At 40.0% G+C, this 288,358-nt stretch overlaps 2 protein-coding genes and 1 non-coding gene across 10 annotated transcripts; 1 reads left to right on the forward strand and 2 right to left on the reverse strand.

The window, feature by feature from the left end:
- Positions 1–24,957: 24,957 nt before the first annotated feature.
- Positions 24,958–47,660, reverse strand: PSMA8 (proteasome 20S subunit alpha 8). Its single transcript, XM_061399706.1, has 7 exons — positions 47,457–47,660; positions 38,704–38,830; positions 37,035–37,159; positions 34,085–34,207; positions 28,937–29,056; positions 28,750–28,812; positions 24,958–26,685 (listed from the first exon to the last, which is right to left on the reverse strand). The coding sequence occupies exons 1-7, from the start codon at positions 47,556–47,558 to the stop codon at positions 26,593–26,595; spliced, it is 753 nt and encodes a 250-aa protein (XP_061255690.1). The 5' UTR covers positions 47,559–47,660; the 3' UTR covers positions 24,958–26,592.
- A 12,245-nt stretch (positions 47,661–59,905) lies between these two features.
- Positions 59,906–133,507, forward strand: SS18 (SS18 subunit of BAF chromatin remodeling complex). 8 transcript variants are annotated; one of them, XM_061399708.1, is made up of 11 exons: positions 59,906–60,126; positions 63,289–63,365; positions 73,149–73,233; positions 98,753–98,906; positions 102,943–103,164; positions 113,313–113,480; positions 114,132–114,236; positions 117,001–117,093; positions 117,811–117,930; positions 122,395–122,528; positions 131,742–133,507. In XM_061399708.1, exons 2-11 carry the CDS (start codon positions 63,289–63,291, stop codon positions 131,766–131,768), a joined length of 1,185 nt encoding a protein of 394 aa, XP_061255692.1. In that variant the 5' UTR covers positions 59,906–60,126; the 3' UTR covers positions 131,769–133,507. The 8 variants fall into 8 exon arrangements, with proteins under 8 accessions (XP_061255692.1, XP_061255693.1, XP_061255699.1 ...); XM_061399709.1 differs by lacking the exon at positions 59,906–60,126 and adding an exon at positions 60,294–60,370; XM_061399716.1 differs by lacking the exon at positions 59,906–60,126 and adding an exon at positions 60,470–60,635.
- Positions 133,508–264,168: 130,661 nt separating this feature from the next.
- On the reverse strand, positions 264,169–264,240 carry TRNAC-GCA (transfer RNA cysteine (anticodon GCA)). Its single transcript has one exon. It is a non-coding gene; the product is annotated as a tRNA-Cys (tRNA).
- Between the last annotated feature and the right edge of the window lie 24,118 nt (positions 264,241–288,358).

A 288,358-nucleotide genomic window follows, 5' to 3' on the forward strand; every position in this document is an offset into this window, starting at 1 on the left:
ACGACAATGCAACATTTTCAGGGAAGCAAAACCACCTAGTGGATATGAATTTTAGACCTGCTCTTTCCACAGTGGACAAATTGTTCAGCTGAAGAAAGAAAGTCTCAGAAGTTTGCTCTGCGAACTACCCTTTTCTAAAACTCCATTAAACCCCACCCCCAATTCACATACTGTATTTAGGTATGTAAATAACTTCTTTCAAGTTACAAAGAGACCTGACTGAGGAAGTATACTTTCTCTTTAAGGTGACCTTGGACATTTCTTTTTTAATTGTTTACATTTGCTTGGTAATTTGCTGCACTAATGGGAGCTTTAATTTTCTACTTAAAAATTTACTGCTCTTTACCCAGTTCTAGTAACTACAATACTTGTCCTGAATTTGGAGTTTAGCAATAATTGTGTTTATTACATTTCCTTTCTATAGAAATTTATCATAATAAAACAGTTCATATAGTGAGGCAAAATGCATTCTATGTAAGAAAAGAAAAATGTAGGGGGGAGATTGTATCTTGATTTTATTAGATACGACTGAGTGATTAACACTTTATTAGATTTAGCTGTTAAAGTATTTGTGAAATTAAAGATGTTCAAATTCAAATTAAAGATGAAAAAATCCTTGTTCATTTGCCTTAGTCCAGTGTACTAATTCCATTCATGAGGGTTCCACCTTCATGATTTAACACCTCCCCAAAGCCCCACCTTACTAATACTATCACCTTTGGGCATTAGGATTTCAAGATATGAGTTTTGGGGAGTTACACATATTCAGATCATGTGTGTATGTGCTCAGTCACTCAGTTCTATCCAACTCTTTACCACCCCATGGACTATAGGTTGCCAGACTCCTCTGTCCGTGGAATTCTCCAGGCAAGAATACTGGAGTGGGTTGCTGTTTCCTCCTCCAGGTGATCTTTCCAACCCAGGGATCAAACCCAGTTCTCTTGTGTCTCTTGATTTTGCAAGTGGATTGTTTACCAGTGCGCCACCTGGGAAGCCCTTGAATGTGAGTGAATGTTTAGTCACTCGGTCATGTCTGACTCTATAACCCATGGACTGCAGCCCACCAGGCTCTTCTGTCCATGGAATTCTCCAGGTAAGCATATTGGAGTGGGTTGCCCTTTCTTCTCCAGGGGAACTTCCTGACCCATGAATCGAACCCATGTCTCCTGCATTGCAGGCAGATTCTTTACCTGCCAAGCCATCAGGAAAGCCCTTAGCACCTTCTAAACGAGGGATTAAGTCATTTATTGTCCAGATATTCTCCTTATTAACTCAGGTGATAAAACTGAACAAATATAAAATCTATGTTCTGACTATTTTACTATTTTACATACTGCATACATGCTTAGTTACTCAGTTATGTCGAACCTTTTGCGATCCTATGGACTGTAGCCTGCCAGGCTCCTCTGTTCATGGGATTTTCCAGGCAAGAATACTGGAGTGGGTTGCCATTTCCTCCTCCAGAGGATCTTCCTAATCCAGGGATCATACCTGTCTCTCCTTCATTGGCAGGCAGATTTTTTACCGTTGAGCCATCTAGGAAGCCCTATAGTTATCCCCTGGAGTGGCAAATGGCTACCCAGTCCAGTATTCTTGCCTGGAAAATTCCAATGACAGAGTGGCTTGGCAGGCCACAAGTTCATGGGGTCACGAAGAGTCAGACATCACTGGGTGCACGCACGCGCGCACACACACACACACAGTTACCAAGTAGAAGGTGTCAATTATTGGCCATTTGATTTTCCAGGTACCTACAGTCTCCACAAAATGAGTAGAAGTTTATTACTCCTTAGGATTTAAATAGGAAACCGTCTTTATTTGTGAAATGAGATCAGCTGAAAAATCTGCCTAAGAAAACATAACTATTTGACTAAAATGGCTATGGCCTCACCTTCAAAGTGTGCCAGAAATGACTGTGCGCCTTCAAGTTCTGTACCTTGAGCCTAGTCCGGTATCTGTGTTTTGCATCAGATGGTTTACATACTTTCTGCAACAGAACACCACTGTGTCATTCCTATCCTCTTAAAGGAATGTGGCTCACTCTCTTTCTGTTTTGGTCTTGCCATACGGCTTGGAGGATCCTGCCCCCCACCCTACATCTCCGAGACCTAACCACTGGACCACAAGGGAATTCCTGCTCAAACTGTTAAAGAGTTTTGACTTAATGAATAAATTCAATTTTGGGTGGCTTCATTAAAGGTTAATGAAGTCTGAGCCACTTTTTAAAATTTTTAGTATTTGAAAGTCAAGCTCCTCGAAAAATTGGATACAGCTGAATGATCCTAACATAAGAAATCTATTCACACTATGAAATATTAATCAGCATTAAGATATATACTTTTAGAGGTGCATTTATGAGAAAAATGATCATGGCATGTAGTTAAATGAAAAAAAGAGATTGGTATACAAAGTATGATTCCATTTTTTTTGTAAATTAAAAAACATTTGTAACCAATAAACAGCTATATGCTCAGAAGAAAATATAGAATATACACCAATCTTGTTAACAGAGGACATCTCTATTTAGGGATAGTCCAAGTGGTCGTTTTTAAAGAAATTTCTCTCGTATGCTCTAATTTTTTTAAACAATGAATGAATAATATTTACATAATCAAAAATTAACGCAGACTTAAAGTATGTATTCTTAGTAACACTTGAAATCTGTAAACACAGTTAAGTTCTCCCTCATCTCCTGTCCATAATATCCAGTAAACTTCACTGAATTCACAAAGCTGGGCACCTTCAACTGGCCCCATATACAACTACGGTAACTTCCCAGATGTCCTAAACTTTCTCTCAGCCTTTCTCTCATACCTCATTGGTATGAAAACCAATGCCTTTTCATACAGTGGTTCACCTCCCTTTAAAAGCCCTCCCCATCTGAAACATTCTACCTGGTCAATTCCAGTATACCCTTCAACAGGCTACAGCCTGCACTGGATGAATTCAGTGCCTCTTCTTTGCCACAGCACCTTACCATCGTACGGACTACGTTATTGTACCCGAGTTGTTCTTTCTGTCTATGCTCTCTCTCTAGATTGTGAACTTCCTGGTAGCTGAGACTCTGTCATGTTCATTTCAGAACTAGAAGAGAGTATCGAATACATAGAAGAAAGACAAAGATTACTTCTCCGACTCTATCCCTAGACTGGCCACTAGGGGCAGAAATTCCATCTTGTCTGTGTCTTCCTGGTGTCTAATCGGGTTAATGCTTCAGCTCTGAGTACTCAGGCTATGCTATCTTTGCGTGCACGTGTGCTCAGTTGCTTTAGTTGTATCTGACTCTTTGCAACTCTTATGGACTGTAGCCCGCCAGTTGCCTCTGTCCATGGGATTCTCTAGGCAAGAATAGTGGAGTGGGTTGCCATGCCCTTCTCCAGAGGATCTTCCCAACCCAGGGATCAAACCTGCGTCTCTTTTGTCTCCTGCATTGGCAGGCAGGTTCTTTACCACTAGCGCCACTTGGGAAGCCTATACTTTCCTTGGCTTAATTTCTGTCTTTATATGACTTCCAGATCTATCTATCTTTGGCCCAGTTTCTCCCTTTTCCAGACTTAATGTATACAGCTGCCTACTGTCTTCACCTGGATGTCCCACAGGTTCAAAGTAAATTTATTATGCCACCTGCAAACCTGCCTTTTCTCCTATGATCCCTTTTGCAGTGAACCAGTGAATTGCTTTCTAGTTCCCTAAGATTTAAAATTAGAGTTTTTGAGTTTTCCCTCTTTTTTCACCCTGTTCAGTTAGTCTTAGATCTTGTCAGTCCTGGCTTATCTATAGTATCTCTGTAATCCATCGACTTCTCTCATTCGCACCATCACTCTTAGTTCAAACCCAAGTGTTTTCATTTAAATTATGCTAACTGGGCTTGCTTCATGCCTCCAACCATGGCTTTCCATTCTATTCTCTGGTCTGTAGTAAGAGAGATTATCTTCAAACTATTCTTGACATTGTAGTTATTATCATCATCCTTTGATTTAGAACTATTTTTCTTTCTTACTAAAAGGAACCAAAAAGAAAACAATATCTATTTTTAACTGCTTATAATTTCATCATTCTAGCTGAATTCTCATTTTTGCATATTACTTTCTAATCCTTATCCATTGTATGCTTGCTCCTATGTGAAGGACAAGTATGATTTTTATACACGATTTAGACCTTATCTTTGCCTCAATAATTTTCCATGCCTAAACATTTAAATCAAGTCATTTGCATAATTCCATACTTCTAAAATGTCTTAATGATTGTTTTACACATAATATTTATTAAACAAGAACACATCATTGTTTGTAAGTATAAGTACAAATTATGATAAAGGCTGTGGAAGAAAAAGAACAAGGTGCTTCAGGACACCTTAATGGACAGGATCTAATTTAGCTCAGGAGTTAGAGAAAGAAGCGCTCCAGGAATTAAAGAATACCTATGAGACTGAACTGGACTTTGCTGATGGCTCAGATGGTAAAGCGTCTGTCTACAACACAGGAGACTCGGGTTCAATCCCTGGGTCGGGAAGATCCACTGGAGAAGGAAATGGCAACCCACTCCAGCACTCTTGCCTGGAAAATCCCATGGATGGAGGAGCCTGGTAGGCTACGGTCCATGGGGTCGCAAAGAGTCGGACACGACTGAGCAACTTCACTTCGGTTTATGGGACTGAATTAGAGGAATAGTGGCCTAGATGACCTTTGGATAGGCCCAAAGGGGCTTGACCACCTTCAGGGCTTACAGGTCATGTGATGTACAAATGAAAGCAATTCAAATATTTTAAGCAGAGGAGTAAAATTAATTAATTTACATTTGAAAAATTTTTATTTGGCAGTAATTTCAAATTTAGAGAAGAGTTGTAAGAAACAGTATTTACAACTCCCATATCCTCTCCATATGGAGATCCACCAGTTTTAATATTTTGATTTGTTCGCCATTTTGTTCAATCTCATTAAGTATAAGTGTATACATATATAGTAAACATACACACTCAATCCTCATTACTCACACATTCTGTATTTGCAAATTTACCTACTTGCTACAATTTATTTGTACCCCCATGGTACTTTCAAGGTCTACTGAAGACATTTGCAGAGCCAGGAAAATTTTAGTTGCCAAATGTGCGCATTCCCAGTTGAGCTCAAACACGGTGGTGCTCTGCCTTCTTGTGTTAGCACTCCTACTGTGAGCAAGTATCCTTTTTGGAGTCTGTTTAGTGCCATGTTTTTCATATTCTTGTCCTTCCTGTTGATGGTGTCACTGTTTAAAATGCCCAGGCACAGTACTAAGCTGCTGCCTCGTGTCCCTGAGCACAGGAAGGCTGTGAGATGCCTTTCAGAGAGAATTTATGTGTTAGAGATGCTTCATTCAGGCATGAGTAATAGTGCTGTTGGTTATGAGTTCAGTGTTAATGAATCAACAATGTATATTAAATAAGGTATCTTTAAACATGGGCTTCCCAGGTGGCACTAGTGGTAAAGAACCTACCAGCCAACACAGGAGATGCAAGAGAGGCGGATTCAGTCTCTCAGTTGGGAAGATCCCCTGAAGAAGGGCATGGCAACCCACTCCAGTGTTCTTGCCTGGAGAATCCCATGGACACAGGAGCCTGGGAGTCTACAGTCCATAGGGTCACAGTCAGACACGACTGAAGTGACTTCGCATGCACACACGCAGAAACAGAAACACACATAAAACAAGTGTCATTAAACACAAGTGTATTAAACAAGTGTCAACAAAACATATTGACAGGTGGAAAACAAACATAACTAGAGGCTTACAGGAACTTAACTCTGTGTTTCCCCAAGGCACAATTTTTTGAGTATTTGCTAATTCAGTGCTCTGCAACTTAATAGAACATAATCACCGCAAATAATGAAAATCAACTCTATATACACTTTTCCCCTGAACTACTTGAAATTAAGTTGAAGATGCCGCATTACCCCCAAAACACTTCAATTTATAGTTCCTAAAAACAAGGATTTATATAACCACAGTACAATGAACAAAATTAGGAAACTTAACATTGATACAACTATTTAGTCAATAGATCTTAAATCAACAGATCTTTTTCAATTTTTGTCAATTTCCCAATATTGTTCTTTTATAGCAAGTTTTTTTCTAACCCAGGATTCAATCCTGAATCATTGACTGTGCACAGTTTTATATCTCTTCAGTCTCCTTCAATCTAGAGCAGTTTTTTTGCCTTTCTTTTTCATGATTTTGCCATTTTTTAAGAGAACAGGCCATTTATTTTGTAGAGTGCCCTCAGTTGGGTTTGTTTGTTGTTTCCTCATAAGCAGATTCAGGTTATGCCTTTTGTCTGAAATACTGCATAAGTGATGTTATACACTCTGTGTCATATTAGGAGACATGTTATGTTAGTTTGTAATAATATAATAACAATTACTCTGCATATGAAGCACAAGCTGGAAACAAGATTGCCGGAAGAAATATCAATAACCTCAGATATGCAGATGACACCACCCTTATGGCAGAAAGTTAAGAACTAAAAAGCCTCTTGATGAAAGTGAAAGAGGAGAGTGAAAAAGTTGGCTTAAAGCTCAACATTCAGAAAACTAAGATCATGGCATTGGGTCCCATCACTTCATGGGAAATAGATGGGGAAACAGTGGAAACGGTGGTAGACTTCATGTTTTTGGGCTCTAGGATCACTGCAGATGGTGACTGCAGCCATGAAACTAAAAGATGCTTACTCCTTGGAAGGAAAGTTATGACCAACCTAGACAGCATATTAAAAAGCAGAGATATTTCTTTGCCATCAAGGTCCATCTAGTCAAAGCCATGGTTTTTCCAGTGGTCATGTATGGATGTGAGAGTTGGACTATAAAAAAAGCTGAGTGCTGAAGAATTGATGCTTTTGAACTGTGGTGTTGAAGAAGACTCTTGAGAGTCCCTTGGACTGCAAGGAGATCCAACCAGTCCATCCTAAAGGAGATCAGTCCTGGGTGTTCATTGGAAGGGCTTATGTTGAAGCTGAAACTCTAATACTTTGGCCACCTGATGCGAAGAGCTGACTCATTTGAAAAGACCCTGATGCTGGGAAAGATTGAGGGCAGGAGGAGAAGGGGATGACAGCGGATGAGATGGTTGGATGGTATCACCGACTCAATGGACATATGTTTGAGCAAACTCCGGAAGTTGGTGATGGACAGGGAGAACTGGCATGTTACAGTCCATGGGGTCGCAAAGAGTCGGACACGACTGAGCGACTGGACTGAACTGAATAACAATTACAGTTTACCTTAAATTTGATCACTTGCTTAAATTAGTATATGGCAAGTTTCTCACTGTAAAGTTAACTGTTTTTCCTCTTTGTAATTAATAAGCAGTGTGATGGAACATATTTTGATATTTATATCTGTATAAATATCTTGTTTTTCATCAAGCTTTGCCCTATTAATTTTAGCATCCATTAATGACTCTTGGCTGAGTCAGTTATTACCGTGATCACCACAGAACTTGTTGTTTGTTGTTGTTCAGTCACCAAGTTGTGCTGGACTCATCAAGACCCCAAGCCTGGCAGCATGCCAGGCTTCCCTGTCCTTCACCATCTCCGGGAGTTTGCCCAAGTTCATGTTCATATCCATTGCATAGGTGATGCCATTCAGCTATCTCATCCTCTGTTGCCTTCTTCTCCTTCTGCCTTCAATCTTTCCCAGCATCAGGGTCTTTTCCAATGAGTCGGCTCTTGGCATCAGGTGGCCAAAGTATTGGAGCTTCATCATCAGTCCTTCCAATGAATATTCAGGACTGATTTCCTTTAGGATTGACTGGTTTGAGTCTTCTCCAGCACCATAGTTCAGAAGCACCAATTCTTAAGCACTCTGCCTTCTTTGGGCTTCCCTGGTGGCTCAGATGATAAAACATCTGCCTGCAATGCAGGAGACTCGGGTTCAATTCTGGGTTCGATTCCTGGGTCGGGAAGATCCCCTGGAGAAGGAAATGGCAATCCACTCCAGCACTCTTGCCTGAAAAATCCCATGGATGGAGGAGCCTGATAGGCTACAGTCCATGGGGTTGCAAAGAGTTGGACAGGACTGAGTGACTACACTTTCTGCCTTCTTTACGGTCCAGCTCTCACAACCATATGTGACTACTGAAAAGACCATAGCCTTGATTTTATGGACCTTTGTTGACAAAGTGATGTCTTTGCTTTTTAACACACTGTCTAGGTTTGTCATAGCTTTCCTGCCAAGAAGCAGTCATCTAATTTCATGGCTGCAGTCACCATCTGCAAGGATTTTAGAGCCCAAGGAGAGGAAATCTGTCATTACTTCCACTTTTTCCCCCTCTGTTTGTCATGAAGTGATGGGGCCAGATGCCATGATCTTAGTTTTTTTTAATACTTAATTTTAAGCTGGATTTTTCACTCTCTTCCTCCACCCTCATCAAGAGGTTCTTTAGTTCCTCTTAACTTTCTGCCATTAGAGTGGTATCATCCATAGTGATTTTTAAAAACTCACTTCTTCTACATTATTGTTTGACATTCTGTTGAAAAAAGTAGTTTTTCTGTTTCACTTAAGTATGTATCAGCATGGATTTGTGCATTCCTTTTTAGTCAATGGGCTGTGATCTGTGTCATGACTTTCTTTGATTCTCAAAACTGTCCCAGATTTGGACAGTAAGAACTCCTTTTTAAGGTGATTCCTGTATCCTTTTGAGGTATGTCCATCATTTTCTGAGTAATGTACATTCCTAAAGACCAGTGAAGTTCTTGTGTGGAAATGAACTTAGAAAAGGCAAACAAGGCAGCAGAGAAACTAGTTGAGTGGCTCTTTCAGGTGAGAGTTGATGGTGGCTTGAAACAGCGTAGTAGCCGTGGGCAGATTTGAAATATATGTTGATGGTAAAAATCTGTGGGTGTTAGTGGCAAATTGAGCCAAGCAGCTTAGGGAGTGAAGTGTTAAGAGTGACTCTCACATTTATAGCTTGAGATCCTGGGTGGATAGTGATTGCATTCACAGTAATGGGGAATATTGGAGATGGCAAAGATCAACAGTTCAAGAAAGATTTAATAGAACTTGAAAGTGAAATAAAAACTAGGTTTTATATTACCTTTCTACCTGCACTTCGTAACACAGCGTAGGACTGGATGTTAGCATGGAAGGAAAGCAAGTACGGTTAAGAAAGAAGAGCCCATATCAAACGTCAGCATTTCATGGTAGCATAGGAAAAAAAGGCCAATAAAGTGGAACTGGGGAAGGAGGAGAGAGGCTGGAGAGATAGGGGGAAAAAACAAAAAGTATGAAGTCAGGATACCAAGGCAAAAAAAAAAAAAAATCAAAACAGGTGAAGTCAAGAACCAAGCGTTGAACTACATGAAATGCTGAGAGGTCAGATTTCAGTTTGGCTCTTCTAGAATGAGGCTTGATGAAATGAAGGCTCTTTTGTTGTTGTTCACTGCTATATACTTAAATATGGGCCAATGCCTGACCCACAGTAGGTGTTTCATAAATATTTTCAACTGAATGAATGGATTTGTAGATCATGTGTTTTTGTACTCGTATTGCATTGGTGAGATATGATCTCCAAGGGAGTGTCGAATAATAACAATGATATGCTTCCTAGTCTTGTTCTCGATGTAATATTTCCTCATGTGGTTTGTTTGATGTTTGCCTCTACAAAACAAAAATTTGTGGTTTCCTGCATACTTAAAATGTTCCATGCCCTCCTCCTACCCACCATATGCCCCTCCTCTCCCTCAGTGTCCCCAGAATAAAACATAGACGTGAACTAGAAGTCGCATCGTGATGTGCCCACTGGTTGGCATCACTCCTAGCTACCACCGTCCTTTTCCCACACCTGACTTCTTGGATGCCAGGCTCCTCTCGCCAGGCAAAGCGGTGGGGGAAGAACTTGCCCAAAGAAGTCTTCTATGACCCTCTCCCCAGCAAACATCCCCACATCCTCTTGGTTGATCCTCCTGCTAGATTCTCCTGGTATCTTCCTTACTTCCCAGTCTTCCCTGTGGACTCTAAGTTTCTTTCATAAACTTTACCGTTTAAGCTGCAGTTTCTGACACAGTATGATGAGATTTTTGTGGTAGGAAGGAAGGAAGTCAGGATCTCAGGCAAAACTGAGCCTTCACCCACCACCTCTCAGTTTGTTCCAGGTATCCTTCCCAGAGAATCTTCTCTGCCTTCTAAGTTTTACCAAATCCTTCCTTATAGCTTCCTTATCATGTCAAGTAATCCCAGCTGATGTATTTTACATTTGCCTGCCAAGCAGGAGGTGAGGGTTTTGATCCCTGGGCGGGGAAGATCCCCTGGAGAAGGGAATGGCAACCCACTCCAGTATTTTTGCCTGGAAAATCCCATGGACAGAGAAGCCTGACAGGCTACAGTCCATGGGGTTGCAAAGAACTGGACACGGCTGAGCGACTAAACCACCACCGCCACATTGTTAACTTTAAGGAGTGGTCTCTTTTATTTTTTTAATGAAGGTTCTGGATGAGACAAAAAGGTTTCAAGTTTTCAAGAGTTAAACATTTTGTCAGCCTCACCTACAGCTTTATATACATTAGATCTGTGTTTAAATTCAGATATGCAATGTGCATTAGTATGGCAAAACAATGAGAAGGGACTTCCCTGGTGGTCCGGTGGTTAAGAATCCACCTGTCAGTGCAGGAGACATGGGTTCAGCCCCTCGTCAGGGAAGATTCCACATGCTGCGGTGCAACTACGCCCATGCACCACAACTACTGAAGCCCATGTGCCCTGGAGCCTGGGCTCCCCGACCAGAAAATTCACCACGAGAGACCCACCCATCACAACTAGAGAGTAGCTGCAGCAGCAGCAAAGACCGAGCACGGCCATAAAAATAAATAAATACTGAAAAAAACAAAACACGGAGAAGACTTGAAATAAAGCAGCTGTTTTCAAATATTTGTATCTCAGGAAACATTTATACTATTAAAACTTTTTGAGGACCCCTAAAACTTTTTCTCTGTATGGATTATATCTGTCAATATTTACCATGTTAGAAATTAAAATGGAGAAAATTATTTATTTATGGGTCCATTTAAAAACACCATAAAAGCCTCATTACATGTTATGTTAGCCAGGGTCCATTCAGAGGACAGCTATTACTCAGCTAGTTGAAGAGGGAAAATGTAAAGAATTTTTAGCTTCTGGAAGGTGGTTTACTACTGAAAGAAGTAGAGCTCTAAGCAGTGATCCCCAGCCTTTTTTGCACCAGGGACCAGATTCATGGAAGACAATTTTTCCATGGACTGGGGGTGGGAGGGATGGTTTCAAGATGATTCAGGGCATTATATTTATTAATAGTGCCCTTTATTGTTAATTACATCAGCTCCATCTCAGATCATCAGGCATTAGGTTCCTACAGGTTGGGGACCTGTGCTCTAAGGCATCCTTAGAGTAACAGGTGCAAAAAAAAAGCATCTACTTCCTCCAGCTAGAGCGAGAGTGGCCATTGAAAGACCCAGAGATTACCAGAGGAAACTCCCCGTGGCTGAGACTCAGAACTCCTCAAAGAGGGCATGGAGCACAAATCCTGGCAGTGATGAAGAAGCTTGCCAGAGGAAAAGGGCCACTGTTGATCTGTGCATTCATGCATGCTCAGTCATGTCTGACTCTTTGCGGCCGCATGGACTCTAGCCCACCAGGCTCCTATATCCATGGGATTCTCCAGGCTAGAGTACTGAAGTGAGTTGCCGGTTCCTCCTCCAGGGGATCTTCCCGACCCAGGGATCAAACCTGCGTCTTCTGCATTGGCAGGTGGATTCTCTACCACCTAGGAAGCCCACCAGAATCCGCAAGCCTGTTGCTGTGGCTCTGCAGTGTGACTTCTGCGCCCTCTATTGGCGAAGTTTAGCATTTCATAGCTGGCAAAGGAAAGATGTTTCCAGGGACCAGCTAGCTCTACTATCATGAAAAGGGGCAAAGAAAGGTGGATGTGTAAGAGGCAAGAAATTGATGATTATCACCAATTACCATAAATATTTGATATTTCATAAATATTTTAAATGAAAAGTATAGTTTTCTTAGCCAGAGATGCTCACACTAAGGTGGAAGGTACAAGTATGAAACACTTATTAGACAGTATGAGATAGGTCCCAACAAAAAGCTTCTCACAGAAGTCGGGCTTCTAACCAGCCTGAGGAAAGTCTTCCTGGACCGGGGGTGAGTCATAAGAAATTTCCAGAGTCCGCTCCATCAATGAAAAGGAGAAGGAAAAAAGTTTTGAGGAAGCATGTGGGTACTCCCCCACCTCAGTCATACATGCAGCCCCTCGAAAGAGAACTGCTTTACGGATACAGAGGTCATCACAGGGTAGAACCACTTGTCCCCAGGCCACTGGCCACTCCTGACTGGACAAGCAACAGGAAGCTGGCCCAAAGGCAGCCATCCTACCCAGTGAAAGTGAAGTCACTCAGTCGTGTCTGACTCTTAGCAACCCCATGGACTGCAGCCTACCAGGCTCCTCCGTCCATGGGATTTTCCAGGCAAAAGTACTGGAGTGGGGTGCCATTGCCTTTTCCAACTACCCAGGCCAGATGCAAAAATACCAGCTGGTGCGAACCCATTTACTCATGCAGAATTGCTGTTGGGAGCCTGAAAAAAGAAGAGAAGTTAACTATGGGAGCTGAAACTACAATCATAATGGAAAGAGAGGCGAGATGGGCCATAATGCATATGTATAAGCCAGAAGGTTATAAAGGAAAAGAAGCCATGAGTTAGCATAAGCAGTGCGTTAAAGAAAGAAAATGAGGCTGAGAAAGTCAGACAGCAAAGAGAGAAGAACAGATGTGCTGAAAGGAACTGATCGTATTCCTGCTTCAACATTAGAATTAAGATCCAAAAGCTCCTGACACTGAGATTTCTAGCACCACCATCCCTACGAGGCAAAATGGTGCTCTTGTTCCCAGTTTTATACTTCCCAGCAAGAGCCTTTTTTTCCTTGAATCCTTGCTGGAGTCAATCTTTGTTTCTTTTAGCCAAGAGATCTTAACTGAAGTGGGCATACAGAACGCCTGACACAGTCAGCAGATTCTGAATACCAAGTCTGAAAAAAGGTGGCCTTCAATTGTCCTTGAATTCCTAGTGGAGATGGGCCAGCCTCATATATGTAATCTACTCACATGCTGTATGCATTTCAAAGATGGAATGATAGCTCACCAAACACATCATTTGGAGAACTTTTCAAAATTTCTTGCCTTTAACTTTATCCCATTATCAACAAATACGGTATTATACTAAAATAAGCCAGCAATTTTAAGTAAGAAACATGGAGACAACTGATACCTGATTTTGGATTTTTAAGTTGTAATATAGCTAAATGGCTGTCTAATATTCACTCAAATTAGTATGTATTAACTACCTACTATAAGCTCAGACTGTTCTTGGCACTGGCCATACACTAATGAATAAAATAGACATGGAACTTACAATTCGGATGGGGGACAGTCAGTAAACACAAACATATTTCCGGTGTTAGGTCTTTGGGTAGCGGGAGCCCTGTTTTATAAATGATGGTCAGAGAAAACCTGCCCATACAGTGCCATTTGTGCAGCAAACAGAAGTACAGGTGCAAGCGGGCTTCCCCATTGGCTCAGCGGTAAAGAATCTGCCTACAGTGTAGTAGTCACAGGAGACACAGGTTTGATCCCTGGGTCAGAAGGTCCCCTGGAGAAGGGAATGACAACCCACTCCAGTATTCTTGCCTGGAGAATCCCATGAACAGAGGAGCCTGGCGGGCTACAGTCCATGGGGTCGGAAACAGTCAGACATGACTGAAGTGACTTAGCGTGCACACCCCGGAGCAAGCCTTGCCCACAGGGCATGTGGGGAGAGTGCTCCAGGCTGAGGACGGTCAGCTCCAAAGCTCTGAAACAGGAATGTGCTTCTTGTTTATGAGGAACAGCAGGGAGGCCAGTGTGGCTTGAGGTGAATGAGGGATGGCAGGAATGGCAAGAGATGAAGCAAAGAGGTATGGGGAGGGTGAGGGGAGGCAGGTCTCATAGACCAGAGTAGGGCACCATGTAGGTAGATGTCTCCTAAATCCTGAGCTACTCAGGCATAATAAGTACTTAGGTGATGCCAGTGCGTCTAGACATCATCTGGGGACTTGACAGAAAAGACCCATTGGCTCTACCTCAGACCGACTGAGTCAGAACCTGTGTTTTAACAAGATCCTAAATTTATAAATTCATTAAAGTATGAGAAATACTAGTTGGATTACGTTAGTTAACAAAGACTCTTTGCCGCCCCAAGGACCATGGTGTGCCGGGCTCCTCTGTCTATGGGATTCTTCAGGCAAGAATACTGGAGTGGGTTGCTGTTCCCTTCTTCAGGGGATCTTCCCAATCCAGGGATCAAACCTGCATCTCCTCCTTAGCAGGTGGGTTCTTTACTTCTGAGCCACCTGGGGAGTCTTTCATGAAAACATAGGAAACCATGATTAGCGCTTGAATTTTCAGTGTAGGGTTGATTTTTCTACTTCTGCAAAAAAAACATCACTGGGATTTGGATGGAGATTGCATTGCCTCTGTAGATGGCTTTGCGTACTATTGATATCGTAACAATATTAAGTCTTCCAGTCTGTGAACACAAGGTGTCTCTCCATTTATTTGTGTCTTATTTCTTTGAGCAGTGCTTTGCGGTTTTCAGTACACAAATCTTTTGCCTCCTTGGTGAAGTTTATTCCTAAGTATTATATTCTTTTTGATGCTATTGTAAATGGAACTTCTTAATTTTCTTTTTGAATTGTTCATTGTCAGCGTATAAAATGCATCTAACTTGGGACTTTCCCTCGTGGTCCAGTGGAGGACTTCGCCTTCCAATGCAGGGAGTGCGGGTTCAATCTCTAGTCAGGGAGCCGAGATCCCACATACTTGGAAGCCAAAGCAATATTGTAACAGATTTGATAAAAACCTTAAAAATGGTCCAAGTCCAAAAAAAATCTTTAAGAAAATGCATCTAACTTTTGGGTTGATTTTTTTTTTTTTTTAATCCCGTGTCTTTGTTTTCCACTCCAAAGATTCCATTTGAAAAATGTTAGAACTAATAAGCATCTGTCAACAAAATTGATATTACGTCTTCTTTTCCAGTGTTCAGTTCAGTTCAGTTCAGTCGCTCAGTCGTGTCCGACTCTTTACGACCCCATGAATCGCGGCACGCCAGGCCTCCCTGTCCATCACCAATTCCCGGAGTTCACTCAGACTCATGTCCGTCAAGTCAGTGATGCCATCCAGCCATCTCATCCTCTGTCGTCCCCTTCTCTTCCCACCCTCAATCCCTCCCAGCATCAGAGTCTTTTCCAATGAGTCAACTCTTCGCATGAGGTGGCCAAAGTACTGGAGTTTTAGCTTTAGCATCATTCCTTCCAAAGAAATCCCAGGGCTGATCTCCTTCAGAATGGACTGGTTGGATCTCCTTGCAATTCAAGGGTCTCTGAAGAGTCTTCTCCAACACCACATTTCAAAAGCATCAATTCTTCGGCGCTCAGCCTTCTTCACAGTAGATGCCTTTTAATTCTTTTTCTTGCCCAGTTGTTCTGACTAGAATGTCCTATACATTGGTGAATAGAAGTGGTGAAAGTGGGCAGCCTTGTATTATTCCTGATCTTGGAGGAAAAGCTTTCGGTCTTTGGCCATTGAGTATGATGTTAGCTTTGGGTCCTTTAAAAACACCCTTTATCATGTGGAAGAAGTTCTCCTCTGTTTCTAGTATACCAAGTTTTTTTTGTTTTTGTTTTTTACAACTGATACTCCAAATTCTTTACCCATTTGCTAGCTTAAATGTAGATGTACACAAAAGTCTTGGGAGTATTTGAAAATGACATGTTGAAGATGCCAGAGCCACAAAATGGGGGGACTCTTGGTTCCTGGATTTTTGCTTGGAGGATTGCAAGCAGCAATGGGATTTGTTACCGAGAAACTTACGTGTGCGGTCATCTACTGTAGCAACTAGCATTGCTTCAACATATAAGCAAAACGTAATTTCCCAAATATAGTAAAAGCTCATACAAATTGATGTGGAAAAAGCCAAAACCTATTGGAAAAATTAGGCAAAGGATATGAAGGATCAATGAGAGGAAAATTCAAAGGCTTTTTTGCTGTTTAGTTGCTAAGTTGTATTTGACTCTATTGTGACCCCATGGACTGTAGCCCACAGGCTCCTCTGTCCATGGGATTTCCCAGGCAAGGGTACTGGAGGGGGCTGCCATTTCCTTCTCCAGGGGAGATTCCTGACCCAGGGATCCAACCTGCGGTCTCTTGCATTGTGGTACAATTCTTTACTGCGGAGCCACCAGGGGAAGCCCTCAAAAGGCATTTAGACAAACATAAAGATGTTCTCCCTGGAGGAGGAAATGGAAACCCACTCCAGGACTCTTGCCTGGAGAATTCCAAGGACAGAGGAGCCTGGCGGGCTACAGTCCATGGGATCGCAGAGGAGGACACAACTGTGCAACCAACTTTCAACTTTTCAAAGATGTTCTACATCATTCATAAGAGAAATGCGAATCAAAATTATTGGGGGAAATTTTTAAAAATAAAAAGTAAATAGATACTGAGATTCACCTATTTCTTAGCAAAAAAGTTTGAAGCACCATTGTTATCAGTTTGAGTTCAGTTAGAGAAGCAAAGTCACTGTGATAACGAATAAGCAATTTTCTAGAGGAAGTAGACCTCACGGGATTGTGGGAGTTGAGGGAGAGGTCTGTGCAAAGCTGCTGCCTCTGCAGTCAGCTCATTCTGAAAGTCAGGAAGATAAGCTGGATGTGAAATGGGGAGGATGAGAATAAGCTGTAACCCACGAGGGTATCTTTCACCCTCTGCAGGCTTGATGCTGCTGGTGACCTGCAGGAAAAGCTGGGGTCCTTTGCCATCAAGCTGTAAGCAAAGAATCCGTGAGCGAAGAATGTGAAGGAGGAAATTTGGCAGGATCTGGAGGAGCTAAGGTAGCTATGAGCCTGGATGCCTCCCTGCACCAGTAAGGCGAGCCAGCAAACCAGCATGCCTTGCAAGCTGCCCTAGTACCAGTGAGCTACTCAGAGCTCCTTCTCTTCTGCCTTCAACTACTGTGCAAATTTCCCTACAGGAAATAAAAATTGGAGAAGTCATTCCAAGGTTAGCGAGTTGACACCATACAAAGCCAGTTCAACTAACAATGGGAAAGGTATAGTGGAGGGACCCTCACTCACTGTTAGGAGAAGCACACATTTGTATAACTGTGTAAAGCACTTCTAACCCTGCAATTCTAATTCTAGTGATTTGCCCTGAAAATATACCTCTAATATGGGGAATGACAAACCAAAGTTCATTCTTTGCAACATTATTTGCAGTAGCAGCACCATGAACAGTAAGGTTCATCAGTAGAAGATTGGTTAAGAGTCTTAACTTTACATCTGTACATTGGAAAGAATGTTCTTCTCATGGGAAGACAGCAAAGACATGTAAATGAAAAAAGTCAAAGTAAAGAACTGTATATACAGTGTGATACCATTTTCACTGAAAGAGGTATTCATGTTTGTATATGTATGGAATATCAATAGAAGTATACTGAAATATATCAGTGGGAACACACTGATAACATGGTTTGCCTCCAAGAAGAGAAACTTTGTTACCGGGGGACAAAAATTGGATGGAGTATACATAATTTTTTTAATTATGTATCATGTGAAAGTAAAAGTCACTCAGTCGTGTCTGACTCTTTGTGACCCTATGGACTCTACAGTCCATGGAATTCTCCAGCCCACAATATTGGAGTGGGTAGCCTTTCCCTTCTCCAGGGGATCTTCCCAACCCAGGGACTGAACCCAGGTCTCCCGCATTGCAGGCGGATTCTTTACCAGCTGAGCCACAAATTTATTATTATTAAAAATAAGAGTTAATAGTATAAACATTTTCACTCAATGAGACTATTACATGCATTTTTTATGTTGTTTATTTCTGATATACGCCTCTTGAAAGAAAATCTTGTTATCTCTTTTCTCCACTTTATGTAAAGCACAATGTACATTTAAAACTGTCCATTAAAACTTTAGTGAAAAGCCTTCTTTTAATTTTTAATTAGATGAGACATTTTTATGACCTGGTCAATAACCACTGAAGATGTATGTGGAGTCATGATAAATTGTTTAGTTTGTCTAAAGAAATCTTAATATATAATTTATATATATATTCCATTAAATTACATACAGCATGGGAATACTTGGAATGAAGACCCCCTAAGGAAATATGAGGTTTTTTTTCCAAACTTAAGAGAGTATTTATTTCAATCACATCCCTTTTCAAAGATCAAGTAGAAGTTTACTTGGGGGCTTCCCTGGTGGCTCAGATGGTAAAGAATCTGACTGCAATGCAGGAGAACTGGGGTTTGATCCCTGGGTTGGGAAGATACCCTGAAGGAGAGCATGGCTACCCACTCCAGGATTCTTGCCTGGAAAAAGCTAAGGACAGAGAAGCCTGGAGGGTTACAGTTCATGGGGTTGCAAAGAGTTAGACATGACTGAGCGACTAACACATTCAAATGTCTTTTGAAACTTACTGTGCAAACTGAGGATCTGCTCATAAGAGAATGAGTCACGATTTCACTTCGGATGATGGGAACCTTGTCACATCTTCCATTATTTCACTCTCTTGATCGTCTTCCTCAACATAACCAGGAATGAGGGGGAACGGAATTTTTAGAAAGGGTTAAGTGCTAACCTTAGTAAAGAAGCAAAGTTGTCTCTGGAATATTGTAATCAACTCTTATTCCATCCACTATTCAAGAAATAAAGAAATATGATGTATCAAATACAGTTGAAGCCCTTTGTGTTCCCTTCTTGTCCAACCTTCCTGATTTTGCTTTTTATTTTTACTACATATAGATACACAGACAACACAATATGTTATAGTTACGCATGCTTTCCATTTTTTCTTAAACAGTGTGTTTAAGTATGTATGTTTAAAGGCAAGGTATGCGTGTTTAAACTTCCTTAAACTTTTTCTGCATTGAATATTCTTTGGATTTACAATTGTGAGACACATAATAAGTATAGGTAGTTGACATGTACAGTTCAGAGAATAATGAATGAACACACGCATGCTCTCCACCAAGCTTTGCAAAAGCCTTACCGTTCTTGTATATCCTCTCCCAGGATCCCAACAGAAGGACTCACTGTCTTGTCTTTTGCAACAACCCTTCCCTTGCTTTTCTTCAGTTTTACCTCACTGTGTCTGTTAAACACTATCTTTAGTTTTGCAGTTCTTTAAGCTTTCTATAAACATTCCTATAAACATTCTATTTCTATAAACATTCTATAAACACAGAGTACATTCTGTGTACTCTGTCACAACTGGCTTTAGTTTTTAGTCAGTGTTTTGGAGACATATCCTTGTTGATACGTGTAATGGTAATGCCTTCTTTTTCCCTGCTGTTTGGTATGCTCCTGTATGAATAAATCATGATTTATTCAGTCATTCTCCTGTTGATGAGTATTAGGTTATTTCTAATTCTTTTCCTATCACAAGCAATGCCTTTGTTGGTGATTGTCTTTATGCACTTATAGTGGAGTTTTCTGTAGGCTGCATATTTCAGAGTGGAATTACTGGCTGAAGGACACATGCCTCTTTGACTTTCTAGATCTCACTACCTTGCTACCCAAAGCAGGTGTAGTAGTCCAGAGTCCAATAGCAGTATACTGGAGTTTCTTGGGCTCTAAATCTCACTGACACTTTATACAGTGTTTGTTTTTGCCAACTGGATGATGGCTGTGAAATAGGGTCTCATCACAGTTACAATATGTATTTCCTGGATTAGGGTAGAGCTTCATTTAATAAGCTCCTCATAAAGAGAAAATCGTTCAGGTGTCCTTTTCTGGGAAACGTTTGTTTAAATGGTCCATCCATTTTTCTGTTGCATGGTGTTCTTTATTCCTTTGAAACAGTCCTGTATAAACTCCAGATATACACCTTATATCAGTTACATGTTATGAACATCTTGCCCCATCTTGCCCCAGGGGGCCAGTCTTTTCACATTCTTTTTTTTTTTTTTTTTAATTTACTTTTTAATTGAAGGATAATTGCTTTACAGACTTTGCTTGTTTTCTGTCAAACCTCAGCATGAATCAGTCATAGTTATACATATATCCTCTCCCTTTTGAGCCTCCCTCTCATATCCCTCCCCATCCCACCCCTCTAGGTTGATACAGAGACCCTATTTGAGTTTCCTGAGCCATATAGCAAACTCCCATATTTACATATGGTAATCTAAGTTTCCATGTTACTCTCTCCATACATCTCACCCTCTCCTCCCCTCTCCCCATGTCCATAAGCTATTCTTTATGTCTGTTTTGCCATTGCTGCCCTGTAAATAAAATTTTTCTAGATTCCATGTATATGCATTAGAATGACATTTATCTTTCTCTTTCTGACTTACTTCACTCTGTATAATAGGCTCTAGGTTCATCCACTTCATAAGAACTGACTCAAATGTGTTCCTTTTTATGGGTGAGTAATATTCCATTGTGCATATGTACCATAACTTCTTTAGCCATTCATCTGTCGATGGACATCTAGGTTGCTTCCATGTTCTAGCTATTGTAAATAGTGCTGCAGTGAACAATGGGATACATGTGTCTTTTTCAATTTTGGTTTCCTCAGGGTATATGCCTAGGAGTGAGATTGCTGGGTCATATTGTGGCTTTATTCCTAGTTTTTTAAGGTTTTTATCTTATATATTTCTAATTTTATTTTTTATATTTATTTTATTCCTAGTTTTCCATGTTCTTTATGGTATCTTTTGATGTAGAAAAGCTTACATTTTCAGGTAGTTGAATTATCTATCTATTCCTTAAGTGTTAGCACTTTTTGTATCTTGTTTAGAACAAAGTCTTATCTTTTCCTGGATTCTAAAAGTTTTATGTGTAGGCTTTTAATTCATCTGACATCGATTTGTTTAAATGGTGTCAGGTAGAGATTCCACTGTCTTTCTCTCCAAATGGATGACCAGTTGTCCTGTCACCATTTATTGAAGAGCTTATTCTGCACCCACTGATATGCAATGCTTGCTGCCATAACCCGAGTAACCCAGCAAGGGTAGGTGTGTTTTTAAGTCTTTTTTGGGGGGGTCTCATCCTTAGTTTGCTCATTACCTGAACCAGTCCAGCTTTCTCCTGGGCAGCACTGACATCTGCTCAGATGCTTCTCTGATTCTCAAACCCTTTTCTGGTTTTGGCCTTAGGGATTTCCCTTTCTTCCTGTGAGTTCAGTTCTGCATTTAAAGGACATATACTTACATTTGTTAAATTTGATCTAGTGTTTGTTTCTTTGCCTGTAGTGAGAGAGTTTTTTTCAGACTGTCTAGTTAATGATAACCTAACAATGGAAAGAGAAGTTGTCTAGCTGATCCCCAGAACCAAATGTTTGTGATCATCTCAGTTTGAGGACACAAGGGAGAAAATGCACAAAGTGCTTGCAAACTGCATTTTTTCCAACAAAAGAAAACTGACATTTTAAATAACAATAACAATAATATTTGAGTATATTTTGGTTAAAGTTAATCGCTCAGTCATGTCCCTTTGCAACTCCCTGGACTGTAGCCCACCAGGCTCTTCTGTCCATAGGATTCTCCAGGCAAGAATACTGGAATGGTTTGCCATTTCCTCCTTCAGGGGATCTTCCCAACCCATGGCTCGAACCTGGGTCTCCTGTGTCTCCTGTACTGCAAGATTTTTTACCCACTGAGCCAGGGAGAAGCCCCATATTTTGGTTAAAATGTCACATTAAAAAAAAAATAGATATATGTATAAATCAGCAAAACCTGAACAAAACAATACTTAGATTTTTAAAGTAAAACAAAGCAATGGAGTCAAAAACAATCTGATGCTCATGCCAGTTACAGGCAGGATAAAGCCAATGAGATATAAAAGCTTTCACCTCTTACGATACAGCCTTGTGAGGAAGACTGGGCAGAAATGTGTCTATTTTGATGGACAGCAGTGATGCAAAGCACTATAAGCATCAGCACTTTGGGCATAAACCATGCAACGTGTATCATTAGAGGTGAGAGATTCAGTGAGTTAATATTTGCAAGGAACTCAAGACAGTATCTGGCATGTAGTAAGCAGCGTGTGAGTGGTGGTTTAGTAAAAGTAAGGGGTGGAATTACAACTGAATCATTAGGATGATGTGTCCCATTCCTCCCCTCACCCCACATCTAGGAGACATGGGACCCACACAACTGAGGTATGGTTCAGAAGAGAGTAATTAACATTGTATCCATGTACAGCCAAACACATCCAGAGGTCGAAAAGGCCCTGTCCTCAGATTAGAGGTGGAAATTGGGAGAGAAAGGTATCATCCCCTTTTTGTTTATTAACAAAAAATACGTCTCATTTCCTTTAAGGTCTAGAGTTGTGTGTTTTACTAGGGAAGATTTAAATGTTATTCCAGAAACTACTAGCAACATACTCCATGCTGCTGCTGCTGCTAAGTCGCTTCAGTCATGTCCGACTCTATGCGACCCCATAGACGGCAGCCCACCAGGCTCCCCCATCCCTGTGATTCTCTAGGCAAGAATACTGGAGTGGGTTGCCATTTCCTTCTCCAATGCATGAAAGTGAAAAGTCAAAGTGAAATTGCTCACTGCATATTAAATCCACAGATTTAAGGGGAAATACACTTAAATATAAGGGAAATACACTTTTCATTATTCATATAACTCATAAGAATGGGCTTAATTATTTGGTACTGTGACCTCTTCAAGACAAGGACCATATCTTTTTAATTCCTGATAGCTCAGCTGGTAAAGAATCCACCTGCAATGCAAGAGACCTGTGTTTGATCCCTGGGTAGGGAAGATCCACTGGAAAAGGGATAGGCTACCAAGTCCAGTGTTCCTGGGCTTCCCTTGTGGCTCAGCTGGTAAAGAATCTGCCTGCAATACAGGAAACTTGTGTTCAATCCCTGAGTTGGGAAGATCCCCTGAGAAGGGAAAGGCTACCTACTCCAGTATTCTGGCCTAGAGAATTTCATGGACTGTACAGTCCATGGGGTCACAAAGAGTCAGACACGACTGAGCAACTTTGACTTTCACTTAGCATGAAGACGGAGAAGGCAATGGCACCCCACTCCAGTACTCTTGCCTGGAAAATCCCATGGACGGAGGAGCCTGGTAGGCTGCAGTCCATGGGGTCACTAAGAGTCCGATACGACTAGGCGACTTCACTTTCACTTTTCACTTTCATGCATTGGAGAAGGAAATGGCAACCCACTCCAGTGTTCTTGCCTGGAGAATCCCAGGGACGGGGGAGCCTGGTGGGCTGCCATCTATGGGGTCACATAGAGTCAGACACGACTGAAGTGACTTAGCATAGCATAGCATAGCACGAAGAGAATGTTTGGTGAAGATGAGCAGTAGCTGAATGCACTTTCATGAGACGGCTTCCCAGGGCCATGTGTGGGCTACAATACATCCCTCTCTTCCTGGAGGTCTCCCCATTTTGACTTAACCAGAGTCTGAATCCACTTTCAGGGACCATGCATGCAATATGTTGACATATTCAACAATTACATGGTACCTTCCCATCACTCTATGTTCAAGAGGGGCAAAAGACATTAGGGAAGACATACAGATTACCAACAGGCACATGAAAAGATGCTCAAAATCACTAATCATCTGTGCTGTGCTTAGTCACTCAGTTGTGTCCGACTCTTTGTGACCCCATGGACTGTAGCCCACCAGGCTCCCCATCCATGGGATTCTCCAGGCAAGAATACTGGAGTGGGTTGCCATTCCCTTCTCCAGGGGATCTTCCTGACCAAGGGATCGAACCTGCATCTCTTTCTGTCTCCTGCACTGGTAGGCGGGTTCTTTACCCCCAGTGCACCTGGGAAGCACTAGTAAGTAAGGTCGCTCAGTCGTGCCCGACTCTTTACGACCCCATGGGCTGTAGCCCACCAGGCTCCTCTATCCATGGGATTCTCCAGGCAAGAATACTGGAGTAGGGTGCCATTTCCTTCTCCAGGGGAACTTCCCGACCCAGGGATCAAACCCAGGTCTGTCGCATTGCAGGCAGATGTTTAATCTCTGAGCCACCAGGGAAGACCTGGGGAGCACTAATCATCACAAAAATGCAAATCAAAACCACAACAAGATACCACCTCACACCTGTCAGAATGGCAGTTATGCAAAATAAAACAAATAACAAGTGCTGATGAGAATGTGGAGAAAAGGGAACCCTGTGTACTGATGGTGGGAATGTGAATTGGTGCAGCCCCTATGGAAAACAGTATGGGGATTCCTCAAAAAAAAAAATTTAAAGTAGAAGTACCATATGATTAAGCAGTTCCACTCCTGGGTATTTATCCTAAGAAAGCAAAACACACACACACACTAATTAGAAAAGATATATGCACCCCTATGCTAACTGCAGTATTATTTACAATAGCCATGATATGGAAGCAACCAAAGTGCCCATCTATGGATGAATGGATAAAGAAAACATGCATATACCCACACACAATGGAATACTTCTCAGCCATAAAAAAGAAATCCTGCCATTGTGACAATGTGGATGACCTAGAGGGTATTAGGCTAAGTGAAATAAGTCAGACAGAGAAAGACAAGTACTGCATTTTATTTATGCATGCAATCTACAAAACAAATGAACAAAAAACAAGGAAAGAGAAACAGTTATAGATAGAATAAACAGGTGGGTTGTCAGAGAGGAGGGAGGTTAAGGGAGGAAAGAAATAGAGGAAGGAGATTAAGAAGTACAAACTTCCAATTGCAAAGTAAATGAGTCATTATGAAACATACAGTGTGGAGAATATAATCAACAACCATGTAATATCTGTGTGGTGGCATATTGTAAGCAGACTTAGGGTGATCAGTTTGAAATGGTAGAAGTATCAAATCAATATTGTGTAGCAAGAACTAACGTACTATTGTAGTTCAATTATACTTCTAAAACAAACTCACTTCACTCACTCATAAGAAGAGATCAGATTTGTGTTTATTAGAAGCAGGAATTGGAGGAAGGGGCAACTGGATCAAGGCAGTCAAAAAGGCACAAACTTCCAGTTATAAGATACATAAATACTATGTCTATAATGTACAATGTGATAAATATATAATTCATACTGCTGTTATTTATGAAAGTTCTGAAGAGTAAATCATGAGTTCTCTACAAGACAAAGGTATTTTTGTGCTTCTTTCATTTTTTATCTATGTGAGATGATGTTCACAAAACTTGGAAGTCCACTAAAACTTAATGTGACAATCACTTCTTAATGTATATAAATCAAATCATTATGATGTATGCCTTAAAACATACCATGTTGCATATCAACTACCTGCATGCTTCATTTGCGGCCGACTCTTTGTGACTCCATGGACTGTAGCCCACCAGGCTCCTCTGTCCATGGGATTCTCTAGGCAAGAATACTGGAGGGGGTTGCCATTTCCTTCTCCAGGGCATCTTCCTGACCCAGAGATTGAACCCACGTCTCTTCCGTCTCCTGAATTGGGAGGCGGGTTCTTTACCACTAGCACCACCTGGGAAGCCCATAATACATAATCAGAATCTCTGTTTTTACATGAAAGTTGCTCAGTCGTGTCCGACTCTTTGCGACCCCGTGGACTATAACAGTCCATGGAATTCTCCAGGCCAAAATACTAGAGTGGGTTGCCGTTCTCTTCTCCAGGGGATCTTCCCAGCCCAAGGATCAAACCCAGGTCTCCCACATTGCAGGTGGATTCTTTACCAGCAGAGCCACGCGGGAAGCCCTTATCAATTATATCTCAATAAAATTGGAAGAAATAATAAAGTATACTGGAGGATGTGTAGGCTCACGCAGATGCTCCACCATTTTGTTGTGCAAGGGTCTTGAGCACTGGCAGGTTTCGGTGTTCACAAGGGGCCGGCACCAACGGATGACTGTACTGCAACGTGTAAGATCAATATGACAACACGTGCTAGTTTGCTACAGTTCCGTCCAGCTTTGCAACCCCATGGACTGTGGCCCACCAGGCTCCTCTGTCCATGGGATTCTCCAGGCAAGAATACTGGAGTGGGTTGCCGTGCCCTCCTCCAGGGGATCTTCCCAACCCAGGGACTGAACCCAGGTCTCTTTCATCTCCTGAATTCACAGGCACGTTCTTTACCACTGCCTGGGAAGCTCACTTAAAAATAAGGCATTGACAAAATTTTGGCACTTCACCAACACAAGGATGTTTTTACCTAGAAATGCAACTCAGTATTATATTCAGTTTATTTTGGAATAGTTATCTCTACCTGACAGTCAATGCTCGAATAGCACCAAATTATTTTTTAATTAAAAATTTTTTAATTGAATTTGCATATATGAAAAAAGTAACATACTGAGAAAGTTATAAAATATAGTCTCAGGCTTATGTAAAGTCATGACTGCTTTCAACAATTACTGAACTCTTTTAAAAAAAATCTTCATAATCATGTTTGTTTGTCATAGATGAATGCCACAAGTATGACATTCTCAACACATGTAACTACTAAATGTAATGTTGCATATTAACTTATTTCCTTTAAAATTTCACTAAGCAATTCTGAGTACAAGGACATATTAAAATATCCCAGTGTTTCTCCTAAGAATTAGGTGGTCTTCTTTGATTTTTTCTTCTCTGCTTCTTCTTTTTCCTTTTCTATTTCATTTACTTGTAATTCAATTTCTTTGGCACTAAACATCTGAAAAGAAAAAATTTTTAAAAGCAAATTTCAATTATAGCAACAATTTCTAACTATAATGCCGATGAACCCAATTATATTTTATAATTTTATTTTTTATAGCTTTATATCTTATAACTTCAAGTACATGATGAAATATTTCAGAAGTAGCTTAATTATAACAATTATGGACAAAATCAGAACTCTACAACATTTCCACTATCATTGTGCTAAAATAAAAAGCCAGGAAATGCAATATTGGGTTCCATATCTTATATATGGATATAATTCTGAACACATTTGAATGCAAAGCTTATTCTATTCATGAAAAAATAACTGATTACTGAATTCCCACCCCATCCCAATGTGATTCTCATGAGGGTTTGTTTATTTTATCAGCTCCTGGACTAGCCAAAGAGGTAGGAAAATGATGATTTTCATGGTGCTTTGTTTATAACTCCCAAACTAAGTAGAGAACATAACAACGCACATATATATGTATGTCGTGGGGCTGGAGAGCTGACTCTGGACTCAGTGGTTCTGTGTCCCTGTGGTTTTGGCACAGCTGTCCCTGAGTCCTGGAAGCAGAGGTGAAAACCTGCCCCATACCATCTCCATACTCTGCTGGGCACCCTGGTTGTTTATGTGGAGCCCCACAGAGGCAGCCCCAGCCCTCGCGTCCCCACTTCTCTTATTCACTGAAACTTGCTCCTGCCTTGTCCTTGCATCCCTACCCACTGGTGTCAAAACAACAACAAAACTCCGAAAACCAAAACCCCTGCTCCACACAGCACTGATTTTAACACTATTCCCCCTTGAAATAGTTTCCTTAACACAAAAGAAAGGGTATACGTAAAATACTGCTGTAGGGCACATTCTTCATATAGTTTCCCACGCAAGTGCTTTTGTACGCTCTCAGCTAAAGACCTAGCTGGCACACAGTGTGAAGCTCTACCTAATGAACAGTCAGTCACATTTCAAATGCTCTTTACCAATGAGTTCTCTATCACAATGTTTGGAACAATTTATTGCAGTGCTCTGGACAATTTACTTTGTGGTCCAGCAGTTTTAACACACAATGGCTGACTAAAGGTGTACAACTAATAATGCTAGACTTGATATAAAGAAATATGGAAAGATGATCACAATTGGATATTAAAATGCAAGTCTTACAGAAGCTTAAGGCACTCAGAAGTGAAAAGTAGAGAAAACAGATAAAAACCAGTAGGCAATCAAGAAAAGGTGGTTTTTTAACATAATGAAGGATAACATTATGTTAGAAGCCTAGAGGGCCAACAAATTATATAAATGGCAGCTGAATGACACTGGAAGCTAATCTTGATTTCAGATCTAAAAAGACAGCAAGAGGGACTGTTGCTATATGGTGCCAGGAATGAATCTCCACAGGGAATACAGTACGCTGACCCTCTATGGGACGGACTCAGTAGGGATTCCTAATTATAAGAACATGTACTGACTGCAGTTCAGTTCAGTTTAGTTCAGTCGCTCAGTCGTGTCTGACTCTTTGCGACCCCATGAATCGCAGCACGCCAGGCCTCCCTGTCCATCACCAACTCCCGGAGTTCACTCAGACTCACATCCATCAGATCGGTGATGCCATCCAGCCATCTCATCCTCTGTCGTCCCCTTCTCCTCCTGCCCCCAATCCCTCCCAGCATCAGAGTCTTTTCCAATGAGTCAACTCTTCACATGAGGTGGCCAAAGTATTGGAGTTTCAGCTTTAGCATCATTCCTTCCAAAGAAATCCCAGGGCTGATCTCCTTCAGAATGGACTGGTTGGATCTCCTTGCAGTCCAAGGGATTCTCAAGAGTAGGGTAGCCTATACATAGATCTCAGCACCCCTAGGACTTCACAGAGGGCTAGGCAGAGATAACTGCTTGTGTAGTAAGCATGTACAGATTAGTGACAGCCCACAGAAACAAAACAAAATTCATCATAGTGTCAATGGATGCTAAGGGAGGTTTCAGGCTTGTAATAGATTCACAGGTGTCAGCAACATACTAAATTTTTTTGTCAAAAGGCCTTATACTATAGGTCTTTTTCCTCTTTGGTTAATGACTTACCTTCAAAGGTTGGTTTCTTCTTATTATAGCAAGTTCAATGTTTTTTCCACCAGACTGGACAACCTAATGTAAAACAAGTGCAAGTTTAGAATTACTCCAGGAAAGTCTGTGTTTTAATAAGCAACTGAATGAGGGGGTGGGGGGGGAATCCCATGATTTTCTGTATATGCTTTATTAGATCACTTACTTCCAGCAAAGCTCTTATTGCTAATTTGATAGCTTCATTGTCATTTGCTATGGCATCTTCTGTGTAATTCTTTTCCAGAAATTCTCGGACAGTTTTGGCACTTCGACCTATTGCATTTGCCTTGAAAGACAGAAGATAATTATTAATACCACTGCAATATGAATGAATTTATGGTTACTAAGTAAAGTTTAGGGGTTCGGAGTTTATTCCACTATTACTTAGCATAATTACTAAGTGAAAATTGTAGTTCGAAGATTTAGGGAACATTTCAACAGCTCATTTGATTTACTACATGAATAATCTGAGATAATGGCATGACTTATTTTCAGATACACCAATGCCTTGTCCTGGCCAGTGCTTTCTATTCCGTTAACGGTTCCCAAGTCCTTAGTAGTCAAAAAAGATTGAAAGAGTTGAAACTCGAAAAGATGTAAAGAGGAAAGGATATACAACTGCAATATGATGCAAAAAGAAAAATAAAAGGGCATCAGTGTGAAGAAGAAAAGTGTTTCTTTGAACAGGACTGTGCATCATTTTATCTCCTCTGACTGTAAGCAAGAAGGGCTGCTTCTGTTCCATTCCCCATTTTTCTTTGTTCTTCAGAAATTTTCAGCAGATGAAAGGAAGTGGCAAAACCATCTCCCTGGCTGCATGACTACAGGTAATATATAGCCTGTTCTTTCCATTCAGTGTAACTATCCAGATGAGTACTAGTGATGATAACAACAGTAATTTTTATTAACAGAACACTTAATGTGCCAGGCACTATGTTAAGCATTTTAAACAGATTATCTCATCTTAACCATCACAAAAACAATTAAAAAGATACTATTACTAACTTTAATTCATGAAGGAAGAAATGAAGGGTTGAAAAGGTTAAAAGAGCCGACAATTTGGACTGGATGACTTTGCTGTGGTGGGGGCGCTATTCTGTGCATTGCAGGATGTTTCACAGTCTCCATCCACTAGTTCAGTTCAGTCGCTCAGTCATGTCCAACTCTTTGCAACCCTATGGACTGCAGCACACTGGGCTTCCCTGTCCATCACCAACACCTGGAGCTTGCTCAAACTCATGTCCGTTGAGTTGGTGATGCTATCCAACCATCTCATCCTCTGTTGTCCCCTTCTTCTCCTTCCTTCAGTCTTTCCCAGCATCAGGGTCTTTTCCAGTGAGTCAGTTCTTAGCATCAGGTGGCGCAAGTATTAGAGCTTCAGCTCCAGCGTCAGTCCTTCCAATGAATATTCAGGACTGATTTCCTTGAGGATTGACTGGTTTGATCTCCTTGCAGTCCAAGGGACTCTCCAGAGTCTTCAACACCACAGTTCAGAAGAATCATTTCTTCGGCGCTCAGCTTTCTATTCACTAGATGCCAGTTGTATCCCCTACCTCAGTGATGACAACCAAATGTGCCTTGAGATATTGTCATATGTCCCTATGCTGGGACAGAATCACCCCTATTTGTGAACTGCTGGCTTAGGTAATCTTGCCCAAGATCATATAGTGGGTAAGCAGAAGAAATGAGCTTTGAAACCAAGTAGACCAAACCATCAATCTGAGCTTTGAGCTCTATACAACTGTGCTGCCACATGCCCTTCTGCTGTGATGGCTCCAGAGAGTGAAAAGAACCAGCAGAAAGGCCCATCCTTTCACTGAAGGGGTCTGGCTGCAAATAGGGAATGTCCCAGTTCTAACTGGTATGTACTATGGTTACTGAAAAGAGATTGCAAAGGAGATTTTTAGGAAGTGAGTATGAAAACATACCTTTTGTACTACATGAACATATAGTTCTGCAGGAAATCAGTCCTGAATATTCATTCAAAAGACTGATGCTAAAGCTGAAACTCTAATACTTTGGCCACAAAATGCGAAGAACTGACTCTGATGCTGGGCAAGATTGAAAGCGGGAGGAGTAGGGGACAAAAGAGGATGAGATGGTTGGATGGCATCACCGACTCAATGGACATGAGTTTGATTAAACTCTGGGAGTTGGTGATGGACAGGGAGGCCTGGTGTGCAGCAGTCCATGCGGTCACAAAGAGTCGGACACGACTGAGCAACTGAACTGAACTTCGCAGAACTTTTACCATACCTTTATATTTCAGGAGATTAAAATAAATAGCTATGAAATTTTAAATCGGAGTTTGTGGCCTTGAAATTTCATTAAGATCAAAGAGAAACCCTTCGGCCTGGTGTGACTTCGGAGTTTATTAGCTTGAAGTTTGCTTTGGTCAGCTAACTGGCTGCTTCCTGGAGAGGAAGTACATAAAGTAGTGGTTTATCCAGAAATCTCACTGAGCCTTTAAAAGTCACCTTGTAAATGCCTGGTGACTTTCCTGTCCACTGCTTCCAATAGCTGATGTCAAAATTCTTTACCCCCTAACCTATTTGACTGGTTTCCTAAAATCTAGCTGCTTCTTACCACACTTATAACTCCACCCTCCCTCCAAACCCCATTACCCACTTGAGCTCATTTCAACAGACTCTTGATGGTTTTGCAATGTTTTTCCTGCCTGCCTGTCCAGATTAATGATGATTTTCTGTGGCAAAGAATATTAGCTGCCAACCCCAGTATTCATTCTTCCTCTGTGACAGAACTCCAGGCAATGTGCCTGCTGAAAAATGTCATGTCCTACCCTCTGTTACCAAAAGGAATATACAAGTGGAAGTAACTGGATGAACCTTCTAGGAATCTCTGCTGCCTATAATGCAGACATGTTGGCTGGAGGTCTAGTAACTACCTCGGGAGCATGAGAAAAGACTAAGATAATAAAAGAGACAAACACCAGTAACTGCCTACTTCAACCTTCTCATTATGCAGGAAAGATAAATCCTTACGTGTTAAGGATCATCACGTCCCTGTGGTTAGGAGCTGAGAACAGTAATTCACAAATAGACCTCTGAGTGGATCCTGGGATGTGCTGCCCTACTCCCCCTCAGAAATGAAAGCCTTATTCCTCCAGCTGCTGGCAGTGCTAACGGCACATGGCCTTCACCTCTTAACTTTCTTTGAGAGGTGCCTTTGTTAGCAAGAGCTATCTCGCTTAAGGTCTTGTACTGTCCAGAGGTGGACAAATCCAACGACTGACTGATGAAGAGCTATTAATGCCCAGATCCCCCATCCCAACTTGAAACAACTCTGAAGAGCTATCCCTGCCCCAGGGCTTCCCACAGGGTGATGAGGCCTTTACGGAGATTCCACTGCAGCCCCACTTTTCCCTCAGCCTCATCTGTTCCCTTCAACAAATGCTGGTCCCCAAAGCACTTACTAAAAATGATGGTTAAATGGCCTTTAATGATGGTTAAATGGTATTTTCCAAAGAATACCAGTGTGGAGAGAGGATCTATGATAAAAGGGTTCCAAATTAAAGTAATCTTGGGGACTACTTAAACTGTTTCTAGAATATTTACAATGCCTTTTAGAACATGCAGAACTTAAGAAAATTTATTAAATTTCTTTAGAAAAACATCTCCCCACATTAATTAGCCTTAAACAGCTTAACTTACATATATTAACATCCAAAGAAATACACTTTGAGAAACACTGTTCTGAAGTATACAACATACTAACTTTGTTCCTGTTTAAAGTATTACCAACACAGCAAAAAACTTGGCCTTATAAGCTTATCACCATCACTCTATCCAGGCTGTTCTTGCCAAGGTCACCAATGACCTGCATGTTGCCAAATTCAATCATAGCACAGCGGTTTTCTTATTTGATTTATCAGTGGTGCTGACTTGGCTGATCAACTCTTCTTGGAATCCTGTTTTCACTCGGGATCCAGGATATTACTCTCTGGGTTCTCCTCCTTTACAGAGTAGGCTGGATCTATCCCTACCTTTCACTGGCCAACACCCCTGATCTAAATCTGATTTCACTTATTATTAAGAGTCCCCTAAATCATGGCTCAGTAGGTAAGGAATCCACCTGCAATGTAGGAGGCGCAGGTAGACGCAAGTTTGATCCCTGGGTAGGAAAGATTTCCCTGGAGGAGGGCATGGCAACAACCCACTCCAGTATTCTTGCCTGGAGAATCCCATGGACAGAGGAGCCTGGTGGGCTACAGTCCATGGGGTCGCACAGAGCTGGACAGGACTGAAGTGACTGAGCATGCATGCAACTTGCTTGCCTGCTTCCACCCTACAATCTATTCTCAATGAGAGATACTTTTGAAATATAAATCAGATCATGTTACTCTAAAGTGCAAAAATCTCTACTATCTATTTCACATGTCCTCTAACCATACCTTGTAAGACTACAACCTAGCACTGCAAAGTGTTGTCATTACACAGTGATGACACAGCCGTTCTCAGCAGTCCACGGTACCATCTTACCAGGATGTGTGGTGTACTAGGTCAGAGTAAGAAACAACAAAACACAGAAACAAACAAAAAAGAAAACAGAGAAACTTGACCTTATGTTTAACAAAGTGCCAGAGGGCACACCGCTAAATAAAAATAAAACCACAAGAATTTATTCCACATTGAAAGGCTGGATATCAGAATGTATATACTATAGAGAGAATCATCTGGCTTGAGGCAAGTAGCATGAAGTAGAGGATAGAACCCTGCACTAAGAAGCAGGAGACCCTGAGTTCTAATTCCAGTCTTGCTATTAGCTAGTGGTGAAAACTTAAAAAGTCACTTAACTCCTGAGAATTACTTCAAACGTCTAGAATAAAAAAGTTTCCAAGATTTTTTGTTATAGATGATTTTTTTAAGTTGCATAATGCTTCCTTCAACCAAAATCTTATAAGAAAGTGCAATACATAGAATCAGTGAAATGAGGATGACACGGTGTACATGTGTGCGCGCATGCTCACGCTATTTACACCCTCCCACCTCCACCACCTGGCCTTACAACACCACAGCAAAGCAGTTTCAGACCCAGATGATAAACAAACTTGCCAACAATTACGCAATCTCCATTATTTTCCTAACTGACTTTGAAATAAAAATGCTTCTCAGCAGTTGTTGTTCAGCCGCTAAGTTGTGTCCAACTCTTTGCGACCTGGACTGCAGCATGCCAGGCCTCCCTGTTCTTCACTATCTCCCAGAGTTTGCTCAAACTCATGTCCACTGAGCCGGTGATGCTATCCAACAAGTATAACCCTCAAATTCTAAAAGACATGAACAAATTCCTGACTCACCTTCCAAGCATGATAAGTACCAGAGGGATCAGTCTGGTATAATCTTGGGATACCATCATCATCAAAACCTACAATCAAGGCAGATATACCAAAAGGCCTTCGTCCATTGCTCTGAGTATATTTCTGAAAAATAAAATGTTTTCTTGACTACTCTCTGTATGAGGCCAAAGAAAGGACAACACTATTACTTAACAAATAACAATTTCTAATATAAAGTATTCCTGATAAAATTATCTTTTATTAATTTCTATTTTGTATAACTTCAAGATCCTCTTGCTGAACTTTTCTGTAGTAACCTCAATCCATGATGAAAATTTTAAAAAGTAAATACTGACAGTCTTGTAAAATGAAATCATAAGTTTCTTATGTATGGTCTCAAATTTGTTTTCCTGTTGCCTTATGTAAGTTTGGTAGCATAACTAGACTGTAACCATTTTCCTATTGCAGAGAACTGTGCTTGTCAGGTCATTTCGGTTCTCAACAAAGTTGATTTCAGTGAGCTGTGCGAAGCACGGCCTTAGTTTCATTGCGAGGGACACTGTTGTTATTATCAAGTATTCTTACTTGATACTATTATTATCAAGTATATTCTGTTCAGTATGCTCTTATCTCTACATAAAAATCCAACTAAGACATTTCTTTCAGTCTCAAAACAAGAAACTTCTGTTGAAGAAAAAGCATGTTTTTTCCTGACAATGGGGCACTGGAAACCAGTTTTATCTTTTTACTTTGGTGCTAGGAACTTTCTAAATTTGTGTCCTAGGGAGTGATTCTGAGACTGGCATCCACAGAAGTTGTGCAGAGAGGCAGCCATGGTAGAAAACTCAGGACCACATTTGTAGGCAACTGTATGAAGTCTGGCCTGTATTTAGACTAGCTTTCTTCTTGGACTTGTCTACATAATTTTTTTAAAAATTTTAATGTTATTATATATATATTTACAAGCCACTTTAAATTTGGGGTTTTTTTGTTTGATTTTTCTTCAGCCATGCCATACAACTTGTGGGATCTTAGCTCAAAATACCTGCACCCCCAAGCAGTGGAAGCCTGAGTTGTAATCACTGGATTGCCAGGGAATTTCCAAAGCCACTTTAGATTTAGTTGCAACATAAACTCTGAAAGAATAGGGTTTGTCTTTTTTCTCTGTTATTCTCTAATGTTCCTAGTTCACACGTAGGTATGAAGTAGATGTTTTGTAAACATACCTTAAAGGAAAGAAACTTTTACTTTGTTTGCTTAAGCAACCACTTTGTTTTGTTTTGGCCATGCCGAGAGGCATGTGAGATCTTAGTTCCCCCACCAGGGATCGAAGCTGCATCCCCAGTGTGAAGAAGAAACACGTGCACAAGGGTAAAATCATTTAAAAGAACAAAAGTTGTACATGAGGATAACTTCTGTTCCAGAGCCTCAGGCTTCTCGGTAGCAACGCCACTGTTACAGATTCACAATGCGTGTCTCTATAAATGTTCCATGCATAATAGTTTTTATATTTCCAAAAGAAAACCTAAAAACCTTAACTGGGAACCTTGTGTACACAATCTTCTCTACCTTGGCTTTTGGTGAGTACCTTTTAACTTGGGAAAATCAAAGCAATGAAGAAAGAAAAACAGAACAATATAAAATGTTGAACTTTGTTGAAACGAATTAAATTCTAAAAAAAAAAAAAAATAGGGCCATTTCTTGTAAGTATGAAATTTAAAAATGTAGTATCTAGAATATATAGAACCTATAAAAAAATCTCTATGTAAAAACAAATAGTAAAATTCATCCCAGGAAATATTCTAAATTCTTTAAGTGTACTATATATATTGCAACTCAACAAACATTGTAATGTTAATTTTATAAATAAGGAAATTGAGGCAAAACAGGCTAAATGATTTGCCCAGGGCATTAACTAGGAAGTAGCAAAGCCAGGACTTAAACCCCACATTTCTCGCTCCTGGGAGCAAATTCTTAACTGCCAGAGTGCCTGTCAAAAGAAAAGACAGTTTACACTAGGAGAAATGAAAACAGCAAACAAACATGTGGGGAAAAAATTGACCTCACTACTAATTATAAAATACAAATTAAAACAACTATTACAATGCTATGCTATACTTATTTGCAAAATAAAAGAAAAATGAAAAACCCAATGCTGATGATTCTTTAGGGAAATATTTAGGTACTGCTAGTTGTACGATAAAAATTTGTTCAATCTTTTTAGAAAGCAATTTAGCTACATATAACAAGAGTCTTAAAACTAATTACAACCTTTAATCTAGGAATCCCAGACTGAAAATTAATTTAACAATATAACTCAAAAAAGAAAAAACTGTGACCAAGATAGAATAATGTTATTAAAGTAGCAGATTGAAAGAGAAAGGCAGAAAGAGGGAGTGAGGGAGGGAAGGAGAAAAGGAAAGAAGAACCTGGAGCAACCTAAATCATCAGGAGACGGCAATTAGAAACAGTACTATATAGTTAGGATGGTGAGTGTAAGAACTATGCTGCTGTGGATAAATAGCAAAGAAAATGATAATAAATGAAGCAATATTTGTATGCATCATGATTATACTAAAGGTCAAATCATGTATCTACACATGGATTCAGAAGACATAATTTCTAAACCTGATCAGTTGTGTTTAGCTTTGTAGATGAAAGAATCAGGTATTTCTGTGGAAAACTTTAAAAATGGTGTCTTACTGCTACATCTCTGAACTACAGAAATCTCCTTAAAAGGTCACTCTTTTTTTTTTTTTAATATTTAATTCTCAGAATTGATACTGATTGAGATTTCTAGTGATCAAATCAATCCACTCCACTGGAATAAGAATCTGAATATGAAATGAGAAATAATAAGGAATTTAGTACATTTTAACAGACTGAATGGTTGGAGTGACTAGTATTCCCATGATAGGATCCATCATGGTGGAAAAAAGAACACTTGAAATCTGTTGGAATACTGGCTTACCTGCTTTAAGGTTGCTATGAAGCGAGTTATATATTCTACAGTGACTGGGTCCTCAACTGTAAGCTTATGACTCTGACATTCCACACGAGCTTTGTTTATTACTACTCTTGCATCAGCAGTCAGGCCTATAAAAACAGTCAAAGAATAATGAAGTCTTCCTCATTAAAAGTGTTTTGGCCACCATGCTATTTTTCCTGTAACATTCTTTGTTTTTTCCAATATATGTTCATAATAAAGAATTTATGAAGTAGAGTATCACTCATCCTAAGTTGCTTTGTTTCCTTCATTTGATCCATTGTTACTTACTTTTTAAAGAAAATTGTTTTAAATAATATTTAAACAGGAAGGTTAAGTAACCTATTTCCCAAAGATCAGGATGGTTTAATTTACAGTAGCTGGTTTGATTATTAGGTTTTATTAAATTAAAAAAAAAACTCTGTAGTCAAATTTTAAAAGCTTTTTTGAGACAGTATCAGTGGCAGATTTGTTCAAAAGCTGACCATCTATCCTGATTCCAGAACCAAGCTACTTATTACCTAAACATAATCTAAGTTGGATTTCTTCTTATGAAAACAACGAAACTTCATTATCAAACACGAACTCAATCTGCTTTCAACATGACCGTGACATGCTGCTTGTCAGCTTTTTGTCTAAGATTAGGGGTTTGAAAATGAAGAACATTAAAACAGAAAAAGAAGGGCATTTGCTGGCAGTCGAATGGCGAGGACTCTGGCATGTCCATTGCTGAGGGCCTGGGTTCGACTCCTGGTCAGGAACTAGGATACCACAAGGTTAGAGCCAAAAACCAAGAAAGAAGGAAAGAAAAAACTTCATCTTGCCTTTATCGCATCAAAACATCATGTGATGAATTCTTAACACTTCTAAGAGGAGATAGAAGATGTTTCTATCAAAATGACCAAAAACTTAAATGGATTCAAATGATTACAAACATTTCTATTGAAGACTTTATGGCATTTGACCTTTTCATCACCATTTACTTTCTTTCTCCACTCTCTTAATATCATATTGCTCAAAAAACTCATTCACAAAATCTCTGAAACAGCCGTTTCTCACATAACCAATCAGTCTTCGGCAGTCACAAACTCTTGTTTCCCTTCCACACCATTTCAAAATGTGTTTCTATAAACCTGGAAGAATGGTTAGTTCCTGAAGATAGTTAACAGTAACCAACAAAGCAGCAGCTGTCAGAACATGCCACTGTTGAGAACCACTCTAACACTCAGGAGTAGGGTATGAATTATAATCAGACACTCAGTTAAAGAGAAAAATTGATTCTTTTCTCTTTGCAAAGGTTATCTGAGAGAAAGAAATGGTGATAGATTGACTTAGCTTACCCTATAGGCTAAAAGCTTCACTCCATTTAAAAATATGATAGGAGATGTTGAAGTACAGTATTTCTTTACATTGTAAATATTGATATGATCCAAAACTATAGAAAAATAAAAGTATCATATGTAGAAAACTCATTGTCAGAAATCTTGGTTTATAGAGTTGTGACTTTCCCAAAAAATATAAGACATACTATTTATGTTTAATGAGAAATGGAGTGTAGTATATTTATGAAGTATGTATATTATGTAATAGCTACCGTGGGGCCAGCTGTGTTACATCAACATACTCTGCATCATTACTGTAGGCCCACAAGTACCTGCAAAAGCCATGCAGACATGGTCATCAAGGGCACAAATCTTCCTCACAGTTCTTTCATCTTGAAGCTTGGCAACGGATTTTTTTTCGACCCCGAGCACAACTATATTGGTACCTCGAATTCCAACCTGTTGAGTCATTATAAAAAAGAATGAGCTGGCCATTTTAACGCCTATAATCAAATTATTCTAACAAATGACTTACAGGAAAAGGCTTTTCTTTAAACCTTCAGTATAAAAGAGAAAAACAGACGTCTAAGAAAAATAAAGACACACAAGTATAGGCTTACAGAAAGTCTATTTCCTAAACTCAAAGCAAATAGGTATAAACTAGAAGAACACACCACCAGTGCTGAAACTACACGACTGTCCTAATCTCAGACACCTAAGGGAGTACTATCTAAAAACAGGACAATGTTCACCCAAATGAAAGAAGATGCTGGGAACACATGACCATTTCTTGTAAAATGGGCAGTACCAGTACTGGTGGTAGTAGAAGCAGTCTAGAAGGTCAAGTAGATAAAATCCTGAAAGCCCTTTCATACGTCTCACAGGAGGGATAAGGATTAGGGCCCAGAGCAGACAATTTGGCAGCTTTTTATAAAACAGGCAATTAACATACAATCTAGTAATTGTACACTTGGGAGATTTTATCAGAGAAATAAAAGCATGTTGACACAAAAGCCTGCTATGAATGTACCTTTATTCATAAAAACTCCAAACTGGAAACAAATGTTCTCCAATACATGAAGAGTTAATTAAACACTATGGTACATGCATACCATGGAACACTACTTGCAATAAAACAGATACATGCAACAACTTGGATGAAACTCAAGGGAAGAAAGCAAATCCCCAAAGTTTCATACCGTATGATGCCATTTCAATAACGTTTTGAAGTTACAAAATTTTACACATGAAGGACAGATGAATGCTGCCAGGGATTAGGGCCATCGATAGGTCAGTTTGGCAGGGAAGGTAAATAAAGAGTTGGGTGTGGTTAAATAAGAGCAACATATGGAATTGTGGAGCTGGAAATGGTTAGTATCTTGACTGTGGATACAGACAGGAATGTACACAGGCAAATGAGTCCAAGGCAAATTGGAGAATTTGGAATAAAATATCAACATCGATATCCTGGTTGTGACACTGTACCAGTTTACAAAATGTTAGTATTGGCAGAAAATGCAGAAAGTATACTAGGAACCCCTATGTTTTATTTCTTCCAACTGCATGTGAATCTACAATGATCTCAGTAGAAATTACATTTAAAATTACTCCACTGGAGACAGGAAAAAGTCAGGAAAGATTAAACAGACTGGAAAAATGTTGATAATTACTGGTGCTGCGTAATGGGTATACAGAAGTTAATTATACTGTTCCCTCTATGTCTTTGTAAATGTAAAATATTCCATAATAAAAAGTTTAAAATAAATCAAATAAAGCCAAAAACAAATAAACTTCAGCTTTCTCTCCAGGGTTTTTCTCACCAACATCTGAAGTGAGTGAAGTCGCTCAGTTGTGTCCGACTCTTTGCAATTCCATGAACTGGGGCCTACCAGGCTCCTCCATCCATGGGATTTTCAGGCAAGAATACTGGAGTGGGTTGCCATTTCCTTCTCCAGGAGATCTTTCCAACCCAGGGATCGAACCCAGGTCTCCTGCGTTGTAGGCAGACACTTTACCGTCTCAGCCACCAGGGAAGTCCGTTGTGGCTTCCCTTATGGGCTTCCCTAGTGGCTTAGCTGGTAAAGAATCCGCCTGCAATGAGGGAGACCTGGGTTTGACCCCTGGTTTGGGAAGATCCCCTGGAGAAGGAAAAGGCTACCCACTCCAGTATTCTGGCCTGGAGAATTCCATGGATTGTATAGTTCATGGGATTGCAAAGTCAGACAAAACTGAGCAACTTTCACCAACATTTGAACACATGGCTAAATCTCTCTTATTTTAAACAAAATATTAAAGACCACTTTATTTCAATTCTGCCTCTCTCTCTTAACCCTTTCAAGGCCAAATACTGTCACAACTCTTAGTTTGTACAGCAACCTGCTTTCTACCCCACTCCTCCCAGTGTTTAGCCAAGGTGGACTACTCATAGGTCATTAAGGTCCCTTATGGCTTTAGTCTATCCTCTACACAGTCTGTAGTCTATATTTTGTTTTCTTGAGTGAAGAAGGGTACTTAAGAAAACTCATTTGCTTGACCTTCAACATAGGTTTTAAGCTGAGGAGAGAAAGGATACACTTTAAAATTAGTATTTCCGAGCCTAGATCAGTCTCTTGATTTCCAAACATGTATATTCAGCTGTAGGTCAGAAATCTGGACAATTTAGCTAAGTTCAGTCTCTCACAAGGCTGCAACCAAGCTGTCACCCAAGGCTGCACTCATCTCCTGGCTCATGGGGGAGAATCTTTACAAGCTTACTCACAAGGTTGTTAACAAGATTCAGTTCCTTGTGGATTGCTGGACTAAGGACCTCAGTTCCACACTGGGTTTTGCTCCATATCGGGTTTTTAACAAAAACGTTTCCCTCAGTTCCTTGCTATACAGAACCCTCCATACGACAAATCACAACATGCCAACTGGGCTTCACCAGGGTAAGCAAGCAAGAGGCTGAAGTAAGTCACCATCTGAAACCCAACATGTGAAGTGACGTTCCATCACCTTTCCCATCCCATTCCTTAGAAGCCACCCACTAGGTTCAGCTCACATACAGGGAGAAGGTTACTTGAAGGAATGAACACCAGAAGCTGGGGATCATTAAAGGCCATTTTGGAGGCTGCTTACTACAGATCCTACAAGCATGTCAATTACTGCTTCAGATTGCCTTAAAAAAAAAAAAAAAAAAAGCAGTGCCATATACCAAGAGACTAAATCCAGAAACAGAGGCACCTTCTCTGACTCCTCCCTCTTCAATACCTTTTCTCCTTCCTCAACCCCCCAAACCATCCAAATAATCATCCAACATATCAACAATACCATGGAATTTTCTCCAGAATCTGCCGTGTGTCCCTTTTTGCCCCAACCCTAGTAACACCTTCTATCGTCTTTCATCTGGGCTACTCCCATAGACTCCTATGAGGTTTCCCCACTTCCTTGATTTCATCTAATCCACTGACCATGATGCAGTCTGAGAAATCTTTGAAAAATAAAAATATGAAGAAAAAAAGAAAAGAAAATCGGAATGTTGCACTCCCCCACTTAAAACTTGTATTAGTAGGGAACATTTCTCACTAGGCAAACCAAGATAACACAGAAGTAAACTTGGGACAAAAGGATCTAGGGACTGTAATATTTACTTCTGTATTATCAGCTTTCTGCTCTCTTAATGCAGACATGCTTTATCTGTTCAGGGAAAAAAAAATGGGAACCCTGGACTCATATCCCAATAGTTCTCCCAGAGGAAAAAAGCTACCAGTATCTCTAGCTAGAAAAGTCCTGCTCTATGGACTTATACTGGCTAGATTTCTGTCCCTTGCTTATTGCAGGAGGACAGAAACTACGAATGACATTTCTTGGGTCATGTGAGTACCTCTTTGGTGGGACAAATGGAGTCTGTTATTAGAAAGGCAGAACAATAATAGCCACATCAAAACCCTTCAAGCCTTCTTATTCCCTTAAAAGCATTCCACAGTCTGGCTCCTGTTTCTGGCTTCACCTCTTCCCATTTTTCCATTGCTTCAGCAATCCTGAATGTCTTTCAGTTTGTGAACCACAGTTGTATTTTCCTACTTGGTCTTGTCATGTTAGTTCTTTTTGTCTATAATACTCTCTTTCCCCTTCCACTTTTTCATCTGGCTAACTTCATCTTTCAGGTGTCTACATAAATATTACATACTTCCTCATGGGGACCATGGACCTAGGACCTAATACCTAGAGTTCCCACAATGCCTCATAATCTCCCATTATAATACTTAGACAGGCCTTGTTAGGACTATAGACTCACCGTTATCCAACATCCCTGCTAGACAGCAAGCTCTCTGAGGCCAAAGACTGAGTCTCTTTTGTCCACTGTGAAACCAGTGGCCCTCGCACCACATCTGGCAGGTGTAAGTGTTAAACAAAAATGTCTTTAAATAGTAAATGGAAGTGCTGGAAGAACTACAGACAAAATTGAAGGATAAAGAGAAAACAAAGGGATAGTAAAGAAGAATAACTACCATTTACTAAGTACTTGCTGTGAACCAGACACTGCAAGATGGTGAACACATATTATTGCCTCAATTCAATTCTCAAATCAACTCTATGAAGCAGGCACTATTTTGATGCCTATTTTACTATTTAAAAAACTGAAGCTTAGAGAAGTTAATTGCTTTATATGACACATATCTAGCTTCCACATTTAAGATGTTGACATAATTAATATACCAACATTTATGGAATAAATCACATGGTGCAACACAAAGCACAAAGGCTTTGGAAGCAGAGAAACTAAAGTGAGGGTATGGACTCTGACTTTCTGGCTGGGTACCCTTACCAAGTTATGGAAGCTTCTGAATCACAGCTCCCACATACATTAAAAAGGGGATTAAACACTGTTCTTAATGGTGGCTCAGTGGTAAAGAATCTACCTGCCAACACAGAAGATGCAGGAGATGCAGGTTCCATCCCTGGGTTGGGAAGACCCCCCTAGAGTAGGAAATGGCAACCCATTCCAGTATTCTTGCTTGAAAAATTCCATGGACAGAGGAGGCTGGCAGGTTACAGTCCATGGGGTAGCAAAGAGTTGGACGTGACTGATCAATTGAGCATGCGGTATAAGACAATGTACACAACATATGTGGGGGAAAATGAGTATTACTTAAAATGGTAGTTTACTTCTTTCTCAGCTCCTCCACTGTATATCCTGCAGTAGAAACACAAAAGGCATTACACCATTTAAATTCTCGAAAGTGAAAGTTGCTCAGTTGTGTCCGACTCTGCGACTCCACGGACTATACAATCCATGGAATTCTCCAGGCCAGAATACTGTTGTGGGTAGCCTTTTCTTTCTCCAGGGGGTCTTCCCAACCCAGGGATTGAATCCAGGTCTCCCACATTGCAGGCGGATTCTTTACCAGCTGAGCCACAAGGGAAGCCCAAGCATACTGGAGTGGGTAGTCTATCTTTTCTCCAGCAGATCTTCCCAACCCAGGAATCAAACCAGAGTCTCCTGCATTGCAGGTGGATTCTTTACCAAGGTCTTACTATCCAGTTGAAGTGAGAAGACTATTAAGAGTATCTGACATTAAAGAGAGTATGAGGCCAAATGTTCTGTGCTTAGGCGCTCAGTTGTGTCTGACTCTTTACGACCCCACGGACTATAGCCCACTAGGTTCATCTGTTCATGGGGATTCTCCAGGCAAGAAAACTGGAGTGGGTTGCCATGCCCTCCTCCAGGGAATCTTCCCATCCCAGGGGTTGAAACCAGGTCTCCCACACTGCAGGAAAATTCTTCACCAACTGAGCCACCAGGGAAGCCCATGAGGCCAAATAATAAATACTATACACTGTTCTGTAGTACAGATGATAAATTCAGAGAACCAAGAGATCCATGATGACTGGAGTGGATCAGAGATGGCTCCACAAAGGAGAGAAATATGCAGAGATTCTTAGAGAATAAGATGGAGAGTGACAGAGGTGTTTTCTGCTCTCCCCATCTACAAGGGCAGAAGCATATATTGGTAAAACCACAAAGCTGCACCCTTAATTAAAGTGGATCATGGAAGACTTTGATGGCCAGACTGTGGATCTGGGGTTTGATAAAGTAGGAAATATGGAGCCAATAACAGTTTGGGGTCAGAGAAAGGACAGAATGAAGAACGATAATAAATCCTATCATTTCCATGGGAATACTGTGAGGGGTTCATTTTTTTTTCTTTCCTAAAAAGAAAGGTATTACCTCTCTAAAATGTTATTCAAACATATTTTTCATTTATATAAAAAGGGAACTAAGGAAAAAGAAAACAGGCCTCTTGCCTCACTTCATTCTGTAAGATAATCATCAAGAAGAAAGCAGAACCCAGGGTCTCTAGTTGCAGCCCATATAACTTTTGTATTACTAAATAATATCACATCTTCATATTGGTCAAAACTGGCCAACCTTGGCTTATTTAAAACTCATCATATCAACTGTCATTTACAGACAGAATCTTCTGTGACATATCTTAATAAAAAGCGCCATTATAAACTTTACCCCCACGTGACAGGTCATAGCACCCTAAAGGAAACACAACGAATAACTCCATACAAAGATGCAAATTATAATCCAGAATCCTGAGACAAAACTGTCTCCTCCTTGCAATGTATCTTTAAAAATGCCCACTATAGGTATTTTTATATCCTTACCCTTTTACAGCTCATTACAAAGGAACTATCAATCAGTTCTATAGCATTCTTAAAACATTTTAAATAGCCAATGCGGTTTCTTATTACACCTCAGTCTTCTCCCATTACTCCCTTTATTTTAGGCTCTAAAACTGGGGCATTATTTTCTAACCATATGCTTCACGCCATGCTGGGGATTATATAACTTCTTGTTTTTATCAAAATGGTACCCCTTTGGTTTAAGCTACATCAGACTTTTCTTAAATTTACAATTCTAAAAGAATTACTTACAAAACAGAAGTAAAACTAGAGGGCCCAATTAAATAGAAAAATACTTTTAAAATGATAAGATTCCTTCTAGTGTTATTTTTTTTACCACTTCACATTTGATAGATTTATAATAAAAGTGAATTATTTCCTTCCATAACTAGGTTGGTATGGAAAGCGAGAGAAAATATAGACATTGCTAGACTTAGAAATGCACTGTGTATTCTCATAGCTGGTGTCTCCTTTTCCAAGATACACAACAAACATGCTCATGAAATTCGAAAGATTTTAAAACATCAAATCCTCCTGAACCCAATGGCTAGGATTTGGAAGATTTGGGGTAACAGATTTTTGGTCACCAGGCCATTTTTGTCCTTTTTAGTTTTTATAAATCACTAAGATTATTAAACGTAATTAAACCTTGGCAGGAGTACTACTGCTACCCTGAGTATTTGAAAGTTTTTCAGAAATGTGGATATATCAATTTAAAGGAGGGTATACTCCAAAATCACTGCAGATGGTGACTGCAGCCATGAAATTAAAAGACACTTACTCCTTGGAAGGAAAGTTATGACCAACCTAGATAGCATATTCAAAAGCAGAGACATTACTTTGCCAACAAAGGTCCGTCTAGTCAAGGCTATGGTTTTTCCTGTGATCATGTATGGATGTGAGAGTTGGACTGTGAAGAAGGCTGAGCACTGAAGAATTGATGCTTTTGAACTGTGGTGTTGGAGAAGACTCTTGAGAGTCCCTTGAACTGCAGGGAGATTCAACCAGTCCATTCTGAAAGAGATCAGCCCTGGGATTTCTTTGGAAGGAATGATGCTAAAGCTGAAACTCCAGTACTTTGGCCACCTCATGCGAAGAGTTGACTCATTGGAAAAGACTCTGATGCTGGGAGGGATTGGGGGCAGGAGGAGAAGGGGACGACAGAGGATGAGATGGCTGGATGGCATCATTGACTCGATCGACATGAGTCAGTGAACTCCGGGAGTTGGTGATGGACAGGGAGGCCTGGCATGCTGCGATTCATGGGGTCGCAAAGAGTCGGACATGACTGAGCAATTGATCTGATCTGATCTGATACTCTCCTTTGTAACAACCAAACCAAAAGTGGGAAATGGCCAAAGAGTGGAGATTCTTGGGGGCTTAAAAATCTCTAGATGGCCGCTAAATACGTAGGAGTAAATTTTTGAACAAACATTTTTAACAGGTGAAAATGTTTGAGTAGGTTAGCCATTTCAACGGTTTTTCTCCACAAGATTTAATTTCACATCGATTTAGGCCACATTTCATTGACAGACATATTCAATTTTTGATTTTTACTGTAATTGTTACTTTTCCACGTGTCTGCCAAATCCTGAGGAAGTGGGTAGTGTGCGTTCAGGTAGGATGCTACAGGCTGAAAGAAGTCTTTTCTTTCCTAACTGTCAGACACAGCATTAATCTCTCTTCCACAAGACAGACAGGCACCGAAGGAGAAATATGGTATGACATCCCTTATATGTGGAATCTAAAAAGAAATGATACAAATGAACTTACAGAACAGAAAGATACAGACTTAGAGAACGAATTAATGTTTGGCGGGGAAAGGAAAGGATAGTTAGGGAGTTTGGGAAGGTCACTGTACACACTGCTATTTGCAAAACGGATAACCAACAAGGACCTGTTATACACCACATGGAACTCAATGTTATGTGTCAGCCTCCATGGATGGTGGGGGCGGGGGCGGTTTAGGTGAGAGAGGATGCATGTATACGCATGACTGAGTCCCTCTGCTGTCCACCTGAAGATACCACAACATTGTTAATCCGCTATACCTCAATACAAAATAAAAAGCTTGAAGTTTGGGGGGGAAAAAAGTCTCTTCTACAGTCAAGGCTACAAAACATTCCCCCCCACCCCCATCCCAGCCCCGCTTCGCCCCGGGTACATGTCTATGGCGACTGTTAATGGCAGTTGCAACAACGGAAACCTAAGAAATCTACCAACTTTTAACTCCGCTGTTTCCAACCCTAGTTTCAGAAACAACACCTCCCTTGATACAGAAAGGAGGCAATTTTCACACGTAGGGGACTCTTTTCCGGTCCCCCCATATCCAGCGATGGGCTGGGACGGTGGAGTAAACAAGGCCTGACACAAGGCAGGGGCCGATGGCTAAGAAAAGTTGCTCTCTCACCGCGGTGGAGCCTTTCTTTACTGCTTCCTGGGCATATTCCACTTGAAATAGGTGTCCATCCGGGGAGAAGACAGTGATCGCCCGGTCATACCGAGACGCCATCGCACACCACTACCCCTATTCCGGCTGAGCCCCCCACACACACTATCACAGCCGAGGAGCGGCAGGGCCTGCGGCCACGTGCTATCCGGAAGTGCTTACGTGCTCCTCAAGACGCCGCCGGAAGTGTTTGCAACCGCGGGTGAGACGTGCTAAGTGCGAATCGACTGTGATCCTGTTCCAGTGCTACCCTTAGTTCCTGGTTCCTGAGTCCCGGTTTTCCCACTCTGGTATTGCTCCAGGATGGGGTTGTGAAAACTACCTCAAAGAGTAGGGCTTAATAGTGAGAATAGGTCTTTCTCAAGTGGTGCATTGGTAAAGAATCCTCTTGCCAATGCAGAAGACACAGATTACACGGGTTCAATTCCTGGGTTGGGAAGATTTCCCTGGAGAAGGAAATGGCAACCCACTCCAGTTTTCTTGCCTGGGAAATCCCATGGACAGAGGGGCATGGTGGACTATAGTCCATGGGGTTGCAAAGAGTCAGACATGACTGACCACACACACACACACACACACACGTACATACACATACACACAGACACACACCCAGAATTTAGAAGATTAGGTATTTTTATTTTCCACAAACCTGTTAGAGAACCAGTGGTAATTAATTTTCAATCTCTTCTGTTTGGTTTCATATTCTAGAATTTCCTTCTCTCTCTTCCCCTTATTCCCTTGTTATATTATACAGTATGTAACTTTTTTTAAGACAATTATAGATTCACAGGAAGTTACAATGATAAAAGAGAGTGGGCTCTTGTACTCTTCATCTAGTTTGCCCAATATGTTACATCATACTAACGATAGTACAATATCAGAACCAGGAAATTGACATTGGTATAAAATAGTTACATAGCTCTGACTGAAAGACATTTGAAAGTGTTACAGTGTGTTATAGCATACATTTAATAAATATAGCATTCAAATGTTGACAAGGATTAATCGACACATTCAGGGATTCATATTGACATTGCAACCAACAGGGTGGCTTTGGGCAAGTATATTTCTCATCATTAAAATAGTCTTTTAGTGATGGTGAAAAATAGTTTTCTGATCTGTAAAACAAGGATAACAATAGTTATTTCATAAGGTTGTTGTGAAGAGAAAATGAAATAATGTGTTACTGCCTGTAGAGCAGTGCCTAACACAGATAGTTCAGTTCAGTCGCTCAGTTGTGTCCGACTCTTGGCCACCCCATGGAATGCAGCACGCTGGGCTTCCCTGTCCATCACCAACTCCCAGAGCTTGCTCAAACTCACGTCCATCAAGTCGGTGTTGCCATCCAACCATCTCATCCTCTGTCCTCACCTTCTCCTCCCGCCTTCAGTCTTTCCCAGCATCAGGGGCTTTTCCAGTGAGACAGTTCTTCACATCACGTGGTCAAAGTATTGGAGTTTGAGCTTCAGCATCAGTCCTTCCAGTGAATATTCAGGACTGATTTCCTTTAGGATGGACTGGTTGGATCTCCTTGTAGTCCAAGGGACTTTCAAGTCTTCTTCAACACCATAGTTCAAAAGCAGCAGTTCTTTGGCACTCAGCTTTCTTTATAGTCCAACTCTCACGTCCATACATGACTACTGGAAAAACTATAGCTTTGACTAGACGGAATTTGTTGGCAGAGTAATCTATCTGCTTTTTAATATGCTATCTAGGTTGGTCATAACTTTCTTTCCAAGGAGTAAGAGTCTTTTAATTTCATGGCTGCAGTTACCATCTGCAGTGATTTTGGAGCCCAAGAAAATAAAGTCTGTCACTGTTTCCATTGTTTCCCCATCTATTTGCCATGAAGTTGTAGAACCGGATGCCATGATCTTTGTTTTCTGAATGTTGAGTTTTAAGCCAATGTTTTCACTCTCCTCTTTCACTTTCATCAAGAAGCTCTTTAGGTCTTCTTCACTTTCTGCCATAAGGGTGGTGTCATGTGCATATCTGAGGTTATTGATATTTCTCCCTGCAATCTTGATTCCAGCTTGTGCTTCATCCAGCCTGGCATTTCTCATGATGTACTCTGCATATCAGTTAAATAAGCAGGGTGATAATATACAGCCTTGACGTACTCCTTTCCTGATTTGGAACCAGTCTTTTGCTCCATATTCAGTTCTTGACCTGCATACAGATTTCTCAGGATGCAGGTAAGGTGGTCTGGTATTCCCATATCTTTAAGAATTTTCCACAGTTAGCAAAAACAAGACCAGGAGCTGACTGTGGCTCAAATCATGAACACCTTATTGGGGAATTCAGACTTAAATTGAAGAAAGTAGAGAAAACCACTAGACCATTCAGGTATGATCTAAATCAAATCCCTTACAGTGGAAGTGACAAATAGATTCAAGGGTTTAGATCTGATAGAGTGCCTGAAGAACTATGGATGGAGGTTTGTGACATTGTACAGGAGGCAGTGATCAAGACCATCCCCAAGAAAAAGAAATGCAAAAAGGCAAAATTGTCTGAGGAGGCTTTACAAATAGCTGAGAAAAGAAGAGAAACTAAAGGCAAAGGAGAAAAGGAAAGATATACCCATTTGAATGCAGAGTTCCAAAGAATAGCAAGGAGAGATAAGAAATCCTTCCTTGGTGATCAATGCAAAGAAATAGAGGAAAACAATAGAATGGGAAAGACTAGAGATCTTGTCAAGAAAATTAGAGATACCAAGGGAACATTTCATGCGAAGATAGGCTCAATAAAGGACAGAAATTGTATGGACCTAACAAGCAGCAGAGAAGGCAATGGCACCCCACTCCAGTACTCTTGCCTGGAAAATCCCATGGATGGAGGAGCCTGGTGGGCTGCAGTCCATGGGGTCACTAAGAATCGGACATAACTGAGCGACGTCACGTTCACTTTTCACTTTTCATGCATTGGAGAAGGAAATGGCAACCTACTCCAGTGTTCTTGCCTGGAGAATCCCAGAGACTGGGGAGCCTGGTGGGCTGCAGTCTATTGGGTCGCACAGAGTCGGACATGACTGAAGCGACTTAGCAGCAGCAGCAACAGAAGCAGAAGATATTAAGAAGAAGTGGCAAGAATACACAGAAGAACTATACAAAAAAGATCTTCATGACCCAGATAACCATGATGGTGTGATCACTCACCTAGAGCCAGACATCCTGGAATGTGAAGTCAAGTGGGCCTTAGGAAGCATCACTATGAACAAAGCTAGTGAGGTGATGGAGTTCTAGTTGAGCTATTTCAGATCCTAAAAGATGATGAGGTGAACGTGCTGCACTCAATATGCCAGCAAATTTGGAAAACTCAGCAGTGGCCACAGGACTGGAAAAGATCAGTTTTGATTCCAATCCCAAAGAAGGGTGATGCAAAGAATGTTCAAACTACCTCACAATTGCACTCACCTCACACGCTAGCAAAGTAATGCTCAAAATCTTCCAAGCTAGGCTTCAACAGTATGTGAACCATGAACTTCCAGATGTTCAAGCTGGATTTAGAAAAGGCAGAGGAACCAGAGATCCAATTGCCAACATCCATTGGATCATCCAAAAATCAAAACAGTTTCAGAAAAAAAAATCTACTTCTGCTTTATTGACTACACCCAAACCTTTGGCTGTGTGGATCACAACAAACTGGAAAATTCTTAAAGAGATGGGAATACCAGTCCACCTTACCTAACACAGATAAGCACTTGAAAAATGATAACCATTGTTATTAATCATTGAGTTAAGTAAAAAGTTAAGATTTTTCTGTCAGAGAAAAATTAGGAAGTGTAAAAATTTAGCATGAGCTCATTTATATATTTTTAAATGTACATGTGTATACATATGTATTTCTAAATCTACAGAAAAAAGAGTGAAAGAATATACACCTTGTCAACCAAATGGTTTTCTTTGCAAAAGGCCAAGGATTGGAAGGAGAATGGGGAGACATGGTAATAAAAGAGAAGATATTGTTCCAAACTGTATATATATGTATGTATTATTTTAAATTTTTTACAGCAAACATAAAGTGAAAGTGAAGTCGCTCAGTCGTGTCCAACTCTTTGCAACCCCATGGACTGTAGCCCACCACGCTTCTCTGTCCATGGGATTTTCCAGGCAAGAGTACTGGAGTGGGTTGCCATTTCCTTCTCCAGAGGATCTCCCTGACCTAGGGATCGAACCCAGGTCTCCCACATTGTAAGCAAGATGCTTTACCATCTGAGCCACCAGGGAGGTGGCTCAGCCACAGCAAACATAATTTATACTTAAACAATAAAAGCAACATTAAACTTTATAGTTTAATGCCTAGAGGTTTCCAACAATGACATCTTGATGGTTTGAGCCAAATATCTTACTGAACAATCAGAAATATTGGACAAAATATTAAAAAATATATGCATGCTTGCTAACTCCACCTAGGGTTTGTGGTGCCAGGATTCAGAAGAGAAGGAAAACTCATAGAGAGTAAGCCTAGCATCTTCTTCTTAAGGTATCTACCTATTCCTAGATTAGAAGCAAAGGAGACCTTTGATAAACAAAAACTGGAGTTCAAAGCCTTTCAGAGTACAGAGGTAATGAAAAACATCTAGGCTTTTGTTGGGATTCAGAGGGCCACAACCCGGAAGTAAGAGTGAAACAAAAATAGACCTGTTCTCACAGGGACCAATACCAAGCTTTGAATCATCTTGGTCCTACTGGAATAAAGCAATGTTTCTCAAACTGGAGTTCAGAGATCTTGGAGGGACCCAAAAACCTTTCAAGGGATTCACAATGTCAAGTCTATAGTGATAACACTGAAACGGTGTTTGTCCCACAACATTGTAAATCAATTATACTCCAATAAAATTTTTTTTTAAAAAACTGTATTTGCCCTTTCACTGTATGGATATTTATGCTGACAATGCAAAGAAATGGGTAAAACTGCTAGAGTTGTAGAATAAATCAAGGCAGTAGTACAAAATTGTAGTAGTAAACATTATACTCTTTACCACTGAGCACCTGTGGGAAGAAATGCCAAATTCATTTTAGAATGTTATTGAATAAGCACTTAATTATGAATTTTATTAAATCTCTCTTGAGTACCTGCCGTTTTAATATTCAGAATGAGATAAGGGGCAGTACACATAGAACACCTCTTCTGCCTTCAAATTAAGATGTTAGCTTGAGAAAAAGCATTTTTTAAAATATTTGAGTTGTTTGCTGAACCACCCCCTTTCTTATGGAACATCATTTATTCTTGAAAGAATGATTGACATACTGTGGTTTTTCAGAGTTAGATATTTGGGCAAACATTTCTTGAATGACATTAACCTGTCATTTCAAAAGAACAACATATAGGGAGTTACCTGGTGGTCCTGTGGTTAGAGGGCTTCCCAGGTGGCTCAGTGATAAAGAATCCACCTGCCAGTGCAGGAGATGCAGGAGACAGGTTCATCCCTGTGTCGGGAAGGAAATGGCAACCCGCTCCAGTATTCTTGCTTGGAAAATCCCATGGACACTGGAGCCCGGTGGGCTACAGTCCATGGTGTGGCAAAGAATCAAACACAGCTAAGCAACTGAGCAGGTACTCATGCCAGTGGTTAGGACTCTGTGCTTTCCCTGCTTAGGGCAGGTTCAGTCCCCGGTTGGGGAACGAAGATCCTACAACCCCCACTGCAAGGCCAAAACAACCCCCCCAAAACCAGATAGTGTGTGTTTCAAAAGATAAAATTCAAGCATTTAAGCAAAAATTAGAATTTTTGGAAGACCTGCATATATCACCATAAACTGGACAACTTCCCCATAAATTAAAACTTTGCTCTGTATTCTATAATAACCCATTTAGGAAAAAAAAATTGAAGAAGAATAGAAAAATGTATATGTAAAATATTTTTAAATTAAAATCTTAAATGGCAAAAAAAATAAACTTTTACTGATGAGACTAGTGGCAATGAAAAAGTCTAATTTTTTATGTAGTACTGAATTTGGAATTTATACATAATTCAGTGAACAAGTATTTTCCAATGACCAAAGCAAGACACACAATTATGTATAAATAAAAGACTACATAGACCAATGGATTTTAATGTAATAGAGTTGGAATAATAACAAACTTGCCTTCAAAATTACTGCAGACGGTGACTGCAGCCATGAAACAAAAAATGCTTGCTTAGAGGAAACACTATGACCAACTTAGTGTATTAAAAAGCAGAGACATTACTTTGCCGACAAAGGTCTGTACAGTCAAAGCTACGGTTTTTCCAGTAGTCATGTATGGATGTGAGAGTTGGACCGTAAAGAAGGCTGATTGCAGAAGAACTGATGATTTCGAACGGTGGTGCTGGAGAACTCTCAAGAGTCTCTTGGTCTACAAGGAGATCAAACTAGTCAATCCTAAAGGAAATCAGCCCTGAATATTCACTGGAGGGACTGATGCTGAAGCTGCAATACTTTGGCCACCTGATGCGAAGAACTGACTCATAGGAAAAGACCCTGATGCTGAGAAAGATTGAAGGCAAGAGGAGAAGGGGACAACAGAGGACGAGATGGTTGGATGGAGAGCATCACCGACTCAATGGACATAAGTTTGAGCAAGCTCTGGGAGAAAGTGAAAGACAGGGAAGCCTGGTGTGCTGCAGTCTGTGGGGTCACTAAGAGTCAGACACGACTGAGTGACTAAACAACAACAACAACAAGAGTAATAAAAATACATTGGTAAGAATCTGTAAGTTTCAACCTCTTTAAGAAACTATCACAGTAAACCTGCATTATGTATTGGCCGCTCCCACATCATTGTTGTAAGTGTCTTTAAATCTTTTGTCCATTTTTGTTAAGAGTTGTTTGTGTTTTTACTGATGAGGTTGCACAGAGTTGGACACAACTGAAGTGACTTAGCAGCAGCAAGTGTTCTTTAAATATTCTAGATACAAATTCTCTGTTTTCATACATTTTCACCTGGAGTATAGCTTGCATTTTTACTTTCTTATAATCCTTTGAAGAGGATTGAAGAGACTTTTAAATTTAATTGAAATCCACTTTAGCAATCGTTCTTGGATGCTTCTTGATATTTGTTATATCTAAGAAATATTAACTCAAGGTCATGAAGATTTTATCCAATTTTTTGTTTCAGAATTTTATAGTTTTACTTTCTACATTAGGTCTACAGTATATTTCAAGTTAATTTTTGTGCCTATGTGAGGAAAGGGTCAAAGTTCATTTTTTAAAACATGAATTGTTGCAAAATAGTCTTCCCTCCACTGAATTATCTTGGCATCTGTATTAGTTTTCCTATGGCTGCTGTAATAAATTACCACAAATCTGGTGGCTTAAAATAACAGAAATGTATTCTCGCACAATTCTGGAGTCCAGAAGGCTGAAACTACAGTGTCTATAGGACTGCACTATAATATTTTCTTCAAAAGAAAATATATAATAAGTGTGATTAGGTTAGCTTAGTATATAATTAGGACAGCAGTTTGTAACATATTGAATAACATCCATATTTTAGTGCACATTGCATAATTCAACCATGAATGTTAGAGAAATTTCCTATAGATGCGTGAACAAATTATCCCTAACTGAACAGCTTAAAACAACACAAATTTATGACTTTACAGTTTTAGAGGTCAGATACCCAAAATGGGCCTCTCTGGGCTATAATTAAGTGTTAGTATGGTTTTATGTCTTCTGGAAGCTCTTGGGGAGAATCTCCTTCCTTGCCTTTTCAGCATCTGGAGGCCACCCACATTCAAAAGATACCATAAAGAACATGGAAAACTAGGAATAAAATAAATATAAAAAAATAAAATTATATAAAATAAGATAAAAACCTTAAAAAACTAGGAATAAAGCCACAATATGACCCAGCAATCTCACTCCTAGGCATATACCCTGAGGAAACCAAAATAGAAAAAGACACATGTATCCCATGGTTCATTGCAGCACTATTTACAATAGCTAGAACATGGAAGCAACCTAGACGTCCATCGACAGATGAATGGATAAAGAAGTTATGGTACATATACACAATGGAATATTACTCACCCATAAAAAGGAACACATTTGAGTCAGTTCTAATGAGGTGAATGAACCTGCTGCTGCTAAGTCACTTCAGTCGTGTCCGACTCTGTGCAACCCCATAGACGGCAGCCCACCAGGCTCCCCCTGTCCCTGGGATTCTCCAGGCAAGAACACTGGAGTGGGTTGCCATTTCCTTCTCCAATGCATGAAAGTGAAAAGTGAAAGTGAAGTCACTCAGTCGTGTCCGACTCCTAGCGACCCCATGGACTGCAGCCTACCAGGCTCCTCTGTCCATGGGATTTGCCAGGCAAGAGTACTGGAGTAGGGTGCTATTGCCGCACTTAGGCTCACTCAAATAAGGGCGTCCCTGGTGGCTCAGCTGGTAAAGAATCTGCTTGCAGTGCGGGAGATCTGGGTTCGATCCCTGGGTTGGGAAGATCCCCTGGAGGATCTTCCCAGGGGATCTTCCCAGTGGGAAAGGCTACCCACTCCAGTATTCTGGCCTGGAGAATTCCATGGACTGTATAGTCCATGGGGTTGCAAAGAGTTGGACAGATGGAGAGACTTTAACTTTCAACCAAATAATCCAGGTTCATCTTTGTATTTTAAGGTCAGCTGATTAACCACCTCAATTCCAACTGGAACCTTAATACCATGTTTTCAAGTAAGTTATCATATTCACAGGTTCTGAGGATTGGGAAGTAGTCATCTTTGTGAGGATGAAATTACAGTGCCTATTGCATCCATTCATAGGGAACTTAGTTAACAATTCATAGGGAAATTAGTATGTCATCATCCTCTCCATATATTGTGAAGTAGTTCAAGGACAGTTATTATATTCTTTTACTAAAGGTAAAGTAACTGCACATCATTTTCAAGGTCAGGAAACATGTTCAACAGGAAAAAATATGATCTCTAAGTTATAAAATATCTTAGGAGGCTGCACTGTCAAGTATTTTGGACCATTTCTGGTCTTGAAGTATGAATTTCTCTCCTTATTAGATTATTAAGTACAAATCTTATCCTTATTTAGTAATTACAATGTCACATTTTTTTGCATATTTTACCAGTTAAGATTGACGACATCTTAAAGAATCACTCAGCATGGTGGCTGTGCATAATAAATACTAACTAAATAATTAAATACCTTATTATTCCTCATAGTCTTTTAGATAGGGTGGCAAAAGGTGAATGAGATAAAGTGTCCTGTCCAGTATCATGGCATAGGTGGAAGAACTCGGAACTCCAAACTTGTGCATTCATCACAGTGAGCTAGTTACAGTTGCACAGAGCTTCACAAAGAAACTAGTTTTTTGAAGCAATGCTTTCTAATAACATTAAACCCCCAAACATAATTGATTCAGCTCCTCCTTAATTCATTCAGTATTTGATAGTATTAGAACAAACGGAAATGTGCCAGAGAGGTTAAGTTATAGTCTACTTTGAACGAAATCTTCTGGAGTATTGAAAATAAAGTCTTTTACGAAGGATGGGGAAAGGTGATTTGTTCTTGCCTAGAATAATGATTTTATATATAGATGTCTGCTGTTCTCCTTATAGTCTTGAAAGCTGTGGAAGCCACAACTCAAAATGACTCATCAAATGCCATGGTGACAGTGAGCAGAAATATTTTGAAAGATATTACCTGAGGGGTTTTGCTCTGAGCCCAATTATAAGCAGACAGGCTTGGTCTGTGCATTCCCAATGTATTATATGAATTGATGGCAGCACAGGGGCGTAAAATACCAGCTAATTTGGTAGTACAGAGAGTCTACTAATTATGAAACAGTAAGTACTAAAGAAATACTTGTATGAAAGTAATCTCAATTATCTGAAAATTCATGGTGTATTTTGTGTGTATTAAGATAATTTTAATGCCATGATTTTATAGTTTTATAAAATATTGAACATATTCCTATAGCACTTGATTCAGTTGGTTCAGTTAAATACATTTAGGAATACAAATTCATGTAAAACAAATAGAGAATTTAAGCATATTTGAAAATCAAGCACAGATAATTTCCTCATTACTATTTTTGAAAAGTGTATCTACATTCATTAGTGTGAATAATCAAGATCAATTAATTGTTCATGTGGATAATTTTACTTATTCTGAGCTATTGTATATTCGCAAAAACCTTTCACCTCTTTGTTATGGGACTGAATTCCTTTTTCAGATGTCTCAGTCCAAGAGCAGTTTAAATAATGGGACGGAGTTTTTTAGTTGGGGAGACGGCTGCCTGCGTAGCTCATTTTTAAGTTCCGAGTCATTTCTCAAACTTGGGCCAACTACCCATATTCATTCTCTGTTTTCTCCTTATCTAAATGCTGGGGACTCTTTATTCTTTTCCCTTCCAGTCCTGCTATCACTTTGTAGTTACCTTGGGATTCCTCTCTCTAAACTAATGGTAAAATGAGACTAGATGCTTCTATCTTTTCCCTAACTCAGGGATCTTATAGGTACAAAGACTCCAAAATTCCCAGAGAGTTCCGCCAGGTTACAGTCTTCCTTACCACTTGCTGAATTTTTTACTTGTCCAGGTCAAGCTGATTGATTGGATTTATACTGAAAGCTTAAAAGTAAGATTGTTGTAAGTATCTGTTTGCTAAGTTGTGTCCCTCTCTTGCGACCCTGTGGACTGTAGACCGCCTTGCTCCTCTGTCCATGGGATTTCCCAGGCAAGAATACTGGAGTGGGTTGTCATTTCCTTCTCCAGCGGATCTTCCCAACCCAGGGATAGAACCGGTGTTTCTTACAACTTGCATCACCTGGCAGATTCTTTACCACTAGCGCCACCTGGGAAGCCCAGGAGTAAGATAGGGCCCCTTTAAAAAAGTGAATTCTTCAGGGAGATCATTTGTATCTTTGGATGAACCATTACACCGTGCTTGCCCTCTGATTTCATGGGATGGACACAGAAAAAACCGGTATCTTTTTGGCATATATGTGTGCATGCTCAGTGGCGTCCAAGTTTGCAACCCTTGGGACAACAGAGCACCAGGCTCCTCTGTCCTTGGAATTTTGCAGGTGAGAATACTGGAGTGGGTAGCCATTTCCTACTCCAGGAGATCTTCTTGACCCAGGGATTGAACTCATGCCTCTGGTGTCTCTTGCACTGGCAGGCAGATCCTTTTCCACTTGCCACTAGAGGTAGTGGGTGCCCTAGGCCCTGCCCTGCTACTTTGAAGGAATAAACAACTTAAGCAGAGCTGTTATCTCTTTCAATTTCCATGCTATCTCCCTAGCAGATGGAAGTGGAGCAGTAAGAGTTTCATTTCTCTTACTGAGATGTTCTCAACTACTAAGGCACATTTGTGTAAACATCAACACACCACCATGGAAACCAGGCTTTTGGATAAGACTTAGTTTCTGTTCTGAATTCAATAGGTTTTCCAAATTGATGTGTTTGCATTATGTCCAAGTTTACTTGTCAACGCTGAGGGTAGTGAAAGACAATTCCTGAAAGAAACTACTATTTGCAGAAGTACAAATCATCTTACTTTTATTCTGAGGATGTCTTGAGTGTCTTCATCCTTTAGGTCTCAGGTTAAATATAACCAAGGGGACTTCCCATCACAACCACCTGAGTGCCTCTGTCAGTCTCTCTCAGTCCCCAGTTTGCTTGCCTTCCTAAGTACTTTACATATGTACCTATTTGTTTACTTGTTTCTGGTCTCTGAACCCTATCAGAGTTTAAGTTCCTTGAGAACAGGTACTCGGTCCATCTTGTTCACAGCTGTATCCCAGGTGCCTAGAATAAAGGCGAGCACATAAAAAGAACCCAAATTTGCTGAATGAATGAAACTCATGACCTTTTTGTGAACAGCATTTATTTGAAACTTATATTTTCAAATAAGGAAATTTTCCCTTTTTTTCCCCCCGGTTTATTTTATATATTAACCGAGGGATTGATTTTTGAGCCTCATTAATGTTGGGTGACATTTTTATATAAACTTTTCCTTCGTGTTACATGAAAGTCTAATTTTACTGTGTATTAATAAACCCTGCACCAACATATTACGGACCTTTGCCCATGTCCCTTCCACAATTTGAAAACTTTTGGCTTTTCCCCTGACACTGATTAGCTTGGGCCTAATGTACAAGCAAGCCAGTAAATACATAATTGCAAAAGAAAAGCGCGAGGGTGCCCTATTTCAAAACCTAATTCCAAAGATGCAAGTCAGATGAAACTGACCCACATTTCCGTCAAGGGTTTATCCTAAGAGGCGAACTCTGGGCGCTGCAGCCAAGTTGGCCGACTGCCCCTGAAGTACAGGACATAGCCTTCGTTTCCCGATTTTGGGTCGCGCTTACTTTCTAATTGTTCGGCAGGGCTCTGTGTGCGCACGAGACCGTGGACTCGGAGGTGCGCACTTCGGGGGCGTAGCCGAGCCATTCAAACCAGCGAATCGGCGCTCCCCTAGTCCGGCCACCCCTGCCCCGTCTCAGTAGATGCTCCACGGGTGCGCACGAAACTCTCGGGTTCTGACCTTCCTCCTCCCCTCTCCGGGTACCCGCACAGCTCGGGGCGGCCACTTCTACCCAGGAGGGGGTAAGGATGAAGTTGGCAAAACTGCTCGAGCTATAGAGCGGAGCGCCGAAACGCCGCCGAGGGACACCCGGGCGCGCGGAGAGAGAGGCAAGTGGCCCCGCGCGAAGAGGGCGGGCCGGCTCGGGCGCTCGCATTTCCTGTGACAGGGGCTGCCCTAGCCGCTCCCTCTCCCGCGGGCGGCGGGACCATTTCCTGAATCGCTGAAGCGGAGGGAGGGCTGGGGCGCGGCCCTACCACGAGCGCAGAGGGCCGGGGGTGGCTGGGAAGGACAGGCGGAGGAACCGGAAGGCGACCGAGAACAGGGACGTTCTGCCGGGGCCGCGGCTCCCAGGTACCCTGCAGAAACCGGACTAGTTCGCGCCCGAGCTTCTCCCGCAGGCGGGGCCGGCCGGCTGCCCGTCGGGCGCCGGAGCATCCCCCCTCCCCGCGAGCCCGACGTGGTTCGGCCCGAGAGGCCGGCGTCTCTCCCCCAGTTTGCCGTTCACCCGGAGCGCTCGGGACTTGCCTGTAGTGGTGACGGCGGCAACATGTCCGTGGCGTTCGCGGCCCCGAGGCAGCGCGGCAAGGGGGAGATCACTCCCGCCGCGATTCAGAAGGTGAAGCCGCGCGGCGTCGGGGATGCCAGGCCTGGCCCGCGTTGAGGAGGAGCCCGGGGGTTGGGCTCGGGCCGGGCTTGTCGGCCGCGCCGGGGGCGGAGGCGGGCCTGCTGGGCGGGCGGGCGGGTGTGGGAACCTGAGCCGCGGGGCTGCGCCCGAGTGGGTGGCGGAAGGGGCGAACTGCTCCCCTCGCGGAGTCCTGCGCGCCCCTTCGGGCTTCTTCCTACCGGCACAAAAGCTCGAGTAACCGCCGCCCGATTTCTCTGGGGATGGGGCGGCGTTCGCGCGGCGGGGCGCGTGCGCCCGGCGGCGGGGGCCGCGCGGGGCAGGGCTGTTTTCCGAGGCCCGCGCCCCCCGCGGTCCGCGCGTCGCTCCGGAGTTACTTTGGCGTCGCCCCGCCCCGCGCGGTGCGGCGGCCGCCCCGGGTCGACCCCACCGCGGGTCCCGGGAGTGGGCCTAGGAAGAAGTAGGAGCGCTGCTCGCTCTCGGCGCTCGGCCGCAAACTCCGGCCGAGTTGGGGAGCTCACAGCAGAACTTGGGGGATGCTGCGGGAAACCTCGGCCGAGGCTCCGAGGCGGACGAGGGAGCACCCTCTAGACTTCGGGGTTCTCTCGGACCCGCTTCTCCCTCTGGGTCCACCCCCGTCCCATTTACAGCTGCAGCGCCAAGCGTAGGCGCCGAGGCTGCGGTGGTGAGCAGGATCCCTGCCTGCCTTCAGGGAGCTTAGGGTCGAGTGGTGGAGACAGACTGAGCCTCGTGATCAGTTTCAGACGACGTGATACACACGCGGGGAGCTGCGCTGTGGCCGCGGTTACTTGCCAGTTGGGGACACAAAGGTTTCTTTATTGTTTTCTGCCCCTTGTTGCCTTTGAGCACGGCAGCATTCTGAATTTTAGTGAACCAGAGTTTGAAAAGTTACTTGCTAAATTTTGCAGTTTACCCTAAATAGTTCGGTTTTGTTTTATGCACCGGAACAAAGATGAAAGTGTAAAAATACAGTCAACTTTTAAGACCACTCAAGACACCACCATCATATGCCTAGCAGTTTATGTTAATAGGCTTCTGTTGACTCTCAGGCTCTTTACAGTGTGGCGTTTGACATTTGCCCAACTGTTGCTTTATTTATGAAGAGACAGGCTTGGCATTGCCTGGAAATGCAGTGCTTTTTGTATAGCGTGCTGGGCGAAGTCTGCGGCCTGGCAGACAGCTCCGAGTACACGTACTCAAAACGTGTTTCTGGAAGGCTTCACTTTTTGGACTGTAGAAAAGTTCTGAGTTTGTATTTCCTATAAAGAGTTTTTCTTACCTACATCTTAAGATAATTTATCGTGGGTGACTAACTCAAGAGATGCTGATCAGTTAAAGTGTTCATCCTCAGCTCAGGAGAGAAAAAGGATCCCACATTAAGTGCCTGCTTGTATAGCGTGAGGGAATGACGTTAGATACGAGACAAACCCAGACGTTCTAATGGTGAAGATTGTTAAGCTGTGGAATCTACTGAGAAGATAGGTTGTGAAATCGTTAGATTGGAGGTTGTATTAAAACACATTCTAAAGACAAATTTTTTGGCATCTGATGAGTAGATATAAGAAGAAAACTGCATTTGTTTCTTTTGAAGGGCATGTTAATGTTTTTTTTTTTCTCCACCAAGTAAAGACTGATTCATATGCAAAAAAGAGGTCACACTTTTAAATGGATCTTCGTGTTTAATTAAAAGAATTACATTAACTAAATTGAGAAAGAGTGGTTATGATATTAAAGCTTTGAAATCCTGGAAGGGTGGGGGCGGTTGGAGGAGGAACATCTACTCCTGTCCCTTGATAAATCTGAGCTTTGACATCTTGAGTGGTTTGCTCAGGATAGCATCACAGTAAAACTGGCCTTTTAATTGCTACATCAGTGCTTTTTCCTCAGAACCACTCTGCTTAGATGCACTATTTAACCCTTAAAGCCAGTTTTGCTTTGAATTGTTTTCATAGTATGATAAATATATGCTTGTTTTTAAACTTTTAGGACAATTATAAGGTTGGCTCATAGGGTCTGTGGTTAATATTATAGTACTTACCTAGAAATTACTGGCATTAATTATTGCATATTTGGAAAGTCACAAAACCATGCTGCATAAAACTTGGATAAGATCCTGATGCTGGAAAAGATTGAGGGCAGGAGGAGAAGGAGGCGACAGAGGGAGAGATGGTTGGATGGTATCATGGACTTTTGAGCAAGCCCTGGGAGAGGGTGAAGGACAGGGAAGCTTGGTGTGCTGCAGTCCATGGGGTCTCAAAGAGTCAGACAACAACATAAAACTTGGAAGCTAACCAGCTATCTCCTTAAGCCTCCTGTGCTGAAGTTTTCATCAGTTTACTTCATTCAGGATTAGGACAGATTAGCTTCCACTGTAGGGGGCACAGGTTCAATCCCTGATTGGAAACTAAGATCCCACAAGCTGGGTGGCAGTGGTTAAAAAAAAAAAAATTGTTGATTAAACATAACATCCCAAAGATGTAAAATAAGATCTTTTGTGCAGAGCTATATTGTAGGTATAAAAAAGACCTGTGGATTCAGTTCCTGTATAAACTTTTCTAGAAATCTTAATTTTTTATTTTACTTGATGCATGAGATTTACAATAAACTTTTTTTACTTTTATTTCAGATGCTGGATGAAAATAACCATCTTATTCAGTGTATAATGGACTATCAGAATAAAGGAAAGACCTCAGAGTGTTCTCAGTAAGATTGATATGAAAGTTTTTTGGTATTTCTTTTTCTGTGTTGGTTAGTTTCTTAACTTTTCTTTCTTTTTAGGAATAGCTTTATTGAGATATAACTTACATACCATATAATTCACCTGTTTTAAAGTGTACAATTCAGTGATTTTTAGTATATTCATAGAGTTGTACTATTATCGCTTTGATCAGTTTTAAAACATTTTCAACAGTCCCGAAAGAAACCCTGTGATTAGCAGTCACTCCCCATTCTCACCTCCTAATTACACACCCGCTGATAACCACTAATTTGCTTTCTGTCTGTGTAGATTTGCTTATTGTGGACACTTCATACAAATGAATTCATTCAGTACGTGATCTTTTTTGACTGCTTTCTTTTAGCATCGTGTTTTCAGGATTCATCCATGTTGAAGCTTATATCAGTATTTCCTTCCTTTTTATTGCTAAATAATCTTCCATGGCTCTACCACATTTTATTTATCTATCAGTGATGAACATTTGGATTGTTTCCAGTTCTTGACTATGATGAGTGATGCTGTGCACATTTGTGTGAAATTTTTTTGTGTGACTTTTCTTGATTTTTGTAAAAGAAAAATTTGTTACTTGGGCTGGAGGATATATCATTTTTTTCCTTACACTTCTTATCCTGTGTTATAAATGACTTCAAATTTCTATAGTCTGATTTTTGGAACAGTTAGATCTTCACATTCATTGTTACGTGCGTATTCTGTTGACTCTTGAACAGCTTAGGTTTAAACTACACAAGTGTGCTTACATGGATTTTTTTTTCAGTGTAGATGTACTGCAGTGCTATATGATCTGTGGTTGGTTGAATACATGATGCAAAACCACTGAGGGCAAGCTGTACGGTTATACTTGGATTTTCAACTGCAGGTGGCTCAGTGTTTTCATCCCTTTTGTGTAAAGGTCAACTGTACGTGGTTGAGAATGTAAAGTTTACATGTAATAAATAGAGAATTGATTATCACTCGTAAGAACTGAACTTCTTATTTTAAAGTAATGATGTGTCTGAAATAAACAGTACCCTATATCTAGTAGGATCTGATAGAGTGGAACAAATTGAATATTTTATCAAAAATCTTTAGAACAGTACTGTCAGCAGAAATACATTGCAAGCCACATAAGTCATTCTACATTTGCTTTTGTGTGTGTGTTAGTCACTCAGTCGTGTCTGACTCTTTGCGACCCCATGGAATGTACCCCACAGGTCCTCTGTCCAAGGGATTCTCCAGGCAAAAATATGGGAGTAGCTAGCTATTCCCTTCTCCAGGGGATCTTCCTGACCCAGGGATTAACCTGGGTCTCTTGCATTGCAGGCAGATTCTTTACCATCTCAGCCACCAGTAGGCACATTATGCAAGTAAAAAGAAACAGGTGAAATTATTTTTAATAATATCTTACTTAACTCATTGTTTCTAAAATATCACTTCAATATATAACCAGTATAAAAATATTAATCAGTTAATTTATGTTCTTTTGTTTCATACCAAGTCTTTGAAATCCACTGTGCATCTGATTCTACTAACATCATCTTGTACTAGCCTCAAGTTCAGTGTGTCTAGTGGCTACTGATGGAGAAGGCAATGGTACCCCACTCTTATCACTCTTGCCTGGAAAATCCCATGGATGGAGGAGCCTGGTGGGCTGCAGTCCATGGGGTCGCTAAGAGTCCGACTCCACCGAGCGACTTCACTTTCACTTTTCACTTTCATGCATTGGAGAAGGAAATGGCAACCCACTCCAGCGTTCTTGCCTGGAGAATCTCAGGGATGGGGGAGCCTGGTGGGCTGTTGTCTGTGGGGTCGCACAGAGTCGGACACGACTGAAGCAACTTAGCGGCAGTAGCAGCAGCAGTGGCTACCATATTGGACAATTCAGTTGTAAATACTTTTCTCCCACTGTTGTTTTGGTATTCATCTATTTCCTGAAGATCTCACTGGTCTGCTCTCAGAAAGGTGTTTTTCAGCAACTCTGGCTCTGCACGGCTTTCATTCTGTGCCGGTCTCTTGGCCATTATCTGATTAACCCCTTTCCTAATTTTGAGTCCTTCATGACTTCTCCATGACTCTTTCCCCTTTGCTTAAAATTATTTTTGAATTAAAATCATAAAGCATAAAAGTTTGTAGAGATGAAACTTTGTAAAAATTTTTATTTTAATTGGAAAGTAATTACAGTATTGTGATGTTTTTTGCCATATATCAATATGAATTGGCCATCGGCATACACTTCTTATTTCTCATTCTTATCTCTATTCTCCATAGAGGTAATTATTTCTCACTCTTATCTCTATTCTCCATAGAGGTAACTACTTAACGGTGGTTTAGTTCTGTCTTTCCAAACATTTTTCTGTGCATTTACAAATATGTGTTCATATTTATATAAACACATTCAGACATTTTGTTTTCAATAGGTTAAAGTTTTATAAAAGGAATGGCTGGGTCAAAAACTGTGCTGAATCTCCAGATTACTCGATTGTATTGTACTGGTTTGCCTTCCTCCAACTAGGTTTGAGAGACCTAGTTTCCAACCATGTCTGCCAGCAGTGGATAGTGGCCATCTTAAAACTTTTTTTACATAGATTGGTGAAGAGTGGTATTTCTTCCTAAAATTTTTTATTTTAAAATATTTTCACTGTTACAAAAAAACATTTCAAAGATAGTAGAAGAAATTCCTGTGTCCTTCCCTGAAATTCCTCAAATGTTAATGTATTAGCAACCTTGCTATGTCATTAATTTCTTCCCTACATGGTTTTTCTGAAACATTTGAGAAAAAGTTACAGACATGATTCTCTCTTACTTTTATAATATCTTTGTGTATTTCATAACATATTTCATAAAAACAGGCACAACTTCTTAAGAGTCTAATTGTTCAAATCAAGATTCAATACTGTTGTCTAGTTTCAGACTTTTTAGAAATTTTACCAGTTTTCCCGTTAGTGTATTTGCTCAGGTCCACAGTCTGGTACAGGAGCAGATGCTATGTTTAGGTTGGTTCAGAATACTCTCATCTGGACCTGTCCTTCAGTTTATCTGTTCTCTTTCATGATGTTTACACTGTTGAAAAGTACAGGCCAGCTGTGTGGTGTGTCCCTCACTGTGGAGCTTGCCTGCCGTTCGTCCTCGATGAGACCCATGCTCACATACTTCTGCCGTCTTCTCGGTGCGTCCGCACGGCTGTGTGACCGTGGTCTGTCCCAGCATTCATGATAACTTTGGCCAGTTTGTTACGGTGCTGTCACGTCTGCCAAGACTTCTACTATAAAGTTACTATTTTCCCCTTGATAATTCCTATGTTTTGGGGAGATACCTTGAGACACATGTAACACTGTTTCTTAGCCTGTTTCTACATGTTCATTGTAACATCCACCAGTGATTCTTGGGGCTTCCCTGGTGACTCTGGTAAAGAACCCACCTGCCGATACAGGAGATGGGGGTTCAGTCTCTGGCTTGGGAAGATCTCCTCGAGAAAGAAATGGCAACCCACTTCAGTATTCTTGTCTGGGAAATCCTTGCCAGCTCCTCAGTCCATGGGGTCGCAAAAGAGTCGAACACGACTTAGTGACTAAACAGCAGTAGACTTAGTGACTAAACACCAGTAACAACAACAGTTCTTAACTCAAACAGTTACTACTGTGTTGGTTGCCAAAAGGTGACAGAATCTGTCTTTCCTTCTACATTGTTTGGAATCCTACTGTAAGGAAGAAATTTCCAAAGCTCTGCTCCCATTCATTCATTCATTGATTTATATCTGAATGGACTTAAGGATTTTTATTGTATCCTCTGGATTATAATTTGTTAGTCTGTATATTTCCTTTTTCAAATTGTCCCAAATGCTGGCCACTGGCAGCCCTTCGAGCTGGCTTCTTGATACAGCTCTTATTATTTTTTGAGCATTTACAGAATTTTATTGCATGACAAAATGTTCCAGGCTTATCTTGTACTTTTTTTCTGGCCCAGTCTGGAATTGTCCATTTCTCCAGGCCCTCGTTCTTTTTTTGGAAAATAATATTCAGAAATTAAAATCTGAATGCTAGGATCTTATTTTCTAATCATTTGTGCATTTTGCATTTTATGTTACTTCTGCCATTTCTTTTACGTATATTTTCTTTGATGAATCTTGCCTGTTTATATGTGAAAAATGCTTCTAAGAAATTACCAGCGGAGCTACTTCCTTAGCTTAACTGTGGCTGATCATCAGTTGTCAGGAGATCACTACCTCAAGTCGGCTGTGGAATAGTAACGGCTGTGAGGCACTGATGAGAATAATCGTTTTCACTTGGGGCTTTTTTCTTTTTACTGCCTTCATCCAGCACCTCTGCCGGTCCACATTCCCCACCCTCCCCCAAGCCCCGGTAACCACGAATCTAACTTCTTTTTCTGTGCGTTTGTTTTCGAAGCACAACTGACCTATAACACTGTGTTAGTTCCTGGTGCACAGCATAGTGATTTGATCCTCCTGTACGTTACAAAGTGATCACCACACCTGTGACTTTAAAATGCCAGGCAGAGCCGAGGGCGTAGGGTTGGTTCAGTTTCCTATAGGCCTTGGCAGTAAGTGACGGGGATAAGACGTATTCAGATCTAAAACCCTCTTTTCCAACTTGTTGGCAAAAGTTCATCCTGTCTTATTCTTTATATTCTCAGCATTTTCGTGCATACTGTCATTTTCCTCTTTCTCGGCCTATTGGCATAGACCTCATTTGCTCACATAGATGTATCTGGTATAAATGGGGCCTAAATTGATTTAGGTAGAATCTTAAATTCTGCTCTTTCTCTTGAATTTAATTTCATTCTTAGAGTTTTCCAGGTACTCTTTATTTCTCAAGTTGTCAGAATTGGTTTAGGAGTGAAGAGAAAAAAAATCTCTCCTCTCAATGTTAATAAATGTTCTTGTTTCTCACAGGAGGAGAAGCGAAAGGAAAATAAAGAGAAACGTCAATGACAACCATTTGGGAATTGACAGTTCAATTTTAATTAAACAGATCCTTAAGATGTGATAACTGCCTCAAGCAGAGTTTTTTATAAATAAAAAAAAACTTTATTTTTATGAACACAGTATATATATTGTAGAAAATTAGGAAACACGGATATATAAAATTTAGAGAATGAACACCATATTCTCATCACCCAAAGATTTTTTGCTGATTACATCAACTCCATGGATGGTAGGCCGCTAGGCTCTTCTGCCCTTGGAATTTTCCAGGCTGAAATACTGGAGTGAGTTGCCATTTCCTACTTCAAGGGATCTTCCTGATCCAGGGATCAAACCTGTGTCTATTGTGTCTCCTCTTTGGCAAGAGGATCCTTTACCACTAGAACCACCTGGGAAGCTCTGTTTGTGTGTATTACTCTTTCCTTAGCTACATACATACATTCATTCACACACAGTCATGTAAGTCAGTGCATCGCTGTGGAGCTTGTACACCTAGCTCCTCTTCGCTTGAAATTCTGACAACGTACATGTAAGAATATATTATTGCTCTCTTGTGGTGTTTGGTTTGAGCATTTTCTAAATGATTCCATATATTTGCTTAAATCAGCCCTTTTTTTTTTCAGGATGATTGCATCTATTTCAGAATGTGTTATAAACAATTCTCAAATGAAAAATTTGTGTTCGTCATAATATAAATGAGTTTTGTTTAAAATCTCTAGTTATGAAGATAACTTTTATTCTGTACATTGTATTCCTATTAACCTATAAATATATCTTCATAGCTTCTAAGTAAAGATGTCTTTTTCAAAATGAAATCTCATGATTTTTGATTCATTTTATAATTATATCAGTAAATTCAATAGTGGTTATTTAACTTTTTTCAGGGTAATTGATATAGTGGCTCTTAGTGGAATCTTTGGGAAGTGAACTGCCTCACAATTAATAGGTTAATAATTAAGGCTATTTGGAAGTACCTGTCGGTATTTATTAGGCAGTTATCATCATCAAATATAAGATGTTGAATATGTTTTATATCTGCCCTTTATTTAGTTTTTTTATATAAAATATACTGCTTTAGAAATTATAAGCATATATATTAAAAACTGCTTCAGTGATAAATTAGTAGTATTTATAGAATAAAAAAAGTTTCTCAGAAGAATATTTGTAGAAGAATTGAGAATAAGCTTATTTGGTGAGTGCTGTAAGAAGAATGCAGTTTTACCAGAGAGAAAACCTGATGAAGTTACTTACAAAAGACCCATTAAAATTTTTCATTTTTACCTCTCCCCTTATATTAGATAAAAAGATTTGGCTATTGGGACGGTTGTAGCAATTTGACTGTGTTCTGTGGATTTGATTAACATTGTATCAGCATTCATTTCCTCCTTAGGATGGTTGTACTATAGTTATGTAAGGGAATATCCTTGTTTTTGGGAAACTGACAAATGTAGTATTAGGAGTGATAAGTATTATGTCAGTAACTGACTCTCAGATGGCTTTGGGAAAAAGTGTGTAGTTGCATGCACATGTATGTTGATTTGTGTGTTTAGAGATAGTATGAGACAAATGTAAAATGCTGACAGTTGGGGAGTGTGGGAGAGAGATATTTGGGAGTTCTTCATACTATTCTTGAATTTGGGATTATTTCAAGATTAAAAATTAGGATTTGAAAGTTAGGGAAATGTTTTAAAATACTTGATAAAAGGTGCTGTATTTGAAGATATTTAGAACTACAAGCACTTTATGGATCCACTCTCACTGCCAGTATTTTTTAATACTGGCAGTGGGGCCTCAAGAGTGTGGCAGATTAAATATTTTAGTACTGATTGACTGAGTACCAGTAACCATGACTACAATTTTTCTTAAAGGGTCATAAGTAAGCCATAGTTCTTAGTAACGTTGGCATTTTTATTTTTGATAGGGCAGTCAGCAAATCTCATATCTGAGTACGTGTATTAGAGCCTTACCAGTACTCAGAAAAAGAGGAAAACTTGAAGGAGTAGCCTTTGAAATGCATTATATGTTCTAATTAAAAATGGCTGGTTGGTTTTTTAAAAATGGCAAGATTGTGGAACCCTGTACCTTAAATTCCATTTAAGATCCCTACGGAATAATGAAGTAGTTCCAGCTGGTGGTGCCTGTCAGTGCTGTTTGATGAATTTCAGTGGCATAATTATGAATTATGAATAACTTCAAAATATTATTTCTTGGTCCTTGTTTGTATAAGGGTCATTGTAACAATATTACGTATGATTGAGCAGCGTAGTATATAATATATGTGAGGAGGAACGTAAAGAACCTGTAGACTTGTTTTTAAACAACAATAAAAAAATAGTAACAAAAGGAAACAAACCTTGGGAAGTGTTAGGTATGTCTTACCTCCACGGTGGTGATATTTTCACAGGTGTTCATGTATGTCCAAACATCAAATGGTACATATTAAATATGTGAAGTTCTTTATAAATATCAGTTATAACTCAATAAATCTAAAACAACCAAGCAAACTACAAAAGCATAATCTTGTTAGTTAAGAACCTTCAAGTTCAGTGAGAAATAAGTTTTGTTCCCCACTAAATAAGAAAAAAGTAATGAAACCAGTTTTTCTAACAGGAAAAAGAGTTTACTAGTTTTTCTAACAGGGAGAAGGCAATGGCACCCCACTCCAGTACTCTTGCCTGGAAAATCCCATGGAAGGAGGAGCCTGGTGGGCTACAGTCCATGGGTTCGCTAAGAGTTGGACACAACTGAGCGACATCACTTTCACTTTTCACTTCCATGCATTGGAGAAGGAAATGGCAACCCACTCCAGTGTTCTTGCCTGGAGAATCCCAGGGACAGGGGAGCCTGGTGGGCTGCCGTCTATGGGGTCGCAGAGTCGGACACGACTAAAGCGACTTAGCAGCAGCAGTAGTTTTTCTAACAGCAAAGAATTTGCTAGGATTTATGGTGTCTGTTGGGATCTGTATTAGAAGGCTTTATTTAGCAGAATAAAGGTGTTTTTTACTTATTTCATAATTTTAATTTATTTACTGTTTATTAGTAAATGAAATTCTAAAAGAATAATGATCTGATGCAGATTTTAAGTTTGTATTTTGTGTGTTTACCAACACAAGTAATTGAATCACTGCTAATTTCAGTCTGGTTTCATTGGAATTAATTTTTAAAATTATGAAGAGAGGCTTAGCAAAAATTATTCACAAGTAAATAGCAATAAACATGTTTAGCCACTTCACGCCAATAATGAGAGTTTGCTTTATTTTTTAAAGTTAATTCGTAATGGTGTTGGTGTCCTGTTCTTTACTCCATTTCAGTGCTTTAGCTTGTAACTTTTTTTTTGTAATTCAGTTCTGTAGCTCAGTCATGTCCGACTCTTTGTGACCCCATGAACCGCAGCACACCAGGCCTCCCTGTCCATCATCAACTCCCGGAGTTTACCCAAACTCATGTCCGTTGAATCTGTGATGCCATACAACCATCTCATCCTCTGTCATCCCCTTCTTCTGCCTTCAGTCTTTCCCAGAATCAAGGTCCTTTCAAATGAGTCAGTTCTTCGCATCAGGTGGCCAAAGTATTAGAGTTTCAGCTTCAACATCAGTCCTTCCAAATGAATATTCAGGACGGATTTCCTTTAGGATGGACTGGTTGGATCTCCTTGCAGTCCAAGGGACTCTGAAGAGTCTTCTCCAACACCACATTTCAAAAGCATCAATTCTTCGGCGCTCAGCTTTCTTTATAGTCTAACTCTACTACTGGAAAAACCATAGCCTTGATGAGACAGACCTTTGTTAGCAAAGTAAAGTCTCTGCTTTTTAATTGGAGACACCTATTTATTGTCTTCTTGAAGAAGGCAGTGGCACCCCACTCCGGTACTCCTGCCTGGAGAATCCCATGGACGGAGGAGCCTGGTGGGCCGTAGTCCATGGGGTCACTAAGAGTCAGACAAGACTGAGCGACTTCACTTTCACTTCTCACTTTCATGCATTGGAGAAGGAAATGGCAATCCACTCCAGTGTTCTTGCCTGGAGAATCCCAGGGACGGCAGAGCCTGGTGGGCTGCCGTCTATGGGGTCGCACAGAGTCGGGCACGACTGAAGTGACTTAGCAGCAGTAGCATTTATTGTCCTCTTTATGCTAGGTCCTGATAGTTGGGCAGCACAGCTACAGCAGGCATAAATTATTGGTCACTGCTACGGGAATGAGGATAAAAAAACGCGTGGTTTCCACCTCTCTGACATTTTAACAGAGTGTGTTGACTGTACTTGACTTTGAGGTTTTTGGCAACACGAAAATGGCAGAGGAAACGGAATGAGCATATCAGTTTTGTTGACTCCTTCATCCTAGATCTCTTTGTAAATGTATTGGGTTAGCCGAAAAGTTCATTTGGATTTCCCCTAAGGTGTAATATATAATATGAAAAACCAGAAGAACTTTTTGGCCAACTCAGTAGTTTGTGTGGAGCCCTTACCTGTCTTAGTATATTCCATTTTCTATGCTGTACAGTCTTGTACAAGGTATTAACCTTTCTAAACCTCAGTTTCTTCATCTGTAAAATGGAGAAGATAAGAACCTTTACCTCCTAGTGTTGGTTTTATGTTTAAGTATATAAAGCATGTTTGAATATCTAGCATATGGCAAGAGCCCTGTGTTTATTTTTGTCTTTGAATGTACTTATTTGCAGTTATTTTGCAGAAGAACTAGGAAAAAACTGAAGTGCTGCTGATGTTCATGTAACAGAAATCTCTTACTAAAAACTTGAGAAATAGAATGCTGTTTGTGTGTAAGCAGATAGGAAGAACATGATTTTTTAATATTGACATTTGTTTTGTTTTAATAGGTATCAACAGATGTTGCATACCAACTTGGTCTACCTTGCTACAATAGCAGATTCTAATCAGAACATGCAGTCTCTCTTACCAGCAGTAAGTACCTTTAAAATAGTGGGAAGTGTAGATAATATTTGTGGAATTGTGTACAGAAGGACCGATTTTTGTTGAGTGATTCTGAGATTTGCTTAGGAATCCTTCCCTCCTCTGAGGACATGAAGATATTCGTTTACATGATCTATTAGCTTTAATCTTTTGCCTTCATATTTAATTTGAATTAATTCATCTAGAATTGATTCGCTGCCCAAGGAAGTTGCATCTATCCATCTATTCATTCACCCATCCACCTACCTATTTATTCATTTATTTTGATGTGTAATCACACAAATTATTTAGGAACAGATCTGTAATATTTTAAAGCAGATCCCTGTCCATCATGTATGTAATTTAATATGCATCTCTAGCAGATAAGGACTGATATCCCATGTAACAAACTTAGCCAGAATCTCTTAATGTCTTATAATAATCAGGATGTTTTCAGTTTTCCCCAGTTATATAAAAATAATTTGAATGTTTTGCTGGTTGTTTGCCACAGAATTCAAACAAGGCCTACTCTTTGCTTTGGTTGATCTGTGTCTTAGGTCTTTCTTAACCTGTATCAGTTTCTTTCATTCTCCATTTACTTACTGAAGAAAGAGGGTAATTTTTTTGTAGAATTTCTCACATTCTGGATTTGGCTGTTTGTAGCCTCATGATCCTTTAACATGTTCCTCCATCTCATTTTTATTTCCTTTAAATTGGTATTTTCTAGATGGAGAGGCTCGACTATAATTGGATTTATTTTATGTTGAATATTTCATTGATTGCACCATGTAAGTGTTGCTGTTGTATCTCGTTGGGAGGAACATATTCTGTTGTCCCATTTTTAGTGATGTTAAGGTTGATCAGTGCTCACAGTTGATACCGGTTCCACCAGACCATTATAAAGTTCCTCATCTACCTTTCAGTTGATGGGTTTATCAGTCATTGGTGCTCGTTGGTTGGGTCCGTTGTTTCTTGGGATCTAAGAATGATAAATTTCTCATTTTACAGTTCCTCCTGCATTGTACTTCTTCTAAAAAGGAAAATTTCAGCAAATATTTGGTTATCTTGAAATAGAGTTCCTGTAGGAAAGTCGTGATAAAGTCTTGATTCTATTCTTTATCAATTTTTTAATCATCAGTTTTCAGAATAACAAGTTGGTCTGCAGCACCTTGCAAAGGATGACCAAGGATTTTGTCTTTGTTTTTATTATTATCTGAACGTACACATTTCTATATTTTTAATGTGTTTAAATCCATTGAGACACTGTGATGCTCAAGTTTTCTCACCTTTGGTCGGTGGGAATCCCTTCCTTTGGCGTCCTATGTCCTGCTGACATGATTCCAGTATTCTCGTAGAGCTTATTTGCTTTAAAATTTGTGAGAGAGATAAGACTGACTATATTTCTGCCCCAGAACTATTCTGCCCCAGCTGTTTTTTCAGCTAGCCTTTTTTTCTGTGGGAGTTGATATTTAGAGACCACAATTTGGACGTTTGGGGCATTTGTTATTAAGTTTGAGTTTGGTTGTTGTTCAGTCACTAAGTTGTGCCTGACTCTTTGCGACCCCCTGCAGCCCACCAGGCTTTCTTGTCTTTCACTATGTCGGAGTTTGCTCAAACTCATGTCCATTGAATTGGTGATGCCATCCAACCATCTCATCCTCTGTCGCCCCCTTCTCCTCCTGCCCTCAGTCTTTCCCAGCATCAGGGTCTTTTCCAATGAGTTGGCTCCTTGCATCAGGTGGCCAAAATATTGGAGCTTCAGCATCAGTCCTTCCATTGAATGTTTGGAGCATTTTCAGTGGACAGAGGTAGTAAGCATGTTTTTTCTTTTTAAAAATAAAGAAAATATTAGTGATATTTTTCATCTCAGGAAAGGTTTTTTTTTAAACTTAGCTTTAATTTTGTATATTAATGTCTCTTCTTTTTCTAAAAATCTTGATGGCAACTTTATAGTCACTTGTTTACTTTGTACTACTATGTATGTAACATAATTTCAATATAGCAATATCAGGGTTGCCACTAACAATAATAGGCTTGTTCTTAAGATATATCTCACTAAGGGTATATAATGAATAAATTTTGTTTTGAATCTGAAATAATGTGATTTTTTTACCATAATCTTGATTACCACCTAGTATGAGGAATAGGTTTGATTTTGTTTGTTTCCAGGTAGATAATTCTCTCGCAGCATTATCTATTGGGACAACAAAGCAAAATATCTTTTCTCTACTTCTGTCATGACACCTGTATCATATATCAAATGCCCATATACCTGGGGGTCTGTGTCTTATTTCTTCTGTTCCATTGGCTGGTTTTGATGATTTCCTCTGTCCTGTCACACTTGTCATAGTCAAGACTTGTAATAAGTCTTGATGTATATTAGAGAGGTTCTTTACTTCTTCCTTATGTTCCTTTTTTTTCCCCCAAGACTATCCTGGGTACTGGTCCTTTGCATTTCCTTATATACTTAAACTTACCAGTGTGTTCACTATAACTGCATTATGATTTTCACTGAGATGACTTTGACTGTCAATCAGTTTGGGGAGAATTGATGTCTCTGCAATACTGAGTCTTTCAAATCATGATCATTGCATATATTTTGATTTATTTAGCCCTTTACTCCCTGTCAATGAAGTTTTGTGATTTTCCTGGAGAGGATTTACACACTTCTCTTTGGATCTATTGCTAAGTACGTTGTCTTTTTAAGGCAATTTTAAAATGGAATCTTTGTGCTTTTTTGTTTTATTTTGTAACTGTGATTGCTGTTTACAAAGAAACGCAATTGGTTTTGAATCCCATAGTCTTGTTCAATTCTTATCTCTAACAGTTTTTCTGGGGATACTTTGTTTTCTCTATTCACCGATGTATCATTTGTGAATAATGAGTTTTGTTCTTTTCTTGCCAGTCCTTAGACCTTTTATTTATTTCTTTTGCCTTACTTCTCTGGCTAGGACCTCCAGTACGTTCCTGAGTAGAAGTGCTGACAGAGGACATCTTAATCTTGTTCCTGATCACAAAGGGAAAGCTTTCACTGTTTAACCATTCCCTGTGATGTTCCTTGTAGTTTTTTGGTAGATACCTTGAATCAGATTAAGGAAGTTCCCTTCTGTTTCTTTTGTGCCGAGAGTTTATATATTGAATGGATGTTAAATTTTATTAAATACTTTTATTGCATCTAATGAGAAGATCATAGTTTTCTCTTTAATCTGTTTACTTTATTAATTATTTATTTACAGATTAATAACTTAATCTATTATTTCTCTTTAATCTGATTTACTTCTTACTGTTCAGTCTTGAATTTTTTAGTAATTAACCTACTTTTTCATGACCTACTTGGTCACAGTCTTAAAAAAATTGCAGTTTGTTGAATTTTTGATCACGATTTTTATGTGTGTTGATGAGTGTAATTGCCTTTTAGCTTTCCTTTCTTATAATGCCTTTGTCTCTCTTTTGTTTTGAGGTTATGCTGGCTTTATAAAATGAGCTGCAGAATTGTCCCACTTTTTTTTATCTGGAAGAATTTGCATAATATAGCTATTTCCTAGATGATTGGTATAATTCTTTAGAAAAGCCATCTGGATCTGGAGTTTTCTTTGTGAGAAGACTTTTATTTACCTGCTCAATTTCTTTATGGTTATAGGACAGTTTATGCATTTCTATATTTTATGAGATACCTATTTCAGTAAATTGTGCTTTTTAGCATTTTATCTAAAATTTCAAATTTATTGATAATAAAGTTTGTAGAATAATCCTAACATCTGTTAGGGTTTTGTAGAATTTTCCTAACATCTATAGGATCTGTAGTGATAGTTTCTTTTTTTAAATCCTCATTGTAGTTTATTTGTGCCTTCTTGTTAAAAATCTTTTTTAATCACGGTTGCCAAGTATTTATTGTATTTTTTCTCTTAATCTTTTTAAAGAATCAGCGTTTGTCTTTGATCTTTCCCTGTTGCATCATTTCTCAAACTCTGTTCTCAGAACTGCATTATATGTAAACATTACTGAACACTCTGAGGAGTTTCATATGTTATATATATGATGTATTTATTTTATTTTACTTATTATACTACTATTCATTTAAAATGAATGATACTAAACTCATTGCATGTTAATATAAATAAGATTCTTTAAAAAAGAAAAAACTATGTTTTTGAGAACTAATTTAGTGAGGTAAATGATACTGTTTAATAATCTTGCAAATTTCATTTGAATGTTTGGCTTAATAGAAAACATCTGTATTTTCATATTTACTTCTGAATTCGATCTAGCATAATATGTTTTGGTTGAAGTAGAAGAAAACCCAGTCCCACACAAATAGGAAGTTTATAAAGGGAAGAATATTTTTAGCCTTTTCAGATTGTTGTGAATAATCTGGTAGTATAGCACATCTCAGCAGGTGTTGTTTTTTTTTAAAGGTTGGTTGCAGTCTGGAATCTGAAATTTTATCAGTACATTTATCTTATTCCGGTACCTTAAAGTTCATTGGTCTCTCTTGCACTTTTGGAGGATCTTTTACTTATGCATGATTTCAGAACATCATGACTTGCTCATTTGGAAAATAATAAATTCACTTAGTTCTGCACAGTTTCTAAATACTGATATGTTTCAGTATGTGATACCAAAAACCACATTTGTTGAAATCACCACCAGTCTTATCAGAAAAGTCTCTTATATATTGGGATGCTGTCAAGCTCAAGATAGAAAATATGTTTGCCAAATTCCCATTTCTTCCTTGAAAAGTCAAGGCTCATTGGCAATGTGATCTTTGGCAACAAGTACTGCCAGTTGTTTTCCAGGCTCACTGTGTCCAGTTTTGAGGAAATGTCTGCCTGGATAAGTGTAATTTGTCTAGAAATTGTTCTTTGAAGTAAAGTTGGTGTTCCATGAAGGGAAGTGAAAGTGTTAGTCGCTCAGTCGTGTCTGACTCTTTGTGACCCCATGGACTGTAACTGGCCAGCCTCCTCTGTCCGTGAATTCTCCAGTCAAGAATACTAGAGTGGGTTGCCATTCCCTTTCCCAGGGGATCTTCCCAACCCAGAAATTGAACCTGGATCTCCTGTGTTGCAGGCAGATTCTTTACCATGTGAGCCACAGATGTTCCATGAAAAAACGAACCCCAGTATTCCATGAAAACAGTGCCTAAATCAGCAAGCAGCTCAGTCACAAAGTGTTTTCATTTCACTTTGATTTGTGGCAGATATGTTTATTATTTTCTCATTTTGTCATCACATGGAGAATTTAATAAATGAATAATTTTTACTGCTTTATCAAGGACATTCTTAAGTGAAACAGACTTTCTCTTACTGCCAGTCTGTGATAGTCAATAATACAATGATTTAAGTAGAGTTTGATGCCTTGATATAAGGCTGCATCTGTTATGTCCACTTTTGCTGTTGCACCATGATGTTATAAATATCAACACAGCCTAAAAGGCAAACATCATCTTAGTACTATTATGGAAATAGTTTTCACCTTTCGGATTCCCTAAAAGAATTCTTGAGAACCAGACTTTGTGACATTACTCTTTTGTCTGTTTTTGGCTATGGCTCGTTTCTGATCTTACTTATTGTTTCATTTTATTGTCTTTCACTGTATCTTGCTGTTCTTTTTCTGAGTTTTAAGATGAATGCTCGCTTCCTCAGTTTTCATCCTTCCATACTCATTTATGCATTTGAGGGCATAAATTTCTGTCCAGTTCTTTGGTGTAGCATATTCATATTTATTCAGTTCCACATATTTTATAATTTCCATTGTTATTTCTTCTTTATACATGGGTTGGTAAATATATTTCTTAGTTTGCAAGCAGGGAGATTTTATTGTTTCTTTTTCTTAATGGTTTCTGACTTCATTGCATTGTGGGTAGTTAACACTTCATATGATTTCAGTTCTTGGGAATTCTTTGAGATTTGTTTTATGGTCCAACATACGGTCAGTTTTTATAAAAGTTCCATGTATTCGTTAGCCCCTCAGTGCAGAGTCCTATATATGTTGACTGTTTCAAGTATTAACTTGTTTCAAACAAGTTAATCTTGTTTGAATCTTCTATTAATGACTGATTTTTTTTTTTCGTGGTGTTTCATTTTTGTGTTTGTTCTATCAGCTACTGAGAGGTGTATGTTTAAAATGTCCAAGTATAGTTATAGATTGACTGTTTTCCCTCGTACAGTTTTAAGATTTTATCACACCGAGGCACTGTTAGTGGGTGCTTATATGTTTAGAAATGTTACAGCTTTCTGATTCTTTGTAACATGTGTTGTTATGAAGTATTCCTCCTTGTAGCTAATTATGCTTTTGGTCTTAATATCTACTTGTCTGGTTTTTGTGTAGCTCAGTCTGCTTTCTTTAGCATTTTCATGTTGTATCTGCCTTTCCATTTCTTTGTGCTAGAGATACCTGTTTTATGAATAATATGTAAACTTTAAAAAAAAATCCAATCTAACAATCTTTGTTATTTACTTGAAACATTAAATCCATTTATAGTGAACGTAATTGTTCATATATCTGAGTTTAAACCTGCTGCTGCTGCTAAGTCGCTTCAGTCATGCGACCCCATAGACAGCAGCCCACCAGGCTCCCCGTCCCTGGGATTCTCCAGGCAAGAACACTGGAGTGGGTTGCCATTTCCTTCTCCAATGCATGAAAGTGAAAAGTGAAAATCAAGTCGCTCTGTCGTGTCCGACTCTTTGCGACCCCATGGACTGCAGCCTACCAGGCTCCTCCACCCATGGGATTTTCCAGGCAAGAGTACTGGAGTGGGGTGCCATTGCCTTCTCTGGAGTTTAAACCTACCATCATATAAACCTACCATACAAACACTTTGTGTTTGTCTCATCTGTTTATATTCCTTTTTACTGTTCTTTCTGTCTGGATAATTTTTTTATTATTCCTTTTACTTTATGCTCGTTTTTATATACTTACATGCTTACTCTTCTTTTACTATATAGGTTACTATACAGTTAATTCAAGAACCCTCAGATACTGTATTTCTATTCATTTTCTCAATGACTTATCTATTGTTACACATTTTAAATCTGTGACTATTTACTCACAAGTGATAATTACTTTTTGTAAAGTTAGTATTCATTAGCATTATCATTGTTGCCAATTTTGATGCTTTTCATTCCTCCCTTCATTTTCAGCCTTTTCTCTCAGATCATTTCTTTTTTTCCTTCCAAAAGAACATATTTGAACATTTCCTTTTAGCACTGGTTTGGTGGTGGCACATACCTTCAGGTCTCTTTTTTTTGTGTATGTGATCTGAAATTTTTTTTTTTTTTTACTATCATTCTTATAAGATGCTTTTGCCAGGGATAGATTTTAGGTTGGCATATGAGTACATTAAATTAATAATGCTGTTGTTTTCTCATCTTTATCTATTGACAGCTGTGTTGATGTAAATGTTTTTATTCTGAAGGCAGTTTGACTGTGTTGAAGAGTTTTGCTTTGTCTAGAGGTTTTTGCAGTTTTAGTGTGATCTCTGTAGGTATTATATTTATCTATTTTCTTTTTATTTATCCTGCTTGGTGTTTTGTTGAGATTTCTGAAGTCTGTGGATTGAAATCTTTGATCAGTTTTGGGAAATTCTCAACCAGCTTTCTGTCCTGCCTGTTGTGCCCACAGCAAATGTAGCCCCAGATTTGGGCCCATGTCTCTGCATTTTTTTTCTTCTGGAGCTTGGCCTGTGCATTTTTAATTGCTTTGTCTGTTCTTCTATGTCATGAAAAATATTTTTCAAATATTTTCTCCAGCTTTTTTGTTGTCTACCGGGGAGGATTTGAGTGACCTCCTTTGCCATCACCCTATGTGATTCCTTTAAGTATTGGAATAGAATTCTGTTTTGCTATCCATAGTATATTAATTATTTTTATGGCTTCTCAGATATGCCTGTTTCACTGGAGAGAGAACACACTTGCAGAAGGACTGCTAAGTACTGGGTTCTTTGAGTACTGTATTTCACCTCAGAATTCTTTAAAATATTGGTCCCATTTCATGGTTGAAGAAACTGAGTCTCAGGATGATTCGGGTGTCTTGGTAAGTGGTAGCATGACCCTTGAACCCACGCCTTACTGAAAGCGGTTCATGCATTAAATCAGTCAGTCATGTTACTACTAGGATGGAATGGAAATAAAAGTTTGATCCCTTTGCTCTTAGGTTTGTGTATCAGGGTAGGAGTTGGCTAGATTTTTCTAGAGCTTGAATCGAATCTAAATTTTACAACCTGCAGTGACTTGATTGTTCTGTTGTGTTGTTAGGTAAATGAATGCCTTAATCACTTTTATTTCTTTTTTGTCTAGCATTGTTCTTGTCCTTAGGTGTTAAGTTTGTAAAGAACATGTTAAATGAATGAGTCTGCTTATAGTTTGGGGACTATACTGTGGATTTAAGATGTAGGCCAAGAATTTCGCTTATTGTCACCATGGTGGCCTATGGTGATTTTTTTCTTTGCTCCTGTTCTAGTACACCTGAAAGATATAACACTTTTCTGATCATGTTCTTGTCAAAACAGTAACACATTACAGGATTCTCAAGTCAGGGCATTGAGTGTGGAGAGGGGACATTCTCCCCCAGGCTGTTACCAGAATCCTGTGGGTGGCTGGGGAGTGAGCAGTGTGCACAGTGTTCTCAGGTGATCCTGTTACTCCTTCCAAATCCCTTTGGCCCAACCAGGGGAGAGTCTCTGTAACTTATGATACTGTGCAATTCTGAATTTTGTCAGTTTGTCTTGATTTGAAATACTGTCTTCATAGAATATGGAAATATCTTAAAGTCTTCAATTCAGTCACTCGGTCGTGTCCGACTCTTTGCGACCCCGTGAATCGCCAGCACGCCAGGCCTCCCTGTCCATCACCAACTCCCGGAGTTCACTCAAACTCATGTCCATCGAGTCGGTGATGCCATCCAGCCATCTCATCCTCTGTCATCCCCTTCTTCTCCTGCCCCCAATTCCTCCCAGCATCAGGTTCTTTTCCAATGAGTCAACTCTTCACATGAGGTGGCCAAAGTATTGGAGTTTCAGCTTTAGCATCAGTCCTTCCGATGAACACCCAGAACTGATCTCCTTTAGGATGGACTGGTTGGATCTCCTTGCAGTCCAAGGGACTCTCAAGAGTCTTCTCCAACACCACAGGTCAAAGCATCCATTCTTTGGCATTCAGCTTTCTTCACAGTCCAACTCTCACATCCATCCATGACCACAGGAAAAACCGTAGCCTTGACTAGACGGACCTTTGTTGGCAAACCTTTGTTGTCTCTGCTTTTGAATATGCTGTCTACGTTGGTCATAACTTTTCTTCCAAGGAGTAAGTGTCTTTTTATTTTATGGCTGCAATCACCATCTGCAGTGATTTTGGAGCCCAACAAAATAAAGTCTGACACCGTTTCCACTGTTTCCCCATCTATTTCCCATGAAGTGATGGGACCAGATGCCATGATCTTCGTTTTCTGAATGTTGAGCTTTAAGTCAACTTTTTCACTCTCCTCTTTCACTTTCATCAAGAGGCTTTTTAGTTCCTCTTCACTTTTTGCCATAAGGGTGGTGTCATCTGCATATCTGAGGTTATAGATATTTCTGCTGGCAATCTTGATTCCAGTTTGTGCTTCTTCCAGCCCAGCGTTTCTCATGATGTACTCTGCATAGAAGTTAAATAAACAGGGTGACAATATACAGCCTTGATATACTCCTTTTCGTAATTGGAACCAGTCTGTTGTTCCATGTCCAGTTCTAACTGTTGCTTCCTGACCTGCATACAGGTTTCTCAAGAGGCAGGTCAGGTGGTCTGTATTCTCATCTCTTTCAGAATTTTCCACAGTTTATTGTGATCCACACAGTCAAGGACTTTGGCATAGTCAATAAAGCAGAAATAGATGTTTTTCTGGAACTCTCTTGCTTTTTCCATGATCCAGCGGATGTTGGCAATTTGATCTCTGGTTCCTCTGCCTTTTTAAAACCAGCTTGAACATCTGGAAGTTCATAGTTCACATATTGCTGAAGCCTGGCTTGGAGAATTTTGAGCATTACTTTACTAGCGTCTGAGATGAGTGCAGTTGTGCGGTAGTTTGAGCATTCTTTGGCATTGCCTTTCTTTGGGATTGGAATGAAAACTGACCTTTTCCAGTCCTGTGTCCACTGCTGAGTTTTCCAAATTTGCTGGCATACTGAGTGCAGTACTTTCACAGCATCATCTTTCAGGATTTGAAATAGCTCAACTGGAATTCCATCACCTCCACTAGGTTTGTTGGTAGTGATGCTTTCTAAGGCCCACTTGACTTCACATTCCAGGATGTCTGGCTCTAGGTCAGTGATCACACCATCGTGATTATCTGGGTTGTGAAGATCTTTTTGTACAGTTCTTCTATGTATTCTTGCCACCTCGTCTTAATATCTTCTGCTTCTGTTAGGTCCATACCATTTCTGTCCTTTATCGAGCCCATCTTTGCATGAAATGTTTCCTTGGTATCTCTGATTTTCTTGAAGAGATCTCTTCCCATTCTGTTGTTTTCCTCTATTTCTTTGCATTGATCGCTGAGGAAGGCTTTCTTATCTCTCCTTGCTATTCTTTGGAATTCTGTATTTAGGTGCTTATATCTTTCCTTTTCTCCTTTCCTTTTTGCTTCTCTTCTTTTCACAGCTATTTGTAAGGCCTCCCCAGACAGCCATTTTGCTTTTTTGCATTTCTTTTCCATGGGGATGGTCTTGATCCCTGTCTCCTGTACAATTTCACGAACCTCTGTCCATAGGCACTCTATCTATCTATCAGATCTAGTCCCTTAAATCTATTTCTCACTTCCACTGTATAATCATAAGGGATTTGACATCCCTTATTCTCTCTAGCTTTTATGGAGAACGCAACAGTGTTGGTTCATAGCACGCATCTTGAGATTTAGTTGCTCATTTCTCTTGTCCATCCTCAGGAAAGTAGTAATTATTGAGAAGCCAATGTGGTAAAATGTAGCTTACCTAGAAATTCAATATGCTACCATAGAATTTTCTGGCTCAGAATTTACTAGTCCATTGTCACCTGTTGCTCAGTTATACGCTTTACTGAATTTTTTGCAATTTTTAATAATAGCATTTATATTTTTCCCTATAGATCAAATAGGACAGTAAAAATTATTATTGTTTGTATTCAAGGCAGATATTATTTTACCATCACCTAGTTAAGAACTATCACATAGGAAAGACAGATTTCGTTACAAACCTACCGTTATTTCAGATTCATTTAACACAGAGGCACCATTTTACATATTTTGCTAAAGAATATAGATAGATATTGCCATTTATGTACTTTGAAATAAAAATTTTCCGTCTTAATACTGGTCAAAGTTTTATTTGAAGTCTGTTTGTGACCAATTTTCATTTTAAAAAATGAGTATTTTGAAGCTTGTTTGAAAAGCAACATTAGCAAAGGAGGAAGAGTTTTAGAGAAACTAGAAATAAATCGATCCTCATAGTAAGGGGAACAACAGAGAGTTGGACCAATAAAGAAAAGCTGGGCTAGAGAGGGGAAAAATCAGCTGCAAGGGAAGCAGTTGGATTAGAGATGAAATAGGAAGAACGGTGAATTTGGGAAAACTGAAATAGCAGAATACATATCACCAATTGGCAAAAAGGGATAGAATATACTAGTTACTAACTGTAGAGTGAGAAATTTTGACCCTGAAAAAAGACTGTATGTTTTGGGGTGATTTTACTCAAGTTTTCCAGATTGAAGTTTTTCACTTTTTTTAACTGGTTGTAGGAATTGGAAATGTGCCCATTCTTATATGTAAGCTCAACTCTCAGTTTTTAATCACCCCCCCAAAGAGGGATTATGTGTTTATAGTAATATTTCATGTATCTGAAACTAGGCCAGATCTAGCAAGCCTCTTCTGTTTGAATGAAAGTCAAGAATTAAAAGACCAGGAATAAATGGAAAAAGACCTAAAAGGAGAAAGACGACTTATAAAGCCAGTGTATTAACCATTAAGCATTGTACTCCTTAGTCTGGGTCCTGGGTATTCTTTTCTTGTTTCAAATGCATTGTAAGTTTCTAACAGAAACTATTCTTAATTTTATATATGTTTTACCAGTTTGATTTTTCAATTTTAAGCCCATAATCAGAAAGCAGCAAATCACAAATCAGAACTCAGAAGAATGTAGTCTGTGGTCAGGCTTATTTAAAAGCAGTATGCCTGACATCTGAGGTGACATTGAAAAAGCCCAAATATTTATACAAAGTTGGCATTGTTCAAAGTGCACACTATTCTGAATCCATTTAGTATGTGTATATAGGGTTCTGTCTACCTTATGATGTTGGAGGCATCACTGGAATATTGGTTTTCAGAGTTGGTGTTTACTGTCTACAACAACAGTGGGCTTCCCTGGTGGCTCAGATGGTAAAGACTCTGACTGCAATGCAGGAGACCTGGGTTCAATACTTGGGTCAGGAAGATCCCCTGGAGAAGAGCATGGCAACACACTCCAGTATTCTTGCTTGGAGAATCCCATGGACAGAGGAGCCTAGTGGGCTATATAGTCCATGGGGTCGCAAAGAGCTGGACATGGCTGAGCAACTTTGACTTTCAAGTACCATTGATTTAGGAAAGAGTTATGAGAGAACAGTTTAAATTTTAAAAAGCTTTTATCTATTGATTTAATTTTTCTTTGGGAAGAACTTGGGGAGAAAATAGTCTTTTTTTATTGTGGCATTTCATTTTGAAGACATACAGTCTGGAAATATTTCTACAGAATTAAAGTTTTAGAGCTGGAAGGAACTTGGATAATCATATAGTCTAGTGTTTCTTTACCTTGGCTGCACATTTTAAAAGCTTTTCAGTTGATTCTATTGTATAACTAGGAATTGAGGATTTTATATTGCTATATATTTTGAATGGGATATCCAATGACGTTTGAGGATATGTAAAGCTTTGGAAAAATATGATTCCTTTTTCTGTAGTATCTACCTTCATTTGATGTATACCGTGACCATTTTACAATATGAGAATTTACAGTTACTCTATGAGTCTATTACATGGAGGACTAAATAAAACACTTCAGGGTGTCCAGTATGTAGGAGGTACTCAGCAAATATTGATGGTGATGAAAATGAAGGTAGTATGCAATTGGAACGGACACATAGAAAGAGAATGCAGATTTGGGAGTGTTTGAAAGAAGATTGGCTAGATTCAGTTACTGAACACATATGCAGGATAAGGGAAGGAGTTTGGAGACTTAACTGATATTCACGCCCTTCACTGAGTTTGAGTGTGTGTGCATTTAATTTTAAAAGAAGGCTGAAAGTTGATTGGAATTGCTTGTCTTGGCTTTGCACTTAATTCACTATGAGCATTGAGTTTTAAAAAGAATCTCTAATTTAACCAGGTAATGTTAGGTATTAAAGATAATTTTTGTTTAATCTATTTTCTGTACAAAAAAAGAAAAGTCTTAAATTATTACTAAAAATCAGCTTAGAAAAAGTAGCCTTACACTTTATATGTTGTTTTTTTATTTCCTAAATTGCATTTTTGGAGGATGCACACTTGATAGTCTGAGTTAGCGTTGAGCACTCAATTAGCCTTTCCTTAGACAAGTGTCAGTAAAAACGGTCATATATTTGTCTTCAGGTCAGTGACCGTGTTGGCAGAGCACTCATTGGTTAAGATGTTTCACTGACTAAAGTTTGATATTATAGGATTTGCTGTTTACAAAATTAGCTGTTTGCAGGTGTGATCCAAGTGAAGTGAAGGAACACATGGTTAGAGCTGTGGAACATTTTAAAGGTTAGCAAGGTCTGTTTCATTTATAAATTTTAGCTTAATTTTTAGCACAGGTAATAATACTTTGATGTTGTTAGAACATTAAGGATTGCAAAAAGCAATACAAAACCCATCTCCAACTTGTCTTCTTGCTGTGTTTTATGCAAATAAAAGCCAATGTAAATACATACTTTCCCCTTCTTTTCTATGCAAGTAGAACCTTGCAGTACACACTGTCCTATTTTATATTAGTTTTTTTTTTTTTAATGAAAGCGTTTAAAATTTTATTTAGATTTATGGTACGGACTTTTCTTCAATATTGGCATCTTTTCAGAGTGTTTCAGAATGTTTTTAAGTGTTTGATGAACATGATCATGTTTATTTGGTCAGTGTGATGATGGTGAAGCTTGTGTTAACTTCTGTGAGTTTTCTTTGTTTACTTTTCTAGTTACTCAGCTCCCTATTTTTACCTGCCCATGAAATGCTGATGATCTATCCTTGAACATTTTTTTTTTTTTTTTTACTATACACACCCATTCTGGGAGATTTCACTCACATTCCTGGTTTTTTATATTCTTGACCTGAAGATCCCCCTCTGTATTCTTGGGCTTCCCTTGTGGCTCAGCTGGTAAAGAATCCGCCTGCAATGCGGGAGACCTGGGTTCGATCCCTGGGTTAGGAAGATCCCCTGGAGAAGGGAAAGGCTACCCACTCCAGTATTCTGGCCTGGAGAATTCCTTGGACTGTACAGTCCATGGGGTCAAAAAGAGTCAGACACAGCTGAGCGACTTTCACTTTCACTTTCTCCATATTATTGGTTCCCAAATAGTATCTTCTTGCCCGGGTGTGCACCGTGAATCTAGCTTCCATTTGGCATACCCAGTTTGAATATTCCTCACCACATGATGTGGGCAAAACTTATCTCTCTCAAGTTTCCTCTGTTCCCTGCTGTTAAAGGGGAAAAAAGTGCACAGCCTGCATTTTCGTATTTCCTGTCTCAAGTGAGTAGTATAAACACTGAGTTCTTTACTGAGAAACAGTGATCATCTCAGACTACGCGCTTTTCTTTCACCAGCCACAGCTGTCTTCTTTCTCTTCTACCTTAATAAGTGCTGCAAAATAAAAGGTGTCTAATTAAGACATTTTGGTATTAAAAACAGAGCAAGACAGCAGGTGAAACAGTCTTCTGAAATGTCTATCTGTATTTTATATGCCAAAGCATTCTATAAATGAAATTAAAGACAACAGTAATTCTGCAGTATAATTATATGCTATTTTAGAAGTATGTATATTTCAAGTACATTTGAAACAGAAGTGATTAGTTCTTCTATTGAGGATTAGAGAAGGTTTCATAAAGGAGGTAACCATGCATTTCATAGAGAATTAATTTATGGGAACACATTTCTCTACGCTAATATAGGGAGCATTTTGTCAACACTGTTGCCTATCTTGTCTTTTCAGACTGCTAGGAAAAATCATGATAGGTATTTGCTGGATAGCATGAATGAGGAACCGAGGAGACCTTGCTAAACTGTTTCAGATTTGTGTAAAACTCATTTTGGGAGACTGGTTTTAGGACTAGGAAGTAAGACAAATAATGATATGGATGGGGCTTTTGTATCCACTCTTGGTTGATTCATCAAGACTCTTGTGTGTGTCTAAGGATCATCTCTTTATCAGTTTTTGGAAGTATTTATATGTGTATATGTGTCTATATGTAAAATATATGTAGCCTGTTTTAAATAATTTCCTTTTAATCTGTTTCTTTATGTCACTTGATTGCCTCCTTTGGAGAATTATTTTAGTGACAGTTAAACTAATGATATTTATACAGGTCAAAGATTATTAAACTAAAGTTTGTATTTTTCAGTTTTTTAAAATATTCTAAAGAAATAGTGAAGATATTTTATAGTCAGAATTATTTTTAGTTTTATAGTAAATTGTTTAAATTTGATGGCTTCTTAATTTTTTCCCTAAGTATCAGATGCCTGCTGTGTGTTAGGCAATAGTTAATTACTTTACCAAAACACAAATACTCCTGCTCTTTTGGATTTTATGTTGTACCAAGCAAGGCAGGCGTGATAAATAATTAAATCATGTTGCCTGTTAGGAGATAGAAAGAGCTAAGGAAAGGCAAACAAATAGGAGAGGAAGAGGTGTATTAGAAATACTGGAAGCTGGGATGGAGTTTATAATATGAAATTAGAGTGGTCAGGGTAGACCTCTTGGAGAAGGTGAAGTCTGAGCTAAGACCTGAGAAAGTGTTTTAGGCAGAGGAAACAAGCAGTGGAAAGCTCCTGAAGTGAGACTGTGCCTGGCTTGTTCAAGGGACAATGGGAAGGTTGTTGTGGCTGGAACAGAATAAGGTAAGGAAGATGTGTGAACAGAGCCTAATAGCAGGCTGTTGTAAGGACTTTGTTTTTCTCTCTGAAACCAGAAGCTCATGGAGGATTTTGAGCCAGAGTGTGGATTGATGTTTAACAAGTTCATTCTGATTACTTTGTGGAGAATTTACTATATTGATGTTTAACAAGTTCATTCTGATTACTTTGTGGAGAATTTACCATGGAGGAGCGTGGGTCGAAGCAGGGAGTCCTCAAGGAGGCTTTTGCAGTAATCATGAGCATACGTGGTGATGGTGGCTTGTACTAGGGTGGTAGCAGAGGAGTTGGTAGTAGAAGTCAAATTGTGGGTTTGTTTTGAAGGTACAGCCCAAAGGATATGTTGAAAGTTGGATGTAGGAGGCAGTATGTAAGAAGAGGTGTAAAGGATGCCCCTGTTGGTTTTCAGCAGAGCAAATGGATGATGAAATTGCCATCAGCTGATAGATAGTGTTGGATAAAGGGATTTGAGGCTGAGGCTGAGATGTCAGGGACTCAGTGTTGTAGATTTTAAGTTTGAGTGTCTAGTAGATTTCCAAATGGAGGTGTGGAGTTGAGTAGGCAATTTTGACAATCAAAAATCATGATCCCACCAGGCTCCTCTGTCCATGGGCATTCTCCAGGTAAGAATACTGGAGTGTATTGCCATTCTCTCTCCCCTGCGGGGATCTTCCCAACCCAGGGATCAAACTCAGGTCTCTTGCGTTGCAGGTGGATTCTTTACCTGAACCACCAGGGAAACCCCAGTTTTTCGTAACAATTATTTATTGAGTACCTCTATTTGATAGTTCAGATGGTAAAGAATATGCCCACATTGCCAGAGACCGAGGTTGGATCCCTGGGTCGGGAAGATAAGGAAATGGCAACCCGCTCCAGTATTCTTGCCTGGAGAATCCCGTGGAAAGAGGAGCCTGTCGGGCTACAGTCCATAGGGTTGCAAAGAGTCGGACACGACTGAGCAATTAACATTTCACTTCTATTTGATACTAGATGATTCGGGGCTACATTGATAAGCAAATATAATTATGGGCTCAGTCCTTACAGAAATTAACATATAGTGTTAATATAGTGTGGTAGACAGATGTTAATTAAGTAACTATGCAAACATTTTTAGTAACAGTTGCAAATGCTTTGAAGGAAGGGCATCTAGGACTAAGGGGCAGATAATGGGGCCTGATGACCCTGAGGGTAAGGGAAGGCTTTCTTGAGAAAATGATGTTTGAGCTATAATTTATATAGAATAAAATTCATTCATTTAAATTGTATAGGTGGATGAATTTTGACTAATCCTTGTGACCACCGCTACAGGCAGGATATAGAATAATGCTGTCATTCCAAAAAAGTTCTCTGATGCCTGTTTTTTGCCCACTTTCAACTGGGTTGTCTTTTAAATTGATTTGTAGGGGTTCTTCCTATATTCTAGATACAGATCTTTTACTGACTATGTATATTGCAAATACTTTCTTCCAGTTTGCACATTACCTTTTTATTCTCTTTATGGTGTCTTTGGATGAACAGTTTCTAATTTAAGTGAAATCCCAGTTTATCAGTCTTTTTCTTTTCTTTTCAGTGTCTTGTTTACAAAATACTTTCTTGTATAAGGGTCATGAAGATATCCTTGCTTCTGAAAGTTCGTTTATCCATGATTCATTGCAGATTAAATTTGTTTATGATCTGAGCTAGGAGTCAGGGTTCATTTTTGTTCATATGATGTTCAGTTTATCCAGTACCATTTATTGGAAAGATCAGTTTTCACCCACTGAATATAAATCATTTTGTTGTAAAGTGACTGTGTGTGGGGGGCTGTTCCTCAGTTCTTTGATTCTGTTGGTCTGTTTATCAGTCCTTGCATCAGCCACATACCTGAACACTGCACATCAGGTAATGTTGTTCTTCTGGAGTCCTGGCTGTTCTAAGTCTTTTGTATTTCCATGTAAATTTTAGAGTTAGTCTGTTAATTTCTGCAGAAAGCCTGCTGGGATTTTGATTGAGATTACATAAAATGTCTAAGCCAACATTGGAGAAACTGATACATCTCCACAATATTTAGTCTTCCAGTCAGTGAGGATGACATATTCCTCTGTTTAGTAAACCCCTTAATTTCTCTCAACAATGTCGCAGTGTAGAAGTATTGTACTTCTCTTGCTAGATTTATCTTCTAGCTATTCACCTTTTTGGGATGCTATTATACATGGTATCATTTTCAAAATTTTAGTTTTCTAGTTTATTGGAAATGATAGAAATTATATGTATACACGCACATATATAGGTGTGTGTATATATATGTGTGTGTATATATGTGTGTATATATATATATATATATATATATATATATACCTGTTTGTGTCTAGTTACTTGACACCTGTGTCTAGTTACTTTAGTGATTCTAACAGTTTGTTAAAGATTCTCTTGTTTTCTATGCACTCAATCATGTTATCTTTGAATAATAATTATATGTCATTACAATCTTTTATTTTTCCCCCTGCTTTATTCTTTTTTTATACTGTTGATTTGTCTGTTGGTTTGTTTATTTTGTTGAATATACGGTGTTAATGAATATACTTGTCTTGTTCCTGAATTTTTATTTTCTTCCTGAAAGTCCACTATTTTCATCAATAAAAGATGATATTGAGTATACATTTTATTTTGTAAACTAGATCTATTAGGTTAAGGATGTTCCCATTCTTAATGTTTTAAAGTCTTCAGTGGATGTTGAATTTTAACAGATAATTTTCCTTTATTGAGATGATTATATGAATTTTATTGTGTAATTTGGTGAGTTACAATGATTAATTTCCAAAAGTTAAATTAGCCTGCTTTCCTGAAATAAATTCCATTGTTTATATAATGCATCATCTTTTTTATGCAGTCTGAATCTGATTTGCAAAATTTTGTTTAGGATTTTTGTGTCTGTTCATGAGAAGTATTGGCGGGTAAATTTCTTTCTTGTGATGTCATTGTCAGGTTTGGTATCAGAGTTTTGGTGACCTCATTAAGACTTGGAAATTGTTCCCCATTTTTGTGTTCTCTAAAAGATTGCATATGGTTCCTTGAGTTCTGTACTTGTCTTATTTTATTTCCTTCATTATACTATTTGGGGTTTGATTGCTGTATTTTCCTGACTACTGCAGATGGAAACTTATTAATTTTTCAACCTTTCTTAAAAATGCATTTTAAATATGCATTTTCAAGCTATAAATGTTCATGGTTTAGCTGTATCTCATTTTTTTTTTTTTTCTGGGCTGCTGCTGCTTTTTTTAAAAAAAAATTTATTTATTTGGCTGTGCTGGGCCTTAGTCACAGCATGGGGGATCTAGTTCTCTGACCAGGGATTGAACCTAGGCCCCCTGCTTTAGGAGCTCAGAGTCTTAGCCACTGGGCCACCAGGGAAGTCCCTGTCTCACAAATTTTGAGACCATTCATTCATTTAGCATATTTTCTAATTTCCATTGTGATTTCTTCACTAACAGGTTATTAGTTTTCTGTTATTGATTTTGAGTTTAATTTCACTGTTCTCAAAACATGTAACATGTGATTTCAATCATTTGTTATTTGTTGACTTCCTCTGTGGCCCTGTATATAGCCTAGTTTGGTCTACATTCCTTGAGTGTTTGAGAAGAATGTGTATTATGCAACTGTTGTATATAGTAGTTTGCTGCTGCTGCTGCTGCTGCTAAGTCGCTTCAGTCGTGTCCGACTCTGTGCGACCCCATAGACGGCAGCCCACCAGGCTCCCCCGTCCTTGGGATTCTCCAGGCAAGAACACTAGAGTGGGTATAGTAGTCTAAGCATGTTAATTAAATTGAGTTGTTAATAGTGTTGTCAAATCTTATATTCTAAGGCTTTTTATTGTTATTAGATGTTTTTTTGTCCTGTCAGTTACTAGAAGTATATTAAAATCTCCAACCATTATTATGGATTATTCAGTTTTTCCTTTTGATTCTGTCAACTTTTACAATATAGATTTTGAAGCTGTGTTATAAGATGTATGCAAATTTATGATTGTTATATTCCTGGTTAATTGGTCCTTTTATTATAATAAACTGTCCCTTTAGTTTTTCCAGTAGTAATAGTTTTTGATTTGTCAACTGATATATAGTGACATCACCATACATTTAATTAATGTTTATATGTTATTATTTTTCTTTTAATATCTATATGTCCCTAAGTTTAAAGCAAATCTCCTATAAACAGAATATAGTTGAGTGTTTTAAAAATTAAGTAATATTTGTTATTTTATTGAAATATTGAATATGAATATGAAATTGAATATGAATTTGAAATCTGAGAGGTCCATAAACATTTAATGTAGAACATGATATAATAGGTTCTGAGCTTGTCAGCCTGATCCTGGTTTTCTATTTGTCTTGTTTTGGTCCTTCTTTGAATTAATCAAGCATTATTTGTTACTTTATATGTGTATAGGCATTTTGAAGTAGTTACCCAATAGATTACATTGTGCAAGTTTGGTTTACTAGATTCCAGTCTAAATTTGTACATCTAACACTTGCTGAAAAATACAAGAAATTTATAGCAATTTATGTATTCTGTTGTCCTTTATGTTAGTCTTGTCATATTTTATACTTCTACACATCTTTAAACTATACTAGTCATTGTTACTGTTATTTTAAATGTTAATGTTTTTATTTGTTTACATTTTTACCTTTCCATTCCTTTCTGTTAATTCCTCTAGTTCTGTGCTTCCGTCTGGGGCCATTTTCTTTCAGCTGGATGAATCCTTTTCAGTTGAACAAGTTATCTCAGTTTTCATTCATCTGAAACTATTATTATTTCATCTTTGTATTTGGAGTATATTTTCTCTTAGTATAGAATTCTAGGTTGGTTGATTTATTATTTTCTTTTTCTGTCTTAGCACCTTAAAGATCTTGGTTTTTTGTATTCTATTTCCATTATTTATGATACAGAATAGGTTTTTAGTCTGATTGCCATTCCCCTGAAGGAAATGTGACGTATTTTCCCTGGCTGCTTTTAAGGTTTTCACTTTGACTTTGGCTTTTAGGACTTTGACTCTGATATGTCTAGCTATATTTGCTTCATATCCTACTGAGGTTTGTAGAGCTTCATACGTTTGCTAGAGACTCATGTCTTTTGTTAGCTTTGGAAAATTCTTGACCAGCATTCTTACTGCTTATGTGTCATTTTCTCCACTTTTTGTAACTCCAGTTAGATGTGTGTTAGGCCTTTTTAGCATGACATACATGTCTTTAACACTTGTGAGTTGTGTTTTCTCTCCATTTTTTCTATCTTGATGTGTGATTTTATTTTACACTTTTGTTGTTCCATTTTACTCTTTTACGAATTCTAGGCTTTGCTAAAATTCTCCATTTATCCTGTTTGCTTTTTGCCTGGAACATATCAGTCATTATTAAGGTCTCTCATATAACTCTAAAATGTGAATGACCTATGTGTCTTTTTTCTGTTTTCTATTACTTCTGTTGGTCGTCCATCTCCTCTGTTCTTTTTTTAATGGAGATAAAATTCACATAGTGTGAAGTTCACCACTTTAACCTTTTAAAGTACAGTCACCCTCAGATATGGGTGGGTGACTGTACTTTAAAAGGTTAAAATGGGTTCCATTTAACCTTTGTGGGTTCCATTCTTGGAGACGGAAATGGCAACCCACTCCAGTATGCTTGCCTGGAAAATCCCCATGGACGGACGATTGTGGTAGGCTATGGTCCATGGGGTTGCAAAGAGTCGGACGCGGCATTCTAGGCCACCACAATAAAGTGAATACTGCAATAAAGCTAGTCACAGAAATTTTTCTGTTTCCCAGAGCATATAAAAGTTGTGTTACACTGTACTGTAGTCTGTGAAGTGTCTGAACATCAGTGTATACACCTTAATTAAAAAATACTCGATTGCTAAAAAAATGCTCACCAGCATCAGAACTGTCAGTGAGTTGTAATCTTTTTTGCAATAGTAACATTAAAGAGCACTGTTCACAGACCACCGTGACAAATATAATAGTCATGAAAAAGTTTGAAATACTGTGAAAATTACCAAAACGTGACACAGAAACTTGAAATGAGCAAATGCTGTTGGAAAAATGGCACCAATATACCTGCTTCACACAGGGTTGCCACACACCTCTGATTTATAAAACACACACACAGTGTCTTTGAAGCACAATAAAGTGAGGAATGCTTGTATACAACTCAGTGGTTTTCAGTGTATTCACAGGGTATACAGCCATCACATTATCTAATTTCAGGACACTTGCATCACCCCAAAAAGAGAACTCCTGACCATTGACCTCAGCTCCAGTTGTCCCCTCTGCCCATCCCCCTGGCAAAGACTGATCAGTCTGCTTTCTGCTCTCTGGCTTTGACTGTTGTGGACGGTTCATATAAATGAATCGTACCATATATGGACTTTGGAGTCTGACTTCTTCACTTAGCATAAGTGTTTGCAAGATGTGTCTGTGTCGTAGTGTGTATCAGACTTCACTCCATTTTGTGGCTAAAAAGCATTCCATTGTGTATATAATTTATCACATTTTGTTTATTCATTCATCGGTTAAAGAACTTTTAGTTTTTTCCCTACTGTTTGGCCATTTTATGACTAGTGCTGCTGTGGACATTCATGTTATAAATATGGTGTGAATGTATGTCTTCATTTCTCTTGGATCTATACCTGGAGTGGAATTGCTAGGTCCTTTAATAGCTCTGGTGGCTCAGAGGTTAAAGCATCTGCCCGCAATGCGGGAGACCAGGGTTCGATCCCTGGGTTGGGAAGATCCCCTGGAGAAGGAAATGGCACCCCACTCCAGTACTCTTGCCTGGAAAATCCCATGGACGGAGGAGCCTGGTAGGCTACAGTCCATGGGGTCGCAAAGAGTTGGACACGACTGAGCGACTTCACTTTGATAGCTCTTGTGTTTACCTCTGAGAAACTGCTCAAGTGTTCTGCATAACAGCTGCATCCTTTTACAGTCCCTTCAGCATGTATGAGAGTTATTTTCTCCGCTTTCTTACCAACACTTGTTATTTTCTATAGTTCAAAAAAAAAATTTTTATTGTAGCCATCCTGATGAGTGTTGGCCATTTCTTCTTACTTTTTGTAGAATGCCTTTTAAATTTAATTGAGGGTTTTTGGACTTGGTAGAGCTGATGTATTTAAATTTTGATCTTAAGCCAAGTAGAGGCTCTTTTGAAATCTTAACAGAGGGATTGGCTTGTATGAAGGCCCTTCTGATGTGCTGAGACCTCTACTCCAATCTTTGTCTCCCTTGAACAGGGTAGAGCTGAAATCTCTTCTCAGCTCTTTTTTGTCATAATGGCTGTTTTCTGCTAGTTTTCTTGAATCTTCCCCTTCTTTCTGGTTCTTCCTCTCTGGGACTTTGCACTTTAGTTTCCGGCTCTCTGGTGGCCGAAAATCTCCGTCTTCTCTCAACCTAGTGGGACTGCCACCTCCTGCGTGGGCTGCTTTCTGTTCCACAGGGAAGTCAGGAAAAGCCAGCGTGGCTGTGGGGTCATGTTGTTTCCATTTTCCCATCTTTTAACAGTTGTCGCCCCTCTTGTTCCTCTCTGTGTACATTACTCTTCAGTGCCTTCAAATGATTTTTCCTTTTATCCAGATTTTATTTTTTTTAGAGAAACAGTTTTAATTTTTTTTTTTTTTGCCATTTTCAAAAAGTACAACTAACCAGGTAAAGAGGCACAAATATAAAGTAATGAGTCTTGGAAAACATAGAATACTCCTTGACGTAAATCACAACAAGATCTTTCTCGATCCACCTCCTGGTTTCAGAACTTGATGAAGCTCAGGTTCTTGATGTCTCATGGTAGAAAGAATTCTCTGAGAACCAAGTGATAGGTAAGAAATGGATTTAGAGAAAAAGACACTCCACAGACAGAGTTTGGGCCATCTTGGAAGGAGAGAGTGGCCTATCTGGATTTTGTAGCTTTTATTAGCAAGAGGGTTAGTTTGATACAAGCTACTTTATTATGATGGGAACTGAGAACACTGATTTATGAGTTGAACCACAAGAAGATGAGAAACTGATACTTACTGAGAGTGAGAGCATAAATTCCTGAACAGAAAATTTAGACAAGATAATAGGAGGAAGGAATTTGATTTTCAAACTAGGGGATCAAGTCAGCCATGTTGAAGGAAGGTAAAGGGTGATTTAAAGGTGAGATATGTGACACCGAGTTGATGTTTGGTAATTTTCTTGAAAATGGAGCAAAGTATTTAAAGAATACAAATTGGATAAAGAATTTAAGATAAGACTTGAAGAGGAAATATTTAATAAGCAGTTATTGGGTTCAGTAGTGAAAGAAACTAAGATTATGAATTTAAGATTTTGAATCTGTTTAATTTTATAAGTGTTAGTGGTTATGAGGTAGTTGGAGATTTGAGTGTTTACATGGGATGTCTAAAGAACAATGTATATCTATCTGCTCAGTGTGCTAGGGAGGACTGTGTTTGCAAAATCTGAGTAGTATAGACACAGTGAACACGTCAGAGGAAGACTGAAGTTGTAGAAATGGACATTCTTTTTAGAACACAGACAAGTAGAGAAAGAAAGCAAAATAGATCTGTAAAGGTAAGATTTCCGTATCCTCTTACAGCCTTAAAAAACTGGGTTTTGGAAAGAAACTATATGCTTTCTCTACCCAAAAATCCCCAAGAAGGGAGCCAGGTTTACAGACCACCTTATCTTATATCTGTGTTTTTCCTTTTGCCCTTTTGTGAACTCTCAAGGTTAGTCAGTGATTTTCTTCACACTTTCATTAGGAAATTTGCCAAAGGCATCCTTTTGAGGCAGCTGTCTGTGTACCCTTGGAGGCCGTCAGTAATGTTTCCAATCTATAGGAGTAGTGCACAAAAATGTTGGGCTGAGCTGCATGTTTGTGGTTTAAAACATTCCCCCTCCAAAGCCACCCCCTCCCCAACAATATAAAATGTATCACATTTTGAAGTTTTTGTACCTTAGTCTTTTGTTACTGTATCTTTTCAGGTGAAATACATCACTAAGAGTAAATATATCCAAATATATCAATAATGAAAGGAGACTTGATTTTTAAAGTATAATTGAAGTAGCAGTAGTGGGCACCTTAGAGATCTTTATAGATAAACAAGAATTCTTTTTGTATCGAATGTTATGATTTTTAAATTTTAACTGTAAAGTAAAATAGACCTGAATTGTGGTTCTTCTTTGGTCTAAGGTGGTCAGAGGATACATCCATGCTGATGATCCTATGAAGTTTTTGGAGCGTATTAAATACAATGTGAATAAGCCCATAATTAAAATGCAGTAGAATAAGTTGAAATGCATGTGTGTTTTTGTTCCTGTTCACTTGAATAATATAGGCAACTGTTACATCATATGCATCTTTAATATATTAGTCTGACTGTTTGTCTTGTTTTACTAAACTGTCTTCTTTCAGCCACCCACACAGAATATGCCTATGGGTCCCGGAGGGATGAGTCCGAGCGGCCCTCCCCCACCTCCGCGCGCTCACAACATGCCTTCAGATGGAATGGTAGGTGGGGGTCCTCCGGCACCACACATGCAGAACCAGATGAACGGCCAGATGCCTGGTAAGTTTCTCTCCTCTAAGACATTAACACCAGAGTTGCTTAGCAACTGAAACGACATGGGGGCTCAAGGGATACTTAGATTGTTGATGACAAAACTGCTTTGAATGCCCTCGAGTCCAAGCTCTCTTAGAGTTTGTTAGCTACAGAGCTACGTGACCTGTATTCAGTGTTTATCAGGCTGCCCTTGGGCTTTGATGTAGCTGACACACAGCATTCCTCTGATGAACAGAACTGGCTAAATTTAGTCTGTCTGAAACCATGCAATACAGCTGGCTTTAGAAGCTTTTGGAGGGGGAAAAAGGCATGGCATAAGAATTAAAATGTTTATAAAAATGTATTGTAGCATTTCTCTGAGTTTTGTGTTTACTTGAAATTTTATTGATCTCAGAAATGGTACTGCTGAAAAAATAACACATGGGGAGATAAAAACGAAACACCCTCTAAAGTGCGAATGTATTTAATATTTCCTCCTTGGTCTATTGAAACTGAGCTTGGATTTTTATGAATATATATGTTTATAGCATAATGGAAATATGGAAGTTGAGCAGAATTAAAAGCTGAAAAGTGTCAGCTTTCTTATATAATGCATTATTTGTTGTTTATCCATTTTAAGTTTAGAGCTACTTAAAATACCAGACCATCAGGTGCTGATTTACATACCTTTTGCTGGGTTGAATTTTTAATCTGAAAAGTATCTTTACATTATCTTGTTTTTGTAACAATAGTCACACCCATACCCATAAGTTTTGGTGGAGTGTTTTCTACATTTAATGTGAGAATTTTTGCTTTCTAAAAACAAAGGTTATTTTCATTAACATAAAGAATGTATTATACAAATAGCAATAGTGAGAGTAAATTAAAATCACAGAGAAGTTTATTTTTAAAATTAGTATTATTAGCATCCTTAGGATAGTATGAACTGATTGTGTTGGTAGCATTGGTGTTCAGGGTCTTTGGATGTAGAAAGTACGGAGCAGAAGAGGCCAGGTCACCTGGCTTACAGGAGAGTGATGTGTGATTGATTGGTCATGTAGGAGGGTGAGGTGTTTTGGTGGCAGCTTTCTCTTTCTTGCCGGGGCTTCCACAGTCATGGCCCACATGGCCCTCACCCCACGTGGAGGCAGGATTAAAGACATAACAGCTTGTTGGTTGTAGTTAGAAGGAAGCTTCTTGCTTCCTTCTGGTTGTAGCCAGAAGGAACTAGTTGTAGTCGAAGGAAGCTTCTTGCTCTGTTCACACTTAGATCATCAGGACAAGTTGCTTTTAAAACTGTCAGGGTAGTGCCAATGCAGCTTCGTAAGTCGGGAATTTTGTGATTTTTTTTTTTTTATAGTGGTGCCTTTAATTAGGAATTCAATTCAACTTCTCCAGGTAACATTCACACCAAAGGCTGAGGAAGCAAGTGAGCAGCAGTGTAATTATTGTTAACATGACATTTGGTTTTTTGTGTAAGGCCATCTGGAATAAGATATCTCTTTATGAGCCAGGGATTTTCAACCAGTTATGACCTAGGTTGTGCAGAATACTGGAGAACTTGTAAAACAACTCATTGTTAGAAAGTTTACAGTTAGGTGTAGGAGAAATTGGAAGTCCAGTTAGTTATATTGTTTTTATTTAATAAGTTTCTACGGTATTTAGCCAACCTTTTTCTGTACACAAATTTGCATCTAGGCTTTTAATTTCTGATTTTAGTTGTGTTTTTAATATTTTGTCTTGTAAGTGGTAGTGCTCTTTATATGCTGTTTGATCTTGGTCACATATCTTCCTTTAAAATAAATTTAGCTGATTAAAAAAACAATTAGATAATATATACTGATGGTACCAAAATCAAAAGGTGCGAAAAGGCACACAGCCCCTATCTACCCAGACTCATTGTTCCAGATAGTCATTGGTGTCTAGTTACCCTTTAAAACATGTGCTGGTGTACATTCTTTTTTCTTCTCTTTTCTTTTAAACACAAATGGTAGCATATGTTAGATAGTATTATATTTCATATTTTTACCTCTTAAAGATTTCCCTTAGACACCATGAGTATATAAAGATATATTTTGGACCTGCTGCTGCTGCTAAGTCGCTTCAGTCATGTCCAACTCTGTGCGACCCCATAGACGGCAGCCCACCAGGCTCCCACATCCTTGGGATTCTCCAGGCAAGAACACTGGAGTGGGTTGCCATTTCCTTCTCCAAAGCATGAAAGTGAAAAGTGAAAGTGAAGTCACTCAGTCCTGCCCGACTCTTAGCGACCCCATGGACTGCAGCCTACCAGGCTCCTCCATCCATGAGATTTTCCAGGCAAGAGTATATTTTGGAGACCACTCAGTATATAAAGAGCTTCCTCGTTGTTTTTGATGACTGTATTACATTTTTTTTATGGATGCCTCTCATTTATTTGGACAGTTTCCTTCTGATAGAAATATAGGTTATTTCTAGTCTTTTGGTTTTAAAAATTATGCTGTTATGAATATGCCTGTGAAATATAAATAAGTAAACAAATTTACAGTTTTGTATCCATATTCATATACACTCAAAACCTTGTATATTTATAGGATAAAGTCCTAGAACTAAAATTGCTAGGTTAAAGGTATATGCATTTTATAATATGGTAGTTATTGTCATATTGGTCTACATAAAAATAGTACTTACTTATACATTTATAGTCTTCCAATGAAGTATGAAAGTGCTTTTTTCTTCATAATAGGGTTGGAACAAAGCTTTTGATCTTTGCAAATCTAAAAGATTAAAAATGGATCTCATGGTTTTAATTTGCCTTTTTACTATATTAAGTGAAACAAGGAATTTTCTCATTTATGGCCCTTTTGTAAAGCTTTTGTGTGAACTGATGTTTCATGTACTTTGCCTGTTTACTGCTGGTGGACTTTTACTTACTTAGTTTATATGTTAAGTAATTAGTTTGGTCTGTGCTATTTCTTGTATATATTTTTTCCCAGTTAATATTTTTATTATTTAATTTTGCTTTGTTGGTCATGTGCAAATGTTTTATTTTTATGTACTCTAGTTTATAAATCTTTTATAGTTGTGAAAAGCGCTTCCACTCTAAGTTTATTTTAGAAATTCTCCAGTTTGAAATACTATTTTATGGTTTCCTTACTTTTTCTTTCTTCTTTTACATCTGGACTTAGTTTTGCTAGAAAAAACATGGTAGGGAATCCAGCCTGTGTTTTTCCAGATGTCTACTCAGTTGTCACAACATCACTTATTGAATTATCTTTCTTTTGCTCAGATACCTAATCTCAGAACCATTGTCATTTACCAGATTGTGCTTTGGGGTCAGTTTTTAGATTGTGCTCTAGGTTCACTGATGTGTTAATTTGTTCATTTATGTGTTAGCACTACACATTTTAAATTCAGCTTCCTATGTTTTGGTCTCTTATAAAGCAAGTCCTCCTTCATACTGTTTTTTTTTGTTTTTGTTTTTTTAATTTTTCTAGAATGTTTCTGGCTTTTCAAAAGCATCAGTTTCTTAGTCCGTAAAATGAGAATAGTAGTCCACCTCACAGTATTTGCTATCATTCAAGTGAAGCATTTACTTTTTTTGCTATTGATTAAATACTCAATACTTTGGAGAAGGCAGTGGCACCCCACACCAGTACTCTTGCCTGGAAAATCCCATGGATGGAGGAGCCTGGTGGGCTGCAGTCCATGGGGTTGCTAAGAGCTGGACACGACTGAGCTACTTCATTTTTCACTTCCATGCATTGCAGAAGGAAATGGCAACCCACTCCAGTGTTCTTGCCCAGAGAATCCCAGGGACGGCGGAGCCTGGTGGGCTGCCGTCTCTGGGGTCACACAGAGTTAGACACAACTGAAACGACTTAGCAACAGCAGCAGTCCTCCTCACAGTATTTGCTATCATTCAAGTAAAGCATTTACTTTTTTTGCTACTGATTAAATACTCAAGTTATTATTTGGTATTACTATTGTGTTAATGCAAAAAAAAAAAAAAGCTTTTTAAGGTACTTTTGTATAGATCATCTGTTTAACTTTCATATTTTGGTTTTGATCACTTTTCTTCAAGGGCCCAACCATATCCCTATGCAGGGACCTGGACCCAATCAACTTAATATGACAAACAGTTCCATGAACATGCCTTCAAGTAGCCACGGGTCCATGGGAGGTTACAACCATTCCGTGCCGTCATCCCAGAGCATGCCGGTACAGAACCAGATGACCATGAGTCAAGGACAGCCCATGGGAAACTACGGCCCCAGACCAAATATGAGTATGCAGCCAAACCAAGGTAAGTTAGCTTGCTTTGTACCCTTCTCGACTAGAATGCTCCATTAGCTGTTGAAAATCAGTTTTTTCAAAATGTTAGCTGATTTTCAAAAAAACAAGTTTGAATTAAGTCATACTCAGAAAAGGAACATCAGGCTTGAAACCAGCTGAAAATAATTTTTTTCTTTTACATTTAGGAATTAAATTGCTCAGTTTAGCTTTTTAAGCTTATTTATTTTTATATTTTTTGGACAGTTTGAGACCGTATTTTTGGATTTTGAAGCTAATTGGTGAATAACAGAACATTTGGTTAGACCTAGAGAATTGAGAAAATAGAATTTTATTTTATTAAGTACACTCCTTAAAAAGCATCTGCTCTGTGGTTCATTTTACTTGTGAAGAATATATTAATTTTCTTTGAATCTTCCTTGATTTAATGTTTTCTGATGCTGTGTTTCAGCATTAAAGGTAATTTTAAGGTAATTTGTTGTTAGAATGTTCAGTGGAGGTGCTGCTGTATTCTTGTATTATTAGAGTGGTGTGAAGTCTATTAAAGTTTATTACCAATCTCAGAGAATGAAATTGTTATCATGTTTCTCTTTTAAGTATTCTTGTGAATAATAACTAAAAACCAGTAAGTGGCGCTCTGTTCTGCTAATTGCCTGTTAAAACATTTGGCCTGTTGCCAGCTTAAAGCTATTTCAATTATGAAATGTGATGAGGTTAAGAGTCTCAGATAGAATTAAATGTATTTGCAATAAAATTGTCTAGATTTTGCTTATGAAAAACAAATCACCAAAATACACCCAGATAAAGGAAGTTAATGTTAATCTGTTGATCATTATTTTTGATGAAATAATATATTGTGATTTAAAAATCTACAGATATTTTCTATAATTTTGGTAAAATACACTAGAAACAAAGGTAGATAAATGGAACATATTGTCAGTGAACATAGCTTCACAGAACTGGCACTTGTTCCATTCTTTTACCTTGAAAGTTGTTGAGTGCCCATTATGGAATATTTCCTTTTTTAAGTTATATCAAATAAAGGTTCAAAACCACAGCAAGATCCAGTCAGTGCTAGATTAGGAGGGGTTCAGATGTTTCCTATACAGTTTGATTACCAGGAAAGAGAGCAAAAAAATAAGCGATAGTGATTCTTTACAGCAACCACCGTAATAATGGTGGCACACTTCTTAGAAAATACATGTGTGAAAATGGATGTTGCTGCAGCATGGATTGATATGGCATCTTAAGATTTGAAGGGGCGTCCCAGGTGTCTCAGTGGTAAAGAATCCGCCTACAGTACAGGAGACCTGGGTTTGAACCCTGGGTCAGGAAGATCCCCTGGAGAAGGAAATGGCAACCCACTCCAGTATTCTTGCCTGGGAAATCCCACGGACAGAGGAGCCTGGCAAGTTACAGCCCATAGGTTCGCGAAAGAGTCAGACGCAACTGAGCATGCACTTAAGGTTTGAAGATGAAAAATAACATGTGCAGCAGGGTGTATGGAGAAAATAGTTTTACTGTTTTTGGAAAAGGAGTTAAAGTTTTATAGGAGTTTCTGTTCAAAACATAGCCACCAGCTATTACTGTTTTTGAAATTAAAATTATTTTTCTTTTATTGAGTTACAGTTAACATACTGTATTAGTTTCAGGTGTATAGCATAATGATTTGATAGCTTCGTGCATTATGAAATGATCACCATAAGTCCAGTTATCATGTTATTGAACTAAATTGTTAAATATCACTGACTGTATTCCCTGTGTGTACAGTATACCACCATGACTTACTTATTTTATACCTGGAAGTTTGTGCTTCTTAACCTCTCTCACCCATTTTGTGCATCACCCCCAACACCCCACAGTGTTCTTCTGAAAAATGTCATATTTGTATCAATGTATAGTTTTTTCTTTTTTTAGAACTTATTTTTTTTCTTTGTTCTCATAATTTTTGAATTTATGAATAGAAAATAGACTGTATAAAACATGACTTTGAGGATCTGATTTAGAAATAAAAGCTACATTTCAAGAGAAAAGAGGATGTTAGGGAGGAAATTACCATTGTTTTAAAAAATCTCTTCAGGACAAATATAATGTTTTTCAGTTAAATTTTGACATTTCAGAATCAAGAACCACCAAAGAAAATTACAATTACCGTGGAAAAAGGAGGGAAAGTTATATGAGTTTTTAGCAATACTTGCTTTCTTAATCACAAATAAAAAACTTTTCAGTTAAATTTCTTATAAAAATATTTTGGAATTCCTTATAAAAATATTTTAATGACGTGGTACCTGTTGGATTTTTAAAAACTTGTTCAGCATGATATGTTTTATTTGAAATTTTAATGTTTATTTTATTATAAAACCTTTCCTTAGATAGTTTTATAAAAATTACCTATATGTTTTACATTAAATTTTTTCTGTTTTGATAAATAGGTGAAAGAAATTAGAGGAGACTACATTTTAAAATATTTTAAACAAAAGCTTAGAGGAATACCAATATTCTATAAAAGGAAATTTTTCTACTTTAAAAATTTTTTGTTAATATTTGTTGAGATATTATTTGCTGTTCTTTGAGTTAATTCAGATTTCAAAACGTTGAGATCTTTTAATTGTCTGCTTATTTCTGTATACATATCTCTACATCAAGAGCTATTAGAAAAAAAAATGTTAAAACCACTTACTTTTTAATAATGAAATTTATTAAATATTTAATAATGAAATAGTGGGATTTCTTAGATTAAATCTCTGTCCAATGACAAACGAAGGGGAGAAAAGCCAGTCCAGATAATTATGTTTTAAAAACAAATAGCAATTATTTAACCTTTGTGACGTTAATAATTATTAATTATTTAGGTGACATATTTGGGTACTTTATTTGATGATGTCATAGTAGTTTTCTAAATAGAATGTTGCAGGTCAAGACCTAGATGTGTTTTATTCTGGTATTTTTGAAGTGGCTTTGTTTTTTAACCTCTCTCCTTTCCTTTCCTTTGCTTTCCTTCTTTTTTTCCTCCTGTCTTTGAAAATGAAATTCAGGAGGAAAAAAGTACTCGTCTAAAAATTTGGCATGTATTTTGGAGTCCGATTGAAATTAATTCAAAGGATACATTTTCAGTTTATCATTTTGATTGTTTAAAAAAGGAAGGAGAAGCAGCATGATAATTTATACTCATAGTTCTAATATAAAAGGGGACATTGTGTACTAATGTTATAGTAAAAGTATCATTTCTGGCAATGAAATTATGGAATGTCTTTGGATGTCATTAATCTCTAAAAGCTGTTTTCAGCTTTTAAATTTTTACTGAAAAGTTGAAAAATAATAGTAAACCAAATTAATGCAAGGTCTAATATAGTGAAAACATGTAGACCTACCACACCAAACATGTCATTTCAAAAAGCTGAATAAAAAATTGGCCCCATTTAATTTACTGATTACTATATTCATGGTCATTAAAAAATTATAAGTTAAATGAACTTATATGACAGTGGCATTGCAGTTGGTGCCTACCTTTTTTTAGTTGTAGCTTTATGCATATCTATGAATTGAGAAAGCAAATATTTTTAAATTTAGCCTTTAGTGTATATTCTCTTATGAGGACTACTGTTTTTAGATGAGTGGTTTAGCAAGTTTTTAATGTTAATTTCTTTCTTAAATTGCTGAACAGTGTTGTAAATAGTTAATCCGACCTACTTCCTGTGTTATTTTAACTACTATCCAGGTTACGTTCAGTGATGTTCACTTTGAACTTTAGGAGTAAGGCTCATGTTCACAGTTGATCACCTTCCTACATGTTGGATCTACTCACTTACGTAGAGAGCGTCAGCTCCACTGCAGTTCAGATACAGCTCCAAAGAGGCAGAGGTTTGCCTCTTTTGTTCTGGGGTCTAGAACAAAACCTGGGGGTAGGCCTGCAGATCTGTCTTTTCAGTGAATGGGAACTGAAACCAAATATTACATGATAACCCAGAAAGATGGAGAGTTAGTGCCTTAAAGATGTTTCTTTAAAAGTCTAATTAATTTGAGTAGCGTAGTAGGCTTTCTGGAACAAAAGTTAACATTTGATAGAACCAGCATATTTTTCATTCCCAGGCATTAGTGATTATAGCTTCCCAGATTTTAACACCATTTTACTTACTTATTACATATTCAAACATAAGGATTTTCGCAGATTGTTATGTTTGTGTTAAAGCATATATTTCACAAGTTCCAGGTATGCTATACGATTCTTCAGACTTGGATCCAGGTCTTGGCCCCATAGATGACTGTGTATGGGACCTCTATCTAATTTTCTTAATTTCTTTAAGTAAGATTAAGTGAGATGATGCATTTAAAAATCCTGATTCCATAATTATTTGTATAATTGACATAAAATGAGACCAAGGGTTTTTGTAATAATGAAAACTTGAGATCTGTTTATTGGTGATTGTCTTCTTTAGCCATAAGACCTAATTTATCTCTGGCTTTAGTTTTGTTTGAACAGTATTAAGAAAGTCTTGATTCATTTAGCTAATAAGTTGCAAGTGATAATGATGTGATCTAGAAGCTTGACATTAGAGTAGTGGGAAATTGCAGTACTTTTATCATATAAATATGAAGGGCAAAAAAATATTGTCATAGCCAGGTTTGTTTACTCTTATTTTACAGTGGTTTATTATCAGTTATATATTCAGTTTTTTTAGAAACTGCCAAAGTGATTACCAAAGTAGGCTCTCCCATTTTACCATCCCAGCAGCACAGTGCATGTGGGATCCGCTTTCTTCAGATATTTGCCAGCATTTGGTATTGTCAGTTATTTTTTAATCTGAGCTGTTCTAAAAATGAGTAGTAGATCACATCTCATTGTGGCCTTAATTTGCATCTCCCCAATGGCTAGTGATGCTGAACATCTTTTCACGTGCTTATTTGCCATCTGTATATCCTCTTCAGTGAAATGTCTCTTAATGTCTTTTTCCTATTTTCTAGTTGAATTATTTTCTAACTGTTGAGTTTTGAGAAATCTTCGTATATTCTTTTAGGATTAATTTAAAATTTTTCTCCCAGTTTTTTTTTTTAGTGTAAACTTTCGAACATATAGAAAACTTGAAGGAATTGTACCTGTATAGTTGTCTCCTGTATTCTACTCATCCATTAATGGCATCTTCTTTTTAAATGCATTTCCGAGTGTTTTGCAGATATTATTATACTTTTGCCCATTAATACTTTGGTCTGCATAGCATTTGAACACAACGTTTAAAATTTTTTCCTTTTTCTTTTAATAGTTTTTTTTTTGTAACATTTACATACAATGAAATACAAAAATCTTAAGTGTCTCATTCACTGGGTTTTGATGTATTTGTAACACATGTACTCCTTGGCCTTCGTTTTATAACTAACATTTTAGGTGCCTTTATGGGATGCCGTTTTACTCCAGTTTAAATATTTTGTGTTAACCATAATCTAGCTTCTTTTATGGTAAAAGGGGATGATTGATTTGCTTTTTCTGTTAGAAGTCTTTATCTCAAAGTGTAATCCTAAGACCACTGGCATCATCAGGGGTACCTGTTAAAACAAGATTTGTCTGCTCTACCCCGTGCCCGCTAAATGAGAATCTCTAGGGGTAAATTTTAGAAATTACATTTTACAAATCTTCCAAGTCATGCCTGTTTATATAGCCCATTCCATCTGAAGTTTTTCTGGGCAAGATAATCTCTCCTGAACCTAATGCTTCCTAAGTTTCAGCTTTCATGCTAAGTTGACACAAAGCTGTATGTTCTCAGATAGCCTGTGTCCGTGGCTTCCTGTTTGGGCAAGATGGGGACTTTACTTTCACAGCAGATTGTCACTTGTGTCCCATAAATCTAGAGCTTTTGGAATTCCTTTCAGTCTACAGTAGATGCAGTCTACAGGGTTTTTGTTTTTGAATTAATATTATTATGTAGTATAGTTGAAACTATTTAGAGGAGTTGACTGAGAAATTGCATAGCTTTTTGCTTTGCTAGATTTATGAAGGCACAACACATCCCTTTTCTAATTTTCAATCATCAGAAAGCTAAATATATAATCTAATCCTCAGACTAGTTTGTAGAGATGCCTATGATGTAGAATTATGCCCTTGAGAATCCAGGACTTCTTAACTTATCACTAATGACATGTTGAGTTACCTAAATCTCTATTGTGGGGGGCCTACCCTGTGCACTGAGATATTTAGCCGTATTTCTGTCTTGTACCCACTAGGTGGCAGTAGCAACCCCAGCACCTGTGGAGACAACCACAAATGTCTCCGAACTTTACTGAATATCCTCTGGGGACAAAATCACTCAGGGTTGAAAATCACAGCCTTAAGAAATGGTTACTGTAAGAACTGCATGTAAGGGTGGTCTGTGTTACTGAAGAAGCTTAGCAACAATAACAAAAGTTTTTGATACTGTTATGTTTCAGTACTTTTTAAATACTTTCATGGGATTTCTCTAAAAATTGTTCTTTTTACTAGATAAAATCTGTCATGGTTCTATTTCTTCATTGGTTGCTAGGAAATTCAGCTCAGTTTGCACTAGTTAACAGTGACTTTACTAAACTCCTGAGATTTTCTTACTTAGCTCTTGTTCTTTTATCCTTGATGTTTTTTTCTAAATGTCTTATGAACCACTTAAAACTCTTGATGAAGGCAGGTTTAGATTTTAGGTAAGTAAAGAATCCTATTCACTTTAAATGGCATTTTAATAGGTAGTGGGTTAGCTAATTGAATTTACTGAAATACAGGGATTTTCTTCTTGCAAATAAAGCATTAGTAATGCTTTCAAATGAGAGCTATAAATGGTTTAGTTTGAGATTGAATGGTTAAGGAACAAGTAGTAAAATGTGGGCAATAGGTGATGAAAGATGAACAGGCAAATGGGCTTGTAGTGGATATTATCTACAAGGGTTTGTATTCACTCTTACTATAACACAGAGATAATAGATGAAGAGAAGGAACGTACTGTATTCTAGGATTTTATTATTACAGCGATCATGTTATGTAGGACTGTTTTTCTCGGAGATATTACATTGGAGAAGTCTGATTTGACTTTGGAGGAGAGGTACATATTATGGCTAAGAGCATGGTTTAGATTTCTCACCATCTCCTGGCCATGCAACTTTAGGTAAGAGTCTTAATGCTTGTATGCCTTGTTTTCTTACTTATAAAGTGAAGTTGACAACAATACTATCTGTTTCATAGGGTTTGAGGAGGATAAATAATAGACATAAAGCTCTAAGCTTAATGCCTGGGCCATAAGTGTTCATTAACTGTTAGCTGTCATTTTTAATCTTCATTTAAAATTATTCATAGATTAATGATATGACTTTAGAGTTTTATTATTTTGCATCTCAAGATATGATTAAAATATAGGACATTGTTTCTGTAGAGTATTTGATTGTAGGATCTTTGTATATATCATCCTTTATAGTACTTCTTAGTGTCAGAAAGGTTTATGTGAAAGATAAACATAGCCTTTAAGCATATAGTAATGTGAAATGTCACACTTTGTAGAAAATGGTTATAAGAGACTCATTTTGTAATCTTTACTCTGTAGCACAAATTTTTAGAACTTCTTTTGGGGTAGCCTTTTGAGGTTTAGCGCTCTTATTTCCATTAGTATCTCAGTAGATAATACACATTTATTTGGCATAGTGTAACATATTTCATTATCATAAGAAAAACAATATGCTTTCTAAACAATCAGAATTTAAGTTGTAACTTTTTTTAATAGGTAAGGCTTCAAGGAAGAAGATGGGAAGTGCCGTGTTTAGCCGTGCTCTCCTGCTCTGTTTTTTGCAGTTTTAGGCTTGATCTTGAGTGATGTCATGGATCCTTAGAGGGAGAGCAGTGACAGAAAATAAAAGAAGGGTGGTAATTGAGCTCTCTGGGATTGGAACTGCTGACAGTCCCAAAAGATAAAGCTCAAGTGGCATGGTCTTTTCTATCTAGGGCTTAAGCTAGCATTACTTTTCTCCTTTATAGCAAACCTGAGAACTTTGTTATTACTGTGTCTTTCTGGATTTTTCCCCAACTGTTCTGTTTTTGCTTTCTTTCTCCTTTAATTTTGGTTCCACTGCATATTATATGCTTTAATTTTATAGTGATCTTCTGTTAAAACAAGAGATCTTTAATCACTGTTGAAGAAGAAAGACAAGGCAAAACCTTCATTTACTGGAAATGAATTCTGTAAATGGTCAGTTATGCTGCCTATTCTATTATGTATGCTAGTGTTCAATATACAAAATGTTTTGATAATTGTAACCTGAATTAAAGTAGTATTTTGAAACTTTTTCATTGCATAATTTGCTTCTGAACTACTCACTGGGCTATAGCTGGAGCAGAGGCAGTGACGAATAGTGGAATAAATGTGCTTTGAAATCTAACTGGAGTTTTGCCTGATTCCCAGTTGATGTCTATTAGCTAATATAATCTTGATCTTAGGATTTCTTGGCTGAACACTTGACAGTTAGGATCCTTACCTCTGGTGGTTGTTAGTGATTGACATGAAGTAAACGTGAACATAAGTGCATTCTGTGTCAGATTGTCTGTCCCCTTCCAGTCTCTACTGAACTGTCTTATCCCTACAATTGAGTTCACTTCCTTGTTGAAAACAAAGTCCCAGAGTAACCTTTGAAAGACTTATATTTATGACAAAATTAGAAGGAAAAAGAAATCTGAAAAGAAGCAGAATAGAAGAAGGCAGATAGGAGAAAAACGAATTTTTAGCTCTGATAGAGTACTTCTTTAGATAGCCAGTTCTTCATATTGGAAAAGAGTGAATTCTCTGTGCTCACATTGTTCCTGGTGTTTTAAGTCAGAAATATATTTAAAGAGATGGGTGTGTTGCATTTTAAATTTTTATGTAAATTGTGATCTTTTGGCTCATCTGGACAATTTTATCTGTACAACTTTTCTAATTCTTTCCCCAAGTCAGTGAAGGTGGGATGGGGCATGTAGCTATTTAAGCAGGAAATTGGGAGACAACTCATACATGCTTCTCAGGCAGTAATGGTTATAATGTCTGAATGATGAGCTCCACATATCGTAACTTAGCCCAGTGACCCTCTGAGCTACCTACTTTGTTGGACGGGCGACACAGAACTTCATGGCCATTGCTGATTATATCACGTGATGCATTTTTACTGTTGCCAATGTGATACTGTAGCGGTGGCTGTTCCACTATCTGCATATTGCTCACTCAAGAAACTACGCAGTTCTGATTTCTAAGTCTATGGCTTATTGTAATTCTCTGCCTAGGTATTTTTTGACTGTGTTAGAGGTTATTAAGCATTTTATAGCCTTTGATTTTAGGAAGACCGTTATAGTTTATAAATCTTAGAGTTGAAAAAACTTCCTAGTGGCTCAACTGGTAAAGAACCATCCTGCCAGTGAAGGAGACACAAGAGATAAAAGAGTTCGGTCCCTGGGTCCGGTAGATCCCCTGGAGAAGGAAATGGCAACCTGCTCTAGTGTTTTTGCCTGGAAAATCCCATAGACAGAGGAGCCCGGCGGACTGCAGTCCATGGCGTCACAAAGAGTCAGACGTGACTGAACACACATACTCACAAAGTTGAAAAATAGAAGACCCTTAGGTTTTTGTTTTAAAATTGTGTATGAAGTTCCACTGATACAAGTAGTACATTTATACATGTGTTTGTAGATTCCCTATTGTTACATAATGATTGGGCATTGAAAAAGGAAAAAGACATACCCAGGAATTAGATTTCTTTCCCTCTGTTTAAGTACTCATTTGCTGTGTGATTTTTGTGGTTTTCTTTGTTTTGAGATATTTTCTTATGTAGCATAAGATTCTGTGTTTTCTGGAAAGGTTGTCTAGATAAATATTATATAGTACATAATGAAACATATATGCATTTGGGAAGGTCATATATTGTAACCACTCTGTTTTTTAAGAAATTGCTACAATATTCCTCCAGTGGAATTCAAATCAGCTACCGTGGATCACTTGTTTTCCCTAGTTTGCAGATTATTTTAGGCACGTGAACTGTAGTTCAAAGATTTGCTTGTATTACTTGAAGTCAGTTTATCTTCCAATAAATTACCTAGTTTAGGGACTATATGACAATAAAAGAAGTTTGTATTTCTTTTAAGATGTTTAAGTTAAATGCCAGCAATTATGTGTGTAATGTTTTGTCTGTTTTCAGGTCCAGTGATGCACCAGCAGCCTCCTTCTCAACAGTACAACATGCCCCAGGGAGGTGGGCAGCATTACCAAGGCCAGCAGCCACCAATGGGAATGATGAGTCAAGTTAACCAAGGCAATCATATGCTGGGTCAGAGGCAGATCCCTCCCTATAGACCACCTCAACAGGGTACGGCTCCACGGGGAAAAATTCTCACAGTGCTCGAAAGGCTTTCCATTTTAACAAACTTTTCATATAGGCAAAGTTAGAGCCTTTTCTTTCTTGATTTTGAAAATTATATTTTATTATTTTTCTTAAAAGGTAATGGGTATACTATGTACAGAGGGTCACGAAAAGTGGATATGAACTCCCTGGTTTATGGTTTTATTTATTCTTTTCTGGGAAAAAGTTATGTCATCAAATTATTATCATAAGCTCACTAATTTACAGCAGAAAATATTTTATTTTTGAGAAATTACTAAATGTATGATCAGAAACAAACCCTAATTTGTTTCAAACTGCTCTAATACCAGAAAGGAAATTAATTTTCTGCCAGTTTGAATCTCTTTTTAGAAAGGTAGTGTTTGTGTTTTTTGAGTTGCTGTTGTTTGATATTGCATGTATGGTCTTAACATTGATTTCTGTGAAATGTGGTATGTGTTGTTGCTGTTTGTTTATATATGTGTGTGTATAAGAAAAGTCAGAAGTGTCTGAGATGCCAAAGCATGGGAGGGGAATCTACGGCTGAGAAATAATCTGTCCTAACATCAGATGAGACGGAATGCCTTTGATGACCCAGAGAACAAACTGTTTACATCTTGACTGGTTGTGGTTTTTCAGGCCCACCACAGCAGTACTCAGGCCAGGAAGACTATTATGGGGAACAATACAGTCATGGTGGACAAGGTCCTCCAGAAGGCATGAACCAGCAGTATTACCCTGATGGTAATCTCTCCTAATGTTAACTTTCCCATTTTCTATCCCTGCCCAGTGTTAATGTAGCTAGCTATTCAAAACGTTGTAATGAGAACGAAAAAACTAACACTGTGTTTCTTCCAAATTTAGAAACACATCGGTAATCTAAAGCATCAATCGTGGCGTTAATTTATAATCTATTTTAAAGTATATTTTGTTTGGTTATTCCATATTTGTATTGTCAGGCAACATGTTCTATCATTGAAATCCTATCTTATGTAAAATAAGATCCTTTTATATTTGGAATTGTTCATTTGAACCAAAGCAAGTGTTACTGATTTGCTTTTTAAAAAAAACAGCTTTATTGAGGTAATTCATACACCATAAAGTTCAACTGTTGATTTACTTTTATTCATTGTATAAATACAAAGAATATAGTTCTTGAGTATTCTACCAAATTTTATACTGTTAGTTAATATTACATATGTCTCAAAGAACTATGGTTTATATATGTTAGTTATCATTTGCATTTGAGAAAAATTTTGGAGGCTAAATTATATCCATAATATAGCTGTTTATATAGAGTTAGTAGAATAGAAAGGCATTTGAAAATCAGATTTTAACTCTAGTTATTTAGTTTAATGGTAATTTTATTTTTTAACGAGAAGGTGGCTTGTGAAAAAATGGTCAGTAAAAGATGTACTGTGTTTAGTAGTTAGCCAAGCATACAAGTAGACTTTCATCATACAGTTCTTTGTTTACCTGTATGCTTGAAAATTTTATGATACAATATTGAAGAAAAAATAATCCAGACATATAAAATTGATCAGATAGGGGTAGCTGTTCACATTACAAAGTGATCTGTCTTGTTGGAAGGATTTGCCAAAATCTTCATTTATATTAAGCTCCCTTGATATAATTAGGTAAAACTACTTAACAGAGAAACTTGGAGAAACTAAGAACTTGAAGCTGAATTGTTGAGACCATTTGACTAGAAGCTAATGTACACTAGCAGGAGGATATGACTGGTGTATCTAAAAACCATATTGTCTGCCACTTTGTGTCAGAGTGTAAATCACAAGCGTTATATGGACATTGTTTTTTTCCTGCAGAGATTCTGCTTGTATAGGCAGAACAAACACTCCCTATAGAATTTTGCACACAAAATATGTTTCTTAGTGGTAGTGATACATAAGGATAATTTTGGTTAGAAAATATTTTTTAAAAAATGTTTTACTTGCCCTCAGTTATTTAGAATGTTGGAGGTTTTTTGTTTTCCTTTCACATGTAGACATTGTTTTAACTTTTTTTTCCTTGAAAAACTTTAGTTACATTTATATACTATAGATATATTTATATTGTTACAAATACAAACTTTCTATTCAAAATAGATATGTTTTCTTTGTAAATAGCAGAACTTTAAGGTTGCTATAAATAATTCTTTTATTGTACAATGGAATTAAAAAATTTAAGCCATATATCATTTTTACATAAATGTATATTAATATATTTGTCCAGTATTTACATAGAGTATTTCATTTTTAGCAACAGTTAATTTTCTTAAACAGCATTGAATGTTTTCTTACTACATTTAGATACTTATTCCAGTAAATATGTAGATTAAGGACCAGCAAACTTTTTTCTGTAAAGGGCCAGGGAGTAAATATTTTAGTCTTTGCAAGTCCTATGGCCTTGGTCTCCACTACTAAACTCTTGCGGTAGCATGAAAACAGCTATAGAAAATATGAATGGGTATGACTGTTCCAGTGAAACTTAATTTGCAAATTAAGCCACTGGCTGTATTTAGACTGCAGGCCATAGGTTGCCAATCTATAATGTAGATATTTAGGAGGTGGTTTGGAAACATTGGAATACTAGAGCTATGAGTATTATCTTTATTCATAACTATATTCCTCCTTCCTGAATTAGGTATTCTTCTAAAATTTAGTTCAGATTTTAGCAACTGAAAGGTTTTTTCCTGCAGTTTCTTTGGGCAACTAAGTTAAAAGGACTAAGCCTAGTAAGAGTTTCTGTAAAAACTACGTGCACAAACAAATAAAAATGAAATTCTTACTTTGGAAAAAAAAAAGGACTAAGCCTAGTCATCTTGCAGGTGTAACTTACTGTGCCTTAAAATGAAAGACGTGCTCTGGCAATTAACACGGTATTAATTTTCGAAGGTGTATGTTTATGATACTCTAGAAATATTTTCTAAAGACTCCCAGAATGGCAGCATTAAGCAATATATTTTTGCATCTGAAAATACTTTGAGATACAAATACTTCAAGGAAGTTAATACAGAATGTGAAATATTTAAGTTTCTTTTAGGGGGAAAAAAACTTACGGAGTTCTTTTATATTTTGCGTTGTTTTAGCATATGCTGTGGAATTGGCGACCAGCAGAACAGGTGTTTGACAAAATATGATAATTGCTTCCTTTGCTCATTCTAATTTAATTCAGGTTATTTACATGTGAAAGGCCTAAATGCTTTCCTTTTCTTTTTTTAAAAAAATAAAAGATAAAGTTTTTTTTCCCCTCCTTGATGAGGATTATCAGAGTTAAGACTAAGTGTAATGTTTCTAAAACTGTTTTTTGCTTTAAAAAGAAAATTGCACGTTATCTCAATATGAAAGCAATCACATTTGGTAAATATTTGGCTAATGCAATGAAATTTTTTATGTATTTCCATTTCTTTTTCTTTTTTTTTCAGTTTTATCTGAAAGTATAAATATATTTAGGGTTTTCACTCAGTGGCCATTAACGTTTCTTCCTGTCTCTTGTCGAATTGATGTAGGTCATAATGATTACGGTTATCAGCAACCGTCGTATCCTGAACAAGGCTACGATAGGCCTTATGAGGATTCCTCACAACATTACTACGAAGGAGGTATCTATATACCTTCACACACATACACATATATATATCCCCTTCTACAGGAACAAAAATTCTTGCATAAGACAACTTCTACCCACGCAAAGCTCTCGTAGAATACTAGTTGCTGGCTGTCTTGAAAGTTCCAGGGAGCCTAGAACAATCAGAATAATTTTCTTACAAATATTTAAAATGTATAACCATGACTTGCCATTTCTAACAACCATAAAAAGACTAAAACATTTTAAAATAATTTTTTTCCTCAGTGGAAATTTTCTATTTGAACATAAATCCATCAATCCAATTTTTTTTCTTGTTGTGTGTTCACATATGTATAATTTTACATATAAGTTTAGTGCCTCTAGGAAACAGCTTGCTGATCTTGTGTAGCTAGTGTGTGCTCTTGTAGCTGTCTTTAATTTTTGTCTTTTTTATTTTATTTAGCATAGTCATGATCTTATGACTGTGATGTTCCAGTAAATGTAATGCTCGTATGGCAGAGACGCTGAAAATGCTGCAGTTCAACCTTGCAAAATTGGCTTTAACTGCAGTTTGTTTGGCCGAAATCCTTCTGTTTGGTTTGAGTTTTTTCTTTGTTTTGTTAACTTTAAAAAATCAATATAGCATTTCATTTTGTTCTTGTGTTGTTGGCTATGCATCTTAGAGGAAAAAAGTTAATTAAGCAAACTCCTCAGTATTTTCTTTTTGTCCTCTTCTCCAATTATCATGTAGGAAATTCGCAGTATGGCCAACAGCAAGATGCCTACCAAGGACCACCTCCCCAGCAGGGCTACCCACCCCAGCAGCAGTACCCAGGGCAGCAAGGCTACCCAGGACAGCAGCAGGGCTACGGTAATCGCTTCCAGCAGCTTTAACTTTGTCCCCCCTGCAAAATGTGGAAGTGGATATTTAATGTTCATTTGAAAATTCACAGCTTTAGCTCAGTCCACTCATGGAGTGTCTCTTTAAAATGTTCTTAAAACTAGTAGTCTGTTTAAGAAAAAGCATAAACTGGAGATGGCTCATTGACCACAGGTAAGGTATAGAAAGTAATTTGAAATGAATTCATTAATTAATCAATTCCTAAACCTGTTTGACGTTCATGACCAGCCAGTAGCTTTGCATGTGCTTAGAAAACTGATGAGTTGGGTGATTACTAACAGTATCTACATAATCTGCTTGGCAAATTCGTTTCCAAAACTAATGACTGTTACCATGAAAAGTAACATTGATGTTTTAGTGTTCAAAGAGGTCCATTTGGAATGCCTAGAGAAAATGTTTTTGTCATGCCCTATTAAAATAGCTGTGTACACTTCCATAGGGGTATGTTTATTGCAGGTATGTATCTTACAGAATTTGGAGGAAGTATAGCCATCTTTTCTTATTATATTCTCACTGTAGTATTTACTAGTTGGCTATCTATTAGATAGGGAGTGGGGAATGATACAGACCTGATATCTCAGTCTTAAATATCAGTCTTAATTATCTATGACTACTTGAGATATAGGAAAATATGGTTCCTATGATACGAGATACAGCTGCTTAATTAGATATCATCTTTTGCTAACAGGGTCTCTTTTTTTACATCAGTATGTCTAAATGACTGTGGCTCAGATCATGAGCTAGCTCCCTATTGCAAAATTCAGGCTTAAATTGAAGAAAGTAGGGGAAACCACCAGGCCATTCAGGTATGACCTCAATCAAATCCCTTATGATTATACAGTGGAGGTGACAAATCAATTCAAGGGATTAGCTCTGATAGAGTATCTGAAGAGCTATAGACAGAGGTTTATAATGTTGTACAAGAGGCAGTGACCAAAACCATCCCCAAGAAAAAGAAATGCAAGAAGGCAAAGTAGTTGTCTGAGGATGCTTTACAAATAGCTGAGGAAGGAAGAGAAGTGAAAGGCAAGGCAGAAAGGGAAACATATACTCAACTGAATGCAGAGTTCCAGAGAGTAGCAAAGAGAGATTAGAAGCCCTTCTTAAATGAACAATGCAGAGAAATAAAGGAAAATAATTGAAGGGGAAAGACTAGGGTTCTTTTCAAGAAAATTGGAGCTAACAGGACGTTTATGCAGGGATGCACATGATAAAGGACAGAAGTGCTAAGGACCTAACAGAAGCAGAAGAGACTAAGAAGAGGTAGCAAGAACACAGAAGAATTATACAAAAAAGGTCTTAATTACCCAGGTAGCTACAATCGTGTGGTCACTCACCTAGAGCCATCCTGGAGTGTGAAGTCAAGCGAGCCTTATAAAGCATTACTATGAACAAAGCTAGTGGAGGTGATGAAATTCCAGCTGAGCTATTTAAAATCTTAAAAGATGATGCTGTTAAAATGCTGCACTCAATATGTCAGCAACTTTGAAAAACTCAGCAGTAGCCACAGATTAGAAAAGGTCAATTTTCATTCCATTGCCAAAGAATGTCCAAACTATCACACAGTTGTGCTCATTTCACATTCTAGCAAGGATATGTGCAAAATTCTTCAAGCTAAGCTTCAGCTGTATGTGAACTGAGAACTTCCAGATGCACAAGATGGTTTTCAAAGAGGCAGAGGAACCAGAGATCAAATTGTCAACATTTGTTCGATCATGGAGAAAGCAAGAGAATTCCAGAAAATCATCTACTTCTGCTTCATTGACTATGCTGAAGCCTTTTGTGGATCGTAACAAACTGTGGAAAATTTTTAAAAGAGATGAGAATGCCAGATCACCTTAGCTGTCTCCTGAGAAACCTGTATGTGGGTCAAGAAGCAACAGTTAGAACTGGACATAGAATGACCTGTTCAAAATTGGGAAAGGAGTATGTCAAGGCTGTATATTATCACTCTGCTTATTTAACTCATACGCAAAATGTAGGACTAGATGAATCAAGCTGGAATCAAGATTGCCAGGAGAAAGATCAACGACCTCAGATACGCTGATGATACCACTCTAATGGCAGAAAGTGAAGAAGAACTAAAAAGCTTCTTAATGAGGATGAAAGAGGAGAATGAAAAGTTGACTTGAAACTCAACATTTAAAAAAACCAAGATCATGGCATCTGGTCCTATCACTTCATGGCAAATAGAAGGGGAAAAGTAGAAGCAGTGACAGATTTTATTTTCTTAGGCTCCAAAATCACTGCGAACAGTGACTGCAACCATGAAATTAAAATATACTTGCTCCTTAGAAGGAAAGCTATGACAAACCTAGACAGTGTATTAAAAAAGCAGAGATATCACTTTGCCGACAAAGGTCCATATAGTTGAAAATAGCGTTTTTCCAGTAGTTGTGTACAGATGTGAGAGTTGGACCGTAAAGAAGGCTGAGCACCGAAAAATTGATGCTTTCGAACTGTGGTGCTGGAGATGATTCTTGAGAGTCCCTTGGACTGCAAGATCAAACCAGTCAATCCTAAAAAATCAACCCTGAATATTCATTGGAAGGACTGATGCTGAAGCTCCAATACTTTGGCCACCTGATGCTAAGAGCTGACTCATGAGACAAGACTCTGATGCTGGGAAAGATTGAAGGCAAAAAGAGAAGGGGGCAACAGAAGATTAGATTGTTAGATACCATCACTGACTCAATGGACATGAATTTGAGCAAACTCTGGGAGATAATAGAGGACAGAGGAACCTGGCATGCTGCAGTTTATGGGGCCACAAAGAATCAGACCTAACTTAGTGACTGAACAACAACAACGTCTTACTATTTTTATTCATTGATTTAAACTCTGCTGTTATGGGCACCTCTTTCCACCTGTGATAGCAAATCTGAAAACCAGAACCAGGCTAAAATTCTCTTGAACCTTCGCAAATAAGCACTGAAATTTCAGTCAAGTATTGGAAGTTAGGTATTGATCAGTTCTGGTTTCCTAATTCCAAATATGACTTTAGAAATATTCCATGTATTTCTTGTCTTTTTGAAGGGATATTCTTACTACTCTCAAATGGCATTTCCATTTCATGACCATTGGACATTTGTACATTGAATAAATAGAGTATTCTGGTTTTATTGTGTTCAATGCCCACAAATGTTACATAAATCAGTCAGGTAAGTTTATTGAGTTAAGAGAAGTATTTTCAGTGGAAAGAGAGAGTAAAAGAAATCTAGTAATTTGGGTTTAAATGGTTAAATGCTTTTCTGTCTGACACTGGGTACCCTCAGGGAAATGTTCCCACTTTGCTTATCTGTAGGTTTTAGTTGTCAAACTTCATTCTAATAGAAAATTTAGTTTTAATAATCGGGTGCATAATAAACAGTCAAAAGAGTGGAATGTTTTTAAGACTGATGGAATTTATTTAAGCTTGAAAATTTATTCTCTTTGACATTCCTCTATAATCAGTGTTTTCTATGACAGGTTTTGAATGGCTGTGATTGAAACATTTAAGCAGGAAAGCATTTCAGCGTATGCTTTATAAAGCATTCCTAACAATAGACAGTAGTAGGATTTACGAAATAGACATATTTGTTTGGCAAGCCAAATTAGTCCCTTGTCTCTCTCTGGATGTTGAAATCATTCACTTATATGTGTTAAGTATTAAAGGTGATGGGTACACAGAGGGTAACTTCTGAATCGTGTTTTTTCACATGCAGTCTGTGGCTTTTCAAGTCTTCTTTAGTTTCTGTTTGTCGGTGCTTGTCGGTGTAGAACATAAAGCTTTCTTTTGGTGGTTGTGAATGTAAATCTGAAATTTACGTGTAAAATCGTTCTTTGTGATTCTTCTAGTGATTGCAAGTGTAAATATTGAGTGATACAGCTGTGACTATCACTGATTTCCAAACTTTAATTAGAAATTTCTTCAGTATTTTAATCTGAATCTGCTTCTTGCTTTTTTCTTTCACCCCCTTGCTTATACTGGTTAACTTTCGAATAGAAATACAGATGAGTTTCCTTAACATCACATGCTTTACAACTCCCGAGTCTCTTACTCATTTTGACATATGAAATTTTAATGGCTAACACATAGCTTAATAGTTATACTGAATCAAAGCATCTTGGTACATGGTAGTATCTTTACAGTATTTTTTTATAATTTATTTTTAATTGAAGGATAATTGCTCTATAATATTGTATTGGTTTCTGCCAAATGTCAGCATGAATCAGCCATAAGTATACCTATGTCCCCTTCCTCTTGAACCTAACAGTATTTTTACTTATAAATTTTGGAATTTATTTAAGCATTTGAGAAGAATCAAGATAGCAAACTATTCTTTTGAGTTTAAAAATGAGAACATAGTAACATCTAATTCTAAACCCTTTCTAGAATTCTAGGAACTTGCTATATTTTCTTCTGGAGTTTTATTTGTGTTAATTATTTTGCAGGTCCTTCACAGGGTGGCCCAGGTCCTCAGTATGCTAACTACCCACAGGGACAAGGTCAGCAGTACGGGGGTTACAGACCGGCACAGCCTGGACCCCCACAGCCACCACAGCAGAGGCCTTATGGGTACGACCAGGTAAGTTCCTTGGCCAGCTGTGTGGCTGCCCCATTGTGTGCTCACTCTTGATTAGCTTAAATATTTTTCAGCTGGTGACTCATTTTTCCCTCCTTTTGTTTATAACATGAGTTAACCAAAAAAAAGTATTTTCTCTTGAGTCTTTTTCATAGAATGCTAGCACAGTCAATGGCACCCCACTCCAGTACTCTTGCCTGGAAAATCCCATGGACCGAGGAGCCTGGTAGGCTGCAGTTCATGAGTTCGCTAAGAGTCAAACACGACTGAGTGACTTCACTTTCACTTTTCACTTTCATGCATTGGAGAAGGAAATGGCAACCCACTCTAGTGTTCTTGCCTGGAGAATCCCAGGGATGGGGGAGCCTGGTGGGCTGCCGTCTATGGGGTCGCACAGAGTTGGACACGACTGAAGCGACTTAGCAGCAGCAGCAGCAGCACAGTTAATCATGGTTACTGTAGCATATAAAACGTGGCATTCTCCAGGCACCAGCATTCATTCATTTTCATTCATTTATAGTCTCTCTCTAGTCTTTACCCTGCAGGCATGCTTCCCTTAGCCCTTCCAAACATTATTCTGTATTCTAAACCCCTTGATTTCTCTTATTTCCCTCCTGTTTATTGTTCAAGACTACTCAAGACTTGACCTGTTGAAATGTGGAGTCCATCTGAGTCAGTGCTCTCCCTGGCTCCCAGCTTCATGTCAGCATATTCACTCCACTTCCTTAGCAGCCACGATGTCCTTTCTCTTTCAGTTCATACTCATAACCTTTCTCTGCTGCCTCCTATACCCATATCCATTATGTCAGATATTAATAATCTTTCTATCTCCCCTGTTATCTTTCCTTCTACTTCCTTCAGATAAGTATAAGTGTATCTCATCCTATGATGTCTGTATTCTCTTAAACCTTCTTTTCATCGGTAAATTGCTCAGGCTTCATAATCCTGTGCCACGGTCATTGTTTTATGAATCTTCTCATACATGCTCTAAATTATTAAGATGATTTATTACATTGGCAGGGTTTTTTTTTTTTTTCTTTTATTGATTTCAGGTTTGTTTAATGTCTTTACAGTGAGGAGAATCTGATCTGTTCACCACTTAAGCTGCCTAAAATACATTACTTTTTAATGTTAGAGTTACAGGACCAGTAGGGACAATCTGGTTTGAGGAACAAGTCATATACAATGCTGGTTAGATGCTGAGGCATGAGCAGCTCTTTCGTCAACACTCTCTCAAGTGGACAACCCTCTTGTACTGACAGTTCTTAGTTAGGTGGGAAAAATAAAAGGATGTGGACAGATAAGTAATATTAAAAAGAATGTACTAAGATTAAGTCAAAGGATTAGGGGAAGTTTTATTTAATTGTAAAATAAGTGTTGACTAGTGAGTATTTAAGGACAAGATCCCTGAGCAGATATAATTTAGGCTCATTCTAATCCACAGGATTGCTGTTGAAAAGTGGTCATTTACTCCATAATTCAACAAATTTTTATTAATTTCCCGTGTGTGCTGGACACTATTGTGTCCTGGATGAGTGAAACAGACCTGGTCCTTATGGCCCATGGAGCAACTCTCTCCATCTTCCTTGACCTCGCTTTAGCATCTGACTCAGGTTCCTATCTTCATTCTTAACTGGTCTTTTTTAGCTTCTACATGACTACTGTTTTGTTCCTCTTAATTTCCAGTGATTTCTTTTCTACTTTCTACTTGTTTCTCATCTTTCTTTTACCCCATCAGTTTCTTTTATCAGTCCTTGGCTTGGTGTTTTTCTCAGTCTCTATTCCTCCTGTCTTACATTTTCAGTATCCTTAGCCCACCCTTCTCAACCCAACTCCAGCTCCATTTTTTCAACTGTGTACAGAACATCTCTCTGGGTGTCTTGCCATTTTCTTCAACTTCATCATTTTCTTCCTGACTCATCATGTTTCTGAATCTCCTAAACTTGTATCATTCATTAAGCAAATGGTTCTTGAGGAACATTTGTATGCCAAGATGGGAATATGTTAGGAAAATTAGATCGATATGGACTCTGCGTTTGTGAACTTAAGTCTAGGTGGGATACAGACAAGTAATAGATGATATGATGTAGTGTGAGAAGGTACTTGTATGAGGGAAGGCAAGATTTTTGTGAAAGGAAGCTCTTAACTCAGATATATGTTTCTTGAGAAGTATAAGTGCAGGAGCCCAGGGCTGAGAAGATATTAGCCAGCTTGTTGTAGAGAACAGATGGGTATTCTCGTCAGAAAGAAGTGCACTCATGAATGACTAGTGTTAAGTTATGTGGCTCAGTAAAGCAGAAGTGTGGGGAGGAAGAGGCAAAAGGGTGGACAGATAAATTAGGGCCAGGTTAGGAGGACTCTTGTAAGGCGTACAGGGGAGCTTGGTTTTTATCTTGGTAATGGTGTGGGTCAACCACAATGTGAGTATTGCATTCTCACCAGCAGTGAATGGGAGTTCTTGTCACTCTGCACCCTCATCAGCATTTGATGTTATCAATGTTCAGAATTTTGGCAATTCTAATAGGTGTGTGGCATATCTCATTGTTGTTTTATTTTGCATTTCTCCAATGACATATTACATAGACATCCTTTCATGTGCTCATTTGCCATCCTTATATCTTCTTTGGTGAGGTGTCTTTTCAGGTCTTTGGCCCATTTTTAGTAGAGTTGTTCATTTTCTTATTGTTGAGTTGTAAGAATTCTTTGTATGGTTTAGATAACAGTCGTTATCAGATGTGTCTTTTAACTGCTTTGTCTTCTTGACTTTTCTTATTTTTTTGACATTGTCTTTCTCAGGGTAGAAAGTTTTAATTTTAATGAGTCCAGTTTATCAGTTATTTCTTTCATGGATCACACCTTTGATGTTGTATCTGTAAAGTCACCGCAGAACTCAAGGTCACCTGTGTTTTCTCTTATGTTGTCTTCTAGGAGCTTTATTAGTTTTGTATTTTACATTGAGGTCAAGTTCTTACTTAAGTTAATTCTCTGAATTGGGAAAATCTTAGTTGTTAAGCTTTGTATCTGGATTCACTTTTTTGTATGCAGATGTCCAGTTAACTAGCACCATTTGTTGAATGGGACCACCCTTGCACTATTGTATTTCCTTTGCTCCTTTGCCAAAGATCAGTTGCCTGTATCCAAGTGGATCTGTTTCTGGGCTCTCTATTCACTTACATCTATCTATTTTTCTGTTCTTTTACCAATATCACATTGTCTTAATTGCTGTAGCTTGATAGTAAGTCTTGAAGTTGAACATTGTCAGTCTTTGTTGTCTCCTCCAGTATTCTATGGTTATTCTGGGTCTTCTGCCGTTCCATATATATTTTATAATTACATTGTCAGTATCCAAAAGTAACTTGCTAAGATTTTGGTTGGAATTGGGTTGAATCTTTAGATCAAGTTAGGAAGAACTCCTATATCTCAACAATACTGGGTTTGCTATCCATGAACATGGAACATCTCTACATTTATTAAGTTCTTTGATTTCTTTTATTACTTTTTAAGTTTTCCTGATGCAATTCTATGTATATTTTATTAGATTTATACCTAAGAGTTTAACTTGTGGGGGAGAATTCTTACGTAGATGGTATTGTTTTTAATTTCAAATTCCTCTTGCTCATTGTGATAGCTTAGGGTAAATGGTGTGAGATTCATGATCTCCGAAGAAGATTTAGCTTTAGGACCAGAGACCAGGCTTGATGACTCAAGAGCTTTTGTGTAGCAGAGTTTTATTAAAGTATAAAAAGGGACAGAGAAAGCTTCTGACACAGACATCAGAAGGGGGGCAGGGAGTGCCCCCTCACTAGTGTTAGCAAGGGAGTTATATACTTTTTAAGTTGGTTATTACAGTAAATCAAAAGAATGCCTCAAGTTGTAAAAATTTTACCAGACCCACTCCCACAGTTTACATTTTAAGATAATAGGATTAGAAGTTAACAACAGAAAGATTTTACCAGGCCCACTCCCATAATATACATTCTAAGATACCAGGATTAGTCAGAAGATTTTCAGGAAGGAGAAACTGTCCTCAAGCAGGATAAGTTGTTATATAATCCTTAGTACAGAGTTTAAACCAAGCTGTTTGTTGTGTAATCATCAGTTCCAGGCTTAAAGAAAAAAATGTTTTATGACTCAGACTAAGGAACATAGAGGGGAAAAAAAGACGTTTGTCCTTTCCTTCTTGAGAATTCCAGACCCCTCTCTCCTCCTTGGGGACCCTGGACTTCTTATCAACCTGCCTAGCAGTTGACTCTCTCAGCTGCTAGTGTGTAGGGGAATTTTCTGTCTTAACCTTGTATCCTGCAACCTTGCTTATTAGTTTCAGGAGGTTTTTTTTTTATTGTTGCTTCTTTGGGATTTTCTCCCGAGTCAGTCATGTCATCTGCAAACAGACAGTTTTATTTCTTCTTTTCCAATTTGTGTATCTTTATTTCTTTTTCTAATTGCATAAGCTAGGAATTTCAGTACCATGTTGAGGAACAGTGGTGTGAGGGGACATCTCTGCTTGGTTTCTGATCTTAGCAGGAAAGTTTCATTAAATACTATGTTAGATGCTTTTATTTCTAGCATAGCACTTATCTCCATCTGACACATGTAGTTATTGTTGATTATCATACTCTCTTCCCTAGACCGTCAGTTCTTTAAAGACTTCACCATGTCTGTTTTTATCCCTGTTGAGTCTCCACCGCCTGTGGGACACGTTGCTGTTGTTAGTGTTGTTCAGTTGCTCAGGTGTGTCCAACTCTTTGTGACCACACGCACTGCAGCACACCAGGCTTCCCCGTCCTTCACTGTCTCCTGGAGCTTGCTCAGACTCATGTCCACTGAGTTTGTGATGCCATCCAGCCATCTTGTCCTCTTGTTGTCCCCTTCTCCTCCTGCCTTCAATCTTGCCCAGCATCGGGGTCTTTTTCAGTGAGTCAGCTCTTCTTATCAGGTGGCCAGAGTATTAGAGCTTCAGCTTCAGCATCAGTCCCTCCGATGAATATTCAGGATTGATTTCCTTTAGGATTGACTGGTTTGATCTCTTTGCAGTCCAAGGGACTCTCAAGAGTCTTCTCCAGTACCAGAATTCAGAAGCATTAGTTCTTTGGTGCTCAGCTTTCTTTATGGTCCAACTCTCACATCCCTACATGACTACTGGAAAAGCCTAGTTTTGACTGTATGGACCTTTGTTTGCAAAGTAGTGTCTCTGCTTTTTAATATGCTGTCTAGGTTTGTCATAGTTTTTCTTCCAGGAGGGAACACATTGAGTAGTCAGTAAATGTGGTAAGTGAACATATAAGGCCATTACTTCCTAAATCTGAATTGTGATCATAAGAATAAAAAAACCTCTAAAAAGTATTCTGACAGTAATTTTAAGACCTTTTTAGGATTAGGTGAATGAAAAAGAGAAATTTAAAGATAGTTTATATTACTCAGTTATTGTTCAATCTAGGGACTCTCACACCATACACTCTCTAGAAAACTCATTTACTCACAGGGTTTCAGTTTATCGTGCTGTTGACTGTCAAGTCTCTATTTCTAGTCTGACTTTCTCTTTTGAACATCAGGCGCTTAGTAGTCATCTGCAGTTAGAAATAGCATATCAGTTTCATATAACCAAAGCATTCATAATCTCTGTGCCACACATTCCTCCTTTCAGTGTTGTCTGTCAGAGATAGGTACTGTTGCCAAGTTAGAAAGCCGTGTGCCACATTTGTACTTATGTCTTTCTCCATCTCCCTCTCTCCATCTAGTAAATGACAGAATCTTGTTAGCCTGGTCTCCTCTAACATTCTTGTATCCATCCACTTCTAAAAGTGCCGTATCTTTGTTTAGACCATTAATATGTCCTAACTTCATCACCGGATGAAGGATTCTCCCATGCTATCTTCTTGCATCCTTTCCCATTCATTCTTTACTCTAGTCAGAGGAATTTTGTAATTTAAAAAAGGAAAAGAAAAATTGAAGAGGCAAAGAGAGAGATGCTATGCCGAGACTTAGAGTAGAAGTGATTGACCCAAGATGACAGAGGTGAGAAGTGGTCGAGCTGGGTGGTAAGTCCTGAGTAGTCAACTAGAGACCCAGTGATTGGACCCTTCCTTGTACCAGGCTGCCTCCAGCCACACCAGCTGTGTGCAGAACATCTTCATGCTCTTCTTCTTGAATAACTTTTTGAAGCAGGAATTTTAATTATCCTCACTTGTCAGATGAGAAAATCAAGAAAGGGAAGGTAGGTAACTGGCCTCAAGACCAAGAAACTGTTAAGCAGGAGAGTTAAAACTAGAAATAGATTTCCGGCTGCAAAACCCTTATTTTTAACCCTAGAATTTGCTAATGGTTGTAAATATACAGTATTTGTGGGGGCTTGCTTGTGATTTGATTTTATCCTAGCAAAGTGATTAAGTCTAGATCAAGTTACTTAAATTTTCAGGGCTTCAGTTTCTTCATCTATAAAATGGAGATATGTATACTGCATAGGTAACAGATGAACACAAAGCACTTATTATGGTGTTTGACATATGGTAATTAAGATCTTATTGAGATATATTAACAGTTAGCTATTATTGATATTAGTCAGACTTCTTACATCTATTACTTCAAGCTGTGTGTTACCAAATAATCAATAGCTTCTACTCCTTATTATGGTACATTCTTTTTTATTCTCCAGTTCCCTAAGCATTTTTTAACCATTTTTTCTCCACTTTTGCTTTAGCTATGTCTGCTATTTGAATTGCCCCTTTTTTCTTTTCTCTACTATTCAGATTTTACTATTAAGGCACACAGTCTCTGTGAAATATTTTTAAAATAATTTTAGTTGTGTTAACCTTTTCCTTTCTGAATGCTTATAGAACTTGTTCTGTAACTACACTTTATTTGTAAATCTGATTTTCCCCATTTTTAAAATTTCTTACAGTGCTGAGCATATAATATTTGCTCAGTAAACGTTTGTAATTGCTTGAATATCATATTTGCCATACAGTATTGAAGAAGTCTTATGTGTTAGGCACTCATCAATACTTGGGGACTAAGAATGGATAAGACCTAGTCCCTATCATTAATTCATATTACAGTAGATAGATTATAACTTCTGTTTATATAGCACATCAGTTTTTACCTCTCTTCTGCATTCACGTCATTCATAACATGTGCCACTTGCTTTCATCATTACTATCTCATTATACACATTCACTAGGAGAGCATTTCCTTCCAGCATTAAGACTTGCTTATTTCTAATTTTTTTGTAATTTTTGAAAGCGCTTTTTCATGTCCTCTCTTATTTGAGTGTCCTGGCAAACAAATGAGGTAGAACTTGTGTAACCTTAAACAGAAAAATGAGATCCAGAGATGAATAGGTTATGGTCCCCACCTTATAGGTGAAGAATCTGCATCTCAAAAAATTAACAATAGAGTTGGGACTTAAACTTAATATTCCTGTACACTAAGCATTTCTTATTTTAAACTTTGTACTATAGGAGTTTTTGTGCTTCTCTGGTGGCTCAGACAGTAAAGAATCCACCTGCAGTGCGGAAGACCTGGGTTTGATCCCTGGGTTGGGAAGATGCCCTGGAGGAGGGCACGCCAACCCACTCCAATATTCTTGCCTGGAGAATCACCATGGACACATGGGGTTGCAAAGAGTTGAACACAACTGAATGATTAAGCACAGCATATAGGAATTTTTAAACAAAAACAGCAGGGAAGAACCTCATGAATCCCTGTATACCCACAAACCAACTGCAACAAATATCAACATTTTACCAATGTTGTTTTATATATGTCCCATCCTATTTTATAAAGCAAATCCTACCTATAAATATTTCTTTTTATAATGTTGTTTTTTTTAATGGCCTGTTTATTTTTTGGCTGTGTGAGGCTTCATTGCTGTGTGGGGTTTTCTCTAGTTGTGGCAAGTGGGGCTGCTCTTTGTGGTGTGTGGGCTTCTCTTGTTGCAGAGCATGGGCTCAGTAGTTGTGGCACATGGGCTTACTAGCTCCCTGGCATGTGGGATCTTCCCAGAGCAGGGATCAAACTCGTGTCCCTGCATTGGCAGTTGGATTCTTAACCACTGGACCACCCTGGAAGCCCTACACATATTTTAAGATGAGCTCTGACTTTAAATTGTTCTGAATATAATTATGTAAAATACCTCAATATTTTTAAAACCTTAATTCTATTTATAGTGCATTATCTGCTCAGATATAGTGCTATTCAGCAGATTTTCAAGTATATCTGCTTCTATGGAAGTGTAAATTTTTAGGGTACTACTTAACGGTATAGGAGGATTTCAACTCTAGAATACTTTCTTGATATAAAATAATTAATAGGACTTAGAGGGGGATGTTTAGCCAGAGGAAACAGCTGATTATGAGCTCCCAGTGAATACTGTTTTTGGAAAATAAGTGCTTTTATGAGCATCTTTTTAAAACACATTTAAGACATTTTATTAAAGTAAATTTTTTCTGGTCTCTCTTTTCTTCTACCTTTCTTTTTTGGAGAAAAAGATTTTCCTTCTCTTTTCTAAAAACCTGCTTTAACAGTTGTATACTGGACATTGTTTACCTCCCTTGTAGAATGTTACTGTTTCATTCATTACCTGTTTTATATCCATACTTTATTTTCTTTCCCTTGCTGTCAGCCTATAGGCCCTTCAAACCTACCTTATTAAAAGCAACAAAAGATAAACAGTCTTTCTTTGATTTTATGTACCAGCTGCCTACCTGAATATGTCTGCTGATACCTCACTGGCCTCAGGGAAAGGCCCAAATTCTATAGACAAGCTATAAGGTTCTATGCCCCTTATCTCCCAGATATCTCTTCATCCTTGGTACTTATCCTAACTTGGTGTTAATACATAAGTTATTATAATAATCCAAACAGTTACAGACTTTGTATATTAGCATATAATTTATACACTGATATACACCATGGCAGAGTTTAGAGCCAGAACTTCTCACTCATTCCTGATCACTTCAGTTCATCAAAATTCACCAGAAACTTAAATTCTCATTATGTGCTGTTCTAGGCTCAAAGACTTGGAAATCCATTTGCAGTTGAATGTGATATCAGAAAAAAATTACAGAGATACTGTATACCTAAATACAGAACAATTTCTGTATGTTTTGAAAGTAGCTGGTTTTGCCATATGACACTATAAAGACTGACTTGTGATTTTCTGTGCAAACTATTATGGTCAAATGATCATCTCATTACGTTTTAAAATTTATCTTTCAGGGGCAGTATGGAAACTACCAGCAATGAAGACACTTCCATTCCAGTAGCCAGAATCTGCTAGCAGCCATATTGTCGCCTCAGCACTGTGGACTCCTTCCTGTGAAGAGACCCTTCCATTCCATCTAGTTTTTGGAAAAACCTTGTGGATAAGCGGCTGTTTCATCCGTAAGCAGCCTGTGTGGCTTAGTTATAAAAAGGCTTTAGTAGCTCAAAAATACTCTTGATTTCACATGTCTACTCTAGATGGCAACATTGGACAGAAAATACAATGACATACCCAATTTGCAATGATTTCGGAACTGCGTTTCAAACGGACTGTTACAGACTGAAAGGTGTGAACAGCTTTGTATGTTTATGAAGGTTAAGGGAATTTAATACTTTTCCATAGATTCTTTTGTAAGGGGAAGAGGGAAATGTACACTTTTTACAGCAGCAATATTTTGTATATTATGTTTATTTCATGTGATGAATATGCAAGGCGGTACACTACGCGCTGGACAGAATCAGATCCTCTGTTGCTGGGGATGGGAGCACGCTGGATGCTTGATTGTGCTAGTCTGAACGTGGGGTTCTGTGAAGCTGAAGGCGAGGGGGAGACAAAGCTCCCACGTGTCCACCACTGGGTTCTTCAGAGGACGTTCAGACCCCTTTCCTCTCTTAGCTAATCAGGGGCACTGTGGTACAGTTTTGAGTAAAAAGGCGTTTTTTAAAAAAGCTTTCCAGTTTTGTGGACAAAAACCTTTTTTATAAAAGATCATTTATAATTCTGTTTTAAAATGTGAGGCAATAAGAATTACTTCATGTGGGATCTGAAGAATCTTGGTTAACAGTTTCATGTAAGTCTTCTCCTAAAACAGCAATAACTGAACCTGAAAGTTTTGATTTTACCTTGTTTGACTAATCACTAGTAAGTAATATCAGAACATTTTATAAGTGATATCAAAGAAGAGTCAACAATGATGCATTTTATTTTTTAACATGAGAAGGATAATTGGTTTCTATAATAAGAATAGTTCAGGAGACTTTATAAACCTTCCTTTCAACTTTTCTTGACTGGAAATAATGCCATTTATAAAGGAATACTTTTACGTTTTCCCCTTTTTTATGTTGGTTAATAGAACACAGAGATGTTTAGGAAAATGCTTGCTGATGAGGTTTATTCTGATCTATATTAAAAGCATAGAGGTTGCATTTCAGATCACTGTGTTTTATTAGCATGGTCTATTTAATCATACTTGAGACTGTCCTGTGCCTGATTGTTTGAGCTGAGTTCAGGGATTTTGCATTGGGCAGGAAATCATGCATTGAGAAGTTTATAACCACAATTATTTAAGCATAATCTGAAAACATCTAGCCCAAAGGTAAGTTGCTATTTTCATCACAGTTGCCTGTGCCCAGGGAATAAGGTATATTCTTTATAATTGGATTGTTTTTTCCCACTTACAACTGGAAACAAAACAGAAGGGGTGCCATAAATTTGAAAAAGCAAAATGTACTGTTCTCAACATACTGTAACCAAAAGGAAAAATTTTAATGTGTCTCTGTGTGTATGAAAGAGAGTGTGCGCGTGTTTTAAGGTCTGAATAAGGCTTTTTTCAACATGGTCAGTAGAAAATGGACATCAAGTTTGAACAGATAAAGCATGGACAGCCTTATTGTGACTGAAATGCTTTTAGGTTCTGTGCCAATTTTCCACCACTGTGTACTTTGTTGCTATTTAAAACTGTATCAACTCTAACAGAAGAATAAATTATTTGTGATTTTAATTTTCTCATTTGTTTTTTTAAATTAGATCTCTTTGACTCTCTTGTTCTGTCTAGAGACTGTGCTGTGGGTTTTTTATATAAGTTAGTCAAGTATAAGCAGACTATATTTGTATTCTAGGACTATCGAAATTCTCTTGTCATGCCCAAGTTAATTAGAATTAACTGTTCAGTAATCAGCATGTTGTGTGGGCTGTTTGTTATGGAATTCTTTCTCTGAAAATGAAGTCCATGAGGCTATAATCAAGATGACTGAATTAGATAAATGAGTTGAGGAGATGAAATTGTGCTGAACCCAACCTGGTGTAGATACGTTATCTCATTTGAAATAAGCTCAACTGACATTAAGAAATAATTTGTCTTGCCAACCCATCTTCTGTTGTCTTATTCTCCTTTTAATGGAAACTAAAATTGCAATTTTAATAAGCAGAATTTCCTCCAGGACTTTCTTCCTGGAGACTACCACATTTGCAAGGTTTAATTGTTTTATAACAGTCCTGTTTCGTAGAAGTTTTTAATTGGTGGTGACAAAAATTACCTTACTCCTTTGATACCTAGTAAGCTGAATAACTTTACCAGTAGCTTCCTACCAAGTTTGACATCACCATATAGACCATATATTCTAAAACTGGAAATTTCGTTTTAGCAAAATGGATTATTATGAAGAAATATCATACTGTCCCATGAAATTCAGAAGAAAAACATTACTAAGAAGAGCAGGGCAGTTACTGATCAACATTTAAAAATATTTAACTGTGCTAGTTTAGTCATTTGAAAATATGTTAGTATTCTGTACAGCTTTGATGGCAAATTGTTTTTGGTTTTGTTTTCAGTGGCATTTTCTGTGTGTGTGGAGAAAGGTATGAGGATCTTCGTGTACCAGAAATCTGACTGAGGCACTAATTCCTGGCCAGTCTTGTGTTGTCTTTACACCCACCCACAAATTGAAGCCAACACTATGTCCTTTCATTCTTTCAATAAATATCTCTAAAAGATAAATACTTTTTAAAGTAACACCTTGGTACCAGGATTCTTCCTGCTCTGGAAATTTTGTATTCTCAGTGTTAACAATGAATGAAAAATCATCTCAGAATATGTATGGCTAAATTGATGCCTTTTCATTTTAAAAAGTCATTTGTATTAAATCATTCAGGTATTAGCAAAAGTATATTAAGTGTACAATTTTCCTAATATCATCTCTCACATGTAACACTTGTTAAGAAGGTTTGATACATTCCTTCCAGCTTGATTTTATACACGTAAGCTGAGATATTTTCTCTTTTTAAACAAAATTGTAATTGAACTAACCACACTGTTTTGCAGCCTTTTTTTTTTATTTAGGTAAAATATATCTTGGATTTTTTGTTTGTTTTTTACAATTGCAAAAGCAAAGCTTTCATAAACTTATCTGGCAAGGTGTTTTGCTTTTGTTTTTATATGATTGTTGGACTATTTCTAAACTATAAATTTTAGTATGTTAGGTTTAAGACCATGTACATTATTATCTTCCTAAAGGATGTATCCTTGCTAACATGAGATTACTAGCCTTGTTAATTTTTGCAATTCTAATAGAGTTTTAAAAAATGCTGTCTCAGAATTTAGAGTTACATTTGATTTATTTTCAAGTTTGAGCATCCGAAATACTTAAAGGGAGTTTATTATTTTTTGCTGTGAAATGGCTTTTAATGTTCTTTGTACATTTTCCTTTGGGCATATAAGAGAGACAGGAAATTGTATAAATACATATACACAAATTACAAAATTATTATGGTCCTCTAAATGCAAATATTAATTCTCTTTTTATATTGCCCATCTCTTTAGTCTCTATTATTTAACTGTAGATATACTGATATCTTTCACTGTATTAAAGTTTTAAAACTTCACATATTCAATTTCATAGCTTTTTAGAACCTCCCTAACTTCCAAATTTCTGAGAATATTCCCCATACTTTTTCTAAAACTTATTGTACATGAAATGATTTAGAGTATTAGTTTTTTTCCTGTATGATAACCAGTTGTTTTCAATATCATTCACTGAATAAACCAACTTATTTAAGAAGTCACCTTATTTTGTTTATCTAAAAAATTAATTATAGCTAAGGCATGCTTGATTCATGCCATTTCAAAGACTACTTAGATTTATTTAAATATGACTTCATTTAGTTGGCATAAAGTTATTAACTTTTCCCCCTCACAAGGGTTTTACTATTGGCTAAGAGTTAACTGCAATGGTATAAATAATGAGTGGCTTCTTAATAGTAAGAGAATTATTGAAATATACATTATACATACACATTCATATATATGTGTATATTATATATTTGTATATATGTGAATAAATGTATGTATATATTACAATTTTTTTTCCTGACAGGGATCTATAGTTTAAGAACTTAAATGTGTGAGCAGTGTATTTATGTTTAGGCTATAATTTGTAACTATGGTAATATACTGAGAGGTTTTTTTGTGAGAGGTACATTATAAATAGTGTGTGTAGTGTACTTCATAGTTCATATTCTTAACTAGTGAAACAGGACAAAACCCCTTCTGTTTCCTTTAAGATCATATTCAGCTTTCCACCACTTGAATTAGCTAAATGCTGTATTTGGTAACAATAGATTTAGTTAAAGTAATGGTAAAAAATATACTTACTATTTATTATCATTTGGCATCTTTATAAATTTTATACATAGCATGTTTTCTAAATACTTACTTTGAGGATTATGTTTTAGATAGGACTTCATAAAATCTCTTATGTTTTTAATTTTATTATGGCTTCTTCTGCCTTACTAACTTGATCTTTGGACCCTTTTCTCTAATGTTTTCTTGCTATTTCCTTAGTTTTCTGACTTTCACTATCTGAAGTATATACATTAATTGTAGTTTACCTGCCAACTTTCCTTTGGAGGGGGGAGGGCATTAAGATGTACTAAAAGCATTCTAATTTTATACCTGTAGCAGCTTTTATCATTCAGCTTCAGGTCAAATATAAAGAATTTAATATCTATAGGAAGTGTAACTATATTAGCTATGGAAGGATATCTTAGAATATTGATAATTTTTCATACTTTTTCATACACATCAAGTTTTTTGAACTTTTAGGACTCCTGACATCATGGACCAAAATACTGTTTATATCTATCAAAGATTTTATCTTCTATCGATGCGACTATACCAGGGGATTATTTCGGTTAATGCTTAGCTTAGTAAATTAATAACAAGAAAGTGTGGCAGTGGCTTTCTTTTCAGTACTAATATTAGTCTATCCATAGAAATCCTATTCCTATTCATTAATTTCAGTATTCCATTCTTTCCCAAGATCTTGCTTCACAGCAAGCTTTCATACTTCAAACTCAACATGTTAGTGCTCAGTCCTCATTCCCACATAAACACAACCATTTTGAAAACATGAACGGATATTAATTACCCCCTTGGCACCAGAATTCAGGATTTCCTGATGCGGCATGCTAATGTAAAATGCATTAGTGCAAATGCTGGCTCCAAGGGGTAATACTCTCTAAATAAACACAGCAATGTTTTTCTTTATTCACGATTCTCAGGCTATTCTAAAAGTCATTCATCCTCCTTCAGCCACCCCCCCCCCAACTTAAAACTTATTTTGAGTTTTAATAAGTTATAACTGGATTTTCATAAGAAGAAATAATTCCAAGTTGCAAATCAGTGGCACTTAACTCTGGTTCTTTGAAATAAAATATACCTCAATGTTCCCATGATTAAAGGACTTTGGACCATAATTTATGATAGTCTTCTGGGAGGTAACAGTTTATGTCATTAATATCACTAAATAGATCATTTGATTTTAAAATTTCTTTGGAAATGGAAAATGATTAAGATCAGTCACTCAAAGTCAGAAAGAATGTGTATGGATTTCTGGGGGTTTGTTTTGGGGTATGTATGTATTTGAACATTCCATGTAGACCTCCGATTAAGTAGGGATGTTCATGTTTTGATGTATTATCTCCAAAGGCATACTAATAACTAATGCTGCTACTGTAGGATAAGACAAAACAATGAACCAAAGCAGATATCATCACACTCCAAGAACCAAGTATCTCTGTGGAACAAAAACAATAAAAAATGTGAATTGGTGAGTGAGACTGAAACCACAGATCACCTGGGTTTTGAGTCTAGAAGCAGGTAGTGGTACTTAAGAAATTGGCTCCTGTGAAGTAATAAAAACTAAAAGTAATAAGATTGGACACTGGAGCCAAGATTACTATTTAACATCAGAGAAGCTCGAATTTGACTCTTCCCAACTGTTCACACATCCAAAAGGAGGTTTTGTTTTTTAAAAAAAATCTGCTGATCACTATCTAGGGCCTTCTTTCCAGGCAGCTAAGTATAATGATGCTGGATAATACATATTTAGCATCTTAATATGGAGCAGAACCAAGGTATTCTGAAACTTGGTAATTAGCTCTAAAATATTCCTAAAATAATTATTGTAGGGAAAGAAGTTTTTAGAGATTTGGTTTTGAATTTTCTGCAAGGGTCCAGGAGTGCAAATGGAAATGCAGAAAGAAGGAAGAAGAGTAGGGAAAAGAGAAAAAAAGTACAAGTAAAGCCTTTAAATAAACCCACGAACTAAAATTTCAAGATATGTCAGAATCACTTGGAAGAACATGTATCCCCACTATATAAAATTAAAGGTATAGAATGGTCTGACATTTTAAAATGTGAATGCTTAAGCAGCTCAAGGAAATTTATCCAGTCATATCCTTGAATGGATATGAAATTACAATACAAAAACATGAAGAAACATATAAAAACCACTGAGAAATCTTACAAGTAAATAATACCACGGAAACAAGCTCAATTGGCATAAACTGTAGGCTGGGCACAACTGAAGAGGAAGTTTGTGATTTAGATGACAGTGTGAGAAATTGTCTCATACAAGAACCCGAAACGTTAAAATATATATATGAATGAAGGAACATTGAAGAGAGATGGAAGTGAAGGCAGAGTTTCAGTAAGGTAGCTCCAGAAGAAAATAGAGGGATTAATAGGAAAGCTATGCATAGATACAGTACTCCTGCCTGGAAAATCCCGTGGACGGAGGAGCCTGGTAGGCTGCAGTCCATGGGTTGCTACGAGTCAGATACGACTGAGCGACTTCACTTTCACTTTTCACTTTCATGCATTGGAGAAGGAAATGGCAACCCACTCCAGTGTTCTTGCCTGGAGAATCCCAGGGACTGGGGAGCCTGGTGGGCTGCCGTCTGTGGGTCGCACAGAGTCGGACATGACTGAAGTGACTTAGCAGTAGCAGTAGCAGTATGCATAGATAAAAGCTGACAGTTTTCCACAATTCAGTCTATTAATACTTGAATTATCAATTTGCCATAGGTCCAGTGAGGGCAAAGGAAAATGGATCCATATTCAGATAACATTATGATGGTGTTCAAAACATCTAAAAATTACCTGAGAGAAAAGACATTACCTATGAAGAAATAAAATTTTGGCAAGAGAATTAATCTGCAACAATCTACAAGACACAGAGAAGCAGGTACTGAGGGAAAATAAGTCAGTCTAAATGTTATTCCTAGCTAAACTAGCCTTCTTCAGTGAAGGCAAAATAGAAATGTTCAGAATTACAAAGACCAAGAGAATTTATCATCCATGGAAGATGTACTTCAGGAAAGAAATAATAATAATGATCAGAAGAAGGTATAGGATGATGAAAAGAGATTACATAAAATTTGTCAAATGTAATTATTCATAGGAAACAGATCACTTCTTTAGGGGATAGAAAAGAAAAAGTGGTAGTTAGTCATGTCTGACTGTTTGCAATTTGCAACCCCATGGAGTATAGCCCTCCGGGTTCCTCTGTCCATGGAATTTCTCAGGCCAGAATACTGGAATGGGTAGCCATTCCCTTCTTCAGGGGGTCTTCCCAACCCAGGGATCAAACCTGGTTCTCCTCTATTGCTGGCAGATTACTTACCATCTGAACCACTAGGGAAGCCCATGGAAAGGAAAGGTAAAGGTTAAAAAAAAAAAATCATAAATGTAAATGTGGTAGGTTGGTTGCATTCATGATCTCAGTTCTTCACCCCTCTCTGGGTTCATGCACTTTTGCCATGTGATTTTGCACTTCCTCTCACTGAAGAGGCTGAGTTCATTTTCTGGGTTCTGGATTCTGACTTTGGCTGTGTGACTTGCTTTTTACCCATGGGTTGTTACACCCACAGATGTAACTTGTATAGAGGGCTTGTAGAGCACTGGTGTAGTTCTGCTTGCACTCTGTGCCTCTGCCTTTGCCATGAAAATCTGCCCGGGCTAACCAGCCCAGGAATGGGAGAGTCATGAGAGGCAAAGCCGAATCAACAGAGTGAACACCAGGCAAGGCCAGCAAAGCCACCCAGCCAGTCAGCTGACCACAGGTTAAATTCAAGTCTGGTCCAGATCAACTACACCCTGCAGGCTCTTAAGCTCTTGTTTTGTTATATGTCACTGACCATGTGTATGTATTTCTTTGTTATGAAGCATTATTGCAGCCATAGATAGCTGATACAAAAACAAGATACAAGATAGGAGGCTTGTAGGTTTTCTTTCATGTTCAGGGGAATAGAAAGACTGAAAAGCTTTAGACTTCGTTGGAAATTTTTAGGGTGTAATTGTAAGAGTAATGTTAAAAGTGTCAGAATAAAGAATGAGTCATGTTAAAAAACAAATATAATAAATTTAAGAGCCAGGAAAGAAGGAGGGAGGAAGAGGAAAAAAGAAGAAGAAATAGAGAAAATGTGTTAACCCAGTGGAAGGAAGAAAAAGAGATGGGGTGGTAAAAACTCATGAAGAATATCATAGAATTAGATCTAAATACATCAGTAACAGTAAGTATAAACAGATTAAGCTTACTCATTATAGGATATTAAATTGGGAAACCCAACTATTCTTATTGAGATATTACTAAAACTAGAACAAAAAGGTAGAAAAAGAAACAGGTATATTAATATCAAAGTAGAATTTGTAAGCAAAAGCAGTAACAGAATAAAGGATCTGAAGTAATTAAATAGAAAAACCACTTGAGGTATAATAACTTTGGAATATATAAAGCAAAAACTGAGAATTAGAAGCAAAAATGTAAAACGGCAAGACCATAGTGAGTGAAAGTCACTCAGTCGTGTGTGACTCTTTGTGACCCCATGGACTATACAGTTCGTGAAATTCTCCAGGCCAGAATACTGGAGTGGGTAGCCTTTCCCTTCTCCAGGGGATCTTCCCAACCCAGGGATCAAACCCAGGTCTCCCACATTGCAGGAGGATTCTTTACCAGCTGAGCCACAAGGAACGGCTGCACAGCCTTAGTGGAAGGATTTTAATCTATTTCTAGCAGAAACTTGGCTCTGCTATCCAGACAACAATAAAGATAGAGAAAGATTCTGTCTAATAGAAATGTAGTATCAGCTCCATATGTAATTAAAATGTGTTCTAGTCGTACATTTAAAAGTATGGAAACAGAGAAACTTAATAATATGTTTTGTGTAACCCATAGTACCCCAAATGCTATTTCAAGCGAGATAAAATTCATGAGATGTTTCACATTCTTTTCAAAGTAAGTCTTAGAAATCTAGTTTGTATTTCATACTTACAGTGCATCACTTGTCACATCTCAAGTGCTCAGCAACCCTATCTTAGTGGCTACCATGCTGGATAGCCTTGATGCAGAAAATCTAATAGGTAAATATAAAGTCCTATACCTGACAGTATAAATTTTTTTCAAGTATATGTAATATTTATAAAAATTGACCTTATGCTACTTTATAAAACCTGATCAAATTTTACAGAATCCATATTGGATGAGACACTATCTGACAATGGTACATGTGCTGGGAACTTGAAAAATTTATTAGTAAACATCTGTGGTTAAAGAGAAAATTGCAGTGGATATTTAAAACATTTAGAACTGAGCTAAAATAAAAGTCAATATAAAAACTTGTGAGGTGTTGATGCAACAGTTCTTAGAAGTAAATTGATAGCCTTAAATGTCTATGTGAAAACAAAAAGGTGGAAAATAAATTCACCTCAGGAATATGGATGAGGAAGCCAAAACTAAACACAGACAAAACAATCTAAGGAAGATTTTTAAGGGGAATAATAAAGATCGTAAATTAATAAAATAAGACAAAGGATCATCAAATAAGAACCACATCTGTGTTTTGAAAATAACTAACAGAGCTATAATTTGACCACAAAAAATATTAAGGTACAAGTAAGTACCCCAGGGACAGAGGAGCCTGGTGGGGTGCTGTCAGACACAGAGTCGGACACAACTGAAGCGACTTAGCAGCAGCAGCAGCAAGTAGTTTGAGAAAGAGAAAGGAGTGTGATTACAAATGTATTGTGTATTCCAAATATTTGCTAGAACTATAAAAGATCTGTATTGCCAACCTGATCATAAACTTCTTACATTTGGTATTAATATCACAAAACAGATGTAGGATGTTGTCTTTGGCTTCTTTGGGAGTCATGACTAGATTTAGAAAGGAAATCGAATTCTTTCATCACTTTATAGCTCATTTATGAATCTTCCTGTTGCTCAAAGGGAGTCATTGTCAACTCCCTGAAGCAGGGACTTTGTCTATTGCTGGTCTCTCAGTGTGTAGAATAATGCCTGATAGGTAAAGGAAATTCCATAAGTATTAGTTGAAAGTGTATCAGGAATGTTGGTTATGAATTAGGATGTAGAAATTTATGTAGGAATCATAAATGAAGTAATGAAACAAATGGGTTAAAATGGAAGGGTTTTATTATTATTAATAACACAGGTCCACAATTCCCTTTTCAAAACTCCCCAGTCCTGACCTATCCTGTGGTCATCTGCCTGCAAAGCCTGGCCTGTCTTTATCTGACTCAGATTCCCCTTGAGGTGTGGCTGTAAGATACTGTATATGAAATATCTTGTCTTAGGAATTTCAGATAAGGGATTGTGAACCTGTGTCAATATCTGTGGTGGTTTAGTTGCTAAGTCATGTCCAACTCTTTTGTGACCCCATGGACAGCCCTCCGGGTTCCTTTGTCCATGGGATCTCCCAGGCAAGGATACTGGTGTGGGTTGCCATTTTCTTCTCCAGGGGATCTTCCCAACCCAGGGGATCGAACCTGCGTCTCCTGCATTGCAGGTTTCTTTACCAACTGAGCCACCTAAGCTGTATAATAGAACAATACATTTCATTTTTAAGTAGGCAAGGAGTAGTTGCCTGTTTATATTGGTGACTTATTAATTATAGAATTGCAATAAGTTTATAGTTATAAAATGATAATCAAAGCTAACTTGGTCTTATTTCCCCTTGTTAATAAAAAAAGGGAAACCTCCTCAGGCATGTCTGTTTAGATGAGGAGAATGATGACATTGATGACAACATTCCTGTCTTTGTTTTGGTCTCTGTTATTCTCTACTCTGTGCCCAGAGCTAAATGATAAGGATCCTACAACTTACGAGGAAAAAATGCAGTGTTCCTCCTTCACCCTTGTAGCCCACTGTGTGATAGACAGAATGATCTTGCCATCAGGAACTTCTTCGTCCTCTCCACATCTCTCTCGTACCCTTGGCTGCCCGCCCATCCTGCCTTAACAACGCCCCTTCTGTTTCCTAGAGCTTCTCCCCCACCTTTCCATCACCCTCCACAAACATACCTTTACATTCCAAGTGGCTTTCCTTACCGCATAATATTCACTCAACCATGTTCAATCAAGTTGCCTGTTAAACCTGTTTCCTTTGTTAACATTTTATGGCTTCTAAGCATTTCCAAGTTCCTCTGGTAGACAGCTCCCTTACATGAGGGGCTTCTGACGTGGCATTACTGTTACTAATAATTTGTCTTTTTCTACGAGAAATAGATAGCAAAAGCTCCTTGGAATACCTTGGTAATTACATGTGGGATCTGTACATTCATATTTGGACTGATGCATAGAGAAGTTTGCCACGATAGACAAAGGAAAGGGTATGAAAATTCAGACTAACAAAGATAAGCCATATTCTATCATTTCAGTTTGGAAACTCAGATAAAACACGAGTCTTAGGTGAAATATAGTATATTCAGGTCAAACTAGGAAGTAGTATTTCTTTCTGAAGATAATTTTACAGAGGAGTCTCAGTGATATAAGGAGGACTGAATGGCTAACGACGTAGGCAGGTGTGGGAGTGGGTGGATAAGGAGGATTAGTGAAACAGTGTGAGAAATCAAGAGGAAAACTGGGAGATATTATGCCATAGAAACTTAAGGAAAGAAAATAAATATGGTAAAGTGGGCAGCTGTGATCTCTGCAGCCAAATGTACACCTCCAGCCATTTTCCAGAGACTGCTTGGCCCTCTGGCAGAATGCCCTTAGGATGCATTCAGAGAGGCTGAGGTCCTCCTTTGAGGTGGTACTTCTCAAATGTAGCTTCCTTCTCTGGCTGTAGAGGGCTTCCCAGGTGATGCTAGCGGTAAGAGGGAGGTTCCCTCTCTGGGTCGGGAAGATCTCCTGGAGGAGCAGGTGGCAACCCACTCTGGTATTCTTGCCTGGAAAATCCCATGGACGGAGAGGCCTGGGGAGCTACAGTCCACGGGATCACAAAGAATTAGACACAACTGAGTGTCCGAGCACCCAGACTATAGACTACTCCAGCCTGCCCCTTAGGTGGACACTTTCCTGGAGTGAGGCACCCTCAGGCTGCTGTGCTGTGCGTAGTTGCTCAGTTGTGTCCGACTCTGTGTGACCCTAGGGACTGTAGCCCGCCAGGCTCCTCTGTCCATGGGGATTCTCCAGGTAAGAATACTGGAGTGGGTTGCTCTGCCCTCCTCTAGGGGATCTTCCCGACCCAAGGATCAAACCCGCATCTCTTACATCTCCTGCACGGTCAGGCATGTTCTTTACCACCTGGGCAGCCCAGGTACAAACAAATACTCTGATTCCACTTACACAGAGATGGGCTTCCCGAGTGGCACTAGTGGTAAAGAACCCACTGCCAGTGCAGGAGACATAACAGATGCAGGTTCCACCTCTGGGTTGGGAAGATCCCCTGGAGGAGGGCATGGCAACCCACTCCAGTATTCTTGCCTGGAGAATCCCATGGACAGAGGAGCCTGGTGGCTTACAGCCCACAGGGTCGCAATGGGTCAGACACAACTGAAGCAACTTAGGGCACACACATACAGAGAAACTAGAAAAGTCAAATCCAGGGTCAGAAAGTACATTGGTAGATGCCAAGGGCCAGGGGGTGGCGGCAGTGGGGGAGGGGGAATGGGAAGTTGGTGTTTAATGAGAACAGAGTTTCAGTTTAGGAAGGTAAAAAATCAAGGAGATGGATGGTGGTGAGAATTGCACAACCATGGGAATGGGCTTAGTGCCACTGAATTGTACAGTTAAATATGATTAAAGGTATATGTTTTTTATATTATGTGACTTACCACAATAAAAAAATTTTTAATGAATTATTAGTGTTGAGTGAGTAAACAAATGATCCCATGAATGAATGGATAACTTTCATTCCTTGTGATCACTTCCTGGCCTCGTTTCACAGTGTTACCACACCCAGTTTCTTACACCACTTTTCACCCTTGCCCTCCCCCCTACCCTCTGCTGCCTCGTTTGTTCTCTTTCTTTGGCTCTGTCTCATCTCCTCCCCATACTCACTTTTCTGCTACCTGCCTTTAAATGTTGGTTTCCTCCTCACTACCTTGTCTTACCTTTTTATGAAAAATATCCGCCCTGGGGGAATTTCATCCATATCCCTGATTGGGCTATTACTTATATACTTAATGTCTCAGCCCAGACCACTCAACTTTACTTTACGCTGATGGTGTGCTGCAGCCAGCCAGCTATTACATTTTCAGGAACTTTGTGAGCCAGCTGCCAAATGCCAAACCCAGCCTTTATTATAAATTTACAACAAAATTATAGTAAAAAAAAAAAACAAAACAAAGGTAATAAATACTTAAAACTCATTACTTCCTAACAGTTTTTCTACATTTTAAAACTATTAATGCACTTGAGATTTTGTGTGTCGGTTGTATTTATATATTGAAAGGACTTGATGGTGGCGTATTACTGCACATCTCTCGCAGCTTGCATTCTGCGATGTCATCTTGGTAACTTGAAAACTGCCACAGTGGGAATATTTACGCCATGGAAATTGGGAAATGCTTCAAATCAGGGTTTAATTTATTGTTTAGTTGATTGTCTAGACTTACGAAGGTGATAGAGAAAATGTTAATAATGTAGATTAAGCTTAGTAGTGTCATGTCTATAGCTGTAACATGCTGCTAAGTCACTTCAGTCGTGTCCGACTCTGTGTGACCCCATAGACGGCAGCCCACCAGGCTCCCCGTCCCTGGGATTCTCCAGGCAAGAACACTGGAGTGGGTTGCCATTTCCTTCTCCAATGCATTAAAGTGAAAAGTGAAAGTGAAGTCGCTCAGTCGTATCCAACTCTTAGCGACCCCACGGACGGCAGCCCACGAGGCTCCTCCGTCCATGGGATTTTCCAGGCAAGAGTTACTGGAGTGGGGTGCCATTGCCTTCTCCTAGCTGTAACATAGTAATTCCAAAAATTGAGGAAATAGTCTTTTCGTATTCAAAAGGTATAATCCACTTCAGCGAAGAAATTAGTCCTTTCATTGATGAACAAGAGCAGTCCTGACCTACAGCTTTATTGTTTCACTTTCTCTTTTTAAAAATTTTCATTTATTTATTTATTGCTGTGCTGGGACTTTGCTGCGGTTCGAAGGCTTCTCAGTGAGGTGGCTTCTCTTGTTGCAAAGCATAGGCTCTAGGCACGTGAGCCTCAGGATTTGTGGTACATGGGCTTAGTTGCTTTGTGGCCTGGGGAATCTTCCTGGACCAGGGATCAAACCCGTGCCCCCTGCATTGGCCGGAGGATTCTTATCCACTGCACTACCAGGGAAGTACTTGTTTTGCTTTCTCTTAAACATAAATATTGACCATAACTGCACTCATTTGTCAGTTGCATTTATAGGTTTTCTGTGGATCCAAGCACAAAGTCAACAAAAACGTTTTATGAGAATTGGTTGGTGATACGGAGTTTACAATAGAGTGTTATATTTTATTAGTATGTGTAAGTTGGGCACCACACATCCTTCACATCAGGAAAATGTTTAAATGCTTATGTATGCATGCGTTCCCCTCCTCCACCAGGAGCCAGTTATGTATTTACCAACACAAAATTTCTTGAAACCATCAATATCAATTGCCTACTCAACATCTCAAGTTTAATATCACAGGCATTGAAGACTTAACATGTCAAAAGCAATTCATTTTTCTTGTAAAATCTCTTCTGATACTACTCTGTATCTTCTCTATGGGGTAGGGAAGAAAGCTAAGCAAGAGTGTGATCTTGACTGGAAACTAATATCACTCTAATGGAAGGAGGGCTGCACCACAAAGTTAACCACCTTGAGCCAGAGGACTGGCCTTTCCTCCTGACAGTTACTCATTGGTTAAGCTCTGCCCACCAGGGGCATGGGTCATAGCCTTCCAGACTAGGTACATACAGTTGATCTGAGGGCAGTTCTCTGCAGAAGGCAGTAGCTGTGAATTTTAAACAACCAGCTCTCAGAACAGCTGAGGGACAAAAGCATGTGTGCTCAGTCGTTCAGTTGTGTCTGACTCTTGAGATCCCATGGACTATAGCCTGCCAGTCTCCTCTGTCCATGTGATTTTCCAGGCAAGAATACTGGAATGGGTTGCCATTTCCTCCTCCAGGGGGTCTTCCCAACCCCAGGACTGAACCCACATCTCCTGCATTGACAAGCTGATTCTTTGAGCTGTGGTGTTGGAGAAGACTCTTGAGAGTCCCTTGGACTGCAAGGAGATCCAACCAGTCCATCCTAAAGGAAATCAGTCCTGAATATTCATTGGAAGCACTGATGCTGAAGCTGAAACTCCTATACTTTGGACAACTGATGTGAAGAGCTGACTCATTTGAAAAGACTTTGATGCTGGGAAAGATTGAAGGTGGGAGGAGAAGGGGATGACAGAGGATGAGATGGTTGGATGGCGTCACCGACTCAATGGACATGAGTTTGAGTCAACTCTGGGAGTTGGTGATGGACAGGGAGGTCTGGCGTGCTGCAGTCCATGGGGTCACAAAGAGTCAGACTGAACTGAGTCACATGGAAAGCCTGAGGGACAAAATTACCTTTCAGTAAAGAAGATCTGGGCACCCACAGCATCCACTGTTGCATGGATACATGCAGAAGTGCAAGTTGGGAGAGGTAGAAGAGGAGAAGAGTTTGAGACAGGTCCTGGTGAGTGCATTTTTCTCTAAGAACAAGTTAGCTGTTGAGGGTAGGCAGGATCTTCATGGAGTATGGAGAACTTGACTAGCGTGGGAAGCTTTGGAGCAGCTGCTACATGTAGGCAGTGAAAGGGAGGCTGCCCTGGGCAGTGTCAGGCCTCAGTTACTGTTGGGAACCATGGTGGGTGATGACAGCACTTTGCTGTAGTCTCAAAATAAACATTCTTCAGCCATCTCAGTGTAGCTTCCAGGTGCTAGTGGTAAAGAACCCGCCTGCCAATGCAGGAGACGTAAGAGATGTGGGTTAGATCCCTGGGTTGAGAAGATCCCCTGGAGGAGGGCCTGGTAACCCACTCCAGTATTCTTGGCTGCAGAATCCCATGGACAGAGGAGCCTGACAGGCTACGGTCCAAGGGGTTGAAAAGAGTAGGACATGACTGAAGTGACTACACATGGCCTTTATTTCCTATGGGGCTCTCTTAGTCCAATCACAGTCCAAGAGAAAATCCACCCAGCTGTGTTCCTTCATATACTGGTAAATATAAAATATCAAGCTGAATTTTATCTTCCTTGAATCCCTATTTCAATATAAATAAACTTTGCCCGTCCTTTTTAAATCTTAGCCCAGGTCATGACAAGGAGAAGTGGATATAGAAGTTCTTAAAATGTCTCCTTTTTGCATTCAGTTTTCAGAATTCTCTTCATGTCATGCAGGTCTGAAAGGTTAAAAATAACTGCACCTCCAGAGACTTCTTCTTGGGCTGTGTTCTTCCTTGGGAATCTCTAAGCTTTTCCCACCCAGACCGGGTCATCATCTTTACCTAATTTAAAAATCTCCCAGATCCAGTGCTCTATAAAAATCAATGAGATCTTTCCCACCAGATGATCCCAGCAGCCACACGTGATAGTCTCTGGTCTGATTCTGCATGAGTTTGATTTTATATACTCTATTGTAATAATTTATTAACTTGATAAAATCTGCTGACTCCTCATGGAAAATATTCTGTTTATATTTTATATTTCCTGCAGCTTCCTTTCCGTAGCCTTTATTATGGAGTATTTACATGAGAATAGGGCCTTTGTTTTTTTAAAAGTTCATCTGTGCCTGCTGCTGATTGCCTCCCCTGAAGTCAGAGCCCTCTGTTTGTGACATACATCGTGCTTTTCATATTGAAAGCACTTGGTGAACCCTGAATAATTCATCTTCTCTTCATGTTTGTGGGGCTTCCCTGATGGCTCAGATGGTAAAGAATCTGCCTGCAATGCGGGAGACCTGGGTTTGATCCCTGGATCGGGAAGATCCCCTGGAGAAGGAAATGGCAGCCCACTTCAGTATTCTTGCCTGGAGAATCTCGTGGACAGAGGAGCCTGGTGGGTTACAGTCCATGGGGTCACCAAGAGTCAGACACGACTGAGCAACTAACACTTTCACTTTTGTGTCTGTGGGTTATCTAGGAGAGCTGAATTGGCCCCGTTTTCCCGGCAGGGCAATGCAGAGAGAGGTAGAAGGCAGTCCCTTGAGGATGTTGGAATTCAAGTGAGCCCTCGTGTCTCTTGTACTAGATGGTGCCACTCCCTTGGTTACAGTTAGCTCTGCTGGGTTACAATCTTGTATCTTAAGTTATTCTTGCTTTTAGTCTGTGCATTTGAGATGGAAAGATGTATTAGTGGGAAAGGATAGATGAACATCAGGCGATAAAACTTCACAAATAGTTCCAAGTATTTCTCAAGGGAGTTTTTGCTGTGTCATCTGTTGGTCAAGCTGAAGGTGTTAGTCACTCAGTCGTGTCTGACTCTTTGTGACCCCATGGATTGTAGCCCGCCAGGCTCCTCTGTCCAAGGGGTTCTTCAGGCAAGATACTAGAGTGGGTTGCCATGTGCTTCTCCAGGGGATCTTCCCAACCTAGGGATCGAACCTGAGTCTCCTGCATTGGCATGTGGATTCTTCACCCATGAGCTACCAGAGAAGCCCATGTATATGTATATGGGTGTGTATATATATATGTATATATTTCTTGCCTGGAGAGTCCTATGGACAGAGGAGCCTGGTGGCTACCATCCACAGGGTGGCAAAGACTTGGTCACAACTGAAGCAACTTAGCATGCATGCTATATATATATAAATATATGTATAAAATCTAGTTTCAGAGTAAATTCCATGAGGAAGACCAAACTTTAACACATAGTTTGCTATAATAATTCTGTTATTAGGAGTTTATCTAAATCAAATCCAGGATCACAGTTTTGATGAATTTCACAATTTTTATAGCAATCATATAATAGAAACTCCAAAATTTTTGAATTCAGATTTTCAAAAGGATCAGGTTTTCTTAGAATTCGAGTACTGTGAACAAGGCTCTGCTGTGTGTCATCTATAAGAAAAAACACAATGGTATTTAAGTAGAGGGAGAGCGTGTTCTCATGTGTATGCAAGAATTAATTCCACTGCTATTCACCAACCTTTAGGAATCTGGAAATAATATGCCTGTTGGCTATTTGTGTTAGAACAGATGTAAAATTAATCAGTCTAGCTAACAGTACCAGGTCTGCCTTGGCCAGTGAAAGATTTTAAAACAGTTTCCCCAAAATAGGAATCATAAAAAAGTCTTCCAAGTCACATTATTAGTGGGCCCAAATATTGTCATTGTGTTGTATTTACTCATACTTCCCATCATTTTTGCCTTCATCCAGGAAACATGGGGTCATTTCTCCCCATAACTCACCTTTGGTTGAAGGCAGTCGTCTTGCCTCCTGCATCAGCGCCTTGTTGGGAAGCTTGATAAGAACGACACACCTGATGTTAGCAGCTAGCTCTTCAGCAGCTCTTTCAGAACTAGAGCAAGCAGCAAGTAATGGCCCTGTTGAATTCCAGAGAGTACAGTGTTCCCCCAATTAGCCATGGTATTTGAGGAAGCCATATACCCTCTAATTCTCTTCTTCCTTCTTTACTCTTTTGCAACTAACATGAACTGTGGAGATGAATTACTTCAGTAAATATTCTTGATTCCTAATCATCTTTCAAGAGTGAGCTATACAAGGAAGTTATTAATTAAGTTGTTAGATGAGAATGACATCTACAATCCATAAAATGGATTAAGGAAACCTAGAGCTTTATATCATTAAAAAAAAAAAAAAGTTAATGGTATTTGAGGAAGAGGACCTCAACTTGAGTCCTAGCCCCAACATTTTCTGATCAATTCCACCAAACAGCCAGTAAATATAAATTTCAGAGATTATGTGAACATCTCCGTTGTTCTGTGGCAGTTATCCAGACTCCTCCTTGCTTGGTTTATGCAAATGTGCTCCCAGGCATCCTAATTTTTTCTATCTTTTTCTCCTCTTAACTCTGAGCATTCTTTAGAACCCAGATTCAGACTCATTCATCATTGCCTTTTTGCTACATTATCTAGTTCTGGGATTCCTGGGTGGCTCAGTGATAACCTGCCTGCTGATGAAGGAGACACAGGTTTAATCCCTGAGCTGAGAAGATCCTCTGGAGAAGGAAATGGCAACCTACTCCAGTATTCTTCCCTGGAGATCACCATAGACGTAGGAGTCTGGTGGGCTACAGTTCATGGGGTCTCAGAGTCGGACACGACTAAGTGACCGAACAGCACCACCTAGCTCTAGCACCAACCCTTGGTGACTTGGTTCCCACCCTGGCTCACCCAAGACCCTGTGAGCATGGGAGTTACACATAACTTCACAGAGCCTCAAGTTTCCTCACGTAAAATGGAGCTCATCATCTATCTCATTTGTTCATGTGACTTTTAAAGTACCCTGATAGCTCAGTTTTATTAGCTTCTCCAGGCACTGGGTTCTGCAGATGAATACACTATAGATCTCTAGTGAAGACAAACAAGAAGTCAAGGCTCAAGGAGAATAGAGAGGAAATTATGGGAGGAGGAGGGGGATTCTACAGAGATAAGAGCAGGTTAAAAGGCATATCAGGTGTAGGCTTGGTCCTAATGAGTCTAAGGGAAAAGTGAATATCCCAGTGTGAACTCTTCAGAGATAATATGGCCAAGAGTGTGTTTTTATGTACATTGTTTATGGACTTGTATACCTTCATTTATTCGACAAGGATTTATAGAGTGTTTCTCTTGTGCAAGGCACGATTCTAGGAACTGGGAATACAGGAGTGACCAAGCGCCCCCAAATCCACTTCCTCATGGCACCGGCATCCTAGTGGTGTCTGTGTGTCCGTGTGTGTATGTACAGTGGTTCTGGAGAAAAAGCAGAGAGAGAGGATCCGGGTTTGGGCATGGATGGGTTGCAATGTAAAATAGGTGGTCAGGGAAGTCCTTCTTGAGAAAGTGGCAACCAAGTGACCAGAAGAGAGGTGAGGGAGTGAGGCATGTCGTGTCACCTGCTCAGAGTATTTCAGGCAGAAAGAATATAATCACATGAATCAGATCAGATCAGATCAGTCGCTCAGTCATGTCCGACTCTTAGCGACCCCATGAATCGCAGCACGCCAGGCCTCCCTGTCCATCACCAACTCCCGGAGTTCACTGAGACACGTCCATCGAGTCATAGCTCACACATTATTTTTACATGAGCCATTTCTTTTCTCCTTGGGTCACTCTGTAGAACCAGTGCACAGTGGTGACTCCAGAGCACTCAGAAAAGAAATGGTTCTACTAAGAGGAACTTGTCTCCGGAGCCACTGGGTCACTGCTTCCTATAGTCAGTACACAGGCCCTGTGGGGTTCTGGGCATAAGACCGACAGAAAGAGAAAGGCCTCGTCACCCTGAAGAGGTTAGGAAAGCAACTGGAGACACTGGTGAAATTCAAAATATCAATTTTTCCCTTCAACTTTTATGTGTAAATTTACAATTATGTTCTTCTAAGTATAAATGAGTTCCTTTTGCCTTTGCTTAGAACCAGTTTATGAGAGGAATGTTACAAATCATCCTTTTGTATTTGCTAAATCTGGACCTAATTCCATTTTTCAAGAAATTGTGTTTGCAGAAATAAGGCCACATGGAAATGAACAAATAATGAAAAATGGAATATAACAAACCTCTAAAGTCCTAGAGAATTAAAGCTCTGCCAGAATTATTTATAAAATGTGCACCAGTATCCCAAAGTATTTACAATTTTCCCTGTGGCTTATGAAGTCTGGTGCCATCTAAACATTCTTGGTGGTTCCATGAGACCCAAACCTTGTTTCTGAAACCCTGTGCCCAGGTCCAGTGCAAAGCCAAGAGCCCCATATGGTGGAATCATCATCTTGACATGCAAAGATCTTTGTAACTAGAGACCTTTAGGATCATTCTGAAAAGAAGTTGAATCCTGTATGCAACTCTGGGTTGCTCTCTAATATAAATGTAGATGATCATCCAATTTCCTATGAGTCAGTGAAGTTGGGGCAAAAGGCAGAGAGTCAGGAATCCTGAATCTGGGATTGGTAGGGGGTAGCAGGGGTGAAGAGGGTTGCATTGCACAAAAATCAACATGGAGGAGAAAAGTGAATACAGATCAGAAGGTCCTTTGAAATACAAATGGGTGTCTCAGCACTAAACAGTCCAGTGATTTATTAATGTTTGAGCGATGTAGAAGCAGATCAAGCTTTAAAAGTTTCCCAGTACATAGCAAAGTCGGGAGGGAACACAGAGGGATTTTGGTATATGTCCTCCACCACACATCCCTTACTCCCAGGACCCATTCAGATGGTGGAAACACAATGCCATCCATCTGTAACTCTTTGAAACAAGAATCTCACATTCAAGCATCCCTTTTAAATGGTGGCTACAAGAGCCAACTCTTGCTGCTAGCACAAGGTCTCACAAGGCTGTTAATCATCAAGTACTGATAGCTACTGTTCCACGTTGGATGAATACCAATTAGAGACATGGGGCGACCTGAGGACTGGAGAGGAGAGAGCAGTGGGGGACTGGCTTTGTTGTTTTGGGGAGGGGTTGCCAAAAAAATATTACCTGGGGCTCCAGTGCTCTTCTCGCCAACCCTGAGGGGCGACTGATGAGAATGGCAGACTAATTTACAAAGTATAAAGTAGGGGGTGTACCAGAAGCATCCTATTATTATTAATAGGGTTTATTTTCCTAGACAGTGATGGCTGAATCTTATTTGTTTTTAGTTTTAGAATCAGGTAGCATTGGTCTAAACTTTATAATCCTCTGTGCCTTTTCTCTTATGGTATTTCCTGAAAGAGGCAGTATGAAGTTCTAGGAAGGCTTAGAAGGAAAAGCCTTGGAAACAAACAAACAAAAAAAAACTTACCACATGCAAAAGAGAAGAATTTACCAAGGAATGTTTAGGAAAATAGAACGAAGAGTTCTTCCAAGTTAAAGAACATCTCAATGGGAAAACAGTCCAAACTGGAGCAGGTAGCCAAAACCAGTAGGGTTTTCAACACAATGAGATTTTATTTGCTCGTGTACATCTCTCCACTCATACCCAGCCAATGATGTACAAACCCAGCATCCAGTGTGGACTGCCTCTCTTGAGTGCTGCTTCCTTGGTCTTGTGAAATCCCCCGCCTGGTATCAGCAGTCTCTCTGCCCCTTTGGACGCGTCTTGGGGGCAGTGATTCTCAATATGATCACAAGGTTTTATGCCTGGCTACTATATCAGAAGCAAATTTGGTGAGAACCAACTGCATACTTGGGAATCGGGAAAGAAAAACATGCTTCCCCCAGTTTATTTCAGCGCTGTCTTGCATTGTCCCAGAGTGCTGAGAGCACAGCATGGAGCTGCTTAGAAAATCTGATTAGGTCCCCCAGTGCTGAGCACATAGAGTTTCAAGAGGCTGGGAAATTGTTACCATTGGAAGAAGTATGAAAAATGGTGCATGTGTGGGGGGAGGACAAAAATTAAACTGAGATGACTAAGAAACATATTAACTCAAATTATGTTTGATTTGCCATCAAGAGCTGTCTCCCGGATGCTTGGGGGAGTGCCTCCATGGGGAGTTGAAAAGTGTTCAAGGCCTCTTCTGAATTGATAGTGCTCCCAGGGTTGATGTGAGCCGTTTAGAAGTAGGGGGAGCCACGGAGACCTTTCACTTAGTTAGGAGGCGCTTTTGATGGATTTGAGAAGCACAGGCTTGAAGAAATAAGGGGAAAAAACTCTTTAGGCTGTAAGAGTTGTTCCTTTCTTCTTTTGTTCTTGCATCTAAGTAGGCACTGAATAGATATTGATTGCATAAAGGAATGTTTATTCTAACATATTAAAATAGTTTGCAATTTGAAACGAAGTTGTGGATCTGGCCAGATGTTGTTTCTCAGATTATTATCCCATGACAAGAAACACTTCACTCTGTGTGAAAAGAGTCAAAAGACGGCTTTGTAGAAATTTCCCTTGGATCTGTGCTTACTGGCTCATTATTTGCTCAAGTGATTCATGATGTTGAGTTTGTGGAAGTCATAGCAGAAATGAAATTGCCAAGTAGAAATAAAAGCAAACCCTATGTAGCAAAATCTTGGATTGAACATGATTGTGGAGGCAACTGGAGGAGGAGAAGGATCTTTAGAGGCTGCCTGGAGGACAAAGCAGCTCTTGGCCTTTTGGTTGATATACTAGTTACCATAGCGATTGATGGGACTTTGCCATAACATGGTTTTGTACCTGTATTAACATGGTGCCATGGACCTCATGCAGCTAGGTTTGTCTTTTTGTTTTTTCTTTTCCTTAAAGTTCATTAGAGGATACATGTCCTCAGGTATTGACGTCTTTTGCAGTCTTCCAACAAAATCACAAGGAATGTGAACACCGTTCCACCTCTGTTGATAGGGTAGAGTGAAAAAGTGGGAGCCTGAGAAGGCCATGAAAGGAAGTGTTTGGAATCACCCTAGGGAGGACACATTCCTGACTGGCCATATCTATAAAGGACAAATGTTACTTCTACAAATAGCTTCCTTTTGCATCAAGTCTATCAGATCAAAACCGGTTACTGTACTGGTCAGTGTGCTCAGTCATGTCAGACTCTTTGCAACACTATGGACTGTAGCCCACCAGGCTCCTCTGTCCATGGGATTCTCCAGGCAAGAACACTGGAGTCGGTTGCCATTCCATTCTCCAGGGGATCTTCCTGACCCAGGGATCAAACTGTCTCTCTTACATTGTGTCTCCTGTATTGTGGGCAGATTCTTTACTGCTGAGCCATGAGGGAAGCCTCAAAACTGATCAATCCCAGACAAATGAAGAAGAAAATCAGAGTACTATCTGTAGAAGAAAAACTGAAAGAATAGAAAACTTGATAAATTCAGGCTGCCAAGTTGCAGCAGATTGTTAGATCAGGGGAGGCATATGTCAAGTCTGGGGAGAAAAGCAAGCCATCCTAACAACAGTTCAGGTGCAGAAAGATCAGTCTGAGAACTACTCTGAAAATGTATAGCATCAATATCTTGTCAACGTGTCTGTGAGGAGCTCCGTAAAAGTGGCTCTACTGAAAAGAAGAGCTGGGATCCAATCCTCTACACCAGTGGTATTTGTAAAGAATTCTTGGAAACTGTTGAAATGCAGTGTGACTTTAGGGAGATCAGCCACGTCATGAAAGTCAAGGAAATGACTGACAAGTGGGGAAGTAGAAAAAAGCTGCCCCTGTCCTGTGATTAAAGGCTTTGTGAATTTGGGCTGACCTGGGCCCTGAAAACAGGTAGAAAGCCAAGATCAGTGCTTCTCTCCTTAAAGATATGAATGAATCATCTGGGGATCTTGTGAAAATATAGATTCGGTCCTGGGTGGGGTCAAGATTCTGCATTTCCAACAAACTCCCAGCCTGTGCTCATAATAGTGCTTTCAAAGAGCATACCCAGAGTAGCAAGGGGCTGGTGTCAAAGACCATTAATTTGAGCAGCTAGTAGTGAGGGACTGGACCTTTATGTTTTAGTTTAACCAACTTAAATTGCTGTTAAAGAGTTTAGCCTGGTGCTTTGTTCAAGATTATCTAGTTTAATTTTATTAGGTAATTATTAACAAGTTTTTAGTTGTTAAGATTCTAAATGTATCATCTTATAGGTTGTTCAAACTGCCTTTTATGACAGCTATTGTATTGATGTTCTATTCTGATTACAGACAATTTGTATCTTGGGTTGCTGGGATTTGATTGTGTCTTTCTAGATGGTATTATGTAGGGAAAAGTCTGAGACATGACATTACCTTTATCTAATTCTAACTGCAACAGGATGTGCTAAGATTCCTTTTTCCCCCTTTCTTTCTCTTGATTTCTTTCTTTCCATTTTTTTTTTTTTAAACCACAACTGAGTTCATGGATCTTGGCCAAATCCCTGGAAATAATCCAGACCTACACATTTCTCTTGCCCATTACAACTGAAACAGTAGTAGCAAAACAGAAATAGCTCTATTTACGAAAACATTTCCCCCCTACAATTTAAGATTACAACCGGCATGCCAAATCAATATTAGGGACATGTTTTATACACTTATGTATTTTGGAGGTGGGGAATAGAAATAACACCTTTTATTTCAGAATCAATTTGAAGGGAGCTGACTTCAGATACTGTATAGAGATCTCAGCCCATAATCTTGGGTTCCTGAGCACACAGCACCAGTTTAGTTTCTAATTTACTCTCGGGTGACTTAATGGTATTGCTTAATTATAACAGTTGCAAATTCCATCCTCCAAAATATATCACAGGCAGCCAAACATCTGCAGGGTTTTGTAGTAGGGAGGATGCCAAAATGAAATGTTCATTTTTTGCCTTATTTTGCTTTTATTAGTTTTTAATACATATATGTAATAAACAAGATGAGCAAGACAATATTTAAATATGCACCAATGGTAATCAAATGTAAGATATTAAGTTGCAAAAATGCCCATTCTATGGAAAGGAATATGCTCCTCCGGAGAATCTAGGCTGTGACAGGGGACATTTTAAAATAACATTAAGTTTTCAGCGTTAGAAAAGAAGTAGGAAGACTCTTCAACATGGGAAGTGCAGATGAGAACTAGGAAAACGATCCTGCAGAATGTACTGACTGAATACCAACAAGAAAATTTTCCTTTTCTGGGAGAAGGAGGGCTATCTGAATGCAAAGTGGTGTCAACAAACTCAGAAAGTTAAAAATGAGATTAATTGCCTCAAATGTGCAGCTGACAAATGATACAAATGATTAAGATAATCTGTTTCTTTTTTTTCAGTTAGAGAAAAGATGTTTTCAAGATAAGCACAAAGTACATGGCTATTATTTCTAGACGTTAAAATTATACCTTATTTGGCAAAGGAGTGAATGATGTAATTTTCTGTATGCCACAGTTTGGGAAATTATTTTAGAGCTAGTTTTTCTTTATTATGTTATACAAAGATATTCCCCACCCTTAAAAGATACATATATATTTTTAAATTGTATAGGTCTAAGAAAGAGAAGATATGCTTTACCATAATGCCTTAAAAAATTCTGACAAATAAAACTTCAAACTTCACCAATGACTCATCTCCCTTGTGCAATAGTATTTCTTCAATTTAAAAAAAAGAAGAAAGAAAAGTACAAAATATAAAAAAAAATGGCCAATAAAAAAAATTGCTTCTATGTATGCTCAGTAGGGATCTGGTAAAAATTAAGCTGGGGCTAATGAAACTCCAAGCCCCTGCATCACGCCACAGAGGGAGGAAGGCTGGATATTGCCTGCTACGCGGCAAACTGCTTAAGGAGCTTTGTGAAAGTCTCACTGAAACCAACTTAGCCAACACTCCTGTCCCCCAGCCTTTATGAAGATCATCTCCAATCAGATAATATTGCTGCCGCGGAGGAGCTAGGTGTGACTCCAGTGCGTGCTTACCACTTAGTCACCTCAGCGAGGTGTTAGCTTGAAAGTCAAGGGAGCCTGGGAAGTGGGTCTTATTAAACAATCCAGGACGCCAGGCTCTCGTGGTTGCCCAGGTGGGTGCTAAGCATAGAGACGGCTCATTTTAACACTCACCCATTCCCTTGGCTGAACTCAGCTTTACTTTCTTTTTCAAACCAGGCAGCTTCCAGCCAAACGGTCTTCAGTGCCCTGCCTTTTCTGTGCTTCGTCACCACACTGAGGTCTTTCTTGGAAAATGTTTAGAATCTCCCCCGCTAGAAACCCCCAAGACCTGGCCTTTGTGAATCTAGAACTCACAAAGAAACTCTGCCTCTAGATTTATGCCTGTCTTCTATTCCCTCCAAGTCTTTTTCTGGAGACTGTTTAATTTCAAAGTGTGGTCCTAGGGTGGCGGCATCAAGGCACCTGAGAGCTTGTTTGAAATGCAGAAATTCAGCCCTCACTCCAGAAAGACCGAATCAGAAGTTACTTTGTAAGGAGAGCCCTAGATAAAAGCTGTGCACCATTTTTTGAATCACTGATCTAATTCATTTTGATAATGACAATTGGTCTACCCGGAAGCATTTGCATTAGAAAAAGGGACTTATGGTGATGCGAAATTTTGTACTGAAAGAGCAGAAGTCTGGTAAACAGAAATCTCTATCAAAAGGCTTGGAAATTGGGTTCTCTATGGTGTCGCCATAGCCACTCCTCTTCAAGTTGCACCACCAAGGGAACCCTTTGTCCTACCTTAACCCAAAGCTAAGTCTGGAGAAAAGCCATGACCAACCAAGACAATGGGGCTGAATATAAGTGTGACAATGGCAGTCATAACCCTGGGCTGCGAATCCGGGGACCTCGGTTCCAGTCTCTGCTTACCACTGATAAGCGGTGTTGTCTCGGGGTGGTGGTTGGTTTAGTCACTAAGTCGTGTCCGACTCTTGTGACCCCATGCCAGGCTCCTTTGTCCGTGGGATTCTCCAGGCAAGAATCCTGGAGTGGGTTGCCATTTCCTTCTCCAGTGTTGTCTTGGGCAAGTGCCATGTATGGAGTTGCTACTGCAGAACATGATGGTGACGGCAATAAGGAAGTGAAGGCCATGTGGTGGCTCTTGTAAATAAGCGCTCTGCTTTTTAGCAGGGGTTTGTTTCCCAGTTGTTCACTGTCGTGCTCAGTCATCTGACACTTTGCAATCCCATGGACTGTAGCCCTCCAGGCTCCTCTCCATGGAATTTTCCAGGCAGGAATACTGGAGTGGGTTGCCTGACCCTCCTCCAGGGGATCCTCCTGACCCAGGGATTGAACCCAGGTCTCCTGCATTGCAGGCAGATTCTTTACCATTTGAGCTACAGGGTAGTCCAGGCTCCTGCATGAGGACCCTTTAAAAAAAAAAAAAAAAGAAACAATTTGTAGAAGTCTCATATTTAAACATTACATTTAAGCTGTTCCATTTAAAGCTGCAGAGGAACGTTCCTAAGTCATGTGATCAGTTGTCCCTTTATTCCTGGTGGGGACCCTGAGGCATTCCTTTGGAATTCTGTGTTTCCAAAGTTCGAAAAGAATTGAACTCGATGATATTTCTAGTCACCTTTGACACTACCAACTTTAACATTCCCCAGCTGTGTATGTGTCTTGCCACCAAAACCTAGTTCCCCTAAAACTGAGTTCCTCTGTGGAGCTGATAATTAACCTCTCCGCCCAAAACCTTCTTCCTTTTCTTGTCCCACCTCTGTTTTCCCCAGGACTGAGAAGTGTCAAAGCAAAGCGGGGGTGATTGAAACTGAGCAGGACCCTGGGGGAAACTTCCTAAATATAAAAGCCCACTTAGGCTCCCCACTTCTTGTTTGTAAGAAAATGATCTTAGTCCCTTAGGCCTTTCCTGAGTTCCAAAGAGCAGGCAGGAGCAATTGCAATTAGGAGAGCGAGGGAATGCAGAAACAGAGGAAAAGCAGTCGAGAACCTAGTTCGGTGATAAAATGGATACCTAGTTCCTCCAGAAGGGAGGAACAACTTGACACACACCTTTGAGCTGTTCTGCAGGAAGGAAGACCCCTCCCCCCCAGGTGGAGGATGCTGTTATGTGCTGAGCACAAGCCCAAAGACCCCAGATTGCTTTGAATCTGAGCACTGATGATTAATGTCACCTAACCTTTCAAGTTGCTCCCCAACGAGGGTCCTCCTGTCCCGTGTTCTTTGAGACAGTGGAGCGAGACAGAGTTGGGTTCAGAAGCAAAGGGTAAAAATGCTTTATTCTTTCATCACAGATTGGAGAGATGCAGGCTCCTGCTGGGAGCACACGCTCTTGCGGACAGGTGTGGGTCGTGGTGCGCGGACAGGCTGCTTTACAGGAATCTCGAGGGGGACGGGGTTCTCGTGAGGCAGGCCCAGGTGTGCAGCCCCGGGCTCCAGACGGCAGTGCCGGGCACAGCGCTCCTGCACACGGCCCGCCGCCCCCACCCTGGATTGCGGGGTGGTGGGCACGGTCTCTGCACACGGCCCTCCCAGGTGAGGTGTCGGGGCAGCCGTTTTACAAGAGGAACTCTGATGTCAAGTGGCAGGTGTGAGGCCTCAGCACACAGCACCCGGTGAGCCAGTGAGAGAGACTACACACAAGGAAAAGAAGAAGGTTAGACTTTATCACTCCCACTCGAGTCCCTGGAAATTGTTAATGGGCTTTGCTGGTGACAAACCCCTCCTCTGCCTTTTGTCCTGCTCCTCATTCTCAGGGGCTGCTGAGGGACGCAGCTGCATTTTCTGTTGTTCGTTGTTTAGTCGTGTCCAACTCTTTGCGACCCCATGGACTGCAGCATGCCAGGCCTCTCTGTCCATCACTATCTCCCTGAGTTTGCTCAAACTCACGTCCATCCAGTCAGTGATGCCATCCAACCATTTCATGCTCTATTGCCCCCTTCTCCTCTTGCCCTCAATTTTTCCCAGCTTTATGAGTGTGGGTGTCGTTACACCTGCGGGTGGAGGAGCAGACCTCCTCAGCTACCTTCAGATGTGTTTAGTGGTCCTCAGGCCTCAGTCTCCCTGAGCGAATACCATCTGTCTAACCTTTTGAAGACAAAGGACTCTAGACAGTTTAGGGTGCATGGCTCAAATATTAGCAAGGGAATAATGGTCACATGTTACATTTTTCCTAAAAAAAAAATGAAGGGATCTACATCTTTTGCCTGGAAGTGAGTGTGCCCTGGTGTTGAGGCCTGAATATCCCTGGCGTATTGTTGTTTAGTTTTGGAAGAAGAGCTTCATGTGGGTCTAATGCAGAACCAGCTCCTGGTGGACAGTAGAGCAACCAGCAGGGTGTAGGGATTGGGGACCCTTGGTGTATATCCGGGGCGGGGGGTGAGTGGTGGGGGGGCGCTTCACTGACTGCGCTGAGGTCCTGCACCACCCTTCATTCCTGAGTGCATTTCTTTGTGGGGAGAATGGAGAGAGAACAGGCTGACTGGCCTGATGTAACAAGGCCCTGGTCAATTAGGCCCTGTATCAGGAGGCTGTGCCCAACAAGGCCTCTCTACAAAGAGGTGCTCATGTCTGGTAGGTGTGAATGTTCAGGTGTTTGATGGACTATCATGGGATTGGCTCCTTATTATAAAGCAAATGCAAATGTTACTTCATTATGTGGGTCTTCTCAGGTGCCGCTAGTAGTAAACAACCCGCCTGCCAACGCAGGAGACTGAGATGTGGCTTCGACCCCTGGGTCAGGAAGATGCCTGGAGGAGGGCCTGGCAACTCACTGCAGTATTCATGCCTGGAGAATCCCTAAGGACAGAGGAGCCTGGTGGGCTACTGTCCATAGGTCACATAGCTGGACACGACTGAAGTGACTTAGCATGCACGCACATACCACTTTATGTAGTATAGCCAAAATGAGCAATATTATAATCAATTATATTTCAATAAAAGAGACTCCACTGTAGAGAGAAACCATATAAAACTAATGTATGTGATCTTTAATAGTTACTGGATTGAATTTTTATTTTACACTAAACCTATAGACATCAAGAGGCTAGTAAGAGACTGTTAACAAACACTCAACGTCTATAGAGTATATACGAAGATCGCTCACTTGAAAACATACGTGAAATGGTAAAGGTAGAACCTATTACAAATCACCCATGTGAAACAGGTCATTTGAATAATTACTTCAAATTACAGAAAAAAAAGTTCCATGAAGTAACATTTACAACTCACCTACCTGTGAGCCCCAACCTTGGAGTTTACTCTGGGCAGATGGATCTGCTCTGTCCGTGGAGGTTTGCCCTCAGCCATTAATATTATCATATTATGCCCTTTGTTTAAGGGGGATGCCAATCTCCAATCTGTACATGCAGGAAAGGATGGCATTCTAAAGGTTCTGTGGGTGCCTCTTCTTAGACCTTCCCTGATACCCCCGTAGGTTTACAACCATCATGACTGAGTTTGCTCAGTCTGGTGTTCAAAACTGAGTAGGTGGCTCTGGTGTCGACTAAGAATTCGACAGGCTTTTTCCACGTCCAATGTCAGCTGGGGCTCCTTGGGGTCAGTAGGCCTGCCTCCAGCCCCATCGTGCTCAATCTATTTGGACCATCTGCATTCAAGTGTAGTGGCTGGGATCTGCCGTTTACATCCCTGTGTGGGGACAGCGAGGCCCTTCTCTTTCCCAGTGTCCCTCTTGTCCACATGGGGCGCACTGACCGGGTCCTAGTTTCCTTGGCTGGGTGTCCCTTGATGGGAGCCAGGGCGTGCTCACTGGAATCAAGAGTCTCTGTGTGTGGTTTAGTCCAGATTTTCCTGCTGACCGACTGACCTTGGGGGGAAACAGCCAGTAGGTGGCCTTGCCTCTGGGCTTTTTATCTTCCTCTATGTCTTGTTCTTAAACACCTGCTAGGCAACCTTGACCAGATGAGAGGTAGGAAGCTTATGCCTAGTGCTAGGGGCACTTTGGGAAATGAAATGCAACAGGATTGCCTTCCCTTCCAATGACTCAGGGTCAGTGGCAGGCATTCCCTGAGGTGCTCCAGGAGTGCCAATGGGTCTTCCACCGGCTTCTGATTGATTTCCTTTAACAGTTCTTTCCTGTTGCCTAGACTCCCTTTCAGGATCAGTTTTTTTTTTTTTTTATAATCGGTCAGCCTCTGTCGTCTACCTCTTCTCCATTGTCTCTATGGTCCCAGTTGGGTTTGTTATCTGGGAGCACTCGATTCCCTGGTCTGAAAATAGCATGAAGTTCTGAATTTATCTTTCCTCAACCGGATACTATGATTTAAAACAGTATAAATTGAATGCTTACTACCACATTTTCCAGTCCTGGCTTTGTTACATTCCAGGGTGTTTTAATCATCTTGGCAGGTGTTGCAAAAGTGTTAAGAACAAGATGTTAAAAAATGTGATCAGTTCTGGCTCAGGTCCCAAAACAATGGGTGTGAACAGAGGTCCAGACTACTAAGGAAGCAGTGAAGATGTCTGAGAAATGGTTTGTAACCCTTAGCTGGTCACCTGTCTCCAACCTATGAGCATTGTCGAAGAGACTCAGAGGGGAACTGGACATAAGAAATCTGGGGGAAAGTTAAGAAGTTCCAAAGGGAGAGGAGGAATGGGTTGACTCTCCTCTTATGCCTAGGGAATGATGCTGCTCCAGGTCTGGCACTGGTTGCCTGCTTTGGCAGAACAGGGAACATTGGTTACTGGGTAGGGGGCAGGCTATACACTCAGAATTTGTGCAACAACAGATGCCAGTAGTTTCTGTGAGCAGCAAAAGAGAGAGAACTGGTATAGATCATCTCAGATCTGCCCCAAGGTCCGTCTGGAGGGGTCCATCGAGAGGATCCAGGAGAAGCACAGACAGATGGCAGTTGAGGGAGGAGGCGTAAGCTGTCAGTCTAAGATGATACCTTTTCCAGCATGTTGGGATTACAAATTAAGAAGTCCTCTACTGCCCAAGAACCCACTGAAGAGCCCGGGAGAAGGAGTCAGCTATACAGGTCTTCAGAAGACAGCGTCACACCATATTGTAGCTCTTACCCTCCTCTGCTCCTCTCCAACCCTGAGAGATCCGAGGGCCCAGCTGGAGCTGAGTTGGGGATGGTGGTGAGGAAAGGGGTAGTGCTGGTAGAGAAAAAGTGGAAGCATCACGCTCATCTTTGTCACTGTCAGTGTCCAGCCTGAATCAGGTCCAGCTTGAGAATAGTTGGAAATTTAACAAGTACCGGGAATGGGAGCCTGGTGGGCTGCCATCTATGGGGTCACACAGAATTGGACACGACTCAAGTGACTTAGCAGCAGCAGCAGAGAGTGAGGACTTCCCTGGTGTCTCAGTGGTAAAGAATACATCTGCCAATGCAGGAGACACAGGTTCAATCCCTGGGCCAGGAAGATCCTCTTGAGAAGGAAACGGCAACCCACTCCAGTATCCTTGCCTGGGAAACCCCATGGACAGAGGAACCTGGTGGGCTACAGTCCATGGGGTTGCAAAAGAGTTGGGCATGACTTAGTGACTAACAACAATAGCAATCAGAGAGTGAACATTTTATAAATGTACTGAGACTGGGGGACCAGAGTCATGAGAGGAATGTTTCTTACCTAAGCAAATCCAGAAAAACTCTTGAAACTGCCCTAATTTTTATCTAAGGAGGTGGGAGAAACTTGCTTCAGATAGAATTAAATTGAAGGACAGTGGGAGACATATATAGTTGCTTTATGCCTATCAGTCTTATTTGTTCAAATGAATAGTTTTACTTAAAACATTATTAATCCATTAATAAATTCCTTTTTTACTTCTAGAAAAAGTATTGAAAATCAAGTAAAAATAATTGTATTAAATTCTTAAAATTTGTGAGTTTAAAACTTTGTAAGTTTTAGAAATTCCCTGGTTGCCCAGTGGTTAGGATTCTGCAATTTCACAGTGGAGGCCCCAAGTTTGATCCCTGGTCAGGGAACCAAGATCCTATAAGTGGTGTGTTGCGGCCAAAAAAAAAAAAATTAATAAATTATTGTATGCGTTACTACAGACATGTAATCAAGGTAATATCAAACATGTTTGACTGCCTCAAATATGCCATAATGGCATTGGTTATTATTATTATCTTACAAAATTTTAATTGGAGGACAATTACTTTACAATGTTGTGTTGGTTTCTGCCATACAGCATCGAGAATCGGTTATAAATATATATATATAACTATATATACATATGATATATGTACTCTCCTTCTTGTCCCACCCCCATCCTGCCCCTCACAGAACACCAGGCTGAGGCCCTTGTGCTATACAGCAGCTTCCTACTAGCTATCTGTTTTATTTATTTTATTTTATTTTTTTTTATTCTTCCAATTTTATTTTATTTTTAAACTTTACATAATTGTATTAGTTTTGCCAAATATCAAAATGAATCCGCCACAGGTATACATGTGTTCCCCATCCCGAACCCTCCTCCCTCCTCCCTCCCCATACCATCCCTCTGGGTCGTCCCAGTGCACCAGCCCCAAGCATCCAGCATCATGCATCGAAACTGGACTGGCAACTCGTTTCCTACGTGATATTTTACATGTTTCATTGCCATTCTCCCACATCTTCCCACCCTCTCCCTCTCCCACAGAGTCCATAAGACTGTTCTATACATCAGTGTCTCTTTTGCTGTCTCGTACACCGGGTTATTGTTACCATCTTTCTAAATTCCATATATATGCATTAGTATACTGTATTTATGTTTTTCCTTCTGGCTTACTTCACTCTGTATAATAGGCTCCAGTTTCATCCACCTCATTAGAACTGATTCAAATGTATTCTTTTTAATGGCTGAGTAATACTCCATTGTGTATATGTACCACAGCTTTCTTATCCATTCATCTGCTGATGGACATCTAGGTTGCTTCCACGTCTTGGCTATTATAAACAGTGCTGCGATGAACATTGGGGTACACGTGTCTCTTTCCCTTCTGGTTTCCTCAGTGTGTATGCCCAGCAGTGGGGTTGCTGGATCATAAGGCAGTTCTATTTCCAGTTTTTTAAGGAATCTCCACACTGTTCTCCATAGTGGCTGTACTAGTTTGCATTCCCACCAACAGTGTAAGAGGGTTCCCTTTTCTCCACACCCTCTCCAGCATTTATTATTTGTAGACTTTTGGATCGCAGCCATTCTGACTGGTGTGAAATGGTACCTCATAGTGGTTTTGATTTGCATTTCTCTGATAATGAGTGATGTTGAGCATCTTTTCATGTGTTTGTTAGCCATCTGTATGTCTTTTTTGGAGAAATGTCTATTTAGTTCTTTGGCCCATTTTTTGATTGGGTCGTTTATTTTTCTGGAGTTGAGCTGTAGGAGTTGCTTGTATATTTTTGAGATTAGTTGTTTGTCGGTTGCTTCATTTGCTATTATTTTCTCCCATTCTGAAGGCTGTCTTTTCACCTTGCTAATAGTTTCCTTTGATGTGCAGAAGCTTTTAAGGTTAATTAGGTCCCATTTGTTTATTTTTGCTTTTATTTCTAATATTCTGGGAGGTGGGTCATAGAGGATCCTGCTGTGATGTATGTCAGAGAGTGTTTTGCCTATGTTCTCCTCTAGGAGTTTTATAGTTTCTGGTCTTACGTTTAGATCTTTAATCCATTTTGAGTTTATTTTTGTGTATGGTGTTAGAAAGTGGTCCAGTTTCATTCTTTTACAAGTGGTTGACCAGATTTCCCAGCACCACTTGTTAAAGAGATTGTCTTTAATCCATTGTATATTCTTGCCTCCTTTGTCGAAGATAAGGTGTCCATATGTGCGTGGATTTATCTCTGGGCTTTCTATTTTATTCCATTGATCAATATTTCTGTCTTTGTGCCAGTACCATACTGTCTTGATAACTGTGGCTTTGTAGTAGAGCCTGAAGTCAGGTAAGTTGATTCCTCCAGTTCCATTCTTCTTTCTCAAGATCGCTTTGGCTATTCGAGGTTTTTTGTATTTCCATACAAATTGTGAAATTATTTGTTCTAGCTCTGTGAAGAATACTGTTGGTAGCTTGATAGGGATTGCGTTGAATCTATAAATTGCTTTGGGTAGTATACTCATTTTCACTATATTGATTCTTCCAATCCATGAACATGGTATATTTCTCCATCTATTAGTGTCCTCTTTGATTTCTTTCACCAGTGTTTTATAGTTTTCTATATATAGGTCTTTAGTTTCTTTAGGTAGATATATTCCTAAGTATTTTATTCTTTCCGTTGCAATGGTGAATGGAATTGTTTCCTTAATTTCTCTTTCTGTTTTCTCATTATTAGTGTATAGGAATGCAAGGGATTTCTGTGTGTTGATTTTATATCCTGCAACTTTACTGTAGTCATTGATTATTTCTAGTAATTTTCTGGTGGACTCTTTAGGGTTTTCTATGTAGAGGATCATGTCATCTGCAAATAGTGAGAGTTTTACTTCTTCTTTTCCAATTTGGATTCCTTTTATTTCTTTTTCTGCTCTGATTGCTGTGGCCAAAACTTCCAAAACTATGTTGAATAGTAATGGTGAAAGTGGGCACCCTTGTCTTGTTCCTGACTTTAGAGGAAATGCTTTCAATTTTTCACCATTGAGGATAATGTTTGCAGTGGGTTTGTCATGTATAGCTTTTATTATGTTGAGGTATGTTCCTTCTATTCCTGCTTTCTGGAGAGTTTTTATCATAAATGGATGTTGAATTTTGTCAAAGGCTTTCTCTGCATCTATTGAGATAATCATATGGTTTTTATTTTTCAATTTGTTAATGTGGTGTATTACATTGATTGATTTGCGGATATTGAAGAATCCTTGCATCCCTGGGATAAAGCCCACTTGATCATGGTGTATGATCTTTTTAATGTGTTGTTGGATTCTGATTGCTAGAATTTTGTTAAGGATTTTTGCATCTATGTTCATCAGTGATATTGGCCTGTAGTTTTCTTTTTTTGTGGGATCTTTGTCAGGTTTTGGTATTAGGGTGATGGTGGCCTCATAGAATGAGTTTGGAAGTTTACCTTCCTCTGCAATTTTCTGGAAGAGTTTGAGCAGGATAGGTGTTAGCTCTTCTCTAAATTTTTGGTAGAATTCAGCTGTGAAGCCGTCTGGACCTGGGCTTTTGTTTGCTGGAAGATTTTTGATTACAGTTTCAATTTCCATGCTTGTGATGGGTCTGTTAAGATTTTCTATTTCTTCCTGATCCAGTTTTGGAAAGTTGTACTTTTCTAAGAATTTGTCCATTTCTTCCACGTTGTCCATTTTATTGGCATATAATTGTTGATAGTAGTCTCTTATGATCCTTTGTATTTCTATGTTGTCTGTTGTGATCTCTCCATTTTCGTTTCTAATTTTGTTGATTTGATTTTTCTCCCTTTGTTTCTTGATGAGTCTGGCTAATGGTTTGTCAATTTTATTTATCCTTTCAAAGAACCAGCTTTTGGTTTTGTTGATTTTTGCTATGGTCTCTTTTGTTTCTTTTGCATTTATTTCTGCTCTAATTTTTAAGATTTCTTTCCTTCTACTAACCCTGGGGTTCTTCATTTCTTCCTTTTCTAGTTGCTTTAGGTGTAGAGTTAGGTTATTTATTTGACTTTTTTCTTGTTTCTTGAGGTGTGCCTGTATTGCTATGAACTTTCCCCTTAGGACTGCTTTTACCGTGTCCCACAGGTTTTGGGCTGTTGTGTTTTCATTTTCATTCGTTTCTATGCAAATTTTGATTTCTTTTTTGATTTCTTCTGTGATTTGTTGGTTATTCAGCAGCGTGTTGTTCAGCCTCCATATGTTGGAATTTTTAATAGTTTTTCTCCTGTAATTGAGATCTAATCTTACTGCATTGTGGTCAGAAAAAATGCTTGGAATGATTTCTATTTTTTTGAATTTACCAAGGCTAGCTTTATGGCCCAGGATGTGATCTATCCTGGAGAAGGTTCCATGTGCGCTTGAGAAAAAGGTGAAATTCATTGTTTTGGGATGAAATGACCTATAGATATCAATTAGGTCTAACTGGTCTATTGTATCGTTTAAAGTTTGTGTTTCCTTGTTAATTTTCTGTTTAGTTGATCTATCCATAGGTGTAAGTGGGGTATTAAAGTCTCCCACTATTATTGTGTTATTGTTAATTTCTCCTTTCATACTTGTTAGCATTTGTCTTACGTACTGTGGTGCTCCCGTGTTGGGTGCATATATGTTTATAATTGTTATATCTTCTTCTTGGATTGATCCTTTGATCATTATGTAGTGACCTTCTTTGTCTCTTTTCACCGCCTTTGTTTTAAAGTCTATTTTATCTGATATGAGTATTGCTACTCCTGCTTTCTTTTGGTCCCTATTTGCATGGAAAATCTTTTTCCAGCCCTTCACTTTCAGTCTGTATGTGTCCCCTGTTTTGAGGTGGGTCTCTTGTAGACAACATATGTAGGGGTCTTGTTTTTGTATCCATTCAGCCAGTCTTTGTCTTTTGGTTGGGGCATTCAACCCATTCACATTTAAGGTAATTACTGATAAGTATGTTCCCGTTGCCATTTACTTTATTGTTTTGGGTTCGAGTTTATACACCGTTTTTGTGTTTCCTGTCTAGAGAATATCCTTTAGTATTTGTTGGAGAGCTGGTTTGGTGGTGCAGAATTCTCTCAGCTTTTGCTTGTCTGAAAAGCTTTTGATTTCTCCTTCATACTTGAATGAGATCCTTGCTGGGTACAATAATCTGGGCTGTAGGTTATTTTCTTTCATCATTTTAAGTATGTCTTGCCATTCCCTCCTGGCTTGAAGAGTTTCTATTGAAAGATCAGCTGTTATCCTTATGGGGATTCCCTTGTGTGTTATTTGTTGTTTTTCCCTTGCTGCTTTTAATATTTGTTCTTTGTGTTTGATCTTTGTTAATTTGATTAATATGTGTCTTGGGGTGTTTCTCCTTGGGTTTATCCTGTTTGGGACTCTCTGGGTTTCTTGGACTTGGGTGATTATTTCCTTCCCCATTTTAGGGAAGTTTTCCACTATTATCTCCTCAAGTATTTTCTCATGGTCTTTCTTTTTGTCTTCTTCTTCTGGAACCCCTATGATTCGAATGTTGTAGCGTTTAATATTGTCCTGGAGGTCTCTGAGATTGTCCTCATTTCTTTTAATTCGTTTTTCTTTTATCCTCTCTGATTCATTTATTTCTACCATTCTATCTTCTAATTCACTAATCCTGTCTTCTGCCTCTGTTATTCTACTATTTGTTGCCTCTAGAGTGTTTTTAATTTCACTTATTGCATTATTCATTATATATTGACTCTTTTTTATTTCTTCTAGGTCCTTGTTAAACCTTTCTTGCATCTTCTCAATCCTTGTCTCCAGGCTATTTATCTGTGATTCCATTTTAGTTTCAAGATTTTGGATCAATTTCACTATCATTATTCGGAATTCTTTATCAGGTAGATTCCCTATCTCTTCCTCTTTTGTTTGGTTTGGTGGGCATTTATCCTGTTCCTTTATCTGCTGAGTATTCCTCTGTCTCTTCATCTTGTTTAAAGTGCTGAGTTTGGGGTGTCCTTTCTGTATTCTGGCAGTTTGTGGAGTTCTCTTTATTATGGCGTTTCCTCACTGTGTGTGGGTTTGTACAGGTGGCTTGTCAAGGTTTCCTCGTTAGGGAAGCTTGTGTCGGTGTTCTGGTGGGTGGAGCTGTATTTCTTCTCTCTCCTTTCGAAGAGTTGGGTTGCTTTTCTGGGTGCCTGATGTCCTCTGCCGGCATTCAGAAGTTGTTTTGTGGAATTTACTCGACGTTTAAATGCTCTTTTGATGATTTTGTAGGGGAGAAAGTGTTCTCCCCGTCCTACTCCTCCACCATCTTGGCTCCTCCCCCTAGCTATCTGTTTTACACATAGGAGTTTGATCCCTGGATCTGGAAGATCCCCTGTGGAGGGCATGGCAACGCAATCCAGGATTCTTGCCTAGAGAATCCCATGGACTGAGCAGCCTGGCAGGCTATGGTCCATAGGTCACACAGAGTCGGACACGACTGAGTGACTTAGCATGCACGCACGGAGTGTGTATATGTCAGTGGTGCTTTCTCAGTTCATCCCACCCTCCCCTTACCCCGCCGTGTCCACAGGTCCATTCACTACATCTGCGTCTCCATTCCTTCCCTGGAAATATGTTCATCAATACCATTTTTCTAGATTCCATATGTATGCATTAATGTCCTATATTTGTTTTTCTCTTTCTGACTTACTTCACTCTGTAAAACAGGCTCTAGGTTCATCTACCTCACTACAATGGACTCACGTTTGTTCCTTTTGATGGCTGAGGAATAGTCCGTTGTATATATGTACCACACATTGGTTATTTTTGAATTAAATCCACTCAAGTAACAGCCAATTCAAAAGGGACACTGACTCTCCTCTCTGTCTCCATGAAAGGAGGATATGTATCTCTCATGTGAAAAGTGCCCTTCACGCGTCTGGAGGTAGAAGGACACCCTTACTCCAGAGACAGGGTGTTTATAAACAAACCTTGTGATTTCTTCAATTTACTACCCCAAGTCCAGGCTCCAGATTCTTCACTAACTGAGCACTCAGAGCCTAAATTTCTTTGTCTTGGCAGTTCCTCACAAGCTTATTCTTTCTCTGTCTAAAAAGTATGAAAGCTGCCTGTGATGACCACTTCTTAAGTCCTGTGTCTATGAGATCTACATGTGGATGAATTAAAATTTGTTACTTTTTCTCCTGTTAATCTGCCTTATATCAATTTTATTATTAGTCCAGCCTCAAGAACTCAAGAGGGGTAGAGAAGGAAATTTCCCCTCCCTGACACATGCTATTGAAAAGTCATTTTTAGGTTATGGATTACATTCTCTTAGGTTAAAACTTTCCAAACCAACAGGTATGTGAGTCTTTTTAAAGCTTCCACTGGGTCACTTTAGCCATATTTGAGTCATGTGAGGGTGAAAAAACTTACTTTCTGCTCTAAGAAAAGTGCTCTGACCTTTTGAGCCTTATATAACTCAAAGAGCTGAAGCCATAAACTTCAAATTGAATGTGAGTAGCGTTCTCATTGAGCAAAGAAAATGAAGTCAAATTAGAAGAAAAATGGTTCATAGTTTTTAGATGGGAGTATTAAAAATTTAAGCCTGTGTCCAGACATTTAGACAATTCACAATAATTCTCATGATTTTAGAGATACTGAGGTCAGGCTAAAACAAGGCACTATTTGCATTAATCTTTAACCTTGCTCTTATTTTTGGCTCAGGACTTTTCATACTCATGAAATTAAATGCAAATATATATATATATTAATAAATGTTTAGATTGGCAAATGAAGCACTTTGGTTTGAAATTTTACTGAAGTTGAAAGAAAGAATTAGTAATAGAGCAATATTATTCATATTTTATGATGAATTTCTCTTATTTTAACCTGAACTTTCTCTAAGAAGGTGAAGAGAGCAACCCACTCTTCTAGACATTGATCTGAAAACTAGGGACATTTGGAAAAGTCATTAAGTTTCTGGCCAGATGACTAGTATTAAATACATTAAACATAACACAGGAGGCAAATGCTTTTCTTGGTTTTGCCACTGGATTTTATAGACTGTCTAGGACCACTATGAGACTTCTTGTTCCAGCTGCATTTCATCTGCACTGATACCTCTCTGTGTATCAGTTAAAATAAAAGGGAGGGTGAACCCCATCCTTCCTAAGGAAGGATCCACTGATTGGTGCAAAGGAGGTTGACAAACTCTTCCGTGTTTCTAGGAAACCATTTACTGAAGCAATCACCCGGTGAACCCAAGCCTGGGACCCAGTTTAGGGCATTTTATGCAGGGACTTTTATCAATGAAGGTATTGCTACTTCCATTCCCATCAAATTCCTCTCCCCAAACTTCCTCTACCTTTAGCATAGTAGGCAATGAGTGGAGCAGGTGGAATCTTCCTCTTTTAAAAGGTACTGATGTGGGGAAAGGATAATTCTTGCCTTTGATACTGATTCTTCCCTTTTCTAAAATTAGTAAGCCTCAACTTTTAAAATACATTTATTGCTAACGCATAAGAAACCTGTCCACATTCTAAAGTGTGTTTCCAGATACCAGGCTGTGAATGTAATGATCCCTGCTTTTTTTTTTTTTTTTTCCAAACTTGTTAGATATTTCCTTTTTAAAATAGTGCTCCTTCATATGTATTTTTAGGGAAAACACCCTAGTAGGTGTCTTGACCCTTAATATGTTTCTCTTTTTAAATAGGGGTAAGTGTGGTGTAAGAGTGCATATAGTAAACATTTTAATCTTATATATTTTTATTTAAAAATATTTTGTATTTGCTCCTCATTTTGACATAGTTTCAGATTTCCAGAGGATTTAGAAGCATAGTACAAAGAATTCTTGTATGCCCTCAGTCTCCACATTGTTACACTATACTGCATTTGCTTTATTTATGCTGCCCCTGTTCTCTGTGTATGTGTGTATAATGTACATGTATATGCATTTTATTAGGCTTTTCTGAACTGTATTTTGAACTCTACAAAGTTTTTTTTAAAATATGAGTAGTCTATGATGATCTTTTACTTATTTATTTGTTGCCGTGTGGCACGTGGGATCTTAGATCCCCAACCAGGGATGGAAACCTCCCCCCTTGCATTAGAAGTGTGGAGTCTTAACCACTGGACCACCAGGGAAGTCCTTGCCCCTCTACTCTTAAATGCTTGCACGTTTCTTAAAGTAAGGACATTCTGTTACACAATTAGCATTGATACAATACTATTAACTAATCTCTAGCTTGTGCTCAGTCACTCAGTTGTGTGTGACTCTGCGACCCTCTGGGCTATATAGCCCACCAGGCTCCTTGGTCCATGGGGTTTTCCAGGCAAGAATACTGGAGTGGGTTGCTATTTCCTTCTCCAGGAGATCTTCTCAACCCAGGGATCAAACTCGCATCTCCTGTGTCTCCTGCATTGGCAAAAGGATTCTTTACTACTGAGCCAGCTTGGAAGCCCCCATTATCTAATCTACCTTTTTCAAATTGCTGGTTTTCTCAATAGTTTTCTTTATAACAAGTGAAAACCTCAGATGATGAATTGTATTAAACTTCAAGTCTCTTTCGTTTTCTTCAAACTGGAATAGTCCCCAGTCTGTCTTCATCATGACCTTGACATTATTGAAGAGTACAAATTGTTTATTTTGTAGAATGTCTCTCAGTTTGGATTTGCTTATATATTTTTAAAAGTGTAAAATATTCACTATGAAGGAGTTGGAAAATTCCTGTTGCTCTTGAAACTCATAGCCTCAAAATTTATTGACTTATGTGAGCTCAGATATGTGGAACAGTAAAGAGATTTAATCTCCGAATTTATACATACGGTTCCTGAACCATTTGCACATGTGTGTACATTCTTCAGAATTCTGTAGACTTTGTTCTTAAATAAAAGTGGCAAAGGCCAAAGTCATGACTTGGAAAATTTGTAATTCATGTTTCTTATTCTTTTTTTTTCTTGTGTAATTCATTTTTAAGAGAAAAACTCTAAGTTCTTGATTTTAATAACCATTACTATAGTTTTTTTCTCCCCTGTTTGGACTATTTATCTCACTTTCTCTTAAGTAAAGAGAGGAGTGAAAAGTTGCTAGTGAAAGGTTCCGGAGAGGTTTAATAGATAATTGAACTGGCTTATTAAAAAAGTCCAAAAAGATGTGTAATCAACCGAAGGCCTTTTTTCAGGGACAACCGGCCCATTGCTATCTTTGTCTCTTATTCTTTTATTCTCTTATTCTTATTCTTTGTCACTTATTCCAAGACTTCTTTTCAGTTGTGTCATTGTTTTGGTGACTGTAATATTCAGGCCTATTAGATGAACACGACTTTTCACATACAATATTGTAGGAATTTTTTTTTCAATCATCAAATGAAATTTTGGAATCTTGAGACCCCTCGAAAGTGCAGTGAAAAGTTGAGAGATCGGTGTTCTTTCTCCTTTAGTGCAGTAAATAAACTGAAGCATGATGACTGTCTCAGGAATCCTGTCTCTCTTTGAATAGTAGATTTTTATCGTAGAGTTGAGAAGGAGGCTGGCTGGGTAACACAAATGCTGTTATTGAAAGGAAAACATATGAACATAAAGCTCCTTTCCACTGAGGGTGAAATTTATCTCCCAGGGTACAAAAAGTTGATCTTTTTCTTTCTAAATTTAAAAAAATTTTTTAGAGAGACAAAAAGAAAGGATAATAAATAACTTTTAGAAACACAAATAGCAAATGACATTCAAGCCCCAGATGGCTGTTGACTTTGACAGAACCATCAACTGGACGTTAGGAGCATTTTTGTGTTGGAACTTCTGCAGGTCTTGTCCCTCTACAACCATCAGTTCCTTTTCTCCAAAGATTTTCTCTATAACAGCAAATAGTTAGTGTAAGAATTATTGAATAGCTGTCTTGGAAAAACAATTGTAATTTTCTTTTACGTTAAAAAATGTGACTGGACTCTTAAAATGCTGTACTTCTGATTAAAAAAACAACAATAACCTATTGTATACACCTTTCTTTTGGATTTATTCTTCTTTACAGATGAAGCGATTAATATTAGAATTCTTTTAATTGGGCTTAGACATCGCCATGCTTCTTTCCAGAAAAAGCAATGTAAAAAAAAAAAAAAACCAAAAACCTTTTGTTCTCCTGTTAATTGCTACCACCTGCCTTCCATAGGCACTTGAACTGTTTTCTGGTGGTCCTAATATATACTTGATTTTGAGCAGCAGCAGGTTAGTTTGGCGCTTATTTACTTCTCGCCACCTAATGTCTTCCCATTTTCTTGCTGAATCAACTTTTTGAGCTCTCAACTTCCTTTTCAATTGTCTTACCTCCGTGGCTGATCTCCCAGGCCTAGGGATTCAGCTTTGTTGCACCACCGCACACTTCAAAGCTATTTCAGCATTCTCACTTCAAAATTAAAATATACATTTTCTTTTCAGTGACTGAGCCATGAAACACAATCACATGGGATAAGGAAAATGTGGTAGAGTAGAAAAGGAAAAAAAAAAAAGTTACAACACAGAAGCAAGTACTTCCTGGGGAATTCGCTTTCTCAAACATGTGTTTCCCAGAGCTCAGAAAACACTGATTTCTGTGTTGTTGTATTGTGTCTTTGTTCTACTCAGCCACTTCCTTATCCCACATGATTCCATTTCACGCCTCAGTCACCAAGTAAGAAAATGTATACTTTAGGTTAGATTTTAACTGTAAGCACATTTTTGAAGTGAGCCCCCAGTACTAAAAATGTTAGCACTTGGGGTATTAGCTAGAAGCTAAATGATAGGTTCTAAAAGACTCTTCATAATCCCAAACACAGGAGTAACTATGTAGCTTGGAGATGTAGACAATGGCTCCCTCCTCAAGCCATACATCATTTAACTAGAGTCCTGCAGGGACCAAGGGAAACTCAGCACCTGAGCTGCCTAATGTCGATGTGGGATGGTTCCAGATTTCAGAACATTGCACAGTTGTAAGGCCGTTGTAATGGGGATGGTGTGTCCCACCACTGTGGGTGCTGATGGGAGGCTGATTTCAAATGGTTCCATATGGTCCCTGCCTATTGGAGGTCTTCCCTTCCCGCCACCACCCTGAAGGTGAAGATGTTCACCCTCCATTCTGAGAAGAGTTTACTAACATTCCGGGCCATCACAGGAGGAGGGTGGTGTGAGAGGGTTAGGTGGGGAGAGGAGGGTAGGGAAACTTCTGGTGTCTTTATGAGAGTCACTCCAACCCAGAGAATGCCTGGGTGATGGGTTGGCTGATGTCAGTTGGGGGTCCTCAAACACAGGAAGGAGAGGGTGGACTCGGTGCTCTTGGTTCTAGCAATTTTCTTTTCAACCCCCCACCCTTATTGTGATCCCTTTCCCTTATTCTCTCCCATTTGAAGCTGAGGAGGGAATATTTTCTTATTTCCAAGAACATAAAAACACACTTTGCAGGTATGCATTTGAATCTTGCACCTTGGATTTAGGTTAGTAGATTTTCTTTTTCCCTGAAATAGTTAAGTACCTTAAGCTTTTCCTGCTGGTTCTATTAAAGAAAATAATTTCTTTTCAAAGATGTGAAAGTAAAAGTGTGAAAGTTAGTCTCTCAGTTGTGTCTAACTCTTTGCAACCCCATAGACTGTCACCCGCTAGACTTCTCTGTCCATGGAATTTTCCAGGCAGTAATACTGGAGTGGGTTGCCATTTCCTACTCCAAGGGATCTTCCCAGCCCAGGGGTTAAACCCAAGTCTCTTGCGTCTCCTGCATTGGGAGGTGGATTCATTACCACTAACACCACCTGGGAAGTGGTAAAACTCTTGCTCAGACAGTTAACAAACCCTAATTAAGTTCCTAGAAAATTGCGAGCTCTCTGCTAGTACTGAGAATTACAAAGAGGGGTGAAAATCTCTGCCTTCATGGAGTTTAGAGTCAAACATGAGAAATAAACACATGAAATGATACAGGCAACAGTAGAGTCTATACAGATAAAGAAATAGTACAGAGCTGGGAGTGATTTATTCTCATGGAGAGAGGGAGTCATCAGGGAAATATTTATGGAAGTGGTAAGGCCTGACTTGGGTTTTGAAGGCTACAAAGGATTTTGATGGAAAAACGAGAGAGAGGCAGGTCCGCTTCTCCCAACCTTGTACCTGCCCTCCTCTGCTGGCTGCACTTGGAATCTTTGAGATCCACAGTGATTTAGGGAAAGAAGCTTAAAGCCTGCTGGAGCTTTCAGCATCTGCCTTGTGGATCTAGAGAAGTCTGAAGATTTCAGAGTAAAAAGTGACTTCTGGATACTCCAACAAGCTTTTGGGTAACCAAGTCTGGAAAGCAGTTGTTGGAATTCCACCTAGCTCCAGAAGTCTACTTTTGGTCTCCAAAATCTCTGTTCTTTGAATTGTGATGGGTGCTGAGCACTGCTGCTCCATTCTTAGGGATGAGAGGCTAGGCAGCCTTGGGTAGATGTCTGGTGATCAGGGTTGAACCAAGCTTGAGATGTTGAAGGGACAAACCAGCATCCATCCAGCGGACGAGAGGAATCCATGCTTTTGAATTTTGGGAATGAAAACAAAGAAGCAACAGCAGCCCCAGTTGGTTGCTTGGCATTGTGGAAATGCGCTTGGTCCATTTGGGACGCTTATCCGGTGCTGCCAATGGCTTTCAGTGAAGTTCAGGGCACTCAGTTCAGCATGAACGCACTGCTGTTTCAGAGAATTCTTTGTGATCCTGTATGCTAGGACTTGGTGGACTGGACTAGCTTATCTTGGCCAGGTGATCAGCAAGTGTTGACTGAGAAGTCAGAGAACCCCTTATGGTCCTGTTGCAAAGTTCCAAGTTACACAGAAGTATATCTGTGCAAAGGGACAGCTCAGCAAGGTGGGCAACTGAGCCTAGGGTGTTCAGTTTTACCAAAGAGTCTCTCAGACAGGATTTTTATTCCTTCTAAAGATAGGGTTCTATAGTTAGCAGCAACATTATATTAGGTATTCCTAACAGACTGTGATCTGACTCTGTGCTTCAGTTTTTTTTTTAGCATTGATTTAAAGTATTTTAAAACCTGTTCTTGAATATATTCTTTGAAAATTGTTCAATGTCTCTTTCATAAAAATCTATACAACAAATTGTCAAAAATGATCAGTTAATGAGAATGACATGACACAGGATGTAACACATCTCACCTTAGCTATCTGGAAACTCAGAGATCAATATTCTGATCAATTCCATCATTCTAGTTTTCTAGGTCTCTTGCTCTCTTATCTGTTACAAAATCCTCCTATTGTATAGGTTTGTTTTTCTTTATTAGTGGTTTCTAATCCAATTTTACAAACAGTAGGAACATAAAAAAGAAATGTGCAATGAAACCATAACATTTTGTTAAATAGTTTTGCCTCATTTCTAAAACATGTATGTGGAAACGCTTTTGTGTTAAGCACAGGTGAGGGCTCTGATTGTGGCTGCTATTCACTTGGAAGTGTTATTGACAGGAAAGCACTCTCATTCATACTGGAACGCCTATGTGGGTAGTTCCTCTGTTAAACCCTCCTAGATTAACTTGCTCATCTCAAGACACTCGTATCATTCTAAGCACTCATGTATATGTGTCTGGGTAACCATAACTGTCATTAGTTATGTATTTCATAGAACATAGAAATTTAGAGCTGGAAGGAATGTAATCACCCAAATCCCACTTAGCTGAAACGATAGATGGGCATTTTGCAACCACTAAGAGATTGCAACAGAAGTTATCATGCTGTAGGTTATTGCATGGGCTCTATGGGACTCTCTTCCAAATGTGTAGACTGGGCCTAAGAGACTCTGGGTGATGTTTGCATTGTTCTTCCTTGAATGGCAAACAGAAACTTGGCTTTGGGACTTTCTTCTGGAAAATAAATTTTCATCTAGTTATTTGTTTCTGGTTTCTATTTATACAAAACTACCTTCTCCTCTGGAAGCCGTGATCCTTGAGGGCAGGGGCTATGTCTCAGTCATCCTTTTATTCCCCCTCTGGCACCAGCTCAAGTCCTTGCACAAAACAAACACATAATAAGAGTTGACTGACTGAGTGAATGAATGGCAGACTCTTTGGTAGCACTGTACATTCATTGGAGGAAGATCTTACCCTGACATTTCTGCTTAAAAGATGCACTGCCCACAGAGAACACAATGGACAGTGACTGACAAAAACAGAGGATACAGCTGAGTCAGTGAGCAAAGCATCCTCTCAGGAGGCTGGCAAGGAGCCTTAGTTGCCGCTGTCACTATCACTACCCATCAGATAGCTGTTCAGGCAGATCCAGGCTAGGAGGGAAGAGCCAAAGCGTGCAGTGATGAACGAATCAGAAAGACGTGGTGGAGGATTTGCTGTCTGACGACAGAGATAAGGGAGCTGAAGATGATGCCAGAGTTGTGAGTAGTTCTGTGTCTAGGAGGGCAGTAAAGCTGTACCTGGAGACTGTGGAAGCTGACAGGAAGTAAATTTGGGGAGGAAAGTAAAATCGTTTGTGGGTGGTTGTGCAGAGTTGTCAGAAGCCTGGTTTCCTTCCACTTGCCTAGGGTGTGACCCCTGTCTTTGTGGTCCCAATGGCTGCCAGCGCTCTGGCATCAGAACAGAGGAAGGGTAAGAAGGAGGAAGACAAAGACCAGGGGTGAAGCCTAGATGGTGAAGAGGTTTCCTGGAAGGCACACACTTGTTCTGTTAATCTCATTGGCCAGAACTTTGTTACATAACTGCATCTACTGCTAAGGAAGTTTGGGAAATGCAGGGTTTTAGTGAAATACAAACATGTGTACATATGCTCAGTCGCTTCGGTCATGTCCGATTCTTTGCCAACCCATGGACTGTAACATGTCAGGCTCCTCTGTCCATGGAATTTTCCCAGCAAGAACACTGGAGTGGGTTGCCATGCCCTCCTCCAGGGGATCTTCCTGACCCAGGGATTGAGCCCATGTATCCTGCGTCCCCTGTATTGCAGGTGGATTCTTTACCTGATGAGCCTTGGGGAAGCCCTAGGAAAGTACATGCCCTAAATAAAATTGGGAGGTCTTTTGCTATTGAAAATGTGAGGCTGAATATTGAGACAGCACCAACAGTCTATGTCACACAAAGCTAGACATAGAACTTGGACTCTGAATTCCTAATCCAGTGCTCTTTCAACTCTACTAAAAAACTGACGATGTGAACTCTATACTGTGGAGGCAGAAAGGAGGACTGAAAAATGCCAAGGGCTGGTGGCACTGAGAAGTGCCCAGGGCTGGCTCTGCCATTTATGTCTCTGTTTTACTTCAGACATAATATAATGTCCTTTGAATCCCTGCAAAACAGTTTGTTGATAAAATGATTTCTGAATTTCTAACAGCTAAAATATCTTATTTAAAAAAATATGATAGTTAAAATCAAGTGAACAATTGGACACGTCAAAGGACTCTATGTAGTAATTTCATGGATGGTCACTCTGGTTTGAGATTCATAATGGAGCCTCATGATTAGGCTGGATTACAAATATACCTCTTCTCAGAGACGATTTGCCCACAAAAAGGTGAAAGTGGTTGCCTACTCAACAACTATTTTCCCACTTTTTCCTTGTCTACCGAATCTCAATATTATTTGAATGTTGGTCAGAAATCCTGTGGTAGCTTGACTCCAGAGATGGCTGGCATGAATCCTTCCCTTCCTGTACATGAATGCCACTCTTGCCTTGAGAAGTGGACTCTCTAGAATCTGGGCTGGGCTGGTTTGATCCATAGATTTGGCAGAACAATGTGACATAACAGAGTATGGCTAGTTCCAGACTTAGCATTACAAAGGACTTGCAGTTTCTGCCTTCTGCCTTCTATGTCTGCCCTGTAAGAAGTTTAGGCTGCTCTGCTAGAAAGAGAAGCATGTGGAAGCATCTTGAAGGAACAGATGTGTGAACAGGGAAGCCATCTTGGAGAAGGCACCTCATGGTGCCTTCAGGAGACTCCAGCCTGACTGTAGCCACACGAGAACCCCCAAAACACCCAGATGAGTCCAGTCAGCTCACAAAACCATGAATAATATAATAGTGAATTGCTTTAAACTCATAAGTTTTTGGATGATTTGTCATATAGTAATAGACAACCAAAACAAACATGCTCAGGAAAACAGCCATTTCTCAGTCCCAGGAAGTGAATCCTGTTTGGTTTAAGCCAATTTTGGTAATTCAGCTCTTTGCCAAAGTATTTTAGGGGAATGCATTTGACTGGTTCCAGTCAATGAGATGCTGGGTGACTTTTCTTTACAGATAAAAAGAGACTTATGGGAGGAAATGTATGCACTTTTCAGTCTGACGTTGTTGAGCATACATTTGACTTCTGGAACCATGGCAGCTATACTGTGACCATAAGGAGACAGCTCTAAGGATCAAGCCAGTAAGCTGATGATGACAAAGCAAAAAAGATGGAGGGGTTTCTGTACTTGAAATCAGTCCCAAACCTCCCAAACCTTAGACTTCTTGTTGTTGAATTGCTAGGTCGTGTCTCACTCTCTATGACCCTCTGAACTACAGTATGCCAGGCTTCCCTCTCCTCCACTATCTCCAAAGTTTGCTCAAACTCATGTCCATTGAGTCAGTGATGCCAGCAAACCATCTCATCCTCTGCCTCCCCCTTCTCCTTCTGCCCTCAATCTTTCCCAGAATCAAGGTATTTTCCAATGAGTCTGCTCTTCATATCAGGTGGCCAAAGTATTGGAGCTTCAGCTTCAGTGTCAGTACTTCCAAAGAACATTCAGGGTTGATTTCCTTTAGGATTGACTGGTTTGATCTCCTTGCTGTCCAAGAAACTCTCAAGAGTCTTCTCCAGCACCACAGTAAACCTTTTTGATTTAAATCAGTTTGAACTGGGTTTTCTATTACTTATAGCTGAAATCATCCTAAGTGATACAGTGGAAAAGAAAATCTCTCTAGTACTGCCTTCCACTGATGCAGAAAGAAAAAAACTGAAATGACCAAGTCTCTTCTCTTTCTTTTATACAACTGTGGGTCCCAGAGAAGACAGTCCTTTCAGACTCTTGGATGTGCAAAGGTAGTAGCCGAGGTGTGGGTGAGACCCTAAATTGTTTTGTATAATGAAATGAAATAATGAAATGAGAGGATTTGTGTTTTGAGAGAAAGGAGTAGAGTACAGAGAACCTGGGAGAGAGGTTGAAAGTCTTGAGCCCAGATGTGAGCCTGCGTCTGTCTGTGCCTGTAAACGGGGGAATGAGAGATAGGAGGGGGAGCTGGATTTTAAGGAGAAAGGTGTGAAAATCTGGTACTAGGAAGCCTTCACTGAGTGTGAGGATAGGCTTCAGGCTCTAGGGTGGAGCAGAGGAGATGAAGTGCAAATGAAAAAGGGAGTTAGAGGAAGAGAAGTCAGTGCTAGAGGCAGCTTGGAGGAAATGTGAGCACTGAAAGAATGTCGGGCGTGGGGGTTGGGAATCTGACATGTCAGGTTTTTTTTTTCCCCAAAAAATCTTTAATTCTGAAAGTGCAAAATGACCTCTTCTGACATATTGATTGCAGACTAGCTTCCTAGACAACAATTATGTGCTAAAAACACATTTTCCCCGCAAGTTTCAAGTATTCAAATTGAACACAGTTTCTTCAGGTCCTTGTTGCTGTTTAGCTCTTAGGCCGTATCGGGACTATTAAGATACCCAGGATAGCCTGCAATGACAATAAAGGATCTGAGTGACTGGGAAGCGGCATTTGTCAACAGATGAGAGCAGAGCTTTACCTGGAGGCCTGTTTACTTCTCACTGATTTCCTGAGTGACCTGAGCAAGGTGCTCAGTGATTCCGAAACTCAGCCTTCTCATCCATAAACTAAAGAGCTGACCTAGATCAGTTCCTTTTTTAAAATTAAAAATGTCATTTTAAAATGACAAAAAATAAAAGACCAAAGTGATACATTATTGTTAGAAAAAAATTCAAGTAATGTGCTGGCGGACTTGCCTCTAACATTTGCAGGTCCTGAAGAAAACAAAACAAAACAAAACAAAACAGCCCATGTAGTCTAAATAGCTAAAGTTTATAAATTAAGGGTAAATACAATTTAAAATTGGAATTGCTGCCCAATTTCCACTTCTAAACAGTGGTTTCTCACCTTCTTGATAATATCTGCATTTTCTTTGCTGTTTCAACCTACATTTTCCTAATTAGCAGAGAAGTTCATCATCTTTATGTATCTTTATTGGCCAATAGCATACCTTCTTCAGTGAATTTCCTTTTCATAACCTTTGTGCCCTTTTTTCTATCAGTTAGCATTTGTCATTTTTCTTACTGATTTCCAGGTGCTTTTAATATATTGATACTAATCTGGTTCTGTGGTTTTCAAATTGCTGTCTATGAAGCTCCAAGTTTTTATGGAGCCCCAAGTTTCTGCAGAGCTGTGTGAGGCACGTAGGGGTGTATTTCCTTGTAAATGAGAAGCAGAACAGACAGAGCTCTGCTTCCCTCAACCCAGAGCTGGAGCAGTTCTCCTTTACTTCACTTTGAGATAAGAGCCTTTTTAAGATTGCAGGTGTGTGTATTTTAAAAAAGGATCTATTGCTTAAAACAGATGTTTAAACTAGATCATCCTTAAGTATCACTACTGCTTGGAAGTACTATGATCTTTGAGTCTATGAATTAAAAACACGATGCTATATATATCAGTTCAGTTCAGTTGCTCAGTCAAGTCCAACTCTGCGACCCCATGGACTGCAGCACACCAGGCCTCCCTGTCCATCACCAACTCCATATGCACACATATACACATTTTAAAAAATATTCTTTTCCATATGGTTTACCCCAGGAGATTGCATATCATTCTCTGTGTTATACAATAGGCCTTGTTTATCCTTTCTAACTGTAATATAGGGGGCTTCCCTGTGCCTTAGGTAGTTGGTAATTGCATGTACCAGCTGCAAACTCCCAGTCCATCCCTTTCCTACCCATCTCGGCAACCATAAGTCTGAGTGATCACTTTTTCAGAGCTTCATGCATTTATTCATTTGCTAAATATTATTGGGCACCTACTGTTTGCTGGGCACTATGCAAAGTGTGGACACTGCTTACACAAGACAGCCATGGTTCCTACCCTCTTAGACTATTGTTAGGTGGGAAGGCAGCTAGTAAAAAAATGATTGCAAGTAAAGAATGTTAAGGGCTAGGAAAGTGACATATGGCATGTTATCCTAAGTCAGTGAAAGGCAGCCAGGAAGGGCTGAACCATGATGTTCAGCTGTAACCTGAAAGTGACCGTGAGCTGGAAAGGAATAGGGAAAGGGGGTAAAGATTGGGGATAGGTGGGCAGGACTTAGGACAATAAATAATGTAAATAAATTTAAATTTTCTTGGGGTACTGTCTTGATTAATGACCTGGTCTTTAAATGAGCAAATCTAGAGAGATTTTTGCTTACTTTCATATATATATAGTATATAAACAATAAGTTGCATTGAGCTGCCATTCTTCTCTATTTTCTTCCCACCTGACTCTCCCTTTAAGGTGAATGTAAAGCTTTACTTGGGTAACTTGCAAATTAAAATTATATTTACAAGATGGGATAAACCTAAATTGACAGTCTTCTAGATAGCAATAACATGGAAATTTGAGTGAGATATAAGATTTTTGACAAAATTCCGGTAACATAAAGAACCACTTGACTTGAATTCAACCAAAACAATTGATCCAGAATTTACAGTCACTGAGAGACTTCAAACAGAAGTGAACATGCTGTAGGTTATTATATGGGCTTTGTTGGGCTCTCTCCAAAATGAATAGGCAGAGCCCAAGGGAGTCAGGCGGTTTTCACATAGGTCTTACCTGGAGAGAGAACCAGGGTGGATTCTCTGCCAGCACCCTCTGTCTTCCTCCTTCCTTTCACTATCAAACATTTAAAGGAGAATAGTTTCTCCTCTGTGTTTCTATTTTCTCATCACCACTCAGTGTTTACTTTCTTGCAATCTGGCTGTAGTTCCCATTTCTTTAAAGAGATGCTTTTGACCTTCACTGGTAACTCCCTGATCCCTAATCCAGTAGCTTTTGGTTCAATTCTTCTCAACCTTGTGTTTCCTATAATGTCTGGTACCCTTGTTCTCCTGTTTTCTCTAAGCTTGCTGAAAGCCTTGGTTGGAATGATCATGACTGATTTTCCTCTTGTGTATCTCTGACTGCTTGTCTTCTTCTCTACTCACCTTCCTTTTCTCCCCTGACAATAACTGTATTTACAAGACTCCTTCTCTGTCTTCTTTTACCTTTCTTCTTATGAAGATGAGCCCCATATTTCTATACCCAGACCTGGTCAGGCTTTAATTCAGCATTTGTACATTGCTTTACACCCACCATGGTTACCTCCTCCCTCTATCCAGCACCCAGGAGTGTCCTGTTTTTGTTAATGGTCCCAGTATTCTCCAAGGTATCCAGAGCCCACTATCGCATTTGACTCTCCTTTTTGCTTTTTTTTTTTTTTTTTGTGGCCACACCTTGAAGCATGCAGAATTTCCCTGACCAGGGATCAAACCCATGCCCCCTTAGTGTAAGTGTGGAATCTTAACCACTGGACCACCAAGGAAACCCCCTTTTTGCTTTTATGTACACAGTTCTCTCTCATCTTTCTTCCTTTACCTTCCTACTGGCTAGGGTGACCATACACCCTACTGTTCTCAGTACGGTTTGGATTTATACCCTGAGCATCCCATTCTGTTAGCACCCTCTTTTAACCAGAAGACTGTCCTGGTTAGGTCAGTAGATGAGACAGTCACCCTACAACATACACAACACTAGATCAGATCTTCAGTCCCTCTTGCAATACCTCCTCACTGGCCTCTTGCCTTTAGGTTCTCTCTGAATGTAAGCTACAGGAAAAGATCGATTCTCTGCTTTAAAACCTTAACCAACACTTCACTGCCTTTTAAATAAAGTAAATGCTCTTTGGTCTTTGTTTAAGGCTCTCTACCATGTGTTCCCAACCTGTGTTTCCAGAATCATTTCCTGCTTCCCTCTGGAAGTATGGAGCATCAGAGTAATACGAGGCACATGTGAACATGCATTTTGACATGGTTGCCAGGGTGGACACACAGAAGATATTTTAGGGACTGCCATGACTAGAAATGAGTCCTTTTTCTGGGATAGGTCCTACTTTGGTTCTCCTAATAATAACAAGATAGAAAAGGGCTCCAAGAGACCCCTCATGTGGTTTTTATTGTCCCTTTATTCCCAATTCTGGGCAGTATGAAGGTACTATTTGAGGCCTTTACCCAAAGTGGAGTGGTTCACAGAACAAGCCATCCAGCACCCCTGAACCAGCACGGTCCTGCTGGTTGAAGAGATGTTCACAGAGGCTTTGCCAACAACCCACAGCCATTTCCTGGGCATGACCAGGCAACTGCTTTCATTTTGAGGCAGATATCAAGTCTGAGGTGACATCTAACACAAATTTCTTAAGAGAAGACTGGTTTTTGAATCTCTAGTGCAAATATTACTCAGTAAACAAGTATAAATTTCTATTCAAGGATGAACTTGACTTTCCCTCAAGAATTTTGGACATCTTCTCTTGCTGCTGTTCATGGTTTTTTCATGTCCTGAGTCAGATTTTCATGTCCACTAGTAATACTTGAGTTTTAACTTAGTAATTTAAAAACATAAATCTATTTTATTAAGCTTTTAAAAACAAAACTCTATTAAAAAAAGACAAATAACTCTTGTATTATTTCATTAACGCAAGTTGAAAAACCTAGAAGTCTTTAAGCAACTAGTCTTATTGAAAAATCTAGTTTAATCAAATTCTTAAGCATTTAAAAATCCACCAGTTATTGAATAGATTTTATTTTCTTTTATACCAATTTGAATGCTCAGAGGGCAAATGATTGACTTTAATAAGAAGAAACTTCCCAAGCACTTCACTCTTGTAAATCTACTACATTAATTTGGAAGCAGGGTAAAACAAATGAGAAGTATGAAGAAATTCTCTGAACCATTCTGGTATTATTTAGCATGTTTTGAAAAATTCTCTTAATCCTTTCAAAACAATTCTAAAAGTGTTTATACATTATATGTTGGAATCACAAAGCTTAATAACCTGTCAGAATTCATAATATACCAAGTTCTCTTTAAAATACTTTAATACCAGATATGTACTGAATGTCCTAATGGTAAAACCTTTCTTGAATATAACACAAAATCATTAATACTATGGATTTGATTTATTTTATTATATTTATATTTTATTTAGGCCTTTCCCAATCTGGAGAATGTGTTTACCCATTAGACTATTTCCTCTGGTGGGTGAGAAGAGTTGATTATTGGGTTGACAAGTCGTGGCTAGGATGTGGTTAGAGGTGGGAGAGGATTGGATGTAGGGCTTGAGGGTTACATGCATCTCTGATGATTCTGTATCACCAGCCAAATGGTGAGCTAATCTTCCAAGTCTCTATATCAACTTCAAATCCACACTCTCTCCCCATCTTGTTATTTCATCTGGATCTTCACCCCTGTCCAGATTGCAGTTGTGTGTGTTAGTTGCTCAGTCATGTCCAACTCTTTGTGACCCCATGGTCTGTGTAACCTGCCAGGCTCCTCTGTCCATGGAATTCTCCAGGCAAGAATACTGGAGTGGGTAGCCATTCCTTTCTCCAGAGAATCTTCCTGACTCAGGGATTGAACCTGGGTGTCCTGCATTGCAGGCAGGTTCTTTACCATCTGAGCCACCAGGGAAGCCCAACTGCAGTTATCCTCATTCAGTTAATTTATTTACTTCCCAGTTTAAATTTGGAAAAGGAAATGGCACCCCACTCCAGTATTCTTGCCTGGAGAATTCTATGGATGGAGGAGCCAGGAGTCTACAGTCCGTGGGATTGCGGAGTTGGATATGACTGAGTGACTAACACATAGTTTAAATTACCATATTTTTCACCTAGACTTTGACAGTATTTAGGGCAACACTGGCCAGTAGAAATATGATGTGAGTTACAAATGTGAGCCATATATTAAATTTTACTGATCAGTTCAGTTCAGTTGCTCAGTTGTGTCCAAATCTTTGCAACCCTATGGACTGCAGCATGCCAGGCTTCCCTGTCCATCACCAACTCCCAAAGCTTGCTCAAACCCATGTCCATTGAGTCGGTGATGCCATCCAACCATCTCATCCTCTGTTGTCCCCTTTTCCTCCTGCCTTCAGTCTTTCCCAGCATCAGGGTCTTTCCCAATGAGTCAATTCTTCACATCAGGTGGCCAAGGTATTGAAGCTACAGCTTCAACATCAGTCCTTCCAGTGAATATTCAGGACTGATTTCCTTTAGGATGGACTGGTTTGATATCCTTGCAGTCCAAGGTACTCTCAAGAACCACATTTAAAAAGAGACAAGTGAAATTAACAATATATTTTATTTCACTCAGTATATCCAAAATAGTATCATTTCACCATGTTATCAATATAAACATTACTTGTATTCTATATCACTTTTACTGTGCTACTGAGGCTGAGATATTAAATTAGGATCAAGATAGGAGCTGGGTGGCTGTGAACAGAATATTTCAGGATATATTTATAGAAAGTCTAGAGAGTGCTTCCAGGATCTCTGTGGTTAGATATTTATCCTTTCCTCTAGAAGATAAGCATCCTGAATGTAGGAACCATTTCCTTGCTGCCTCCCAACACCTGCTTCATTAATATATAAATTCTAAGTAAATATGTTTTGAATGAATGAGTGAAAGAAAGTAAGAGATAGAGTGGCTTCACTGCTTTAGAAGTGGGCCTGAGAGTAAGGATGGATACCCAAGGACAGGAAACTTCCCACCTGACTATCAGATTTCGGACCTGGGACATGTCTCTTTACCAGAGTTCTGGGTCTCAAGAAAATAGTAGCAAGGATCTTCCCAACCCAGGGATAGAACAGGCGGACTCTTTACCCCACTAGCACCACCTGGAAGCATAAAGAAATATGTTTATGCATATATATATATATGCATATATTTATATATATAATTCATATATATAATATATGTAATTTGTATTAATGATATATAATATATATTTAATATATAAGCATATTAAATAACATATAATCTGTATAATTTATATATATATAAATAAAATTTTCATTAATGATATTGGCTGTATAACAAGCTACTCCAAAATAAACTAATTTGAACCAATAACTATTTGACTAACAAATAGTTGGATCTTGGATCTTGGATTCTTGGGTAACTGGCATTACTTCTTGTCTGGGCCAACTCTGCTGATTTCAGCCAAGTTTGCTCAAATCTCTGTGTTTAGTTGGAAAGTTGGCTGGTGTCTGGGGGATCTAAGATGGCTTCACTTACATGTCTGGTTGTTGGCAGGTCTGCAGAAGGATTGGGAGCAACTGGGCCTTGTGTCTTATCCTTTAGGAGGCTAGCTCGGGCTTGTTGATATGGGGACAGAGTTCCCAGGAGAGCAGGGGACCAAGCTCCATAGTGAAAGCACTTGGATGCTCATTATTGCTAATATCCCATTAGCCAAGCAAGTTTCATAGCTGAGCTCAGAGAGCAGGAGGGCACTCACAGTTACAGGGTAAGAGGCCTGGACACTGAAAGGGGAAGAACTGCTGCCATTTTTGCAATAAATCTACATGGGCAATCAAAACATTATGCATGAAGATGTTGATCACCATGGCTTTTATAGTATAACAATACATAAATGTAATTCAAATGTCCAACAAAACGCAATAAAAAATTACGATACACTGGGAGAACTATTTGGTACCTCTCAGGCAGTAACATTAAAAATGCTTCTGATATACAGTTAAGTGAAAAAAGGATACCCAGTTTTATGAATCCTATGCAGGTCAGGAAGCAACAGTTAGAACTGGACATGGAACAACAGACTGGTTCCAAATAGGAAAAGGAGTTTGTCAAGGCTGTATATTGTCACCCTGTTTATTTAACTTATATGCAGAGTACATCATGAGAAACGCTGGACTGGAAGTAACACAAACTGGAATCAAGATTGCCGGGAGAAATATCAATAACCTCAGATATGCAGATGACACCACCCTTATGGCAGAAAGTGAAGAAGAACTCAAAAGCCTCTTGATGAAAGTGAAAGTGAAGACTGAAAAAGTTGGCTTAAAGCTCAACATTCAGAAAACGAAGATCATGGCATCCGGTCCCATCACTTCATGGGAAATAGATGGGGAAACAGTGGAAACAGTGTCAGACTTTATTTTTCTGGGCTCCAAAATCACTACAGATGGTGACTGCAGCCATGAAATTAAAAGACGCTTACTCCTTGGAAGGAAAGTTATGACCAACCTAGATAGCATATTCTAAAGCACAGACATTTTGTCTAGTCAAGGCTATGGTTTTTCCTGTGGTCATGTATGGATGTGAGAGTTGGACTGTGAAGAAGGCTGAGCGCTGAAGAATTGATGCTTTTGAATTGTGGTGTTGGAGAAGCCTCTTGAGAGTCCCTTGGACTGCAAAGAGATCCAACTAGTCCATTCTGAAGGAGATCAGCCCTGGGATTTCTTTGGAAGGAATGATGCTAAAGCTGAAACTCCAGTACTTTGGCTACCTCGTGCGAAGAGTTGACTCATTGGAAAAGACTCTGATGCTGGGAGGGATTGGGGGCAGGAGGAGAAGGGGATGACAGAGGATGAGATGGCTGGATGGCATCGCTGACTTGATGGACGTGAGTCTCAGTGAACTCTGGGAGTTGGTGATGGAAAGGAGGCCTGGCGTGCTGCGATTCATGGGGTCGCAAAGAGTTGGACACGACTGAGCAACTGATCTGATCTGATGGTAACTATGGGAGTTTCCCAGGTGGTGCCAGTGGTAAAGCACTTGCTTGCCAATTCAGGAGACATAGAGATGCAGGTTCGATTCCTGGGTCGGGAAGATTCCCCTGGAGAGGGCATGACAACCCACTCCAGTGTCCTTTCCTGAAGAATCCCAGTGGACAGAGGAGCCTAGTGGGCTACAGTCCATGGAGTCACATAGAGTCATACAGGACTGAAGCAACTTAGCGCACACACACGGCAATTATGTAATAAATATTAATTTGTTACTGTTTAGTTGCTAAGTCGTGTCCAACTCTTTTGTGACCCCATGGACTGTAACCTGCCAGGCTCCTCTGTCCAAGGAGTTTCCTAGGTAAGAATACTGGAGTGGGTTGCTATTTCCTTCTCCAGGGGATCTTCCCAACCCAGGAATTGAACCTGCACCTCTTGCTTTGGCAGGTGAATTCTTTTCTGCTGAGCCACCAGGAAAGCCCCGATAAACACTAAAACAAATGTTAATAAAAAATGTTGGAAATGAATATAAAAAATTTTCTTATCTATGTTGAGGTATGACATCATGAGTCAGTCTGCTTTTCATTAATCAAAACTTCTCAAAAATTATACCATACACATAAAATCTGTCTAAAATTTTATTCAAAATCAAATTTCTGTGTTTATTAAAAAGAAATAATTTTGCACATCTCTAAATTATTAATATGTCATATTATAGATACCAAGAAAATATGTTCCAACAACATTTTCCCTTGGTATAAAGGAAAATTTTACAATTTCTTCTTATGAAAGTGTAATATAAGACTACAAGAGCAAGAAGTAATTTAAATATGTTCAGGGACCATTTTCATCTTCAGAATTAAGGATTATTTTAATTTTACATCATTGCCTTTTCTCTTTTACTTTCCTTTTTAGTTTTATCATTTTAGGATTCCCTATTTTTAATTTTCATACAGAGATTTCTTTAATTGATCATTATAATTAAGCATAAAGTCATAAGTTACAAAGTCATATTTGGCTGGATCTAGAGTTCTAAATTATTCATTCCACTTACTCTTTCTAGATTAGTTCATCTGAAAACTTCCAGTTTATTGTTGCTTTTTATTTTGTACAAATAAGAAGACAGCAAAAAAAGGAAGGATCTATAATAAAATAGATCTTCAAGTTGTTGATCTTAAAGTTTATATTGTTTGATACTCTGGTGTCCTTACCAGACATCAATTTTTTCCCAGAAGCCCTTGCTTTCATTTTCTATAAACCTTGTTGTACTCCGTGTATTCCGGCAAACCCTCACCGTTTCTTCTTGGACCTTAACTTCTTAACTAAAGCCGTTTATTGATATCCTACTTTTTTGCAGTGAGGTAGCAAATCAATAAATTAAAGATTAGTTCAGCGTGTCAGCTTTCCTAAGCATTCTGGGACTCATTTACTACTTTGGTAGACATGGAGGCCAGGTGGCAGCCACCCACAGAAATAATGTGTTTCTCTGTCAAACATTTCTAGAAGTCACCTTTCAGACTAATTACTGAGTTCCGAACTGTTTGAGATGAGAAATTGGATGTAGATCATAACTTCATATGTACTAGCATTATGAGTTAAAGGAAATTATTTTCAATACATCCAGCTTTTATATTACCTGCCAGGCTGAAGATCTAGCTTCAGGAGGATTCTTTGGGGAGACGGTTTGTTCATTACACAAAGCAAGCCCACTGCCGTGACCTGACACAGCCAGTACTTTTTTTCCTTTCTTTTTTTTTTCCTAGGGCACACATTTCCATAAGCTCTGTTCCACAGTCCTATTTATATAACCATGTGGGTGGGATATATTAGCGCCACACTGGATTTCATCAATCTTATCTCTTGGAATCGGTACAGTCTATTTACTCTGATATTGTTCCGTTCACTCCTGCTAGCTTTTACCCAGCGTTCATTCCTCAGAGGTCCATTCAGGGATCTGAGCTGTTTACTTTTTAGATCTTCCTGTTAGTATCACAGTCGTTGCCGAGAACTCTCCCCTCAACTGAGAGTTTTACAATTCAAAACCTCATTACATTTTATAGAATCATATTTGGAATCTCTATCCCCAACTGTTCGAAATTGCCTTTATTTTTACTTAAGAGCATTTAGATAGATGATCAGAAACCTTTTGTGTGGATGAAAAAGGACAGATTAGCCATAGAAAGTGAGAGGATGAGAGACACCTTGAAACAGTGTTTGGTCATCAGATTTATTATGTTGATGGCCAGTTTTGCCTGACAGGTCTAAGGCCATTCATTTACTGGTTTAGAGACAATGGTCAGAACAAGTTCTATCCCAGGAAGACAGAAGGTCAAAGTAGTGGGCAATCTAGTGTTGAAAAATGGGGGGAAATACACTTTATACCCCACTGGTAGGAAAGTAAGTTGATGTAATCTCTTTGAGAAGCTATTTTACAATATATAGAAAGCCTTAATAATTGCCTAATCCCAATGATTAAGCAACTCAATTTATAAAATTTTACCCTTAGGAAATAATTTTAGATTTAAGCAAGGATGAGAGGATATTCAACATAATTTGGCTAATAGTAGCAAAATATTCAGAGAAAGCAATGGCTCCCTACTCCAGCACTCTTGCCTGGAAAATCCCATGGACGGAGGAGCCTGGTGAGCTGCAGTCTATGGGGTCGCTAAGAGTCAGACACAACTGAGCAACTTCCCTTTCACTTTTCACTTTCACGCATTGGAGAAGGAAATGGCAACCCACTCCAGTGTTCTTGCCTGGAGAATCCCAGGGACGGTGGAGCCTGGTGGGCTGCCGTCTATAGGGTTGCACAGAGTCGGACATGACTGAAGTGACTTAGCAGCAGCAGCAAAATATTGGCAATAACTTAAATATCCAACAGTAGGAGATGGTTGAATAACCTTAGGTATATGCATAGTATGGTGTATTAGGCAACTCTTGAAAATTATGCTTTAAAAACATTTAATACATAGAAAAATATGTGTTACATGTTAGGTGAAAAAAACCTCTTTATAAAATAGTATACATAGTATAATACTATTTTGGAGGAAAAAAAAGTGTATGTATGCATAGAAAACCAGATTAGAAGTATATGCACCAAAATGAGAGTGTTTATTCTTGGGCAGGGGCTTATAAATGATTTTTATTTTCTCCTTTGTGCTTTCCTTTACTTTCTAAAATAAACAACTATTCCATTTGCAAGTAGGGAAAACACTAGTTTAGAAAACAATGGGAAGTAAGGCAAAAATGGCTCAAAAATTGTATACGGTGCGTATATATATGTACACCCACTACAAGAATGCCCATTAACAAAGAGACATTAACATTTGCAAAGAAGCACATGCAGGCTGCTAAAACGTGATGTGTATATGTATGTGCAAGACCAGTGGTCTGAAAACTCAATGATCTTTATGCAAAAAGGCGTAAACAGAATTAACAATCCATATAATTTTCTCTTTCCATAGACAGATTGACTTAATTTTTTAAAAGCAGAAATGTGGGGTTGCTGAAATAAACAATGCCATGCAATGTGGGAACTTTAGACCTCCAAAGCTGTGATATATTCCTCTCACATCCTTCCTTCCTAGCCTCTGGTTGAGACGAGCTGTCAGGATTTTGGGGGGAATCCCTGTGTAGCTGTGGTCTGTGGGGGACATAAGATGGCCTTAGAGATGTGGGCTGAGAGAGATTGGGAGAGGATGCTGCTGCCCCTGTGGTGTTTGTGAGCTCCGTGTGTCCTGATAGTGGACCAGGCAGGAGAGCTTGACAAGTATTGACCTACTCCAGTATTTAAAAGGGCTTCCCCTGTGGCTCTAGTGGTAAAGAACTGGCCTGCCAATGCAGGAGACGTAAGAGACGCTGGTTTGATCCCTGGGTCAGGAAGATTCCCTGGAGGAGGGTATGGCAACCCACTCCAGTATTCTTGTTTGGAGAATCCCCATGAACAGAGGAGCCTGGCAGGCTACAGTTGATACAGTCACAAAGAGTCAGACGCGACTGAAGCACTTAGCATGCATACACCACAATACATAAAATAATGACAAGTAAAATCACTTCAAAAGTGATGGGAAACATTTGCTTTTTCTATTTCAGTTCCGTAACAAGGGCCACCAACTCTTATGGGAAGGTGAAGGGAGCGCCATGTCTGCATTTTCCTCCTATCTGCTCTGCTCCCGCCCAGGACACCCTGGGTAACTTTCCTAAGAGGTCAAACAGGGTAAAATGCTCTCCCTATCCCCAGTTTAGCCTTTATTTCACTCGGTAAACCTATTATCCTTGAACGGTGCGCTGAACTTGCTACTTGCCCGGCTGCTTTGTGAGCCGTGGCATTGGGGCTGCTTCTGCTCCTAAACACCTGTTTTCAAATCTGGCTCATTTGCAGGAATTGGGGTTAACCTTCTAATAGGCAAGACCAGGAGTCCCTGGGATAATTTGGAGCGCTTGTAGCCCTCTCTGCAGGCCCCTCCTCAGCCTGAGTCTCTTACAACATAACCTTGCTTGGTGGTCAGTAGGAAGATGCCCTTTGGAAAGTGGGAACAACTGGAGATTTTGTAGGGACCTGTGTTTTTCTCAAAGTCTTCACCCTAGAAATTCAACAGTAAACTTGCTGCATCTCTCTGTGAGATATTTGGGGTTACTTTTTGAGGAATTTACTGAAAGTCATTTAGGCAATGTGCTAAATTTTACTTGCTCACTCTAATTCTCCTCTGCTTAATTAAAATACCATCAAGAATTATACCACTTTGTCCAAGAGTAGGTAAACCAAGGCAGCCTACCCTGTATTGCTTTTCTGGGATAAAGAAAGGCACCTTCCTCTTACTTCTTGTCATTTCCACAGACTTGGCTAAATCCATCCAACCCCAGCTGGGAAATCCCTTTTCAAGGGATGCCTGCAAAAGGCGTGTACAGAGATGTCATCCTAGAACGTTCTTCAGGGCCCCCTGGGTGAGGATTCTTATCACAAATGTTGCACAACTGTGTTTCATGTCTTAGGCCCCTGGCCCTGATTGGAATTTTTCATTTTTTTCTCTTTAGTCTTTTTTTTTCTCAATGTGTTGATGTTGTGCCTGACTCTGGGGTGGTGGGTATCAGTGGTCCTGGAAAAACCATGGCATTTGCTCTCTTATTGCTTCTTCTAAAATATTTCCTAGATTTTATCAATACATTCTTACTGTACCAGTTGATTTGATTTTCCCTGTATCTTTAGTTTTTCTCTTTCTCTGGCTTCTTCCCGAAAACACATAAATGCTCCCAGATCTCCCTTATCTTAAATAATTCTTTCCTTGGCCAAGATACTGCTGTCTCTCACAAGAGCCCATTCAGTTCAGTTCAGTTTAGTTCAGTTGCTCAGTCGTGTCCAACTCTTTGCGACCCCATGAGTTGCAGCACGCCAGGCATCCCTGTCCATCACCAACTCCTGGAGTTCACTCAAACTCACGTCCATCGAGTCAGTGATGTCATCTAGCCATCTCATCCTCTGTCGTCCCCTTTTCCTCCTGCCCCCAATCCCTCCTAGCATCAGAGTCTTTTCCAATGAGTCAACTCTTTGTATGAGATGGCAAAAGTACTGGAGTTTCAGCTTTAGCATCATTCCTTCCAAAGAACACCCAGGACTGATCTCCTTTAGAATGGACTGGTTGGATCTCCTTGCAGTCCAAGGGACTCTCAAGAGTCTTCTCCAACACCACAGTTCAAAAGCATCAATTTTTCAGCATTCAGATTTCTTCACAGTCTAACTCTCACATCCATACATGACCACTGGAAAAACCATAGCCTTGACTAGGCGAACCTTTGTTGGCAAAGTGATGTCTCTGCTTTTGAATATGCTATCTAGGTTGGTCATAACTTTCCTTCCAAGGAGTAAGCGTCTTTTAATTTCATGGCTGCAGTCACCATCTGCAGTGATTTTGGAGCCCATTATATAGCCCTATTTCTTCAACGAGTATTCTGCCTGGTTTTTATCTCTTCCTCCCTTTCACCCACTCTTCAAAATTCATAATATTCTCACTTCAGCTCCCACAAAACTGCAAAGCTGCTCACATATGGTTTATCAAGTACTCGCAATTGCTCATTTCCAGTTTCTATCCTAGGTGACCTCTCTGTAGCATAAGATGGATTGTTCGCTCCCTGTTTGATGAGACTCTGCTTTCTGGATGCCCAAGACACCATTTCCCCCTACTTCTCCTCTTTCTAACCACTGTCCACTCCTTCTATTTCCTGTTTTCCGGTGTGGTCTCTTTAATCATCTTTTCTTGTCACTTTAGTCTACACAGTTGTCCTCCCGAGATAATCTCTTGCAAATTGGTGGCTTTAAACACCATCTCCACATGACTTCCAAGTCGGTAACAATAGTTCTGATGTCTTCATGTCCAGAAACATCTCTAGCAGCCTCTTCCTTCTTTCCTTGACTCCTCTCTCTACCTAAGTTAAACCTGAGACTATGGTTCCTCTCCCAGTTATAAACTTAATCAGAAGGTTAGATTACTTGATTGTCATTATCTGATGGCTCCATATTGTTCAGAAGTGAAGCCCAGACTCCTCAGGCTGGCACTCAGGGCCCGTCATGAGTCACTTCAAGTCCAGTCAGTTGAGACAGCCTCTCATCACAGCCCTCATTAGCCAGTCTGCTAGTAGTTATGCCAACATTCTTGAGTGTATCTGCCTCTGCCCTGTCATTCATGACATTGTCAGCACAGGTTATGGCTCAAGAAATAGCCACTAAATAAATGAATGGAGTATCTGCTCAGCTATCGAACGGAGCTCTTTTCACTCTTCTCAGTCTAGTTGCTGTTCTATCACGTCCATGAAGTCTTTCCTGATCATTTCGCTGGAAACCATCTCTCTTCCTTTGAGCTCCTGTGGTGTTGTTTTCTTATATTAGTCCTATGCCACTTTATACATTTTTGTAGTCTTTCCAGTGCCCATCATGATACCTTATACCCAAGAGGTGATTATTAAATGAAAGACTTAATTCAGACTTTTTAAAACTGCTGCTGCTGCTAAGTTGCTTCAGTCATGTCCGACTCTGTGCGACTCCATAGACGGCAGCCCACCAGGCTCCCCGTCCCTGGGATTCTCCAGGCAAGAACACTGGAGTGGGTTGCCATTTCCTTCTCCAATGCATGAAAGAGAAAAGTGAAAGTGAAGTTGCTCAGTTGTGTCCGAATCTTAGCGACCCCATGGGCTGCAGCCCACCAGGCTCCTCCGTCCATGAGAGTTTCCAGGCAAGAGTACTGGAGTGGGTTGCCATTGCCTTTTCTGTTTTTAAACTATGTAACACAAAATCCTTGGGATATGAATTTTGTGGGACCCCTTGAGAAACTTAAGAAACACTAAAATTAAAAAGTTTAATTAATTTTATTTATTAATTTAATTAATTAAAAACTAAAATTAAAAAAAAGTTCTATTTTTTTTTTAACACCATAGAAATGTTCCTAGAACCTATACAGAGTGGATTAGTATATGGATCTGACAAAGGAGCAGTAGAATATTAAAGTAAAACCAAATAAGGTCAAGACATTGGGGTAGTTTTCCATATATTGCACACATGCATGCTCAGTCACTTCAGTTGTGTCCAACTCTTTATGACCGGCCTCCCCACCACCCCACCCCATGGACTGTAGCCGCCAGGCTCCTCTGTCCACAGGACTTTCCTGGCAAGAATACTGGAGTGGGTTGTCATGCCCATCTACAGGGGATCTTCCTGACCCAGGAATCAAACCTACATCTCCTGCATCTCCTGCATTGCAGGTGGATTCTTTACTGCTGAGCCACCAGGGAAGACCCTGTTTTCCATATACCAGTAGTTGGTAATTTCCAGCATAATCTGCTATTTCAACAATGTCATAACTTCATTTCTAACTCAACAGCAGGTTGCTCTAATGAACTATGCTGTGCTGTACTTAGTCACTCAGTGGTGTCCGACTCTGCGACCCCATGAACTGTAGCCCACCAGGTTCCTCTGTCCATGGAATTCTCCAGGCAAGAATACTGGAGTGGGTTGCCATTGCCTTCTACAGGGGACCTTCCTGACCCAGAGACTGAACACAGGTCTCCTGCATTGTAGGCAAATTCTTTACCATCTGAGCCACCAGGAAGTCCTGTATTATATGAACCTGGCAGCTATTAAAGAGGGTTCTTTGCTTTTTAGCAGTGAGACACATTTATAACTGTCTTTGGGTTGACAGAGTATATTTTCAATGTACATGGAGTTGGTCTGCATATCAGGTGGTGATTTGGCATGAAACCACAGGTGAGCTGTCACGCACATATGCAAAGTGGATTCCCCTGTCCACCTGCAGACCTGGGGTGGGTACGAGACAATTTAAGGAGTGTGCTATTGTGGAGGAACTGAGAAGATGTTTTCTAATCTTGGACTTGAGCTGGATTTCTGATGACTCCTAACACAGAAAAACCTACTAATGAGGCTACTTGTGTAATTTTTTTTTTTGTACTTAAAGTAAAATGTAAAATGTCAGGCAGATATCCATGACCTACTCCAGGGAAACAGAACAGCTAATGATTAGTCTTCTGTTTACAATTAAAGTCTGATTTCTTTTCCTAATTTTGGTTAACTTGCTATTGGTCCTCTGGACTCCTAATAGGCCTTGTGGATTCTAAATAGATTCTGCTTTGACTCCCAATTACCATGCAATTAAAGGACTTCCAAATGCTGCCCTTTAATTTTATGTTCATTGTCTCTAGGCTTTTGTTCTGTAATCTACTTTTAGATACCACGTCAGTTCTTTATAACCTTCTATTTGTTTTTTAGAGATATACCACCCTCATTTTCTAATACAGCCCTTCTTTAATAAAAAAAAAAAAGCGTAAGAAAATCACTAAAACAACTGCGTAAACTTAGGTGGAAATAAGTGTTATAAGAATGGAGTAAATGGAGAGAGGACTGGCTTAACAATATGGGTTTGGTAACAAAGTCCAGTCCTGGAATGAGAGGGTGACTACCTTGATCGCTTTGTGCTTAGCATCTTAGGTTTAATTGAGGAGACAGACACTTTGTTTTCTAAAGATGGACCTATTTTGTACATTCTCCTAGAATCTGTGCATGAACTTAATAGTCAGGTGACTGAATAATGGATAGTCAACCTCTATCCTTTCACTGTTCTGGTATAGTCCAGAGGTTCTTTACAAAAAGTTTCCTTTGCAGGCTAGATTCTCTGAGCCTTCCTAGGTGACGGTTAGTTAAGCTGATGAGAGAAAATTACGGGAGATGCCCCATGGCAGGCAGGCCACAAATGTACATTCTAACAGTGACCTTTAAGGAGCCTGCAACAACCCCCCCAAAGAATCACTCAAATAGTGAATAATTAAGACTTTTTCTGAAAACAGCCGAAAAAGTGACTTTGATACTTGGGATTTCATGAGGGTAGAACTCCTGGTATATGGTGGGGCCTCTTAAATCACGCTTGGTCTCTTCTAGCTCCATACAGTGGTGCCCCTAGGCCCAGAGACCTTCACAGGTCTGAAGGCTATCGTAAGAAGCCAGGGCTCTTGTCCTTAATGAAGATCAGTTCAGCACTGTAAGCAGTAATCACCATCAGGCCTTGCAAAAAGTGCTGAGCTACTTTTCCTACTACTTTCTCTTGATGATTCTGGAGGGTAGAGGGGAAAAGTCAAGATATGGGTTACCCCAACCAATAAATAATTGAAAGAAAATGAAATGCAAATTCAAATTCGTTTCTTTTCATAACAACCCCACTTAAACAGCTCATTCAACTGTTTGCCAGTAAATGGAGTGGAATTGGAATTGACAGGAGGGGTTTCTCTTGAATAGCCAACTGAGATGCAGAAATGCTTTCTGGTGCAAAACAAAGAAATCAGCAAATGAAGGCAGTCATTCTGAGCTACTCCACTTCTTCCCTTCCTGATGGAGCACCTAATGAAATGTGAAGTGGTCCAGGAGCTATAGGCAGAAGAATGCCTTGGTGTAATAATAGAGAGAGAGGTGTTTGCTATCAAAATGGGCACAGGCTTCTTGGTGAAGGTATAAAAGACTTCCAGGCTGGGTGTAAGCAAAGAGCAAGGCTCATGGTCTGAGAACCAGGAAAAGAGCCTGAAGGGAAGGCATCTTTCAATTAATATCTCCTGAGATTAAAGAACAAGACAGTTCTAAATCAAGTATTAATAAAAGCAGATACAAATGTGATGGCATTTAAAAATATTAACAGATGTTTTTCTCTCATTCGCCCTTGCTTTTATTCTCTCCTTTTCCTGTACTGTCTTACCTGATTAAGTCCTCTAGAGTCATTGCCCAAAGGGAGGGATATGACAAGTATCAAAGAAAAAGAGGAAGTAGGAGCTTTGGTTTCTAAAATCTGAGCCCTGGAAAGAACCCAGAAGATTTGGGATACAGATAGGATTTGGTAGAATAAGGTTTGAGGAAAGTTTTCTGTTGGACTAGAGGAAGATTCCCTTGGATTGGGGGAATGGAAGGGACTGCTTAGGGAAGGGAGGAGAGCAGAGGTGGTGAAGCGTGCTGGAGGAAGGGCTGAGTGCCCTGCTGTTTGGACAATTCCAGGGGAGATGGTGAGACAGCCAGTCTTCAGAGACTGCACAGCTTTGCAGAAGTTTCTGAGTCATCGAGTGATACCCAAAAAACAAGGGGTTCCTGTGCCCCAGCAAGTGCCATGGCAGCTGGGGAGAGAGCCATTGGGCCCAAGGGGGGCACAAAAGAATAAAGAACAGATACTTCATGGCTTCATATGAGGACTAAACATGTTAGACACTGTCTGAGGCCTCCTTAGAATTTAAACACGACCCTGGGGAAGCAAGGCGGATTCTAAAATGATGGAGACTAAATTTCTAACACTTTGGAAGAATATGGTATCAATGTAGAAATTGAGTTAATATAAAAAAAAAATACAGAGTTTGTAAAAATAAAGAGTTATAAACCACAATTTGTGCTTACCACAAGTAGGACCAGATCCAGGGTTTCTAAGCCTCTTGAGGAAGTTTGTGGGAGGTTGATTTCCCCTCAAATTAGAGGGTAACTATTTTAAGGCAAATGCCATGACCTGGGCAGGGAACAGGTGGGCAAAAATGAGGGAGACTCTTGGGAGTAACCATGGAGGTTGAAGTGGATTGTGAAGAAACTGAGTTTAAGAGTCTCGCAGAGTACTTTAATCCCCAGGGACAGACTCAGAAAAGGGAAGCAGGAGAGGAGGGGTTGAGGTGGGTAGAGAACAGGAGGAGGGTGCCTTAATGGGATCCATAGAAGAGATGAAATTTTTGATATTCAGGAAAGTCTTCTAGAAAGGGAAGGAGACTTGAACTTCATGGCTCCATCACAGTTCCTGACAGGCCTGATGGGGACGACAGATAAGTCGCATGGACACTTCTGGGGCTTTTTGGAAAAGCAGGTGCAATTCCTCTTTCTTAACCCTGGCCCAACACACAACACGCAAACAGGCACACAGCTACTGCAGGAGCCTGGGCCCAGGAGCTGGGGGAGACTGACTTGTCTGCAAAACATGCTCAGGCTTGGAAGTGCAGCACTTTGAAGGCAGTGCCAAGAATTTGAGAAACACAAGTTCCCCTCTCTTTCCTTTTCTCTTTCCATGAAAGTGAACTTTTCATGGTAGATGGTAGAGAACCACAGCTGATAATGACAAATCTGAAGTAGGGTTGGGGGGATCTTGGGAAAGGAAAGACAGATTCAGGTCTTGACTCTTGGTTTCTTGACTTAGTAGACTCAAGAATCATGGGAGAATTGTTTCACCTCTGGCACCAGGCACCCTCCCAGATTTAACAGAGGAGGAAGGGAGTCGATGGAGCTGGGGAAACTGCCAGTCACAAGACTCACCATCTTGAAGTAAACTCTGACATGAAATAGTCTTGCCTGTGGCCAGACTCTCTCTGGTGAAGAGGGCTGTAAATGCAGAAGGAAGATACTGGGGGTCTCCCAGGTTAAGTGATCCCCACTTCATTGAGACAAGAAATTTGCTCTGAAAAAGGGCTTGTCAACTCAAGCCTGAGATGTTTAGTGCCCATACGACTGTGGGGGTATGCTGCTGGACAGAATTACTATTTCAAAAATCTAGTGTAGGACAGAGATCCAGTTTGCTGGGGGTACCTGGAGGAACTCTTGCAAGAAGGCAAAGATTAACTAGGACAACATGATGAGAAAAATTTTGCACCAACGTTCATTTCTCTTTTCATCTTTCTCACCTTTGCAGGATCTCCCTCTTTGCCAGACTCTAGTCTCTGATTATAGTATTTCCAAAGTCTAAATCTGTGCTAAACCTTTAGGAGCAAAGTTCTCATAATGGAAAACTGATTAAGAATTTTCTCCAAGAGGGTCAGTAAAGGGATCCCTGGGCTGGTTATCAAGGAAGAGAGAGGGTAAAAGACAGAAAGTCTGATTTTGGTGAAAAGGGGTTTCCTGTGAAACTCGAAGGAAGAGAATGAAGCATTCCCCTAAATGTTTTACACATTCTCTTGCATGTGAAAAGTGGTGCTGGCAGCAAGGACAAGTTGGGGCTTAATTTTTCAGGGTTATTACTGGACTCTACCTGGCAAGGCCAGTGTTTCTGTGCCCTTTCTGGTCTTGTTGTGTGGGCTTCCAGTTGATGTTCTGAAAGATCCCATTGCTTTTTTTTTGGCTTTAGAATTTCAGAATTCCCTTATTGTTATACAGACTGGTTCCCTTTTGTTTTGTCCCACTTAGTTGCAAGGTTCAAAGCAGTTTCTGAGGGATGATGAAAAGTGCATGGGCTCCTTAACTCTTTCCACTTGCTTGAGAGGCTGTTTCTAGTATTCATTATCCAAAGATGATGGGCCTCAGTTACTGAGGCCCTCCACATGTACCCGGCACTTGTCTGGTCCTAGAAATCAGAAGGAAGTCCCCTCTCTGCCTGTCTTTCATAAGAACAGTAGTGAAAAGTGAGAATCACAGACCACGGTGACAAGGGCTAGGATTAGATGTGTGCACTAGGGGCTTAAGGAGGGATATGATCAGCCTTTAGGGGTTGGCAGGGGTGTCCCAGATTCCCAGTTGCTTTGAATTTTTTTGAGAAGGTAGCTTTTGCAAGAGAATCATAGAGACATTAATGAGAGGGCGAATCAATCCCTAGAACTTTCTGTCACAGACATCTTGTCCTTTGAAGTAATTAAATGTATTTATTGCTTAGACAATGTTAGATTTTCTGCAGCTTTCAGCCAAAAGCAATCCTGACTGATACAACATATATATATACATATATATATATATATATATATGTATATATATATGCCAATTTTGGTATTAAAGCATGTTGAGAAAAAAAGTTGAAATTTTGTGTTGTTTTGACTGTAATTACCATTCTTTTTTATTTGCACTGCAATTTTACAGGAAGAAAAAAAGCTGGTTTTCTTACTAGGAAGATGGGAACAGATTTTTCTTTTTTTCCCTCTTTCTTTCTTTCCTTCCCTTTCTCCTCCATCCCTCTTTTCTTCCCTTCCTTTTCCCTTCCTATTTGAATTATTCAAAATGTCAGTAAATATCAGTGGGTTAAGTATTATATTGACAAATTTACTTAAATTCATTTCTTACATAACAAATGAATAATAAATAAATAAAGTTTTCTATAACAAGCAAATAAGCATACATATTAATCTCAGTATTAAAGGTTATATAATAATAAACTATTATTTATAAACTAGACCCTCACAGAAGAGCTTCTTGCAAATGACCTATTCAGGGTTCAATTTTATAATGAAAAGACACTGATTAAGCATTAAGATGATAAGAAAGAACCTTCACTCCAACCTGGGTAGTATTTTTAGTCTTAATTTCTTTGAGTTTTAAATATCCTGCAGTTTCTTCCTTATCTTTATCCGAGTTTTAAATATAAGTACCTGAGTTTTAAATATAATCATCTAAGTTTTAAATATAAGTATCTGAGTTTTAAATTTCCTGCAGTTTCTTCCTTATCTTTAAAAAAAATGTTACAGCCCTGCTCAGTGATTTGTTTTCTCAATATTCTCTCAGTATTCCTGCTATGAAAGGCTTGTGATTTCTGATTTTAACTGTAATTTTAAAGTTAAGTTTAAGATTTGGGGCTTATAATTTTGGGGTCTGCTGATAGTCATCATTTTCTCACTGATTTGAAAGGGGACTTATGTGCATTAAGATGCTAACCCTCTGTCATTATATGTTGCCTTTTTCTCTATGTGTTATTTGTATTTTAACCTTACCATGATTTTTGCTTTAGAGAATATAAACCAGGTCTATAAAAATAGTTACACATATTTTCTTCTATTATTTTCATGGCTTTGTGGATAACTTTTAAATATTCGATCCATCTGGAATTTATTTTGGTATAAAAAAGTTAGGAATACAGGTGTATTTATTTGAGAAATAGCCGATCTTTTGTCTTAATAAAATGTACTGAGTTTCTCTCTTTTCTGCTTTGACATACCACCCTAACTCTGCACTGAATTTCACACCTCCTTGATTCTATTTGTGGAATTTATTTTCGATTTCACTCAACTGTTTGTCTCTGTAACCATGCCGCTCTCATTTTAAAAATGACAATGACTTTAAAGCCATTACAATAATTGGTGTTTCAAGTTCTCACAAGTTATTTTACTTTTTAAGAAACCTCTTGGCTCCTCTTACATTTTTACTCTTTCAGATCGATTTTTAAAAATAGTACTTACTATCCCAGGCATTTTATTTGTTTTTGTTTTTTTTCCCTGTGTTGATGTTTCAGGAAAACAAATTACAAAGGTAACATATGCTTGCTATAACAAACCATACAGACAGGTACAAAATATGCCTTGAAAACCTTCCTCTCTTCCTCTTCACTTTTTTTTTTTTTTTTTGCCTCCACAGCGTGTGAGATCTTAGTTCCCCAATCACGGATTGAACCCCTGCCCTCTACACTGAAAGGATGGAATCTTAACCACTGGATCACTAGGGAAGTCCCTCTTCCTCTTTAACACAACATAGCCCAGAGACAACTCCTGTTTCCCTGTGTTGAGCATCCATCCATTTGTACTTTCTCCCATTCCTATGTACAAACACATTTCATGAAGTGCCCTCAAAATATTAGTCAAAAGTGCTATTTTATAATTAATAAATTACTAATTTGACTATTTAATAATAGTCAAAAGTGCTATTTTGACTTGGATTTCAGAATAAATATTTGGAAAGACATATTTTCTTTCACATTTTTGGCTTTCAAATCATATAATTACTTAGTATTTCAGTTTTTAAAAAAATATGTACATTACTCATGTATGTCACAGACATTGCATGAGACAGTTCATGGTAATAAAACACAGTTTGAATTGATCTTACCATGGTATTTCTCAAAATGTGTTCTATAAAACACAGACCCTGCAAGATAATTATGCAGGGAAAATGTTTCCCTGGGCAAATGAGTTTGGGAAATACTAGGTGGTACGTTTTCCTTTCGATTATTTATAACGTAAGGCAGTGTATTAGAAACTCTTAAGTCTTATAATAAAGGTTTAACTTTGTCTGATTCCGTGTTTTCCAAACTTGTTTAGTCAAGGAAACTACCTTGACTATTGACAGGATATTCGGAGAACACAATTTGGGAAATGCTGAGTTACGTGGATTGATCCAGCTACAAACTGGGGGTGGGGTAGTAAAGAACCTAGGAAAACTCCCAGGTTTTTGCTTTGATAAATGGATGGTTGGTATTGTCACTGACTGAGATGAAGAAGGGAAATAGAGGATCAATTTTGAACGTATTGAGTTTGATGCCTCTGGGATATTCGAGTGGAGATGTTTAGTAAGCTAAGAATATACAGTTCTGGAACTCAGGTGAGAGGTCAGAGCTAGAGAGTGATGGGTTTGGAAGTTTGCTTCAGATTAAAGTGTGTTGTCTAAAAAGACCCATTTTAAAATGCACATATATTACCTAGCAAGGGTAAGCATTAAATTATTAATACATATTATATTATCATATTAGCTTACTATCATTTTAAAGCAGAGATCGGGCCCCTGAAGGAATGGAAATCAGAGCTGGTGAATTTTGAGTGGAGGGTCAGCAAAGAAATAGTCTGATGTGATTTCTAAACCTTTAGTATCTGGGGGCCATTTTTTAAGGCTAAATTTTTCCCCCAAATTTCCAACTGACCCATACATTTCTACTTTTAATATTTTTTTGATTGAGAAAATATGCCTTGACTGAAACTAGTGAATTAGCTTTGAGAAGAATCCGTACGAAATTAGTAAGAGGTGTATTTCTTCAGTTTACTGGCTGTGACAGCGTGCATGTAGATTTCTGATATTCCGCTTACTCCTGTGTCTCCAGGCTAAGATGAATTTCAGAACCCTGACTTTCAGTTTGGGGCAAATGCTGAGTTCTCCCACTTACTCAGGCTCATATTAAGCTCAAATGAGAAGCTGAGGATAAGGAAGATGCTACTATAATTTTTAGGTCAGTCATCTGATATCTTTTCGGCCTGGGTCTATTTTAACCAATACTGAGCTCTTAGTCTGTCTTTCCCATAACTAACCAGGGCACCTCAGTGAAACCCTACTGCCTCCCTTGCCTTAACTATTGAAATGGGATAATAGCAATAACTTTACTCACCTCCCAGGGTCCTTGTGCAGAAGTCAGTAAGATAAATAGTTGTGAAAGTGAATGGGAAGGTTAAAAGTGCTCTTAAAAGTGAGGTATTTTCATGGCTGCATTTTAATATGGCTCACCACTAGGTATCCTGAAGGGAGCAATTCCCTGCGAGCGGGTTTAATCATCTGGGCTCACCGTAGGGTGGACTCCATTTAACCCGTGTGTTCTAGTTGATTAGGTTATTGTGTGGAGATCGCAGGAATTTCAGGCTCTACTCCCATCTTTTTCCTTTTGATATAATTTTAATGAGATTTCCCCCCATTCTTTTATTGTATGGCAGGCTACTGCTAGAATAAATATAAAGACGTTTTTAAAAATGCAGAAAACAGGAGGGCTGGGGAGATGGAAAAATACAGGGGGTAAGGCAGGGGATGAAGGTGGGAGGCTGTTCTCAGATCTGCGCGGGTCTCCTGATGACTTTAGAATTCCTGGGGGCACTTCCTTATGTGCCAGGCACTCTGAAAGATAAGAGGGGAAACCCAGCTAAGGCCGCTGAGAGAAATGTCTTTTTTAATCGTTTAAAGAGTGACACATTCCTTCCAAGAAGCTTCATCACCAGGCATAGGAATCCAGTCCTTTGTATTGTACAAGAAAAACCTGCCTAGCCCAGAATCTTTGCACACAATGGCCTCTAGTGTGTTTCTTCTCTAAATGGGCAGTTGTGTGGAAAGAACAAATTTTTTTTCACTAGACTAGTCCAGGTAATACTTAAAAGCCATTTATCCTGAGTTGAGGTAGTCATTTTTTATTAAATGAGTCTCCTCCATTGAATACTAGGAACTGTCACTGACCGTGGTGTCACTAATGAGCAAGTCATTTCATCCCTAGGGCCTCATTCATTTTCTTCCCCTGGGAAGAAGCATGTGTGTGTACATCTGTGCACACACACGCACACACACCCACACACATGTCTTTGTGTTGAGGTGAGGAGCGAGAGCCGGGAAAGTATTTGATATATGCCAGGTACACTCTGAGGTGGAACACTGAGATCAGTTAATCCAATAACCTCAGTAGGCATCAGTTCTTCCATTTCACAGACAAGATGCAGAGATGGAAAAACTTTTAAAGGTCAAATCTAGAGTAGTTAGGCTAGAATTTGAACACATGTCTGATTCTTGGACAAACTCTTCCCGCTGTAATAAGTTGTCTTTGATGTGATTCAGATGAAAAGAAGTTTCTACTCATTCTTCAACTCTGAAATGGCTGCCTGGAGGTGGGTACCCAGGAAAGAGCACTGTGAATCAGTCTCATTTATTTGAGGCAGTAAAGGATGGGGAGTGGGTCACATAAGCCATGTATCTGCTCCACCTTGTTTGTAAGATCTTCTTCACTAAGCTTTTCAACTTGAATGTCTCATGTTTCTTTTTGGGTGAGTCGTGAGTCTCTGAAAGAAGGAAGGGAGGAAATGAAACATTTATGGAGCACAGAGAGGATTCCCTCCCAGCCTGAACATCCAAGATTTGAAGAAGAAATCATAATTAACCTAGGGAATTTCCTCAATGTTTCATAAATTCTCTCATCACTAATTTTTTCCAATGACTTATTTCTATGCTGCATTCTTTTTGGGGGGCCAGAAAATTCTGGGAATAAAGCAGAGTTCCTTTTGTTAAAGGATGAGAGTCTGTCCCTGGGATAAGGTACCATCTTTTCTGGCATTGGGAATTAGTGCCTCTATAAAGACAGCCTTTGACTATACTGATGCCAAGAATAGCATGGAGTCGCCATGTGGCCAAAGGAGTGGGCAAATCTGCCGCTGTGTATGTCACCATGACACAAGGCGACACACCCTGGCTTGGGAGAGCCGTAGCAATTAGGACCCACAGTGGGGGTGTGGAGACTATGTTTGCAGCAGTCATTGTCTGTTTTTCTTACTGCTTGGGGGCAGTTTTAGGACAGACATTATTTATTGTAATTTGACTACCTTTGCTGTGCTAGTTTTACCCACTATTCACTTAGAGCACTATATAGCTGCCAACACTGGAACTCGGTCATCTGCTTATATCCTCTTGAGGTGTCTGGGGACAAAGAATCCCATTCCCTTGGCTCTAAGCTCTAGAGCAGTGGTTCTCAGTTCTGATTGTACATTAGACTCCCTTGAGGGGTTATTAAAAATATTGTTGGCTAGGCCCCATCCTATGAGAATCTGACTTAATTGTTAAGGGTGGGACCATCATCACATTGATATTTTTCAGCAGCTCCCCAAATGAGCCTCATGAACAACCAAAACTGGGAACTGCTGCTCTGGATGGTTGATTCATTCTATATAACTTGTCAGCTGGAGTCTCTGTGGCTTCTGAAGCCGTGCAAGTAATGAGTGAATGAGAAAAAAGGTCCCTTTGCCTGGACATGTTAGACAAATATGCTACTTCTTCTGAATTGACAGGCTCCATGGGCTCCATGGGCACATAGCTTGGTGAGGAGAATACACAGTCTTCACAACTCTGTAGGTTAGTCCTGGTGGCCTCTGGCCTTAGATTCCTCTTCAAGTCTCCTGATTTGGCAGAGTTCCTCTCCTAAGGGTCTCTCCTGGGTCTTGACCTTAGTACAAATCTCATCTGTTAAAGAAAAACAGAAGGCACACTTCTAAAATGGCAATTTGAAGAGCTCCACTGATCTCCTCAGCTATGCAACTCTAACCCATGAAACATGTAAGAAGCAACCATTTGAAGTTTCTGGAAATTTTCTTAAGGGCACACAACAAACGGAAAAATATTTATTTGAGAAAATCTACTAAATTGCTGTATAGTCAATATAGTCAAAGTTATGGTTTTTCCAGTAGTCACGTACAGATGTGAGAGTTAGACCATAAAGAAGGCTGAGCACCAAAGAATTGATGCTTTTGAATTGTGGTGCTGGAGAAGACTCTTGAGAGTCCCTTGGACTGCTAGGAGAACAAATTAATCAATCCTAAAGGAAATCAACCCTATAATTCATTGGAAGGACCGTTGCTGAAGCTCTAGTACTTTGGCTCCCTGATGCGAAAAGCTGATTCATTGAAAAAGACCCTGATGCTGGGAAAGATTAAAGGCAAAGAAGAGGGTAGCAGACAATGAGATGGTTAGATAGCATCACCAACTTAATGGACATGAATTTGAGCAAACTCAGGGAGATAGAGAAGGACAGGGGAGGCTGGCATGCTGCAGTCCATGGGGTTGCAAAGAGTAAGATGACTTAGCAACTGAACAACAACAAAATTTCTGTTAAGAGCAATGAATCTGTGTCACATGAGCCATGGGCCATCCCTCCCCTCCCAGCTCTGTGTGACGGAAGTTCTACTTCAGGCAGGAGTAGCCAACAAGAAGGGCTTCCACTTCCCCCAGACCCCTGTCCTTGTCCTAACTCAAGTGCTATGGCACAGAGGTTTTGTCAGCAAGAAATAAGCTGTAAGAACAGAGAGCTCCATAGTTTTCCCTAAGGGCACTGATTTTATTTGAAATAGAGTGTGGTAAACCTAGGAATGCTATCAAAAACAGTGGGGATTCAGAACTTCCCTGGCGGTCCAGTGGTTAGGACTGGGTGCTTTCACTGCTGGGGCCCTGGGTTTGATCTCTGGTTGGAGAACCAGCATCCCACAAGCCATGCAGCATGGCCCAAAAACAATCAAATGAACAAAAAAAAGTGAGGATTTTGATAGTCAATAATTATGAAGAAATTAGAATGCCATGATAGCAACAAGTTAAACTGTAGAGCATCTGGAAATATAACTGAAAAAGTAAAAAACAGACAGCTAAGAAGAGCCCTCCTTGGATTGCAACAAGCTTCAAAGGCTGGCCTCAAGGATTGTCCTTGCAAAGAGGTCTGAATTTAATTGGATTGGGCTGTGGAGAAATTTGTGACATAGGGTATTGTTTAAAATAATAGAAAAATCAGCTAGCAATTTGTGGAGACTAAGATCTGGGTATGATTCCAACAGAGGCAGATAAACAGGAAGCTAAAAAAGAGACCAAGGAAGGAAACCATCAAAGAGAGTCCTGGTAAAGCAACTGCCACCGCAGGGTGATTGTAAGCCTGCCTGCCACCGTAACCTCCGAGGAGGAGGGACGTTAAAAGCTGCACACTGGTGGAAATAATCTAGTCAAATCACTACACAAATAACAAGCAGACAACAAAAAAAAAACCAAGATCCGCAGAGGTGTTGGTGAAGAATCAGTATGCAGAGCTGCTACAATCTATTATTTAAAATACCAGTTTTCAAAGAAAAATAGTGAGACATGCAAAGAAACAGGAAGATGTGATTCATTATGCAGGAGAAAAGAGCAGGCACCCAAAAAGCCTTTAAGAGAACCCAGATGTTGGACTTAGCAAAGATCCTGAATCAACTATTGTAAATATGTTTAAAGAATTAAAGAAAATGGTGCTAAAAGAAGTAATGGAATTTATGATGATGAGACCTTATACAATAGGAAATTTCAATACAAATATAAATTATATAAAAAGAACTAAATGGAAATTCTGGAGTTGAAAGTACAATCAGTTCAGTCGTTCAGTCGTGTCCGACTCTTTGCTACCCCATGAACTGTAGCACGCCAGGCCTCCCTGTCCATCACCAACTCCCGGAGTCCACTCAAACTCACGTCCATTGAGTCGGTGATGCCATCCAGCCGTCTCATCCTCTGTTGTCCCCTTCTCCTCCTGCCTTCAATCCCTTCCAGCATCAGAGTCTTTTCCAATGAGTCAACTCTTCACATGAGGCGGCCAAAGTATTGGAGTTTCAGCTTTAGCAACAGTCCTTCCAATGAACACTCAGGACTGATCTCCTTTAGGACTGGTTGGACCTCCTTGCAGTCCAAGGGACTCTCAAGAGTCTTCTCCAACACCACAATTCAAAAGCAACAATTCTTTGGCACTCAGCTTTCTTCACAGTCCAACTCTCACATCCGTACATGACCACTGGAAAAACCATAGCCTTGACTAGACAGACCTTTGTTGACAAAGTAATGTCTCTGCTTTTTAATATGCTATCTAGGTTGGTCCGGAGAAGGCAATGGCAACCCACTCCAGTACTCTTGCCTGGCGAATCCCATGGACAGAGGAGCCTGGTAGGCTGCAGTCCATGGGGTCGCTAGGAGTCAGACACGACTGAGAGACTTCACTTTCACTTTTCACTTTCATGCATTGGGGAAGGAAATGGCAACCCACTCCAGTGTTCTTGCCTGGAGAATCCCAGGGATGGGGGAGCCTGGTAGGCTGCCGTCTATGGGGTTGCACAGAGTCAGACTTAGCAGCAGCAGCAGCAGCTAAGTTGGTCATAACTTTCCTTCCAAGGGGTAAACGTCTTTTAATTTCATGGCTGCAATCACCATCTGCAGTGATTTTGGAGCCCAGAAAAATAAAGTCAGCCACTGTTTCCACTGTTTCCCCATCTATTTGCCATGAAGTGATGGGACTGGATGCCATAATCTTAGTTTTCTGAGTGTTGAGCTTTAAGCCAACTTTTTCACTCTCCTCTTTCACTTTCATCAAGAAGCTCTTTAATTCTTCTTCACTTTCTGCCATAAGGGAAAGTACAATAACTAAAATGAAATTTTCACCAAGGGGTGCTCTGCTGTAGATTAGAGGTGGAAGATGAAAGGATCAGTGAACTTGAAGACATTGATAGAGATTATACAATCTGAAGAACAAAGAACATATAATAATGAACTGAGCTTCACAGAAATGTGGACAACATTAAGTACACTACCATATACAAAATGGAAAATACTAGAAGGAGAGACAAAGACAAAGGAATAGGAAGTATATTCAACAGAAGCTCAGTTGGTAAAGAATTGGCCTGCAATGCAGAAGACCTGGGTTTGATCCCTGGGTCTGGAAGATCCCTTGGAGAAGGAAATGGCAACCCTTCGCAGTATTCTTGCCTGTAAAATCCCATAGCCAGAGGAGCCTGGTGGGCTATCGCCCATGGGGGTCACAAGAGCCGGACATGACTTAGCTACTTAGACTCTAGAAGGAGAGGAAAAGACAAATGAACAGGAAACATGTTCAATAGAATAATGGCTTTAACTTTTCCAAATTTGATGGAAAAGACCATCATCTTAGGCAGGTAAAGCTGAGGGTTTTATTACCTGATCTGGGGATTCTGTTCGGCAAGAAAGCCAAGAGAAATTGAACTTACCCGACACAGAGGCAGTTTTCATGAGTAAGCACATCTCAAGTTTGCTTCTTTCTTTGGTCATTTTCCAGTGGCCTGAGATGGTTGTTTTTGTTAAGGTTGTCCAGTTCTACACTTATTTCTGTGGCAGTGGCTCTCCCAATCTTCTCACACTGCTGTTAGTGGAAGTGAGTCTTGGGACACTTGCCTCTGGAACGCAGTCATCATGCTGAAGAGAAGCACAGGGACTGTTTGGAGATGCTGTGTGTGGGTGCTCTGGCCAACAGCCCCAGCTGGGATCTCAGATGACAGGTGTGAGAGAGGGCGTGTCTTTGTTTCTCTGGATCTGGCCCCAGCTGCTGTCACCCCCAGCACTGAGTCTTCCCAGCTGAGCTCCCGGAGCCTGTGGAGCAGATGAGATACCTCTGCTGATCCACTGAACTGGGAATATAATAAAATGATCTGTTTTCCAACTAACTCAGAGTTGATTGTTATGCGATGGTGGATAATTTGAGTAGCTTAGTGTGGCGATTGGAATACTTTTCATAAAATAGTGGGCATCTGAGGACGGAACTGCAGTCTCCTTTGCCAACATCATTTAATAAGGAAATCAGATTCCGTTTGCATGTTTTACTGACAGCCTTGTATTAGATACAGAATCTGCCTGTTGTCTTTGAGAGTTATCTTTCCACTCTGAATGTTTGCTTCATAACACAAATCTGAATTGCTCTTAGTACTACTGGAAAATCCAAAGGAAAAAAAAAACATGTTTCAAATTATTTGTAAAACATCTCTATTTTGCTGGGAAGGATTACTCCCAAATTCAAGTCTGATTTTTGCCCCGTAAGACATGCACTGAAGAAAGTACTGGGCTGAGAAACCAGGAAACCTGGAGTGGAGTCTGGACCAGTGACCTGGACCATGTGACACCGATTCCAGAAGCCTGAGTATTGTACTAGAAAACAAAAGATTTTGACTGGAAAATTTTAAGAACCCTTCCAGTGTCAACATTTATGATTAGCTCTAAAGACCTGGCAACTTAAATATTCCTGCCTTTTGCACTATCTTCCGAAATTTAATATTGGCACATCCTCCAGCCCAGGAGTTTCACTTTTGGGGATCTAGTCAATGGGAACACTTGCATTTGTTCACAAGATAGTTCAAGGTGTTCATTACAGTGTCATTTATGACAAGAGAATGTTTAGAAACAGCCTTAAATTAATAGGGAAATGACTCAAGAAATAGTGATACACCCTGTTGTTCAATGCTGTGTAACAATTAAAATGGACAGAGGTTCATGACATTGTACAGGAGGCAGTGATCAAGACCATCCCCAAGAAAAAGAAACGCAAAAAGGCAAAATGGTTGTCTGAGGTGGCCTTGCAAATAGCTGAGAAAAGAAGAAAAGCTAAAGGCAAAGGAGAAAAGGAAAGATATACCCATTTGAATGCAAAGTTCCAAAGAATAGCAAGAAGAGATAAGAAAGCTTTCCTCAGTGATCAGTGCAAAGAAATAGAGGAAAACAATAGAATGGGAAAGACTAGAGATCTCTTCAAGAAAATTAGAGATACCAAGGGAACATTTCCTGCAAAGACGGGCTCAATAAAGGACAGAAAAGTTATGGACCTAACAGAAGCAGAAGATATTAAGAAGAGGTGGCAAGAATACATAGAAGAACTTACACAAAAAAGATCTTCATGACCCAGATAATCACAATGGTGTGATCACTCACCTAGAGCCAGACATTCTGGAAGGCAAAGTCAAGTGGCCTTAGGAAGCATCACTATGAACAAAGCTAGTACAGTGATGGAATTCCAGTTGAGCTATTTCAAATGCTGCACTCAATACGCCAGCAAATTTGGAAAACTCAGCAGTGGCCACAGGACTGGAAAAGGTCAATTTTCATTCCAATCCCAAAGAAAAGCAATGCCAAAGAATGTTCAAACTACGACATAATTGCACTCATCTCACACGCTAGCAAAGTAATGCTCAAAATTCTCCAAGCCAGGCTTCAATAGTACGTGAACCGTGAACTTTCAGATGTTCAATCTGGATTTAGAAAAGTCAGAGGAACCAGAGATCAAGTTGCCAACATCCATTGGATCATCAAAAAAGCAAGAGAATACTAGAAAAACATTTGCTTTGTTGATTATGCCAAAGCCTTGGACTGTGTAGATCACAACAAACCTGAAATTTCTTCAAGAGATGGATATACCAAACCATCTTACCTGCCTCCTGAGATATTTGTCTGCAGGTCAAGAAGCAACAGTTAGAACCAAACATGGAACAACAGACTGGTTCCAAATCGGGAAAGGAGTACAACAAGGCTGTATATTGTCACCCTGCTTATTTAACTTATATGCATCTTGAGAAATGCTGGGCTAGATGAAGCACAAGCTGTAATCAAGATTGCTGGGAGAAATAGCAATAACTTCAGATATGCAGATGACACCACTCTTATGGCAGAAAGTAAAAAAGAACTAAAGAGCCTCTTGATGAAAGTGAAAGAGGAGAGTGAAAAAGCTGCCTTAAAACTCAACATTCAGAAAATAAAGATCACGGCATCCGGTCCCATCACTTCACAGCAAATGCATGGGGAAACAGTGGAAACAGGGACAGACTTTATTTTCTTGGGCTCCCAAATCACTGCAGATGGTGACTGCAGCCATGAAATTAAAAGACTTTTGCTCCTTTGGAAGAAAAACTACGACCAACCCAGACAGCATATTAAAAAGCAGAGACATTACTTTGATGGCAAAGGTCTGTCTACTCAAAGCTATGGTTTTTCCAGCAGTCATGTATGGATGTGAGAGTTGGACTAAAAAGAAAGCTGAGCACCAGAGAATTGATGCTTTTGAACTGTGGTGTTGGAGAAGACTCTTGAGAGTCCCTTGGACTGCAAGGAGATGCAACCAGTTCAGCCTAAAGGAAATCAACCCTGAATATTCATTGGAAGGACTAATGTTGAAGCTGAAACTCCAGTACTTTGGCCACCTTATGTGAAGACTGACTCATTTGAAAAGACCCTGATGCTGGGAACAATTGAAGGGAGGAGAAGGCGACGACAGAGGATGAGATGGTTGGATGGCATCACCGATTCAATGGACATGAGTTTGAGTAAATTCCGGGAGTTGGTGATGAACAGGGAGGCCTGGCGTGCTGCAGTCCATGGGGTTGCAAAGAATCGGACACGACTGAGCAACTGAACTGAACTGATAGCTGATTCATTTTGCTGTACAACAGAAACTAAGACAAGTAAAGCAACTATACTCCAATAAAAAAAATAAAACAAAGGGAGAATAAGAAAATATTTATTGGGTTGACATGACAAAGAGGTATGAGAGAGGTCTATAGCTACCAACATAAATCTCACATCAGTACATAATGTTAAGCAAAATGCAGTGGGACATGGTTGGTTAGGTGAAGTGAGTCATTCAGTCTTGTCCGACTCTTTGCAACTCTATGGATTATACAGTCCATGGAATTCTCCAGGCCAGAACACTGGAGCCAGTAGCCTTTCCCTTCTCCAGGGGATCTTCCCAAACCAGGGATTGAACCCAGGTCTCCTTCATTGCAGGCAGATTCTTTACCAGCTGAGCCACAAGGTTGGTTGCAGTGCGGCGGGGGAATGGTGGGGGGGGGAGGTATCCCTTTTTCTGTAAAGTGGAAAAAACCAATCTGTTTATTTGTGATATAAGGAAGCTTGGAAGGAAACAAACAAATGTGAGTTGCTTTTTGTCTTGGGTCATTTCCCAGTAATCAGAATTGACTATTTTTTAACACAGTTGTCCAGTTTCATAGTTAATTCTGTGAAGGGGATGCCCCTGACTCCTTCACGTTTTGGGGAGGGGGAGTGAGATGAGAAGGGAGTTGGAATATAAAAGAGTCTTCATGGTTTAGACATTTCTGTATGTAAATTTTTTATGGGAGTGTGTTCATGTGTTTCTTATGTAATGAAAAATGTATATAGAAGTTTATCATCTGTTACGAATTTCCTTGCTACTTTTTGAAACCAAAGTTTTGGTTCAGAAAGAAAAATTTCTAAATGTCCATGCAGTTCCTATTTGCCTGAGGGAGAAAAACAAAACCGGACCAGCTGCCAGGGTGGAGAGCATGTGGCCAGTTGAGTAAAGCAGCAGGGGGACCTCCTGGTGACCAGATTTGTCCTCCCTGAGCAGGTGCCACTGCCATGAATAAGAATTACTATTTACTTTTTACAACGAAAAAGTTGGGAGATGGGGGACTAATATAGAGTGTCTGTCAGTAATAAAAAGGAAATAAATATGGCTCAGTTATTGAAAAGAAACCTAGTTCACTCTCCCTTTGACTGCCAGTTTTGTCCTTAGACTTCAAACTATGAGATCTAAACACTGCTGGGTAAAGAGAAGGAACTCTTCCGCTGAAGCTCCTGTCTGGTGTTTAATTAAACTGTAATATGTAGTAAAATAAATTAAGCATTGGTGAAATTGCAAGTAACACTGAATGCGAATTGGGATGTTTTAAAATGACAGATTCATGAGAGTATTTTATCGAGACAAACTGAAAATGCCCCAATCCCACTATTTTTAATCCTTTCTTGAAAGCACTCTTGTGCAAGTAATCTTTGTTGAAGAACTGTTGTTGGAGAGTGAGAGAATTTAATTAAGAGTTATAGAAGCCAAAGATTGTAAATGAAAGAAAATGTAAAAAAACTCACATTAGAATTGGATATTTTGAAATCTATTACTTTATTATAGCAATAATTTAAAAATAAAATTTATTTAGTATTTTGTTACCTTTGCTTTGTTTCATGTTTCGTAGTCAACAAAAATACGTGACCTTGTGTGAAAGTCACTCAGTTGTGTCTGACTCTTTGCGACCCCATGGACTATACAGTCCATGGAATTCTTCAGGCCAGAATACTGGAGTAGGTAGCCTTTCCCTTCTCCAGGGGATCTTCCTAACCCAGGGATCAAACCCAGGTCTCCCGCATTGCAGGCGGATTCTTTACTAGCTGAGCCACAAGGGAAGCCCTATGAATCAATGCAATTGGTATTATAGCATCTTCATTTATTTTTCTATCCACCTAGTAAAAAGAAACCATTTTATTTGTATTTGTACTAATATGCGAATACCTACCACTAGTACCCACTAGGGGTCAGGCTACTTACACCGTGGAAGTACCGATTGTAGGACGGGTGTTGCTGTAACGGGTACAAGGATTCTTTTCTTCTCAATCACGTTATTTTGCAGAGAGGTGGGTAGCATTGTTTTCCCTCTTCTGGCACATAATCAAATGTTAAAAAAATGGAAGTTGCTGTACCAAAAATATGTGCCTCACTTTCTAATGTCAAAATAGTCAATTTCTAAGTAAGATTTCTTAAGTTTTTTTTTTAATTCCTAAGATGAATAGTTAGAAAGAGACATTATCTTTAAACTTTTCTTTTGAAAAGTTTCCCCCTGAAATACTGTGTATTAATTAAACAAATATTTGAAGAAGAGATTTACTATGAAGGACTTCCTTTATGGCTCAGCTGGTAAAGAATCCACCTGCAATTCAGGAGACCTGGGTTTGATCCCTGGGTTGGGAAGATCCCCTGGAGAAGGTAAAGGCTACCCACTCCAGTATTCTGGCCTGGAGAAGTCCATGGACTCTATAGTCCAGGGGGTCACAAAGAGTCGGCCATGACTGAGTGACTTTCACTTTCGCTTTTTACTGCAGAAGTGGGAGAGGAAACAGGTCAAAGAGAGAAGCGTCTTGTCTCAACAGCAACAGCAATGACAGCAACATAAACTTCTGTTCTAGTAAGAGAAAAGAAATATGTGCCAACAACTAGATTCACGGCAGTATGTGGCCAGTATTCTAAGAGGTGTATAAAGATGAGTCATGTGACATAGAGTTGCTTGGTGGAAAATATGTGCTTTCAAGTCTGACAGGCAAAGCTTTCCTTCCAAGAAGTTCTTTGAAGATGGAACCTTTGTGCACTGTTGGTGGGAATGTAAACTGATATAGTCACTATGGAAAGCCATATGGAGGTTCCTCAAAAAAAAATTAAAACTAGATCTACCACATGATCCAACAGTTCCATTTCTGGGTAGATAACTGAAGGAATTGAAATCCCTGTCTTGAAGAGACATCTGCACCCGAATGTTTACCATAGCACTCCTCACAATAGCCAAGATATGGGAACACCAAGTGTCTGTGGATGGATGAGTGGACAAAGACGATGTGATTACATACATGTATGATTAAACAACTGAACTCATAGAACTGGAAAGTAGAATGGTGGTTACCAGGGGCTGGGGGATGGCGTAAATGGGGAGGTGTTATTTGAAAGGTATACATTTCCTGTTATAAGTTATGCAGACCTAATGTACAGTGTAGTGAATATAGTTAATAGTGTATGTTATGCTTGACATTTTAAAATTTCAAGTATTTTCACCACACAGTAAGATGGGAAATACATAAAGTGATGGATATGTTAATTAGCTTGATTGTGGGAATCATTACACAATGCATATATATATATATATCAAAATAACACACTGGGTACCTCAAAGGCATACCATCTGTGTGGTCAACCACACCTCAAGAAATTGGGGAAAAAACAGCCTCAGTTTCATTACCTGTTAAATGATGATAATAGTTTGTTCCTTTTAGGATTGTATAAGGGTTAAATGAGACAGCTGTAAAGCAAAGAATAGAGCTATAGTTTGCTGCCTTTCTTTATCTGAATGTCAGGACTTATTTTTCTCTGACCTTCTGCAAAAAGGAAGAACTGTATTTGAGAAAAGATGCTGTTTCCCTTGCTGTAAGAGTTTAGAAAGAAAATTCCCAATCAAGGAATTAGGGAATGCTTCACCAATGAGGTGTATATGAATTGCACCTTAAAATTTGTGTAGGATTTTAACAGGTAAAAGTAGAAGCAAGGATTTGATACGTGGCGAATATGACTTGTAAAACTTGGAAACATTTTGGTTTCCTTGAAAGCCCTGAATAGTTCTGCTTGACTTGAATTATGATACATATAGGGAAACAGTTGGATAAAGTTGGATTTAAATTTAGGGACATCTCATGGAAGGTCTTAAATTGTCAGGCTAAGGAGTTTGGCCTCTTCGTGAGGAAAGGAGAGTAGTTAGACATCAACTCTAGAAAAGAAAGATTTGGGATTTTAAAAGAAGAATCTTTGTCTTTGCAGTTGGGATTAGGATAAGACTATAATTATCCTAAACTTTTAAAAATCCCACACTGGGTAACTGCTGGATCACAGCTCTAGAAATACCAAGAAAAGTAATATGTTGATTCATAATAATTTATTCTCTGTAGTTTTGGGGGTCTATTCTATCATCTCAAACCCCAAGAAAGGAACAGAAGAAGTTAGTTATAAGATGAGGAATTCCCATACTCCTGTATAATGTATTTAAATTTTATATATATTAATATAAATTTCATAAAAGTGTTAGTTGCTCAGTTGTGTCTGACTCTTTGCAACCCCATGGACTATGGCCTGCCAGTCTTCTCTGTCCATGGAATTTTCCAGGCAAGAATACTAGAGTAGGTTGCCATTCCCTTCTCCAAGGGTTCTTCATGACCCAGGGATCGAACTGCCTCCTCATTGCAGGCAGATTCTTTACTGTGTGAGCCACTAGGGAAGCCTTATTTCATATATATATATATATGTATTTTTTTTCCTCTTTTAGTTGGAGAGAAAGACTTTCACCTGAATCCAGTGTGGGCGGTTCCCAGGAACCAGACTCTACTACCTACATGTAGCTCATATGCCAACATGTTGCCATCTTAGGGTAATGATGATAGATTTTAGGGAATCAGAAATGTGAGAGTTGATGCTAATAAAGCGGTCAGCTGTTCTGCCTCCACTTGCATATTTAAACTGAAAGCTAATCAGCTACTCAGGAGAAGGGGACAACAGAGGGTGAAATGGTTGGATGGCATCCCTGACTCAATGGATATGGGCTTGAGCAAACTCCGGGAGACAGTGAAGAACAGGGAAGCCTGGTGTCCTGCAGTCCGTGGGGTCGGAAAGAGTCAGACACGACTGAGCAACTGAACAACAACAAAATCAGCTACTCTGTCCCAGGGTAGGTGTAACCACAGCTACATAGGTCCTTACTGTGATACAGTCTTCTTTATACCAACAGATCATGAATTATTATTCCTTTTCATTGTATCAGATGAGATCAAGTTAAAATGACGTTTCACGTAAGAGAAACACACACACTGCTGCTGCTGCTGCTAAGTCGCTTCAGTCGTGTCCGACTCTGTGCGACCCCAGAGACGGCAGCCCACCAGGCTCCTCCATCCATGGGATTTGCCAGGCAAGAGTACTGGAGTGGGTTGCCATTGCACACATACCTCTTAAATTGCTCTGGGGTAAAAAACTATTGCTTACCAAAGAGAGGGGAGCTGTTTTTGTCATATGGTTTGGGGGTGAATTTCAAAATTCCATTTGCACTTTCTTTTTTTTTTTTTTTCTACGCTGTATTTTATTCATTTGGGAGACAAAGGAGAATGAAATTATTGGAAGAAACTTTTAAAAATCCCATACTGGGTAACTGGTGGATCACAGCTCTAGAAATACCAACAAAAGTAATATGTTGATTCATAATGATTTATTCTCTGTAGTTTTGGGGGTCTATTCTATCATCTCAAACCCCAGGAAGGAACAGAAGAAGTTAGTTATAAGATGAGGAATTCCCATACTCATTACTTCTGCCCATGGCTTTCAGCTGTATTTATCAGGACAACTTTGCTAGGTGCAGTCAAACAGCACGCTGTTTTGAAGGCAATTAAAGCAGGAAATAGACTTAAAAAACACATCAGATATTGAATACCTGCCCTCACATTATCAGAGTTTTCTTTTTGGAAAAAAGGTATGCACTTGTGTGTCTGTGTCTATGTGTGCTTACTCTTCAAGTTAAACGAGTATCGCTGCAGATGGGTACATTATTATTTTATAACCCCAAGTGAATATTACTCAGACAGGCTATATTCAATTGATATAGATATAAACACAGTATTGTGGTTGGGGGTGATTTACAGGGAGGTGAATCTGGTTGATGAGCTTGTAAGGTTCATTAATACATGACAACTCTTACCGGAAATTGGGTAGCATTTGGAACCAATATTGTGAAGGAGGATTAATAACAACATGTTAACCACATTTAAGTATTGGTACAGTTTACAAAATCCTTTAACATGTATTAGCTATACCGTTCAGTGTGCAGTGTACCCTTCCTGCACAGAAGCAGGAAAAAAAAAAGGTGTTAAGTCATCTTGCAAAGATCCTTGCTAACCTGATTGCCCACTTGGGGTACTAGGCCAATCTTTTAACAGTAGCTGAAGTTCTCTAACTTTGAAAAAGAGAAAAGGGATTTGTTGAAACTGACAGAACCCATCTTCTGGAGTGCACAGTGTACAGTTGACCAAACAGTTAATTCAAAGTTAAGTACATATACTTTACATGACAATTATGATCAAGTAAACTATGGATTCAACTCCAACCTCCCTTCACCAGGAAACGGGCAAAACAGAATAAAGTTCTGGCTAGAGTCTCTTCTTTAACTGAGCTAACTGTCTATCATTTGCTGATCCATTGTGTCTACCATTATCCTGTGTCCCAAACAGGTTACTTACTTGGATGAGGGGAGATACAAAGAAGAAATATAGAGATCTCAGATTTTCTGATGGAATTTACTCAAAGTTCAGAAAAAGTTCAGATTTTCCATAATTCTATCTTGATGAGTCTAATGATTGCTCTTTTTTAATTGGCTAGAGCATTGGTTCATGCAACACTACAAGTCAATCCACAGACTCTCTGACCCAGATATCTGGCCATTAAGATTTCACATTCTCTCCCCCACCCACTTAACTGACACTGCTTTCTACCTGGCCACCTTTGTACTTAATTAAAATCACCAAAAGCTGGGATGGTATATTTTGTAGGAATATTAACAAGGTGGTCTGAAGCCATATCATTCTACAACATCACTTTTACCAGCTTACTCCTGAGAGCTTTCAGAAAATACAATAATCCTACTTCATTTCCCTTCAAAAATAGCTGCTGTGTTACTGGGCTCCTGAGCCATGGTAGAAAGTAACCAAATTCTGTAGTGTGTCAATTGCTAAATACTGTGTCTGTTATGATCTACAGTGAACTTTGAATCGAGGAAGGCTCACCCAGGCTGGCACTTTACATTCCATAAAAACATTAAGAATTGTCTTGAGCTTTATGAGTTTAGGGAATTTGCTTTAATAATTTGATTTTTAGCAAGGGACAGTTTTAGATCATCTTGTCTTAGATTTTTTTTTTTTTAAGTGAAAGTGCAGAGATGAATCTTATTTGTTTTTGAGAGTTAAACGCATTATAGAGAATAAGGATGCTTCTGGGTTCCTGTGGGTTTACTTTCCTTCTTGGGCAATAGATTAATCCCTCAACTCCACTATTTGCTATAGAAAAACTAATTTCACTTCTGCCAATAAAGTTCTTGGACAAGTTTGATGTTCTCTTGATGAAAATTAATATTCTCTCTGTTTGCCTCTGCTCTTCTCTTTGCTAAGATACAGTAGAAATTTATAGTCTTTCACCCAGCTCATGATCAGGCCCTGTTTGTCCACAAAGAAGCTAGAAACTCCAGGTGGGTGGCCTGACATTTCAATGGTATTATGCCACTGATGGGTTTAAACTCTGTATTTTGAATGCCTTGTATTTAGAGGTGAGATGTTTTGAATATGCATTTTTTTATAGGCATTTAAAGATGCATTGGACAACAAAATATTAACCTTACTTCATTTCCACCTGCCCCCTCTGCCAGTCCTTGCACTAAACAAGTTTTTTTTCTGCTTGGGATCAGGAAAACTTATTTTAACAGAATGTTTGAAAAAAAAGGAGAAGGAAAACAAAAACCTCTTAAGAGTAAGGTTTACAACGTGTTCACATCTTTTTTTCCTTTTTTTTTTACAGAAATGGAAATGGATCTTGTGTGTACTTAGTGGAGTCTGAGGCTCCAAAAATTTCGGAGGATTATTACTCTGTTTCACTTATGGGCTGAGATGTTTGTTTTCGTTTTTGTAAGTCAGCACAATTAAAGGAACTTTGAATTCAAGCACAAGCAAAACCCAATTATGCTGAACAATTACCGGTAAATAGATTTTCCTTGACTCACAGTAGGCTACGCTTACCAAAGGCTTACCCATTAGGATATTTGGGTGGTGTTGGCAGGGTAACACCAAGCAGAACTGTCAGGTGGGGTGCTCTTTCTAGGGAGGCAGGTACTCACAGGGAAGAACAGGCAGGGCTGAGTCTGGCAGACCCGGGGTTTGGTCCTAGCTTAGGTACCTGCTGGCTGTATGATCTTGACATATTTTGCTATTCCTTCACTCTGTTTTATTTTTCTCATCAGCACTTATCACCATCTGCTAAACTATAGATTCATTTTAACGTGTTATCTCTCTCCCCTAAATTCCTTGAATTAGCTCCGTGAAAGCAGGGACTTTACCTGTTTGATTTTTGCAATATTTCCAGGCACCAGAAGAGTGCCAAGCATTTATAATTCATGCTCAATAATTATTTGTTGAATGAATGAATGTCAACTGGGAATAATAACCCTGCTTCACTGGGGTGGTAGGATTAAACACCTTGTGTATACAACAACTAGACGAAAGGCCAACACACAGAACTCTTCATTAGATATGTGTTCCCTTGATCATTTCTCTCAAGTCTCATCCCCCTCTTGGGTGTGTGTGTTAGTTGCTCAGTCGTGTCCAGCTCTTTGTGACCTGACCCCATGGACAGTAGGCCGCCAGGTTCCTCTCTCTATGGAATTCTCCAGGCAAGAATACTGGAGTGGGTTGCCATTTCCTTCTCCATTCATCCCCTTTTAGGCATTCATCATTCAGGTGTTCCTTTCAAAGCCTTAACACTAAACAATAGGCGTATATGGCTAATGAACTTTCCAGCAGTTCTTGATTTCTTTCTTTAAACTTTTCTTTTTAAAAAAAAAAAACGCTGAGAATGTATGTAAATAAGGCATATATATAGTAAGAGAAAGACAAAGTTATTTTTATTTGGGAACAGAAGAATAAAGGGATAAAAAAAATCTTTACTGCATTGAAAATACAGAGACAAGAAAGACATTGTTCTAGCCGTCCATGAGTCGAAAAATGAGAACCATCCAGTGCGCTGAGTGGAACGATAGACAGAGCAGTCGAGTGACAGCCAGAGGGAACTACTCCCTCATGCCCATCTGCGGGCACCCTTGCCCCGCCTCTCACGGCCGCATGACTGTGGCTACCAAGTTCTTCTTTCAGTTGAGAAGTATGAGGATTAGACCTCTAGGTATCTTCAGGCTTTAAAATTCTTTCATCATTTTCAGGTCTATGGGTACAAAGCAGTTACAAATGTCCAAAGCTTGTGGTTTGCCACTTCAGCAAGCTTCTAGGTCACACTGAATCCATTGGTCTGTTCCCTGGAAATGAAAACCATAGATACTGTCTCTTTTTCTCTCCAACCCTCCTCAGCTGTGTGTGAGAGAGAGATGGTAAAATAAGATCAATCTGACAAAAACAAAAAATTCTGGAAAGAACTAACCGCTTGCCTTCCCCTCCTGCATAGGAGTTCATTTGAAGCACTTCTGTGTAAAATAGGCATATGAATTCAGTGGCTGAGATCAGACTAGGGAGGTGAAGTTTTTATTAACAAGGTTTTATTAAATCTTTGAGATAATTGCAAGACCCAGGATGTTTTGAACCTAATGGGACGTCAGTGCAATTGAACTCCCAAACAGCTGTCATTCATTTTGGGGTAAAACTTGTGAATTAATCCCTTGATGTCTTTTTTTACACTCAGTCTCCTTTTGGACTGTAGGAAGCGTGCCTCAGCTAAAGGTTAAACTTTTAAAACTGTTCAGGAGACAAATCCTTTCAAAGCTTTGTGTGGAAAATATTCTTTTAATTCAAATTTGGTGAGAGTTGCCAGGGTAGCAAATTAAAGATTTATTGTCTGGGAATTTTTGGATCACAACCTAACATAGATCTGGTTGTTTTATTCTGTAATGTTTGGAGGTTTTCCAGCCACTGAGCTTTCTACTTGGGCCAGGTATTGGAAGCGTAGCCAATGCACTGATTGATTAATCAAAGCAATGCATGTCGTGAATTCTGTTTCTGTAGCAGATATTCAGAAAAAGGAGATGTAGATGTAGCTGTTTAATGGTGTTTTTAACCAGATCATGGCAAGTTAGCAGTTATTTCATATCATGATAACCATACAAGGATTTCTTCTATTTAGGCAGACAAACCCTTGGAAGATCAATATAGTTTTTGCAAGAGTGTGAACTCACTAAACGATGGCACACCCAGGATCACAAACAAAAGCAAAAATGCAGTTCTGGGTGACTGTGCCATGTAGCTACTGAACCCAGATCAAATGCAATAAAGTGAAAAGGTATTTTAAACTTCAGAAACTTCAGGATAAATGGAATGTTACTGATCTGAACTCCCCCAAGGCACCCAAATGGATGCACTTTTACTCTGTTTTGAAATTAATTCCAAGTCCAGGGAGTGGAATACATAATGTCTGTAATAATTTCAGAGTGAATCCCAGGGAAATTAAACATTAAATCTGGCTGAGATTTCACATTATAGGAATTATCGAATGTGTGCCATTAGCAAACATCATTCAGCAACTCACTGTATCTGAAGCCGCAAGGTTTAAACAAATACTCCAGTGTAACATTTCACTTGTTAGGAGGCGTGACCAAACAATCAAATTACCAGGAATAAAATGGGAGTTCTAAACAGGCTGGTGGTGTAAATAAAACCACTCTCAAGCTCTGCACTAGGCGTTGCTCTCTCTTTTGGGTATCTTTGAATCCAAAAGCTAAGAGAAAGGTGTACAAAACGTGTTTAAGGCCCTCTTTCAGTAGGCATAAAGATTTTTAAATCACATTTTCCTCCCTCGCTATTCCGTTCGCTTCAGCTGAGTCTTTGGGCTTTCTCATATATTTCACATTATTTCTTTCACACACACACACACACACACACACACTGTATCTCCTCTCTTTATCTCCTCTTCTCTCTCTCAATCTTCCCTTACAAATAGTTTATCTTCCTGAAAACCTTATTACAGAACAGAAAACTTGTAGCTGGCTGGCTGAGATGGATTTTTCCTTGTACGTTGGCTTTATGACTGACAGGTCTCCCGTTCTTTGTTTAAACTCTGAGTTCATCCTCTCGGCTCCCTCATTTTCGTAACAGGGCATCTCCACACGGTGGCCAGGGCTCTGCTGTGTGCGTGTTGTTCTCCTGTCTGTAGCATCTCTGATTAAACTCCCTGGTTGACCACCTGAAGTCCACACCAAGTCTTTGCTTCTACCTGTCAAGGGGAAAGAGGCCAGAAGTTCATTGCTGAGGAGTGAATAGTGTCTGGCTTCTCCAGACTCTCGGGGTTCAGGGAACACTCTGACCTTTGCCAGCGCTTCTTGCCCCTGGGGAGCAAAGTGGATGGTGAGGATAAGACTTGCTGCTGCTGCTGCTGCTAAGTCGCTTCAGTCGTGTCCAACTCTGTGCGACCCCAGAGATGGCAGCCCACCAGGCTCCCCCGTCCCTGGGATTCTCCAGGCAAGAACACTGGAGTGGGTTGCCATTTCCTTCTCCAATGCATGAAAGTGAAAAGTGAAAGTGAAGTCACTCAGTTGTGTCCGACTCTTAGCGACCCCATGGACTGCAGTCTACCAGGCTCCTCCGTCCATGGGATTTTCCAGGCAGGAGTACTGGAGTGGGGTGCCATTGCCTTCTCCAGAGGATAAGACTTAGAGTAATCAAAAAAATTCCAGACGTGGGCAGCATCTGGTTAAGTCCCCAGACACAACGCCATGTGTATGTGGAGCCCTTGGGATTCTGGTGGGGAACACGTGACGAGTTGTAGAGTTGGGTCTGGGGTCTGATAGCACCTCTCTCTGTGGCAGCTGCCGGGCCAGCCTGCTGTTGGTATCGTGGGGGACCAGGTCCTTGAATGTCAAGGGACCTGGAAAGCCTACCTAGCTCGTGAAAAAAACCACCAAGCCACTCAAGGTTTAGGGCTGGCTGGTACATACATACGACGAATGTGTTTTCTGAATGAACCCCAAGTCAGTCCATGCTGTCGGCCAAAAACTTTTCTAGTTGTGTTTTTAATAAATGGCCTTTATTGAAAGGAATGTAGTGACAGGCAGTTGGAGCCATTGCTAAAACTGGGGATATGTGGTTGACGCACGTAAGGAGGAGGCCGTTGTTTCCAGCTCTTCCCTCTAGGGCTGTAGCTCTCTTTGTAGGACGTGTGAAGGGATCCTTTCCCCTGTAAAAGCCCCTGAGTCTTTAATGCACACAGGCATATTGTAACTTGCAGTCTGACAGCAAAATAAAAGTCACGATGTACGGTGCGCTGCCTCAGTATATTTTCTCCATGTATGACAACGTGGAGATGGAAACCCTTTTAAACTAAGCCGAGAGCACCCAGGAGCTAAATCCGAAGCACATAAAACAAAAATCCCAATTTAACAAGTGGAAGGAAATATCACATTCCAGCTGCACTATACATAGCATTAAGAATTTTATTTTCTGCTTTTCCAAGAAAACCTCTCTGAATTTTAACCCCCTGTGACTCACAGAACCAAGAAGAAGGCCTTCACTCCCCCCTGCCCCCCAACTGCATTCCCCCTGTCCCCTGATGCAGGCTGAGCCGAGTGCTGCCCGTGTGACGACCTGCCAGCCTCACTGGCTCAGTAATCTCACCAGCCCTTCTCTCCCTTTCCCCACTGGATGGAATGTTTTTTCAGCTGCTGTCGGGGTTCCAGCAAGAAGTAGGCGTGTGCGACAGGAGGAAAAGGGCTTCGGGAAAACCAACTATGTGGGTTGCCTGAAGGAGTGTGTTAGTTGGAAATAATGATTCCACTTGGAGATAGCATTCAACAGCATCTTTTCCTTTTCATTTAACACGTCCCTGGGTTACTGAGAGTCTGACTTCGCTGCGTTGCCGATTAATCTCTTCTCCCTCGTATTTCACCTTTAAGGAAGTGGCCACATCTGGACGCACTCACTGCTCTGCTGACGCTCCTCCAGGGCAGAGCTCTTGATGCACAGAGCAGCCTAATCAGCAGAAGGGGTGAGGGGCAGGACTTCCAAGATGCTCTCCAGGAGCGCTCAGCCAGATGGAAAAGATCAGAGTTTGCTTAAATGTAAACATCCCCTTATAGTCACCGCACTTTTCCCTAGGAGAGTGGCTCCCTCAGAAACTCTGCGACCTTTCTTTGGGGATGTAAAGGGTTTATAGATACATGTGTGTGTGTGTGTGTGTGTGTGTGTGTGTGTGTGTGTGTGTGTATATATATATATATATATATATAAAACGGAATCCCTTTGCTGTACATCTGAAACTAAGACCACATTGTTAATCAACTATATTCCAATACAAAATACAAATTAAAATGAGTTATAATCATGAAAAAAAAAAGCTAAAAAAGAAGTTTGAAAGGTTAACATTTTATATTTGCCTCTCCAAACACTACAGCAAATCTTATTTCAGGTTGTCCTCTTTTAAGGTTTGGTTAATAGTCATCCAGTTTTTCCATAATAAGGATCAAGAGCCAAGGCTCTTCAGGACACTTCTGCCTTCCATCTAGATTGGAATATTGCCCTCAAGGGCAAGGGAAGGCAAAGGCTTTGTTTGAAAGCAGCGTGTAAGCTTGGGCCATTCTTCCTGCTACTCTCTTTCTAGCCTGGCCTAGTCAAGTCCCCAGAGTTGTAATTAACTTGGCCCCTTGCCATTTATACACTTAATTGGCCCAAGTGACGTTAGGGCTTGAGTAGCTCTTTTGTGGAAACATGTAAAAGCAAGTACCTTTTCTTTATAGTGACCCTGAACCAATAACTAATGATCCCCTTTTTATTTGCAGGATGCAAGGGCTTCCAAGTTCAGGTAGAGAGCAATGTAAAATTCATAACTTTTAACTACAGAAGTTATTCCTGGTTTCTAAAGAGCAGCCAGAAGAAATTGGTAAAGGCTCATTTGGACATTTGACCGCTTTTGGAATCATTACTTAGACTACCAGTTTCCAAATGAATCTGGTCCTCAAGACATTTTGTGGGTGGAGGAACAGGAGATTTTAAAAAAAAAAAGCAAAACCCAGGGTCCCTGCTCTGAAGGGACTCTGCCAAATTTGAAGTCTCTTGGGCATTAATGAGGAAACTAGAATTGATTTATTTAATGTATTAGATACTATAGTGTAGATGGTTTATCAAAATAATATAAATAATATCTGTGCCTTTCCTTTGATAATGTGGAGTTGTCACTAGGAGACACTGTCCCGCTTCTCTTTCATCCACAAGTGGCCATGAGACTGGTTCTCTGTGATAATACATGAGTAAAGAGGATATGTAGTCACTGTCAAGATGAGGCTTTCAAGTGCATAGGGGTTTCTCTGTTCTCTCTTTCCCCCTCCCCCTGCATGAAAGCTGAGGCCTCAGGGATGGTGGCAAAACGTACGGAAGGACCTGGATCCTTAAGTCACCAAGTGGAGGAAAACCACCCAAATGACCAATAAAACCCTTATTGGACTGTTAGATAAGTGAAAAATAAATTCTGTTGTGTCCAGTCATTAAAATTGCCATTGATGTTCAGTTGCTCAGTTATGTCTGACTCTTTGTGACCCCATGGACTGCAGAGAGCCAGGCTTCCCTGTCTTTCTCTCTCAAAGTTTGCTCAAAGTCATGCCCATTGAGTTGGTGATTATCTAGCCATCTTATCCTCTGCCGCCCTCTTCTCCTTTTAATTCAATTTTTTCCAACATCAGGGCCTTTTCCAATGAGTCAGCTCTTTGCATCAGGTGACCAAAGTACTGGAGCTTCAGTTTCAGCATCAGTCCTTCCGATGAATATTCAGGGTTTGATCTCCTTGCAGTCCCTTGGACTCTCCAGAGTCTTCTCTAGGACCACAATTCAAAAATATCAGTTCTTTGGCACTCATTCTTCTTTATGGTCTAACTCTCACATCTGTACATGACTACTGGAAAAACCGTAACTTCGACTAGAGGAACCTTTGTTGGGAAAATGATATCTCTGGTTTTTAATACCATGTCTAGGTTTGTCCTAGCATTCCTTCCAGGGGTGTCTTTGAACTTCATGGCTGCAGTCACAATCTGCAGTGATTTTTTGATTTTTTTGATGACTTTGGAGCCCAAGTCATTAAAATGTTGGAACTTCTTTATCACAGAAACCAGCATGACCCTAATATACCAGTAAGTTGATGTCTGATTTTTATATTTTAAATGAATAATTCATTCAGGAAAAAAGCATAGGTATTGTGTTACTGTGAACATTCATAATACAAGATAGTGTAGACCATCCTAGAAGGTCATTGAGACCAGGAGACTCCAATTCAAGAAATAGAGGTCAACCATTTTCATTTCCATACTGTCATCTTTTCTCTGACAGATTATCTTCATCTTGCTCTAAAAAAGGCAGATAAAAACTGGCAAATGGATACCTTCTGCACAATAAGAATCTTGTATTTTAAAATCCAGCACATCCATGCATTTTTTTCTGATGTTTGTTGTTACAGAGGTTGATGTTGCGAGCCCATGTATAGAATGCCTATATGGAATTAGTATGCTGCTGCTGCATCGCTTCAGTCGTGTCCGACTCCGTGCGACCCCACAGACAGCAGCCAACCAGGCTTCCTGTCCCTGGGATTCTCCAGGCAAGAACACTGGAGTGGGTTGCCATTTCCTTCTCCAGTGTATGAAAGTGAAAAGTGAAAGTGAAGTCGCTCAGTCGTGTCCGACTCTTAGCGACCCCATGGACTGCAGCCCACCAGGCTCCTCTGTCCATGGGATTTTCCAGGCAAAAGTACTGGAGTGGGGTGCCATTGCCTTCTCCAGGAATTAGTATAGTGTAAGCCCAAATTTCTCAAATTGGAGCATTTACTATTGTATTATGAAAGAATGCTACAAATTCCAGTTCATTTGGACCTTTCATACTTTCTCACATTCAGCCAGCACCTGTGCCAGTGGTACTCAGAAAGCTTGATATCACGAGTTTGCTTTCTGGAGGAAAATCTTGACCTAGGTAAAAGATAATAAAAACGTAATAGTTGAGGAAGTCATGTGGTTCATTAATAGAAACCTGTGCGTGGTCACAGAAGTGTTTTCAGCAGTAACTCTAACTTTCAAGAGCACAGATATTAAATGCTCTGCCCCTCCAGACGTGCTCCTAGAGGGATCTGTTGAAACGGAGCAACGTGTAGTTTAAAACCCAGCGCGCCTTGGAGAATGGGGAGGCGCTTACTTATTCAAGTGGTCCAGCATCTTTGATTTTCTTCCACTGAAGGTCGAAACACAGCTCCTGATATGTGTGTGGCTTAAATTTAGCGACATACAGTGTTTCCTCCCATCGGCACTTCCTCTCACCTGCGGAGATAAACTGTGTTATTGTACTGCCAACCCATATGTTTTCCATCTCTGTCTTGCTTGCCTTGGTGTAGTATCTGTTCACTGTGGGTTGGTCACTGCCTTCTGTGAACACTTCATGCAGAGTGATAATAGACTGACCTTCATGTTGACTCTGTTCTGTTCAGCTTGTGTTAGTACTATCTTGAAATAAACACAAATGCATTGAAGAATATTTTCAACCAGACTGAGCTTTAAATACTGTCAGAGCAGCTAAGACAGGAAAGTTTCAAGGAATTTTGTAATTGCTTGGAATATCAGTCTCCCCTACCCTGACCTCTGTGCCTTTTTTTTTTGTATGAACTTTAATATGAAATATATATATATTTTTCAGGAAACCAATCTGACTGCTTTTGTAGAAAATATTTCGCGTGTTCTCCTTTTTTGGGGATTTTTGTGGCATAATGGGTTCAGATTCAATTTTATGAAAGAAAAGGAAGAGGAATCAACATTGATTGATTGATTTAATTCAGTTAAATGCTTTTAAGGCACACTGAAAGTGCAGAACATAATATGAGGTGGTCCTGTACCTCCAAGAGGGAATAAAACAGACATGGCACATGTTATAATAGGACTGCACAAGTAGTAAGAGCAAATAATTGTAAAAGTGATGAGGATCACAAAAGAAGATATTGAGGATTCTACAGGCTCCTCAGGTATCTGTTGCTTCATTTGGAGATGTCTTCCTCAGATTGGGAGAACCCAGAAATATTACAAAATTTTTAAAGTGCACTGAGTTATAAACCAAATATGTAGACTAAGTTGGCCCTCAGGCATTGTAGGTGTGTGCTCAATCACTCAGTCCTGTCTGACTCTTCACGACCATGGAGTGTAGCTCGCCAGGCTCCTCTGCCCATGGGATTTCCCAGGCAAGAAGACTGGAGTGGGTTGTCATTTCCTTCTCCAGGGGATCTTCCCCACCCAGGGATTGAATCCCAGTCTCTTGTGTATCCTGCATTGGCAGGCAGATTGTTTATCATTGTACCACTTATACGTAGACTAAGTTGGCTGTCAGGCGTCAAAGAATTTCAAATAGGAATAAAGACTGATCCTCTTTCTGACTTGGTGGATTGTGGTGAAATGCGTGCCAAAGTGGTACAACAGTGCAGCGAAAATAATGATAATATTCTATGAGAAAAAGCTTGCTAGGGCTTAGTGTGTTGCTCTTTACCAGGTGCCCTTCTCCCCTCCCTTCCTTCCTCCTTCCTTTCCTATATCCCTCCTCTTCTCTTTTTGAATAAAGCAACAGTACTTAGAAATGAGGTACTAAGTTTAATTATGCTCCCACCTATTCAAACAAACCATAAGAAACAGAAGAAAAAAATGTAGGAAAACAAATTATACTTGTTCTCTATGATCATTTTAAACTGGACAACACAGATGGTGATTATTTGAGTGTGAAAATTGGGCTGTAAAATGAGTATCTTCAGAAATGTCAAGTATAAATGCCCTTTTGCAGGCAAACATGGTACTGAATGAATTCCAACAGTCCTCTGCCCAAGGTTCTTCATTCCATGTAAATTGAACATAAATGAAAATTTGTCTCTAAGAGAGATTTGCCAGTGCCAAGGTACACTTGGATGAGAAGACAAGATGCTGGGTTCTTAAGTACTTTGTAGGTTATGGTTGAGAAATAGGTATCAGAATCTGGGTTTCAAGGTATAAAGAATCCGTGTACCAGCTTTGTAGGGAAAATGCACAAAACACCATTAATAGGATCAGGCAGTTCAATGGCCAAGCTGATCTCATCCTTCTTCCATTTTCAAATGAGATTGGGAAAGTTAAAAAACGGGGTAGGAAAAATGGATTTACCCTTAACAACTCAACTGTCCTCTTATAAAAGATGTACGATCTGATTATAAGAATAAAGTAGAGGAAGATGTACATCTTGTTTAGATGCACAAGAATTGGAAGGGAATGCAAACCATGCAATTTTACGATTAAATACAATGTAGATTCTAACTGAAGCTACTGCCTCCTCGTGTTTACTGGAGAGGTGAGCGACTTCACTTTCACTTCTCACTTTCATGCACTGGAGAAGGAAATGGCAACCCACTCCAGTGTTCTTGCCTGGAGAATCCCAGGGACGAGGGAGCCTGGTGGGCTGCCGTCTATGAGGTCGCACAGAGTCGGACACGACTGAAGTGACTTAGCAGCAGCAGCAGAGAGGGAAAGGGAGGGTTAGAGAGGGAGAGGGAGAGAGAGGGAGAGAGAGAGAGCTCTGTACAAGATACAGATGCAAAGAAACACATGATTGGAAAGGATGGTTGGAAGAAAAAATGCCAAGAGAAAAAGTAAGTTTCTTTCTCATCCAAATAGCCTTTTCTCCTTGGAAAGCAGCAGAAAATTAAGAAAGAAAATAAAGAAGCAAAGGGTAAATAATACTATTCTCTTTTTGTTAACATTTTGCAGGTGGTCCACTTGCATTAGACAATCCTTATGGTTCTTTAGGATTTCTGAACAGATTTTTCCCCTTAAATGGTGAAACATTTCCACCTCTCGGCCATGTGGGAGTAGGTGAGTCCACTGAGAGTCAATGAAATGCTGGAACCAGTGCATGGAAGAGGCCAGGGGAAATTTGTATGGCTTCAATCCCAATTTTCCTCCCAGTGCCCTGATTGTCCAGGATATTGGATCCCAATGGGTGGGAAATACTCAAGTTCTTAGTAGGAACACATTAAAATCGAAGGTGGGAGAGAAGGATTTGATGGAAAAAGACTTCTGAGAGATTGCAGCTCTTATCACCTGATTGGGAGCTCATCTAGATCCCCCTAGAAGGAGGTCATGGATTCTATGTGAGTAAGAAGCTGTGCACCAGCTCCAAGCTGAAGCATTAGACTTCAGTCTGCAGGGAAGGGATAGGTTCTAGTTCCTCCCTAAGGTCTAGAGAGAAAACTGGACACCAGATACAAGGGCAAAAAGGCTAGATAGGCCGCACACAGAGAGGGTAAGCAGAGGAAGTTTCACCAGATGTTCCTAGAAGTGCCTGATTGCCTAACTGTACCCTCAAGGAACCAGATGAGCCCAAGAGCTACAACTATGTCCACACCTAATTTGCTGATGGAAAAGGCCCTGGATATATCAACAGAATTGACTCTCTGATCAGTCGGGGGCCAAGGGGAGCTCTCTGTGCAGGTGGCAGATGACACTGCAAGTGTCTGTGTATTGGAGGGTAGATGGTAGAATTTGGGGCAGACCCTGACTTAAAAACTGCTTAAGAACACGACTGAGTGACTAACACTTTCATACTAAGAACCACTGGATTATCAAAGCATGGTTTCTAAGCCACACTTTCTGAAATACTACTACTGCTAACTCCACAAAAGAAAGGCTGAGAACCACTCTGCAGGTGGAGAAAATAAAATAGGAGGAAAAAATTAGAAGTGGTTACTTCAGTTGTGAGACGGTTGGATGGCATTGCTGAATCAATGGACATGATTTTTGAGCAAACTCTGGGAGACTGTGAAGGACAGGGAAACCTGGCAGGTGACAGTCCATGAGGTCACAAAGAATCAGACATGACTTGGTGACTGAACAACAACAGCTTCAATTATACTGAAAATTGTTTTCAAATTTGGTATCCCAAATTTGGTTTTTATATGACCTTTGTTTATTATACATCAAGATATTTTAGGTGCAATAACACACATACAAGAGACTACTAAGATATATAATTTAAATTAGGTAATTAGTAATTTCTTACAATAAAATATATTAAAGTATTTGATCAAAGATGCATGCCAAGTATAAATAATTAAATAGAATTTTACTGGATTAGGTTAGTAGTTAACACAACTTTATCACTTTTAGGAAATATACACATGTGATCTTTCAGGAGACTTAATTAGAATCTGATAAAATAAAAGGCCTTAGCTTATGCTGTATAATCATTTATCTTTTAAGAAAAGCTTCAATGAAACTAAAAAAAAAATACTGAAATAAATTATGTTGGCTAAAAAAAAAAAAAAGATATTTTATTTCTTTTAGACACACATCTGCAGATCTTTTAAGAATCAATTACTGTCAAAAATATTTTAAAAGCTTCCTGGAAATTCTCTGGTATATATTCTTTACCAGAATTGCTAGTTAGTAGCTCTGTACCAGATTAATGCTTCATGTAGCTCAAAGTTGAATAACTCCCTTTTATTTTTAATGATCAGTTATTCATTCATTGCTGTTAGGCCTAGGGAAGGATTGTAAAAAGAGGAAGGTTATAAGGGTTTACTCTTGTGTTGCATTTGACATTGCTTCTCCTCCTGATTTGTTCAGCCCAATAGGTTTTATTTATGAAAGTTCTGTAGAAAACAAACAAAACACTAATACAGAGCCAAAAAACCCCCCAAAAAACGAAGCAAAAGAGGCAAAGGCTCAGGGAGATGAAGACAGCCTCACTAATGAGTCCCCAACTGATTAAAAGCAAATACATTTCTATTCCTAGAGAAGTGTTAAGTAACATGTGTGCCATGAACTGTTTAACTTTAGCAAAAATAAAGAGTTGCCCTCAAATTTGTTATGAGAGGACAGCAACACGGGAGCTAATTATTTCCCAGGTGCCCCTGGTCTGAATTTAGAAATAAGCTACTGCTGGCAACATGTGGAAAGGGCCCATCTCTGTGCCATCTTGACAGATAACTCATCTTTCTGGTTATCCTTAAGGGGACACTGCATCATCGTTAAGCATTAACTTTACCCAGTGGTGCTGACTAGATTCTTGGGAGTTTCACAGTATAATAGGGAGTTAAGTATTTGGGCTGTGTAGTCAAGACTTTCTGTTTGAATCTTTGTCCTGCCTGTGTGACTTGAGAAAAGCACTTGGTGTCAGTTAGCTTGTGCTGTGTTTAGCCCCAAGTTTAGTGGCTTAAAAAAATCATCATGTGTTTGCTCATGATTTGATGGGTTGACAGTTCAACAGGGTTCCTCTGGGACAGCTTATTTGTGTTCCTCACAATATTGGCTGGGTTCACTCATTTTGTCTGGGGCCTCAGATGGGGCCCTTCTCCACATAATCCCTCTTCATCTAATAGACTAGCCTAGGTTTCTTTATGTGGTGGCTGAAAGTTCCCAGCAGCAAGAGAGGGTAAGTTCCAAGGAGCAAGGAACTTTCAAACCTTGACTTGTATCATATTCACTATTGTCCCATTGACTGAAGCAAGTCATGTGACCAAGTCCCCATTCAAGGCTTAGAAATCTAAGCTCTAGTTCTTGAACAGGCATGCATTCAGGCAGTTGTGACCAAAATTGAATACCATAATAGCAACACAATCCACCACACTACTCTGTTTCCAGATTCTCATGGATTATATGAGGATATCCTAGTATCTTTCAGAATTCTTGTGAAAATGAAATAATTTATGTAAAGTACTCAGCATAGAGTTAGATATAATTATATTACTACTAATTAAAAAAGGAAGAGAAAAATAAAAGAACTTAGAAGGAATAGAATGCAGGAAAAGGACTTTGGATAAATCTTGAAGGCTGAGGTGGGAGAAGGCTCTGGGGAGAGTTTGTTGATGATGTCATTAGGGACTAATATTTAACTGGATACTGGTTCCCTGTTATCACTGCCCTTTGAACTTCTTATTAGCTTTTCAATAATTTAGAAACAATTACTTCCATATCAGAAAAATTGATTCTATTAATGATTTTTATTTTCAAGAGTTTTCTTTTTTTAGTCACAGCGGTTGTGTTAGGATGTATGTTAGCAATTGTGTTAGGAGCCATGGGTGGATTCTCTTTATTTTATGTTTTCTAAAATGGAGTCATGTAGTAAATATTAAAAATAAGGAAACATTAAAAATACCAAAGAGTTTGAACAAAATTTCTTTTTGTTTTACTTAAGTCCTTTTTAGAATTCTGGAATTCTAAACAATTTTTCATTTGTTTCTAAAGCTGACAGTTTTCAAAATTTCCTTTGTCATCTTAGAAGTATCAACTGGTCTTCTCACTATACCCTGAAAATTCCCTTGACATGTGCAAACTCTCCGCCCATCTGCTTTTTTGAGGGATTAGAACTTCCTAATTCCAAAATGCCTGAAGGTTACATTTGGAACAAGCATTTGTTTATGTTATGATACAAGTTAAAACTTCATTTAGCTTTCTGGTCTGCTGGAAGAGGAGTTCTATACATTTAAAATTGCCTTTTACAAGTATGGAATTGGAGTATTAGCAGTATAAATTTGAAGGCTAAATGAACAACCACACACATTCCTGGCTAAATGAACAACCACACACATTCCTGGATATATGAATTAAAGAAGCCTGGAAATTTAAATTTATCCTCCCACTCTCTGCCAAATTTGTTAGAAAGTGCAAGAAAAATCACAGCTGCGAGTGAGGATTTAAACCAGATTTTTTTATTTGGTGAACTTTTCTGAGAGCATCCAGGCTTATGCCTTCGTGCATCAGAAGAGTCAGATCATTCCCCATTTCTCAAAGTGTGGTCTGGGCTAGTTGGGATGGAATCACCAGAGGGGCTCTCAGTCACCTGATGACTGTTCGTGCTCTCCTGGCAGATGCCCCTCTGTTGTCATCCCTGAGGCTCCTGCTCCTCTCAAGTTCATGAACCCATAAGCACCATCTCCTCTTCTAGTCCAGTGTGGGCTGATTATGTGTCTGGACCAATCAGTGGTCTGAAAATGCTTTCTGAAAAGGCATAGAGAGTTCATATTTTAGGCCTTGAAGGCCACTGGGTCACTGTCACAACTCCTCAACTCTTCTGTTGTAGCTGAAAGGTGGCAGTGATGGTTTAGTCACCAAGTCATGTCTGACTCTTGCGACTCCATGGACTGTAGCCTGCCAGGCTCCTCTGTTCGTGGATTTCCCAGGCAAGAATAGTAGAGTGGGTTGCCATTGCCTTCTCCAGGGCATCTTCCCAACCCAGGGATTGAACCCAAGTCTACTGTGCTGCAGGTGGTCTTCTGCACTGCCTGCAGATTTTTACTGACTGAGCCATCAGCTGGAAGGTAGGCCCTGACAATGTAGAGTGAGTGCCTGTGTCTAGACTCCAATAAGACTTCATTTACAAAAGTAGGCATCTGGCCAGATTTGGTCAATCCCTCATCTAGACAGACTCTGGTCTGGAACATTTTAGTTTTTTCCACCTCCAAATCAAAGGGAAATTAAAACAAAACCCTGTTCTGCTTAGTTCCTCAGAGGAGGCAGATTTACACAAAATGAGATCTGAATACCTCTTGGCAACACCAGGTGCTCTGCAGAAGAAACGGAAGTGTTCTTACTGCCTAGCCAGGGGCATGGAGGGAAGTAGCAGATTTGGACACAATGGTTGAGATGACTACTTTCTAGACGAATGGGAGGGGAGGACAGCAACATTAAGTGGCTTCCGTAAGGTCATCTGTTGAGTGGGTGGCCAGGTTAGGAGCTGACTATGAAGATCCCTTTGTATTCTCCAGAGCTATGGTTTACTGACTTGAGCATCAGAACCAAACCTCCTGGGGGCTCCTTAAAACACAGATTTCTTGGTCCTACTGCCAGAGAATCTGGATCAGTAGGTCTAGGCTGTGGCCAGAGATTCTGCCTTTCTAGGAAGTCTGTGGGTAGTGGTGATGCTGCTGGCCCAGGGGCCACACCCAAGAACCATGGCACTGGGATAGGCCACTCTTATCATATCTGGGAGCAGCTGAGCAGTCTCTCGTTGTATAAAGCTTTCCAGCAGCGTCTGTTTCACACTCTGATGAGCATAAAGTGCTGTTGTTGTTCAGTCACTGTGCCGACTGTCTGTGACCCATGGACTGCAGCACACCGGACCTCCCTGTCCCTCACCATCTCCTGGGGTTTGCCCAAATTCATGTTAAAGTGCTTCAGAATCTTTATTTTCTTTCTGGGTAGCAAGCTTAACATATCTCCGAGAGGCAGTCCACGTTGGCATCATTATTTTTTGACGTGAGATCAACCTAAACGTGATAAATGCACCAATAATGGGTATGTTAAACAGCCTATCTGTAATGAGGCTCTGGCCCCAGTGCTTCTTGCTCCCGAGAATGAGCACACATGATCACCAGGCCGGTTTCTGGAGAAAGTTCTTTACCAGCTCCCTATGGCATCCCCACACTCTGCTCCAACCCCTCCTGCTTGCCTGATACATCCAGTCACATTTTAATGGCTGAAATGGCTTTGAAGCTTTCCCCACGGAGCCAATTTTCACTCTCAGCACAGGGCATCTCCTGTCCTTTCAGCAAGGAGTCTAGTTCAGCGATAAGTTTTCACATGAGTCCAGAACTCAAATATGTTTTGACCTTTGTCCTGATGGCAGTGCCTTAATGTCGGCACCAGAGGTAGATTTGTCGTGGAGCTTTTCTGATGAGACAAGCTCTCCAAATTCATCGAGGCCGATGGCAGGTTTTGTCAGCAAGATGAGATGTTGCCCACAGCTAGTCAGCCGGCTGGAATTTTTGGTGCTAATGGCAGGGATTCATCGAGAGACGTGTTTAGCAGAGTCACAGCAAATATGATTCTAGATCCTCCCAGGAAAATGGTGAGCTTATAAACCACAGAGCACTGATATTAAGGCAGCTGTTTTTACACTAGCCCCAGATTCATGACTGAGATTCCTTAATGAATTCTTTGGGGGTTGGGGGGTATAAAAGCCAGCCAACCAAACTGTTCAACTGAAATATCAAAAGCTTGGAAAAAAGATCTTTAAGAGTTCTGAAATGTATTACAACTTATCTCCAGAATTCTGGACAATACTGACACCAGTTTAAGTGTGTCTGTTGATTGTAATCCAAGAGAAATATCATACCTCTTGGCTTTGCCCCGGGCAAACTTTTCACTGAAGTCATTCCTTTTGCTTTTTGTTATGGTTACCTAACCTCAGTCAGAACGCAGCAGGCTACCAAAAATGTGAGGCAGACACTTCCAGTTCCCGAGATTTCTCTGCTTTGGAAATAGGATGGACACCACTGACTTTTTCTGAATTTGGTCTTTACTTTAGAGATACAAGAAAGATCTGATTAGACACGGGAGGGGACTCGAATGTCAGCTTGAGAGAAGGACAGTGTGTCTCACAACACACACATGCCTGGATTACTAACTTGGCCAGCCGCCTGGAAATATTGGCACCACCCAACAGCTCCTCCCGTTTTCTCAGAGGAAAGCCCTAGGACAGTGAGTCTCAACAACAGCTCCTGTTCCCAACTGGAAACTTGTCAAGTCTTCTAGTTCCAGAGTCAAAATATTATATTGTTTTAAACTTTATAGGGCACACTATAATCATGAGGCTCTTTTAGATGTTTTCAGCTTTAATGAATTTGGTCCAGGAATCATCTTTATGAGAGCTCATTTACTGCAGGCAGTTTTGTACTTAATTGTTAATTCAGACCCCTGAGAAGGGCTTGTGAGAAAGTCAGTTTTCTTTACTTTTTTTGTTTGTTTGCTTGCTTGCTTCCATGGGCAAATCTTTCTAGAGCCTGAGTGGGGTAGCCGTTTCCTTCTCCAGGGGATCTTCCCAACCCAGGGATTGAACCTGGGTCTCCCGCATTGTAGACAGGCTCTTTACCCTCTGAGCACCAGGGAAGCCCTCACTTTTGGTGGGGTCATTCACTCATTCATCCATTCATATATCAAGTTAGAGTGTTACAGGTACCTGGCATTGTGGTGGGAGTTACTGATGAGAGATAATCTCACCTTCTGAAATGGAGTTAGATGTGCAGACACATAATTGTAAAGCAGGATGGTACATCCACAGTAGATATTTATATTACTTAGGGGCTTCCCCAGTGGTTCAGCGGTAAAGAATCCATCTGCAGTGCAGGAGCCACAGGAGTCGTGGGTTCAGTCCCTGGGTTGGGAAGGTCCCCTGGAGGAAGGCACGGCAACCTACTCCAGTATTCTTGCCTGAGAAGTCCCAAGGACAGAGGAGCCTGGTAGGCTATAGTCCGTAGGGTCACAAAAAAATGGACAGGACTGAGCGATTGAGCGCAAACACCCGGGAGCATAGAAGAGGGGAAATACTGTCTTAAGAGATCAGAACTGTAACATTTGATCAGAGCCTGGAAGATGAGAAGGTGTTTACTAGGAAGAGAAGTGAAAAGATATTCCAAGCAGAGGGCATGGGATACACACGGCAAAGAAAATTGTACTCACTAATTGTCTCTGTGCTCCACGGTGTTTTTCAGATTGCTTGCATTGGATTCATGAGACTGAATCTTAGTGAAAGGGATTACAAGCAGAAATGATGCATTACTTATTATCCTAGGCACCTAAGCCTTTCAGTGCCTATTCTATTTCTCTTCTCCTCCTGTGGCATACTTGGTAGTAATGCGTTGAAATGGATAAGTTCACAAGACAGAGGAGCTTGGATCTCTAGGTCACTGGATGGAGGAGAGCTCCCTCAGACTGCATCCTTCTTCATCTGAGAGAGAAACAGACTTTCACTGTATTCAGTCTATCTGTTGTGGTTGCTGCTACTGCTAAGTCGCTTCAGTCGTGTCCAACTCTGTGCGACTCCATAGACGGCAGCCCACCAGGCTCCCCTGTCCCTGGGATTCTCCAGCCAAGAACACTGGAGTGGGTTGCCATTTCCTTCTCCAATGCAGGAAAGTGAAAAGTGAAAGTGAAGTCTCTCTGTCGTGCCCGACTCTTAGCGACCCCATGGACTGCAGCCTACCAGGCTCCTCCGTCCATGGGATTTTCCAGGCAAGAGTGCTGGAGTGGGTTTCTGTTGTGGTAGCTGGCATTAATTACTCTGACTAATGTAGTATGTGAAAAGATTTGGAGAGTAGTAGAGTCTGGTGTACCTAGAGAATGTTTGACGCTTAAATAGAGCTGCAGGCTAGCATATGGAGAGAAGACTTTATGAGTGAGTTGGAACCAGATAGGAACTGTTTTCTAAGCTATGTTGAAGAGATTGAATTTCTTTCTTGAAGTGACTATGAGACGTGTCTGTGAGAAGTGTTTATGCAGGAAAGTGTTTATGCAGGGTAGTCATGTAATCAGAATTGATTTTGGAGATAAAACTGTGGTGGAGTGCATAGGATACATCAGAGTAAGTAAAAGCAAGGCAGAAGTCAGTTAGAAGTTACTATAATAGTCCAGGTAAAAGGTGGTGGAGACCCAGGATGTGGAAATATTTCTTGGTTTGTTTTTTTTTTTGCACCAAATTACTTAGGTTAAGAAGGGTGTTGCCTCATTTTACAGGTTAGACCACAGGTCTGCAAACTATTGCTTTCCTGCTTTTGTAAATCAGGTTTAACTGTAGTAGAACCGCACCCATTCATGTATATATTATTTATGACTGCTTTTACCCTGTAATGACAGTGCTGAGTAGTTGTGACAGGGACTAAGGCCTAAATTATTTATTATCTGGATCTTTAAGAAGAAACTCACCCATCCCTGGGTTAGACTGTACAGACAGGCATCAGTTGAACCACCATGCTTGTATAGAGATGCCTGTACCTGGCTACTTGTGTAAAGGACAACTTTGTACCAACTAGTTCATATCTGTTATTACACCCCTGCTTAGCTCCCCTGTGTAGCAACATGGTAGTACTGGGAAGGAATCTTGTCTCCTCTCTGAATGGTCAGATAGCAAGGGTGCAATTCTCCAGTGTTTCACTAATGGAAGCTGTTTTACATAGCTTACATATGGCTATATATGTATGACTTCTCTTAATTCAGGACTTTGTGCTTAATGGGGTGAATTGAGCCAAAGTCTTTAAAAAGCATTTTTATTGATGGGTTGATTTGCTGCATTGAGTCTTAGTTGTGTCATGCAAGATCGTTCACTGTTGCATGCGGACTCGCTAATGTGGCTTCGCAGTTGTAGTGTGAGGCCTAATTGCTCTGTGGCATGTGGGGTCTTGGTTCCTGGACCAAGCATTGAACCAGCATCTTCTGCATTGCAAGGCAGTTTCTTAACCACTGGACCACCAGGGAAATCCTGAGCCATAGTCCTTTAAATGACTAGTTCATTATCTACCCTGTTGTCCCAGATTTCCCATGTACAGAGCCTAAACTCCAGACTTCATGCGACAGTGCAGAAAGCCTGTTTTTGTCTTTGGTCATGTATACATGCGTGCCCATATAAAGATGACATAGACCACGGACAGTTATGAACCTTGCTTTTCAAATTTAATTATGTATTTTGGAGCTTGCTCCTTTTCAGTAAACATTGTACTCATTGTACCAATAAAATCGGTATTTTCATCTTTGACTCTTACATTGATTTAGATCTCAGAATGGAGAGGATGTGCAAATTAGTAGCCTCCGCGAAACCCCTATATAGGATATAAAGTCTGGAAATTTCAAGACTGGATACTGGATATCCATTCAGGAGCCTAAATATTGCTCAAGGAGATTAAGGATGCTGGTAAGGTTTGGAAGAGGTTTTTGGAAAGGGTGGGTCTTTCAGGTTTCTGTTTACTATCTGTGACATCTTTACTGCTAGTAGTCACCAGTGTGTGGCTATTTTTGTTAGGCACAAGATATGGTAGCTAGGTTTTTGTTTTTGACCTTAGCAGCTGCACTAGCTATAAAATACAGCAACTTTTGGTTTGAACAGTTTTTTTTTTTTTTGGCATTGATAAGTAGACACATCTTTGTTCTCCTTACATATTTCTTTGTAGGCCAGGATTTAGGAACATGGGTGTGCATGGTTCCTGCCTTTATATTATAAAGGGATTGGGAGCAGTCATTGATTAGCTGTCTCAAATCCTGTTCTTTAACTTCTTTTGCCCTGTAACCAGTTCTAGGGTCAATGAAGGGGCAGTGTCAAGACCATCCCCTTGGAATCATGTGGTTTGTTCATTAGTTATTGAAGCCAACGTTCTTCCTTACTCAACATGGTCTGAAATTGACTTTTTTTTTTTTTTTTTTGCCAAGTATGTGTGTGTTAGTCATTCAATCATGTCCGATGCTGTGCAACCCCATGGATTGTAGCCCACCAGGCTCCTCTGTCCATGGCATTCTCCAGGCAAGAATACTGGAGTGGGTAGCCATTTCCTTTTCCAAGGAAGTATATCACCTCCTGTTATGGTTGTAGATTTCATGAGCCCAGTCAGGAATTCAGACACAGGCAGAATTTTTGTTATTTAATCTGTAAAGAGGACTAAGAAGTCATCCTCTTAAGTTAGGTGGAAGAAAAACTCAATGGAGTTAATGGAATTATTGTAATCTCATCTTTTTAAAAAGAAAAAGTTAAAAAACCTTGTGTAGATCTCTGGGAATCAGGTTTGCTGAGACTTTCCCAGAGGAACTGGGTAGGATTCAAAGCAGGTTTTCATCTGAAGTAAAAACAAGAACAGGGGGAGACTGAAAGAAAAATAGTCATTTTGATTAGACTCAAGGAAGAAAAGAATTTCTTTAAAAAATATTGAGATTGAATAGCTTAAGATAGAAAGGAAAGGGAAAATGAGATCTACTAGATCATAAGGTAAGGTTGGGACCGTGAAAGCCAGGTAAGAAAGATCTGAAAGGAGGAAAGAGGTTGAGATCCTGGGGCCAGTTGTTTCAGGAGATTCTAGGTCACATTCTCCTCTGCAGCCTTGATAAGCCCCTAAATCCCACTGTGTATTTGATGATCAGTCATCCCTTCTCTGTGGAGAAAGAAGGAACTACTACACCAGGACAATTAGCTATTGTCCTCAAGAAGTCACATAAAAATTTGTATTTTTCCCAGAAGAGAAATTTTATATCATTTCAACATATAAACTATATATTATTGGCCATGTATTCAAACACTGTGGTAGCTTCATCTTTGAGGTCAGTCTAAAAAAGCTACCTCAGATGGTTGACCGTCACATTGCTCATCATTTCTAGCCCAGGCAGTTTCACTAAGAGGACCGGGGCATGTCCACCCACTGCCCTGCTTGGCAGCAATGGCCTGATTGTCTGTAGACCAGGCCTCCATGCTTGCTTCCCTCAAGGGACGGAGTCCAGGCTGTGTGGGTGTTTGGAGGCATTCATCTCACAAGCAAGAGACCAAAACCCATGAGAAGAATTGAAATGTTGAGTAGTCTGCATAGAGTCAACACAAGTCACCACTTTTGTTACCACAAAGAAGTGGTAACAAACTATGTATTGACTGGGTGTCTGGGTCAGTCAGTGGTTTGGACCTGCAGAAGCAGGTCTGTGGTCGCTATGCCTCTGTCTGCCTCCTTGACTATTTTAAAAGAAATACAGTTGGGTCTTGTTCAAGGTTGTTGGCAAGCACCTGAAATACCAGGCTAGGCTGTTAAAAAAGAGAAAAGGGAACATAGCCATGTTTACTGTTTGTCACAGGGGGACTGAGAAAGTTTGTTTTTTAGTTGTTCAGTCATGTTTCACTCTTTTGAGTCCCCATGGACTGCAGCCTGCCAGCCTCCTCTATCCATGGAATTTCCCAGGCAAGAATACTGGAGTGGATTGCCATTTCCTTCTCCAGGGGATCTTCCTGACCCAGGGATTGGACCCGTGTCTCCAGTGTTGGCAGGTGGATTCTTTACTGTTGAGCCACCTGGGGAGCCTGCTACGAGAGCCACTATATCTGAAAAGTGACCAGATTACAGAGAGATTAAACACAGGAGCATGGTCAAGAACTGGGAGAACCCCCAGGGAGCCAGAAGTCCCTACTGTGAGAAGCTTATTAACAAGGAGTCAAAATAAAAGTTGTGGGGGAGACTGGGATGGCAAGGCTGCGCTTCTGGGAAGGAATTGATCCTGGAAGACTAAGGAGATGAGCACTGAAAATTTTAATCAGAATTAGATGAGTTTCGGGGTAGCACAGAAATTGTAGGTGGGAATGCAGCTGTTGCTTATCCCTCCAGGGAAAGTTCCTGGGAAGTTTATGGAAGGAAAGAGAGAAGAGATAGGGAGGGGGAGGAACACTAACTGGGACTAAGTGGTGAAACAATAGATTGTATATGTGATAGTCACTCAGTCATGTCCAACTCTTTGCGAGCCCATGGACTGTAGCCCACCAGGCTCCTCTGTCCATGGGGCTTCTCCAGGCTAGAATATTGGAGTGGTTTGCCATGCCCTCCTCCAGGGGATCTTCCCAACCCAGGGATTGAACCCAGGTCTTCCACATTGCAGGCAGATTTTTTACTTTCTGAGCCACCAGGGAAGCCCAGATTGTAGTTCTTGGTTAATTGTTGTCTGGTGGGGAGGTATTTCCTAATGCAGGATTATCCAATTTAGGAAATAGAGGCTAGGCAAGATGAGTTCGAGCAGTTTTTTTTTTTGTTCAGACTGTTTGAGAAAATTAGACTTTATTTCTTTTTATGGGGACTTCAGGAAAATATGCAAGAATATGAAAAAAAGATACATATCTGGGCTAGAGAGAAAAGGAAAAGGAAAGAAGGCTCTGGGATTTAGTCCTACATGTGAAAGAGGAGGAATGGATTCAGCCTGAAATTAGGTTAAGAAAGGAAAGATCCAGCTCCACTGCCTACTGCAATGAGTAGGAGGTGGGCCGCTAGAGGTCTATTCTGTTATTGCCAATGGAAGGAGGAGAAAGATACATTTCTATGTTGCTGAGATAGCACATGTTGTGCTCCCTTTTGGATTTCAAGGTGTCGGTTGGCTTCAAACTAGGAGTAGTAGAAAACCCAATTTGGCCTTGAATCAAGCAGACTTCCCCAATCCAGTTTCACCATTTGCAAAAAAATATTTGGATTCATTTGTAAGCCTGAGTCTGTTTCTTAGTTTGCTCAGAACTCAGTGTGGAGAGGAATCAGTTAGATTAAAAAGTATCAGACTTTCTGTATGGTAGGCTCTGCCCTAAATTCCCTGCACGGATCCTTTTTAAACTACATCAAGCGGTGCAATGAACAGAAGTGCCCTCACTGCATTCTGCTGAGGGCTTTATGAGATTACTATGACTTCCTTGGTGGCTCAGACAGTAAAGAATCCATCTGCCATGCAGGATGCCCAGGTTTGATCCCTGAGTCAGGAAGATCCCCTGGAGAAGGGAATGGCAACCCACTCCAGTGTTCTTGCCTGGAGAATCCCATGGATGGAGGAGCCTGCCAGTCCAAGGGGTTGTAAAGAGTCGGACAGGACTGAGCGACTAACAGGGTTATTGGTGTTGTTAACCTTGACTACTTGCTTAAGATGGTGTCTGTCATATTTCTCCACTGCAAGTAACTATTTCTCCCTTTTCATACTCTATTTGTTATAGACTGTTTGTGTGCTTGCCCCAAACTGTGTATGTTGAAATCCTAACCTGAGAGAGCTAGCCATGTGAGGATACAAGTTTGCAGCCCAAATGAGGGCTCTTCTCAGGACTTGACCTTGATCTTGGACTTCCAACCTCCAGAACTATGAGAAGTAAATTTCTAATGTTTATAAGCCACACAGTCTGTGGTTCTTGGTTAAAGAAACAGGACTGGACAAAGACACTCTGTGTGGTTGGTACCAGCCTCATTTTACCGATAAAGAATGTGAGGCTCAGAGAACTTCAGTCATTTGTATTGAAATTGGAACTAGGATGTAGGTTGCACAATTCCAGAGTTTGTACTCTTACTGCCTTAAATCACATTGCTGGAATATTATTAGCTTGAACTCAGGGATCTATTCTGAGATGGGACCTTCTGTATAGACACCCAGCTGTCCATGGCTTCCTCTTCTTGTGGTGGCTTTAGGAGGAGCCATAGGTAGGGCTGCTCATAAGTGCTCCCTCTGGCCCTGACCTCTGTCTCAACATGGGCTTTTTTGAAAATAATCATCAGTAGCTACTTGGCATGGTTGTCCTCTTCAAACTCACAGGCTCATTAGAATGGAAAATGAGTCTAAAAAAAAATCAAATGTGCATTGCTATCCTCTTTTACTAGGCTGTGTTTGTCAGCTGGCATTGGCACTTGTGAGGTCTAGAATATAGCAGATGAAATGATGTGACCAAGACCCCCTATTTCCTGGCATCAGGGGACTGATGATTGGGACAGAGCATCTCAGGAGAGAAAGCTGCCTGCCACATGCATCCATCCACTCGGTCATTCATTAAGTCAATCAGCTGGTCATACAACCAACTCGGACCATCTTTTGTGCTAGATTCTGAGGACAGAAGGTCAGAGATAACAGTGATAATAGTAATGGCAGTGGTAACAACAGTAGCAGCTAACATTTATTGGAGGCTTATTTTGTACCAGGCATTGTGCGAAGAGATTTCATGTGCATTAATATAATCCCCACTTAATGCATTGAATGGCTTGTAATTTGTCCAGAGTCACACAGCTTCATAAATGGTAGAAATGAATAAGAACCTTATTTATTCTTGAGGAATTCATAATGAGTAGACTGACATGTAAAAAATTGCAACGAATAATATATTTTTGGAAAACAGAGAATGGAAAGTTTTTTTTTTTAAATAAAAACATAAAGTCCTTTAGTTTAATATCCATTGGGTTTTCCAAGAGTCAACACCCTCGGACTTCTTTTTTGGACTTTGCAGTGTAAACATTCATTCCTCCCACCTCCTGCCCTTAATTCACCTGGGAATTTTTATTGTTATAGATTATCTGCTGGCCTGAATTGCCCTTGGAATTCCAAGCTCACACCTGGGTATCCTGGACTAGGGAATGGACCCAGACCAGCTCGCCTTGGTAATCTGGAGCAGGTAGATGGGCTGCATGGGGGGAAGAAATGGAGTGACTCTTTACTGTCTCCTCTGTGCTGGGACCATCCATTACTGTGTCTGCCGGCACAGGCCAGAGACACTGCAGCTACTAAGAGGACTGCAGATGACTCCCCATGTAACTTCTCTTAACCAGCACATAAGTGTGTTGGTAGCTCTTTCCTGGTTTGCCTGGCCTGACAGGGCCAAGGCACAGTTGGCATCCTTCTTGCTGAATCTCTTTTAATTAGCTGTTTAATGACCATCGTTCTTTTCCTTGCTGGGCTTCCTTAGTGGCTGAGTTGGTAAAGAATTCACCTGCAATGCGGGAGACCGCCTGCAATACGGGAGACCTGGGTTCAATCCCTGGGTCAGGAAGTCGCCCTGGAGAAGGAAAGGGCCACCCACTCCAGTATCCTTGCCTGGAAAATCCCATGGACAGAGGAGCCTGGAGAGATGACTAAACTGCTGGAGGCCTCCAGGAGCCTTGATTCCTGTAAGGCAGCACATATTGAGTCCAGCCTTGGCAGGCAAACCCTGATAGGCTTCTGCACCCCCAGACTGGGTGGCTGTACATGCACATGGATTGCCAAGCACCCGTTTGCCCCCTGTGGGTCTCTGAAATCCCAGATATGGAGGTGGGTTGGCAGTGTGGGCGCGGATGAGGGGTGGGCGGCTGTGTGCTGCTCTGTGACAAGTGTCCCCATTGTGTCTGCTTTGGAATGTGCTATCCTGGAGCTAATGACACCTCTCCATTAAATTGCAGTTTCTGCTCTCAGCAGCTTTGCCTTATTGTCCAGGCCACTTGACCTGTCAAGCAGAGAGGAGAGGGTGTGTGGGAAAGGAAAATCCCCTCCCCGCTCACAGGGAGAGAAAGGCTGCTTGCATTCTGAGGGGCCTCAACTCTTCAGAGCTGGCTCGGCCTATCTCTAGACGTAATCAGATGCAAATAAAACAAAGCCTTGGCGCTCTGGCTGTGCAGTGTTCTCTATCTGCACCGTGAGTCACTGTGCCCAGAGTAACGGCTTGCCTTGTAAGCTGCTATCAAGTGCGTGCGTGTTTTCCTTTTTGAGAGCTGACAGTTCCCAAGTGAAAGGACACTTCAGCTCTGATAAAACTTTCCTTCTATTGTCTGAGTTGTGTGTTTGTTTTCTGGCAAAGCCCACCGCTGCCTGAGCATTGTGTGCTGCGAAACACTTTCCATTTTTGTACAGCGAGGCCAGCCAGGGTCTTTGGGGGGTTCTTACTAGTATTGCCTGAAGCGAATACCACAGCTCAATAGCAATTTAATATTGTAATCAGGGAGCAAACTGTGCAGTTTGAGCACATTGTGATAATTATTAACTACATCTATTAGTGCTACAGTTCTAGTAACTAATATTTACAAAAGGTTCCCTGTGTAGGGGAGACCTTGCCCAGACACAAATGTCTGAGTTATTCCTAAGTGATTGTCATGGGCCCTTTGAGCCAATGTTCATGTTCACTGTTTAAAGACGAAGCATCAATCCCGAGAAATCAGACTTCAGAAGGCCTGCTTCATGAATAACAAATTCTCAGGGCATAAGCCTATGCTGAGGTTTGGAACATTTTGTGAGTTTTGGGGAAAGTGTTCCTGGGGAAAAACATCCAAGATATAAGTTGAGAGAATTGGAAGATAAAATTAAAAGGGAATATCATTTAATTGGTGTCACCAAGGAAAAGTCAAAACCATGTTCCCTTTTATGTGACAGTAAAGTGGCTTTGGAATATCAGTGAATCGGTGATGGATTACCTGGATGAGTTGACTGGCTGCAGTGGGTGTTGGTGAATGGCTTTGAGGGTGGATGCAGTTGCTTGCTACCATCTCTACCCTTTAGCCCAGAGATTCAACAAAGTTAGTTATGCAGGATCAATGAAGCTGATAAAGGCATGAGCCTTCTTTACGCCTTGTAATTCTGCCATTGTTCAGATAATGTTCCCAGACAACATGAGTGTCTCATATCTGTCATTTATAAAATGGCATCATATGTGTTTTCCCTGAATCTTCTTCAACATATATTTGATGAACATAGTTCGTTGCTAAATAGTATTCTGGGTAAAAAAATGGAAGAACTTTATGAACTTCAGAGAATTGTTCATTTTTTTCATTATTCTTTATTGTACTCCTACTATGGTATTGTTCTAAGGACTGAAGATATACAGCAATGAAAAGGCAGATAACCCTCTGCTCCCAGGAAGCAGGGAGGAGACCCCAAATTTGTAAATGAATGAATAAATAAATACAAAATAATTACAGAGTGATAACTACTATAGAGGAATAAAGCAGCATTGGAGAGAAACTACAGGCTGGTCATGGAGATCCTCTCTGAGCAGATGATATTTAGCCAGAAGTCTGAAATGAGAAAAAAAAAAAAAAAGCCAGCCATGTCCCTTATTAGAAAGTGCTTCTTGAAAATCATTGATTTGTTATTCTATGGTGTTGGGTTTTTAATCTGTCATCTGTGAAATTCTTGAGCAATGTTTCTCAAAGTGTGTATAAGGATCATTTGTATCATTATAACTCTGGGTATTTGATTAACATGCAAGTTCCTGGGCTCCATTCAAGAGCTACTTAGAATTTCTGGGGCAAGAAGGTCTTGGAATCTGTGTTTTAAAGCACTGCAATGAGAGTGATGGGCCTCTCCAGCTGTACACAAAAGGTGTATGCGGAATATCAGATCTCAGAGACTCTTCCTTTCCTCTCTTACAGAAAAGTTAAGGAGCAGAAAAGGAATCCAGCCTTTCCGATGTCTCATTTCATCTACAGAGAGAAGGAATTTAAATATGGGTTGGGGACAACATAGAGTCTCCAGGAACACGTAGTAATTGCTATGGTAGGGATGTTACTTTTATGGGAGGGCGGAAGCTGTCAATAATTCTCTTTTCAGTGTCCTGTAGGCCTGGATCAGGAGGATCCAGGAACACCAGTGTGAAGGCTGTGTGGAGGTAAGAAGTATTGAGTTAAGGGCCAGTCTTATGCCTGGACCTTAGAAAGAAGTACACTCTCTTCCCTTCCTTGTGGTTGGTTGATAAGACAGGATGCCTTCTACTGAAGAAGTAGCTTCTGTTTCCCTGACAAGGCCAAACAAGACCAAGTAGGGTCCAGAAGTGGAAATGCACAGAGTGGATGACTAAGGTTGGCTTTAGTCTTGACTAGAGCTGAAAAATACAGGGAAGATGTCTTGATTTCCCTTCTAAACCCTTTGAGCCATCTGTCATCAGTCAAGGCAGTTTCCTGCTTCTTAATCAATCTAAATGGATGCCCCAGACGTCTATTACCATAGGTTATTATTAACACAAAACTGGTTGCCACCTCTGGGTCTTAAGGGAAAAAGCAACAGGGTTCTTTGAAGGTTAGTCATAAGCCAGCTGCAGTCTTCATTCATTCATTCAGCAAATATTTATTGGGATTTAGACATGGGTTTGATCCCTGGAGAAGGAAGTCTCTTTGCAACCCACTCCAGTATCCTTGCCTAAAATCCCATGGACAGAGGAACCTGGTAGGCTATACAGTTCATGGGGTCGCAAAGAGTCAGACACAACTTGGTGACTAAATCACAACAGGTATTATACTGGGTGCTGGGGATATATTAATAGCAGTGTATAAAATAAGCAAAATGCCTGCTTTCTTGCAGTTTGTGTTCTAGTAGGGTGAGGTAGACAATAAACAAATAAAGAAGTAAGTATACACTAAAGTTAGGGAATGGTAAGGGCTGCTGCTGCTAAGTTGCCTCAGTCATGTCTGACTCTGTGCGACCCCATAGACGGCAGCCCACCAGGCTCCCCCGTCCCTGGGATTCTCCAGGCAAGAACACTGGAGTGGGTTGCCATTTCCTTCTCCAATGCATGAAAGTGAAAAGGGAAAGTGAAGTCACTCAGTCGTGACTGACTCTAGCGACCCCATGGACTGTATAGCCTACCAGGCTCCTCCATCCATGGGATTTTCCAGGCAAGAGTACTGGAGTAGGGTGCCATTGCCTCCTCCGATGGTAAGGGCTATGAAGAAAAATAAAGAACAGGATTATTTCTTTATAGACAATTTCCCCATGGAAATGACATTCAAGTAGACACCTGAATGAAATGAGGCAGTGAGTCTCGTGGATATCCCCATGGCCAAAGACCAGAAAAAGATTTCTAGTCGAAATGATAACCATTAGTAAGAGTATAAAATTGCCAAGAAAAACATCTGGGCTATACATTTCTTAGAACCGAGCATCAAAGAGGTCAGTGTACTGAGGAGACAGAGCTTCATGACGATGATCACTGTATCTTCAGGTACAACCAGTCATGTGAGCAGTGAGATAAGCTTCTAGACTCAAGGTGCTTTGTAATTAATTGAATGTGAACAAGCCATGAGCCATCTTTAATTATGTATTTAAGTATTTTCTATGTGCCTGGCATTGTTCTTAGTGCCTCAGATGTGTTTATTTAATTATCACAATACTTTGAGGTAGATTATTATCAACTCCACTTTATATATAAATAAAGTGAAGCATAGAGAGGTTAAGTGACTTGGTCAACATTACGTACCTGTAAATGGCAGAGGGGGCTGAACCCAGGTAATCTGAATCCAGGACTCTGTGTTACCTTGCCTCTCAGCTTTACTGTGTAATATGAAAACATTGGAGTTTTAGGCTTTATGTTTTTATCTTTTCATTTTGTGATTTATGACTCATCCTCTGGTTTGTTGGAGGTATCTGATTTTCCTTGAGAAGATTTAGGTTCATGATGGCAGAAGACAGAGTTAATATTCAGCCTATTTAACTTTCAATATAGACTCTTGAAATTCAAAAAAGGAGGGGAGTTGAGGATGAATTTTACACCATCACAGTAGATTGGAAAAAGAATACAGGAAAAACCAGATCACATGGAGGAATTGTGCAGAGGTGGTGTGGGAGGATGGCAAAGCTGGGAAGGGAGGGCTGGAAATGAGGAGAGGTCCATGGTGAGGTTACTGAGAAGCTCAGAGTGCTATCAGCAGCATTACCAGCGCAGCCCATAGGAGCAGAGCCAATCCTTCAGAATGTTCCTTGCACGTTAGAGGGCATAACCAATGGCCTGAGTAGGGGAACTGGGAAGAACCGGGCTTGCTCTTTGTGGTACTGTCACGTGAGAGTCATCCGCTGCTAGCTGCCTGCATGTTGCCCATGCATCTTTCAGTAGAATGAGGTGTACCTGTGCCCAGAGAACTTATTAAATTGTACTCGAATGGCCTACAGGGACCATCTCCCAGTCCTGTACTCTGAGCGATCTAGAGGCAATGGTGATGCAGCAGAAAAAGCACAAGTACTGACTGATATTTGATGAAGGATGGGCAGTTGTTGTGAGTGAGTACTGGTACGGTGGAAAGCAGTGCACTGCAATTATGTCAGCCAGTATCATCTGTGAGAGATGAAGGCTCGATTCTCTGCCTGACATCACGTGGCAGAAAGAAGAAATTGCAGGTATTTATGTTTTGAGGATGTGGAAAACTTAGAGGAAAGGCTGGAATTCCAAGTTACTTAAGTTCTGCCATCATGGAAAGTAGATTCTCAACAAATACAGAGAAGGTCTCATTTCACTGTTTGGTTTGTTTATTGTCTTATTCTCACTGGACCAGCCCTGTTAAACATAGGGCCTAGGACCTAGTAGGCATTAAATAATACTTGTTGAATGATTGAAGGCTGAGCTGTATGTTAGTGAATGAAAATACTCTGCTGCTGCTGGTGCTAAGTTGCTTCAGTCATGTCTGACTCTGTGCGACCCCATGGACTGCAGCCTACCAGCCTTCTCCGTCCCTGGGATTCTCCAGGCAAGAACACTGGAGTGGGTTGCCATTTCCTTCTCCAATGCATGAAAGTGGAAAGTGAAAGTGAAGTCGCTCAGTCGTGTCTGACTCTTAGCGACTCCATGAACTGCAGCCCACCAGGCTCCTCCATCCATGGGATTTTCCAGGCAACAGTACTGGAGTGGAGTGCCATTAAAGTACTTTTAAAATGTAAAGATTTCTTCGCTAGATGTTGCTTATTTGTTACAAATGCTGTTTCTTTTTGGAGAATTATTGATTACCCACAAATCAATGGCGTATCTGAAGATGGATAATAGTACTTTTACTTTTCAGTTGGAAATGTAGTACAGAATACTTCATTTATATGATCAAAAACTATAAAATATCTTAAAGTTCATATGAAAAACATTCATGACACCTTTTTCAGGAATCTGACAACCCAAACCATTGAAGGGCATAAGGGAAGACTGAATCAGATGAAATACAAACTTAATACGATCTAGAAGACTGGCAAAAAAACAAAAACAAAAAAATTATCTTAACAATACCATGTGTTGATAAAAAGATGGTGAAATAGGAGTTTGCTTATATGACTTGTGGGAAAGAAACGTGTATAAATATTTTGGAGAACAACTGGCATTATTGGAATAGTGCTAAATTGGAAATAAGCTACATGTTCCTACATGAAAAGGGAAATAGGTAAATAAACTCAGGCTGTATTTATACAATGGATTAAAATCACACAGCAAGTAAAGATGAATAAGCCAGATCTATATGTTCACATTGATTATATCTCAAAATATAGTGTTAAGTGAAAAAAATCAAGTTATATAGAAATGCATGTAATCCAGCACCATTTATGTGAACTAAAACACTCAAGATAATGCAATACATTCTTTATGCTCAGACGGGCTTCCTTGGTGGCTCAGATGGTAAAGAATCCATCTGTAATGCAGGAGGGCTGGTTCGATCGCTGGGTCAGGAAGATCCCTTGAAGAAGGGAATGGCTACCCACTCCAGTATTATTGTCTGGAGAACTCCATGGACAGGGGAGCCTGGCTGGCTACAGTCCATGGGGTTGCAAAGAGTCAGACATGACTGAACGACTAACACTTTTTTTTTTTTTTTAATTAATATATAGCTAAAGGACTTCCCTGGTGGCTCAGACAGTAGAGAATCTGCCTGCAGTGTGGGAGACTGGGGTTTGATCCCTGGATGGGGAAGATCCCCTGTAGTAGGAAATGGCTACCCACTCTAGTATTCTTGCCTGGAGAATTCCATGGACAGAGGAGCCTGGTGGGCTAAAATCTGTGGGATCACAAAGAGTCAGACATGACTGGGTGGTTATATACATACACATAAGATAGTTATAGTATGAGCAGACACACTGCTTTTCTCTAACACGGGAGAGATGGAAATGAGCAGAGGGACATGGCCTATCAGGTGTGTTTCTTATGAATATCAAGAAGTGTGAACGTTTAAAAATATTGGGTGACACACGCAGGTATTTGTCATATTTTCTTTCTATTAAATAACATTACAGAACTTTTAAAAATGAAAACTCATACATACATAGATACTAAAACCATTGTAATTCTTTATAACAAAAAAATTGGTCTTGTCAGTTTTCTCTTTTTTTTGCACATGATGAAATAAGGATCCTTTGGCAAGATCTCCTCCAAATGAAATGACAATTTACATAGATATATAAAACAAGGTTAAAATAAAAAATATATGCCGAGGAAAGATCATAGAAAGTAAGAAAAGATATTCTTTAAATATTTTATGAGCCCAAAAAGAGAACATTTTACTTTGTAATCAACAGAGAAATATCCCCTGTATGATCTCCAAGGGAAAAACTGAGGTCAACATGAGAAGACTGCAAGAGGAGAGAGTTTGCATCAACATTAAAAAAGAAAATCCTAATAGCTTGTGGTTTAACTGTACAAGAATGTGTCTCTTATTTATATCATAGTCCAGCGCAGGCTGAGTAACCCTCCTGGCAGCCCTCCTGGTTGGTTATTCACGTGTCTGGTCTTCTTTCCTCTTGTGATGCTGCCTTATCAACATGCCATGACCATGGATGTCAGTAAAGGGGATAGAAGACAGGAGGGGTTATGGAGAGAGTTTTCGTTCCAGGCCAGAAAATGGTGGGCATCATTTCTTCCATCAATGGATTCACCTATTCCCAATCTCATGGCTTCAATTTAACCACAAGGGAGCCAGGGAATGCAGTCTTCCAGTATGCGAAAAAGGAAAAGAATATGGGACATGAACATCTGGTATTGTCTCTGTCAGAGACACTACAGCAGAAAAAAGAATGAAAAGGTAGCGCTTTTTACTTTATTTTATTTTGCAATGTCCCCTTGACTCCCCTCCTCCAGGGGGAAAGATAACAACAGCTGTAAATTGCTGCCTGGAATAAGTCCCAGTTGTAATAGGGGGATAGAAGGCCAAGGGGACGACATAGTTAGAAAAGTTTTAAAAAACCTAATATGTTCGAGTCAGCGGGACCTGATGGCTTGCCCTGTAGGATACTGAATGGATTTTCAACTTTCATCTTGGGACTATTAGCCAGTGTTTCTTCCAAATCACAGAGGATTGGAAAAGCCCCTAAGGACAGCAAAAGGGTAAATGTCCAAGAGGAAGACAAGATGACACTAGAAATTTCAGACATGTGAGCTTAACATCAATACCTGGGAAGATCTTGGAATAAATCATCAAATAATCAATTGGATGGCACCTGAAAGAACATAAAATACTAAGTAGCAATCAGTAAAGCTTTGTAAAGAGCAAATAGTGCCAGGCAATTTAACTTCCTCCCATGATTATGAGAGGCTACATACACCAGGGGAACTGATAGATGGGATCTATCTTAATTTTAGTAAGGATTTTGATTTTTTAAAAGTAGGTATAGTCTTTGACATGTTAGAAGAGTGTGTTCCCATCTATACTTCTGCCTGAGGCTGGAAGGCTTTATCCCAAGAGGAGTTATCAGTGACTTGGTATCAATCTAGGGGGACATATTGAATACTGTCTCAGAGGTATTGGGGCCAGGATCTATCCTACTCAATAACCATATTGATGGCTTGGATGAAGGAATTAAGACTATGCTCATTAAATTTGCAGCTGGCACTAAATTAGGTGGGGTTGTTATTGCTCTGCAAGACAGAAATAAAATTCGAAATGGCCTTGACTCATTGAGAAAATGGCTCTACAAAAGTGGGATAAATTTCAGCAGGGACAGTATAAAGTGGCACAGGTGCCCCCACAGCCCTAGAACAGTGTCTTGGGCATACTTGGGGCTCAGCAAATATCTTGACTACCTTCCTTGTGGGGTTGTTGTGAGGATCAAAGTGTGATAATGATGCGGAAGTGCTCTGTAAATCTCAAAGTGCCTCACAAATGAGAAAGGTCTGCACCAATGCGAGCAAAGTTATTATTAAAGGCAAGGAAATATGTCCTGTGAGGCAGTGTGAAGGGAACTGAAGCTGTTTAAGCAAGAGAAGAATCAGCGATGATTTCATGAGTGTAACCATTTTATGACGGTATTGACAAGAGAGATGGTCATTTCGTCTCTATTCTATTTGTGTCAAGGAGAAAGGGGGTCGGATGGTACCAGAGGGATTTCAGTTAAATGCGAGGAAGAACTCCTTATCTAGGTTGGGTCCACCCCGGGGAGAAGCCTACCTTCTCCTGCCTCACAGATGTTCCATTTGTCCAATATTGACTTTTCTAGTTCACTGCGACTAAGAGTAGGCTCTCTGCAGATCCCTGTTGTAACCCTGATGTCTGGGACCAGACTTGAAATATAGCAAATGCACAATAAATACTTGTTGAATGAGTGAATGTCAAGGGCATAAAATACTGGCTCAGATCTCAGGGAGTCTTCATTCTCGGAGAACCTACAAAATGAGGGTGATTTATTCAGAGACCAAAGGATCTATCCAATGCTGATTTCATGACTCTATGTCAATCAAAAAGAAGTGAAAATGTTTATGATACATTCTCATCCCAGTCTTAGCTTTGGTTCTGTAACTGCTGGTGGAAGGGATTATTGGCAAGAGTGGAAGGAAGAAAAACAATGTGGATGTCGTCCCATCCTTACCTCTTCCCTATGAAGAACCTTTATGAATAGAACCCCTATGAAGATAAGAGGAAGAGGAAAGGGTCTATTTTCTGCGTCTCAGCTGTTTGTTGGCATATTTGCATTTCTAGAACCTCTGAACCAGGCCACAAAAGCCATAATCAGTGACTTGATACTGAGACATTCCCATCCCAACTCTGCCTTAAGGCTTGAAGGGGGGCCTGATGGGCTGAGGAGGTCCCTGTCCCCATGGCTTGGGTATTCTTGAAAGTCCCAGTTGGGATTCTAGACTCATTTTCTTCCACTGAAGCCTGTTTTTGATAGATAATTGCAGAATTAATATATATATATTTAAATGACACGCATTATCTAATTTTAAAGGTAAGCCATAAATTTTGCACATGAATATTCTAGAGGGATGCTCAGAAGAGGTCACTCTTTGGTGGAGTTAACCTGAATGTCTTCCTCGCAGCATCTAACGTTACCATCAATGACTTGGATCTGGGAGTGTCCACTCTCCTTCTCAGTTGCTAAGTGAGATAAACTGAGCATGTATTGAGCTATGTAATTGAAGGCAGCAGTGCTTAATCAGGGACTCAGGCATAGGCCTCTGATGGGTCAATGAACCACTGTGGCCAAAATATATTTCCCTGTGTATTTGAATATGTGCTTTTTCCTGAGGAGAGATCCCTCGGTTTGGAAAGACTATCCTGGGGTTTTAGGGAAAAAAGCTAGTGGTGAGAAGGTTGGACTGGTCCTACAAAAATGGAAGGGGTGGCAGAGAAAGTGCTTTGGTACAACTATGTGGGAGACCTGGATTTGATCCCTGGGTTGGGAAGATCCCCTGGAGAAAGGAATGGCTACTCATGCCAGTATTCTCGCCTGGGCAATCCCAAGGTCAGAGGAGCCTGGCGGGTTTCAGTCTATGGGGTCGCAGAGTTGGACATGACCTAGTGACTAAGCATGCATATATGTGGTATATGGAGCAGCTACTGCGGGCGACAGTTCAAACACGGAGTCAGATGGTAATCACTGTCATCTGAGAGGTCCGTGTATTGGCACGAGAATGCACATAGAAGGTAGAGATGTGGGCCAGTCCCAGGAGGAGGGATGCTGTGAGGGAGCAAGAGCCTCAGTCTCAAACTCAGAAGTGCATATGAAATTATTTTATTTTCTTAAGTGGTGTAATTCGTAGAACCCCTAGGCTAGTAGGAAAGTTATTCTCAGTCATTTTAGGATTCTTTCTACTCTAGAGCTGTGACAAGGTTACAGGGGGATGACACAGGGCATAGAGAAACCCTGTGGAGGTCGGTCATATGTCCCCATAAGTCACTGATAAGATGTCCATTGTCCAGTCTGTGTCTGGACAAGTAGGCAAGATGAGGGCCTTCTCTTGCCAATATACAGACCTCTCGGTTAGAATTATGGGCTTTATGGATTATACCCATGTGAGGTGAGTCTCAGGGCTTGATAAGAGATCTGTAACTCAGACAAAGCTGACCCCAAGGAGTTTATGGGAATTAAGGGACCAAGTGTGTTTCATGATCAGGAAAAGGACTTAGGGAGAACTTGGACTCCCAGCAGTCATGACTGGGCCTGTGGCTGGTCCATGGTGATGCTGGAGCAGCAGGATATGCTGAGACAGTTGATGCACTTTTGATGCTAGGCAGAACTGGCTCATGAATTGGGGTGGAACTGAGTCTGGAAATGAGGGGCATTATAAACCTCCTTAGGAGAAGGCAATGCCACCCCACCCCAGTACTCTTGCCTGGAAAATCCCATGGATGGAGGAGCCTGGAAGGCTGAAGTCCATGGGGTCACTGAGGGTCGGACACAACTGAACGACTTCACTTTCCCTTTTCACTTTCATGCATTGGAGAAGGAAATGGCAACCCACTCCAGTGTTCTTGCCTGGAGAATGCCAGGGACGGGGGAGCCTGGTGGGTGCCGTCTCTGGGGTCGCACAGAATTGGACACGACTGAAGTGACTTAGCAACATAAAACTCCCTAGAAAAGTCTATGGGAGGCCAAAGCCAGAGGCATGACTGCACGCACCAGGAAGAACCTGTGCATGCCTGACAAGTTCGGTCATCCATCAAATAATAATGAATCTACATTTACCTTGAACTGTGATGTCTCCATTTAAGAAAAAAGTCAAGCTGCCTCAAACTTCAGTTCTCTCTTTCCTCCAACTGTTGGACGGAAATATTTCACTTTGAAGCCTTTAAAAATAGCAACTGCAAGGTTTTTGTCTAAAGTGGGGAGGTTATTTGGTGGTTAATATATTGGGGCCAACTGGCTCCGCTAATGGTGACAAAAATAGCAAAAACATTGAGAGTAATAGTGGTGTCTGTCATGTGCCTAGAGCTTCTTGGATGTTATGTTAATAGTGATTACATTCAATCCCTGGGTAGGGAAGATCCCCTGGAGGAGGAAATGGCTACCTACTCCAGTATTCTTGCGTGGAGAATTTCATGGATAGAGGAGCCTGGTGGGCTACAGTCCATGGGATGGCAAAGAGTTGGACAAGACTGAGCAACTGACACTTTCACTTCACTTTCATCACTGCTGTATTAAGAAAATGAAAACTGGATGAATGAAAATGATGCTTTTACCCAACTTGCCTTTCACTTTAAGGAACGCAGAGGATCAGACATTGGGGAAGTCTCACAACTTCCTAATTGTTGGGAGGTCTTCCCAACAATCCAGGGTAAACTAAGTCAAGTAAGTGAAAGTGAAAGTGAAGTCGCTCAGTCGTGTCCAGCTCTTTGCTACCCTGTGGACTGTAGCCCGCCAGGCTCCTCTGTCCTTGGGATTCTCCAGGCAAGAATACTGGAGTGGGTTGCCATTTCCTTCTCCAGAGGATCTTCCCAACCCAGGGATCGAACCTGGGTCTCCTGCATTGCAGGCAGATGCTTTATCCTCTGAGCCACCAGGGAAGACAAGTAAAGACTGAGAAATTTGTTCCAAGTCCAGTCATGGCTCAGTTGTGGAGAAAAGACCAAGGACAGGTTCTTAATTCCCAATTTCTTCCTTGTAATAAGTATTTAGGAGCTGCAACCCACCACTCCCTATGTGTTCTCTCTCTCTTTTTATTATTTACTCCTTTTCCCTTGTTTCTTTTCTCTCAAACAAGTACAGTTCCTATTAGAGTAATATTTTTAGCCTTGGTTTGCAGTTGGGAAAATGGTGACAGAGAGCTTTGGCAATGCCCTTGTCTGGGGCAGGGTGAGGGGCACATGTTCCTGGGATTGATTTTCATCCTTAGATGCCCTGGTTATATAATATTCAGAGCAATGTCCTCTGGAAGGTGTCTCTCTTGGAGGCTTCTGCATTCAGAGCGATACTTCTCTATTTAAAAATGATTTTAAAATCCCCTTTCAACCAGTAAGTATCCCCAGTGAAACTTCATTTCCATTAAAAAAAACCAAGGTTGGAGACTTTGGGGTGCATCTGTTAGGAGGCCTGGACACACGAGGGTAGCTGGGGAAATATGTAGTTGAGGGTAAGGCAGATGAAAGGGGGACTTCATACCCTAATGGCAAATATGACTCACCATTAAATGGTAAAAACAACTTACTGTAATATATTCCAGTTCCAAGTTTACCTTTCTATTCTCCCCAGAGCAATTTCTGAAGGGATTTAGTTTTTATCCCTATTGCTAATAGTCTTCATATTTCTGTAATAACCACAGCACCAACAACAGCATCTAAATGTGCCACTGTTTCCTGGGTACCAGGTACTATTCTAAATGTTTTACATATTTCAGTTCAGTTAATATCACAGCAACCTTATGAGGTAGATGTTATTATCATCTTCATGTTATGAATGATGAAATTGAGGTACAATTTCACAGTGAGTAAGTGTGAGAGACAGAATTCGAACCCAGGCCGTTGGCTTCAGAGTCTTGAGTCTTCTCTTTAGACTGCATGGCTATTCTGCGTGTTACTTTGAGAGTCGCCTTGTTTCTTTCCTCTCCACCCCCAGTTTTCGGTCCTGTTGATTTTTCATTCACAGGAGTTTTTCACATACCTTTCACATACCTTTCTATTTCAACTATTCTTAAGATAAGGTCTCTACGACTTTCCTCTGGCCTCTAGGGTCTTCAGGGTTCCCAGGTGGCACTGGTGGTAAAGAACCCACCTGCCAAAGCAGGTGGATGTAAGAGACGCAGTTTCAATGCCTGGGTCGGGAAGATCCCCTGGAGGAGGGCACGGGGACCCACTCCAGTGTCCTTGCCTAGAGAATCTCATGAACAGAGGAGCCTGGTGGGCTATGGTCCATAGTGTTGCAAAGAGTCGGACACGACTGAAGCAACTTAGCGTGCACACATGACTAGGGGCTTCACTAATCCAGTTAGCATATTTTTGTCTCCTAAGATGTTACTCCCAAAATATACATCCTCTGAACACAGATCATAAGTGACTCCCACTCCTCCGCCCCCACATCTACAGAGGAATATCTCCTTCCTGACACTGCAGACCTTTCACATTTACCATCAACCTGACTTTCTAACTACATTTCCCATTGCTCTGACACACAGCTCTGCTTCAGCAAGACTAGGAGTAAACTGAACGCATCCTAAGCATTCCTGCCTCTGTCTTTGCTCTGCCTGCCTGGAATATACGTTCTTCTTAGCTCCATTTTAATTCTATTAGCTCTTCAAAGCTAAACTGAAGTTTCAACTTCTCTATTGCTTTCCTGGAAAAAACTCCCTTTCCATGTGTATTTCTTTCTCTTCTATTTGGATAAGACAGATGTCAGGATCATTAAATTGACAATTCAGACAGTAGACAGTGATCATGTATTGGTTCAAAAGACTTCTTGAGTCAAAAGATAACTTTGTAATAGTGATTACAGGAATGGAGTTGATCCAACTGGAAGATTGTTCCGATTTATTAAACTTTTTTCCTCCTAAGTTAGATAAGGTAGCTGTTCAGTTTAGTTCAGTTGCTCAGTTGTGTCCGACTCTTTGCAACCTCATGGACTGCAGCACACCAGGCTTCTTTGTCCTTCACATCTCCTGGAGCTTGCTCAAATTCATGTCCATTGAATCAGTGATGCCATCCAACCATCTCATCCTTTGTTGTCCCCTTCTCCTCTTGCCTTCAATCTTTTCCAGCATCAGGGTCTTTTCCAAGGAGACAGTTCTTCCCATCAGGTGGCCAAAGTATTGGAGTCTCAGCTTCAGCATCAGTCCTTCCAATGAATATTCAGGACTGATTTCCTTTAGGATTGACTGGTTGGATCTCCTTGTAGTCCAAGGGAATCTCTAGAGTCTTCTCCAACATCACAGTTCAAAAGCATTGATTCTTTGGTGCTCAGCTTTCTTTATGGTCCAACTCTCACATCCATACATGACTACTGGGAAAACCATAGCTTTGACTAGGTGTAGCTTTGTTGGCAAAGTAATGTCTCTGCTTTTTAATATGCTGTCTAGGTTGGTCATAGCTTTTCTTCCAAGGAGCAAGCGTCTTTTAATTTCATGGCTGCAGTTAACATCTGCAGTGATTTGGGAGCCCAAGAAAATAAAGTCTGTTACTGTTTCCATTGTTTCCCCATCTATTTGCCATGGAGTGATGGGACCAGATGCCATGATCTTCATTTTTCTGAATGTTGAGTTTTAAGGCAGCTTTTCCACTCTCTTCTTTCATTTTCATTAAGAGGCTCTTCAGTTCTTCACTTTCTACCATAAGGGTGGTATCGTCTGCATATCTGAGGTTATTGATATTTCTCCTGGCAATCTTGATACCAGCATGGGCCTCATCCAGTCCAGCATTTCACATGATGTCCTTTGCATATAAGTTAAGCAAGTAGGGTGACAATATACAGCCTTGATGTATGCCTTTCCGGATTTGGAACCAGTCTGTTGTTCCATGTCCGGTTCTAACTGTTGTTTCTTGACCTGCATACAAATTTCTCAGGAGGCAGGTAAGGCGGTGTGGTATTCCCATCTCTTGAAGAATATTCCACAGTTTGTTGTGATCCACACAGTCAAAGGCTTTCAATCTGTAGTCAATAAAGCAGAAGGTAGTTGAGCAAATATTAGTAGTAACCAGTCATCCTCTCCTCTGCCTACATTCTAAGGAAATTAGCCAATGAGAGAAGAGCTCCCTGTTTCTAAGGTGGTGGGAGAGAAGTGGATTGGAAAACCAGTTATTTGATGCCAGACTGAAGCTGGGGGACACATTTTAAGTTCTGAGTCCTTGTCATAGGCAAGGACTATTGTTGTTGACCTTTCCTACAGTCAATCAAGATGGTGCCCTGGACCTAGCTTTATTGTTAAGCATCCTCTGGGAAGGGGGAGATGGGGATCTTTGATGTTGAAGTTTATCCATATTTTTTGTAGTGCTAGTCATGTATTAAAGTGGATGGTGTTCATCTCTGGATCTCTCGTCCTTTCATGGCAGAGACAATATGTTAAACCTTTGCCCAGCTACCATAGTTTTAGCACAATGCTTTATATGTGCAGATGCAGTAGATACTTAATAGGTAAATCTATTGGTTATAATCACATCAGAGAATCTTATCTTCTTTCCAGTCTGACATACACTTAGTGATTTTCATCTCTGCAGAAACCTTGCCTGACTTCAGATACTATCCTGGGAGAATGAATACAAAATTTATAGAGATGCCCAGGTAAATGGTGTTGAATTAAAAGTTCATATGAGGAGTTTGGTGAAAGATGCCACAGAAAGAGTTTTTGCTTTTCAAGTGTGATAGGAAACAACTTGGTTGACCTGGGTGAGTTTTGAAAGGTATATAACTTCAAAGTTCAGTTTTGACTGAAACAAAGGCCATGCATTTGAAAGAGGACCCATGTGGCTCTGTGTGGGGCTGTTTTAATTGAGCTGACCAAGTCACTGGGATCAAGAGTGTCCAGAGGGGAGGTCCAGAACCTGGGTTTTCCATGACATAAGCTCATTGGTGGAAGGCTTTGGCTCTCTACTGACCAGGATGTCTGCTGACCTCAAGATGTGTTTTAAGAGTTGCTTTATGATAAGCATATTATTCTGTGGGAAAAAAGTTGCTTTATGAATTCCTACAAAGCACTTTGAAATTTTGAGTGAAAATTTTCTTCAAACATGTCTGTATAGCTGAGATGAATTTACACATTTTTTATTTCTAGCCAACAGATTCCTAGTGTGGGATTTTTCATTACTCATTTATTCATTAATTCATTTATTTATTCATTCATTAATTCATTTAATATGTATAGAGCATGTGCTAACCTCTGATGCTATAAAAGATCAATAAGATCAGGCTTCCCTCAAGAACTTTATTATCTAGCAGAGAAAGATACAAGTCATTTAAAGAGATGCACGACAGTGTTGATGGCTCAGACTGTAAAGAATCTGCCTGCAATGCAGGAGTCCGCGTGCAATGCAGAAGACCTGGGTTTGATCCCTGGGATGGGAAGATCCCCTGGAGAAGGGAATGGCAACCCACTCCAGTATTCTTGCCTAGAGAATTCCATGGACAGAGAAGCCTGGCAGGTGTCTCAAAGAGTTGGATATGACTGAATGACTAACACTTTCAAAGTGCTACAGATGCGAATGAGATAGCTATGGTGTTCCTGGTACCACTGAAAGTGAAAGACGGCAGTGAGGAAAGACCAAGCACTGGAGTGCAGGGGTGGTCAGAAACAAAACTTGCCAGAGAAGAAATGTTTGGATTGAACTTGAAAAAGACAATTATCAGGGAAACAGATGAGGAGTCGTGTGGAGCAGAGGGAGAAGGCACTCTGGGCAGAGGGCGAAATAAGAAATGAGAAGGTGCAACTGGCTCAGGCCCCTTGGGGCAATCGCTCTAGTGGGAGCAGAAAGCGAAGTGCGAAGGGGCAGGGGAGGCAGAAGAGGCATCTGCGTTGCGTTCAGAGTGTCTTGTGTGGCCGGCCCAGGAGTTTGTACTTCGCTGTTTAGGCACTGGAAGGTGTTTGGTTTTGTTTTTAAAACAAAACCATTGTTTTATTTACATTTCAGCAGTTTATTCATGTACATCTTTTTCTGTTCCAGGATGGAATTCAGGATCCCACACTCCATTTAGTTATCACACCTTCTCCTCCAATTTGTGACAGTTTCTCAATCTTTCCTTGTTCCCATGTGCTTGACACCCTAGGAGAGTGTGAGTCAGATATTTGTAGAATGTCCCTCTGTTTGGGTTCATCTGATATTTTCTCATCATTAGACTGGATTACGGATTTGGGGGAAGAATACCACAGAGCTAAAGTACCCTCTCAGTGCATTATATTGAGGGATACATGGGAACAACGTGACTTCCTAATGGCGATCTGAATGTTTGACTACTGAATTAAGGTGGGCTCTGTCAGATTAGGAGAAGGCAATGGCACCCCACACCAGTACTCTTGCCTGGAAAATCCCATGGATGGAGGAGCCTGGTAGGCTGCAGTCCATGGGGTTGCTAAGAGTCAGGCATGACAGAGTGACTTCACTTTCACTTTTCACTTTCATGCATTGGAGAAGGAAATGGCAACCCACTCCAGTGTTCTTGCCTGGAGAATCCCAGGGATGGGGGAGCCTGGTGGGCTGCCGTCTTTGGGGTCGCACAGAGTTGGACACGACTGAAGCGACTTAGCAGCAGCAGCTGTCAGATTACTTTGCTGCAATGTTACTGTTTTTCCCTTTTCATACTCCATTTGTTATGGATTGAATGTTTGTGTCTCCCTGCCCTCCCCCACCTCCTTCCTGTGCTGGACTCCTAACCTCCAAGGTATTAGGAGGTGGGGCCTTTGGAAAGTGATTCGGCCACGAGGGTCTCAAGGAGTGAGATTCAGTTCAGTTCTGTTCAGTCGCTCAGTCGTGTCCGGCTCTTTGCGACCCCATGAACTGCAGCACGCCAGGCCTCCCTGTCCATCACCAACTTCCGGAGTTCACCCAAACCCATGTCCATCGAGTTGGTGATGCCATCCAGCCATCTCATCCTTTGTCGTCCCCTTCTCCTCCAGCCCCCAATCCCTCCCAGCATCAGAGTCTTTTCCAATGAGTCAACTCTTCGCATGAGGTGGCCAAAGTACTGGAGTTTCAGCCTCAGCATCGTTCCTTCCAAAGAACACCCAGGGCTGATCTCCTTCAGAATGGACTGGTTGGATCTCCCTGCAGTCCAAGGGACTCTCAAGAGTCTTCTCCAACACCACAGTTCAAAAGCATCAATTCTTCGGCGCTCAGCTTTCTTCACAGTCCAACTCTCACATCCATACATTACCACTCAAAAAACCATAGCCTTGACTAGACGAACCTTTGTTGGCAAAGTAATGTCTCTGCTTTTGAATATGCTATCTAGGTTGGTCATAACTTTCCTTCCAAGGAGTAAGTGTCTTTTAATTTCACGGCTGCAGTCACCATCTGCAGTGATTTTGGATTCCAAAAAAATAAAGTCTGACACTGTTTCCCCATCTAGATGCCATGATCTTTGTTTTCTGAATGTTGAGCTTTAAAGCCAACTTTTTCACTCTCCTCTTTCACTTTCGTCAAGAGGCTTTTTAGTTCCTCTTCACTTTCTGCCATAAGTGCGATTAGTGCCCTTGTAAATAAAAAAGAGACTCTAGAGCTCGCTTGTCCATTTTGCTATGTGGGACATAGCAAGCACTCAGCTGTTCATGGACCAGGAAGCAAGCTCTCACCAGACACCAACTCTGCCAGCACCTTGATCTTGAACTTGCCAGCCTGTAGAACTGTGAGAAAGATACTTCCGTTGTTTATAGGCCACTCAGTCTATGATATTCTGTTATAGCAGCCTGAACTGATTGTGGAAGTAGTTCATCAAGTCCAGTCTGTACTCAAAGGGAGGGGACTTGCCTCACTTCCTGGAGAGAGGAGTATCAAAACATTTGTGGACATATGTTAAAGCCACCATAGTAAGTGGCAAATAATTAATACAGAAAGATATTTGAGGCTATACAAACATCTTGTTTCTCCTTAATATTTCACTTTCTAGTTTTAGTGTTCATTAGCGGATCTTGCCTGTGGCAATGATTACTGTGGTGCTCTAATGGTAATTTTCTATTTCTCTCATTACTTTTACATTTATTATTTGGAATTCTTCTGTAAGGAAGATTGGTCCCTTCTCCCCCATTTATTTATTTGTATCACTATGGACTCATGTATATTTATTAATTCTTGTGTAGTTCTAGGGTTATAACCAATACTATTGTTATTTAAGGGGCTTCCCAGGTGGCTCTAGTGGTAAAGAACCCATCTGTCAATGCAGGAGATGTAAGAGACGTGGGTTCAATCCCTGAGTCGGAAAGATCCCCTGGAGAAGAGAATGGCAATCCACTTCAGTATTCTTGCCTGGAGAATTTCATGGACAGAGGAGCCTGGTGGGTTACAGTCATAGGGTTACAAAGAGTTGAACATGAACTAAAGTGACTGAGCACGCACACATTGCTATTTGTTTTGTTTCTCCAGTTATTCTAGCTTTGGCTATTCGGAGCTCTTTCAGGTTGTCTCCTGTGTTTTTTATTTTTAAAATTTATTATTTTTAATTGAAGGATAATTGCTTTACAGAATTTTGTTGTTTTTTGCCAAACCTCAACATGAATTTATGTCTGATTTCTGTGTTGTTTTGACATGTCTCCATCACTGTGAGTATGTGCCTCCATGCATGTGTTTTGAGTACTTCATTGTTTGGGGTATTACAAGATGCTCCAGACTCATATTTTATCTTCTCTGTCTCAACCCTAGAATCAGCCATGCCTCCAGACAACCTTGGCTCCTTTTATTGGAGAATGGTATTTAGAAACCAATATCTGAGCACTGGATGTGCTTGTTGCTGCCTAATCACTGCTTCTACGCTTTTAAGGAGAGAAGTAAGAACTATTAATATCATTAGAATGTGTCCTGGCAGGCAATGCACAGGAGCCAGAAGATGACTCAGGACGCCATGCCAATTGTCCCAGCAAGAAATGAGGAGGCACTGAACCTTGGCGATGAAGGCCTTGATGGAAAGGATAGTATGGATTGTTGTTGCTGTTCCGTTGTGAAGTTGTGTCCGACTCTTTGTGACCCCATGGATTGCAGCACTCCAGGCTTCCCTATTCTTCACTATCTCCCAGAGTTTGCTCAGATTCATGCCCATTGAATCTGTGATGCTATCCAACCATCTCATCCTCTACTGCCCCCTTCTCCTTTTGCCTTCAATCTTTCCCAGCATGAGGATCTTTTCAAATGAGTTGGCTCTTTGCATCAGGTGGCCAGAATATTGGAGCTTTATGGCCACCTACTCCAGTACTCTTGCCTGGAGAATCCCATGGACAAAGGAGCCTGGCAGGCTACAATCCATAGGGTCGTACAGAGTCAGACACGACTGAAGTAATTAAGCAGCAGCAGCAGCAGCTTAAGCATCAGTCCTTCCAATGAATGTTCAGGGTTGACTTCCTTTAGGGTTGATGGTTTGATCTCCTTGCAGCCCAAGGGATTCTCCAGCATCACAATTCAAAAGAGTCAATTTTTTTGGCACTCAACCTTCTTTATGGTTCAAGTCTCACATCCATACATGACTAGTGGAAAAACCATAGCTTTGATGATATGGATCTTTGTAAGCAAAGTGATGTCTCTGCTTTTCAATACGTCTAGGCCAATATTTTGGCCACCTGGTGGTCTAGTTTTTTTTTTTTTTTATTAATTTTTAATTGAAGGATAATTACTTTACAGAATTTTGTTGTTTTCTGTCAAACCTCAACATGAATCAGCCATAGGTTGATACATTTATCCCCATATATTTATCCCCACCCTTTTGAACCTCCCTCCCATCTCCCTCCCCATCCCACCCCTCTAGGTTGTTATAGAGCCCCTGTTGGAGTTTCCTGAGCCATAGAGCAAATTCCTGTTGGTTATATATTTTACATATGGTAATGTTCAGTTCAGTTCAGTCTCTCAGTTGTGTCCAACTTTTTGCGACCCCATGGACTGCAGCATGCCAGGCCTCCCTGTCCATCACCAACTTCCAGAATTTACTCAAACTCATGTCCATTGAGTCAGTGATGCCATCCAACCATCTCATCCTCTGTCGTCCCCTTCTCCTCCCACCTTCTATCTTTCCAAGCATCAGGGTCTTTTCAAATGAGTCATTTCTTTGCATCAGGTGGCCAAAGTATTGGAGTTTCAGCTTCAGCATCAGTCCTTCCAATGAATATTCAGGACTGATTTCCTTTAGGATGGACTGGTTGGATCTCCTTGCAAGGGACTGTCAAGTGTCTTCTCCAAAACCACAGTTCAAAAGCATCAGTTCTTTGGCGCTCAGCTTTCTTTATAGTTCAATTCTCACATCCTATACATGACTACTGGAAAAACCATAGCCTTGACTAGACGAACCTTTGTTGGCAAAGTATGCTGTCTAGGTTGGTCATAACTTTTCTTCCAAGGAGTAAGTGTCTTTTAATTTCATGGCTGCAGTCACCATCTGCAGTGATTTTAGAGCCCCCCAAAATAAAGTCTACCACTATTTCCAATGTTTCCCCATCTATTTCCCATGAAGTGGTGGGACCAGATGCCATGATCTTTGTTTTCTGAATGTTGAATTTTAAGCCAACTTTTTCACTCTCCTCTTTCACTTTCATCAAGAGGCTCTTTAGTTCTTCTTCACTTTTTACCATAAGGGTGGTGTCATCTGCATATCTGAGGTTATAGCTATTTCTCCTGGCCATCTTGATTCCAGCTTGTGCTTCTTCCAGCCCAGGATTTCTCATGATGTACTCTGCATATAAGTTAAATAAGCAGGATGACAATATACTGCCTTGACGAACTCCTTTTCCTATTTGGATCCAGTCTGTAGTTTCATGTCCAGTTCTAACTGTTGTTTCCTGACCTGCATACAGATTTCTCAAGAGGCAGGTAAGGTGGTGTGGTATTCCCATCTCTTTCAGAATTTTTCACAGTTTCTTGTGATCCACACAGTCAAAGGCTTTGGCATAGCCAGTAAAGCAGAAATAGATGTTTTTCTGGAACTCTCTTGCTTTTGCGATGATCCAGCGGATGTTAGCAATTTGATCTCTGGTTCCTCTGCTTTTTCTAAAACCAGCTTGGATATCTGGAAGTTCATGGTTCATGTATTGCTGAAGCCTGGCTTGGAGAATTTTGAGCATTGCTTTACTAGCGTGTGAGATGAGTGCAATTGTGTGGTAGTTTGAGCATTCTTTGGCATTGCCTTTCTTAGAGATTGGAATGAAAACTGAACTTTTCCTGTCCTGTGGCCACTGCTGAGTTTTCCAAATTTGCTGGCATATTTAGTGCAGCACTTTCACATCATCATCTTTCAGGATTTGAAACAGCTCAACTGGAATTCCATCACCTCCACTAGCTTTCTTCGTAGTGATGCTTCCTAAGGCTCACTGACTTCACATTCCAGGATGTCTGGCTCTAGGTGAGTGATCACACCCTTGTGATTATCTGGGTCGTGAAGCTCTTTTTTGTACAGTTCTTCTGTGTATTCTTGCCACCTCTTCTTAATATCTTCTGCTTCTGTTAGGTCCATACCATTTCTGTCCTTTATTGAGCCCATCTTTGCATGAAATGTCCCCTTGGTGTCTCTAATTTTCTTGAAGAGATCTCTAGTCTTTCCTATTCTGTTGTTTTCCTCTATTTCTTTGCATTGATCGCTGAGGAAGGCTTTCTTATCTCTCCTTGCTGTTCTTTGGAACTCTGCATTTAGATGCTTATATCTTTCTTTTTCTCCTTTTCTTTTTGCTTCTCTTCTTTTCACAGCTATTTGTAAGGCCTCCTCAGAGAGCCATTTTGCTTTTTTTGCATTTATTTTTCTTGGGGATGGTCTTGATCCCTGTCTCCTGTACAATGTCACAAACCTCCGTCTATAGTTCATCAGGCAGTCTGTCTATGAGATCTAGTCCCTTAAATCTATTTCTGACTTCCACTGTATAATAATAAGGGATTTGATTTAGGTCATACCTGAATGGTCTAGTGGTTTTCTCTTTCTTCAATTTAAGTCTGAGTTTGGCAATAAGAAGTTCATGATCTGAGCCACAGTCAGCTCCTGGTCTGTTTTTGCTGACTGTTGTAGACCTTCTCCATCTTTGGCTGCAAAGAATATAATCAGTCTGATTTTGGTGTTGACCATCTGGTGATGTCCATGTGTAGAGTCTTCTCTTGTGTTTTTGGAAGAGAGTGTTTGCTATGACCAGTGCGTTCTCTTTGCAAATCTCTATTAGCTTTTGTCCTGCTTCATTCCATATTCCAAGGCCAAATTTGCCTGTTACTCCAGGTGTTTCTTGACTTCCTGCTTTTGCATTCCAGTCCCCTATAATGAAAAGGACAACTTTTTTGGGTAGTAGTTCTAGAAGGTCTTGTAGGTCTTCATATAACCATTCAACATCAGCTTCTTCATCATGACTGGTTGGGGCGTAGACTTGGATTACCATGATATGAATGGTTTGCCTTGGAGATGAAAAGAGATCATTCCGTCGTTTTTGAGATTGCATGCAAGTACTGCATTTCGGACTCTTTTGTTGACCATGATGGCTACTCTGTTTCTTCTAAGGGATTCCTGCCCACAGTAGTAGATATAATGCTCATCTGAGTTAAATTCACCCATTCCAGTCCATTTAGTTCGCTGATTCCTAGAATGTCGATGTTCACTCCTGCCATCTCCTGTTTGTCCACTTCCAGTTTGCCTTGATTCATGGACCTAATATTCCGGGTTCCTATGCAATGTTGCTCTTTATAGCATTGGACCTTGCTTCTATCACCAGTCACATCCACAACTGGGTGTTGTTTTTGCTTTGGCTCTTTCCCTTCCTTCTTTCTGGAGTTATTTCTCCACTGATCTCCAGTAGCATATTGGTAACCTACCAACCTGGGGAGTTCATCTTTCTGTGTCCTATCTTTTTGCTTTTTCATGCTGTTCATGGGGTTCTCAAGGCAAGAATACTGAAGTGGTTTGCCATTCCCTTCTCCAGTGGACCACATTTTGTCAGAACTCTCAACCATGACCCTTCCATCTTGGGTGGCCCTACACAGCCCTATGGTAATGTAAGTTTCCCTGTTACTCTTTCCATACATCTCACCCTCTTCTCCCCTCTCATGTCTATAAGTCTGTTCTCTATGTCTGTTTCTTCATTGCTTCCCTCTAAATAAATTCTTCAGAACAATTTTTCTAGATTCTGTATATGTGCATTAGAATATGATATTTATCTTTCTCTTTCTCTCTCACTTCACTCTGTATAATAGGGTCTAGGTTCATCATAGCTTTTCTTCCAGAAGCAAGCATCTTTTAATTTCATAGATGCCACTTTGTGGATTATCTAGACATTGGTCTCCAGCAGATGTAGCCTGAGTTCAACTCTGCTACTTGCTGGCTGTTTAGCTTGGCCAAAGCTTTCAACCTCTCTTGCTCTTAGTTTCTTCATTTAGAAAAAGAGGTTAAGAACACCTGTCGAGAAAGTCAACTGAAACAAAATGTGGAAGTCCTTGGTGATGTCAAACAATTGTCCCAAGACTCTAACTTTATTGATAAACAGTCTTCAATTTCTCTCTTTGCTTTTTTGGTGGTCGAGGGCCTAGCACCCTAGAGAGGCAAGGAGGCATGGATACATCATGGGAAGGGCCAGAGAAAGGGGCCGAGGAAAAGGCAGACATCCTGCCAATCTGAGTGCTATGGAATAGACTTTGTGCCCTCTCAAGTTCACGTGTCGCATTACCCGGTGCCACTGTAACTGGACATGGGGTTTTTCGGAGGAAAATTAGGTGAAGATAGTGGGGCCCTGATCTGATAGAATTGTGACTTCATAAGATGAAGAGAAACAGATATTTCTCTCTGTCCTGTGAGGATCCTGTAAGAAGGTGCCATCTGCAAGTCAGAAAGAGAGTTCGTGCTAGGAATTGAAGAGGCTGATGCTTTGATCTGGGACTTTTAGCCTCTACAACTGTGAGAAAATGAATTTTTGTTGTTAAGCCACTCCAGTCTATGGTATTTTGTTATGGCAGCTTGTGTTGCCTAATCCATTGATTCTAAACCAAGGGAGCAGAGGAAAACCACGGAACGTGTTCACAACAGTTGTGACGAGCAACGGCTGGCAACTGAGGAGGCATCTGTGCCCACAGCTTCTCCACTGCTCCTATCAGACAGGGTTTCCCCAGGTGTGCGTGGCCTGAGGCTGGGTGGTGGGAATGACTGAGAACACTGGGCTGGAATGGACGAGAGAAATGCAGAAGAGAGTGCTTTAGAAATGTTTCTTTGCTGGGGCCTATACGGCTAGTGAAAGTATTTCCTGGTTCTCCTTCAAATGAGGATTTGTAGTCTGGAAAAGAGTTTTTCTGTGCTGTGCTTTACTCTATGTAGAAAATATAGCAACGTACTATCTCCATGTGTAAAATGTGTGCAGTATGCCCTTGGTCTTGCTGTTAGCCATTGTAAGACCCAGGTGTCTTGTATTTGGGGATTTAAATAATAACTTCTGAACTATTTTGGAGCTTTCCAGGGCAGCTAGAGATTTGGGTGGCTTGTCTGCTCTGTCCTACTGATTTTGCCTCCAAACAATTGCCTCATTGGTAGAGTCCCCAGTCCAGCTCTCTAATCATGGAGTAGAGGGGCTTCTTATTTGACTCTCTGTCTTCTCCCCCATCCATCCCAGGACCTTCTTCTGTGCTGCTCATCCTCTCCTTGTTTCTCCACCCCCAGAGTCTCTCTTGTGCTGGTCAGTTCTCCTGCTCTCTTTGCCTCCTTATTACCTCTCAGGAGGCTGAGGGTGGTGTGGGTGAAGGGAAAATGGAAAGGTACCTTCACAGAGTTGGGATGCTAAAGTACTTGTAAAACAATAAAATTTCTTCCAGACCACAGCTAACCATCCTGTGAGGAGTTTAAGCTGAAGAGTGTCTTTGTCTCCTTCAGCCATTTTAGTTCTGTATGTACAAATCCTAGGAAGAGGGAGAAGAAGGGGGAAAAAACCATATCATTTCTCGAGGATAATATAATCCTTGATATTTGAGTATGTTCAATGTTCCAAACACTCTTCATGCATTAAATAGACTCAGTCATTATCCCATTTTCTAGGCACCATTGTTATACCCATTCTAACAATGGGGAAACTGAGGTTCAGGGAAGTGAAATAACTTATCCACATTCTCATAGCTAGTCAGTGTCAGAGCATGGTTTCAATTTGAGGGTGGTGTGACAACTAGAGCCTGCCTTTTAACTATGACACTATGCAAAGTTACAGAATCAAATCATGTATTTACGTTTATAGAAAAGTACTTTTACTGGACTGGATATGTACTGCTGATATCAGAAATGTCTGAGAACATAGATGATACGTGGGTGTCAGTGAGAGAAGACCCAGGCACCCAAGTGAGAGAGGATGTGTAACAAGAAATGGCAATGTACGATAGTACCAGTGTTTGGCTGGCGAGGAAGCTCTGCCAGGCGGAGAGCTAGGGAGGCTCAAGACCCCATTTCCCGCACCGATGGCCATGGCTGCTAAGCTTACTTCCTTTCCTTACACTGCCTAGCAACTATTTTTCCATAGCGATCCCTTTAGTTCAGCTTTCTGATATCATCTAGACTTCTACATAATTTAGGAACTTCTTTGATGCAGCATGATTTGCTGGGTTTGTAATCTGAAAGGCATCTGGGGGAAATTTCTTGTAAGTGGGCCTTGGTGAGCACTTGGAGTCTACGGTGCAATCATTTCATCCTCATTTAGTGCTGGCTCCCCCATGTCCATGCCAGTTCCAAGTCCTTTTGGATCACTTGTTCTTTAACCTAAACCTTTAGTTGCCCCATTTTCACTGCTATCCTAGAAATAGCTCACAATGTCAGAAGTTCTTTTGATGTATGAGAATGACTGAGTGACTGAACTGACTGACTGAGAATGTCATTCTCTCCACTTTTTTTTCTTCCTATGACCCTTATAGAAATGATCTGTTTTGACATTTTGGTCATAGGATGTGTCAGATTTTTCATTTGTCACCAGTAGAAGAAGTTGTTTGTGCACAAAAGAACCAGAAGGTTTGGAATATTTATGTTGTACATACCTAATTTTTCAATTACCTATTGCTTGTAAAGAAACCAACCCAGGGGACCTCCCTGTTGGTCCAGCAGTTAAGACTCCACACTTTCAATGGAGGGGATTTGGGTTTCATCTCTGGTCAGGGAACTAAGATCCCACATGTGGTGCAGGGTGGCCAAAACAAATAATAATAAAAAAGGAACCAATCCAGACTTATTGGGTTGAGAACAATTTCATATCATCTCTTCAAGTTCTGTTGGTTGGCTAGGCTGAGGGGTTCTTGCTTGGGATGTTTCATGTGATGGAAGTCAGACATAGTTGAATCTGGAGTCATTTAAAGTCTTGACGGGGCCAGAAAACCCCCCATGCTTCCTCATTCCTCATACCTCATCTAGGAGGCCTGGCAGAGCTGAGGACCATGGGACCTCTCCTTGTCATGGGACTCTTAGGATAGTAAGACTTATTACACAGTGGGTGGCTCCTTGCAGAGCAGAAGCTGCAAGGTTTCTTATAACTTCAGAAGTCACAATGAATGATTTTTACCACATTCACCATTGGTCACATATTCACTGTGGAAGGTACAACATAATACCTAAGGTCTTAAACATTGGAGGCATGGCTCACGTGGGACCATCTTTGAAGAGCAGTTATCTTAGTCTACATTTTACCTCTAATAATTCAAACAATTCCACATGCAAAGTATACTCACCCCTCCTTACAAGACACTGCCCCCTTTCCCTCACAAAATCTTGTCTCATTTTGGCATTGGGCTCAGTGTTCTGGTTATCTATTGCTGTATAACAGGGCACTCCAAAACTGTGACTTTAGCTGCCATTTTATTATTGTGATTCTGTGGGATGTTTGGGCTCCCCTGGGATATTCTGCTCCAGGTGGGGTGATGCTGGATCATCTTCAGCTTGACTGGGCTGAAAGGTCCGAGATGGTTCCCTGCATGGCTGGCAGTTGATACTTGCTGTCCTGGTCTTGAGCAGAGAATGATAAACACCTGTAGACTTTGACGGTGGCTTTCCTGGTGGCTCAATGGTAAAGAATCCATCTGACAGTGCAGGAGATATTGTTTGATCCCTGGGTTGGGAAGATCCTCCAGAGGAGGAAATGGCAACCCACTCCAGTATTTTTGTCTGGAGAATCCTGTGAATAGAGGTGCCTGGTGGGTTACAGTCCATGTGGTCACAAATGAGTCGGACATGATTTAGTGACTAAACAACAGCTACAACAACAACAGACTTTGACTATTTTTGGTTAGTTCAAGACGGACTCAGATCTCCACATGGACCAGGGGCAGGCTGCTTTCAGCCAGTGGGTGTGTAACTCCCCGTGAAGTTTCCTTGGGACCAACACCATTTTTGTAAGGCGTGTTTAGGGCTTTAGGGCACCAGGAACCCAAGGGTGAGTCCTACCAGGGGCCTCTTGCCACCTCACATGCGGTAGATGGGGAGAGACCATTGCTTCTCATCTCAGGCTCCTCCTCTTCAACTCTGCTCTTTTATAACCACCGTTGAGTGTATTTTCTTTCTCAAGCGTGTGCTCTCTGGCCTCTGTTCACAGTGACTAACAGTAGACAGAGCTGGTGGAAGACATGAGTACCATAAAGAAAAGCCATCAATGCCCAGGCATTGCCCCAGCCGACAGCCACTGTCACCATTTCCACTCAACTTCTCTGTTTGTATCCTGTTTCCTCTTATTCCAATCCATACACACAGGTGGAGTTCCCACAGTTTCCCTGGAGAGAGCTGTGCTGTGGTGAGAAGGCAAAAACAAACCAGAAATCATATCTCATCCTGAGGAGCTAATGCTGTGTAAGGCAGAAAAGATGCATTTACAAATAACCAGACCATTCTGCAGAAATGAGTGCAGCCTGAAGAAAGGTGCAAACTGCCTGTTACAGGAGGTCAGAGGACAGAAAAATTCCACTTCTGTTTTCTGTCTTTGATTCTCCTCCCAGCTCCAGACGAATTATTAAATGTCCCACTTCAATTTCCCCAGATGTCTAATGAGGAAAACATACCTTCTTTTACACGTCTTGCTGGGGAGTCATGAGTTAGTGACAAGGTATCTGAAAAGGCTTTGGGATTTCATTTTCACAGCATCCAAACACCTCTTTAACCTTCTAGCACGTGAGACGAGGAGGGCAGGTGAAGTGGTTTAGATCTGTGTGTGTGAGCGTGCAGATGTGTGTGTGTGCACACGTGTGTCATGCGCGTGTGTGTGACCGCCACGCTCCAGAGGAGGCCGCAGGGGGCGATAAAAGGGAGGCCTGCTGGGACCACCAATTTCTTTTTCCCATCTGTGATGGCTGGGCCCCGTGCTTCACACTGGGAAGGGTATCAGCAAACTCTCCTCTGCCTTGTGGCGCGGCCGCCTTTAATTCATATTTGCATGTGTTGTGAGACTAGCCAGGCAGCTGAGCGACTGCCCAGGAGTGGAGCTTGTGATGATGCAGAGAAATGAAATCACTGTTTAATGAGAATCGGTGAGATAAGGTCCACAGATGGACCATTCGGGGGGCTGTGTTTGAACCACGGTATTCCATTCATTTTATAATATACCTTACTGTGGGCTTAAATTGCATTCTTAGAAAATTTAGCCCAGCATGACTAGTTCTTCTTAGAATAGCATCACTAACATAATGTTGTATTCAATAAGTCTGTTGCATAAAAGGTTATCTTGTAATTTTTATCATTATAAGTCTCCAGTGCTTCTAGAATCTACCTTCAAAAATACTGCAAAATGATACTTTTGATGCAGTTGTGTTTTGGAGTAAGCTCTAAAAAGCTGTGTCTACAAATTCTATGCCTCAGTTTACCCTCTATAACGTGGTTTCTATTTTTTTACAGTTCTTTTTAGAAATCAACTCTCTAAAAGAATATACTAGTGATATTTTTCCTATAGCACTTAATCTTTGACAGTTAGTGTTTTGATTGTTTTTTTGACTTTTTCTCTATTTTTATCTTTGCGGTATATGTGACTAAGTGTAGGGTTTGTAGTTAGACAAACTAGGGTCTGAATCTCAGCTCTCAAACAGTTGTGATCATAGGCAAGTCACATATTGTTACGAAGACAAAGTAGGCACAAAACATTTAACCCAGCCTATCATGTATTAGAAATACTATAATCAATTCTAGCTATTATTGTAAGAACGATAAATTTTCTGGTTTAGCCTCTCTAACCTAACTATAACTACATTATTCTTTGAAAATTTCACCTGACCTTGTTTTGTCTGTATCTGTGGAATTACTTTTCTTATTGAAAGACACATTATTCACAGCTGGTTTTAGGCTCACGAGTTCTTCTTACACAGTGGGAAACTAATAAATGAATTAAGCACATATTTCATAAAAGATTGTTGTATTTATATGTGTATACATAAATATAATTTTCAACAATGAAAAGTAACTTGTCATGAATAGCTTATTTCATGAGATAAAAAGATAGGACAACAGTAAATGACACTTAAAAATGCAATTCTGGGTCACACAAATCTTCATGAAATTACACAAGATCTTGTGATTGTATTACACTGAAAAAGAAGAGTGGATAGCAAAATAGCCAGCCACCATGAGAATTATTCTGTTGGAGCAAATTATTAGAAAAGGAAGAAGTAAACTTTCTAGGAATTTCAAATCACAAAGAATTTAGATCGAAGGAATTTGCCATCGTGTTTTCTCAAATAGGCATTGAATTTTATGTTGGATTAAAGAATTGGTTTAGGGAGGGAGTGGTTCCTCAGAATGAAGCTCTTCCAGGCTCCCTCCTGCTTTGTTTTTGCCTGGGGCATTGTTTTCTGTTTGCCAAGACCAGCTGCTTCCTTGCTGGCCAGGTTTCCATTTTGCAGCCCAGGGCTGCTTTTCTGAAGTGGGGGAATCTGCCCCTCTGAGGCTGGATGGGGCAGCTGTGTGTCCCCAGGCTGGGCGAGGAGGATGAACTGCCTTGAGGCCTGGCTGGATGCATTCTTGCTACTGTACTTTCACTGTGCTCTCTTCTCGGATCTTCAACAAACGTAACCTCCGCCAGCTGTGTCTGAGCTCCTCGGCTCTGCTGCCTCTGGGAGGCAGGCCGGCAGACAAAGGGGGCTGGCTCCTCGTTAGATGCCAGCTATTTTTTTCCACATGGTCTCCGGAAACAGTTACTAATCATATCAGACCCTGAAACAATTGAAGACGTTCCTATCTGCTAAGCGTGAGATCTGTTGCTAGCACACAAACAAATCTCAAACTACCTTAACACAAACACGGTAACATGCACATTGTAAAATGTACCATTAATCAGCCATCAACAAGTATTCATTCATTTATTATGTGATGTGGGGGAGACAGAGGAAAACAGCCCTGCTCTGTAAAGATTTAGTCAGACCTTTAGGGGTAAATCTTGTCCCCCACTGTAGCTGAATGTACCTCCTTAACTAGAGTCATTGCAGATATAATTAGTTAAGGTGAGGTTTTACTCAGGATGTGTGTGTGTAGGGCTAATCCAATAGGACTTTATAATCCTTATAAAATGAGGAAATTTAGACACAAGCACCCCACAGGGAGAATTCAATTTTTTCATAAATTTGCCACTGACTGACCTGACCTTGCTTATTTTCGTTGATTTATTTCTCAATTTTTTAAAAAAATGAAGTATAGTTAATTTACAATATTGTGCCACTTTCTGCTGTACAGCAAAATGACTCAGTTAAACACACATACACATTCTTTTGTTGTATTCTTTCCCGTTATACTTTAATCACAGGATACTGAATATCCTTCCCTGTGCTATATATTAGGACTTTGTTGTTTATCCATTATAAGTCTAATAGTTTGCATCTACCAACCCCAAACTCCCAGCCCACCCCTCTTCCCCCCTCTCCCCTTGGCAGCTACAAATCTGTTGTCTGTGAGTCCGTTTCTGTTTTGCACCTAGGTGCATTTGTGTCTTATTTTAAATTCTAGATATGGTATTTGTTTCTCTCTTTCTGACTTATTTCACTTAATATGATCATCTTTAGTTGCATCCATGTTGCTACAAATGGCATTGTTCAGTTCTTTTTTATGGCTGTGTAGTATTCCACTGTAAATATGCACCATATCTTCTTTACCCATTCCTCTGTCAGTGGACAGTTAGGTTGCTTCCATGCTTTGGCTTTTGCAAATAGGGCTGCTATGAACATGGGGGTGTGTGTAACTTTTTGAATTATGGTTTTGTCCAGGTGTACTCCCCGGAGTGGGATTGCTGGATCATATGGTAATTTTATGTTTAGTTTTCTGGGGAACCTCCATATTGTTCTCCATAGTGGCCGCCCAACTTACATTCCCACCAACAATGTAAAAGGGTTCCCTTTTCTCCACACCTTCTCCAGCATTTGTTATTTGTAGACTTTTTAATAATGGCCTTTCTGACAGGTCTGAGGTGGTACCTTTGTTGGGTTTTTAAAAATCATCTTTTTTCCCCACACTTAAACTCCTAGAGGGTGCTCCTGTCTGTTCTGTTTAGTGCTTGGCACAAAGTAGATACTTGAAAATTATCTGTTGCAAGAAGACATAAATAGAAGAGTAAGGTTTAATTTGGGAAGGTAGACTTTTGCGTGTGGGCATAGCTGTACTTCTCCCCCTTCCCTCCCTCCCCGCTCCCTTCCTGCTCTCTTTCCTTCTTTCCTTCCTCTCTCTCTCCTGTCACTTTAAGGCTAGAAGAAAGTATCTGTGCTCACTGCACAAACGCAAGTTGTTCTCTCCCTACTGTGGTGACTGTGGTTTTGTCTCGTTTTGCACTTCACTCTGTCTCTGAGCTGCAGAGAGGTCAGGCGGTCAGTTCTCAGTCCTGCTGGGCCACCTTTCCTGGGAGGAAAGGCAGTATTAGGGAACTAGCCCTGCATTTGCGGTGCTCAGAAGCCGCTGACACCGAATTGTTCAGGGCCGCTCCCAAGGACCCGTGGAGGAAGGCATTACCTCCACCTCTGCATTTGAGTGGAAGAGGCTCTGTACATCCAGGAATGGAGGACCAACGTGTGGATATGTCCATGCAGTCCTGTGCATCAGAAAGACTTAGGACGGGATACATTGTGAAAGTCCTACTTCCTCCTTTTAAACACCCAGTAAAACATGAAAAGGGCTCAGAAACATAATTTGGTCACTGAATGATAATGGCTGTGTTTGGGCTCACCAGCTGAAGAAATACAGGAAGGTTGGACTGAGATGATAGGCAGTGGGTGGAGGAGGCTACTGGGAAAATGCTTCAGATAAACGTTTCGGGGATAAAATCCTGAACCAAGGGAATGACAGTGGGAACAGAGAGGAAAAGACTGATCTGACTGTTGATGATGTATTTAATGTTCAATGATTAAATGTTATCTTTATTTATGTACAATCCATACTTCACCTACTGCTGAGAAGGATTTGAAGGGGATGACAAGTTGAAGGTGAGGGATGAGTTAAGAATGACCCTAACTCCCCAAGCCTGAGTGATGAGGAAAAGAAGGGTATTCCTATCTGAGTCAGGAAGGGCTGGGAGGAGAAAATACTTGTGAGCAGACAATGACGTGTTCAGTTTTGGATTTGTCACTCTTGAGGTGATGATGCATATTCAGATAGAAGAGTCTCCTAGACTACTGTAAACAACTTACTCAAAGAATTCCTGCCATTCATAGGCAGGGTGCCTGAAAAAGAAATATATGTGATGAGCAGATAAATATGAACCCCATAGCTTGTAGCTGTAGCCATTGTTTGTGTTTTACTGCCTTTCAGTGTAAAATCTGGAGAAGGCGGTGGCACCCCACTCCAGTACTCTTGACTGGAAAACCCCATGGACGGAGGAGCCTGGTGGGCTGCAGTCCATGGGGTCGCTAAGAGTCGGACACGACTGAGCGACTTCACTTTCACTTTTCACTTTCCTGCATTGGAGAAGGCAATGGCAACCCACTCCAGTGTTCTTGCCTGGAGAATCCCAGGGACGGGGGAACCTGGTGGGCTGCCGTCTATGGGGTTGCACAGAGTCAGACACGACTGAAGCGACTTAGCCGTGTAATATCTTTGCTCCAAAGGAGTGGTAATTTTAATTATCATATGTTTGCACATGCATGTACCCTTCCCCCCCAAGACACATTCCGAGAAGTCTATTTTCTGTGGTTGCATCCTAGGATCTTGAAACTATACCAAATTGCTGGAAGTTTTGCTTTCCTGTATCCCGGGAGAGCCCTTCTTCTGCTGCTTCGTGTGGTCCCTCCACTCTCATTCTCCAATAGGAACCCCTGTGTGTTGTCCTGAGATCTCTTCCTCATTTCTTGAATAGAAGGACTGCGTTTCCTGCAGCCTCAAGTAACTTTTCTTCTGCTCTCCTTCATCTGAGAGATGCTCAGAACACTATAGTGTTCTCCTTGGAAAAACACATGAAACAAGGTGTGGTAGGTAAGATGGGTAAGGTGGGAACTCTGCAAATGTGCACCAAGCTAGGACTTAGAAGCAGAGGAGTGAGGTTACAGCTGGAAATATCCACAGTTGCTGAGGGGTGAAAATGTCTGATTGGCCAACGCACCCTCCTTACAGGCTCACAAGTGGAAGGGCATGGATTTATTACCCCGTTTCTAGAACTGATTCTTTCATAGAATCCACACCAAGAATTTATTACTTTCTTTCAGTTCAGTTCAGTCGCTCAGTTGTGTCCGACTCTTTGCGACCCTGTGAATTGTAGCACACCAGGCCTTCCTGTTTATCACCAACTCCCGGAGTTCACTCAAACTCATGTCCATCGAGTTGGTGATGCCATCCAGCCATCTCATCCTCTGTCGTCCCCTTCTCCTCCTTCCCCTAGTCCCTCCCAGCATCAGAGTCTTTTCCAGTGAGTCAACTCTTCGCATGAGGTGGCCAAAGTATTGGTGTTTCAGCTTCAGATTACTTTCTATAGTGTGTGTCAAAATTCATAGTATGTTTAATTTTCACCAGTATCTAAATCTTAAACTCTCTTTGATTCAATGGGGCCCAAGAAAAAGATGTTTTTCTTTTTTTGTTTCGAAGTTGTTAGAAACATAATTTTTTAAAATTATGCAAGCCAAACATTCACAAACAGAAAGACATTAATGAGTAGAATCTGTTATCTTATCCCTCCCTTGAATTCCACTCCTTTCAGGAGGTAGCTGGTAAACAGTTTGATATATAGCTTTCTATGTCTGTTTCTGTATATTTAAATATAATATATACCTGAAATGCTCTGTCCCCAGGTGGTCACACAGCTGGCTCCTTCAGTTCAGATGCCATTTCTTCAGGGAGGCCTTCTCTGATGACAGGATCTCAGTTAACTCCCACCTTTCCCTATCCATCTATGTTTCCATTGTGGACGTAGCTTTAGGCTCAGATGGTAAAGAATCTGCCTGCATTGCAGGAGACCCGGGTTCCATCCCTGAGTCGAGAATATCCACTGGAGAAGGGAATGGCTGCCCACTGCAGTATTGTTTTCTGGAGAATCCCATGGACAGAGAAGCCTGGCGGGCAACAGGCCAAGGGGTCTCAAAGAATCAGACACGACTGAGTGACGAACACTTTCACGTGAGGAACAGCCAAAGAGTGAATGCAAGTGGCTTCTAGAATCTGGGAACAGCCCTCAGATAATAGGCAGCAAGAAAATGGAGGCTTCTATCCTAAAACTGAAAGAAACTGGGAGATAATAAATTTGTGTTGTTTGAGCCTCTAAGTGTGTGGTTATTTGTTATGGAAATGACAGAAAAGTAATTCATCATCAGAATCATCTTGGTTTTTTATTGGTTTTCTTATTTATTGCTTGCCTGCCCAATTGAAAGTCAGCTTTAGGAGCCTTTGTCTATCTGGCCACCACTTTGTCTCTATTAACTAAAATAATTCAGTAGGTGCTAATTTTGCAGTTGTTGAGTGAATAAATGAATACGAAATATATACATATTTGTATGAGATCAGTGTATACACATTACCTGATGAATTGCTTTTTCCACTTCATGATATGTCTTATGGATCTTTCCAGATCAGTTCTGTTTTTTCTCTTTTAAAATTAATTTTTAAATATTTATGTTTAATTGTAGGATAATTGCTTTAAAATGTTGTGTTTATTTCTGCCATACA

This window comes from Bos javanicus, chromosome 24, assembly GCF_032452875.1.
Source record: "Bos javanicus breed banteng chromosome 24, ARS-OSU_banteng_1.0, whole genome shotgun sequence".
Classification (NCBI taxonomy): Eukaryota; Metazoa; Chordata; class Mammalia; order Artiodactyla; family Bovidae; genus Bos; species Bos javanicus.

Bases quoted from the DNA above. Each gene is read 5' to 3' on its own strand.
- PSMA8 (XM_061399706.1), bottom strand. From the start codon at position 47,558: ATGGCGTCTCGGTATGACCGGGCGATCACTGTCTTCTCCCCGGATGGA. The intron at 34,208-37,034 runs GTAAGCCAGTAT...TTTATTTTTCAG, and splicing joins TCATAGCAACCTTAAAGCAG to AAATATACTCAGAGCAATGG. The intron at 26,686-28,749 runs GTAAGTCATTAA...TTTTCTTTTCAG, and splicing joins GAAGAAACCAACCTTTGAAG to ATGTTTAGTGCCAAAGAAAT.
- SS18 (XM_061399716.1), top strand. From the start codon at position 60,567: ATGTCCGTGGCGTTCGCGGCCCCGAGGCAGCGCGGCAAGGGGGAGATC. The intron at 103,165-113,312 runs GTAAGTTAGCTT...GTCTGTTTTCAG, and splicing joins GAGTATGCAGCCAAACCAAG to GTCCAGTGATGCACCAGCAG. The intron at 113,481-114,131 runs GTACGGCTCCAC...GTGGTTTTTCAG, and splicing joins CTATAGACCACCTCAACAGG to GCCCACCACAGCAGTACTCA.